We start from the raw sequence: 218,905 nt of genomic DNA on the forward strand, positions 1-218,905 counted from the left end.
AGCACAAAATAAAGGACTGTTTTGGTTGCACTATAGAAATTGACCTTTCAGTTGTTGTTTCATGGACAGCTACAGCAAATGTGTTTATTGCAAGTAAGGAATAACAGTCAAAGTTAAGGAAATTATGGGTTTTTATTTTTATTATTGGGTATTTAAGAACGCTTGCAAGGAAAGTACTTCAATAGCACTTTGGAAACTGAAATTCAGTTATTGCTCAAAAAAGAAAAAAGAAAGAGTGATGTAATGTCCACAAGCAAATCATTACAAGTTATAGTCTTTGTGACTGTGCCCTAGTCTACATATGCCCCCTGCTGATAGGAGGATATGTTAGCCAGCTGGTAGTAAGGCACTCATGTGCAGTCAGGAAGCCACCGGCCATGTGTAAATATATCCTGTGCGGCTTCTCCAAAATCCTCGTTAACTCCAGTCGTTGTCTGTCCATTTATTGATGTTATGAGAAACACAAAACATCACAGTATTGGTTAAATGACTGGCCGCTGCATTCTGTCAATGAAGGCAGTGGATGCTTAAAAGGTCCTGCAAAATGAAAAATGTAATTTCATTTATCTGCACCTCATTTCCATCTACGTTCAGGAAATGCACAAAAAATCAAAAAGTATTTTGTTTCCATTGTGTGTTTATAGGAATAATGTTTTCTCTCTCCACCAAACATGAAGTTGTTTTTTTACCGTCATCATTCTACACTTGTCGGCGTTCAGTAACAAAATCCACTGAATTTGAGTTCAGTGGATTTCAGCCCCCACCACCACCACCATTCTGCGAGGAGGTGTGTCGGGGGTTACAAGTTATAGTGTGTCGAGTGCAGGGAGAGCTGGCGCTGGATCGGCCGGGAGAGCATTGTCTGCTTCGTCCGGTGGGCTATGCCTGAGGCAGAAACACCAAGGGCGGTCTGACAGGATGTGGAAGTGGGGCGGGCTAAGCTAACTGCTAATCCATACAGACCGGCGGTTCCAATAGTCATCCTGGCTGGTGTTCATTCCCTTGGACAGTGATTTTTTTTTTTTAGCTTGGATATATGCGTTGGTTTGGATATGTTTGTTCTTGTAGTTTTTGGACGTGTTCCTGGCTTTGTGTTGTACTGCTGTGGGCTGGGGGAAACGGCATTTCGTTTAATTTCATGTACATGAAGTGAAATGACAAAGTGTTCCTGATTCCTGATGAAGTGTTCCTGAACAGCCAGTGAATGAACGGGAGTGAGACTGAGAGAAGACAAATGATCTTATTACTATTTATATATATATATATATATATATATATATATATATATATATATATATATATATATATATGTATTACTGATACGTCATATTACTATCTTCTCTCCTGAAGGAAGACTTTATCAAGTTGAATATGCATTCAAGGCCATTAATCAAGGTGGACTCACATCAGTTGCTGTTAGAAAGAAAGACTGCAGTTGTCCTAACACAGAAAAAAGTACCTGATAAGCTCCTTGTTGCCTCCACAGTCACCCACCTTTTCAGATTAACATAATATTGGCTGTGTGATGTCTGGGATGACAGCAGATAGCAAGTCCCAGGTCCAGCGAGCTTGCTATGAAGCAGCCAACTGGCAGTACAAGTATGGTTATGAGATCCCAGTGGACATGCTTTGTAAGAGAATTGCTGACATCTCACAGGTCTACACGCAGAATGCTGAGATGCGAGCACTGGACTGCTGTATGATCGTGATTGGAATAGTTGAGGAGAATGGTCCTCACTCAGTTATACAAGTGTGACCCAGCGGGCTACTACCGCGGTTTCAAGGCCACCGCTGCTGGAGTGAAGCAGACAGAAGCTACTAGCTTCCTGGAGAAAAAAGTGAAAAAGAAATTGGACTGGACTTTTGAACAAACCGTTGAGACTGCAATTTCTTGTCTCAACTGTTTTGTCCATTGACTTCAAGCCCTTTGAACTAGAAGTGGGAGTTGTTACAAAACAGGACACCAAGCTCAGGATTGTGATGGAGGCTGAAGTAGAGGCCCATCTGGTGTCTCTGTCAGAGTGAGGCTGAACCAGCAGAGACCTATTTCACCTTCTGGATTAAAGTTAGAGCATGATGGGATATGTCAATAGTCTCAGATGGCCCATGTCGAATCTTTTTGTAATACATGTGTGAATAAGTTAATCGTTGTAAATCACATTTCAGTGGCCTTACGCATACAAAATAGATAGCAACTGTACAGAAAACAGCTTGTGTTCTATTGTAACAGGTGTCTGAAATTCAGATTTGACCAGAAATGTAAAGCGCATTGAGTGGCTGTTGCAGCTAGAAAAGCGCTATATAAAATGCAACTTGATTGATTGATTGATTGATCTTCTACCACCAAACTGAAACCAGCCAATAATGTATCGATGCCCACATGCCAGGCCATGATTGGCTGTCAATCAAATCAATCTCCCTCCCCTCACATAATCCCACTTCTGGGACCTTTAGGGTGTGACCAAAAATCAATAAATCATCTTTCCCCAAGACTACTGAGAGGAGGATGAATGAATTCAGAACACGATTTAACCAAAGGCTTTTAGAAGAGCCAAGATGTGTGTTGGCTGTGTGTTATGGTCCAATAAACAGGTCCAAGGCTGAATTGCTTGCGGTAATCAGCAAAATGTGACATATCCAACCTCTAAGGAGACTCCCAGGAAGAACTGTTCTTTTAACACTGCACTCAATTCATCCATATCCATTCCTCCGTTTATTGAAGCTCAGACTCGATTGTGCAAAAGCTCCATATGGGTCATGTTTGCCAGTGTGGGGCCAGCAGAAGTCCCTTAAGTGAAAGAAGAAGAACTGTTAACAATTGTCTCTGGTTCAGATCCTGGTTGAGGCAGTGGGTTTTTCTAAAGGTCCCTCTTTAAGGTCAGTGACCTGGATTTTTGAACATGATGTCCAGTTGGATATAAAAAGAGCAGTAACGTGTTCCTGCCAGGCATGAATATCTAGAAATAAACCTGTATTTATGCAGAAAAGTCACACATTTGGCGTGTTTACGTTTAACAGCTGGGCAAGGTGTTTTGTCTGTCAATAGAATGTTAGGATAGCCATGATCACGAGATTTTATTTATTCATTTTATTTATTTTTACTGTGAAATGGCTCCTCATGTTATTCCAGACCCATATCTCTTCCTCTACGAGCTTGACGTTGACAGAAAATTAGAGTTGCTGAGTGACTTTGGCATCATGATGAGAAATAACAAGCCTGGTAGTGCTTTTATGGCACATAGTGTATTCTGTTTATGATGCACCATCAAGCCTCACACTCCTCATCATCCAGTCGAGCATCGTTAACCCGAACAACACAAGCATGTCAGCAAATGAAGCATATTCATGTGATGTGTGTAATATTTTGACTCATAGGTTTGTGTATTTCTTCTGCGTTTTTCATGAAATCAGAAGTCAGTTGTGTGTCAGAGGTAACGTATTGGTGTGTGGACTCGTTTTACGGAGTCAACGTCTGTGCCAGTGTGTGATGAGTAGCTGAGCACTCAGCAGGAAGGGGATGAGGTAAGCGTGGCGGTGGTGGGGCAGGGGTAATTCGCCAGCACCGTGCACGTTTGCCTCCCCAATACTTCTGCAGGGATGAAGGCAGCAGGGCGCGGAGCTGACATAATGCAGGCCGCGACAACAGGAAGTAGAGGGGCGGGTTCCAGCACGGCGCCAGGCACACCAACAAAATGGCTGACAGGGCCGCAACCTCCCACAGCAAGGACACCTCATCTCCCGTTTCCTGATGTAGAATAAAGGTGAAACGGACTTACGGATTTCAGCAAAGTATAATGCATTTGTACTCTAAACAGATTTGTTTGGTTTATCTGGCGCACCCTGCTGACTGTTTTTGGCAATAACTGTAGGAAAAGTTTTCCGTAACGTCAGTTTTCGCCCCTTTTTTATACATGCATCGGATTTGCTTCTGATAGTGAAGTAAATTTGCACAATGCCTTTGCGTAGAGTTCAATTCTGGTGAACTTTTGACTTGCAAATTCATGCCATTGACCAATAGCAAGACTGCTTTGACTGCGTTCACCTCTGATGGGGCTAAGCAGGGTCAAAAATGAAGGAAGCTATCATTTTACCTGATTCACATCCAATTGCATACAACTGTGGTCTGCCAGAATATAAACTTATACATAAAAACTGTGGCAGCAGTAGATGGTATAATTATTCATTCATTCATTCAGCATTAGCCATTTCTCCGGGGTAGGGTCACGGTGGCAGCAAGCTAAGTAGGACACTAGTCGTCCCTCTCCCAGCAACGCCCTCCAGCTCCTCCTGGGGGATCCCAAGGCGTTCCCAGGCCCGATTGGACATGTAGTCCCTCCAGCGAGTTCTGGGTCTACCCCGGGGTCTCCTCCCAGTAGGACGTGCCCGGAAAACCTCCAAAGGAAGGCACCCAGGAGGCATCCTAATCAGATGCCCGAACCACCTCAGCTGGCTCGTTTCAATGCGAAGGAGCAGCGGCTCTACTCCGAGCTCCCTCCAGATGTCCGAGCTCCTCCAGATGTCCGAGCTCCTCCTCTAAGGCTGAGCCCAGACACCTTATGGAGGGTATCTGCAATCTCACCCTTTCTGTCACGACCCAAAGCTCATGACCATAGGTGAGGGTTGAAACGAAGATTGATCGGTAAATTGAGAGTATAATTATGCATACTTATGTTTCATTAATTTAATTGGGTTTAGTGTTTATGGTCGCCAAGCTTACAATACCGCGAGGACATGCAAATTGCTCTGCCAGCTGCTGGTGTGACTGGGCCTAACAGTGTGCTCGCCAAAAAAAAAAAAAAAAAAGTGTGCTTGCTTAGTAATTCAATAATTGTGATAATTTGCTTTGGATTTGGGATTGGATTGGTTGTAAACCAATTGCATGCCAGAATGATTAAGTTTGTTATCATGAAATACAATATGTGGCTGCAGGGGGACTTGATGATACCGTTTAATTAATCTACACACACACACACACACAAAAAGTTTACACTGAGAGGAAGGCAACAAAAATACTGGAGAAATACTTGAAATAAACACTAGAGATACCCGACTCACCGGTCTGCCAATGGGGGAGGCTGCAGAGCTGATATAAGACGAGGTGATGTTTACAAACTCGAGTGCATAATAAGGCAGCCAGCTAATTGCAAAGACCAACGTAGAACCGATTAGCAAGGCTGTAGCTTTTTTGTTGCGTCTATCGGCGGCCAGTGTGCCTCTGCAGCTGTGGAGATGGTAGATGATGAAGCTACAGTTGACTGCAATACAGAGGAGAGGGGCCACGTAGTAAAACAGGAAGGCGGGGACCAGGAAGCCCAGCCACTGGTCCCGGCCCACGGCCCAAGTGCAGCTGCCGTCAAAGTGGATGTAGGTGACCTTAGGTAATGCCATCGCTACTGAGACCAGCCAGATAACCACCACTGTGCCTGCCCTGAGAGAGAGGGGGGGGGAGAGAGAGAGAGAGAGAGAGAGAGAGAGAGAGAGAGAGAGAGAGAGAGAGAGAGAGAGAGAGAGGGAGAGAACAAACACAAGGTTATTTGTCATCAAGGTAGTTCTCCTCCGTGTCAGTGGAAGTAGGTGACTTATGTAAGCCATCTGAGTGTGTACCCCGGGGTGAGTTGTAAGAGACTTTGACGGTGTCCGATGGGATTGGTGTACAATTCAAATTACTTACCTTAAAGGTTCAATGGTGCAGCATGAAGGGCACCGCAAACTTTCATGATTTACCCAAATTAAAACAAAACATTCAGGTGGCATTATATTTCCCCCCGTTTTTCTCCCCAATTGTATCCGGCCAATTACCCTACTTTTCCGAGCCTTCCGGTCACTGTTCCACCCCCCTCTGCCGATCCAGGGAGGGCTGCAGACTACCACATGCCTCCTCCGATACATGTGGAGTCGCCAGCTGCTTCTTTTCACCTGACAGTAAGGAGTTTCACCAGGGGAACGTAGCACATGGGAGGATCACGCTAATCCCCCCCGAACAAGCAGCCCCACCGACCAGAGGAGGCGCTAGTGCAGCGACCAGGACACATACCCACACCCAGAAGACACGACCAATTGTGCCTGTAGGGGCACCCGACCAAGCCAGAGGTAACACGGGGATTCGAACCGGCATCCCCCGTGTTGGTAGGCAACGGAATAGACCGCTACGCTATCCGGACGCCCCCAGGTGACATCACATTAGGGGAGGGAGATTGATTTGACTGACAGCCAATCACAGCTGGGCATTTTAAAAAGATCGTTGACATCGATATGCTGTTGGCTAGTTTAAATTTGGTTGAAGATAACTTGTCTTTTCTTAATTTCACTCCCATTTACTAATTGGATATTTTTACTAGTGAACAATTTGAAGTACAAGATTACGTAACTAGATTATTATTGCATTTGTCAGGAGGAGAAAAACGTTATGCTTGTAAGCCCAGATTGTTTGGCTGAAGTTCCAGAACAGTGTTGAAAATACATTATTCATTTCGTGGGAAGTTTGAAAATTTGGAGCACCAATCATTTTTGTGTTCATGGCCAATATAACCAGAGGGCACATTTGTGTCTTGTCCCTGTGGGAGCAGCTCTCTGGTAGCATACTTTCATTATTTTCCACTCTGCCTTTTTTATTGTTTATATGCCAATATGCTCTTCATTTAAAGGATGGCAGGAAACCTTCAGATTCATCTGGGATCTGGCCAAATGAAAGAAGACTATATTTTGTTATAAAGTCATTAGAGTGCTGTGCTTTCCAGAATGACAAGTTCTTTTCATTTTTTTTCCGGTAGAGAAAATCCTTCTTGGAGCATGTTCATGCCTTCAGTATATGTAGGTCATTCTCCAGATTTCTGCAAGTGAGAGATGTTCTCAGACCAGCATCTGACATGGTGTCCCTACCTGTCGTGTCATTTGTCCATTCATGTTAGAAGTAGTTAAGGTTTGGGTTAGAGTCAGTCTTTTAGTTTTTATTTTAGTTTTTATTTATCTTTTAGTTTTATAATTCGCACTATATATGAGGACCACATAAAGGAGATTGTAACAAAGGTTAATATAATTGATACAAAGAGTGTGGACCACGCAAAGAAAAAACAAAAGCAATACAATTATCCTCCTTGTGCTGCTTGTTGTGTGCTGCGGTACTGCCATATCGATAGGGTGTTATGTGCACCATGCTTGTTGATATATTTTGTTCTTATCTTATCTTTTATTTCTACTTGTTTCTATTTGTTTCTATTTTCTTGTTATCTTGTAAGTTTTAGTTTTTTCTTATTAGGTTTGGTGTGGACTGGTGTGGCATGTGTCAAAAACACACAAGCCGCCTAGCGCAATATAAAGCTTCTCCCAGACAAGTCAACCCCGCCTTCTCGAGGTTCAGACTGTTTTCACTAACGGGGCTCTGACTATGGGCAAATCACCGGTGCTCTATAGAGCACCGGTGATTTGAAACTGGTACACCACTACCTTGCAATCTTAAAACTGCATACGTGTGTGTAGCGTCAAGGTTCAAGGTTAGGGGTAGCCCAGAATCAACATATGCTATGTTGATTTGAGAACAACCCTCACTTGCAGAAATCAGGACAAGCCAACAAAGCTAGGTAAGTAGTTGGCAAGAAGCACTCACACTTGTGTTGGACTGGCAGTCGGTCTTGGTGGCGGCACGACCATACGATATCTTAACACTGACAGTACTGTCAAGCTGAATATATCCACGCCTGCCGTCAGCGAGGTCATGAATGCCAGCAGGACGCAGGTCCCACCACCTAGCTGCCAGTTTTTGGAGCTGGCACTCAGAAGTACACAGGGCAACGTGAGCAGGGCACACAGGTCCGCCAGGCTGAGGTTGAGGAGTAGGATGGAGCTAGGTGTGGACCGGCGCCGGGGACTTCTCATCAGGACCAACCATATGAGGAGGTGACCTCCTACCCCCACCAGGAGAGACATGACGCTGACCAGCGGCAGCACCAGAGAGAAAGAGATGGTAGTGTTGGTGGAAAGTGTGTTGAAGAGCAGGTTGACAATGGCGGGCATGATGTAGGTGGTGTGGCAGCGGGCGTTAAGATCTCTTCACTGTGAGATGGGAAGGACAAATGAAAACAAGAATGGGAGATGGAAGATAGATGATTAAATGGTGAAGACAATCGGTGGATAGCAGACAAATCAGAAGGATAGTAAATGAATAACGTTAATGGAAATATTTAACAGATGAAGATGGCGATGAGGAGGCAAGAGGGGAAATGGAAAGGGAGGTAGTGAGAGCAAAACAAAGTGAAGAGTCATAACATGTGGAAACAAGGACTCAGTGTCTTAGATGTGAAGCACATGTTGTATGACTGTTGTGAACAGAGCGATACAGGATCGTTCTCTTAAGTTTGTAATTGGAAGTAGATATATTGACTGCACATTTTCAACCGAGTAGCCAAAGTTACATATTATTTACGTCATCTCCTGACTGGACGCTAAACATTGACTTTGTAAGATAGATGCTTTTAGTTCAACAGAGTTAAAGTTAGCTCATCTGAATCGTGTTTTTTAGCTAAATGACAACCCAGAGAAGCAAGCTGACACATCAGAAACACATGAAACTTTTATCTAAAGATTGATTTGTTTGAGCAGGTTAAAGGTGATAGAGAACGTCTTACTTGCATCTTTGTCAATGGTGTTTCTGTGAAATCCTACACTGAATGACACCACATGGACAATACCAGGTGACAGAATATGAGGGAGAGAATAAGAGAATAGTGGTGAGGTTGCTGAAAAAATATATTTTGACAAATTTTTCTACCAATAAGGATTATAATGTTAATTATAAAAAATCATAAATTTTTAGATACACTCACTCACCAACATTTTTGGAGGCATTAATTGCAACCCCTCCCCCCCTCCCCGAATCGACGCAAATGTTGAGACTAAAGTCAAAGTCTGAATTTTTCGGCCGAAAAACTTCGCATAAAAATAATTACAACCTCACCTTTTTTCCTTAAGTTAACACATCAACACCAAAAATGTCGGTTAACATAAAAGTTTTTGAAAAAATTTCCATTTTCTCCTTTTTTTTACATCCATCAATAACTCTGAGATTTTTGAGAGTTGTTGGGCCACGTTTAGAGATTTTTTTACAATAAAAAAATCCATCCAAAAAATTCGGACTTGGTGTGGAAGTGAATCAGAAGCCGAGCTCATGAGGCATTTCATATGTCAAAAGGGAAGAGAAAGGAGAAGAGGAGCAGAGAGGAGAAGAAAACATGATCCATCAAAGGGGAGAAACACGGAGAGATAGAGAGGATGGTGAAGACATGACTGATAAATGAGGGAAGAGCAGCGCAAAAAAAAAGTACTTACCTTAAATAGAAACAAAGACAGAAATAGTGATTCTGAAAGCACATGTCAATATATAACGTAACATGAGCTCATGTATTATTCATCTAACAATGACGCTTTGATTACCCAGATGTGACTGGGGCATCACCTGCAGTGCACCACTCACCAGGCTGCCTGTGACTGACATGTCTGATGATTCAGCTGTGATAGTCCATCCCATTATCTCTCCCCAGGAGAGGTGAGGAGCAAAAACACAGAGACGTCAGTAAGTTAACAGCATCACGACACAAACACCTCGGCGCAGTCACATACATCACACAGACACAGAGAGACAACACACTTTTCTCTCCAAAATATGGAAATAATAATAATAATACATCCATTTGTGATAAGCGATTCAGCGTTTTATAACACGATAAGCTCTTCACTCTACATACATACAGTATCGGGTGAGCTCTGCGTTAGCTAGCTTGCGAGATGCTATTAGCATTAGCTGAGTTGCTCGCGGGGACGGGGCATGGAGGCCTGGGGTTCTGACAGACACACATATGTATGAGGAGACTAACTCTTCTGACTTTGTTGAAATTCACGAGAGAAAAAATTACTGATTGTACCTTTAACCCTCAGGTTCAGAAATGTCAAGTCTATATTTGATTATATTTTTAGAATTTGTTTGTGTTTCTCTTACAACACTGTGAACGTAATTTATTATTATTATCAACTGTAATGTATGCGTTATTAATAATAATTTAAAAATCAGAAGACAGTTATTTATCTTTTTAAATGTCTGCTAATGTAAGCAAGCATGCTGCAAAAACCTACAAGTTTCCTGTTATTCATTTACTAATCGCTGTTTACACCTTGTCTTATGAAACGTGACTGAAAAGCAGACGGCCGACCACAGTGGGGTCTTTTGCCTCATGGTTAAATAAGCCTTTTATTTGCTGTCAGAGACATGAGTGGACCTACCAAAGCAGGGACATCTAAAACTATTGGCTCTGTTGAAGAATTTATTTCGATCCACTACCAAGCGAGGTCTGGAAGAGAATGAAAAGTATAATTAGAACAGCAATACCATCAAGTCTCAGCAGCTATACAATGCATTTCTCAGTGTGGGTATTCAATCAATCAATCAATCAATCAATCAATCAATCAATCAATCAATCAATCAATCAATAAATTAAGCAATCAATCAAGCAAGCAAGCAATCCTTATTTATATAGCACTTTTCAAACAAATCAAATGCAACTCAAAGTACTTTATAAGCAATTGATAAAAGATAGGATGTTAAAAATGGATGTAGAAATTAACACACACCAAGCCCACTAAAAAGCAAAAAAGTTAATTAAACAAAAAAGATGAGTATATAAGACAACAAAAGGTATACAAACAATAAAAGTAACAATAAAATAAAATTGTAAAATACTACACAAACAAAATAGATTAACATAAAACAGTAAAATGTTAATAGAATAAAATGGAATAAAATAAAACATAATGATCAATAGTAAAATGTTCCTCTTTCGGCTTGTTCCCTCTTTCTCAGGGGTCGCTACAGTGGATTTTACAGTTTCCACCGGTACCCTGTCAGGGTACAGCACCAATGGTGGCCGTTGTTAACACAGGCCTCCACCGATCCAGTATGGTCTTGTCAATCCGCATCCTGATTTGGTAAAATTTTACATCAGACGCCCTTCCTGACACAACCACTAGCCCTATGGACGGGGGCACAGGTAAAGCGCTGGACCCCATCCCAGTATTCATGGACTTGTGCCCATGCCTGTCACCAAATCACTAGTAAAATGTTGATAACACAAAATAGAATATAATAAATAAAAATGATGATAGTAAATAAAACAAGCACAAAAAATAAAACCATAAATGTATAAAACACCATACAAAAGCCAGACTAAACATGTTAATACTGTGTCAGATGGAGGGCTGTTCCAGAGGCTTGGAGAGAAACGGCACCAAATGTTAAATCACATGTTTCTGTTCTGCTCTGTGGACCAGCTACCTAACAAGCAAATACTACACTGGTGCATTACCCGAGACACACAGATGGATGGATGGATGGATGGATGGAAGGATGGATGGATGGATAATCTCCATATGACAGATAGTTGTCCCATGAGAATTGTAAGCATTCTTATGCTGTTCTTCTTAGTGTTATTTATTTATTTACCCCCCCCCCCCCGTTTGTATCCAGCCAATTACCCGACTCTTCCGAGCTGCCCTGGTCGCTGCTACATCCCCTCTGCCGATCTGGGGAGGACTGCAGACTACCACATGCCTCCTCCGATACATGTGGAGTCGCCAGCTGCTTCTTTTCACATGAGAGTCAGGAGTTTCGCCAGGGGGACGTAGCGCGTGGGAGGATCACGCTATTCCCCCAGTCCCCCCCCGCCCTGAACAGGTGCCCCAACTGACCAGAGGAGGCGCTAGCGCAGCGACCAGGACACATACCCACATCTGGCTTCCCACCCGCAGACACAGCCAATTGTGTCTGTAGGGATGCCAGACCAAGCTGGAGGTAACACGGGGGAGTCGAACCGGCGATCCCCATGTTGGTAGGCAATGGAATAGACTGCTACACTACCCGGACGACCTCTAAGTCTTTTTTTTTTTTAACATTTGTTCAGTTTTCCAACTCTGGAATTTAAATAGATAAATTCATACCGGCATACCGTGTTCAGTAGTTGTGCGCTGGCCTAACATCTGATGTCACACAGGGTCAGGAGTTCAGATCAAATCGATTAGTGTAAACATGGCCAGAGCATGTGTCGTCACGGTGCAGAGAAAGTCCGTGGCGAGGCATTTAAATCTCAACTACACAGCAAATACTGCAATAACAGCTGCAGTATTTAAGATTCACCATATTTTGCACATTTGTTCATAACGGTGCAGTCCTGCATGCTGTGGTGCAGCATGTGGACAGGTGAGGCCTCTGGCGGATGGGGGTCAACCTGTAGCCCGAGTTGCTCTACAGATGGGCTCTGATGTTGCTTTAAAAGCAGAACACACGTATAGGCGTTTGCATATAAAGTTGGTGAGAGATGACTGACCTGCTTTTGGAAAAGCAATCACCGATAGCCTTCCAGACTCACTAAAAACGGGTGCAAAATAGTGACTTGTTTCACAGCATTGAGTGAACAATTTCCTTCTGCGCTGATTTAGCCTTGAGCGTGCAGTAGCAATGGAGTGAGGAAGAGCAGGGTAATACGAAGGAGGCTGCAGATAATGACTGACATGACAGATAGCTGTGGATAACTTTGGACACACTGACCTTCAGCTAAAACCATATACTACAGGGTGTGACTTGATTGGAAGCCGTTCACAGTCTAGCTCCTTTCAACGGGGCTGTTGTGTGATGGATTTACACCAACACCAATGTCCTTCTACCAAGGCCTCCGCCCTCAGAATCATACATCCACATGCCTCCTCCGATACATGTGGAGTCGCCAGCTGCTTCTTTTCACCTGACAGTGAGGAGTTTCCCCAGGGGGATGTAGCGCGTTGGAGGATCACGCTATTCTCCCCAGTCCCCCCCCCCATCCCAAACAGGCGCCCTGACCGACCAGAGGAGGTGCTAGTGCAGCGACCAGGATACATACCCACATCCAGCTTCCTACCCTCGGACACGGCCAATTGTGTCTTTAGGGACGCCCGACCAAGCCGGAGGCAACACAGGGATTCAAACCGGCAATCTCCGTGTTGGTAAACAATGGAATAGACCGCTACGCTACCCGGACGCCCTCATGTTTTCCCGTTCTTACAAAAAAATCAGAATTTGACGTTCACAGATTCTGTATTACTGTGTAAATTCGGGCAAAATCCCAGTAGCAGCGTGAAACCTGTTGTAAACCGAGAAAGACCTGAAGCAAACGGTATTGCCACATAACAAAATGCAGAAAGCAGCGTACAGTTCAGAAAACCAAACCATGAAACAGGAAATTAACAGTAAGTCAGCCTCTCCACAACGTCCTTACCTGTAATCTCACCTCTCTGTCGCCGTCCTCGGCTTGAATCAGACCCAAAAACTAATCATCTGTAACCCTGTAATTTACAGGCATCGTAGAAATGTGAAGAAATTGCTGAGAAATTGTGCAGTAAAGTGAAGAAACGAGCCACCTGTCTTACCCTGTATGTGGGCTATACACCTCGATATAACAATTCATTCCCATTTAATTACACACCAAACCTCTTTATTCTGCTTTAATGTCACTCTGTAATTTATTACCCAGTACCTCCTGGTAATTCTACGACTACAAGTTGTCATTATGTTGATTTACTGATTCTACTTTACTGTTATTTCTTAGCAATCGCTTCACAATTACTACCTAATTAATGGCCTGTAAATTACAGAGTTGCCGAATCATCGGCTGCTATTTTACTCCGAGTCTTCAACAATACTGAGAAAATACTACAAGTCTGAGACGAGGATGGAGGATGCTGTGTGTGTGTGTGTGTGTGTGTGTGTGTGTGTGTGTGTGTGTGTGTGTGTGTGTGTGTGTGTGTGTGTGTGATACTTACTCTGGACGGTGACCAACTCCTGGGAAAAGCAACCCATTCACTGTCAGCATTAGTTCTGTGAAATGAAAAGAAAGAGAGGACACACACACCTTCATCTCTTATGCCCCCCCCCCCATTCCCCATAACACACACCCACTCCCACACGTGCACACACGTGCACAGCGACTTTTCTCTCTTCTCTTTCTGCTTCCTTCTCTCTGGCCACACACACACACACACACACACACACACACACACACACACACACAGGACCAGAATGGCTTGTCAGGATGCCGTCCCTTCCAGCACGACTACCAGTTGACCGATAAGATGGTCATATCTACCGACTGCATCAAGGGACCGGGTGGAAATAAGGGTGCATATTCGCTGTCTATCTCTCCTTTTATATGTCGAGTGGACGTTTTCGCTGATCATGTCTTTCGATAAATGTGTCACGTGCACCTAGCCGGGCTCGCTTCACCACCTCAGCTGCTGTCGTTGCCGCTGTGCCCTTTACTCTCCGTGCACAGTGCACGTGCACACACATGCATGCAAAAAAGGAAACGTGCACAGGCTAAAATAAACACAAACACTTACGTAGTGCGTGCAACACACACACACACACACACACAGAAACCTCTTGATCCTCACTAATCCAGTGGTAGAAGGATTATTATGAATTTCACCTGCTGTTAGGAAACCTCAAGGAAAACAGGTATGAGAGAGAGAGAGAGAGAGAGAGAGTGAGAGGGGGTAGAGAGGGGGAGTGAGAGAGACAGAGGGAGAGAGAGGGGGGAGAGAGGAGGAGTGAGAGAGAGGGAATGACAGAGAAGGAGAGAGAGCGAGGGAGAGAGAGGGCGAGTGAGTGAGAGAGAGAGAGAGAGGGAGAGAGTGAGCGAGAGAAAGAGAGAGATAAAACGCATGAAAGGTGGACGGAGAAACAGTGGGAGGGAGGGAGATAATTGCTTCCACTTAGGGCTGTGGAAAAAGAAAACACGGGCCTTGTCGTGCCCGCGTCTTCCAGTTGATGGGAAGGCTGCAAACTGAACAGAAGTGTTTCATAACCCTGCCAGGGAAACACGGTGACAGCTGCGTGGGTGGACACGTCTGCCATGTCCGTGGTGAGGATGGAGCCGAAGGAATCTGTCAAGTGGTCGGTAGGAGGTTGCATCAAGTCCCCCATTATAATAAAGGAGGAACAAAGGTGTTACCTAACCCCGGGAGGTGGAGGCGGCCGGGTTTACGATCATTACCCGTTCATCTGAATTCCCAGCATTTGCCTCCAGTGTATAAACCTCACGTCCTCGTAAAAAAGGACAAGAACATTCAATAGTAGTCGGAGACAACACGGCATCAAACATCCGGCTGACGCAGAGAGCCATTAAGACCTGCAAACAACCATATTGATCAGTATGATTTCCCCAAATCAACATTGAGTTTTTATGAGACTTTCTTAAAATTCACTTTATATTAGTTGTACATTGTTGTCAGTTGCAAATAAATTAACTTATTAAATCCAAACGCAGCAGGAACTGTTGCTTAACAGTGACCCGTTTTTTAAAATAATTAGTCATAAATTAATTAAATACATTTATTTATTTAAATAAATAAATACCCCCCCTCCCCGAGAATCGCCACCTTAACGTGGTGGAGAGGTTTGGTGTCCCAGTGATCCTGGGGGCTGTGTTGTCAGGGGCAATAGCTCCTGGTAGGGTCTCCCAAGGCAAATTGGTCCCTGGGGAGGGGCCAGACTAAGAGTGATTCCCAAGAAACCCAATGACATTACAACAGCAGAGCTACAGCACCTCACCCGGAAAAGGGAAACCGGGGCCCCCTCCTGGAGACAGACCTGGGAAGGGAGCTCACTGGCAAACATCTGGTGGCCGGGCCTTGGCCCATAGGGCCCGGTTGGGCCCAGCCTGAAAAAGCAACATGGAGCCACCGCCCCGTGGACCCACCACCTGCAGGGATGAGCACTGGCGTAGGGTGCAATGCAAGCCAGACTCGGGACTTAGAATATCATCTCTGTGGCAGGGAAGGAGCCTGAGCTGGTGTGGGAGGTGGAGCAGTACCAACTAGATATAGTTGGGCTCACCTCCACACATAGCACACATGGGCTCTGGTACCAAATTCCTAGAGAGGGGCTGGACTCTTTACTTTTCTGGAGTTGGCCAAGGTGACAGGTGCCCGGCTGGTGTGGGGATACTCACAAGTCCCTGATTGAGCACTGCTGTGTTGGAGTTCTCCCCGGGGAATGAGAGGGTCACCTCTATATGACTGTGAGTCGCTGGGGGGGGGGGGGGCTCTGACTGTTGTGTGTGTTTATACACCGAATAGCATTTTGGAGTATCCGGCCTTCTGGGAGTCTCTGGGTGGTGTCCTGGACAGGGTTCCACCTGGGGACTCTATAGTTCTGCTAGGGGACTTCAATGCTCACGTGCGCAATGATGGAGAAACCTGGAGGGGCGTGATTGGGAGGAACGGCCTCCCCGACCGGAACCCAAGCGCTGACTTGTTATTGGACTTCTATGCGAGTCATGGATCGGCCATAACAAACACCATGTTCGAACATAAGGTAGTTCATAAGTGTACTTGGTACCAGAACACCTTAGGCTGAAGAGCAATGATAGACTTTGTAGTCGTATCATCAGATCTGCGGCCGTATGTTTTGGACACTCGGGTGAAGAGAGGACCAGAGCTGTCAACTGATCACCACCTGGTGGTGAGTTGGATCAGATGGCAGGGAAGGCTGCCGGACAGACCTGGCAAACCCAAACGTGTAGTTAGGGTGAACTGGGAACGTCTGGCAGAGACCCCTGTCCGTGAGGTCTTCAACTGCCACCTCTGGAAGAAGGTCTCGTGTATCCCAAGGGAGGCTGGGGACATGGAGTCTGAGTGGGCCATGTTCAAAGCCTCTATTGCAGATGCGGCAGGTAGGAGCTGTGGTCATAAGGTCATCGCTGCCTGTCGAGGTGGCAACATAAGAACCCGCTGGTGGACACTGGTGGTGACGGAAGACGTCAGGCTGAAGAGGGAGGCCTTAAGCTTGGTTGGCCCAGGGATCTCCTGAAGCAGCAGACAGGTACCAGGAGGCCAGAAGGTCTGCGGCTTCGGTGGTCACGGAAGCAAAAACTCGGGTGTGGGAGGAGTTCGGTGAGGCTATGGCAGAGGACTTTTGGTTGGCCTCAAGGAAGTTCTGGCAAACCAACCGGGGACTCAGGAAGGGGAAGCAGGGCTGGACTCAGGCTGTGTTCAGCTTGGGAGGGGAACTGCTGACCCAGAGTGGGGATGTTGTCGGGCGGTGGAAAGAATACTTTGAGGAGCTCCTGAGCCCGGCTAACATGTCCTCAGTGGAGGAGGTAGTCAACCTCCAGCATGCATTGGGGCAGTTTGCAGCTGAGTGTGAAATGGCCGGGATGACAGTCAGCACCTCTACGTCTGAGGACATGGTTCTCTACCGGAAAATGGTGGATTGCTCCCTCCAGGTTGGGGATGAGTTGTTGCCTCAAGTGAAGGAGTTCAAGTATCTTGGGGTCTTGTTCATGAGTAAGGGTAGGATGGAGCGGGAGATTGACAGGCGGATTGGTGCAGCATCAGCAGTAATGCGGACATTATACCGGACCGTTGTGGTGAAGAGGGAGCTGAGCCAGAAGGCAAAGCTCTCAATTTACCAGTCAATCTTCATTCCAACCCTCACCATACTCTCATGAGCTTTGGGTAGTGACCGAAAGGGTGATATCGCTGATACAAGCGGCTGAAATGAGTTTCCTCTGTAGGGTGTCTGGGTTCAGCTTTAGAGATAGGGCGAGGAGCTCAGACATCTGGAGGGAACTCGTAGTAGAGCCGCTCCTCCTTTGCATCAAAAGAAGCCAGTTGAGATGGTTTGGGCATCTGATTAGGATGCCTCCTGGGCGCCTCCCTCTGGAGGTTTTCCGGGCACGTCCAACTGGGAGGAGACCCCGGGATAGACCCAACACTTGCTGGAGGGATTACATGTCCAATCTGGCCTGGGAATGCCTTGGATCCCCCAGGAGGAGCTAGAGGGCGTTGCCGGGGAGAGAGACGTCTGGAGTGCCCTACTTAGCTTGCTGCCACTGTGACCTGACCCAGGAGAAGCGGCTGATGATGAGATGAGAAATGAATTAGCAATAAAAATCAAGTCTACAGATTTCTTTTCTCTTTGTTTAGGTCAGGCGGTAATCAGAGATGGTACCAAAATCATTGTTTTCCGTGGTCACAAGTAAATTTTTGAAGTTTTGGCATCTGAGTCCCAAAACTTTTGAGTTTCAAGTCATAAACACGTCATTATGCGCTCTTCAACAAATTTAATGCCCTTTCAACATTTTAACAACAGAGCAATAATTCATATACAAATCATGACTGCTCTTTAATCTTTCTATTTATAATGGATTGATTCAAAGTGGATCTGTAACTATGGAAATGAAGAGCTGATTGGCTGCATGCTTTTTAAACACCGGTGCGGAGGCATGCGGGGGCACTGTGGTTTCAGGGGGCACCTCTAGCTAGCTTAAGGGTGCACATATGGGGTGTGTTCATGGATTTGGGGCTCGGAGTGGGAGGCAACGGGCAGCTTGCCGGCTTGGGGTTGGGCCTTGTGGTCGGCAGGTGGGCGCACTGTGGGGGCCGCCTGCCTTGGAGGCGGGGCTCTCGTGTCTGCCTGCATACCATGGGGGGGGGGCTTGCTGGGATCAGTGGGATGTGCTGTCTGGTCATGGGTGCCGGGTGGGCACTCGATCCTGGTTGGGTGCACCCAGTCGAGTTTGCCCGGCTGGTGATCGCCCTCGGGTGGGGGCCTGGCCTGGGTGTGGTCTCCTCACTGCTCTTGGCACATAGAGTGCTTCTCACTGTGGGGCTGGGTAGCGGATGGGTGAAATTAGTCATGTCCGCGGCCTGCGTGTGTGGCCCCCTGGTCGGGGGCCCACTGGAGGTGCAGTACAGCAGGCTTAAATGGCAAAATCCACTCATTGTGTCCACATACTTTTGGACATATAGTTTATATTTGATGTGGCTTTTATATAGGGGCCATGACATGTGCATCTGTTGATAATACTCAGAGTAATCCATCCATTATCTTAACTGCTTATCCTGCTCTCAGGGTCGCGGGGTGAACAGGCCGCCAGGCCATCACATCTTTCTCCATAATCTAGCTACGTACATTACTGTGCTGGATTGGATGCAGATAAGTGACCGTAATATGCACACATGCACACACTTGTATCAATGCAAGTAACAATAACGTTAAATAGGAATGTATGGTAAGACAGAGCCACAGGAAGCGGCGGTGATGATGATGATGGTGTCGTGTGTGTGTTGATCTAACCAAGAAAAATGATGAAGATGATTAAAGGCCATGCTTGTTGAAATGACTACAATGGTGTCTGCATATAAAATAAAACTTGAGCCTCTGACGCGTCAGAACAAGTGTTCTCAACCATTGTTTGTGTGAACGACTTTTGAGTTTACCTCGGTTCACCTTTGGCGAGAGCAAGAGAAAAACAAAGCCACGACAGAATCTGTTCATCCTGGGTATGGCATTTATATGCAAGAGCCGGTAGCCGACTAATTAATGAGAATATTTATTCTGACAGTTGGGAGCTGATTTCCCTTATTAGCAAGTTGTCAAGATCCGGCAGACCAGTCACCCCGAGGCCACCACACTGAAATGATCTCATCCGCTAACCGGGCATCATAACACCGGTGACTAACGCGGAGTCGTGACTATTCGCCACGCCATTAATGCAACGGCTGTACCTTCATCCTCTTAACGGGCGCTGCTGACGCCTATGGTCACACCAACCTGTTCTCAATCAGGTCGGCAAATACCGACGCTTCGTCACGACCCTCGGCGTCTGATACTGAAGCACAAGTATGTATTTTTTGCATTAAAAAAAAGGTAAAAAAAAGGCACAAGTCACTCTGTATGAGACGTGAGGGGTGTTCAACTAACTTCCGGGTGGTGGTAACGCGTCGTATAACGCCGCGGTCGGGTTAATATTGGAGTGAATAGAGGCGTTAGATATCTCCGCGGAGGGTTTACGCTGAGGTTCAGCACGGACGCTCAAAGCTGATTTGTGCGTCGGCATCAGACACCGAGGGGCCTGATTGAGACCAGGTCGGTGACAGCGCACACAGCTGTTAGTCTATACTGCTCCCTGCTGGCCAAATAATGCAGGACTTCAGATGGTGTCAGCAACAAGCAGTGGTCATGGTCAGAATAATGGGGCCCCTTTAAGCTCTTACACGTTTATTAAAATGAGCAGATGGCTTAGGATTTAACTTTTAATTAGCTTAACGAAGAAAAAAAACCAAGAAAATATAAAAACAGAATTTAAATTACAGTTTAGACATTGCGTTTTGGAACCTGAAGGTTAATGTTGGGCAAACAGACTTAACATGGTTATGGTTAGGACAAATCTTTTGGTCCAGACAGTCTTGTCTGCTAAGTGCTATCAAGGGGAGGTTAAGCCACGTCAATCTTATTTGTATAGCCCATTTACGTTTACATATAACGAAGGAACAAAACACTGGACACAACATTGCGAGCGAGCCGTATTAATGAGATTAGTATTTTGAAGCCATCTGGTAATGTTAACAAGAGTGTGAACAAGCCAATATATTCCCCATTACTTATTTACTAATCACCGTTAACAGCAACTCATTATGAAGCGCTGCCAAATATGTCCTGATGAATGCAAACTGAAGTCCTAAGTGACGTCGGAATACACTGCACCATTAAGGATGATACAGATGATTCAGTCTCTCCATTTGGTTCGGTCAGTTTCCTCATCTCTCAAGTGTCCTTTCGTGCCCACAGCTAGCCTGTCACGACCTGAAAACCCATTTCTGTTTGCCGTACAGTTCATTTACTTCAGACAATTTGATTCTAGGGGGTAAATAAGTGGTTCCATCAACTGTCAGGGCACCCTGGCATGGAAGCCTTGGTTCCCCACTGCTGGCTGCTTGTTGTGTTATTTTGGAAATGTAATTATTCTTCCATTATTGCAAGTGTTGGTCACTTTGGATAAGGCTACAACTACTCACAGATGTAAACGTGTGAAATGTTAATGTGCAATTAATACACATTTGAAGAATATGAAAACTTTGCAACCACCCAGTTCATATTGGAAAGACAATTTTTATTTATTATCATTATTATTCATAGAAGCATTTTTAGAAAATATACTAATTTCCGGGCCTGTAAAATGAGATTAAAACCTTAAATGTTCCATTGCTCCATACTCTTAGAGAGACGGTGATAGTGGCGTGCATGATACACAACATTTTCTCATTTTTCATAGTCAGCATACACCAAAAGCATACTTAAAATACACTTATTAAATCAACAGTAATATTACCACAGATAAAAACATAGTCTGTAACAGGTAGATTCACAAAGATTAGTGCAGTTATCTGATTTATATTTCAGTATTTACATATTCCCGTAGAATAAATTAAAAATTCACTCATACAGTAAGCCGCAGAGTCACAGATTGTCAGTTTAAGATGGGGAGAAGATGAGAAAGACAGTCTATCTTCAATATTAACTCTTCTTGTACAGTAAGAAATGCATAAAGCAATAGTGCATGAGCATATGGAAGGATGTAATAAAAATAGTCTGTGTGTGTGTGTGTGTGTGTGTGTGTGTGTGTGTGTGTGTGTGTGTGTGTGTGTGTGTGTGTGTGTGTCAGGCTCTACAGAAAGATAATTATGTGGTTTTGAACATCCCTTGTGCCTGAGAAAAGCATAGCAAGTGCAACCAAAGAAAAATGTAAAGTGTACATGCATGTTCAACAACAAATGTTTACACATGTAGAAAGAATAACCGCCACTGAATTTACATCAACTGAGCTGCAGTTTTAAAAGCTTGTCTCTCTCCACTCCTCCATTTTCAAACCTTCTCCTCCTCCTGGTACGTCTCCCTCTGTCCACTGGTGCTGTCATAACACGTCGCTGTTACCATGCTGGGAACCATCCAGACCTACAAAAACAAACAAACAAACAAACAAACAAATAAATAAATAAAGGAGAGGGGGTGAGAAATAGGAAAATCAGTTGAATGTCAGTCATCTTTTTTGCACTGTGTCCAGCTTCAAATTCAGGGCAAAAAGGCTAATTTTATCATTTTAATTTTAAGTAGTCCCTGTGACACAGCACATGTTGCTCTGAAATTTAACTTTACACCAAAGTCTTGACTTTATGGGCCTGCAAAAGTCAAATGGTTGTGTGCCCACAACTTAGTATGTGAGGCCGTGGCAGGCTGTCAGTTTGGTGTAGTAGCACACATCCCATTTAACTGACTTTTATGTTCCCATTTGTGACGCACAGACCCCTTTATCATTTTCACAGTGATGGCAAATGATCCCTTTTTGAGAGGGAGATCTGTCATATAGAAATAATTGGCGGCAGTTTTGCGCTGTCATGGCTGCCCATTGAATGACAGCGCCCCAGGGCTCTCGTGACGGATGCTAAATGGCTCCGTATCAAGGGTGGTGTTCAACCAGCTAAAAATGGCCACCAATTAGCTCAATAATAGAACACGCCGTCAAAAGATATCAACTCCGGTCAAAGTGGAAGTGGTGTTCAGGGCTTTCATTCCGGAAATGGTGAAATCATCGAGTTCAGTGTTTCCCAATCAAGTCAACAGCCCCCCCCCCCCCCACAGATTTTCTTTACCCGAATAGGCGGGCCTGTTTAAACTGGCTCAACCAATCAGCACTTCATTATGTCAGGTTTGGCACACCTGACACAATGAGGCGCTGTAATATGATTGGTTGATTAAGTACATGCAGGCCGGCATACAGTATGCAGGGTTACAGTGACAAACTGCAGGGGGCGGGGGGGGGGTATACGAGGACTGGGTTGGGAAACGCTGACCCAGTTTCTTAAATCAGACGATGAAATTTTGGCTGCCAGCTACAGACACAAGCACAAAATGCCCTCAGAAAGTAAACTCCTCTTAAACTTGTTCAATTTCCGGTCCTGTCACAGCTCCAAATTGAAAAGCATGGAAATGTTTTTTTGACTCTATTCACCACCATAATTAGTTCAACACATTTACAAAGGATTTTTCTTTTATTCAAGGACATTTGCTTTTGTTGGTTTTCAGAAATGAAAAGCTTACAATTCTCATGTATGAAAGGACCGACTCCCACAGAGTCAATACTTCATAGAAAAGCTGTTGGCAGCAATTACAGCTGCCAGTCTTCTCAGCTAGTATGTGTTGAAGCTTTGCAGTTAAATTTTGGATTTCTTTTTGTTTTTATAAAGCCCATTTCCCCCATTCAAAGTCAGATTTTACAGCTTTCCTTAGTAGTTTGATGAATCTTCACCTGAAACATGGTGACACTCGGATTGATCTACTAACTGCTGACTCTTATAAGTCACTATGTGTAAAAGCATCTCCCAAATGAGGAAATGTAAACGCAAATCTCTTGCTGACCAAAACAGGTTCTCCTGAAGGATTTGTCTCCATCCGTCTTGCTCCTGACAGCAACGAGCTTCACAGTCCTTTCTGCTGAAAAGCAACAACACTGCATCATGGGTGTCCAGCTGAGTTTGGTTTGCGCCAAACATATCATTCGATTTCGGGCCAAATAGCTCAACTTTAATCTCATCAGACCACAAAATACTTTTTATGTCACATGGCTATTTAAACAATCTCCAGGTCTTGCTTCATTTTGGCCTTTCTGAGGAGTGGATTCCTTCTAGTCCTTCTCCCAGAGGTCCAATCTGTGAAGTGCTAAAGAGATTATTAATATCTGGATAATTTCTCCTTCATCTAGAGCCAAGGAGCTCTGTAAATAGATCCTCTGACCATTGTGGCCAGTCTCTTGGTCACTTCTCTGACAATTGTCCTTTTTTGTCCGTTTTTTTGTTTTTGATTTGATTTTGAGATACTTTATTGATCCCTGTGGGGAAATTCCTCTCTGCATTTAACCCATTCTAGCTGTGTAGCTAGGAGCGGTGGGCAGCTGCCGTGCAGCACCTGGGGACCAACTCCAGTTTGTCTTGCCATGCCTCGGTCAGGGGCACAGACAGGAGTATTAACCCTAACATGCATGTCGTTTTGATGGTGGGGGAAACTGGAGCACCCGGAGAAAACCCATCGCAGACATGGGGAGAACATGCAAACGCCACACAGAGGACGACCTGGGATGACCCCCTGGGGTTCGAACCCAGGATCTTCTTGCTGTGAGGCGACAGCGCTAACCACTGTGCCATCCACATGGTTGTTCAGTTTGGTGAGACCGCCTGATCTTGGTAGCACCTGGACTGCTCCATTTTTCCCCCCATGGACTTTATGGTGATCCTGGGAAGGTCCAATAAAGTTCTGCCAGTCTTTTATTTTAACTTTATCTTTAAGTTCCAAAGGTGATTCCTCAGTCTTAATGACAGCAGGACTGATCCCATCTCATATTTCAGTTGTGACACCACACAAAGTTGGTGATGGCAATCACACAAATGAACACAGGTGGATTCAAAACCAACATAAGCTTGTTAACGTATTTAGTGTACTCGCTCAAGGAAAATCAATACGCCAGGCCCAATTTAACTTGTTCATACAAAGAGGATGATTGCTTATCAGTTACAGTACGCCATCTTCAAGTAATTCTGAAGACTTCTTAATAATTAATCTCATTCTGACATGATAGAGAATTATTTCATAGGGGTAGAAAAGCATATTTTGAATATATTTTAATTTGATTTTAAACAGCAAAACAAGAAATAATTGGAGGTGAATACTTTCTGAATCCACTGTGTATATTTTCTCTGATATGTTCCCTTTAACACCAGTCAGCCATTTGAAAGATAGTGGAACAATCATGCACATTGTCTTTATGCATGCTCAATAATCCAGGTAAGGAAATCACAGAAAGTGGAATCAGTTCATCTGGACACGTTTATGACATACGTTTCATCACTCATCTAATTGACCTCTTCATTCTCAACTGACTGCAGGTATCCCCACCCTTATAGGCAGCCATACCAACATGTATCCTGGCTCTGCCAAATGACGGAAGCTAAGCAGGTGTGGGCTTGGCTAGTACATGTATGGGAGACCTCCTGGGAAAACTGAGTTACTGCTGGAAGTGGTGTTGGTGGGCCAGTAGGAGGTAGTCTTCCCTCTGGCCCTAATAAAAACAACAAATATCAAATCCCAATGCCCCAGTGAAGTGACGGGGACCCTGTGTTGTTGGAGATGCTGTCCTTCAGATGAGACGTTAAACCGAGGTCCTGACTCACTGTGGTCATTAAAGATCCCATGGCACTTATTGCAAAGAGTAGGGAGTTCCCCGGTATCCTGGCAAAATTCCCAACCTGGCTCTCTCCATCTGGGCACCTAATCATCCCCCCATGTAATTGCCTCAATGATTCCTCCCTCTCCACTTAAAGCTGATGTGTAGTGAGCGTTGTGGTGCAAAATGGCTGCCGTGCATCACCCAGGTGTGTGCTACACATTGGTGGTGGTTGAAGTGATTTTCCCCCTTCAATGTGAAGTGTTTTGGGTGTCTAGAAAAGTGCTATATGAATGTAATGATTATTACTACTACTTCCGGCTGTTCCCGTCAGGGGTCGCCACAGCGGATCACCGTTTCCATCTCTTCCTGTCTTCTGCATCTTCCTCTGTCACACCAGCCACCTGCACGTCCTTTCTCACCACATCCATAAACTTCCTCTTTGGTCTTCCTGTTTTCCTCTTCCATGGCAGCTCCATATTCAGCATCCTTCTCCCAATGTACCCAGCATCTCTCCTCCACACATCCAAGCCATCTCAATCTTGCCTCTCTTGTTTTGTCTCCAAACCGTCCAACCTGAGCTGTTCCTCTAATATAATCATTCCTAATTCTGTCCTTCTTCATCACTCCCAACAAAAATCTTAGCATCTTCAACTCTGCCACCTCCAGCTCCGCCTCCTGTCTTTTCATCAGTGCCACTGTCTCCAAACCCTATAACATGGCTGGTCTCACTACCATCTTGTAAACCTTCCCTTTAACTCTTGCTGGTAACCTTCTGTGTTATGCCACTGTATTGTTTATAAGGGTGGGGATACTTGCTGTCAGTTTAGACTGAGGAGGTCACTTAGATGAATGATGAAACGTTTCTCTCACTAAACGTGTCCTGATGACCAGATTCCACTTTTTGTGAATCATGCATGTCAACATGTCATTTAATAACGACGCTCAGCCATGCAATACTTTCATACAGTGCATACATGTGCAGTCAGAGTAGAGAGAAACAGATACATACACCTGGTCCCTGCAGGGTAGTCCAGAGATCTGTTTCTGTACTGGGGGAAACAGGGCTTTTTCATGGGGATTTTGCGATCTGAGGACCTTTCCAGATCACTGGGACTGTCCCATTCCATGCCTGAATGGAAATGGCACAGGACACACACACACACACACACACACACACACACACACACACGGCGGTGTGCACGAAAGCAGGTGTGGTTGGAATGAAGCTCTGGACATTTGTGATCACACGAAATAAGCAAAGACCAGCTGTCACACAGCATTTTCATTTGATAATATATAACAAAGACATCGCGTCAATGTTATGAATTATAAACAAAAACAGCAAGAGGGATATTGTGGACTGAGATATGCATCAGGTCCAGGTATACATGTGTATAACTGAACATGATGTACAAATGCATATCGTACAATGTGTCCTGTGTCCATGTAGAAATTGTACACATTGACTCAAAGGCATGCAGTAGAGACGTGAACACCATAAATAGAGTCGTGCATACCTATGTCACATGAGTTAGCTTTCCTGCTGTGATGTGACTTTGGCAGAAATCCATTAGCTCCTTCTTCCTCAGCTACTTTATGAAACAATCATCACCATCATTATCATCATCATCATCATCCTCTCCACCTCACTGTCCTAACAATGGGCCTCATTCATCAAGCTGGATCCGAATGGCTTTCTATGCAGATTGTCCATAAAGGTGTTTACACACAGTGTGGTATTAGAGAAAGTTTTCTGGTGTCAAATTTGTCAAATTGATAGAATCTATTATGAGTAAATTTTATGCTACTCGGCCATTTGAAAGATATTGGTACAACTATGTATTCAATATTTTATTTATTTATTTATTTGGATCCCTTTTCCTCCCCAATTGTACCTGGCCAATTACTCCACTCTTCCGAGCTGTCCCTCGCTGCCCCGAACCCCTCTGCCGATCCGGGGAGGGCTGCAGGCTACCACATGCCTCCTTCGATACATGTGGAGTTGCCAGCCGCGTCTTTTCACCTGACAGTGAGGAGTTTCACCAGGGGGACATAGCGCGTGGGAGGATCACGCTATTCCCCCCGAGTTCCCCCTCCTCCCTGAACAGGTGCCCTGACTGACCAGAGGAGGTGTTAGTGCAGCGACCAGGACACATACCCACATCTGGCTTCCCACCCGCAGACACGACCAATTGTGTCTGTAGGGACGCCCAACCAAGCCGGAGGTAACACGGGGATTCAAACTGGTGATCCCCGTGTTGGTAGGTAGGCAACGGAATAGACCGCTATGCTACCCGGATGCCCCATGCATTCAATATTAACATTCAGCCATGCATATGAATAAATCTTATTATTTCATATCTAGTTGTTATTTCAGGCTTAAATGGGGGCCACTGAACAAGGGCTGCTCATAAAATAGGGCAATTTACATGTTTAGGCAAGTGTATTATGTGTACTATTCACAGAGGATTGGGGAAAAGTTGCAATTACAGCACTGTTGCTATCTTACAATGCTGTTATTGCAACTATTCCCCAATCCTCTGAATAGTACAGACGGCCATTATAACTTCTGTTAATGGTCACGGTAATTTGCATATGAAAAGGATCGTTGGGTCGGTCGTTATGCCACTTTCATGTTTATAAGGGTGGGGATTCCTGCAGCCATTTGAGACTGAAGAGGTCACTTAGATGAGTGATGAAACGTTTCTCACAATAAATGTTGTCCAGAGGAACTGATTCAACTTTCTGTCAACAAGTTACTTAATTAAATTAACCTGAAATGGCAGAAAATTATGCAGAGCACAATAATTTGATTAAAGGTTTGGCATTTGCGTCGTATAAACAATGAAGTCATAAAAACAATGAAGTCATAAAAACCAAGAGCAAAGCTATCATCATTAATGACACAAACACAACGCCAGGCTGTAATGGGGAAAAACAGGCTGTTCTGTATGCCTATATATATATTTTACAATGGCTGACCTCACACTCCATAAGGGTTTAGTGCGTAGTGCACTTGAACAATCATGAGTGTTTAGGGACAGGTTTTATTTTTGGGGGGGGGGGGGTGGAGGTCACAGGTCAGTTCGACATACCGCCATGACTTCCACTGATTCTGTGTCACACTTTAAAATCAAATCTAATAACATTAACACAAAGATGCCTTGACATTAATTTGCACATCCAGGTTCTTTTGGCACTTGGATTCTTGGTAACTGGTATGGAGATGAGCATTGTTCTGGTACATCAGAGCCATTTGTGAGTGCCCCCTAATGTGTAATCTGGTAAATTGATGTCATAGATTGCATTCATGCTCATCTGGGTGCCATGAAGGGACACTTCTGCTCATCTGAATAGATAGAGATATCACTCTACCACTGTACAGCTGACCCGCTTTGTCTGTACACAGTCGTTTTCTGATCTCAATCAGTTTCAGGTCAAACCATTTTCTTTTTACGTCACCAACACGGCATTGTGTTGAGGTCAATGCATTAACCTTCTATTATTTTGTCCAGATTTTCTTCTTCTGGCATGTCAGTGGTACTGCTACAGGAAACGCTGCTAAATTTAACGAGGTTTGCCATCATACATAGTTTGATATAATGTCAAACTCGGACTTTGAAAAGCTCTCTTTTTATTGCCTTTCGGAAACCATTTCACTCTTCTGTTTGAGAAAGTAGCTTCCTTCTTTCTCTTTTTGTAAATCCAGCAAGAAAATTCAGTTTGGAAAATAGATAGACATTTTAATTGGATGTTAATAAATGAAGCCCATTGTTTGTAATGACACCAACACTCGTGGCTGTCTGCTGTTTGTCATTATCTTTCCATGAAAAATACCTCACTATTCATCACTCATCATCAATATCATATTTTTCAAAATTGTCGACATTATCATTGTCACATTTTCCAACATCAATACAGGAGGACTCGAGAAAATAAAGTTATTGATTGCTTGATACCATTACTAATTATATTACTACTAATCATAGCCTACAACATTGTAACGATACCTTGAGCGGTGGCGGGATCTGTCGATTCAAACCCTGGTTTTGCAGACTTTTGTGGCACGGAGGTTGTTGGGCTTTTGCTCTCACTGGTTCCCTCCTCTTGATTGACAGCTGTGGTGGAAGACTCCAAAGCAGACTTAGCTGAGGCAGATGGAGCAGGGGGTGGGCCCTTCTTGTCATTGCTTGGATCTTCGGGTGGACTGACAGCTGGTGAAGTTTTGGGGGAGCTCTTGGCCTTCTCGGGGGATGTTGTCTCTCTCGATGTCGCTACACTGGGCTGAGGGAGAGACGTGTGGTCATGTGAGGCATGACGATTATCTATTTAATCTTTTCTGATATGGTTGATCACTGTACTGCATCTTTATTGTTACCATGTAACTTTGTGACATATCTTTATTGTTACAGTGTAACTTTGTGTAATAAAGGAAAATTCCGGTATTCTTTTTTTTTACCTATATGGCCCATTTTCCTTTCATACCAACTGAGTGATGGGTAGCAGAATCTTTTAAACTACTACTACTACTACTACTTTCGGCTGCTCCCGTTAGGGGTCACCACAGCGGTGCATCTGTTTCCATCTCTTCCTGTCTTTTGCGTCTTCCTCTGTCATGCCAGCCACCTGCATTTCCTCTCTCACCACATCCATAAACCTCCTCTTTGGCCTTCCTCTTTTCTGGCAGCTCCATATTCAGCATCCTTCTCTCAATATACCCAGCACCTGTCCTCCACACGTCCAAACCATCTCAATTTTGCCTCTCTTGCTTTGTCTCTAAATCGTCCAACCTGATCTGTCCCTCTAATATACTCGTTCCTAATCCTGTCCCTTCTTTGTCACTCCCAACAAAAATCTTAGCATCTTCATATCTGCCACCTCCAACTCCGCCTCCTGTCTTTTCATCACTGCCACCATCTCCAAACCATACAACATAGCTGGTCTCATTAGCATCTTGTAAACCTTCCCTTTAATTCTTGCTGGTACCCTTCTGTCACAAATGACTCCTGACACTCTTCTCCACCCACTCCACCTTGCCTGCACTCTCTTCTTCACATCTCTTCCAAGTATTTAAACTCATACGCCTCTGTCACATCTACTCCTTGCATCCTCACTATTCCACTGCCCTCCCTCTCCTTCACGCATTATGTATTCCATCTTGCTCCTACTGACTTTCATTCCTCTTCTCTCCAGAACACACCTCTACCTCTCCAGGCTCTCCTCAACCTCTCCAGGCTCTCCTCAACCTGCTCCCTACTCTCGCTACAGATCACAATGTCATCTGTGAACATCATAGTCCACGGAGACTCCTGCCTTATCTTGTCTGTCAACCTGTCCATCACCATTGCAAACAAGAAAGGGCTCAAAGCCGATCCTTGATGTAATCCCACCTCTACCTTGAACCCATCCATCATTCCTACTGCAAACCTCACCACTGTCACACTGCCCTCATACATATCCTGCACCACTCCTACATACTTCTCTGCCACTGATGACTTCCTCACATAATACCACACCTCCTCTCTCGGCACCCTGTCATATGCTTTCTCTTAAGCCACAAAGACACAATGTAACTCCTTCTGACCTTCTCTATACTTCTCAATCAACATTCTCAAAGCAAACATCGCATCTGTGGTGCTCTTTCATGGCACGAAACCATACTGCTGCTCACTAATCGTCACCTCTCCTCTTAACCTAGCTTCTATTACTCTGTCCCATATCTTCATGCTGTGGCTGATCAGCTTTATACCTCTGTAGTTGCTACAGTTCTGCACATCGCCCTTATTCTTGAAAATTGGTACCAGTATACTTCTTCTCCACTCCTCAGGCATCCTCTCACTTTCCAAGATTGTGTTAAACAATATAGTTAAAAACCCCACTGCCATCTCTCCTAAACATCTCCATGCCTCCACAGGTATATCATCTGGACCAACTGCCTTTACACTTTTCATCCTCTTCATAGCTGCCCTCACTTCCTCCTAGTTGATCCACCAAACTTCCTGATTCACTATCCCAACATCATCCAACCTTCTCTCTCATTATCTACATTCATCAGCCCCTAAAAGTACCCAAGATTGTGTTAAACAATATAGTTAAAAACCCCACTGCCATCTCTCCTAAACATCTCCATGCCTCCACATGTATATCATCTGGACCAACTGCCTTTCCACTTTTCATCCTCTTCATAGCTGCCCTCACTTCCTCCTAGTTAATCCACCAAACTTCCTGATTCACTATCCCAACATCATCCAACCTTCTCTCTCATTATCTACATTCATCAGCCCCTAAAAGTACTCCTTCAACCTTTTCAACATACACTCCTCGCAGAATCTTTTAAATTGATTCGGTTAAAGAGTTTCTGCTGACCCGTCAACCGATTGCTGTGAACCAAGCTGCAACTTAATCCCTCATGAAAGTAGTGTCTACTGAAGCTCAGATCACATTGGACGTGCTTTAACCTGAGGGGCACTGTACTGCTTCTTTCATCCCCTAACAGGCCTGATCCCAATCAGATTGGACATGTTTTTGGCAGAGATGCATCGAGCTGTTGCTAGGCAGCCACAGAGTCGCCTGTCAATCACCTGTGTGCAATTGTTAGCAAATATATTAGCAAAAATTGAATTACCTTACACAACTTTAACTATCCAACTTACAGTAACTTCCTTATTAATGTTAAATATCGTATTTATTTCCCCAAAGCACTGGAGGTGGTGACAACTTGCTTTAGTGCTTCTGGAAAGTGAAAGTCAGTCACCTAAGTGGTTGATGGACCCAGTTAGCGGTTAGTCTGGTTTTCTTTGTTAACCGTTCAGTTGAGAAGGCCCACATCTTTGCTCAAAGAAAAAGCTGTGGTGACGTATGGTGGTTCAGCTCTGTTGATGTTTTTCAAGAGAGTCAGCTTTTCAACTCCAGGCACTCAGGGCATCTCTCGAAAACATGAGGCGTGCCCAGCACATAAAACTCAAGGCACCCAGGGTGGATGAACAGCAAGCAAAATGCTTCAAGCATATAGAAAACAATTAGAAAAAGACATCTCTTCCTGCCAAAAATACATCCAATATAGCAGCCTAAAAGAGCTATTTTTTGGCACCAACAGACTCAGGACATTTTGAAGCCTTAGATACAATCCATCCATCCATTATCCAAACCGGGGATGCTGGTGTCTTCCTGGCAGGCTGCCAGGCCATCACAGGGCCGACATGCATGCATGCATGCATGCACGCACGCACGCACACACACACACGCGCACCCACCCACACACACACACACACACCTAGGGACAATTTAGTACGGCTGATTCACCTAACCTACATATCTTTAGACTGAGGGAGGAAACCAGAGCAACCGGAGGAAACCCACGCAGACAGAGAGAGAACATGCAAACTCCACACAGAGGACGACCCGGGATGACCCCCAAGGTTGGACTATCCTGGGGCTCGAACTCAGGACCTTCTGGCTGTGAGGGGACTACACTAACCACTGCACCACCGTGCCGCCCCTTAGATACACTATCAATCAGATTTATACAGATAAATACATTTCTTACATGGAGCACAAGTCTCGCTCTGTAATCCCACAAGGATCGAGTTGTTGCAGGAAGACGACAGTGGAAGTGTGAGAGAGTTGGAGAGAAGTGCAAAAAAGAAAATGTAAAAAAGGTATATCACTGCGCTTGCTTTTCCATAAAGGAAGGTGTTTTCAGACACCTCTCAAACGATTCTGAGCTTGTTGGTGCTGCAAAAGAGCCCTTTTAGTGGATGTTATTTGCTGAAAGATTTAATTACAGCTTGCGCCGCAGCAGTCCACTGAAGCAAGTGCAATACTAAATTAATTTAAAAGATTCTGCTACCCATCTCTTAGTTTGACTCCTGATGAGAAGAAAACGGCTTAGGTTAAAAAAAAACCCACAAAAAAACCCCCAGAGTATTCCTTTAAGTGCCTCATTGAGTGGTTACTGTAAATCTGTTACCAGTGTTGTAGTACTCGAGTCCAGGACTCGGACTCGAGTCCGACTCGAGTCCTGATTGTCATGACTCGTGACTCGACTTGGACTTGAGCACTGATGACTCGGACTTGGACTCGGACTCGCGAATTTACTGCATTCGGACTCGGAAGTTGGAGACCCGGACTCTGACTTTTTAATTGATAAAGACTGTTTTTGTTAGATTTTTTTTTAAATTATAGGCCCTGTTAAAATATATTGATAGCTATATTAATACTGTAACATTATTCAATTTCGTGTAAGGGCAGGCACGTGTGTTCCACCTACATGCGGATTCACGTGGCGTGCATACCGTCATGTTCAGTAGCGCAAAGATGCCTAAAGAGACGCCCCGAATTGTGCGCTTTGCTTACACAGATTTTACAACAAATTCCAGCAAGATCACTGCTAGATGTTCGATATGTAAACGAACTATTGAGGAGAAGACCGGGACAACCTCAAACTTCAACAGACATCTGTCAAGGATGCACCCAGAAAAGTAAGTGATATGCAGTCAGTTGATGATATGGTTGGTGATCAGTTACCGTTAGCTAGCTAGCTATCTAGCTACGGTAACAATAGCCTCTGAAGTAACTCAACCACTGGTCCAAGATGTTGGGTTAGGTCGTGTGGCGGGTATATCATATCACTAGAACCAAGTGAGATTGTATAGGTAAGTTAAGTAACGTTACTGTTAGAATGCTAATGCAGCATTGCACAGAAAAGTCACAGCACGGTTCGCTTTCGGTACGAATGATGAGTTGGTAAGTAACACGCAGCGTCTTCGTGTTATAGGGAGATTAAAACTGATTTTTCTTATTTATCATTTAGCTAATTACCAAGTAGCATACACTTAACGGAAAAAACACACCACTCTGAACTACCGTGTTAGCATTAATCTTAACTAGCAATAACAAATCCGCACATTGCAGATCTCCGCCATGAATATTCTCCAAGTGCGGAGAAGGAAGAAGTCTAGCCTATATGCATCCACAAATAATGTTGATAAAATGTGCACAACTTTACAATGCAAATAAAAATAATTGTAGGCTATTACTTGCTAAATGGACTAATTGAAGAAAGCTAATGTGGATGCCGCCACTGGTTTTCTTGAGAGCTGGAGACGGTACAAGATTTGACGGATGTGGCATTCCCCCCCCGCCCCCCCCTCGATGTACCGAAAACTACCGAACCGTATCGTGATTGGTGACACCGCATAGGCTACTGTAAATATGGGGATATTTTTCTTTGCATATATGCAGCATTGGGTGTGCCAAATTCTAAAAATAGACACGCGCGACGTAGCTTTTGAACAGTACTATGAACTGGCTCTGTCTTCTAACAAAATCACACCCTCCCTGACCCATACAGAATAAACGTACAGACTCACGGAGGATAGAGAGTTAAAGCTCAGCTAGGTAGCATGTAACATACTTAAATCAATAATTAAATGACTGGGTTTTGCTAATTAATCCCTGTCCTGTTAGTCTCATAAATTATGTATCTTTTCTCATACTTTTCATTTATCCAGCTAGTTTACATTAGTTAATCTACTAATATGGTAATGTTAGTTATATAGATAACTAAATATGTAACTTAACTGGTTATGGTTCAAACCACTATGTGTATAATGTGTAACATTTGTATTTTTATTGCATATTGTTATAGCTATAACGTTACACATTTTTTGCTGTGAGAAAGATTACTTGAAACAGTTTGGCATCAGCAAGCTAAAGTGTGTATCCTATCTTCCCCTAGGTTCCAAGAATACCGTGCCTCCACTGCTTCAGATGTGATGCCAGCTGCTCCAGGTCAGAAGACTATCACATCATTTTTAAATGATGGACAGCAAAGGATGTACGACCTCAAACATCCACGTCAGAAGGCAATAAGTGATGCCCTTGTAAAAGATCTAATCATTAAGTGCTGCTTGCCACTCTCCATCGTTGACAACGAGGACTTCAAGCACTTCCTGCATGTCCTGGACCCTCAGTACCGGCCCATAGCAAGATCCACAATTTCCTCTGTGACCATTCCAGGAATGGTGGAAGTCAAGAAAGAACAGATAAAGAACCAGCTGGCAGAAGCATCGAGTGTTGCTGTTACCACAGACATTTGGAGTGATCGAAAGATGCAGTCATTCCTTGGAGTGACAGCACACACAGTGGCAATGGATTAAAAAAACAGGAACTCAGCCTTCAGTCATATCTTCTTTCCTGCAAAAGAGTGCATGGGAAACACTCAGGAGAGAAGATTGCAATGATGTTTGAATGCTGTGCTGAAGAATACCTGATTAAGGAATAGATCAACTTTGTCATAACTGACAATGCATCCAACATGAGAAAAGCTTTCCAGGCCAGCTTTCCCCTAGAGGATCCTTGTGATGCTGAAGCTCATGATCCCAGCACATTTGAGGACGATGATGAAATATGGCAAGACCTGATGCCAGAAGATCAACAGACAGTCAATGACACTTTGGCTGAGAACTGTAAGATGCAGAGACTATCATGCTTCACACATTCACTGCAGTTGGTCATAAAAGATGGTCTGAAAGACACCAGTGGGCTGTCAAGCACCCTAGCAAAGCTATCCCGTGCAGCCAACCTCCTCCACAGTGGCACCTCGTTTAAAGACTGCTTTGAAGCGTGTTCTGGTGATGCAACAATTCCAACAGCGAATGCCACACGATGGAATTCCACTCTGAAGCAGGTGAAGGCTTATGTGCATTTAGACATGCAAAAGCTGTCCAGTGTGTTGGAATCAGTGGGGCACAAAAGCCTTATCTTATCCCCGCGAGAGTATGCTCAGCTTAAAGAACTGATCGAAGTTCTTGATCCGTTCTTAGAGGCAACCAACCTAACTCAGGGTGAGACTACTGTCACCGTCAGTGTGATTGTGCCCTGTGTCCTCACTCTGCGCTGTTACCTGCAGGAAATAAGAGGAAAAGCCAGATACTGTGGGCCTCTGGTGAGATCTGGAGAGCTCCTTGAAAACAAGGTTTGCAGAGGTTTTCAGTGCAGTCAAGATACCAGGATGTGAGCTGGCTGAAGGAAGAGGCCCCACCAAATTTCCTTTCACCAATGCCTACTTCATAGCATCTGTGTTGGACCCAGCATTTGGCTTCCAGCGGCTAGAACATGATGTGCAGCTGGACAGTGACGTCAAAGATGTGCTGAAGACTGAGATCAAAGGTGAGAAATGTTTTGATTAACGTTAGTTAAGTGATTAACTATTTGGTTGTTGTGATGTTTATATCATTGAAGGTGTTACAATAAAGCACATAGGCGTGTCATTTGTCATGTAGGCCTAGTCAATAACATATTTGTAATGAGTCCCCCATGCCCCCTCTCATTTCAGAGTATATAAAGGCAGAGGGTGACAAGCAAGCGGTATCAACAGCAGATGCAGCGGAAGCAACAGGACCAGGGGAAGGTGAACTTTCAGAGTCTCCTCCTGAGAAGCAGTTGAGAATGTTCTCCCACTATAGGAGGACTCCCTCCTCCACCGAGAAGAAGCCGTCTGGCCAGGCTCAGTTGACTGCATACCTCAACTTGATCGCTGAGCAGGACTCTGACTCAGTCCCGTGCCTCAGGTTTTGGCAGCAAAACAAATCCAAATTCCCTACCCTCTATCAGATTGCCACACAGGTATTCTCTATCCCTACCTCCAGTGCGCCCATTGAAAGGGTATTTAGTCATGGAGGCATTTTGATGAGGCCTCACCGTGCAAGGTTGAGTAGTTCCATGCTGTCAGATCTTATGTTTTTGAAATGCAACGTGTATGCTTAAAACTAGTGCCACCAGCCTTTTGTTCCTAACTATTCCTGAGAGACAATGTCTTTTGACTAGTTTTTATGAATGTATTGTATGCTGTGGAACTTACTTCTGTATACTGTTTCCACCATTTGCTAATATCATGCTATTCACAGCTATCAAATGTGTTTTGAAGCACATCCAGTGTTCAGAATGTCAAAGAAATTCAGACTGTTCTAAAAATGTGTGTGTGCGCGCATGCTTGCGCGTGCATGTGTGCGAGTGTGTGGGTGTGCATTTGTTTGGCTATCGTGTCACAAAGTAAATAAACTCCCTTTGAAATGGTGACAGCTGTGTCATTTTTGTTTAATGTAGACCTTTTTTATTTGTATGTCAGATCTTTGACTGTGCCCGAGTGGATCACTGGAGCCATCTTGGAACTCGACTCAGACTCAACTTTGATGACTCGGACTCGGACTAGGGTAATAGGGACTTGACTCGGACTCAGGTAATGGGGACTCGACTCGGACTCGACTCGACTTTTCTTTGGTGACTCGGACTTGGACTTGGACTCGAACACTGGGGACTCGAGACTCGACTCGGACTCGAGGTTTAGTGACTCGACTACAACACTGTCTGTTACTGCTCGCCTATTCTGTCTACCAAGCACCTTTGCATGTCTATCTGTCCTGGAGGAGAAATCCTTTCTCTGATGCTCTTACTGAGGATTCGCCCTTCTTTCTTCCTCTGTAGCATTATTCCTCATCCGAACTGAGGGTTTTATGATCGAGGGTGTTGTACATTCGAACGTATCCTATTTTTATCTGTTGGAGCGTGTAATGTGATTGTAAAGCACTCTGAGACTGCACTGTGATTTAGGGCTACACAAATTAAATTTGACTTGACTAGAGTACTTTTGGCAATGTGTCCATTAAGGCTGCCATAGAAATGAGTTATCTTCTGGTCATTATCATTATTACAACAGCTGCTGTTAGCACACCTACAGTAACAATAACACACACACCTTATTAGGAATAGGAGGACGCTGTCCCTCAGGCCCTCTTGGCTTCAGTTTCTCTTCTTGCTTCTTTTCACTTTCTTCCCCTTCCCTCTCTCCTTCCAACCTTTCTGCTTCTTCTGTTGGAGACAGAAACAGTAATTGATCAGTTTGACCACAATTGACATCGAAATCCCCTGATGTATTTGTGAAACGCAGGCTTAATCTAGACTGATTTAAGGACTTAACATCATTGCCTTGTGTGTACTGTTTATACATCTGCAACAATCTGCATTTTGGCAGAGTAGCTGTACCAATTTGTGATTTAACAATTGATTTGATAGAGTTGTCTTTCATAAAGAGTAATAATATTCACACTAGTCTTAGAGGAGATCCATAGAATAAGAAACTGAGGTGCAACATCACTGCCTTTGCACCGTCCAGATAACTACGCTCACATACTGAATGTGAAGCAAAGTGAAAGTAGAAAAAAACATTGCTGAGATTCACTATTGCTTAGTAACATAAGCCGAACAGAAACACTCTTCAAATCAAAATAGAAAATATGGCTATTTGTTGGATTTTTTTAATCTGCGGCAGACAGATGAGTCAGTCATGTTTTCATTGCGTCTCACTATAAATCACAGGTCCCATCTCCTGCACACAGCTAAGTCCTAATGGTGGTTATGTGATGGCATTGCCAATTTTTAGCCTTTCTACACCATTATGTTTTTGACATTTTTTATAATCCTTTTAATGCATGGCTCGGGTGTGGGTGCTGGCTATGTACTGATCTTTTAACTCCCAATTCCCAATTCAACAGTGGATCTACAGTATGAATGCAGCCCTTCTGCTCATCACAGTCTCTGCTAAGAACCAGAGCTCACTGATCTTTCTAAGGGGATTACGCTTGCCATATGCCCTAAAAATGCACTTCCAACAGAAATGTCTTTTGACATTTGTTTAGTTCTGAGAATTTTGTTTTAGATTTTATAATCCTTTCATATTTATTTTTTTACCACATTTATGACTACTGGAATTTTTGATGGATGGCAATGTGTTGCGTGTTACTCTCTGCAGTTTTACAAATAAAAGGCATCCTTGTTGTTCGGGTTCAAAAGTAGTTGTATAGTATAGTACCGTCCATATTATCACAATGGATTTCTACAGATTTATCTCTATTACACAGATTAAATATCGAATTAAATATCTTATGGATGAATTCTTCCACAGTTATTTTTATCTTCATTTATTCATGTTTATTTCGCTCACTTCCATGTAAACCTCTGAACAGTAACTTTGCATACAAATGTCTTTATGCACGCTCTGGACTGAAGAGGTCACTTAGATGAGTGATGAAATGTATCTGTCAATAAACATTGTATCCAGATGAACTGAGTCAACTTTCTTTGATTTGCATACAAATATTTACCAATCAAAATTATACACATTCCATGGCCAAAAAGGAGCAGGAAGAATAAAAACAAAAATAAAATACAACCTTGTATTACCTACCTCTTTTATTAGTTAAGGGTACCTCCCAATAGTTATCAATGTTGAGAATTTGGTTTATTAAAGCTGCAGTACCTAAACTCCCCTGCAGGTGTCGCTGCCTCATAATGGCCAGACTGGGCTTGCTGCTCTGTGGCGGTGGTTCTGGCCTCTGCCCATGGGGGACTCCAAAGATGCTCTGTCTCTCCTCCTCCTCCATCTGTCTGTCTCGCAGTGAGTTTGGCGAGAGGGGCACTATACGCTCCTGTCTGCCCGGCTCTGTTTGTCTGTCCGCCGGCCTGTCGGAGGAGATGATGTGTCCGTTGGTGCAGATGTCCTGCTGGGTGTCTATCTGTCTCTCGGCGTCACGGTCCAAGGGCTTGGTGTCGTACGTGCTGCTGGTGTCAGAGTCCTCAATTTCAGCCCCAATGCAGCTGTACACCATGCTGACCAGGTCTGTGGACTGGTTAGACAGACGAGAAAGAGAAAAGAACACGGAAATGTATTAGGCATATAGGTCAGACGCAAAGAAAAGCTGCGTGTGTGTGTGTGTAAAAGTAATGGAAAGAGAGAAATAGTTTAAAAAAAAAAGTCATGGTATCTACTGCTCTGTTTGACTTCACAGAAAACTAGCACCAACACAGGAAGGCATTGGGAATAGCAGGTGGGAGCCTCAGCAGGCTATGAGGCATAATTTAATGCCATGTTGAACTGTTGGAAGAGCTTGCAGTTTTGAATCATATCTACGAGTTGGATTGAGATCAAAACTGGGTCAGCTGGCACTTATAGATAACTATTCTGGGTTTACTTCAGCCTTGTCAGACTACCTGATAGGTGCACATTGCCAAAAAAAATTAATACACAGTGCCAGAAAAAATAATAAAAAAGAAATTGAACCATTTGAAAGACATTAAGTCTTTTATTATGTCCATTTTCAGTGTTGCAAACCCAAACCATCTATTGAGGTAGATTCAAACAAACGCAGCTAATTTCTTAGAATTTTTTTTTTGTTTTTACCTCGGCACTAACATACCAGTATTGTGGCCATGATGAGACAAATTTAGGTCAGTCAACTTCAGATGTGTTACACTTTGCCTTCCCCTCCTACCCCTTCCAACTTTGTCAGGGTGTAACGCAGTTGAGAAAATTATTTCCCACAAATCATGGCTGTCTCTCTCTCGAGCCACAGTTAATTGATTAAAAACTAAAAGCTGTGTAGCAGTTTTGGAAATTTAACTTCAGTTATGAATCGTTACGCCTTGGCTGTGGATTTTTACAATACACCCACAGCCCTCTTGAAATATTCAGCAAGTATAATGCAGAATGGCCACAGAAGAGCTGTGGGACTGTGTGGAATCCGGGGCTTGTTGTGACAGATTTACTCCCTTGAGAGGTAAATCTCTTTTTGCTTGCTGCATTTCCTCGTGTCTGCGGGGTCATCTAAACAGCAGAACCCCTGGAACCGAAGGCATTCGGCATTTTACTGATGGTGCCGTCTAGGGGGCAAACACTCGAACGCCAGACCCCCACTTTAAAGGGCCATTTCCCAGCTGGCTGTCATTCTGCTGGCAGCTGATAGGAAGGATGGCACCATTATGACTGTTGCGACCATGATCATATTGCATTTATGTTGTGGTAAGTGTGTATGTGTTTCTCTTTTGTTCTTTGTCACAAAGTGGTTATCCTTAAAGAGTTACTTAACACTAGACAGTTTTTTTTGGTGGCTTTCTTCCCTTATTTTTCTGCCCAATTGTACCCGGCCAATTACCCCACTCTTCCGAGCTGTCTCGGTCACTGCTCCACCCCCTCTGCCGATCCGGGGAGGGCTGCAGACTACCACATGCCTCCTCCGATATATGTGGAGTCGCCAGCCGCTTCATTTCACCTGACAGTGAGGAGTTTCACTGGGGGGACGTAGCGCGTGGGAGGATCACGCTATTCCCCCCCTGAACAGGTGCCCCGACCGACCAGAGGAGGCGCTAGTGCAGCGACCAGGACACATACCCACATCCGGCTTCCCACCCGCAGAGACGGCCAGTTGTGTCTATAGGGATGCCCGACCAAGCCGGAGGTAACATGGGGATTCGAACCAGCAATCCCCATGTCGGTAGGCAATGGAATAGACCGTCACGCTACCTGGACACCCAACACTAGACAGTTTAAGCGAGTTTGCTGACATCCACAGGTTAAAAACCATGTAAAGGTTAAAAACATGGCAGGCTGGTCTGGGTACTGTTTGACGTTAGCATAGGAGGATAAACACAGCTGCAGCTAACAAGATAATGTCTCTGACTTATCAGCACTGACAGACAGACAGAGCCAACACTAACAATTGTCATTTGTACTGTTAATGCTGCTTCTTTGGCACACCTCCATCCGAAAGATCCAATATCAATGTTATATATACTTTACACAATACATGTCCACGTTATTTTGTCATTTAAAAGGGTGTCGAGGTTGGCGTTGGGAGTGGTGAAGTGGACATGGGGGGGGCTCTGTTCTTGGTTTTGTTGATTTTGTCCTGGTCAGGACATAAGACATACCTGTCTTTGGATGAGGCAGGGCGGGCTAGCAACCCTCAACCCGTGCGGCGGCGCTCCCTGCATGGGTCGAGGTGACGGCATGTTCCCATTCGCTCCTTGACCCGCCACCTCCATCTTCCCAGGATCCTTGGGGTGTTGAATCATTGAGTAAACGTTCTCTGAGGCGCAGCTGGAGCAGACACACCGACATAACACACAGGCAAATACAGAACAAAGAGATGTTTGTGTGTGATTCACTGCTCGCATGCAATGACCAGTCGTACAGTGTGCCCGAGGTTGGACAGGCCCCGAGTCAAAATGAGAAAAGCTGATGTTGGATCACGCTCGCACTCAGCCTGACTTTTCGTGCTGGAATAATAATGTATTGTATGCAGGATCCACTGCCTATGGTAACAATTTCTTAAGCCCCTCTTATATCAGTGGAAACATTACAGGCCATGGTGCAGCATAATGAAACTGGTGACTAACCCCCTCCAATACAGAGGCGTAATCTGAAAGTGAAATTCTGCAACAAAAAAAAAAGGAAAAAAAAGAAGTTAATTACTGTAATTAAAATGCTTTTTGTAGTCGTTGGCATCTGGGTCAGCCATATTTCTGCCTGTGCGATGCTCTCTCCGGGTCTTCTAGTTTAGACTACAGTAAATCTCACCTCCTGTCCGAGTCGCAGATCTCCCATGTTCTGCTGCAGCAGGATTTAATTGAGATATAGTTGCATCATCTGTTTTTGGTCTTACAGAGATTTCCTGGTGAATTCAGTTTGTAAGCTCCACAGATAGCTGAAACAAGCAGTTCTCCAAGTTCAGAGCCGCCTAACCCTGTTTCATGTCAATGTAAGCAATCACAAGTGCCCCAAGTAATATTATCTCCCTTTAATTATTGGTCTTCACTTAATCCCCTTTTTCACCTCTTCACCACCTACAGTTCTGACTTTTGTTTGACATTTTTTTGACGGTTGTGTCATTGCACAAGAGCTCCCTGAAAGTACCCCACGCGGAAACGTTGAAGCAAAGGAAAAAAAATTCAAGCTGCAACAATGATCTCCACCATTAAAATACCGATTAAGAACTGAAACACTTTGGGGACATATAGACAAGTTTACGCGGCACTTCCGGTCCATTTCCGCATTCGGGCCACCCTATGCTTTTCTTTTCTGGTGTAACAAGTAGCTACCTAGTTACCACAGTTCAGGGAAAGGGTTTTCTTTGGTTGGCTTTTTGGCAATGAAGTGATGGGAACAAAGATGTTTTCGGTGGTTTCTTCAAATTCAAAGCCTTCAACCACATCCGTGATTCAAACTCTGTTGTTGGTTTTCTGTGGAAGGACAGCAATGGAAAGCAGGGACATTGCCGTTTTGTGGCAGGGTGATGGGCAACACACTCTCTATCCAACCACTCATTCAGGCGTTTCCGTGTATTAGTACAGCCACGCACCGCACAACGTGTCCCTGAACCATTTTTTGATTTTCTCATGTCCAGTTTGAATGTTTAATGTTGGTGGAGATATCACAGATCTAGGCTTGCATGTTTACATCTGGTTACGGATGATTAGACCAGAAGAACAATGCACCCACCCCGGCGTCCTAGGTAAGGGCGGGAAAACTCGTCTCTATCTAGGATACCATTTCTGGCTTTTAAACCAGAAAGTGGTTAAAGTCAGAAACACCTTCAACCGATGACTAGGCCGACTTAATGGATGATATTCAAAACAAAGGAAGGAATAACTTTCTCCTTAAAACTGCAACAGGAAAAGTTTGGAAAAATTATGAGAAAAATGTGTCAAATACTTTACTCCTTAGCACCCATCTTTTGTTGGAGATGATCTTTTGTGAACTGAAATGTAAGCATGTTTAAGGGAGCATCCAAAGGTTAAGGGTCTACTTAAATAAAAATGAAAACGTGGATCTAATTTCAAGTATTGTATTTTTTTTTCTATACTGTGCATCTTATTTGAGAAAGTGCGGATATGCAGAGATGCTATACTTTGTTTGAATACTTTTCTACTATATACTGTATGTTGAATTTATACTGAATATTGTTTCGACAACTGTATATTGTAGAACGCCATGCAATATCCAAATAATAAATGAATTAAAAAAAGAAAGAACTTACCACTCCTCGCAGTGACATTTATGCCTGTCAAAGGAGTACTTTAAAATTACTATTACTCTTTATTGTATACTTTAATGGTACTTTTGCAACTTCCTCCCCTCATCCCTCCACTTCCTGCTTACTCGCTGTCCTGATTGGAGATGGTAGAGTTGCGGTTCTTGCGGAAGCCAGAGAAGATTGACAGCATGCTGCGTCTCTTTTTCCGCCTTAGTGACTGGGCCTGATGGAGGGATGACAGCTGACTGATAAGGATGGAGAAAGAGACAGAGGACGGATCGGGAGCGTGGTGGAAAAATAGAATGAGTTAGAGAGAAATTGAGTGGAAAAGGTAATGGCGACAAAGAGATGAGGGAGCCATGGAGAAAGAAAGAAAGAAAGAAAGAGAGAGGGGGGGGGGGTCAGGGATGGGATGGAAAGACAGTGAAAGATAAAAAGAGAGAAAGAGAGAGACAGAGTGACCAAGGGTCCGAGTAGAAGAAAATGTCTTGTGTACCTGTGTGTGCATCTTGATGGTAGCCAATCAAATCTCATCTGTAGCCAACAGTATGTATGCACGGTCTGTATTACTAAACCTTATATCAGTATTAGGGATGTTTATTACTGAGAATCTGCTGATCTGAATCCGGATGCAATATCTATATTCCACGGAAAAATACTGCTGCAGTTAAAGTACAACAAAAGGTAGTAAAACAGATCCAAATCAGGTAATTTATGCTTAACCGAATCGCTCTACATTAAGGGGTGGGGGGGGGGGCATAACGGCCTTCCTTAAACGTTTGTTTTTTATTTTTCAACAAAGTAATCAAGACTATAATCATATGGGTCGTGTCAAAACGTAGTGAGGTCATTATCGCCTTGCCAAACACTGGCATTACAGACATTACAAGCGGCTATTTGGCCGATTTCACCTTAAAATGTAAAATAGTACGGCATCCGGGTAGCAGAGTGGTCTATTCCGTTGCCTACCAACATGGGGATCGCCGATTCGAATCCCCGTGTTACCTCCGGCTTGGTCGGGCGTCCCTACAGACACAATTGGCCGTGACTGCGGCTGGGAAGCCAGATGTGGGTATGTGTCCTGGTTGCTGCACTAGTGCCTCCTCTGGTTGGCCGGGGCGCCTGTTCAGGGGGGGAGGAGGGGGAACTGGGGGGGGAATAGCGTGATCTTTCCATGCGCTATGTCCCCCTGGCGAAATTCCTCACTGTCAGGTGAAAAGAAGCGGCTGGTGACTCCACATGTATCGGAAGAGACATGTGGTAGTCTGCAACCCTCCCCGGATCAGCAGAGGGGGTGGAGCAGTGACCGGGATGGCTCAGAAAAGTGGGGTAATTGGCCAAATGCAATTGGGGAGAAAAAAAGGGGGGGGTAAAATAGTGCCACAATATAGCTGTTTTACCCGCCTAGCTTTACACCCATCTTGCTGATGCCAATTACGAATAATGACCAAGTGAGACACCCATATGACAGCTGGCACAGACAGAAATAGAAGGGACAAAATAAATAGAGGGTCAGAATTTCATCCGAGTTTGAGTGGAGTTTGCATGTTCTCCCTGTGTCTGTGTGGGTTTCCTCCGGCTGCTCTGGTTTCCTCCCACGGTCCAAACACATATAGGTCAGGTGAATCAGCCAGACTAACTTGTCCCTGGGTGTGAGTGTCAGCCCTGTGATGGACTGGCGACCTGTCCAGAGTGTCTCCCCGCCTGCCACCCAGTGACTGCTGGGATAGGGTCTAGCATCCCGCGACCCTAATTTGGATAAGTGGCTTGGATAATGGGATGGAATTTGATCGGACTTAATATCGCTAATCGATCAGTTAAAATGAGCCTTGATAGGCTCAGATTTCATGACATCCGTACTTAGTATGCTACGTTTGTCTTCGGTGTAGTATCTCGATATAGCACACGTGTACTGTAGCCTAGTGTGGAATATATTTACCCTGACAGTGCGCCTGTGTTTCAGTCCTAAACAGCTCTTCATCCCTATTTTAAAACAAAACGTTGAGTAACTCAGTCTGCCAGTACCTGTCAGGTAGCACTCTCTTGCTGTAGAAATCAGGTAATCCATCTTCAAGCAAGCTGACTCCGCCATTCTCTGAACAATGCTACACTCACGCAAACACGTGCACATGGACACACACACACACACAGTGCAAAAAAAAAACATAACAGGATTAGAATGATCAATGCCACCATGTCAACAAAAAACTGAAAGGCTGACAAAAGGCTGTATCGCTTCGAATGGCCGGCTGTCAGAACCGGATCCCCGGCCAACAGAGGCAAAGCAAAACAAATTTATTTGTATGGCACATTTTAGCAACAAGGCAATTCAAGGCTTTACATAAAACATAAAAGGCATTAAGACAAAATGTAAAAGCAACATAAGGCAATAAAAAGACACTTAAAAACAAGAAGTGAGTGAAAGTTGTAGCGCAGCGTAAGATGATAACCAAAAGCTTCAAATTTGATTGACTAAAAGGCAGCAGCAAACAGGAACTCCTCCAGCCTGGATTCAAAACAAAAGTTGCAGCAGACTGCAGTTTTCTGGGAGTTTGTTGCAGATACGTGGTGCACAAAAACTGAAAGCTGCCTCTCCATGTTCAGTTTTGACTTTGGGGACACAAAGCAGACCAGTCCCAGACCATCTCAGAGGTCTGGATGGTTCATAGTGCAGGAGAAGATAAGAAATGTATTTTGGCCCTAAACCATTCAGTGCTTTCTAAACCAAGAGCAGCATTTGAAAATCAGTTCTTTGACGGACAGGAAGCCCAGAGTAACAACCTCAGACCTGGAGGGATGTGATCAACTTTTTTGGTCTTGGTAAGGACTCCAGCAGCAGCGCTCTGATTAGCTGCAGCTGCTTGATCGATTTTTTTGGAGAGACCTGTAAAAATAACGTTACAACAGTCGAGTCGACTGAAGATAAATGCAGAGAGGTTTATTTGCAATTAACAACTTATCGGCGCTTCCTTAACCAGCTTTGCACCGATTTAGAGAAAAAAGCTCTTCCGAAGCCTCTGAGCAAACAAGACACCGGGTTACAAATTGCCCCACAGCTCCCCCGAGATGGGCAAGCGCGATAAACATTTGAATCATAGACAACAACGCAGGCGCTCCCTTATTTAAAAAGTAAATGATTTATGGAAAGGGCCACCGGCAGTGAGAGCGAGATAAGTGACAAATGTTCTCAGAAAGTGGCAGACTGGAGACGAGAGGGATAAACAAGGAATGAACGACGGGTGAATATTGTTTTCCCGAGTTCATTTTCCTCCGCAGCTCTTGTGAGGACACGAGAAGGACCCGACTCTCACACCCGAGGGCAGGTTCAAATTTGGGGGAGGAATATATATTTTACAGTGCCATCAGAAAACCGCCACATGCGTTGGGTTTCAGAAATACAGCAGTGACACTAACTCTGTTCTCACAACACCGAGGGAGGCCAGCTAACACTCGTGAATCTTCGCTTTCTCAGGGTACTTAAATTTATACGAGTAGCTGATGCCAGGACTTCAACCGGCAACAGGAGGAGCGCGGACGTTAAAGTCCTTACAACGGTTACCAGTCAGTTTGAAAACATTCAATAATTCTTTTATTTCTATGTCTTTTGATGACATTGTCATTTACTCTCTGTACACACGCACACACACACACACACACACACACACACACACACACACACACACACTACTCAACCTACTTTCAGCTTGCTCCCATGTAAATTGCATAGTATGGATTCTGATGTACAAAATGCACTTTGTAAGTAGAGAGAGAAATGACCGATTTAGCCTTCCGCCCAGCACCCACTAGCAAGTATAGATAATAGATGGGTGAGTGATTTATTGACCTCCACTCTGAAGAATGAAACGGGTCAAACAGCCATGGAGAAATCCTGTGTGGTAATGTGTGTCAAGCTTCCCTGGCTCTGTAATAGGATAAAGAGCAAACTAACCCTCCACCGTAAAAAGATTATCCTATGTAAGGTTGACGCCCATGGACGTGCAAGAGATGTAAATCGAAAGAAAAATGGTCTGACTTACCCCAACTCCCCCCTACCTCTGCGTATAATCTCGCCAATTGTACCTGGCCAATTACCCCACTCTTCCGAGTCAACCCGGTCGCTACGCCACCCCCTCGGCCGATCCGGGGAGGGCTGAAGACTACCACATACCTCCTCCGATACACGTGGAGTCACCAGCCACTTCTTTTCACCTAACAGTGAGGAGTTTCGCCAGGAGGACGTAGCGCGTGGGAGGATCACGCTATTCCCCCCAGTTCCTCCTCCACTCTGAACAGGTGCCCTGACTGACCAGAGGAGGAGCTAATGCAGTGACCAGGACACATACCCACATCCGGTTTCTCACCTGCAGACATGGCCAATTGTGTCTGTAGGGACGCCTGACCAAGCCGGAGGCAACACGGGGATTCGAACTGGCGATCGCCGTGTTGGTAGGCAATGCAATAGACCGCTACGCTATCTGGACACCATGTAAATGTTTTTTATCGTGTAGATGTGAAGTCCTCTGAGACAGCAATGGATTTAGAGCCATACAAATAAATTTGCCTCCTCAGAAAGTGGGCGGAGAACGTTGCTGAATACACTAGCAGTCGCACCGTTACTCAGAAAGAAAAGACAATCTGGACATCCTTGTAACCTGAACTGAAAGGACGTCGACTTTGAAGGAGGCAGGTCTTGCCTATACTGATTACTCTGGCAGCACTTTGGCTAACAACCAGAAATATAATTAGATCATATCCATCCCATTCGTCGAGCTATACTTTGGCGGTGTAAAGGGTGCTACAGAACAAGCCATTTGGTGCACTGAAAGAGAAAAGTGGACATCAGCAAAGCTAGTGCTCCCTCCAGACAACCGATGAGTGTGTTTCCTCATGCTATCAAAGCCCTTATTTTATCCATGACTATCTGGGAGGCAGACCAGGGCTTTTTCTGTCTGACAATGGACTTCTCTTCATCCTTTCTCACAACTCCCGATTCTCCTCTAGGATAAACTTTGAACATTTATAAAGGAGGGTTAGACTGCGGGTGCAAATGTCAGAGGAGAAGCTAATTTACTAAGTGAATGGGATAGAAGTACACGCCAGAAAAATATCACTTCACCCACTGGGTCAAACGTAAACTGGATTAAGGTGAACATCTTGTGTAGTATACCTTTAAAGGAAAGCTGAACACACGGAGAACATACATGTCATATACACTATCAATTCATGCGAATGGTTGAAAATAAAGAGCTCATACAACTAAGCTGCCCATCTCTGAAAGTCAGTCTTAATCAGAATGTCCTCTTCCAGGAGGATCAGAATAGAATCAGGATCAGAATACTTTATTCATCCCCGAGGGGAAATTGGGTTCTATTAGACACTCACGCTCTAATAAGAAAAAACTAAAAACTAACAAGATACAAGATAACAACAACATAGAAACAAACAGAAACAAATAGAAATAAAAGATAAAATAAGAAATAGAAATAAGAACAAAATATATCAACATATAACACCCTATCTATACTACACTACCGCAGCACACAACAAGCAGCACAAACAAAACCCGACAGGGTAAAACAAGTCGAAGGGCCAGTTCAATGACCATTAACTCAGAGTGTCCGACACTCTGAGGGAGGACTTGTAAAGTTTGATGGCCACATGCAGGAATGACCTCCTGTGGCGCATTTCGGCAGAATGAGTCTATTACTAAGAGTACTCCTGTGCCCAACCAGCACGTCATGGAGTGGGTGGGAGACATTGTCAATGATGGCACATAATTTCAACAGCGTCCTCCTCTCAGAAACCGCTGCCATAGAATCCAGTTCCACCCCCACAATGTAACCGGCCTCACGGATCAGTTTATTAAGCCTGTTTGCATCCGCTACTCTCAACCTGCTGCCCCAACACACAACAGCAAACAGGAGAGCACTGGCCACTACAGACTCACCACATCCTGAGCATTGTCTGGCAGATTTTGAAGGACCTCAGCCTCCTCAAAAAGTAGAGATGTCTCTGTCCCTTCTTGTAGAGGGCATCAGTGTTCTTAGCCCAGCCCAGTTTATATACACCCCCAGGTACTTGTAGTATTCCACAGTGTCCACACTGACCCCCTGGATGGAGACAGGGTCACTGGTGTCATGTCCCTCCTCAGGTCAACCACCAGCTCCTTTGTCTTAGTCATGTTGAGCTGCAGATGGTTCTGCTCACATCATGTGACAAAGTTTCCCACCACAGCCTTGTACTCAGCCTCCTCACCCTTACTGATGCATCCGACTATAGCAGAGTCATCAGAGAGCTTCTGAAGATGGCAGGACTTTGTGTGGTAGTTGAGGTCTGTGGTGTAGAGGGTGAAAAGGAAAGGGGACAGGACTGTCCCCTGTGGAGCCCATGTTGCTGACCACTCTGTCTGACACACAGTGTTGCAAGCACACATACTGTGGTCTACCAGTAAGGTAGTCAACAATCCAGGACACAAGGGGGGCATCTACCTGCATTGCTGCCGGCTTCTCACCCAGTAGAGCCAGCCAGATGGTGTTGAAGGCGCTGGAAAAGTCAAAGAACATGACCCTCACAATGCTTGCTGGCTTATCCAAGCGGGCGTAGGCACGGTTAAGCAGGAAAATGATGGCATCCTCAACTCCCAGTCGGGGTTGGTAGGCGAACTGGAGGGGGTCTAAGTGTGGCTTGACTGTGGGCCGAAGCTGTCCAGGATGACTCTTTCCAGAGTCTTCATAATGTGTGAAGTCAATGCTACCGGTCTGTAGTCCTTGGAGTCCCTGGGATGCGGTGTTTTAGGCACAGGAATGAGGCAGGAAATCTTTCACAGCAGGGGGACCCTTTGAAGTCTAAGGCTCATGTTAAAGACATGGTGGAACACTCCACATAACTGGGGGGCACAGGCTTTGAGCACCCTGGGGCTAACACCATCCGGGCCTGCCGCCTTGCTTGCGTGAAGTCTCATTCACTGTCTTCTAACATGGTCAACCATGAAGCAAACTGTAGGTGTTACAGGTGTGTGTGTGTGTGTGTGGAGGGGGGGTCATCAGGTTGGAGAGGTCCATTAGTCTGGGAACCCAGGGAGGGGGGGGGGTAGGGCCCCCACTGGAGGCTGGGGGGATATAAGGAGGGGGGGTGCAGTGAAATTGACAGTTGATGAAGGCAGGCAACAGATGAGACTGGGGGGAACGGGGAGGGGTCATTGTGTCAAATCTGTTAAAAAACCCATTAAGTTCATTGGCCCTGTCAAAGCTGCCCTCCACTCCTCTGCTGCCAGTCAGCCTGAAACCAGTGGTGATCTTCATACCACTCCAGACCTCTCTCATGTTGATCTGTTGGAGTTTCTGCTCCAACTTCCTCCTGTAGTTATCTTTAGCCTCCCTGATTCTCACCTTAAGGTCCCGTTGGATTTTTCGCAACTCCTCCTTATTGTCAGCTCTAAAAGCCCTCTTCTTTCCATGTAAACTATCCCCCGGGATGTCTTGTGTAAATGCTTTGACGTCACATCAGCTCACCACACTGCCAATAAGACTGAGAGCACTAGGATGGCAGCTCATTACACCACGTGTTTTTTAAAGGACACTGTTGGTCTGATTCATATTGGCTGCCTTTCAGTCACTTTCCATCATCTGGTCTGTGGAAGTTGATTTGGGCTTTACACGTTTTTTCTCTTCTGTATTGAAGAGTGACACCGGTGGAGTTTCTCAGCATTGAGTTTATGTGAAGGCATGCATCGCTCTCAGACTGCATGGCGCCTCCTAGTGGCGTTACAACAGATATACAGAAACACTCATAACTGCTCAAACATGCCTGAAACTTTTCCTTAAGGATCTCAGTATTACAAGCTATCAGCCCATGTATGTATTTATGTTATATTTTCTATCCCTTTAACAAAGCCATTTGTTTTACAGGTCATGTGACTCACAGACTCAGCAGGAAGGTACCCAGTCCTGTGTCTTCGGGGAGGGCGTGGCCTGACGTGGGTCACATGACGCAAGGGTGAACCGTTGGTAGGGAGGGTGGACAAGCACTCCCATGATGCAGAGCGAGACAGGGGGGTGGCGTGGGCGGGAGCAGTGGGGGGAGGGGAGGAGTTGGGGTCGTCGCCCAGGCCTAGGATGAGGAAGAAGGCATGGTGACCAAATGGAAGTAATTTCCATGCTTTTATTCGCAGCATTTTATATTATATATGTCCACCGGTTTACGGTCGATTCACTTGTGACTGAAAATAAGGTTCAACACAAAAACACACAAACGCATTTAAGTGGGTTCAAAGTTCGACTGCAGCTGCAATACATTAACTTATGAAAAAGCACTTACTCGCAATAACTCTGTTGTAAAAGCGCGACGAGGGCTATTTTTTGTCTAACATTTTTCATTGACATTTCAGCAGTAAAACACTTTCTCACTTTATTAAATATAAAGTCAATTGACTTCAACCTTGTTACTGACTTTAAAAGTAAAGGGTTGCATGAGCTCTCATGGGCTGTCAGCGGGGAAGGTCTCGGTAATGAAACTAAGCTTACTCAGTCTGGTGGAGACGGGACGGATCCTTCTGGTTCTCGAGGTCCTCTTCTTGATGGCCATCGTGTCCTGTTGACCAAAGGAGATAACAGAGATGAGGAATACCCGTGATCACCATGGTTGTAAACCTTCCTGATTTTCCTGGGAATATTTCACATTTTCACCACTCACTCCGGTTTTATCCTTTCAGGTTCATAATTTCTGTCACACAATTCCATCTATCCATCCATTATCCAAACCGTTTATCCTGCTCTCAAGGTTGTGGGGATGCTGGAGCCTATCCCAGCAGTTACTGGGCGGCAGGCGGGGAGACACCCTGGACAGGCCGCAAGGCCATCACAGGACCTATTTATTGCTCATAACCTGCCTATGCACTATGCATACACCCTTATGACTCCAACATCCTGCAGTTTCCAACTAAACGATCATTTATATTTTTCTCAGAAACCAGAAGTGGGTAGGCGATGTGTATATTGATTTCCATTCAACCACCGTGGAGGTGGTAAGGATTGCTGTTCTTGAAATTCAATTTCGCTGATGTTGTAAGGATTGCAGTGTCATTCTTCACCAAAAGTTAATAAAATTGAAAAGGGAGAATTTTCTTTCTTTTTTATTTGAACAATGAATTTGTGCACAATTATCAAGGTAAATAACGTTTGACAATAGATAACGTTGGCTACCCACGTTAGCATTATTGAATGTTTCGCTCCTTCTCTGAACCTAGCCAATAACTGTTGTACAGTTAACAGTTAGCCAACATAATTAGTTTAATTATGAATTAGTCAGATAACAGAGGTACACTACAAAACCTTTGATTTTCTGGATTCTGCCATTGTTTGCCGTCGTAATGCGCAGCAGAAGTCACCAACTATTTCTGGCAAAAAGGTGCCCGAAGGGCGTCCAGGTAGTAGACTAGTGGTCTACTCCGTTGCCTACTAACATGGGGATCGCTGGTTCGGATCCCCATGTTACTTCTGGCTTGGTCGGGCGTCCCTAAAGGCACAATTACCCGTGTCTGTGGGTGGGAAGCCGGATGTGGGTGTGTCCTGGGCGCTGCACTAGCACCTCCTCTGGTTGGTCGGGGTGCTTGTTTGGGGGGGGGGGGAGAACTGGGGGGAATAGTGTGATCCTCCCATGCGCTACGTCCCCCTGGTGAAACTCCTCACTGTTGGGTGAAAAGGAGCGGCTGGCGACTCCACGTGTCGGAGGAGGCATGTGGTAGTCAACAGCCCTCCCCGGATCAGCACAGGGGGTGGAGCAGCGACTAGGACGGCTCGGAGAGCGGGGTGATTGGCCAGGTACAATAGGGGAGAAAAGGGGGGGGGGTCAAAAAAAGATCACGGAAGTGTGCAAAGGGTCGATACGGTCTCCATGGTTACACATTAAGCAAGGAGGGCTCCCCATTCGGCTGATTTGATGGTGATGAGTATAAAACATACATTTCAGACATCACAGGAAGAAGATTTTCCCTTCTATCATGGACAGAATTAAAGGAAGGCGTTAACTGGAATGGATTCACTGACTTTATCTTATCTTTCCCATACGACACAAGTCGCCAGAAAGCAGTCACTGAAACTCACTGCGGGAGGACCCACACACATCAAGGTTGCCAAATACGACAACCACAATAGTGTTGAAACGAAATCAAATTTTAAAGTGGAATTAACGCTATGGTGTCTCAAACTAGTTTTGAATAGACATTGGTGATAGTTTTCTTTTTTGATTTTGTTATACTTTGTTAATTCCCGTGGGGAAATTATGCTCTATATTTAACCCATCCTAGTTGTGTAGCTAGGAGCAGTGGGCAGCCGCCATGCAGCACCCGGGGACCAACTCCGGTTCTTTTCCCATTGCCTCGGTCAGAGGCACAGACAGGAGTATTAACCCTAACATGCGTGTCTTTTTGATGGTGGGGGAAACCTGAGCACCTGGAGAAAACCCACCGCAGACGCGGGGAGAACATGCAAACTCCACACAGAGGCCGACCTGGGATGACCCCCAAGGTTGGACAACCCCGGGGTTCGAACCCAGGACCTGCTTGGAGGCGACAGCACTAACCACTGCGCCCACGATGCCGCCTAATGATGAAAGCTATGACGATGTTAACCGTGGAAGAATTGGGTTCTGCAACTGAAAACATACTAACATCAGCTTGTGGCTCATTTGCAGCTGGGCCATAATAGACTTACTATGCCCAGGTTGATGCCCAAGTCCTCGTCAGGGAACTCCAGAGACTCTGCGATCCTGGAGTGTCTGATGGTCGTCCGTCTCCCTGTTCCTACATCATCCAAGCGCTTCGCCTGAGACACCTGCCGCAGCTGGGGCAATTAACACATCAAACACAGGTGCGCGCGCGCGCACACACACACACACACACGTAAATAAACACAATTTCAGGCACACACACACACTCAGTCATATGCACAGGTTCACAAGCAAAATATATATAGACACTCACGCAAGGACACACAGAAAAACTTAATATATGTTAACACTCCAACAGTCTCCAAAGAGGGGTGTGTGTGTTCACATATCCAAGAAGCTTAAAAAACAAACAGTTCTTTTCCACTGTTTTGCAATGCCTACAAAGACTCTGAATAAAATCCATCTTCCTGATTATCAAAGCATATAGCCAGGTATAATAGAGGACAAACTGTCACTGCAGCAAAACAGAGAAAAGAGAAATGTGACGTAACGGCAGACACACTGAACTGAATGACAAATAAAGAATAGTGCAACACTGACACGGCCAAACAAATATTTCTGCGTCCCACCAAGTGCCTCGATGTTAAGTGATTTATTTTTGTGAAGCAGAAGGATTTGTGGCGTCCAGTCAGGCTGTTAACTTTTAATCAAGTTCCTTTCTTCTGCCCTCTCTGCCTCCGCTTCTTACACCCACCCACATGCCTCTGCAGAGGCGGATTCAGACCGTTTCTGGAACGGAGCTAATAGCGCAATATTTTCTTATGACTAAAAAAATTGAACGCTGCGGTTAGCTATTAAAATCTTTCAACCCCCTGTGCTGACAAAATTAAAGAAATGAATTGCCGTGCATCCTTTACAGTAAATGGTAGTCCACTCCTCAAATTGGCAGTTCCTAGGTTTTTTCTGGGGGGGACCATTCAAACCTTGCATGAAAAGGCAAATTTTTCTATGACTTTCAAATCTCTGAAGACTTGAATGTCAAAGAAAGCCTTTAAAAGAGATCCAACAAAATGTGATGGAATGCTAAAAGTAAATATGACTACAGCTTATAGAAACTTAAAATAATTTTTGCCACGTTGTTCTCAATACATGTGGGTAAGACTGAGTCCTAAGATTTGAATCACGTCTGGAAACAGCAAAACTACTTCTCCTCCATGACCTCTGATGCTAACACTAACCACGTTTCCATCCAACTACTTTTTTTTCCTGTTTTCCTTTTTGGACCCCCCCCCCCCAATTTTACCTGTCCAATTACCCCACACTCTTCTGAGCTGTCCCGGTCGCTGTTCCACCCTCTCTGCCGATCCGGGGAGGGCTGCAGACTACCACATGCCTCCTCTGATACACGTGGAGTCGCCAGCCGCTTCTTTTCACCTGACAGTGAGGAGTTTCGCCAGGGGGACGTAACGCGTGGGAAGATCACGCTATTCCCCCCAGTCCCCCCCCCCCCCCTTGAATAGGCGCCCCGACCGACCAGAGGAGGCGCTAGTGCGGCGACCGGGACACATATCCACATCCGGCTTCCCACCCGCAAACACGGCCAAATTGTGTCTGTAGGGACGTCCGACCAAGCTGGAGATAACACGGGGATTCGAACTGGCGATCCCCGTGTTGGTAGGCAACAGAATAGACCGCTACACTACCTGGACGCCCTTCCATCCAACTTTTGATGCAAATTTTGTTGTTTTGAATAAAATTAGCCCGATAGAAATGGTAAATATCAAATAAAATCCCTAGAAATTGCATAAAGGTTTATGTGCTCACTTGAGGCGGACAAACGTTTTATTCAATAAAAACAAAATGGAAACTCGTTTACCACGTAAACCCCCCCCCCCAAATGCGGTTAGAATTTAATCACATGATCAGCTGTTTCTTCATTTAACTAGTCCATCTTCCCTCATGGGTGTCCAAGTATGCACATATGGGGTTTATTTGCTCAAATACAACTGATGGAATCGTACCTTAATATGGATGTTTTTTTAGTTTTTTTTTTACCTTTAATTATCCGTTTGAAATTTATATGGAAGTTGGATGGAACCAGCTACTGTTACTGTTAACTTGAATGTTACTCTGCTTTACAAAAAACAAATACACCATTGTTCCTCTTCTATGAAAACGAGTGAGTGAATGACACTATAGTTCACAGGAAAATGAACATACTAAAACAAATTACATTTAAATCATCCAACTCATGACTCTTCTACCTCTGAATCTACCAAAAAGTCATGCAGTAAATGGGATATTACCAGTACCAGAGCTTTATGCGTGTTGTACAGCTCCTGTAAAATCTGATCCACTATGGAGTTGGTCAAATAAGAGACCACGGACAACTTCACCTCCCTGAAATGAGGGGAGACAGAGTGGGAGAGGAAGATAAACAGATGAAGATTTGAAAAATAACAGTTACTATTTCAACTCAAACGGTTTTGCTATGCTCGGACGTCCCAACCGGCCCCTTCCTTCCATCTTACTCAAGGATCTTGTTGATGTCCTCGGCGGCTCTTTCCATCAGGGTGTTGCGAATGGATGAGCGTGGGATGGAAATTTGCTCGGAGATGGATGAGAGAGGTGGATTGAGTCTCTCTGCAGCTGAGGAGGACATGGGGCACAGCTCGCAACACAGGGACACCATGGAGTCCACGATCACCTGAGGATGCACAAAAGCTTGAATGTCATTACAAAGTAATGATAAACCCAGTTCCCCTCAGTCTGCTGCAAAATGCTCATCTGAAAGTTTGCATGCATTTTTCCTTCCATAACTCATTCAGAGGGATTTCCTCTATTTGCTCATTTATTAGTGCAACTTTAATATCTCTGCAACTCTGCATTCATTCATCATCCATAAAAACATTAACTGACGTGATCGGATCTGATCACACCTCAAACCCATCTATCCATCCATCTTTCACAAGGTCCAGACTTGTGTTCATTCATTGTCTGTCCATCTTTACCTGCAGCTCTTTGTCAGCAGCTTTGGCCAGTTCTCCAGCCAGCGTGTCTAGCCTCTGTTTGACAGGACCATCTACTGACAGCACATGGGCCAGCTCACACAGAGAAGGGTACAGCTAACACACGCACACACATATATACATAGTGAAACAGAAAGACAGAAGGAGGAGTTAGAATACCAAATTAAAGAGGCAGTTGACAAGCTGGATATACAGAGACAAAGAGCAACACACATGAAGCTCTGCGAGTATAAAAGCATAAAACAAGTCTGTTGCTTCTACATTTACAGAGGATGAATCTGTTCACACAGGCCACAATCACGGTTAAATCATTGTAAAATATGAATTAAAAGCTCACGTCACTTGAAATGGTCACGCACACAAACACATAAATCATATGGACATACTCACATTCACATACTGATATACAGACACACACAAATACACAGACACCCGGAATACACTCACAGCTCTCGAGTTCCTGGCCTCTTTGAGGATTTGCCTGGCCGCCTGAACCTCCTCTCCTTCCTCAGAGCCTCTTAACACACACACCTGCTGCTGCACGCGCACACACAGGCGCTCCATCACCTGCGACCGCACGCACACGCACACACACACGTTTATTCAAGCAAACAGACACATTCACCAAGTGCCAGTTAATTCATAACAAACTAACATTTTGTTTTGTTTTTAGCTACAGAAACACACACACACACGTTTTGTTTTCAGCTGCATGTGCACACACACACCTACCTGTTCAGCAGTGCTGGTGACCAGGCCCTGATGCAGCCTGAGAGCCTGTTTCTGAGAGAAACGTTGAGTCTGATTGTTCCTCAGGAGGGCACGTTGGATCTGTTGCACGCACACACCCACACACGCACCAACGCACCCACGCACACAAACATTAGATGCTGAGAAGTTAAAAGGACTGTTTACAAGAGCACTATGAGCAAGAGACAGAAGACAAGTCCATTTGCATGGTAATAAGCAAAGCAGAGAGGAACTTTGATTCGCTGAAGGCAGGCAGGTGGGAGACAGACCCTGCGTTGTCTAATTATCTCTGAAAATGCAAACCCAAGCAGTCCTCAAAGATCTCTGAGCTCCAAAAACTACATAAAGGAAACTGAAATCAAGTACTCTCCCAAAGCACGCAGTATGAAATCCTTACGAACTGCATGTGGATGATGAATAACTAAAACCAATATTAAAAATCAATAAAAATCCTTGCAGTGCATCTTTTATGGTTTCAAGTTGCAAATTCAATGCGACTGATTACAAATTCGAGACACATTTGAACTTTTATTCCCAGGGTGTGTTTCACCTTGGTCATGGCTTGCTCCGTTTTCTCCGGGGCACTGCGGTACGCCTGTGTGACATCACTGAGGGGGAGGGGCATGTACTGCAGGGTGAAGTTACTGGTGGGGAGATAGAGAATAGAAGGTATGGAGAGGATGGAGTAAACAAAAAAAAGAGAGATGCATATAAATTACACCTGCAATGATGATTAGCGTTATCTTCCCTTAAAAACGAGAACAGGTAGAACCCCAGGCGGTGGTGAGGGTTTCTATTGCTGATACTCAAGACACACACACCACATGAATGTGCACACATGCAGACTCATAGGCTCACATATTCTATTTTTTGTGCTCTCTGTCAAACACACACAAACAGCAACGGAGTATGACATGCACACAAGTCAGAGGAGTGATGAAACGCAATGCAAGAGGAGTAAACATCGGACAGCTAGGCTCAGATTTAGTGATCTGACCTTCATTGCCAGTGATGGAGTTACATTTGTTTGAAGAGGTGAGTGTGTAGCTTAACCCGTGTTTGTGTGTGTGTGTTGCACAGTTCAAACAAAGTGACACTTTTTTTTAGCATCCCCCCCGTTTGTAGAATTGTTTTGTGTGCCTGTGAGCGTGTGCATGAATACATCTTACTGTTCCAAAGCTCGTGCAACATCTTGGAAGCCTGTCGCGGTGGTGTTGTTGCGATCCCACGTCACACTCCTTTGAAGAACCACACATTTTTAAAAAAATAGCATAGGAAGAGGGAGAATAAGTTTAACAAAAGGAGAGAGAGAGAGACAAGAGACAGATAAATAGGTTAGTCCCTTTTAAAGCCACTAGAACTGAACACCCCAAAAGATGCTACTGTGACACATACACGCGTGCATGCATGCGCGCGCGCACACACACACACACACACACACACACACAATTACAGCACTTATCTGTCAATTCAGCTGTACAAATACATCACACCAGGGTTGAATCTGTTAAGTGCTTTAAGCTGCACACACGGAATTAGCCCACACAACATTAGCAATGCGTGAACCGGCACTACACAGCTAATGAGCGTCTGTATTTCACCAGGCCGTTCTCCACCTACACTCGATCTGCTACGGAGGACTGATTTAGTTTGAATTTACCACCGATTTTCTTTTCCTTTCTCTCTTTTTCTCTTCCATCCCGTTTTTTTTTTTTTTTGCTACCCCCAAAATCAAATAGTTAACAAATTGATAAATCTCTCTCTCGCTCTAATCCTCAACTGCCGGTCTTCTTTTTAGCAGTCATTCCTCCTCTGCCTCCCCGTGTTTGTATTTACACCCAAGGCTCTGCCAGCTGTCTTCATGTCTCTCCATCTCTTCCTTCCTGACACAGTAAATTTACCTTCAGGCCACCGGCCCCCTTTCCCTTCATCCATCCATTGCGATCTATCCAACCCCATAACTAAACACACACCCGTTTCCGTTCTAGCTCATATTCTACATGACGCAACTGGGAATTTTCCATCTTTGGAGGGAAACATTGATCTTCAGCCTCTGAAAAATGCCAATATGTCCTCTTCCCTTAAGCCACCGCTAACATCTTGATTTTTCTCTCGTTATTCCCACCCCCTCTGTATTTTTTTTTCTTCACAGGGATTCCCTGTTGATACCAGCTTTTTCTTGGTTCATTCAGGGTTCCCACACATTTTTACTGATGAATTTTCAAAAGTTTTCCACAATATTTTACCCATATTTCCATGACTTTAGGTAGTTTAAAACAGGTAGGCCTATATAGCGATCAAAGTGTGTAATAATGAGGCTCTTAGTTACATAGTGCTATGATGCCCTAACACAGGCAGTGCAGCAAAAATGTAGCATGGAGCACCGCTGGAGAGCTTTGTTCAAGCTTTGCTCGAGCATCATTGCATAACCAGCCTGCCTGGACGACTTCACTGTCACTAATGGGTGTACAAAACCAAAAACGATCCAGCGTCTTGTACGGAGGAGCCTCTTTTGTGAAACCGGCGTTTGTACCAAGAAGCAACATTAAGAAGGCTTTAAAAGTCGCATGGAGCCAGAGTTCTTGTCAGAGGGAAATGTTTGAGCATCGATTTTTTTTTTAAAAGAACGTGCTTTTAACGTTACACCAATCATGCAAATTAGTAATAAATGGTATCTTGGCGTTTGCACGTCAAAATACATGAGGATATTAAGGGCAAAAAAAAAAAAAAACCCCACAGAGTGTATTTTTGGAGCAGTGGGCATTTGTGTTAGGGAAAACAGGCTGTCGAACTAATGGGTTTTCGGTCCAATTGGATATTTTTCAGACTATTTGGGTTTCAGAATAATGGACCGTCGTAACAATGGGCAGCAGCTCCCCAGCAGATCATTGGATGCAGATGATTGGATGCAGCAGCGGGTTGGTTGAGCATCGGTTGGAAGTTGTCTTGCCACCAATGCTTGCCGTGCTGGTAGAGGCGGTAACATTATCTGGCCTGGACCGACCTGAAATATGTGCTGACGCTAGCAGTCTGTTTAGCGGACTTTTGCTTGTCTGCATACTCCCCCCTTTAGCATGGCTGACCAGAGCCGCTTCCCCCATGTTGCCAACATTAAACGTTTTGGTGCAGAGCCTACATCCGGTCCTGCTACAGTCTGCCTCTCTCTTGAGCCATGTATTATATTTGTCATTTGAAAGCCATACGTTATTAAACACGCACTTCCCCGGCCATTTTTATGGATTAGCAAAGTGCTAGTGCTTGCTAACTATACTCACTTGCTAAGACAGTCCTGCTGCCAAGCACACGCCAGTGTACCACGTGACAGTAGTTTAAGTCTGTATGGTCACGCTGCGCAGCACTAGATTTTAAATGGGTAACACAAGGAGCGTATTCCATGTAACTTTAGACATGTTTTGGGATTTTTATGAACATTTAAAACCATAGCCAAAAACAGGCTATTCAAAACTTTGTTCATTCCAAACCATTTCCAGGCCTGGAATTTTTTTTTCTAATGTCATACATGTTCCGGGAATTTCATGTCCATGGGAACCTTGTAGGGTAAATAATTTTTATATGGATACAGAGCTGCATTTCATCCCTCATGATTTTCCCATCAATACCACCAAAGTAGTCATCCTAAACAGCATTATGCTTCAGCAGGTGCACTTAAACACACACATGCATGGACACGGACCGAAGCGTGGTGTTTATCTGCAGGGCTTTGCTCAGCATCTTGGCCCCTGCGTCCTCCAGGCCGTTGCCACTCAGGTCCACTTTCCGCAGGCAGGCGTTGGAGCCCAGGGCATTGACCAGCACCGTGCCCCGCTGGCGCAACCGCGAGTCAGCCAAGGACAGTGACTGCAGCGCCTGACGGTTGCAAGGTAGAAAAGGGAGAAAGGGTGGAGGGAAGCGTGTCATTAGCATAAAGCATAGATCAAAGTGTGTGTGTGTGTGTGTGTGTGTGTGTGTGTGTGTGTGTGTGTGTGCATGTGTGTAATAAGCACATTAATGCCCGTCTGTGTGCCTCCGTGAGTGTTCGTAAACTGGCACACATGCATCAGCCTGTACTGATTATCCGTGTGCATGGTCGTGAGCTATCACCACCAACTGCACTAAATAATTGAGCAAGCTAGTCGTCATGCTGGGTTTGCAGTGCAGATCAGAGAAAGAGAGAGAGCGAGAGCAAGAGAGAGAGAGAGAGAGTTAGATCCCCGGGAGCCTTGAGAATAAAGTGAGCAGAGGACAGGACGCTCATGCACGTGTTTGTTCTGTGTACGTGTTTATGTCAATGTGTGTGACTGAGTGTGTATGGCCATGATATCTTGAAGGGTTAAGTGTGTGTCTACGTGGGTGCAAATCAGCATGAAAGGCATGTGTAGGCACACTTCTGTGAATTACATGGATTTATACGGTGTGTGTGTGTGTGTATATACACTATACGTGTTACATAACACAACTCACACATTCTTCCTCTTGCACCAGCTGAACTAGTTTCTGTAGAGTTTCATCCAGCACCCTGTGAGGACAGAGGAAAGTAATGGTGTTGTACCATTCATCCTTTGCGACCGTTGCAGGCATGGTAATCTCAGTGCATAACCATCATCTTCTTCGTTTTATTTATGACCTTCAATATCATCTTCCTCCTCCTCATCATCATACGTATTCAATTAGAACAGCGGCATCAACACAGTGACATTTGCATTCAAAACCACAATCCCCCCTCCTCCATCCTCCTAATTGTAATGGCCATCATTCATCACTGCCGCCATCGTTCACAACCACCAGCGTTGGTGCCGCATGCCGGGGCCCAACATGGTCCCTACCTGCCCTTGATGTTGAAGTTCTTCCCCAGCATCAGATGTTTGAGGGAAGGATGTCTGGAGAAGGCTGGGATGACAGCCAGCAAGTCGATATCCAAACCTGCAAACACAGCACAAAACACCACACCTGGATAAGTAGTGCAGAACAGTTGATTCCATATGAAAGAGCTCCCTGGTGTAAAACTCACTCCCTTGTTAAGTTGTTTTGGTGTCAGTTTTGCCATTTGAACTTATTTAATCTTCTTCCTCTGTGTTTTTGCAATTTTCTGTGTGACGGTACATGATAGCGACGTAATTTCAGCCAAAGCTGTGTATAATGGAGGTCAGATAGGATACAAGAAACATGACCAAAATGCAAGACCCAAACGCGTAGAAGGGTTAGAGAGAAAGGCTTATAAGGCTTCTTAAGAAGTGTTTGCAAGTGACGGCGAGTGGATAAGAGGGGGAAATACACAAAGCCTTTGACTAAGGTGTGATAGCTAGTGTTGGACACACCAAGGTCGAAGGAAGTTGATGCAGATTGATGGCAATAGGAGGTCAACAGCAAGTCAACCCAGAGTCTACAAGAACACTCAACTTGCTGCAGCTTGACACAAATGGGTTGTGACAGCTGACAATCAGAGTTTTACCCGTTTCAGAGAAGAAATCAAGAAAGGGTGAGCGGAGGAAAGGAAAATGCCGACACTGGGCCCCTATATGGAGATGGAGCATTCTTTGACTGCCATGCAATATCAGATCATCACTGCCATCCCTTCACAACTGCTGCTTTTTTTAAGCGGGATGAAGCTACATACATGCCACAGGGCTACGACAGTCCAAGATGGTTTCCACAAATATGCAAATGACTTCAGCTTAACGCAGCGACTTACCGAGTCACCAGCTCCAACTGTGACTGAACATCTGTGGGGTAAGATTGCCTGATTCAGACTGAATGGCTGTTTCATTAACATGCGTGAAACTGCCCCCTGGGTCGCTGTTTTCGGTGTACCTTCTTGTGGAGATGGTGGGGTTGATTTTCAAAAACTAATCACTAAGTGATGTCTGCGGGCGATCTGACGTCATTTTCGGATGACATGATTGATGAGTTTGAGCAAGTTTACCAAGATTGTCAGTCAGTGTTAAGCATGGTGTTTATGTCAAAGACAATTTGTTGGTGAAGGGGGTAAGCTAGCCCTTTAAATTACAGACCATTCATTACACATAAATAACCAAGTAATATACATGTAAAATAGATGGAACTGAACTATGATGACTGTTTATTACTCAGATATACAAGTAAAATTGGGGCTTTTCTATATCTCTAGTTTGCTTCAGTCAGTCCTGGGTATGACGTTAAACTGCAACTGTCGGGTCGTCGGCGACTAAACCGGCACCTCCACTTCAACCCTTGGGTTGTTGTGAGGAGGGTGTGTGGACACCTAGTAGGACTAAAAACAAAACCTGTAAAAGGGCGGATGGGTTCCTCTGTGAACCAACGGCCATCCACACCTGGAGAGGAGATAGGGACCACCAGGTACTCCCCCTACCGAAACACAATGATGATTCAACCTCTTGTTGAGGCATAAGCTGTGCCCATATGACCTCCATAGGTTACGGAACTGTTGATGATGAGTTTGCTTCCCTGTCATAATGTGATGTTAAATATAATCTACATCAGACATTGTGTGGGATATGTCTTTACGCATGCTCAATAATGCAGGTAAGGAAATTACAGAAAGTTGAATCAGTCCAACTGACTGATTCGACTGAAGTATTATGAATCCTTTGTGCTACAGCGATCATGGACTGGTAGAGCACTACCTACTTTGAACATCAAACATGGAAAAAAATTAGAATCCACCTCTAGCCACATATATTATATCGCACACTGCTTCCCTGTGTTCCCCCACACAGCCTATCAGAAAGCAGTACATTCTGTTATCTAAAAATGTATTGGCTAATTGTGTTATGTGCCGCGAATCGAGTTTTCACACACCGCTTCACTCATTAGTTATCTAGTTAGTTTTTACTGAATTGAAACACCGGGCAATGCTGATCAAAGTTGGAAAGGGGAGCACTGTCAGGGATTTTTCGGCTACAGTGGATATTTTGGGGATCGCCAGGGACAGGGATCCAGCGCAACGACAGACGGAGACAGTTCTTCGGCGACATTTAAAGAGCGGTGGTGAGTTTGACACTTGTTTTTAAATTCTATACGATAGGACCAATCAAAGAAGGTTGAATCAGTTCATCTGGATACAACATTTATTAACAGATACCTTTCATTACTCAACTGACAGTGATGAAATGTATCTGTCAATAAACATTGTATCCACATAAACTGATTCAACCACCTTTGATTTTCTTACCTGGATTATTGAGCATGCAACGAGACATATACGATAGGATGTATTCTTTAGTCTCTTAATAATGTGTTAGCTGTAATATCCTAACGATCGTTAAAGTGGCTCCGGAAGTCAAGTCAGTTCTAAATCAGGGAGTGAGGGAATGTGTGAGTGTGTGTGTGGATCGCCACCTTGCCATGGTGGAGAGGCTTGTGTGTACTAATGATCTTAAGAGCTATGCCGTCCGGAGCTTGGCTTCTGGTAGAGTCACCCAAGGCGGGTAGGTCAAGGGAGGTTCCAGATGAAATGCAACCCAACAAAGACCTCAACAGTGGAACTGCCGTAAGATGTCTCCAGGTCACAACGACAGTGAAGGCGAATGAAGGCTGCAGCAAAGGATGGTCCTCCATCATCTTGGTTCTGCATGCCATTGGACTCTGGCCACCCCCTGCCAAGGATAGCGTGGTGGCTGCAGGCACATCAGCCACTCCACGTAAAAAGCTATCATGCGCAGGCGTCCTCCCATTATACTCCCATGTTTCATTGAGTTTTGTGCAGATGAGGATTTTATACTTAGCTGTTGTATTAACTTTTCATTGTCTACCCGGCTTTGTTTTGATTTTATGCTGTCTGATATAGTGCTGCTTGTTTTCGAACTGTGTTCTGTAAGGTGTCCTTGAGTGCTCTGAAAGGCACCCACAAATAAAATACTGCTGCTGCTGCTACTACTACTTTCGGCTGCTCCTGTTAGGGGTCACCACAGCGAATCACCAGTTTCCATTTCTTCCTGTCTTCTGCGTCTTCCTCTGTCACACCAGCCACCTGCACGTCTCTCTCACCACATCCATAAACCTCCTCTTTGGCCTTCCTCTTTTCCTCTTCTCTGGCAGCTCCATATTCAGCATAACCCACAAATAAGATGTATTATTATCATTATGCTGCTCCAGGATCAGCCTCTACGACCATCTGAGGACCCAGAGGGAGGACGGTCATACTCGACCCCGAGCAACTGCCAGTGATGATGATGGTGTGTGTGTGTGGGGGGGGGGGGGGGCAATTCGAAATGCATTCCGCGGTCCCTAACGGGGATAATTAGTAATTAGCTGTTAAACTGGAATATAAAATGAATACTGAATGTAGTGTTATCCTTTCTATGGTTGCATTACTCAAGGGGTCTGTCCTATCAATTAAATTGGAAAAACACTGAACCAAAAGTGACATTAGTGGCCGTGAGTTGAAGACTAAATATTTATACTTGTATCAGTGAATTGATATTGCTTTGTGTGAAATGTTAAATCAATTTTTTTTGTGGGTGGTAAGCTGAATTTCTGTGTGTGTGTGTGTGTGTGTGTGTGTGTGTGTGTGTGTGTGTGTGTGTGTGTGTGTGTGTGTGTGTGTGCCACCATTATCAGAGATGTCCAGGGTTCCTACACAGGACACCCGAGGAAACAGCTCCTGAATCACCCCGGCACCCGCTGACCTCAGCTACGGACAGAGATGGAAAAAATAGAATAAAATAATGGAGACAAATTGGGGGGGAGCAAAAGAGACACAGTAAAGAAAAAGAGAAATTGACAGCATGAGGTGTTTAAGAACATAATACAAGCAATGGCACTATCAGACACAGCTATGGATGGAGGGAGGTTACCTCACAGCCGCTGATGTCCAGATGTAGATCAGTGATATGGGGGTTGTTGGACAGACCCAGGAACAGAGCTCTGCAGCACAACACAGAGAGGTTGGAGGAGGAACAGGAGAGAAGAAGGGAAAAAGAAGGGGTTAGAAAGACAGAAAATAACATGGAAACAGAGGAGGGGTAATGAAAGCGTAATGAGCACAGTAAAAGCAGAGAGATGAGAGAGAAAGTTGAGGATTAAAGAAAAAAAGAGACAGCAGCAGAATTTTAGACGAGAGGATAAAAAGGGGGATGAACAGAGAGCAGTTGATGGACATCAGCGAGGAGAAAGGGGTAAGAAATAAAAGACGAGAAACAAAAAGAAAGGAGAAATTAGTCCCCCATGAATCCAATTACACCCCCCCCCCCCCAGAGACAAGTCCTCTTCACACCACACTGTTTCACGGTCATCTTTTGAGAAAAGTAGCTTAAAGCACACTACATCTCCACCGAATTTCACATCACAGCCTAGCTTCGATATTTATTCAAGTGGGGTGGATGCATTTTGGACACACACACACACACACACACACACACACACACACACACACACACACACACACACACACACACACACACACACACACACACACACACACACACACGTCAGAAAAATTGCTGTTGACAGAAAAGGCGATTTCAGAGATTATGTATACTCTGAAGGAGGAAATTACCAATTTAGGCACCGTAAAAGAAATGAAGACGTGCTACGTCTGGAGCCCAGTCGGTCCATTTCGGCTGAGAGCTGTCATGCACTATGCAATCAGATTGTCTTCCTTTGTTTAGATGGCTATGGATGGCAAGCTTTGTTTGTGCGAGACTAACAGCTAGCTGCTCGCCTGTCAGAGAGACTGTTCTCAATAGACCGATAGTTTCTTTATTGTTCTACTGGAGGCGATTTGCTGCCAAAGCAAAACACAAATCCACCTCCAAAGATCCAAATACAAGTTCACCCTCATCCACACTTACATACAGTGCATCCGGAAAGTATTCACACCCCTTCACTTTCCCCACATTTTGTTATGTTACAGCCTTATTCCAAAATAGATTAAATTCCTTTTTTTCTCATCAATCTACACACAATACCCCATAATGACAAGGCGAAAAAGGTTTTGTAGAAATGTTTGTAAATTTATTAAAAATAAAAAACTGAAATATTGCATGTACATATGTATTCACACCCTTCACTCAGTACTTGGTTGAGGCACCCTTGGCAACGATTACAGCCTCAAGTCTTCTTGGGTATGAAGCTACAAGCTTGGCACACCTATATTTGGGGTATTTCTCCCATTCTTCTCTGCAGATCCTCTCGAGCTCTGTAAAGTTAGATGGGGAGTGTCGCTGCACAGCTATTTTGAGGTCTTTCCATAGATGTTCATTGGGGTTCAAGTCTGGGTTCTGGCTGGGCCACTCAAGGACATTCACAGACTTGTCCCGAAGCCACTCCTTCGTTGTCTTGGCTGTGTGCTTAGGGTCGTTGTCGTGTTGAAAGGTAAACCTTCGCCCCAGTCTGAGGTCCTGAGCGCTCTGGAGCAGGTTTTCATCAAGGATCTCTCTGTACTTTGCTCCATTCATCTTTCCCTCGATCCTGACTAGTCTCCCAGTTCCTGCCACTGAAAAACATCCCCACAGCATGATGCTGCCACCACCATGCTTCACTGTAGGGATGGTATTAGCAAGGTGATGAGAGGTGCCTGGTTTCCTCCAGACGTGACATTTGGCATTCAGGCCAAAGAGTTCAATCTCGGTTTCATCAGACCAGATAATCTTGTTTCTCATGGTCTGAAAGTCCTTTAGGTGCTTTCTGGCAAACTCCAAGCGGGCTGTCATGTGCCTTTTACTGAGCAGAGGCTTCCGTCTGGCCACTCTACCATAAAGGCCTGATTGGTGGAGTGCTGTAGAGATGGTTGTCCTTCTGGAAGGTTCTCCCATCTCCACAGAGGAATGCTGGAGCTCTGTCAGAGTGACCATCGGGTTCTTGGTCACCTCCCTGACCAAGGCCCTTCTCCCCCGATTGCTCAGTTTGGCTGGGCGGCCAGCTCTAGGAAGAGTCCTGGTAGATCCAAACTTCTTCCATTTACGAATGATGGCGGCCACTGTGCTCTTCGGGACCTTCAAAGCTGTAGAAATGTTTTTGTACCCTTCCCCAGATCTGTGCCTCGATACAATCCCGTCTCGGAGGTCCACAGACAATTCCTTTGACTTCATGGCTTGGTTTCTGCTCTGACATGCACTGTCAACAGTGGGACCTTATATAGACAGGTGTGTGCCTATCCAAATCATGTCCAATCAATCTAATTTACTAGAGGTGGACTCCAATCAAGATGTAGAAACATCTCAAGGATGATCAGTGGAAAAACAATGAACCTGAGCTCAATTTTGAGTGTCATAGCAAAGGATGTTAAACGCAGTAGAATACAGCGGTACATGCAATATTTCAGTTTTTTGTTTTTAATATATTTGCAAAATTCTCTACCAAACCTTTTTTACTTTGTCATTATGGTGTATTTTGTGTAGAGTGATGAGAAAAAAAATGAATTTAATCCATTTGGGAATAAGGCTGTAACTTAGCAAAATGTGGGGAAAGTGAAGGGGTGTGAATACTTTCCGGATGCACTGTATATACCTCGGTAGAGTCAGACACAGTTGCACAGATACCACCACATACTACATACAAACATGCATGATATTAAACATTATACGACTCTACTAGAGAACACCATGCAGGTGTCCTGAGCAAAAATCTGATCGATAACTAGAAAATGAATGCATCACCCTCTGACAATGATGCTTTTCATATTTCATGTTGGATAAAGGGTTAATTTTCAAGTTCCTTTTAACTACATAGACTGATGTCACTTCAACACCAGAAACCACTTCACCATAGCTGAGAAATGGCCAGGTAGCAGTAAGCCTCAATAACATGTGGCTTCTCCTCCACAACACTCCTCTTTTAAGCTCAGGTGCTTTTAAACCCTATGATAATCATAACAACATCACGAGTGTGTTCATTTTTAACACAAGTGGCCAGCTGAAGCATCGGTGTGGTGCAGTGCTACAGCTGAACTAAAACGAGTTAAACTGCACCAAAGTGAAGACCTGAACAACCTTTTTTTTCTCCCCCCCCCCCCTTTTCTCCCCAGTTGTATCCCTCCCAATTACCCCACTCTTCCGAGCCATCCCGGTCATTGGTTCACCCCCTCTGCTGATCCGGGGAAGGCTGCAGACTACCACATGCCTCCTCCGATACATGTGAAGCCACCAGCCGCTTCTTTTCACCGGACAGTGAGGAGTTTCACCAGGGGGATGTAGCGCGTGGGAGGATCACGCTATTCCCCTCCAGTTCCCCCTCTCCCTGAACAGGCACCCCGACTGACCAGAGGAGGGGCTAGTGCAGCGACCAGGACACATACCCACATCTGGCTTCCCACCCACAGACACAGCCAATTGTGTCTGTAGGGACGCCTGACCAAGCCGGAGGTAACACGGGGATTCGAACCGGTGATCCCATGTTGGTAGGCAACGGAATAGACAGCCACGCTACCCGGATGCCCCCCTGAACAACCTTTTCAAACTCACTGTTGGAGCTCGACAGTCTTGTAAAATAATTAGTAGTTAAATCCATCAGTAACTTCCCCAGACTAAATGAGACAAATCAACCCAAAGAGTGGGAATGACCTGGGACCATGTAAATTGACGATTCTGTCATTTAATGTCATTTCCCTTCTTTAAAATGAAGAGGTTTCACACCAGTAGTTTAATAGACACATTATAGTGTCAGTGATGTTAAGCACAACTATATTTTACAAAATTGTGTGTCTTTAATCATTAAAGAGTTGTACATTTTGAAAGCTTTTCAGTGCATTTGCCATATGTTGCCTCATGTACACACACACACACACACACACACACACACACACACACACACACACACTCCTTAACAGTGGTCACATGACTTTGTTGTGAACAGAAGGATACAGGATCACTGTCGTAAGTTTGTAATTGGATGTAGGTCTACTACTGATGGCAAAACAGATGCCAAACTGAGCAAAGATGAGCTTGTCTGGATTATGTTTTAAGCTGACCGATAACCCAGACAAGCAGCCAGAAACACTTAAACACTTTTTGTTTGAGCATGTTAAAGGTGGCAGAGAACGTCTGACTTGCATCTGTCCATGACATTTCTGTGAAATCCTACCTCAAATAAAACCACATGGGTATTATCAAGTGATAGAATATGAGGGACAGGCTAAGAAAAAAAATACTGGTGGGGGTGCGAAAGAAATATATTTTTGCCAATTTTCTTACCAATGAAGATTGCAATTTCATTGAAAAAAAAAGAGCAAAATCTTTAATGTCTTACAACAGGATATATTTTAAGATGCACTCAAAAACATTTTTGGAGGAGCTGCAGCCCCCACTGAAATGAAGGCTGTGTCTGAAATTACCCATACTACTTTTTTTTTCTGGACCCCCCCCCCCTTTTTTTTCTCTCTCCTCAATTGTACCCAGCCAATTACCCCACTCTCTGAGCCGTGCTGGTCGCTGCTCCAGCCCCTCTGCCGATCCGGGGGAGGGCTGTAGACTACCACATGTCTCCTCCGATACATGTGGAGTTCCCAGCCACTTCTTTTCACCTGACAGTGAGGAGTTTCGCCAGGGGGACGTAGCGCATGGGAGGATCACGCTATTCCTCCCTAGTCCCCCCCCCCCACCCCCCCGAACAGGTGCCCTGACCAGCCAGAGGAGGCGCTAGTGCAGCGACCAGGACACATACCCACATCCGGCTTCCCACCTGCAGGCATGGCCAATTGTGTCTGTAGGGACGCCCGACCAAGCCGGAGTTAACACAAGGATTTGAACCTATGATTGCCGTGTTGGTAGGCCTACCAACGTCACCCGGACGCCCCTTACCCGTACTACTTGCATAGTCCATATTAGCGCCCATTTTTACGAGATCAGATTAAAATGTTCTAAGTATGAAAAAAATCTCCCACTAAAGATGCCAGGATATGATATTGTAGCCCAAAAAAAATCTAATACGAATCCACTAAACACCATTCCAAAAAATGGTGACTTTACACGGTTACCATGGAGATTAAGGTTGCATGAGCCATATCCACTCGCCATCACTTCTGCTGGCTGATTGACAATAGTAATAATACAATCACGCTGCATACTAGACCTATTTTGATGAATAGTATGTACTACACAGTATGCAGTACTGTTGTTACACAGTATATACTATTGGTATGTAGTAATAATAATAATAATAATAATAATAATAATAATAAGTTAAAATTATATAGCACTTTTCTAATACTCAAAGTCGCTTTACAATAAACAGGGTGAAACAAGACGACAGATAAACATAACACAGACATAGAGGGGTGGAAGGGGACTACGAGAGGGAGAAGCAGCAGCCACACACAACGCCAGCAGTACTCTCTGACTTGGACAGATACAAAAGGGAAAAGTACTAGTACATAGTATTCAAACACTGCCCTTATGTCAGTTTGTGAAGTCCAGTGTAAAAACAGGTTTTCATTCAAACGCACATTACACCGGGCTGATCATACAGGCCTAACTAAGTTCACCATGTTGCCAACTAGTAGAAATAGGCTGGTTTGGTGTTTGGCGGGAAATGAAAACCTGCAGACACCTTGATGATGACGTGACGTATGCTCACCTCAGAGAGTCCGGGGGCACCTTCATGGAGGCGAGGCTGACGTGGGTGAGACTGAATGCTGAGCTGAAGAACTGGCGGAAGGTCGGCAGAGAATCCCTCGCTTTCCTGAACGAAAGAAAGACGGAAGAAAGACTGAAAAAGGTGGGAGATTGGACACACAGTGGAGTGGGATTCATTGCTGAACACAAAGGGGAGGCAGGGGGTGTTAGTATCCTGGAGTCAGTAAGACAAAGAAAAAAACAACATTACAGATTGAGCAAGGAAGTGAGAGAACAAGAACAAGATGACGGAATAAATGAGTGAGCCTGAGCGAGACGAGATAAGGAAGCTGTGAGGCTGACTGGGAGAGACAAAGTGTGCGACTGAAAAACAATAGGAACAGGCATGGTGTGTGTGTGTGTGTGAGAGAGAGAGAGAGAGAGAGAGAGAGAGAGAGAGAGAGAGAAGAGAGAGAGAGAGAGAGAGAGAGAGAGAGAGAGAGAGAGAGATTTGTTTTGTAAGCGGTAAGCGTTAGGGGTGGGAGAGAAAAAAATTGATTCACTGAAGCATTGTGATTCTTTTTTTTTTAATGATTTTTTGAAATAAATTTTTTGATTCCGAATCAGTAAAAGACAATTTTCAAGTTCAACCTCCTATGTGAAGAATGTTAATCTAGCAGGGATGGGCAACATGATCCAGAAAGGGCCGATGTGGGTCCAGGTCTTTGTTCCAACCAAGCAGTTACACATCTGATTCTATTTGTCAACCAACAGTCTTTGCTAAGGACCTTGATTTGTAGACTCAGGTGTGTATTTGCTTGGTTGGAACAAAGACCTGGACACACGCCGGCCCTTTCTGGATCATGCTGCCCATCTGTGAAGTCTAAAGGCCCACATTTGCGCTGTGTGCAATTTTCAGGGGCTCTACTGATTTTGGTCTAAGAATTTATTGTATTTATTATTTTCTTAGGGCACTAGCTTGATGAGCAGGGCCAGCTGAATGGAGCACTTCGCTTCAAAACGTATATTATTTACCACTTTATTTTCAGGAGAGCGATGTTGCAGCTGAAATAAAATCCAGAAAGCCTGACTGACATGTGATGTGCATTGTTCATGATATACAGTTTCGAGAAGTTTATAATTCAACATTTTCCCATAGTCTAGTGTTAAAAAAGCAAACACTCTACAACCACAATGGGCCATGTCCGTGGGTGGGAAGCCGGATGTGGGTATGTGTCTTGGTCGCTGCACTAGTGCCTCCTCTGGTTGGTCGGGGCGCCTATTCAGGGGGGAGGGGGAACTGGGGGGAATAGCGTGATCCTCCCACGCGCTACGTCCCCCTGGTGAAACTCCTCACTGTCGGGTGAAAAGAAGCGGCTGGTGACTCCACATGTATCGGTGGAGGCATGTGGTAGTCTGCAGCCCTCCACTGATTGGCAGGGGGGGGGGGAGCAGCAACCAGAACGGCTCAGAGTGGGGTAATTGGCTGAGTACAATGGGGGGGGGGTCTAAAATAAAAAACAAAAACAAACAAACAAATCACAAGAAATCGTAATATCCATTAGCAATAATTGTAGAATCACAATACTCAAGAATCGCAATGCATATCGAATCATGTATCATGACAGTATCGAATCAGGAGAAAAGTACATCGTCCCAGCCCCCGTAAGCATGCTGTGTATTATGTATTCATGAGTTAGAGATAGATTCTGACTTTGACATTTAGTGTCAGTATCTTATTAACTATATAAAATTAAAAGGTGGGTCTGACAGTAATTACTGCAACCAGAGTATCCCAGAGGCAAATGCATTCCTCATGGCAGACAGACAGACAGACAAGAGACAGACAGTGATACAGAGAGCGATAAAGAGAGATGGCATTAGAGAGGATAGATGAGATCGAGATCGATGCAAAGAGAGATAACAGAGACAGAGACAATATGTCCCTGTCTCTTGGAGGGATTTTTTGTATTCGTGTGCGTGCGTGTGTGTTTAAAAGCATTTTTTGAGTGGCTAGAAAAGCACCATACAAACGCAATTAATCAAAGTTCTCAGAGTTACAGCAGATGAGGGACTTGTACGAGCACAGATAGGATAGTTGTAATACATGAGTTCTTAAATGTGTTGAGAACTTGCGAGAGCACCCAAATAGCTATTTCAGATCCATGCTCAAATACTTCATCACAATGGAGGAACTTTAGGGAGGAGAGTCCACCTAAGCAGGAGAAAGGGATGAGAGCAGAGGAGAGGGAGGAGGAATCCATGTTTTAAGAGGAAATGATCGTTTAGGAGAGAAAACTAACCTGACACTTCTTTTTCGAGCAGTGTGATCTCTCTTTTTTTTTGTGTCCGCTGTCCTTCTGGCTAACTTGGCCATTGGTTTTGATGACGGAGCAAATCCTTACAAAATCTATTTACTGTGAACTTGTGCATTCGACTGTCTGGACTGTGGAGGGAGGACTGTTTCATTGCGGAGCTCTCCTTTTTCCACCAATAACCAGACATTGCCATCATATGACAACAAAAAGTGACACGTCACATGTACTACTTAAAGAGACATTGGTAGTCATATTTCCATACTTTCAAATAAATGTCAAGAGAATAATAAAACGTCACAAAAAAATCCTATCACTTAAAAGAAGAAACTAAACCCCATACCACTTTTATGGGTTTGCTCCCATTTGAAAAGTGAGAAAACCATTTATATGTGCTGGACTGATCTTGGGACCAAGTGATGTAAGCATAGCAGGATTAACAGTGGCAGAAATAGTCAAACATCACAAACCATCGCAATTTCATGGAATTGTGTTTTTACATTTGCTCATTTCTATAAAGACTGTCCATACTAGAAAGAAGTGTTTTTAGAAAATGCTTTATCCTCTCAGTATACAACTGACGTAATCACATCACACGTACATTTTGAAACATTGGTTCTGATGGTGTCCAGTTCAGCCAACATGGCAAGCTAGCGTCATTTAGTGTCAAGGTTAAAGAAGCTAGCCTTGGGGCGTCTAGGTAGCGTAGCGGTCTATTCCGTTGCCTACCAACACGGGGATTGCCGGTTCAAATCCCCATGTTACTTCCGGCTTGGACAAGCGTCCCTACAGACACAATTGGCTGTGTCTGCTGGTGGGAAGCCAGATGTGGGTATAGGCCCTGGTCGCTGCACTAGCGCCTCCTCTGGTCGGTCGGGGCGCCTGTTCGGTGGGGGAGGGGGAACTGGGGGAAATAGCGTGATTCTCTCACGTACTACGTCCCCCTGGCGAAACTCCTCACTGTCAGGTAAAAAGAAGCAGCTGGGGACTCCACATGAATCTGAGGAGGCATGTGGTAGTCTGCAGCCCTTCCCAGCTTAGCAGAGGGCATGGAGCAGCGACTGGGATGGCTTGGAAAATAGGGTAATTGGCCAAGTACAATTGGGGAGGAAATCCTGAAAAAAAAATGACGCTTTAGCCCCCATTCTACAAGTGACGTCATTGCGTCACACACATATACATTTTCAAACACTGGTTCTGATGGTGTCCAGTTCAGCCATCACAGCCAGCTAACGTAGAAGCTAGCCTCTAAAAAAATTGTACAAGGTTGAGACTTGTGTGGCCTTGTTGATTAATGGAGCCCGAGCATTTTTGAATAACGTTCCTCGCAAAACCTAAAAAAAGAAAGAAAAAAGTTTCAAAGTCGTAAGTCATAAAGTATGTATTTTTAAGCCATGCAGCTGTGTCTCAGCCCTATCTCATCCATTCATTTTAGATGCTGGTTACACTTTTAGGGTTGAGGCTGCTCGCAAATTGAAGAGCAATGGAAGAGATAGCAGGTGGTGCATCTTATTATGGTAAACCATCTTCGGTATGACTATCATTCATCAATTTAACTAAGTTTAGTGGTTTTCAGTCACCAGGCTTCCTTTAACACAAGCACACGCAAAAAAAGATTTGCTTTGCCATTTTTTTCTGGTGTGAGCGGGGTATCAGGACATCATGTGGGTGCCTGCTTTGCAAACTAATTTCTGTGCTCAGTCCAGAACCCCATCAGTCCTTTAACCCATTTGTAATGATTAGCATACTGCCCGTCAAGACATCAGAGATAAAGAATGACTTCTGTAATAAAAACATGGCCAGCGGTGTCTCAGTCTCTCTCTCTCTCTCGCTCTGTCTCTTGCCTCCCCCAGAGTGCTGCATCAGCAATTGCTCACTACCAGCGTGTGTGTGTGTATGTGTGTGTGTAACTATATATATATTCATACATCTCTACATTGCTTTGCTGAGTACCAGCACATGCGTGTACATGTATGTGGTATTTGTGTACATGGTGGTGGTGGTGGGGGGCTTTGGTATGCAGTTTCATATTCATGCATTGGAGCCGCTGGTTGTTATCAACTTGGCTCATCTTTGTGGTGTCATGTTGACGTCACAACACATAGCCTCTAACCAACACCTGCGAGCTCTAAGCCTCATTTAGTAGCATGATCGGCGGCTTACGTGTATCACGAAATGTAGAGGTGAGGGATGCAACAAGGCGATGTGGGACAGAGAAAGGGAGGAAAGAAAAGATAGCGAGGTAGAGGGAGGCAGAAAAAAGGGAATAAGAATTCAGAGCAGATGAGGAAGGAATAAAAGAGCACAAAGATGGGTGAAGACAGAGGTAGGAAGGAACCTGAAGATGACAGAGATAAATGGAGAGCAGAAGAACAGAGGGATATATGGGTTGGTGGGTGAGAGAGGTAGAGAACTAAATCAGCAGAGAGTGAGAAAACAGATGTAATAAGGTAAACAGAAAAGCAGAAGGAAAAAAGGCAGATGAAATGTACTTTTCCAAAAAAGACAGGTAGTTATGTATCCAATGGGCACTACAACAATGAGGTTTCAATTCTAGCAGAATACCATAAGAAAAGAGGGAGGGAGAGGTGTGGAGAGAGAGAGAGAGAGAGAGAGAGAGAGAGAGAGAGAGAGAGAGATGCTGGCATGGAAGCCCAAGGATTGGAACAATAATTCCTTGCTAAAATCAGTCTCATTTTTCACCAACTTTTCCTCCATTACGCCGTAATCTAATGTGCTGAGCAGGGAAGCTCCTGGGCTCCTATGGGACACAGCATGATGAAAGCTAAGGCCACCTCTGCCTGATAGCAAGGTAAACACGGCTGTACACACACGTGCATGTTTCGAAACACACACTTTGGCTGGCATACACACACACACACACATACACACACAAAGCGAGAGAGAGAGAGAAAGCGAGAGAGAGCAGGCCAGAACAAATGAGAAAAGGGGGAGGCGAGTCACACTCAAGCTCACACGGCAATTGTTTTAGTAAGGTGCAGGGCGACACACTAAACTGTGAGAGAAAATGAATGATGCCTCTTTGCTCTGCACTGCATTTCACCCCCGACTGGAAATCCTCCAGAGCCGTTTGGCTGAGTCAGAAGAATAAAGAAGAAAATCTAGTATTGTTTGTGTGCTTTTTTTGTGCTTTACCAGGCTTTATACTTAGCCAGCATAGCGGTAGAAGGTGAACACACACCTGTGAGAGAAGGAATTCTTGGACAGGTTTAGGTAGGACAGGTCAGCACAGCAGCCTCGCAGCAAAGCCCCAAACAACTGGCGGAGGGAGGGAGAGAGAGAGCGAGAGGGAGAGCAAGAGCAAGGGAGAGAGAGGGAGAGCAAGAGAGAGAGAGAGAGAGAGAGAGAGAGAGAGAGAGAGAGAGAGAGAGAGAGTTAGTTAAATGAGCAGTGTGTTGTTCACTACTCTGTGTGTGGATATGTTGTGTAACAGTTATTTTGGCTCTTGAACGCTACACAAATGGTCGTAGCAGCGATTAAAGCTGACAGAAAACCAATTCTGAATCCCCTACAGAGAAATCATGCCACTTCTATCCTGGCCAAAGAGTCTTAATAAATGTCCATTGATATATCCCATTCTTAAGAAGATTACGATTATATACGGCGTTTAACAAGAACACAATATCACAGAGACTTGGCTTAAAAAGGTAGAGTGTGAATCTCTGAAGATGGAGGAACAACTCGCAGCTTGCAGACTTGAACAAATGGATCGGTAGGTCAGATCAAAATGCACTGGCTGCAGAATCAGCAAACTGGTGGTAATAGGGAGCGTATGGAAAAGGACCGGCACCCGTTGTAGACTGTATTGTTGTGAACGGACGATCCAGTGTGTTAACTTGCTGCCGATCACAGCTCAGCCATGAGGCATTTGCAATTTTTTTTCCATCCGTTTGTTTTATCCTTCATTGTCACCATCTGTGGGGTTTCCACGAGGTCATGTAAAACTGCCAGATTAGCAGGGTATTAGAAAGATGACAGTATTCTTTAGCATAACCGAGGACTGAACAGACACTAAATTCATTGTGGTTACCAGCAATAAAGCAAGTATTTTAAAATCCTAATTGGAAATCTTATTCTTTATTTCTATTCCAAGTATTTTTATGCTCTAGGTAAGGCACTGAACTGGCCTTGTGTATGAAATATGCTATACAAATAAACTTTCCTCGCCTTTCCTTGCCTACCTCTGCTGGTTAAACAAACAATTTGCAACCATTTGGTTCGGTTGCAAACAATTTGCAACCATTTCTTGACTGTGCCTTTTTGTTAAGATCACTAATGAAGATGCTGCATTGATGACTGTGTGCCTTTGAGCAAAGAACTTAAAATCCCCAAAAGCTTTCAACAATTTTTTGCTCTGGGACTGCTGCTGTACTGCTACCAACTCTTTAATTCCTCTGTGCTTCAGGTCCTGTGGCATGTGATCATCTGTTGGCAAAGTCTACAGACTGCTTGTCTCTGGGACCAAAGAAGCAATTAGAAATGGAGGTGAATTGCACACGTTTCCATCAAGCCAGTTACGCAAAATATGATGCTTCGATTCGGGAATGGCTGAATGGAAACAGCAAATTTGAAAAAAACAAAAACAAAACAAAATGGGCGATGGAAACGCATTTGTGGAATTAAATGAGATGTGAACAGAATTTAATCACATGATCCTGATCAGCCATTTCGTCATCTTAACTGGTCCATCTTTGTCATGGATGTTGAAGTATGCACATGTGCATTGGTGCCTTAACATCATTTTAGGCAGTTCAGATATAAAATCCCAAATCTCCTACTTATCAGTAAGCAGAATATGAAACTCACCAATATGAGATAATATGTCAACAACAAATCAAGGCAAAGCTGGGTGATCAGCCAAGCAGGCCTCTGTGCACAGCTGCAACACAAGAAGGATTAGGACTCAGGAACACTTTGCCATTTCTGAAATGGCAAAGTGGGCTGCCAAGTCTCACCCTTTGGGAGTGAGAGTCACGCAATTATGTCTCTTCACACGCTCACACGCCACACTTGCTATTTCAGACGCTCATAAACGTTTTCCCTTCACCTCTATATAATATTTCCACAACTTGCTATGCTGCTTGCGGCTTGCCGTAGTCCGGGTCCGTCATTGCCTTTCCGGGGTTAGCCCGCCCTATTCTGCCTCTGATTGGCTGACCCAGATATTCTTACCCTAACCTTAGCCAATCATCAGTCCTCATGCCTAAATCTAACCAACCCAATCAATGAAAGGCAACTACGAGTATCAACCAATCAGAGGCAGAGTAGGGCGGGTCATAGCGTCAACGCCACAAAATAAAATAAAATAAAAGAGCTCCACAAGAAGAAGACCCCACTGAAGAAGAAGAAGAAGAAGAAGAAAAAGAAGAAAACGGTAGGTAACCGTTTCATTTTGATCATACGAAATAGTAAATACGTTAGTTTTATAGAATAAAATGCGTTATAGTCACTCAGTCCGAGCAGGAGTAACGTTACACAGGCTGCTGTGATATCTTGCAGTTAAAAAGGAAAATATTCGAAAAGTCACTTGTCAGAAATCTGTAGAACAATACCTTCCTTTTTGGTGAATGTCCTGTTTTTGGTTTCTATTATACTTGGTTCACAGATAAATCTCTGAATGTGTTATTGAATGAAATTGATCTATTAGTTCTTGACATGAGGTGATGATTTTTTTTACAAAAACCAGGATGTGATTTATTTTGCCAAATAGTCTAAATCTAAAATTCTAAACTTTTAACTTTCCAGAGCAGAAGCTTAGCTCAGTGTCTGTGCCTGTTAGAACATTTGAGATTGGGTATGTCAATGTTTGTTGAAATGACTATTATGTCATTTGGTGGGTTTAACTAGGGTTGCCACCCATCCCCCAAAAAATTCCAGTTTACAATTAGTATATGGAAAATATGTCATATTTCATGTTTTTCTCATTAAATAATTGTGGTTTTATGTTCCCAAAAAGGCATTAAAAGGTTAAAATTACTTAAGAAATACATGTAAATTTAATAGTTATGATCAGTATTGAAGTTGGTCAAAAGATTTAATGCATTGAAAGTGAAAAAAAATATTAATGTGTAATATTTTTATAGCACTTTTAAGGAACTGAACATTTTTAGCACCGAGGGTAAAACGTCATGATTTTCTGGAGGGGTGCCCAAGGGTTAAAGGAACTGCTTGAATTCATAATTTGAGCCTTGTGGTCTGAACAAACAAAGAAATGCACTTTATTCTATTTTTTTATATTATTGTTCTGGTTCTGTATTCATTGACATTTTATAAATACATTTATTTTATTTGTCTAAATTCTTCTTGTTACAATTGTTTTCATTTCTACTTATGCTGGTCAATTATGAACACCATATAAAACAGCAGGAAACTGGTTTTTAAGTTGCACAAATAATTGGGTTGAGAGGAGCTCCCTGAATACAAATGACAGAACAAGACTGAATAATGACATCCGACAGTCTAATTCTAATGTAGGCTTGGACTCTGTGTATTCTATTCTTTCTAGCAATTGACAATATTTCTTATGTGTTCACTATTCCGAATAAAGAGAGAGAGCATGAGGAGGAGGCCAACATCACAACAGTCTAATCCTAATGTTAATTTAAGTTCAGATATTCCTCTAAATCCACCTTAAAAAAGGCCAAGTTTTTTTGTCGCCTGCAAAAGTCCCCTCGCCAGAGTCTCACTCTTAACTTTTGTTGAAACTTGGCAGCCCTTCATGATCGTTTCCCCCAGCCCACAGCAGTGCAACACAAAGACAGAAACACATATCTAAAAATTACAAGACACATATATCAAAAAAAAAAAACTGTCCGAGAGAACGAACACCTAGATGACGGAACTGCCGGTCTGCATGGGCTAGCAGTTAGCTTAGCCTGCCCCACTTCTGCATCCTGCCAGACAGTCCTCGGTATTTCCTCCCCGGTGTTTCCTCCTCGGGCACAGCTCCAGGTAGGGCCATGGTCCCTGGGCCCACCAGACACAACAGACCAGGCTCCCCCAGCCAATCCAACGCCAGCTCTCCCAGCCAGACATCTTCAACACACCTCTCAGCACTCCACACAATGACACCAAAAACACAGTCAACACTAGGCCAGGCCGCCGCCAGACCGATCAAGGTGTTATTGGAACTGCCGGTCTGCATGGGCTAGCAGTTAGCTTAGCCTGCCCCGCTTCCACATCCTGCCAGACTGCCCTCGGTGTTTCCTCTTTGGGTGCAGCTCCGGGCAGGGCCGTGATCCCTGGGCCCACAGGACACAGCAGACCAAGCTCTCCCAGCTGATCCAGAGCCAGCTCTCCCAGCCACCAAAGATATGGACAGATGTGGACAAAGACACTGCATGGACGGTACTGGGTGAGGCCGCCGCAAATGTAAGTTCTGCCGCCATCTTCCCAAACAGGTACTGGGTGAGGCCGCTGCAAACGTGAATTCGCACCGCCATCAAGATCAGTCTTGATTTCAATTAAATGCCCGCAAACATCACAAGCAAAGAACCGGTATAACAAGCACGAAAACGGCCAGACCCTGAGCACACCTGTGCTGTGTGTGAGTAGTAGCAAGCGCGCCCTCCTACATGTCCCCACTAAGCATCCTTCTCAGGTCGTCCATGAGTGAGTGAGTGACCACAATTTGCGATGCATAGCCCATGGTGGCAGCTGCACGCACACCGTGGGAAAAAGAGCGTATTGTCTTACTTTCAGAAGTGCTCTCTTCTGGCCTTCTTCATCATAAACACTTTGATTGTGTCTTTAAAATCCACAGCCCAAATAATGTGACGCTCAATGGATTAGGGTGAGGTGGCTCAGTCTTTCTTGTTGCATAGTTGACGGCAGACTACTTTTAACAAAGGATTATGATTATGATATACTTTATTAATCCCCATGGGGAAATTCTTCCTCTGCATTTAATCCATTCTGTGTAGCTAGGAGCAGTGGGCAGCCGCCATGCAGTGCCCAGGGACCAACTCCAGTTCTTTCCATTGCCTTGGTCAGGGGCACAGACAGGAGGTGAATTAACCCTAATATGCACGTCTCTTTTTTTATGGTGGAGGAAACTGAAGCACCCAGAGAAAACCCACCACAGATACGGGGAGAACATACAAACTCCACACAGAGAATGACTTAGGATGACCCCCAAGGTTGGACAACCCCGGGGGTTCGAACCCAGGACTTTCTTGCTGTGAGGCAAAAGTGCTAACCACTGGGCCACCGTGTCGCCTTAAGATTGCTCTCCACTTGCGTTGGTGACTGAAATGTTAAGGAAATGGCATAGAGCTATGGCCATATTAGGGAACACGGTCTGCAATTTTCTTCACCTCAAGAGTTTAAGCAGTTCAACTGCTGATGTATTCACTTCATTGCATAAAAACCGAAATTAAAACATTTTTTCAAGCTCATGTCTTATGAAGCCCCTGGTCCTCGTGGAGCCGGGGGCTTAAGCCGCAGTAAGCCCGTGCATTAAGGCATCCATGGACATGTAACGTAGGACACATCAGACTATGTTCAGGGTTTTATTTGCTAAACAGATGTGATGGAAAGGCAACTAACTTGCATTTTAATTTTCACGACTTCAGAAAAGTTCATTTAAAATTCGCCTGAAAATTGAATGGAAACGAAGTTAATGTCACATTAAAACCAAGGTAGGTATCATGCAGTTATTCACAAAATGTGAAAATGTAAATATTTTTGCAATATTGCCACTAAAACCTGTGCTTGTGATAAATTGTGTTGTATCACTGACAGGGCATTCGCGATTGCTGCATTTTAGTAGCTGTCGAGTAGTCGATTAATTGCAGATTTTTTTCCACCCATTAATGATCAATTCTCATCAAAAAGGTCTCAAATATGACCAGTAAAGGGTTAGCTTATGTGGGTAGGACCAACCTGGGGTAGATGAAATAGCAGAGTACTCCGAGAGGCTGTTTACAAATGAATCAGTCTGATTGGACTAAACCCCCAGCAAGCCTGTCTGAGCTGGAGATACTGTTTGACTGCAGTAAGAACATGACCAGTGTTGCCAGATGTTTGTATGATAATTTTGCCCTCGGTATGATGACCATAAATAATGCCAAAAGTCCCATAATTTGATCAATTTGTGACAGTTAGTATTAGTACTTGTCATTAGTCTAGGCTATCTCATTTTGCCCGACAATTTCCATACACAATCAGGATAGCAAACTATGGATCCTGCATCTGTGTTTATGCATCTCTTCTCACATGACGTCTTTCTAGCCCATCATGGTTGTTGTGATGATGACCACGACTCATGAGCACGGCTGTCGTTAACTTAACCATTAATCAAAACTAAACGGTAGTCTATGTGTAACTTGAGCTGATAAGGTAAGCATTTTATTTATTCAATTTCCATGTAGATGCTGAACAGGCTACAACTCGTATTATAGTATACTATTATAGCCTTTAGTTTATTGCACAGCTATGATTTTTTTTCAATGTTGGGACATATTTATTTGAGCAAGTGCCGAAAAACTAATCCCTTCCACACATCATATATTGACGTCAGCAAAATTTTTTAAACAATGTGGCTAAAATTGTAGATGGTATCAAAAAGCCATTCTTCTCAATAAATACGCGTTTTCTGAAATTACACATTTATGCCCATTTGTTGGTTATGATTTGCATACGGTAATTTTCCTCAAAATATGATAATTTTAAGCTTCTGGTACGATACTTTAACATTTTCAACGTGGCAACAACACTGAACGCGGCTGCTTTCTTGCAGATATTTTAGTTTAACTAGTGACTGTGTTCTAGTGACTTTCAGCAGAGTGCTTCCATGGCTATCGTGGTGATGACAGCTGTTGAAAGCCGAAAAGCCTTAAATTATCTTAAATTGAATGTTCAGTGCAGTATCTATTCATCTGGTCCTTTTTGTCCTACATTATGCAAATTAAACGGTGTTGCCAATAAGAAGCATACACACTTCTTGAAGTTACTTTTGATGTGGGGGAAAAACAGATTAGCAGAGCAGAGGTGTCCGGGTGGCATGGTGGTCTATTCCATTGGCTACCAACATGGGGATCGCCGGTTCCAATCCCCGTGTTACCTCCGGCTTGGTCGGGCGTCCCTACAGACTGAATTGGCTGTGTCTGCAGGTGGGAAGCTGGATACGGGTATGGGTTCTGGTCGTTGCACTTGCACCTCCTCTAGTCATTCGGGGTGCCTGTTTGGGGGGGGGGACTGGGGGGAACAGCGTGATCCTCCCACGCACTTCATCCCCCTGGCGAAACTCCTCACTGTCAGGTGAAAAAAAGTGCCTGGCAACTCCACATGTATCAGAGGAGGCATGTGGTAGTCTGCAGCCCTGCCCGGATCGGCAGAGGGGGTGGAGCATTGGCCGGGACAGCTCGGAAGAGTGGGCTAATTGGCCAAGTACAACTGGGGAGAAAAAAAGGGGGGGGGGTCCAAAAAAAAAAAATAGCAGAGCAGCTAGCATCTAATGAGGAATTTGGCATCACAACATTAAATGATTAAATATGGGCCACTTTCTGATTGAGTATAATGACATAAAAATACAGCTGCACAGCCAGCTGCGGTTTGTTTCCCACATTATAAGAAACATGAGAGGTGAATAAGTCTTGCTGAGCACAATTTAAAGCGGTTGTAGACAACTTTTCAACTCCTCCTTAGCATTTCCAAGTGTTTTTATTGTTTGCGCCACTGTCACAAAGACAAGACAGATTGCTCTCCATTTATTAGCAGCCTGGCTACTCTTCAAAACAAGAAACAACTGTAAGAATCCCAATTTGAAGTAGAAATCCCGATCCCAGTGCTATGATAAAGACAGAGTAAAACATCCAGTAGTATTAATAAGTAGGCAGATTGTGTTACTTACTGATCCAGTAGAAAGAATGCTAACTGGATGTCGGTTTGGAAAACTCTCAAGTCCCGTGTGTTGTATCAAACTCGGTTTTCCCCCTAGCCAGAGTTCGATACAACTGGGACGCTTGATTAACCTTAACCTAACCTCAACCTAACCCTAATCCTTAACTTAGCTAGCTAACCTGTTTCCATGCAAAAGCTTTTGTCTGGCTAGGAGGAAAGAGATCTCGACGGGGAAACAGAGTTTGATGAAACACCGGAGCTCGCTCCATCAAGTGAATACTTGTTCAAAACTCTTGTTTTATCTCCGTTTCTATCACTCTCCCTCTCTTCAACTTCTTTGCCTCCTCCGTCAACAGGGTTCTTTTTCTCTTGCTAGGTAGAGTTTACACTCTCACTTCGGTTGTTCCACTGACCACCATTTCCGCTACTGGGGGATAGCTACCAATAACTACTGGGGGAAACAAAAGTGCTAACCTCTTCCTATTTTGGTTACTCAATGGTTGACACTCTTCCTTTGTGCCGTAAATCAAGCCTTCGTTTTCCCCCCCGAGATTGTACCCAGAGGCAGACAGCATTTGGTTCCCTACAAGCGTGAAAGCAAGACTTATAAGGGAACCAATCTAAACACAGATGGTATCATTATTCTATAGCCATTACACTGTGCAATCACCATTTACATCACAATGTTACGTTAAAGCAAAAAAGTTGTCTACTGTGACTTTAACTTACATAAATGGTTAAGCGTAGTCATTAAACAAAGTGTATTTGAAATTGATTAAAGTAAAATTAAAGGCTTTTAGGAGGACACTACGTGTTCTGTTTGTGTTTTTAACAGCTGCAGTCACTAAACTCACAAATTAACATAGTCACTCATTAAACCAAAAAACAGGGATAGCGGGAGTCTTTCCTTCTCTAAATACCTTAAATTCTGTTCATTAACATAGCATAACGTAGAAAATGATTGTTCCAACAAATCTATGTTGGAACCACAGCGTCCCCAGCTGCATATCTGCTGTAGATGCATTGCCACTGCTTAATTATTGCACAGTGTTAAAACCACAGATGAACAATTAGTCCACAACTATGCAAAGTGTTGACTAGTGGTTTTGATAGTCGACTATTCTGTGAAAACCTTACTGACAGTGTATCTGACAATATCCATCTGATGTCATGCATCATTTTCATCAGCAAAAGCACATAGCATTAAAAAAAGTGTGGAAGTTGGGAGAAAACAGACGAACAACTTCTCTCTGACTACTCGAACACATATGTTATTTATTTTTCTATTTTCACAACCTCGCCTCAACAACATGGAATCAGGAACGATTTATTGTCATCTCATTCATGTACGCAAAAGAGATGAAATTTCGTTTCTCCCACCGGACGCCCGGTGTAGTGTGAGGTCTGTGTCACGGTGTCACGTGTGATGGTCTGGCCCACCAGACACAGAAGACCAGGCTCCCTCAGTTGATCCAATGCTAGCTCTCCCAGCCAGAAACCTTCGATACACCCCCCCTGCACTCCACACGACAACACAAACGCAGATGCAGACAAAAACACTGCACAGTAGACGCTAGGCGAGGCTGCCGCCAGACTGCCCTCGGTGTTATCAGAACTGCCGGTCAGCATGGGCTAGCAGTTAGCTTAGCCTGCCCTGCTGATGATCACAGGAACTATGCCAGAGGGGCTTTGGTGTAGTGGTGCACTTTAGAGTGCTAGCATTCCACGCAGGTGTCAGCCCAGTCTCTCACATCTTTTTTGAGCCTGTGCCAGATGAACTTGGCTGCCACCAGTCTTGGAGATGGCTTTTTGCCTGGGTGGGAGAGGCCATGGACAGCGCCAAAAACATGCTGCCTTCATCCAGTGGGAATGACGGGCCGGGGCTGACCTGTGGAGATGTCGCACAGGAGCGTGGTACCAGCATAGTCAAAAGCCACACCCTCTAACTGAAGCCCTGTGACAGACGTCCTGAAAGCCTGCACGTCCGGGTCGACAGCCTGGTCAGCTGCCATGCAGGCACAGTAAAGTACCAAGTGGACGGCCCCCGTGATGGCCCGGGAGAGGTGGTCAGTGACGAGGTTGGTTTTGCCAGCAACATGCTGTACGTCTGTGGTCAACTCCAAGATGTAGGAGAGCTGATGCTGCTGGCAGGCAAACCCCAGCTCAGCCACCTTGGCCATGGTGAAAGTCAGTTGTTTGTGGTCCGCAAATGCCGTGAACTGGTGGGCCTTCAGCAGGGAACGGAAGTGTTGAAAGGCAAGGTAGAGGGCGAAGAGTTCCTGGTCGAAGGTGCTGTACTTCCATTCGCTGGGGCGTAACTGTCTGCTGAAGAAAGCGAGCAGCTGCCAAGCACCATTCACCCACTGCTCATACACCGCACTGACTGCATAGTCCAAAGCGTCTGTGGTAATGGTGATTGGAGCGTTGGGTGATGGGTGCGCCAGCATTGTTGCGTCAGCCAGAGCAGTCTTAGCATCAACAAATGCCTTGTCCCTCTCTGCAGACCAGTTCACAGTGTGTTTGGTGGCCTTGCCTTTCAGGGCCTCGTACAGGGGTCGCATGAGTAGAGCAGCTCAGGGGATAAAGCAGTGGTAAAAGTTCACCATGCCGCAGAACTCCTGCAGGGACTTGACTGTGAGCGGTCGTGGAAAGTTCACAATGGCATCCACCTTTGACAGGAGGATATATACCGCTGGATGTGCAAAATACAAAAATGAAACTTCTGACAAAAAAAAACCTTATATTGACAATATGTGTTTTATAAAGACTTAATCAAGCTCCAGGAAACTGCCCCCAACAAACACCCATTTCAGTTTGACTTTAAGTACCAACTCAACTCTCACAAAAGCGTAACATGTCAGAAAATACCTTTTTCCTTGGCAGCATGAGCTATCATGTGAGCTGTCTGATCAATATTCACTATCGTCAGCACATCAGTGCACATTAAAACAGGAGCTTATTAATAATTCAAAACAAAAAGACTGACAATGGGGGGGAAAAGGACAGATTCTCCCAGAGACACTTGCTCTCTAAAGGATAGATTACAACTGGCAAAACAGGACATGAAACAGCCATCAAAGAGCGCATTCTTTTCATCTCAAAGGGGCTTCAGAGAGAAAAAGGAAAGAGGGGAAAAGTTTGAGCGCCTGCAGGAGGAACAAATGAAGGGAGAGAATGGACGTGGCAGCCTTTGTTTGAGCTTTCAGATGAAATTCAGTATTCATGGCTGACATTAGCCCCAAAGTTCTTCAGTTTTACAGTGTGGAACAGATAAAGCAGATTTACAGCAACGGGATATGCAAACAGTTTTTACAATCTGCCCCATACGCTCCTGGGTGTTTCAAATGGCCTACCCAAGTACAATATACCACACAGACTGATTATTATGATAATATGTTATTAGGAAAATGGACACAGGTAGAGTATGAACATAGCGTCGCATCAACAGCAACAGTTCACCGGGGTGGTAAAGATACAGCAGTAACAAAGCACTGACAAATCTACTGACTGATGTCATTGCTTAATCATAAGCACACCTAAATCAAACAGACCAATCATTAATCGCATAAGCAGCAGTTTTGTTTATCCTGTTGTGCTTACACTGTTAGGTCCCAGCTCTTTAAAGTGGCTTAAGTCGCAATTTAAAATGCTGATAAAAGAAGCAAATATTAAACTTTAATGATTTCCTGCAATAAAATCTAATCTTAAATGGCTTTCTGACTACTTCATAAAGGTTTGTCTCTACTGTAAGGTGTTTTCTCTCAAATAGATGTTATTAGGCTTGACATTTTACAAGTAGATGCAACTGGCAACAACTGTCATTCACACACGCATGCAAGCACGGATACACACACACAAAAACCCTTTAAAATCACTACACGTGCCCACACTGTCCACTGCTTCCACATATTGCCAAGTAAAACCAATAAGCCAAAAAAATAATTTAGTGCACTGAGTTCCTTGAAAGGCGCTATATGAAATTAAGTTGTTGTTGGTCTATTCCTCTTTTGAAGCCTGACCTGACAGGGCAAAATCAAAAAAGCTTTCAATATAGAGCTTGAGGCTGTGCTTGATTTTAAAGGTGTTTTTGCATATTGTTTTGAATTAAAATGGTGAACAAGTTAAACTAAATACAGTAAATGAATGAATTGATATTATCAATGAAATAAGTTCATTAAAGCATGCTTATGTTAAACAAGAACATTTACATATTTACATGAGAAATCCCCCCCTGTAATATTATTTCATTATGCATACTTTTAGTTTGAAGTGCATCACCGTCAGAATACTACTTCCTGTTTTGGTTAGTGCCCAGAGCGAAGGAATTTTGATGATCCGTTTAGAAAAGAAACAAGACTAGGTTAAACCTAGTATATGCCTGGACCATAACTACATTTATTAAACAGCTGTTTTTGTGCGACTACGTTTAAAAAAACAGCTGTTCCATGAACAGCTGATGACATGATAACTGTTCACTGCGTCTCAATTTGGAAGAGCAACGGCCAATGGGGAAACTCCAACTCGGCTGCCTGACCAATGGGGAATCTGAGCTGGCCCCGCTGTTGTGGTCCAGCCATAAATGGAGAAGTTTGAATAGTTTGTGTTAAAACCTTGTTTTATTTGCAACTGAAGAGTCAGTAAAGTGCTTTCTGGAAAGTATCTTCAACTACAATATACCATGTCTTAGTTCTGCATGGTAAATGAGAAACTGAGAAGCCATTTGTTATTTGGTCTGAATTCAATTCTATGGACTGGATGAGAGTGCAACAGAGAGCGATAGGCTGGAGTAGGAAATACAAACCGAGTCCACAGTGCAGTCTGTTCCCGAGAGGTCCAAATGGACCAGACAGTTGGGTTGGGCCAAGAACAGGTACAGGTTCTGCAGCAGAAAAAATAAGAAGTGTTCAATGTGATGAGTGAGAGAGTGGACAAGGAAAACAGTACATTGGATTACTCATCTGTGCAACATGTCCTTGAGTGTGGGCAGGTTTTATTTCACAAAGCAGACAATGCCAAGTGTGCGTGCATGTGTGAGTATGAGCGCACGCGCAAGTGTGTGTGTGTGTGTGTGTGTGTGTGTGTGTGTGTGTGTGTGTGTGTGTGTGTGTGTGTGTGCGTGGTCCTCACCGTGGCATCCTCCCCAGACAGGACTCCAGGGTTCTTGCTAAGGTCCAGATGTAGCAAGGAGTTTTCATCACTGGAAGACAGCGCCTGGGACAGCGACAACACACCTGAATGAAAAGAGACAGAAAGAGAGAGGGAGGCCATGAAAGTAATCGGGTAAACAGAAAGGTAGGAGAGGAAAAAAAAGATAAAAAAAATAATTTTTAAAATAAGAGAGCGAACTGAATATTTTTCAGAGAGAGAGAGAGAGAGAGAGAGAGAGAGAGAGAGAGAGAGAGACAAGAGGCAGAAGAAAGCCAACAAGTCCCATTTATGTGCATCATTGTTCATTGTATTACATCAACCATATAACCATCCATTTATTCAATACATTCAATGGACTTCTGAAGTGACTGAATAAACCACAGACATTTGTAATGCTCTGTGTCTAAACTCTCATAAGTAGCTACCTAAAACTAAACAACACAGCAGAAGCAGCCTCCATTAAAAAACCCAAAATCGTGACTTATGAACATAATATAGTATGACAAGAGCTTTTCAATGATGGAGAAAACCAGCTACCCTTTCACCATTATTGTTTTTTTCAATTCAATATCAATTATCCCCCCCCCCTTTTCTCCCCAATTGTACCTGTCTAATTACCCCACTCTTCCGAGCCGTCCCGGTCGCTGCTCCACCCCATCAGCTGCAGACTACCACATGCCTCCTCCGATACATGTGGAGACGCCAGCCGCTTCTTTTCACCTGACAGTGAGGAGTTTCACCAGGGGGAAGTAGCACGTGGGAGGATCACGCTATTCCTCCCAGTTCCCCCTCCCCCCCAAACAGGCACCCCCGACAGACCAGAGAAGGCGCTAGTGCAGCGGCCAGCACGCATACCCACATCCAGCTTCCCACCCACAGACACGGCCAACCGTGTCTGTAGGGATGCCCGACCAAGCCGGAGGTAACACAGGGATTCGAACCGGCGATCCCCGTGTTGGTATGCAACGGAATAGACTGCTACACTACCCGCAAGCCCCCAGTATCAAATATTCTACCCCAAGAGCTGAAAAAGTCAAAACAGATCAACACACAATTACATGCGCGGGCCCAGCATAAGTCCTCATTAAAATCTTCATGCAGGCACACAGCACAGCATGTGATGGTGGGACTGGAGAGAAAATATAGGCAGAATAACAAAACAGAAAAAAAAATAAAAATGCTAGCAAGTACAGTAGCAAGAGTGATGAGCAAAAGAAGTGGGAGCTACAAATGTTAACCAACGTGCCTTCAATGCAAATTTCTGCCATTGCACGAATCTCTGTGCCCGAGGAAAAGAGGCTGGAGGGAGCTGTGAAGCCAGCAAGGCACTAAAGCCCTTCATCTCTAATTTGGAGCAAATTAGGGGGCTATGGGCCCAGCTGGAGGAAAAGAGGGAACACGTTTTCTAATCCTCTATCTACCTAGCCATCTATCAGCATCTATCAGCACCGTCTGCCGCTGCGGCTAAATGCTCGGTGACTTCTTCAGAAACCATTCTGTGTGTGAGAGAGACAAATAGAATTATACTGAACACTTTTCTGTGTTGGTACCAAACGATAGTGTGTGTGTGTGTGTGTGTGTGTGTGTGTGCGCGCATGACCATTGTACATGTGCATGCACAATGGACGTTTGTGCATGTGTCGATGAATGTGTTTGTGTGGGTGTTTTAGAGAAAAAGAGAAAGAGTGAGATAGTAAGAGCAAGAAAGAGAGAGAGAGAGAGAAAGAGAGAGAGATCTATAAATATTCAACATAAAGCTCACAGCCGCTGCAATGTCACAACAGCATACGCCACTCAAGGTCAGAGCTGCCACAGTATCCCCTCTGAATCACTATTTCTGCCCACTCACTCCCTTTATAAATTTTTTTTAATTAAATTAAATAAAATCACATTTCCCATTCATAAAAGACAACGGCGGCAAATGTAGTAATTCAGCTGTCATCTTTACAGTAAAGCATTTGACCAAAATGAAACAGTTTACCCATGCCTCCTTCTCACCCTCCCCGCAAGCCTTCTGCAATTCAGCAACGGCTAAAATTATCCACAATATCACCCCCAACAGACCCTATGTCACTATAAAATATCAGGATATGGATTCATTAATTTGGATCAGCACCCATGTCAACATCATCCCTCCGAATCCTCTGTAATGCCAGCGGATAGGAGCATTGTCTGGGATAAAAGCGATAGAATTGGGACACTGGAGTGTTGACTTCACAGGCTTTCAGAATGGACACACAATAAACAACTCGTAATTCTGACCCGAATACAATCTGGTAGATGTATCTTAGATGCTGAACGTGCTTAGTAAAGTAGGGGTTTATGCTCATGAGAGGGACTGGGAGAGGCTGTATGCACACGTGTAATGATTTATTATTGCACTGGGTGTGGTAGGGGTTGTGTTTCTATTATGTCAGTGTGTTTTGTCAAACAGACATTAATATGCAGAAAATATAAGATGAATGTGCCTTTCCCCTTGTGTGTCCTTAAAAGAACTGCAAATCCATGTAGGTATTGACTTAGCAATTACTCATTCACATCTGTGTATCTGTGAGTTTGCGCATGTGTGTGCATGCACTGCAGGATCTGCACACACAAACAGCAAGTGTCTATCCTCGTCTGCATCGCTGTATAGTTTGGCATGTTTCGTGTTTGTCTACCAACATCTGTGCGCTGTGGTGACCACAAGGAGTTGCTGCAAAAGCCTCTAGAGAAACCGTTTCGCGGGGGCTCTATCTTGGATATGCTGCCGGGCAGCAAGTGATTGACCAACAAGAGTCATCCATATATCAGGTTCTGTGACACATTAACATTTGCTTTTCATATTTCGCAACACTGGCTAATTGCTCACAACATGTAGTATTAAAGTTTGTTCCAAAGGATGCTCTTTTCATACAAAAAGTTAATTTTTCCAATTATCAATACACTCCCAACTTACAAATTAGTCCTATACATTTTATCATTGCCACGGCATCAACTGTAAACAGTCATGTCATCCACACATTCAACAGAAGCATGCAGTCTGTGGTAAATTACAGTGCTGCAGCTGTGTGAACCTCAACAGGTGACCGGTTTTCTTTACGAGATGCAGAAAAGGGCACTTCAATTGGCCAGATATGCCGACAGCATGACTTAGGTTTTCAGTGCTGACATCTTTACCATTTAAAATTGTCCTACTCTGGGCGTCTGGGTAGTGTAGCGGTCTATTCCGTTGCCCACTAATATGGGGATCGCCGGTTCGAATCTCTGTGTTACCTCCCACTTGGTTGGAAATCCCTACAGATACAATTGGCCATGTCTGCGTGTGGGAAGCCGGATGTGGGTATGCGTCCTGGTCACTGCACTAGCACCTCCTCTGGTCAGTCAGGGCACCTGCTCGGGGGGGGGGGGGACTGAGGGGAATGGCGTGATCCTCCCACACGCTTCGTCACTCTGGCGAAACGCTTGACTGTCAGGTGAAAAGAAGCAACTGGCGACTCCACATGTATTGGAGGAGGCACATGGTAGTCTGCAGCCCTCCCATGATCGGCAGAGGGGGTGGAGCAGCGACCCGGACAGCTCTGAAGAGTGGGGTAATTGGCCGGATACAATTGGGGAGAAAAGGGGGGGAATTCCAAAAAATAAAAAAATTGTCCTATTCTGAACTGACAGAGAGCACTTTCTCTGCTGTAATTTACTCTGTTTCTGTTTCCGATAGGCGTAGTGGCTTCTACCTTTGGAGGACAGGGAGGTCTTGGAAAGGTTGAGGAGACGGAGGCCCTTGTTGAGGCGACACACCTGCTGAATCAGGTTGGACACACCTGGAAAGAACAGGAGAGAGGAGGAAACAGGACTAAGAAAAACTTCATTTGAATAAGCACAGACACACACACACACACACACACACACACACAGCTCATGCAGAGCTATCTGGCTCAGCATACGACACACAAAGAGAACAGAAAAAAAAAACTAATATCAGGCCAAAAACTCCCCTCTATCAAAATGCCCTTCGGCAAACAAACGCACAAACAAGAATACCATAAGCTTTGCCAACACACTCTCACCATCTCCCTGTCTCCCACATGCACACAGTAACAAAAATACCCGCAAGAATAGCACATGCCAAGCCAAACCATAGACCTGGTCGATTTATCCAAGCAGTCTTACAAGCCAAAAGAACACTTTCTAACGTGGGTTGTTGGTACGACTGACTTTTCATCAAAAATAAACTAACAAACTAATGAAACACGGCGAACTAGTTCACAATCTTTCTGACTCTTGTTTTTATTCTTTTAAAATTCTGATCTGCGTACTCTGTGTGCAGCACTTTGAGGAAAACTTCAAGAAGAGCACGCGCCCCTGTCAAGTGTTTAAACAGACATATAGTACACCTTCAAGGGTATACCAGATGTACATTTTAATTCTGGGTATTTTGGTGATGTCACTGGTGGTTGCTGGGGGGGCTTCTGCTTTTAATGCTGCACTACTACTACTTTCAGCTGCTTCCGTTAGGGGTCGCCACAGCAGATTCATCCGTTTCCGTCTCTTCCTGTCCTCTACATCTTCCTCTGTCACACCAGCCACCTGCCTGTCCTCTCTCACCACATCCATAAACCTCCTCTTTGGCCTTCCTCTTTTCCTCTTCCCTGGCAGCTCCATTCAGCATCCTTCTCCCAATATACCCAGCATCTCTCCTCCACACATGTCAAAGCCATCTCAATCGTGCCTCTCTTGCTTTGTCTCCAAACTCTTTATTTTTTATTTTTGGAATTATCCCCCTTTTTCTCCCCAGTTGTATCCGGTCAATTACCCCACTATTCCGAGCCATCCCGGTCACTGCTCCACCCCTCTGCCGATCCGAGCAGGGCTGCAGACTACCACATGCCTCCTCTGATACATGTGGAGTCACCAGCCGCTTCTTTTCACCTAACAGTGAGGAGTTTCACCAGGGGAACGTAGCGCGTGGGAGGATCACGCTACTCCCCCCAGTCCCCCCCCCCAAACAGGTGCCCTGACCGACCAGAGGAGGCGCTAGTGCAGCGACCAGGACACATACCAACATCCCTCTTCCCACCTGCAGACCTGGCCAATTGTGTCTGTAGGGACGCCCGACCAAGCCGGAGGCAACATGGGGATTCAAACTGGCGATCTCCGTGTTGGTAGGCAACGGAATAGACCACTATGCTACCCAGATGCCCTTGTCTCCAAACTCTTCATGCTTCACTACACTGGCCTAATTATCCCAAAAATATTTTCATCGATATGACTGGAGGTGACGTGTCAGAGAGGACGACATGAACCAGTAGCTAATAAGTGAAACGTCTTCACGGATATATACCAAGTCCAGTTGCACTTCATTCAACTCCTTTGGATAGCTAATAAGTGCTACTGGCATGCACGTCAAACTGACCCACGCATAATTTCTACACATACATGTAAATACAGCATGCATGCATGCATGCACACAACACATGCACACTTTATCCATGCCAGAGCATCAACTGCTGAATTATACAGAGCAGTAAGTTACTGTTACTGCAATTTCACAACAGTAATGGATGCACAGACAGGCCGGCTTTGACAGGATAGGAAAACAGAGGCACCCAGTATATCTGTGAGTGAGAAAATGAACTAAACGCGCCAATGCCAATGCACCAATAGTGAAAAGAAGAGGGAGAGAGAGAGAGAGAGAGAGCAAGAGAGAGGGAGAGAGAGCGCAAGAACTTGGAAAATAGAAGTTTTGTGCTATGGGTCGGAACATTGACTTTGAATTCTTTGAAAGCCCACAGAAGCGGCAACAAAGAGTGAGAAAGAGAGAAAAAGAGATAGAGGAAGAGTGATTGGACGGTAAAACAGGATGCACGCTGAGAGACAGAACAGTGGGAAGAAAGGGGGTGGCGGTTCACAGAGTTTGTACCTTGGTTGTCTAGTGTGTTATGTGCAAGGTTAAGAGAGTGAATCACAGAGGCCGGGTTCTCTGACAGGGCTGACGCCATCTTCTGGGGGAAATCCCTGCAGACAAATGGACCAGAAAAAAGGGGTTCAAAGAAAACAATAATCCAGTAGAGCCTCCTATCAAATACAACACAAATTCAACGATTTACAGCAGTTACCCGTAAATCACTAGGCAACCCAAAGAAGCTCCCAACAGTGCACCCCAAGTCACTTCATCAATACATTGGATCATTAGGACTTCAGGTAGCTCATCCAAATCAATTTTACTAAATGAGGACACCGTTCTGCATAATAATACCAATCATGCATATAAAGTTAAGTCATGAGAGGAAAACCCCTTCTTTCACAAGTGCAACAGAGAAAAAGAGAAAATGAAGGGGAGAGAGATCGCCGAAAGGCACATAGAGCACTGGGAGCTTTAATCAACATGAGATGTTAAGAGCAGGATGAAAGAGATGTGTTAGGTGAGGAAGAGGAGGGCGCCAGGAGCACCAGGAACTGGAAATGAGAAGCAAAAAGGGACATGTTTATCAAGGTATCTCATCTTGTTTCAGGTTACTTCAGTATGTTGTCGGTGCAAATTTCTTGTGTATGTAGATATGAAAAAGTTAACACAGCAAAACAATGGCTAGGAGTGGAGAATGGGGAGAAGACTGGGTGGCATGATGGCCCAGTGGTTAGCGCTGTCGCCTCATAGCAAGAAGGTCCTGGGTTCAAAACCCGGGGTTGTCCAATCTTGGGGCTCATCCCGGGTCGTCCTCTGTGTGGAGTGTGCATGTTCTCCCCGTGTCTGTGGTGGGTTTTCTCCGGGTGCTCTGGTTTCCCCCACCATCAGAAAGACATGCATGTTAGGGTTAATACTCCTGTCTGTGCCCCTGACCAAGGCATGGCAAGAAGAACTGGAGTTGGCCCCAGGTGCTGTACAGCAGCTGCTCACTGCTCCGAGCGACATAGCTAGGATGGGTTAAATGCAGAGCAGAATTTCAACATGGGGATTAATAACATATATCAAAATCACAAAAAAAATGCATGCGATGAAGATGATTGGAGAAAGAAGTTCAGGAGAAAAGAGATGTAGGAGAAGACAAAAGAAAGTGGAGGAGGTACAGGCGAGAGGACAGATGTAATAGTGACTGAAAGGTAAAGGGGGAGGTGAGGACATCGGGCAAACACCACGACTGTACGGGAGATGAAAGCGAGGACAAAGATAAGGAGATCAGTTATCAATAGATGAGAGAAGACGTACGATTTGAGCCCGGCATTCTCCAGCGTGAGCTCCTCCAGACTGTTGGACTTGCTGACCGTGTGCAGAACCTGGTCCACCACCTCTGACCCCTGGAGAACAGAACAAAAAGTTTTGACACGGACCTCCACAGATTAGCTCACACCGACACCAAGACGACAGGGACACAGAAGCTGAAAACCTGTTTTTGTGATTGGAAGGTTGCCAGCATTAAGCATACATTAACAATAAAAAAAAAAAGTGGGCAGTGAAAGTAAATAAGCAACAATTTAACCTTGGGCAAGGCACTTTACCCTAAAGGAGACTTGCAGTGTCACTGCATTGAGTTAACATCTGAGTGTAATGCTCTGGACACACTGGCTGCATCATTGCATAAAGTTGCATCAGAAGTTCAATTCACCCCCCCCCCTTTTTTTCTCCCCAATTGTATCCGGCCAATTACCCTATGCTTCCAAGCAGTCCCGGTCACTGCTCCACCCCCTCTGCTGATCCAGGGAGGGCTGCAGACTACCACATGTCTCCCCTGATACATGTGGAGTCGCCAGCCGCTTCTTTTCACCTGACAGTGAGGAGTCTCACCAGGGGGACGTAGTGAGTGGAAGGATCACGCTATTCCCCCCAGTTCCCCCTCTCTCCCGAACAGGCGCCCCGACCAACCAGAGGAGGCGCTAGTGCAGCGACCAGGACACAGACTCACATCCGGCTTCCCACCCGCGGACACAGCCAATTGTGTCTGTAAAGACGCCGACCAAGCCGGAGGTAACACGGGGATTCGAACTGACGATCCCGTGTTGGTAGGCAACGGAATAGACCGCCACGCCGCCCAGACGCTCATTCCATTCATTTTTAATGTAACATACACGAAGCAGAACTTCGCACACGTTTCTATTAATGGACAACTTGGATAAACCATTGCAGCCTTATAGCCCAACACCCACCTACAGAACAGGTTTAATGTTAGCTCAATTTTCTTGAGCAGGTTTTTTTCCCACGTCACATAAATCAAAAGAGACAAATAGAGCTGTGTCTTCAAAAAAGGGTAGGTAGACTGTCTTACCAAAAAACACACATCCAATACATCAGCCCTTAGAAACAAGAACTTTACTTCAGTGCACTTTGAATGTACCTCTTTAAACTAGAAATAAGGAAGTGTACTTTTATTTCCCTTTCGTTGTACTTCACAAAAGGTCAAATTAAGAAACGTACACCTAAACTTTTACTTTGTTGAAAACAGGCTGAAACTTGTATTTTAATATTTAGTACTTACAGCTTGTGGTGACCCACATCTATATATCGAGAGACATTCACCTAAGAGGACGGTGTACCTTTAAGGGAAGAGGCGAGGGGTCAGATAATGCACTTCCGCTTCCAGTTCACAGTCAGTTCAGTGTCGTTGTCGAACGTATGACATGCAAAGTTGGAGCTAGAAAACTACCTCGACTACGTCTACTCTCACGTCTCCTGTCTCGTTGTTTTCTAACTCCACATTGGTGACCCTGACGTGATCGAACTACTAATACGAGTATGTCTGACAACGACGACGCCGGTGCTAACAACATGGCTATTGCTAACGCTAGCATTTACACCGCTACTGTGAAGCTACCCGACTTTTGGCAGCATAATCCACGGCCGTGGTTTCAACATGTGGAAGCCCAGTTCCAGCTGAGAGGGATAACGCAGGATGCAACGCAGTACTTCTACGTAGTGGCGGCGTTAGACGCATCGACAACGGCGCGAGCAATGACGCTGTTGGAAGCTCCGCCAGCTGCTGGCAAGTACGATGCTATAAAGACATTCCTCCTGAAACTATTTGAACTGTCGGAGCTGGAGAAGGCAGACCGTTTACTGTCCCCGAATGGCCTCGGCGACGGCAAACCGTCTGAGTTAATGGAAAAAATGCTGTCTGTGCTGGGATCGGCTGATCCGGCCTTTCTTTTCACACACATTTTTCTGAGGCAGCTCCCCGCACCTGTACGCACAGCACTGGCCAGTTCTCCTCTCGCCGCCTCCAAGGACTACCGTTCTCTGGCTGCTGAAGCAGACAGGGTTTTCCTGGCCAACCGGCAACAGTTTGTGCATGCCCTGCTACCCCACCAGACCGCCCCACCACCACCTGTGTACGACTATATGGACACCGCGGCTGCGGTGACAGCCCGCCGCCAACCTGACGACGGGCTCTGTTATTACCATGCCAGGTTTGGGGCAAAAGCAAAACGGTGTCGCAAACCCTGCAGTTACAGGGTTCAGGGAAACGCCAAGGCCGGCGCTCGTTAAGGGCTATGGGCGCCGGCCGTGACTGCAAGCTGTTGTTCATCAGAGACTCCTTGTCGGGCCGACGGCTGCTGGTTGACTCTGGCGCTCAACGCAGCATACTACCAGCACAAGCTGTGGACACAATGACCGACAGTCACGGCCCCCAGATGGACGCCGCCAACGGCACGTCCATTCGGACGTACGGTATCAGACATGTGGACGTGTGTTTTGGCGGCCGACGTTTCGGCTGGGACTTTGTGATGGCTGCTGTATCCACCCCGCTCCTAGGTGCGGATTTCCTCTGTGCTTTCAACCTGCTGGTGGATGTTAAAAACTGTCGCGTGATTGATGCCGTCTCTTTTGCGTCATACCCCTGCACGCTTGGGGGCGCTGGAGCGCTGTGCCTCGCTAACACACTCTCCACCGGGGATCCATACCAACACCTGCTCGCAAATTTCCCCGAGCTCACCACACCCACCTTCTCCTCGGCGGTGGCCAAGCACGGCGTGGAACATCATATCACCACAGTGGGCCCCCCAGTTTACGCCCGGGCCCGACGCCTCGACTCGGCCAAGCTCGCAATAGCCAGGGAGGAGTTTTCGACTATGGAGCGCCTCGGCATTGTCCGCCGTTCTGACAGCCCGTGGGCTTCCCCTCTTCACATGGTTACTAAGGCCGACGGGGGTTGGCGCCCGTGCGGGGACTACCGTCGCCTAAACAATGCCACGACCCCCGACCGGTACCCCATACCGCACATACAAGATTTCTCTACCCACCTGGCGGGCGCTGCCATCTATTCCAAAATCGACTTAGTGCGGGGGTATCACCAAGTGCCGGTCCACCCACTGGATGTCCCAAAAACGGCTGTCATCACACCCTTTGGGCTCTTTGAGTTTTTACGTATGCCTTTCGGCCTTAAAGGGGCGGCGCAGACGTTTCAGCGCCTTATGGATTCTGTGCTCTGCGACATGCCATTTTTGTTTGTGTACTTAGACGACATCCTCGTGGCCAGCGCGTCGGCGGAGGAACACATGACGCACCTCACACAGCTGTTCGACAGGCTCAGCGAACACGGCCTCATCATCAACCCAGCTAAGTGTCAGTTCGGGGAGTCGTCCATCACCTTCCTCGGGCACCACATCACTCCACAGGGGGCCGTTCCCCTCCCTGCCAGGGTTGAGGCTGTCACCATGTTCCCCCGCCCCCGCACTGTACAGTCGCTGCAGGAATTCCTGGGCATGGTGAACTTTTATAACCGTTTCCTGCCCCGTGCCGCCCACATCATGCGTCCCCTGTATGAGGCCCTGCGGGGTAAGAAGTCTAAGGACGAGCTGGACTGGTCTTCGGGGATGGACGAGGCTTTTGTGGCCGCCAAGACCGCGCTGGCCAACGCTGCGCTGCTAGCTCACCCGTCGCCTGCCGCTCCCATAGCCCTTACAACGGATGCCTCCGACTACGCCGTGGGGGCCGTGTGTGAGCAGTGGGTGGAGGGGGGCTGGCAGCCGTTGGCGTTCTTCAGTAAACAACTCCGTGAGAGCGAGCGCAAATACAGCACCTTTGATAGGGAACTACTGGGTCTCTTCCTCGCAACCAGACACTTTAGGTTCCTATTGGAGGGCCGACAGTTCACCGCTTTCGTGGACCACAAACCGCTGACGTTCTGTATGGCCAAAACCTCAGAACCGTGGTCTGGGCGTCAGCAGCGCCATCTCCCGGCAGTTTCCGAGTTTACCACGGACATACAACACGTGTCGGGCAAGGATAACTTCGTCGCCGACTGCCTTTCACGGGCAGTTGTTAACGCCGTTCACTTGGGACTCGACTACGCCGCTATGGCAGCGGACCAAGCCAAGGACGCGACCGTTCAAGACTACCGGTCGACCCCTACGGCGCTACGGCTGGAGGAAGTGACGTTCGACGCGGCCAACACCACCCTCCTCTGTGACATCTCCACCGGTCAACCGCGCCCCCTGGTGCCTACTTCCTGGCGGCGCCAAGTTTTCGACACCGTCCATGGCCTTTCCCACCCGGGAGTGAAGGCCTCGACCAAGCTGGTGAGCGTCAAGTTCGTTTGGCCTGGGCTCCGTAAGGATGTTAGAGCCTGGGCCGGCTCGTGTGTGGCGTGCCAACGCGCCAAGGTGCACCGCCATACCAAGGCCCCTTTGGCGCCGTTTGTGGTTCCAGAGAGGCGGTTTGACCACGTCAATGTTGACCTGGTGGGTCCCCTGCCCCCCTCCCGTGGTTATACGTTCCTCCTCACTATTGTGGACAGGGCCACCAGGTGGCCAGAGGCTATTCCCTTGTCCTCCACGACGGCAGCAGAGGTAGTGCGGGCGTTCATCGGCTGCTGGGTGGCCCGTTTCGGCACGCCTGGTGACATCACGAGCGACCGGGGCTCCCAGTTTACCTCGGAGCTCTGGACGGCGGTCGCTGAGCACCTGGGGATGAAGATCCACCGCACTACGGCGTACAACCCGCAGAGCAACGGACTTTGTGAGCGGTTCCATCGGGACATGAAAGCCGCTCTGCAGGCAAGCCTCACTGGCTGCGACTGGATGGACCGGCTCCCGTGGGTCATGCTCGGCCTGCGTTCGGCCCCGAAGGAAGACCTCCAGACCTCCTCCGCTGAGCTGGTGTATGGCCAGCCCCTGCGGGTTCCGGGGGAGTTTCTTCCGGATAGTACGGCTCCCTGGTCGGCCGCCTCTCACCTCAGTGCGTCCCGGAGCGCTGCCGGTGCCTTCGCTCCCGTTCCGATGTCTCAACACTGCCTCCCCCGGTCCTACGTCCCCAAAGCTCTGCCATCGGCGAGGTACGTCTTCATTAGGCACGACAGCCATCGGTCCCCGCTGCAGCCCCCATACGACGGGCCCTTCCGCGTCCTGGAGGCGGGGGATAAGAACTTTGTGGTGGACATGGGGGGCAGGCCAGAGCGGGTCGCTATAGACCGTCTCAAGCCCGCTCACTTGGACATTGGGGAGCCAATGCAATTGGCCCTACCCCCGCGGCGGGGGCGCCCTCCTAGGTCGGCCCCGGCACCTGCCTCTGTTCCTGCTTCGGCCCCGCCTATGGCCCGGGTTTCGGCCCCATCTGTTTCCCCTCCTGTGAAGCGCAGCCGTTATGGCCGCAGGGTCCGCCCTCCGACTCGTCACCTGTTTTCCCCGTGACTTTGCACTATGTCATTGACTGTTCTGTTGTAGAGTCTATTTTTATGTTCATGACTTGCACTTTTGCTGTTTTGCATTGTTTTGTTTAGGTGAATTCTGGGGGGGCCTGTGTGGTGACCCACATCTATATATCGAGAGACATTCACCTAAGAGGACGGTGTACCTTTAAGGGAAGAGGCGAGGGGTCAGATAATGCACTTCCGCTTCCGGTTCACAGTCAGTTCGGTGTCGTTGTCGAACGTATGACATGCAAAGTTGGAGCTAGAAAACTACCTCGACTACGTCTACTCTCACGTCTCCTGTCTCGTTGTTTTCTAACTCCACAAGCTACACTTTCAGCTCACCAAATCTAGTACACTTGCAGACGCCTAAACCAGGAATCAGTTTAGAGTGGGCAGTGATAATTAAATGACTTCACTCCGGGTTCGGGAACGACGTGATTCATGTTCAATGGCGCATCGGTCCAAACCGACTGTAAATCAATTCCACTGGATCTGGAAAGTGCTCAACAATCTCAGAAAACACAATTTGATGGAGGCTCAAGTCTGCCAAATGCGCACATAAAAACGCTAAACCAGCGAAATAAATAAGCTGCCATCAGGTGCAACAGACAGACAAGAAGAGCGAAAGAAGAGTAAAGAGAAGTCAAATGCGGGTCAAAGAGGACAGATTAGCGTTCTGTGCCCGCTAGTTAGCAGCTATGCTACAGTACAAAATGGAGCCTTGGAGCTACAATCCTGAACATTTACCTGCAACCAAATGTCATTTTTGATTGATACCTTCTACGCCTACGCTATTTCAGCCCAAACCTTATCTACGAATGTCCAAATAATGAACGCTTTTGTAGTTGGTAATTCAAATGTTGATTGTCGGGTAGAATTTTCCGAGTTAAAAACTTTACAGCCCAAGGCGTTTAACGTGCAGGTCCAACTATGCAAATAGGCGTCCGCATGTTTTAAAAGATTTCAGAATTGTAGCTCAGATAAACTCCTACATGTCTCCATGTAACCCGAAATGTAAATTTCAAGAAAAAGAGATAGTTACTATGCGCATGTCTTTGCAGTAGAGCCTGGTAAACCACGTGTTGTACGCCATGGAAGCCACAATCACAGCAAGGTCCCTGGGATACACACACACACAAGATAAAAAAATCTTAAATTAGTAAACCTCATCTGCTCAAAACTTTTCCATGTCATTGATCCATAAATTCACATTAAAGTCAACACAACTATTTTTCCCGCTTGCCGGTAGAGGCAGTTCATCATTGTGACAGAGAAAACGTTATGGGCAAGGCTCCTTTCAAAAATACATGACCAATTCTTTGGCCTGGTCCCTGCTGGGGTAAAACCAAATAAATAAATAAACAAATAAATAAAAGGTAAAGAAAATGGAGATGGAGAGAGAGGGAAATAAAGGTCGATGGCTGGGACAGTGGATTATTCAATAAAGCCAGATCTGGATTCCAGCTACAGACCTGCAATAACCTCTTACACACAAAGACAGGACCTGCTGAGGGGGACTGTGCATTTGCGCGCGCGCACACACACACACACACACACACACACACACACACACACACACACACACACACACACACACACACACACACACAGAGGAGGGAGAAGGAGAAAGAGAGAGTGAGAGAGAGAATCCCATTAAATATAAATATTCTTATTATAACTATTGTTATAATTAAAATTCAAAGTTGATTTTTTGTGTGTGGAAATATTGCCAAAGCATCAACAATACAGCCACAGGCGTGCTAATAACATGGTAGCATTCATCACAATAGCAACAGTAATAGTAATTCATGGACCTCTCTCAGTTCACAACACTTATTTTTAAGATGTGTGGGTTTGTGTGTGAATGTACGTTTGCGCACGTGCATGTTTATTTATTACATCCATGATTCTACGATTGGAAATACTGCTTTGGCAGGATTTATGAAACAGTAACTTCATGCCAATAAAGCAACTCTGACTTTGAGAGAGATTTAGAAACCTCTACGGTCCAACTCAAACACAGCGCCTCTCTCTCTCTCTCTCTCTAGTAAAGTGAAAGAGCGCGATCAAGACAGACAGGGTGTGTGTGTGTGTGTGTCTTGCTCTCTCTCTAGTAAAGTGAGAGAGCGCCACACACACACACACACACACACACACACACACACACGCGGGCGGGTCTTGTTGCAGTAGCCAGGACATCAGATATCTTGGTGGAGCTACGTGGCCACAGGCTGTGTTCCTTTCTTTTTTTTCTTTCACAGATACTCCCAGCAGCCATCAGAGCACTCTCTCTGAATAAATCTAGGTCCTGAATAAGTGTGTGTGTGTGTGGGGGGGGGGGTGAAGTGTATGTCAAGATTCATTATCAACATTGCTGATTCATGTTTTGACAGAAGGACGTAGTTGACCTTTACGCAAGCTCCTCTTGCAGCCGTGTGCATTTCGTGTGCATGTGTACGCGTGGGCGTGCACATGACACAATCTGAGAATGATACACAGCACGCCGGGCACGCAACAGTTGTTTTCACACTTGCACACATCCGTGGTTTATCTCTGTACGTCATTAATGAGCCATAGACTACATCGGCCTTTTACACGCGACAATAATGAATCAGTTTCATCTGTTTTTTATTTAATTTCTTATTTTGTTCGTTTTCCCCCCCAAAGGACACCATCAAAGTTTTATCACAAATCACCGACAGCCGTCATAGAACACGACTTGCGTCCTGTAGGTAAGACAAGATGGGAACAGCAGCCTGTTGAGCTGTGGTACCAGATGGCTCTGCTGCTTCTCTGATGGAAAAGGCAAGATGAAGTGTGAGAAAAGTTGGGCACTTCAACCTGGATAATACCCACTGTGAGTGGTTGTGTGTGTGTGTGTGTGTGTGTGTGTGCGTGCGCGTGTGTGTGTATACTGCAGAGGAACTGTCTGCCAGAGTAGCTGTCGGCCGATCTTTGGGTCACTAAAGCGTAACGGCTATACTCCCTCTTGCTAACAAACACAAATATATGCAGACACAAAATCTCTTGAATTTCACACACATGCATGCACACACACATGCATGCACGCACACGTGCGCACACACACACACATGCACACACACACACATGCGTCTAATGTGTTCAACTGTCTCTTCCTGCTTTCTGTCTCCTGATTCCACCCCTCGAATTCCCTCTGTGACTTACGGTGTCAACCCTCTGTGGCTAGACCGTAGGAGGGATGTGCGTGTGTGTATAAGTGTGTAGTGAAGCAAAGAGATATCCATTTTCAGTCAGGAAAAATGAACTAAGAAAGCGCAGGATGGGTGGAAGTCAGCAGAAAAAGCAGGGTCGCCGTCGCTAGCTGTAACGATAGACGGGTACATTGGGCAGAGAGAGAGGGAATGAAACTGTGGAGGGATAAGAAAAAAAGAGTGATGTGCCACAAATAGCTTCTGGCAACCATGGTCAGGGAAAAGGACAGTTAAGATCCTGTACTTGAGTGTCAGCATCCTTAGACTGCTCACATCTTTTCCTTCGATCCACACCTGGCTCACTCATTACATTATATTACAGTCATTTAGCCGATCCCCCTGTTTTCATTCTCTGTATTCATATTAAGATTCTATCGCTTGTTTCCAGGAGCACTTTACAGTATGCATACTTTATAAAAAGGTTTATATGTGGTAATTAATTACATGATTAATGGTTAACAACTCAATTGTTAATGCATTACAAAAGTAGGAACAAGATATAATAGACTTTTTGGATTGCCAGGTTTGGAGATCAAACATTCTCTCAGAAACCGCATTATTAGAAAGTTGGTGGCAGTATTACGGCATATCCTCCAATAAAGAAGGATAAGAAGAAAATAGCAAGCCAAGGTAAACAACACATTTAAAACCAACTTAAATTAAGACTGCTTTTATGAGGTAGGAAATGCATTCAGCATGTTTTTAGACCTTAGGGACACACACAATGTGTTTGGGTGAGAAACCTTGAAGGCAGACAAAATTAAGTTGTTTACAAGGTGAGCTCCATTGGATGCCTTAAATATTTCTTTCTTTAGCAAAGACACCATATTTATTTCCAAATTTAATTAGAGGATAAACCCATTGAGATGCCCCATCTTGTTTTCAAGGGGATCCTCATAGACCAGCACAGCAAGGATGAAAACTGTGTCGGCTGGATATGATGAGTTTTCTCATTATGCTATTCTTTGTTACAGACAAGGTTGTTCCTCAAACTAAAAAAATAAATAAAAGATACCAGGGCTGCATTCTCCATCCTCACGTCAGGTGTAATATCTCTTTATTACACCCGGCATTCAATTTCTATACCCAACACTCATCCTCAGTACGTTAGCAGAAGCTGACGGGGAAAACAGAGTTTGACTTGAGAGAGACCGCCTGAGGTTGTAAAGCAGAAGTCATACGGCCTGCTAAAGGGAGTGAGCAGTGATTTGGCGAGCCTTCCTCTGATAAGCCCATCATACAGCCTCCAATTCCCACTTCCACCAAAAACAAACTGAACTCGAGGATAAGGAACTGATACACACTAATGCGCACAAGATTGCATCGGGAGAGGATTGTGATAGAGAAACATATGCTGGTTAGTAAGGTAAGGCGTCAGGAGGCGGCTGATGAGTCACACCATCTGGGAAGCATTGTCAAAAACCATCTTGATATGGGAACGATGCAAACAGTCTTTCAAAACACAACGGCGCTTTGGTTTGCTGAACCTGTGTTGATTCTGTCTCAGAGATAAACCAAACTGTCATCAGCGTATTGACAGATGAGTGTGGTTGAAATGGAGGGGAAATTGTGTCACCTGTTATCAAGATGGCTGAAATCCAAAAGGTTAAACTCCCTGTTGTCTTGAGAATGGTAGATAGTGTCGACATCCTGGGAGAAAGACAGGGAAGAAAAGACAGAGTGGAAGAATTTCAACAAAAAAAAAAAAAGTGAAATAAGTAAATATTAAAGACTAGGAGAGAAAGACACTGAGAGAAAGAGACAAAGAGAGACATATTGTAAGAGACTGCAGCAAAAGGAGATGATCATTGCTTTAATATCTATACAGGCTTATCATTCAAATAATAATTTCTCATGTTATTCCTATGGGTTCATAATTATTAAAGCCACTGGAAACCCTAATCTACAATAGCCTTCTAACTATGTAATTTAGAGTCTTATGTACATCATAGAGAGCATCTACAAACTATTAGAAATTAGTTTCAATCCAAACTCAAAATAGTGCAAGTTTTTGTAAAATTTCCTGATATAATAATAAAATAATGGAGTACATTTATATAGCACTTTATCTAGACACCCAAAGTGCTTCACAGTGCAGGGGGATACTCACTTCAACCACCACCAATGTGTAGCAACCACCTGGGTGATGCATGGCAGCCATTTTGTGCCAAAACACTCACCACACATCAGCTTGAGGTGGACAGGGAGGAATCACTGAGTGAATTACACAGAGGGATGATTAAGTGGCCAGATGGAGAGAGCCAGGTTGGGAATTTTGCCAGGACACTGGGGGACCCCCTACTCTGCAGTAAGTGCCATGGGATCTTTAATAACCACAGTGTGTCAGGCCCTTGGTTTAACGTCTCATCCGAAGGAAAGATATTGGGTTTGAACTGGGCGTGGCTATGCTCAGATGTGGAGCCAATTCGTCTCTATGTAGCCTTTTGCAATTAGCGAGCATGCTCCGGACGGGGTCGGCGGGGAGGGATTAAACCCCCTGCCACCTCCCCTGAGGAGAGGGGCAAGTCGGGTACCCGGAGGCGCACGGCAGGGACATCAAGGCGAGGCGACCTGCACTGCACTTTGTATGGTTCTGAGAGTTTTGTTTGGGATGAAGCCCGGAAAGCACCGGTGTTGTTTATAAAAGTGGGATACCTACAGTCTAGGGATACCTACAGTGAGACTGAAGAAGTCACTTAGATGAGTGATGAAACGTTTTGCCACTAAACTTTGTGTCTAGATGAATTGATTCAACTTTCTAGTATACTTAATTGATCATTTCATTTTTTTTAACCTGGGTCTTATTTTCGTAGTTTTCGCCATGAGTATGTCAGTTGTGATACCATTTTGGTCAATGACTTCATTGTAGAGATTTTTGACACTGGACCACCCACCGCTAGACTCAGCTTTACAATGGTGTGTTATGGGACAACTCAACACAAGCATCAGGTATGTTTCAACAAGTCCAATTTTACCCTGTTATATAAACCAAATAATTGGAAGTGAAAAACAAAACGTTACTATCTGAAGTGTCCAATATGATCAATGGTGGAAGACATTGCTGATCTACTTCCTGGTTCAACCTGCAGGAAGTAGAAGCTTTATACTTACTGTAGGTAGTAGCAACCATCCATAAACTAGCCGGCCAGCACAATAGAGAAGTCATAGATAATGGACAGCCATGGACACAGTCTGACTGAGACACTAGGGGGATTTGCTGTATATAGGACACATTTAACAGTCCTGTCCCCTTGTCCCATATGACACCGTTGTAAAGCTGAGTCCAGCGGTGGTCCCCTGTACAAAATCTGCACAATGAAGCCAGTTAGCAAAATTATATCATAACCAATATGCAAGATGGCAAAAACGACAAAAATTAAACCCGGGATGTAAAAAAACAGAAGAATCCTTTTAGGGAGTGTTTTCAAATGGAAAAACCCAGAGCCATGTTGTGCATTTATGTGGGCAATGCTCATAGTACAGAGTCTGCCAATCTGCGTGCATCATTTCAACTCGAGGGATGCGACTGTCTCGCTTTAACAAAGGCTAGCACAGTAACCTTAATCTGAAGTCTAGGAAAAACACGGCAAACTTCATTTCATGTTGCAAATGGAGAAAAAAGGTATTTGATTCTGTAAATGTATATCCCTCTTACCCACTGGACCTCCTCCTTGCAGCCAATTCCATTGTAGTCACACAGAGCCGCATAGGTCTCAGAGAAACCACCTAGGAGAAGGGAAGGAGGGAGGGAGGGAGAGAGAGAGGGGGGGTGAGGAGCGAAAATAGCGAGGAAGATCAGACCCAACCAGAAACAAGATGACAACAGAGCAGAGTAAAGCCGGGCGGAGGATGAGGGGAGGGGTTGATGAAAAAGAAAGCAGGTCGAAAGATGAAAGACGGAGAAACAGAAATACAGAGAGCGAGAGAGAGAGCTATATATGTGTGTATATATATATTTTGAGGTGAGATGAAAGTGTTGCACCACGAAAGTGCTACTCTTGTAGATTAATGGGATTTAAAGTCAAAAAGGAAGTGCATCCAACAACTTTCGTCCGTCAGCCTTCAGAATAACGTGGAGTAAGACAGTTAAGTAGGCGAAACACAAATGTGTAGGAATGCTAATCGTGCATTTGCACATATGTGTGTGCATGTGTGAGTGTGCGTGTGTGTAAACTGGCTGCTCACCACAGGTTTTCTTGGTGTCTGGTGAAGAGTCAGAGTTTGGTGAAAACTTGTGACCTCCATCGGAGAGCTCCACCTCTGCTCGACAGATAGGAGGACTGAGAGAAAGAGAGAGAGAGAGAGAGAAACTAATGGGTCTTATCCACATAATCAACATTCCCTTCAAAGTTAAAGGGCACGCTCGTGACCAGAAAGCATCCAATCTAAACATCATCATCTGATAGAAAAATGTGCTTTGAGTTCCACTTGAGTTTCCTTCAGTGACAACTGAAGCGTCATTGATAGATGAGATGATCTTACGTTCTGTGGCAAAGGAACCGGGGGGGGGGGCTGTTGGGAAGTGTCCCACAATGTTGGAAACAAACACCCCAAAATTATACCACGAGGCTAAAAAAAACCAGCAAATTTGAAACTTTTATTTTGAAAGCAGACACGGACGAGTAGCGGACACGGACAACGGTCCTACGGTAGCCTCTGTGCAAGCGGCAGTTCATACAACTGAAATGCCAACAGCAGCAGCAAAATTTAACATCTTTTGGAGAGTGGATGAAAAGAAAGAAGGGAAATGTGCGTTGGTTGATAGGATACTCGTATTTTCAGTCTAGAGCTGTTGATGCTAGGCTAACGCTAGCTGAGCTAACACCGATACACTCTTGCTAAGTAAGGTTATTACTATCACCAACGTTGGCTGGCGAGAGAAATGGTCACCAGCCTGTCACATATTTCCAAAGGGGGAAAACGATATGAAAAACTAAATATTTAACTGGAAAACAAATCCACCTTACGCCGCATCAAGTAGACGTCAACAATGTATGAAAAGCAATCTCTAATAATAATAACACAACCAACGGGATTTCAATATGACTCCGGCTTTCCCATGAGCATTGTTCTATACCTTTTTTGTGTCAACTGCTTTCATATCAGAGATCAGATGAGGCGGAGGTGCTTATGGAGGACAGGGAGGGCGAGGCAGCACTGAGCTGCAGGTAGGTTATGTTTGCTGTATAAAGGGTTAGGGGATATATGCAAAACTCATTCTTAGCTGTCCGATAGGCTATTGTCAATGATTTGTTAAATAAATCAACCAATCAATTTGAAAGTGATCAGTAACTTCATCATTGATTTAAAAGATACGCTCTGACCACATGAAAGTATTTTCTTTTACATTTTCCATGAATAAAAAAAACCCCAGTACATTATCCCTCCATCCATCCATTATCCAAACCGCTCATCTGACATAGGGTTGCAAGGTACTGGAGCCTATCCCAGCAGTCGTAGGCAGCAGGCAGAGTGACACCCTGGACAGGGATCAGTCCATCACAGGGCCCCCCCCCCCACACCTATGGACAATTTAGTATGGCCGATTCACCTGACCAACATATCTTTGGACTGTGGGAGGAAACCGGAGCACTTGGAGGAAGAAACCCACGGAGACATGGGGAGAACATGCAAACTCCACACAGAAGATGACCCGGGATGACCCCCAAAGTTGGACTTCCCCGGGGCTTGAACCCAGGACCTTCTTGCTGTGAGGTGACCGCGCTAACCACTGCATCACTGTGCCGCCAGGACATTGTTATTAAATTATATTAAATAATAATGTAATTTAATATTGTTAATTTTATCAAATTATATTAGAGTTGACAGTGGAGTTTTTAACTAGATTGTTCAGCACAATTTGGAAAGTGAAAGGATGCCTGAGGAGTGGAGAAGTAGTATACTGGTACTGATTTTCAAGAATAAGGGGGATGTGCAGAGTTGTAGTAACTACAGAGGTATAAGGTTATCAGCCACAGCATGAAGTTATGGAAGAGTAGTGGAAGCTAGGTTAATAGGAGAGGCGATGATTAGCAAGCAGCAGTATGGTTTCATGCCACAAAAGATGTGATGTGATGTTTGTGTTGAGAATGTTGATTGAGAAGTATATAGAGAAGGCCAGAAGGATTTACATTGTGTCTTTGTGGACTTAGAGAAAGTATATGACAGGGTGACAAGAGAGGTGGTGTGGTATTGTATGAGGAAGTCAGTAGCGGCAGAGAAGTATGTAAGAGTGGTGAGGTTTGCAGACAGTGGTGAGGCAGTTTGCAGACAGATGGGTTCAAGGTGGAGGTGGGATTACATCAAGGATCGGCTCTGAGCCCTTCCTCGTTTGCAATGGTAATGGACAGGTTGACAGATGAGATAAGGCAGGAGTCTCCGTGGACTATGATGTTGGCAGATGACACTGTGATTTGTACAGAGAGTAGGGAGCAGGTTAAGGAGAGCCTGGAGAGGTGGAGGTATGCACTGGAGAGAAGAGCAATGAAAGTCAGTAGGAGCAAGACCAAAAACATATGCATGAATGAGAGGGAGGACAGCGGAATGGTGAGGATGCAAGGAGTACAAGTTGACAAACGTGGATGAGTTTAACTACTTGGGGTCACCTGATCGAAAAGCTGAGCAAGCTGGGCCTTAACACCTCCCTCTGCAACTGGGTGCTGGACTTCCTCATGGGGAGGCCACAGTCAGTGCAAACTGGCAAGATCACCTCCAGGACCATCACACTGAGCACCTGCACTCCATAGAGCTGTGTGCTCAGTCCGCTCTTGTTCACCCTACTGACTCACAACTGCACAGCATCGTCCACCTCCAACCTCATTATAAAGTTTGCTGATGATACCACAGTCTCATCAACAACAACAATGAATCATCATACAGAGCGGAGGTGAATCAACTGGCGGCGAGGTGCAAAAACAACAACCTCTCCCTATATATAGGAAAAACTAAGGGGGTCATTATTGACTTTAGAAAGACCAGCGCCCACCATACCCCTCTGACCATCAATGGTATGGACATGAAGAGAGTCAGCAGTGTTAAGTTCCTGGGAGTTCACATCACAGAGGACCTCTCCTGGTCCTCACATCACTGCGCTCTCCAAGAAGGCCCAGCAGCGTCTTCACTTCCTGCGGCGTCTGAAGAAGGTGAGTCTCCCCCCATCCATCCTCATTACATTCTACAGAGGCACCATAGAAAGCATTCTGACGAGCTATATCACTGTCTGGCGTGGGAACTGCAAGGCCTCTGACCGCAAATCCCTACAGCGGATAGTGAGGACAGCTGGAAAGATCATAGGAATGGCTCTCCCATCCATCCAGGCCATCTTTGATGCACAGTGCACCCAGAAGGCTCTTAGCATCGTGAAGGACTCCTCCCACCCTTCCCACATCCACTTCATCCTCCTATCTTCTGGCAGGAGGTACCGGGGCATCCGTGCTGCCTCCATCAGACTACACAACAGTTTCATTCCTCAGGCTGTGAAGTTCCTAAACAGTCTAAGCACTTAGATCTCCATAAAATGACTTTTTGACTATCTTACTCACTGTCCATGTCAGATGTGCTTGGGATGTTCAGGTCTGTGAAGTAATTCTTGTTTTTAATGCACTTTTTGTTTTTTGTGTTATTTGTTTTTATGTGGCGCCGAGGTCCTTGTGAAATGTAATTTCGTTCCCTTGTATGTATGAGACATGCATATAAGGTATGACAAATAAAAGCAGTCTAAGTCTAAGTCTAACGGGGAGTGCAGAAGAGAGGTGAAGAAGAGAGTGCAGGCAGGGTGGAGAAGAGTGTCAAGGGTGATTTGTGACAGAAGGGTACCAGCAAGAGTTAAAGGGAAGGTTTACAAGATGGTTGTGAGACCAGCTATGTTATATGGAGACAGTGGTATTGATGAAAAGACAGGAGGAGGAACTGAAGGTGGCAGAGTTGAGGATGCTAAGATTTTCACTGGGGGTGACGAAGAAGGACATTTAGGATTAGGAACGAGTACGTTAGAGGGACAGCTCAGGTTGGATGGTTTGGAGACATAGCAAGAGAGGCAAGATTAAGATGGTTTGGACATGTATGGAGGAGAGATGCTGGGTATATTGGGGGAAGGATGCTGAATATGGAGCTCCCAGAAAAGAAGAAGACCAAAGAGGAGGTTTATGGATGTGGTGAGGGAGGACATGCAGGTGGCTGGCATGACAGAGGAAGATGCAGAGAACAGGAAGAGATGGAAATGGAAGATCCACTGTGGTGACCCCTAATGAGAGCAGCCAAAAGAAGAAGAAACCATTATATTATCTGTTTAATGTCTGGAAATGTAATAACAAGTCAAATTAAGAAAAAAAAATCAGTAGCCATTAACATAGCATATAATCAATTTAATTAAGTCCTGGATTTTGTATTGGTTACCATAGCCCCTAAATGCATGTAGAAATGCGGGAAATGGGATTCAAATCATGCCCCCCCACACACACACACGCACATCTCAAACCTTATCACATCATTAGGTTGGGATTTAGTCCAGCTAAAGACTCCAGCCATTTTCTTCAATAGGAAAAGGGAGAAGTGGGTTGTATATAACCCAGACATTGCACTGATCACTTTGCAACCTTAATTACTGTCCAAATATTTTGAGATTATTTCAGTTAAAGTTTACCATACTAATTTATGTTGTTATTAAGATTTACAGTGGGAATATTTCACTATATTGTTTTGGACTTTTGCAGAATTAAGGTAATTATTTTATAAGATTGTTTCATCATCATTACAGTACTTGAACGATTGTATTCATATGTTTATATCATGTGAAACATTTAAGTTACCTGTTCATGTCCCCCTTTGCCTAAAGACAAAGTACTTTTTGTTCCTACCTGTCATTGTTTACAGGGGAACACAAAAAAAAAACACGCCAGCTCGACTGTTCCGTTTCATTAAGACACGCGTCAAATTGAAGAAGTTTGTGGTGCTGCAAATGTCATTTCACAGACCTTCAAAAACCCAAATTAGGTTGTCTCTGTCTAGTGTGGATGACGGTTTCTATTTTGTAGTTTTTGAAACCTCACATGACAACCAGAAGTGGCTCGAGATTGATTAAGCGTGCCATTTCAGACCAAGTCTACAAAACGTTACACACTGTGATGTGTGGGTGCAGCGGGGTTGTCGAATCAGTCTCATAAAACCAATCTCGTAAATCTATCAACCATCAATTTTGGTGTTTAATTATAAAATATTCAACAACTAAAACTGATGGAATAATCAACTCAAGTCTCATAAAATCAGTCTCATAAAATGTACTAAACTATCAATTTGGAACTGTGATTAACAATTAAATTAATAACTACAACCATAATGACCATATCAATAGCTAGCAAAGGTCGAAGGTCTTTGGCGTTCTGAACAGTAGAGACAGGCAGCATTCCCTCTCGTGCAACATTAAATAAACCAGCATGTATAACCAAAGCGTTAAGATACAAAATGTCTTTACAAAATTATCAAAAGTAAAAACACTATGTAATCTCACTAGGTGTACCGAGCTAATGAGCTATAGAGGGGAGTGTGTGTATGTGAGAGAGAAAGAGAAGAGAGGAGTGGGTGTGCATGTATGTGAGAGAGATAGAGGAGTGTGTGAGACTCCAGTTGGTTGAAGTATTGCATCTTTAAGCTGGTTTGCCAACTGCTAATAGAAGAAGCAGAAGAGGGAGGAGGAAGAGGATGATGATCAGGGGCACAGATGGGAGTATTAACCCTAACATACATGTCTTTTTGATGGTGGGAGGAAACCAGAGCACCCTGAGGAAACCCACGCAGGCACGGGGAGAACATGCAATCTCCACACAGAAAGGACCTGGGATGGTGGGGTTCGAACCCAGGACCTTCTTGTTATGAGGCAACAGTGCTAACCACTGGGCCACCGTGCCACCGAGGAGGAGGAGAAGGAAAGAGCGAGTGCTCAAGTGGGCGGATTTCGCGTGCGTGCCAGGAAGAATGTGTGTTTCTTTGTCCTACCACGCGTGGTCAGAAACAGAGTTTGTAAAGCAGGATCTTTGGGTTTCCTCTTCAGCATGTGTGGTAGATGTTCAAGGCCAATTCAAAGTATGTGGATTTAATTCAAGTAGCATAATAGCACCAAAGTAAGAAAGAGGATGGTTAGTTTGCATGCAAGACCTCGCATCTGTCTAAAGCACAACTAAGCTCACGAAGGTGTCTTCTTTCGTTTGACATCCACCTACACCTATAAAAGTTGTTTACATTGTTTGAGCATGGATTCTCTCCCCCTTTTGGCTCCTCTTCCTCTTGCATGCCCGTTCTCTTATATCGGCCTTCTTTTTATTTTTTGTATGCCTTTAGAGCTTCGCGTCCTGCTCTGGTTTTTAAGACATTCCCCTTTCCACCGCATCCTGATTTTTCTCTTTACACTTGAGCTTGTATCTTTAAATTCTGCTGCAGAGTTAAAGGTTCATCCAAAAAGCAGTATTCAAAGACTGCAAGCCAGTTTCCTACATATGTTTTTGCAACCTTTTACTTTAACCGCTTGTTGCTATTTTTCTGTTTTCAAAACTTTTTTTTTATAACTTTTGTGGTTAAAGTATAGAGCTCTAGCCCTGGATTGGACGCCGTGCCAATGGTGTGTATTACTTCCACCTGTGTTCTAATTACGTGGGAGCCAATGGGAGCTGAGCTCCCATGAAGGCGGCATTAGCTCCCTTGAAAGCTGTAAAACTCTAGATCTGTGGGGGTCTCTAACAAAATATTTTAAAAAACATTATATAATGTATCTTTCAATGTTATTAGGATTCTTTATGTTAGTGAAATAAATTGTTTTAAATAAAAATGTTTTCGAAAAGAACTACGCACCATTATTCGTCCGTGAATAGGACATTTGGCTGCACTTCACCACCGAGACATTGTGGGGCGCTGTAGGATAGCCTAAAGCGACCTTGGTTTTGGGAAACTCGGTATGCTTGAAACGTTGACAAGGGCGCCAAGGTGCGGGGCTGGAACGTTATTAATGTTGTCTTAATATTGTCTTAGCTAGTTACATCAGGTAATGTGCAATATTTTTCACCATGCCTCCTCCTCGGCCACCAAAAAGACAGCTCGCTGCAAGCCTGCTGGACTTTGGTTTTAACAGCTCAAAAGCTAAAAAAGTTGCTGATTCAGAAAAAGTCAGCGACGTTAACGTTAGCTCGGCTGCTGCTAGCAACATTTCTGAAGAGGACTCGACCACCACTAACGTTAACGAGGTAAGGCTTGATCAAGTCATTTTGCATTTTCTACAGAAAAGCATGGCTAGCTAACACGTCAGGTTAATTTTGAATTTCCCGTTTAGTTAGCAGTGTTTAGTATACTGTAACGTGCATGGATAAGAAGACACGCTGGCCGCTGGCTCGCGGGTGAGACCCTTTAGTCGAGCGGTTAGCGATGTCTCCTGCGGTGCGGGCGATACGGGTTCGCTTACCGGCCGCGGCAGTTCCAGTGGTTGCGTTGTCCCCCGAATTCGCTAAATTGGTGTCAGAAGTGGGATGGAGCGACCGGAAGCGTAGGCGCCCTGAGGCGTGAAGGAGCGGATATGCTTAAGCGCGGGGACGCGCTTCCCGAAGGAGGGGGGTAGTGTAACGTGCACGGATAAGAAGACACGCTGGCCACTTGGCTCGCGGGTCTGACCCTTTAGTCGAGCGGTTAGCAATGTCTCCTGCGGTGCGGGCGATACGGGTTCGCTTCCGGCCGCGGCAGTGCCTGTGGTTGCGTTGTTCCCCGAATTCACTACAATACGTTAATGTGCGTTTATGTAAACTAACGTTATGCCTTCCTATAGGTTCGCCTGGGCTCTAATGTTGGTACAACTACTAACGTCGGGAGTGGGACCACAGATGGATACGTTGGACTTCCTTGTCACTGGCCGCTGTGCCATGCATTTGCCATTTACGTGTGTGAGTGTTAGTGATCTCGACTCTCGAAGTAAGCAACTAATTGTCCTTGATTTTAACATGGCAGGCAATTGTTTTGTTTCGGGTAAAATAAAAATATTGTTATATATTTTATATATAATAGGCCTATATAATATTGTTTTGTGTTTGGTAAAATATACCAAAGTTTGGCAAAAAATACTCAAAGTCCTCCACTACAGTTTAGTAGTAGGCCTAGTAGCTGGTTCTAGGGCATTAGGCTAAACATTCGATTTCCTTGACACAGTGCTCGTGTCAGTGCTTATCCAGTCATACACTGTAATAAAAAAAGTCCCATCGCTGTGTGGGCATGAATTGAACGCATGCGTATGTTACACTTCTAACTTGCATATTATGCCAAGTACAACCGAATTAAATCATACACACACCGAGAGCCATGTTTCTCATTACTTCACTTTACTCCATATTTATTCTTCCTCCGCGTTCCGCATCAAAGCGCGACGTAATGACGTAATCAATACATGATACCCCCCCTTACTTGGATTAGAACTCTAATGTCTCCTTTACATAAACAACAGGTCACTTGAACAACATAACCATATATCTGAACGTTAATAACATATTCTCTCACAGAATAAACATTCCTGCCCCCTAGCATTGTGTATTAATTTTCTCTATTACCATACACATGAACATATGCATTCTCACATTGAATTCACTTCATAACAAAACCTGTGAATCTCTGGGGCATCTTTATTTCTCGGCGAGGTCTCTCTGTCTGTGCTGTCAGAGGTCGGCATGGGGATGACCCCTGACTGAGTGTCTCTGGTGTGGACCTCTCTGTGTGTTCAAGTACCTGGTTTTCATTCTCACACAGTGTTGTCTGTGTTTCTTTTCCAGCAGGTGATGACGTCAGCTCAGTTGGTGTGTACCTTTTGACATGGGTTGTGTTTCTGGAGTACTGAGCTCCTGTGGGTGACTCGACTACCACATTGTTACGGTTCTTACTGATTACCGTGTGTGGTGTCTGGTTGAAAGTTGTTGTGAACTTGTCTGCCTTGTCCTGTTTCAAAAGGACTTCATCTCCCACTTGTACTTGGGATGGTTTGGCTCCGCGTCGGTCGTCGGCGTATATTTTGGACTTCCCCTTTCGCTCTGCATCAGTGTCCCGAGCCTCCAGGTCACTCCTAGGTGTACTGATGTCCGGCAGCTTTCCTCTCAGCTTCCTTTTGAACAAGAGCTCGGCTGGGCTGTTGCCCATGGTGGGGTGGTCTATGGATCTGTAGATGGTGACGTACCTCCGGAGTTCCTTCTCCCAGTCCAGTCCCTCCGCCTGTGCGATGCGTATCCGTTTCATGATCGAGGCGTTTTGCCTCTCCACTTCTCCATTTGCTTGTGCCCATTTAGGCGTTGTTTTCACGTGCTGTATGCCGTTGTCTTGACAGAACTCCTGGAACTGTGATGACAAGAACTGTGGTCCACAATCGGACCTGATAGAGACAGGTAGACCGTGGCGGCTAAATATGTTCTCTAGACGGTCTATCACTTTGTCTGTCGTGGTGGATCGCATGATCTCGTACTCATAATATCTGCTGTAGTAGTCTACAACTACTAAGATAGAATGTCCTGTTGGTAACGGACCTAACAAATACGTGGCAATATCCTGCCATGGTCCATCAGGGAGAGCCGTGGGCCGCAATGGCTCTGGTACGTTGGGCCGCGCCACTAGTTGGCACCCGTGACATGCCTTAACATATTTCTCTGTTGCCCCGTACATCCCTGGCCACGACACCTTTCCCCTGAGATGCTGTTTTGTCCCTACAATACCTAAATGTCCTTCATGAGCTAACGCTAGAGCTCTGTTCTGTAGGCTCTGCGGTAGAACAATTCTCGTTCCTCTTAACACTAACTTTCCTATAGTGCATAGTTCCTTTGCGATAGGCGAATAGGCTGAACACTTCTCAAACCGGCCACTCTGTATCGCTTTCCTCACCTCATTCAATTCTTCATCCTCTGCAGAGGCTCTCTCCCCCTCTTTTGTAGTCAGCACCCTGTTTGCCATTCTCATATCTAGGCATAGTCTGATGTCAGTATCTTTTGCTTTGGGAACTACTACGACTGGGTTTACCCACGGTGTTGGGCCCTCAACCTTTTCGATAATGTCCATGCTTAGCAGCTCCTCTATCTTCTTGTCGACTGCCTCCCTGAGATGGAACGGTACTCGTCTCAGTGGTTGTGCTACGGGTTCCACGTCGTTGTTGATGTGCAGACTGATCTGTTTGGTATTGAGCTTACCAACCCCTGTGAAGAGCTTTGGGTACTTCCTCTTTACCTCTGCCCTGATATCAGTCACCGCTGCTACATCTACACCCACTTTTAGCACACCTAGCTCCATAGCTGTCTCTCTCCCTAGTAGTGGTATTCCCTGACCCGCTACTACTGTGAACTCTGCTTGGGTTTCCCCTTTCCCTATCTTCACCTCACATGTGAACACTCCCTTCACTGGCAGTGGTTCCTTTGACAAGTATGTATACAGCTTTTTGTCTGAAGTGGAGGACTGACACTTAATTTTTTCTCTTTTTAGTCCTTCCCATGTGTTTTCATCTACTATATTGGTCGTAGCCCCTGAGTCAATTAACATTACTAGGTCTACACCACCCACATTAAATGTTAATCTATCAATATCGCTACAGTCACGTACTACAAATGCATAATCTTTATCCTGTTGCTCTTCCTTTTCTGAGTCTACATATTTCACTGACTGTTTGCCACCTTTAGATTTGCACATTTTCGCTTAGTGGTCTTTACCACCGCACTTCCTGCAGGTTTGTCCGCGTGCTGGACATGTTTCATCTTTTGCAAAGTGGTCTCCGTGCCCACAACGATAGCACACTTTCTCTTTCCCTTTTCCTTCCCCTTCACGTTTTCGGCTCTTCTTGGCCCATTTCCCTTTGGATACCTGGTTCACAGTCTCAGTTGTCTTTGCGTCCATGTCACTCACTCTCATTGCTGCCATCTGTTGTTCTACTCTTTCACACTGCGCAGCAATCTCTAGCGCTCTCGCTAAAGTCAGTCCCGAACCCTCCTCAAGCAGCTTTCTCCGCACATATTCTGACGTGCATTTACTCAGCACCGCATCCCTGAGCTGGTTAGACATATCCGCCCCAAAATCACAGTCTTTAGCTGTCTGGCGCAAAAGTGTTACAAACTGTTGTACAGTCTCGCCATTGTTCTGTGACAATTGGTAGAAAGTCTGGCACGCGAACACGGTATTCAGTGCATAGTTATTCAGTGCATCCACTGCTTTGGCATAATCTTCGGGGCCTCCCGTGTCGTCAAGGGTAGAGAAAAACGTCTTGCAATCTGTTCCTGCGTGATGCAAAAGTAATGCTCTTCTCCTAATCTTTGTACTTGCGTTGACATTGTCTGTCATTATCAGACCTTTACCATCTGCGAACAACTCGAAAGCCGTTAGCCATCTACTCCAACGAGAACCTAGCGTAGCAGGCTCGTTGTAGCAATCAAACTTTGCCACGTTGGTGTTCTCCATCTCGCGGACGAACTAAACTCACTTTCCAGATTTAACTATTCGAATTTAGTATCCTCATCGCCACTGTTACACTTCTAACTTGCATATTATGCCAAGTAGAACCGAATTAAATCATACGCACACCGAGAGCAACGTTTCTCATTACCTCACTTTACTCCATATTTATTCTTCCTCCGCATTCCGCATCAAAGCACGACGTAATGACGTAATCAATACATGACAGCGTACGTTTTTTTTGCCCCGCTTTTGGAGACCCCCACGAAGCTGAGTTTATAATTCGAACCCTGACTTCCACATAGTCTACGCTAAGATGACCCTCTCCAACATGGACTCATTCTCCAAGTTGAGCCTCTGAACCAACTCTTTCAAAGCGGTTCTCCTCCGGCTGTCACTACAGCAACCTGAAGGTCGCCAAGCCTGCTCCAACACACCCACTGTCCTTTGGAAAAGCTTGCCTACAACCTCAGCCATCCATCACCGCAGAAACAATGGTTCTCCAACAGCTGTCACCATGGCAACCCGAAGTCCACTGAGTCTGCTTCAGCATGCCCGATATTCTCCGGAAAAGCCTGCTACCCAGCCATCTACCACCGCAAGTAGGGCAAAACCATCTTCCAGAAGTTCTGCATATGAGAATTAATGCAAAAGAGCTATCCTAAATTCTTCCCCTGGATTGCCACCTTGCCATGGTGGAGAAGCTTGTGTGTACCAATGATCCCAAGAGCCATGCCGTCCGGAGCTTGGCTCCTGGTAGGGTCACCCAAAGCGGCTAAGTCAAGGGGCAGGTTCCAGACAAAGTGTGATCCAACAAAGACCTCAACGGCGGAACTGGTGGAAAGGTCTCCAGGTCACAACGGCAGTGAAGGTGGATGAAGGCTCCAACAGAGGGTGTTCCCCAATCGTCTTGTTTTTCCATACCATTGGACTCTGGCCACCCCCTGCCAAGGACCGTGTGGCAGCTGCAAGCCCATCAGCCACTCCATGTAAAAAGCTGTCACGTGTAGGCGTTCTCCCATTATGCGGCTCCAAGATTGGCCTCTACACCCACCTGATGACCCAAAGGGAAGAAGGTCATACTTGACCCCGAGTGACCGCCGATGATGATCCTAAATTGTCCTTTGTTTCCAATTGGCCTTAGTCAGCCCCATTGCGTTCAGATTCATTTCTGATTTCGTTAACCTCCAAATTAATTAATTAATTCATTGTTGGCAACAGCTTGATGCCCATTCACTCATCCATCCCTTCATTTATTTCCTCATTCATTCAGTCATTCATGTTTAATTTCCTTCACTGCTTGCTCTAATTGTATACATGTTCCTTTATCCCATTAGTTAGTTAATACATATTCCCATACAGCAAGTCGTTGTCATGCGTATTTTCTTCATCTGAGAGGTGACGTTATTCAGATGTGACGTTATTACTATCGTGTGTGTGTTGCTTTGAAGCAGAGAAAGGTCTCTGAATTGAGAATTCACAACTTTCAGATCCGTTATTAAGTTGGTTTAATTTTATTTCCCTTTCTTAAATTGGAAAGTAGTGCCCCAATTTTCACAAGTGCAAAATTAAAATTATAGTGTAGTTACGCTACAGTGGTGAGTGGGGGGTTATGAGTATTGCAGTCTATGGGCAGATGTAATATTGTGTTTGCATTGCTCAGCCCTACATTTAAAGGGAAATGTTCAACCTTATTTCCAGGTGTTAATCGTAGTGGGGGCTTTATTGCGTAGACAGTCTATGTTGTCCTGACAACATAGAAAATACTTGCTAATGTTGTCTCTATATCGCCATAGCCCACTGTAACTGACTTACTGGTTATTAGCAGCAAAATTCCTCTTCAAGTACCTTTTGGCAAGGCACCAACCCAGCCACCCATCTCCAGTTTAACTGTTTGGGCGCAAACAGTCTCTGCTTGATTTTGTGTGCGCGCATGATTGTGTGTGACCTTTCAATTGCCTGCCTGCAGGCCACCACTAGAGATAATTTTTTCTGTCAATGTGACCGTTTGGATAAGACTCAATAAAATGGGTAACGCTATAAAAACGATGCAATGTTCGGCCAAAATGTATTAAGCCGAACAAACACAGCAAGCCCACCAAATCTTTTTTTTTTTTAAAGACGGAGGTTGCCCAATTTGTGGCGGCTTACGTGATATTTGTAGCAGAAATATTTTACATTGCATATAATTAGGATGCTCCATGCTGCTTTAGGGAGGAAATGGAAAAGTATTAAATGTCAACAAAAGCTCATAAGTGATACAGCTTTGATGTTGCGTATCTGAGAAAAGAAAAATTAAATCACTGAAACGCAGCTACCTCCCTGTAAGACTTACAGGGCCAGTGGGAATATATCTTATTGGCTGTTGAGTTTTTTGCAAGAATCGTTTTCTTATATTTAAAACGAGGGGGAGTGGGGGTGGCATACCATGGGAGAAAAGCGCAGTACTCTTGAGGAATTTTCAAAACCATGTGCATATGAAGTACTCTGCCGGCGCTACAACTGAATTCAATGCATTATATCCTTAATCCCATTTTCTAACAAATCAAACGCCACACCTAACCACATCCCTGACCTTAATACCCGCCTTATCTCGACACTCATCATTTGTCCCTGAAGCAAGCCGGCAAACACGTTTACGTTTGTGTGCATCCAAATGTGTGTGTGCGTGTGTTTGTGCACATGTGCACCGAGATACAGTCTACAGTATGTGCTGCAATACTACATGCACGAATCAGTTACAAGGCTACACAATCAGATAGGCTCTACCCCCATCCCTTTTGTGTTCCCTTTAATGTTCTCAAATAGAGGCGGTTGTGTGGTGTGGCCCTAATGGAAAAGAACCATTTGAGAGATAATACATTGTAGATATAGCCTCACGCAGGTCAATAGCTGGTGTGCAGTCAATCCCCCTTGCTCTTACCCACTGGAGATGAACCCTTGATAGAGATCGAGAAAACGAGAGAGAGAGAGAGAGAGCGAGAGAGGACTACACACACTGCCGTTTGGTTGCTCGTCTGTGGATTCACTTGCAACAAAACCATTGGACAAAAAAAAAAAGTTTCCTGAGCTTTAACTCTGCTCCAACTTCTGCACTTTGCATGGAAAAGCTTTACTTTGTATAAATGAGAATTGCTCGCTGAGACTTGAGGCCCAAGTCCACGGCTCCGGTCTACCAATGGCTGCGTTTATGTATCCGCACACTGCTTTTACACACAAAAATACACTACAAGAGGGCGATGTCACCAATTTTCAACCATATTATACGTTTTCAACCTTATTATACGTTAATCGTAGCGGCGGCATCCCTTTCACATACACAATGCAGAGGAGCTACAAGGCAGATTGAATGAGATGTTCTTTTTTTTTTTTAAATCCAATGCAGACAGACGGAGGGACAAGCCAGATCAAGTCGACTTGAAAATGGAGAGGGGACACAAGTTATACAGCATATACATTTCTACAAAAAAAAAAAAAAACGAAAACAGCTAGGAGATTGTGCATACACTCTACCGTTTTGGTACCACATATGCTTAAGTGTGCACTGATATTGAGGTTTTCTACAAAATGATCAATTAGAGTTTGACAATAATGATCTGTTTTTAATGACATCCATTCAGTGTCAGGCTATACGGCCTTATAAACAAGGTTCTGTTTGCAAATAAGGCCAACATAAACGAAGTGACACATAAGTTACAATAAAGATATGACATGATCCCCTCCCCCCCGTTTTTCTCCCCAACTGCACCCGGCCAATTACGCCACTCTTCCAAGCCATCCTGGCAACTGCTCCACCCCCTCTGCCGATCCGGGGAGGGCTGCAGACTACCACATGCCTCCTCCGATACATGTGGAGTCACCAGCCGCTTCTTTTCACCTGACAGTGAGGAGTTTCACCAGGCAGATGTAGCACGTGGGGGGATCACGCTGTTTCCCCAATTCCCCCTCCCCCCCGAACAGGCGCCCCGACTGACCAGAGGAGGTGCTAGTGCACCGACCAGGACACATACCCACATCCAGATTCCCACCCGCAGACACAGCCAATTGTGTCTGTAGGGCCGCCCGACCAAGCCGGAGGCAATACAGCAATTCAAACCAGCGATCCCCGTGTTGGTAGGTAATGGAATCAGAATCAGAAATACTTTATTCATTCCCATGGGGAAATTGGGTCCTATTACAGACACTCACGCTCTAGTAAAAAAAAACTAACAAGATACAAGATAACAAGAAAATAGAAATAACAAAACTGAAATAAATGGAAATAGGAGATAATATAAGAAATAAGAATAAAATATGTAAACATATGTGCACCATGCTCCAGCATATACCACCCTATCTATATTGTATTACTGCAGCATGACACAAACAGCACAAACAAAGACCCGGCAGGGTAAAATAAGAATAGACCGCCACGCTACCCGGACGCCTCACATGAAATGAATTTAAATGCAGAGCTAATGTGCTTTGATTTTCAGCTAAAAAGAGAATGAATGAGATGGTTATGCGTTATTTGTATAGCCTATTGTTTATTTAGGGACAATGGCAGATAGAAAAGTGTCTTGCAACTGGTAGACCTTGCAATGTCTGCGTAGCATATTGTAGCGCTTCTTGATAATGTGTAAATTCATAACAACTGAGTCGCCAGTTCTCTTTCAACCTCCTGCTCATCGATTGTTTTCCTATTCTTTTTTCATCTTGCAACTTCTAAGTATTATCTGCAGCGTTGGTGAAATGTCTCACATCCTCCACGATACACTGGCTGAAATTCAATCTGTAGATAAGACTCTTGCTCAAGCTGAAAGACGCCTCAATTGGAAAAACAGAACAAGACAACAAAACACCGTGACATGTGGGCTACGTGCTGTGTGCGTGGTCACAGTCATGATAGATGTGTGTGTGTGTGTGTGTGTGTGTGTGTGTGTGTGTGTGTGTGTGTTTGTGAAATGGGATGTTACAGATCCCCACTTTCAGGGAGTTTGTATGAAATTATAGTCATGTAGCTACGAATGCATGGCTGGAAGGTACTCACAATGCCGACAAGTAGCGCCCCTGTTTGTGTGTGTGTGTGTGTGTGGGGGGTCAAACTGAGGGGGCACAAATTGTATCGGGGGGGGGGGTCAAAGCTCCCTCGTGTCTCTTCGTATTTGTTGAATTGTGTTGCCCCCCCCCTTTTTTTCCCCCCAATTGTACTTGGCCAATTATCCCATTCTTTCAAGCCGTCCCGGTCGCCGCTCCACCCCCTCTGCCGATCCGGGGAGGACTGCAGACTACCACATGCCTCCTCCGTTACATGTGGAGTCGCCGGCCAATTCTTTTCACCTGACAGTGAGGAGTTTCACCAGGGGGATGTAGCACGTGGGAGGATCATGCTATTCCCCCCCCGTTCCCCCTCCCCCCTGAACAGGCGCCCCGACCGACCAGAGGAGGCGGTAGTGGAGCGACCAGGACACATACCCACATCCGGCTTCCCACCCACAGACAAGGCAAATTGTGTCTGTAGAGATGCCTGACCAAGTCGGAGGTAACACGGGGATTCGAACCGAAGATCCCTGTGTTGGTAGGCAGCAGAATAGACCACTATGCTACCCGGATGCCAGTTGTTTTTTTTTGTTTTTTTTTGTTTTTTGTATTGTTTATTTTTGTAGTTTGTATTTTATTGTTTTTATAATGTTTTATATGTAGATAATCTCACTTTTATAAATTTTCATATATTTTACTAATGTTGGCCATTATTATTTTATTATATGTTCAGCCCTTTGAGACATACTTTGTGATATTGAGTTATAGTAAATTTTGACTTGACATAGTTGTAAAACACTAGAAAGACCACCAGCACTTACGGGACAAACGTTGTAAAAAAAAAGAAAAAAAGGGGGGGTATTAAAGCGTTTCATACTGTTTAAATTCTCTTCATGCTCATTTCAAGATATTGCTCATACATTTGTCTTACCCTACCAGTAGGTACTAGCTTACTGATTGTTTCTCATAAAATTTGTCATAAGGAATTTTCAATAAACAGGAAAAGAAATCTCGAAAACAAAATAATTTCTTTTTTTTTGAGTAAATGTCATAAAATGAGTCATATTACCATGAAACAAGTGCACTTTCTTGAAACAAGCAATATTACCTGGGGAAGAAGACTCCACTCGCCATGCCTTGAAATAAGCATTATGAGACATTATGAGATTTAGACAAGACAAAATACCTTGATAAACTTGTCTTTTTTACAGTGCAACGCATCCAAACACATGGAGCAGATAAGCAAAGTATGCCACGTCTGAGGAAAGCATCTAATTTTTTCGGGTGGCAACCTTAAAGACTTCTCATTTTCCTTGCCCGGAGAACATGGGGAGAGTATTTGATTCCAAAGAGGAGTAATGCCAACGTCAAAAAAAAAAAAAAAAAAAAGATAGAATAATTTGTGCGTCCAGGTAGTGTAGTGGTCTATTCCACTGCCTACCAACACGGACCGGTGGTTCGAATCCCCGTGTTAACCCGGCTTGGTCGGGCATCCCTACAGACACAATTGGCTGTGTCTGCGGGTGGGAAGCAGGATGTGGGTATGTGTTCTGGTCGCTGCACTAGCGCCCCCTCTGGTCAGTCGGGGCACCTGTTCGGGGGGTGGGGCTGGGGGGAATAGCTTGATCCTCCCACGCGCTACGTCCCTCTGGTGAAACTCCTCACTGTCAGGTGCAAAGAAGAGGCTGGCGACTCCACGTGTATCGGAGGAGGCATGTGGTAGTCTGCAGCCTTCCTTGGCTCGGCAGAGGGGGTGGAGCAGCGACCAGGACGGCTTGGAAAATATGGTAATTGGTCAAGTACAATTGGGGAGAAAAAGTGGAAAAAATCCCCCCAGAAAAAAGAAGATAAAATAATTCGATACGCTCGTCTATTTTTGCAGTGTAGCGGTAAAATTAAAGGCTTTAAATGGTCTTGCTCCTTCATGCATGTGATTTATTGACTTGGTATGCCTCCCCCCCCCAACCATTATGGTCTGCAGATGGAGCCCTGCTAGTTATTCCCAGGTCTCGGTTTGTTACAAAGGGTGACTGGGCTTTTGCTGTTAGAGCCCCCACACTATGAACTCTCTTCCTGTTGAGCAAAGATGAACTAAGTCTCTAGCTTCTTTTAAATCTCTCCTCAAAACTTTTCTTTTTGTGAAATCTTTTACAAATGTTTGATATTTGTTTTTATTTATACTGTTTTTTATTTTTACTCTTATTTGATCTTACTCTTAATTTTGCCTTGTCTGGTTTTATCTTTTTTTTTGTGAAGCACTTTGTAACTTTGTTTTAGTAATGTATTATATAAATTATTATTATTATTGCTAAAATTTCCCTTTAATGTTTATGTACACAACAGACTGAGCGGCGTTTGCAGAGTAATTTAATGTGGATGCCCGATGAAGCTTACGCATATATGGAGTTGTTGAAGACGCGGGACAGGGCGTAGTTGATGTAGTTGACCATGTGATCCAGCTGGTCCTGAGTCTGCAGTCTCAACGAGTAGGTGGTCTTGTCTGTGTCGATGACAACCTACAATACACAAAGATAACATTCTCCATACAATGTCTATGGGTGAACAGCGATCTCTTAATATCTCGATATTCTTTATAATAATCTACACTATATTGATATTGCGCCGGTTGTGTGAAGGGTCTTTGTCTCACCTGGTGTTCTGGGTAGGTGTTCATCGCTCGGATCTCCAGGAAGTTGAAGGTGACCTCCATCTGGAAGCAAAGGTGAGAAACGTCACCGCAGTCGACTAGAGTATCCAAACACATTGTTATTACGGTCAACACAGGTTAGGATAGGGTGATGTTGTTCTCATCTCAAGCTGGGAACATGCTAGATGATTTATTTACAGGCCGGTTTTAACCTTGATTTGGCCAAGACGTGGAGAGTCTGCACCGGTTTGCACAAAATAGGTTTTCCCCCCAGCCAATTCTGACTTATAGTGTGTTTCCGGCTTTACAATCAGTCAACATCATCATTGCCATCTCAATTGATAGTATCACCATGATACATTTCTTTTGAAACCGTTTTCCTTTTTGGCAGCCATTTTCATCTCACTCAATGTAATCTTCATCATCATCAACAAAATCACAATTAGCAGAGTAATAATTGCCTTCATTGTGATTACCATCATATTCATTTCCCATCCCACTCTGCTTTCCCTCCGATTTACAGTGAATTACGACGAGCTCAAGGCTGGCAAGCCAAAGTCATAAACTTCCAACGAGAGCGGAGGGATGTTTACCTTGGTGGGTACTTTGACAGCAAAGAGATACAGCCTCCATGTTGCCAGGACCTGAAAGAAGAACACATTCATTTCACAGACAAAAGGAGCAGGAAATGCAAAATGTGGCAAAAAGGAAAAAAAAATGGCACAGCAAAAAACACCCCATAAAGAGAGAAAATCATCACTGTTCATTCAAATGCCTTGTAACTCATGCTAAGTATTCAAGACATTAGTCAGCTAATGACAGCCCTGTGCATGTGCATGCATGTGTGTGTGTAAGCAAGAGATGAAAAAAAATCTGTATAATGATGAGTGTAAGTCAGTTATATGACTGTAGAATTCATCGTGCTAAGCTGTGTTGCTGGAATCATGGTTCATCTCTTAATAGCACTTACTCAACAGATTTCTCATTGTGTCAAGAGAGGAATTAATGGAAAGATAAGGAGCAAGTAGAGGAGGAATATGCTGAAGAAAGGAAGGAAAAACAGAGAACGAGTATGATTTTGCCAAAGGATTACCATCTAAACGTGGCCGGGGGAGGGAGAGAGAGAGAGAGAGAGAGAGAGAGAGAGCGAGAGAGAGAGAAAGAGAGCAAGAGAGAGAGAACTGAATATATTAATGTCTACCCAAGTAATTAATCTCATTCATAATTCAAAAATCCATAATTAGCATGCCCCATCAACGCACTTTGCATCTCTCCCCCTCTGCCTCTCTCTCTCTGTTTACTTCTATGCTTCACTTTTCTCTTTTTCAGCATTCCCCTTTCGTCCCCATTTCCCTCCCTTCGCCTCCTGCCATGCCACCGATTTCTTTCTCCATCTCCATGGAAATCTCTTCATTTTTTTCCATCTTCTTCCTTAATCCTTCCATCTCATTGTCACCTCTCCGCATGCAACCGTGCCCTGTCTGGCTGCCCCCACCTTAACACCTCCCTTCCCTCCCTCTGCCACCTCCTCTCCTCCTCTCTCCCAACTGTCTTTTTTTCTTTCCCCTCACTGTTTTCTATTCTTTTTTCTGCTCTGTCGCATTCAATTCCTCAAGGCCTCCTTTCGCTGAATGGCTAATGGCACCCTGCTGAGCAGTGGATAGAGGGACAAAAAGAAAGAGAGAGCAAGAGAGAAGAAGAGACAGATGAAGTGACAGAAGGACAGAGAAGCCAGATTGTTCTACTAATAAAGTCTTCAGATTCCTCTGGGCCGAACCACATCACCTTCAGCCAAAGTTGGGCCTTGCTGTCTGAATCTAAAGCAATGTCCACAATCAGGCTCCCACTGAGAGATGGACAAAGGAGAGCGATGGAGAAGAAGATTGAGTAGATGTTATTGGCACCCCCCCCTCAAAAACACAGAAAACTGTCTGCAATTTACTGTTGAATAATCTCTATTAAGATGTATCAGTCACCCAAAACTCTAAGACCAAACAGACCAACCTGAGCACAGCCTAGATTGACTACAAGAAAGCCTATGACTCAATGCCCCACACATGGTTACTGCAGTGCTTGGTATTATACAAAGCCAACAGGACACTAATAGCCTTCATCAAGAACTCAATGCGGCAGTGGAAAAACGCTCGAGGCCAACTCAAAACTCAAAGACAATCACACAGGTAGCCATCAAATGCGGCATATGCCAAGGTGATGCACTATCCCCACTGCTGTTCTGCATAGGCCTGAACCCTCTCAGTCAGAGCATTACAAAGAGTGGATATGGATACAGGTTTACAAGTGGAGTTACCACCAGCCACCAACTATACATGAACGATATCAAGCTGTATGCCAGGAATGAGTGTGACATTGACTCGCTGATCCACCTCACCGGGATCTACAGCGATGATATCGGGGTTTCATTGGACTGGACAAGTGTGGTCGAATGGTGGCAAAAAGAGGAAAGGTGGTGATCACTGAAAGGGTTGAATTACCAAATGGCAGGATAACAGATGCACAGGACAGTTACAAGTACCTGGGTATTCCACAGGCAAATGAAAATCACGAGGAGGGAAGCAAGGAGGTCAGCTACAGCCAAATACTTCCAGAGAGTGAGGCAAGTCCTGAGATGCCAGCTCAATGGGAAGAATAAGATTCAAACCATCAACACATGCCCTACCAGTCATCAGATACCCAGCTGGAATAATAAAGCTGGCCAAAGGAGGAGATAAAGGCCATAAATATCAGGGGATGAAAACTCCTCGCAATGCACAGAGGGTTCCACCCGAAGTCCAGCAGCATGAGACTGTACGATAGGTGAAAAGATGGGGGGCCGAGGGTTAGTGAGTGTCAGAGCCACTATCCAGGATGAATCAAGGAACATCCACAAGTACATCAGAAAGAGGACACCCCCCCAGGGACAAACTGCTGAGTGAGGATCTCAGGCAGCAGAAGTCAGAGAGTGTGTAGGAAGAAGAAGAGGAGGTATCATGGAAGACCAAGCCCCTCCATGGGATGTACCATTGACAGATAGAAGATGTGGTTGATAGAGAAATCTCACCAGTGGCTAGAAAAGGCTGGGCTGAAGAACAGCACTGAGGCTCTGATCATAGCAGCACAAGAACAGGTACTCAGCACCAGATTGGTTGAGGCAGTGGTCTACCACACCAGACAAAACTCGAGATGCAGGCTGTGCAAAGACACCCCTGAGACAGTCCAGCACTTAGTAGCAGGGAGTAAAATGATAGCTGGGGAAGCGTACACTGAAAGGCATAACCAAGTGGCTGGGATAGTGTACAGGAACAGCTATACTGAATACAGACTGGAAGTCCCCAAGTCCAAATGGGAGACACCATCAAAGGTGGTTGAGAATAGCATAGCTAAGATCCTGTGGAACTTTAAGTTCCAGACTGGCAAGCAGGTGCTGCCTAACCAACCAGAAATTGTGGGGGTTGACAAGGGACAGAAGACAGCAGTAGTGATCGGTGTAGTAACCCTGAGCGACGGCAACATCAGGAAGAAAGAGCACGAGAAGCTAAAGGAATACCAAGGGCTGAAGGAAGAACTAGGTCGGTTGTGGAAGTTGAACTCCACAGCAGTCCCAGTGGTAATAGGAGCACTAGAGGCTGTGACCCCCTGTTGTGGGAGAGTGGCTCCAGCAAATTGGAGGAAAAACATCTGAGGTCTCTGTTCAGAACAGTGTGGTTCTAGGAACAGCGAAGATACTGCACGGAACCCTCAAACTTCCTGGCCTCTGGTCGAGGACCCAAATTTGAAGAAGACACACACGACACAAATAAGAGTGAAAGGGAGATTTTTATATATATATATAATCTGTAGGCACAAGACAAGATTTTGATATCGGAAGCATTCTGGTTTCCGTTTCAGTCCGAGTAGTATTGACCAATCATGTTTGAGTAGGTGGTGATTTCTATAGGAACATACTTTGATTGCATGTTGGTAACAGTCCGTGTGGGGAGCAAAGTGACCGAACACACTGGCCAAAATGCCGTCTGGACCCAAAACACCAACAAAAAGTATTCATGTTTGTATATTGTGTGGAGAAATGTTCAACTTGTGTCGGCTACTTGTGAAATAATCCGGTTGTAGACCTCATCTCTCAACTCCATTCTCACATCTCAAGTTGCTTATCCGACTGTAAAACAATTACAGGTGCAGGGAGGAGGAATTCGTCATAGAAAACGGAAGCCAGCAGCTACACCAGAAGCCCCAAAATATTGGCTAAATTGTCTCACAAAGATTTAGCCTCTAGGTTCCAATATTGAGGGTTGAGTGATAGAGGAAAAATTAACATGGGGGGGGGTTGCAACTGCAACATTGAAATGATTATCGGTGATTTTTATCCTGTTGAAATATGCCTTTTTGATTATTTTTCCCCACTCACATTTTTGGAGCAACAGCTCTTCAATGTATTAGCATTCTGTAATTGTTCCTCTACATGATGTTTTTCATCAGCAAAAAGCATTCAAACGTAATGACACACCCACAGGAAATGCATCAATTCTGCTACAGAAGGAAAAGAAGGAAGTTGTGTGTTGAATGCAAAAGAGAAAGCAATGGGTGCTAAAATACCAAGCCAAATATTTAATTTTTGATTAGTTTTAATTAATTAATGTTTGATATGGATTCATATGTTGTTCAATATTGCCATGCCAGATGACATTATTGATCTGTTTTCTTGTCGGTGTTGCACCAAAATCTGTGACCGCACATGAATATGTGACATGGACGCTTTCAGCCCATTCAGGATAGCATCCGTTTCAAATGGAACTGTGGGGTGTTCAGTATGAAAACTGTGAAAGATAACCAGTTCAAAAGATAAGCAGAAGTTACATAACTTCACCAGATACATGGAGATTTCAACTTGTTTTGCTCCATTTGAAAAGAATCTATCGCTCTAGCAACGATAAAGTTGATTTTAGAGGGGAAATAGGTCTGTTTAATACTGTGGTTGACCCATTTATGAGAAAAACTACATTATGTTATTTATTAGACAGACTAGACTATCTTTCTTCAAGATTAGTCATGAAAAAAGTGAACCTTTTGAGTTTTCATTTCCTACCAGGCAGTAACGTGACTGATGGACTTAATTCGCCTTACACTGCATCCTTTGCAGTGTGACTACTGCACATGCATACATGCACACAAAATATACTGTTCAGCATCACTGCCATTTTGTACAAGGGCATTTGGAGAGACAAACTTTGTAGTGGAACAAATTGTTTGTCCTTGACAAGTTTGAAAACGTACATAAAAAAGACAGGAGCAGGGGAAGCACAATGGGACTTTGAGGTTCACGGAGAGAAGGGGAAGAAAGATAGAATAAGAGAAATCATCTCCCATCAAAGGCCTCGTGATCTGACAGATCAAATTGTCATGTAAACAGGGGCATCAATAATGCAAGTCCTCTGACGGGTACTGATGCGAGCCTCTGAAACTGAACAAGATCTCCCAAGTGCAGGGGGTTTCTTCTCTCTTGATATATCATTTACAAACCACCAAGACGGCATTAAATAAAATCAATACTCCAGTTTTGTTTTGTGGTTTTTTGTTTTTTTTTCTTTTGCTTTCTTGGATGCATCAGCAAAGATAAAGAAAGACCAGGTATGTTTCATACATCTCGGAAAGATGCCTGATAATTGAGTTGTTTTTTGAACAGAAATAGGAAATCTTGGATTCCTCTAACTTAAAAAGGCATAGAAATAAGCACAAGTTGACAGTTGGTGATATTGAGAGTCGTTAAGAAAAGTTTCAGTCCTGTTTGATCATGAGTGATAAATTGGTGCTTGTTTCTGCATGTCTGTTGTAATGCCACTAGGAGGCGCCATGCAGTCTGCTTGAAGAGCTATGCGTGTCACCACTTGAGACTTAAAGCTGACAACAAGCAGCAACCCCCTGGTCTGAAAAGTGAAGCCAATGCGGAAGTGTCATATACCTGCATTCTGTCTAATGGCCAGCAGGGTGAGAGGGCAGTTACAAAAAGAAGCCTGGCTCCGCAGACTCCCGTGTTAGAAACAAACATAAATATAGCCTGGTTCAAAAAACGGTTTTGGATACTATAGCCAATTTCTCCCACTGTGATAACATATGAAAATTCCCCCCCATTCAGTTATCTGTTTACCTTATATTGAGGGTTAAAGTTATGCATAATTAGGGGCGTGTCTGGTTCGAGTAACAGGTGGGCCAGGTCCCTTCCAGACCCCACGGGTCTCATTTATGAAACAGTGCGTAGGATCCTTACGAAAAATTTACGTGCGCACAAAAGCCTAAAATGGCGTGCGCAAAAAAAAAAATCGGACCGAAATGTGTGAGAGGCATCGTTATACAATCCGGCTTCAATTCACCACCTCACCCTCTGCGTTTATGTAAAGGTGAGCACATTCTCCCATCAAATTTGTTTTTATAGATAACACATTTTGCGTGGGAAGTGGCATGTGCCTCTTTTAGGATCTGTTTTGTGCGTACGCAGTGCGTATCCAGGACTGTTTACATTTAAATAGCCGTCAACTTGTTTTTGGTGTTGTCCGGGCGGTTGATCTAGCCATATAAAAATTTCAGCCAATCTCTTAGTTGCACAAATATTGTTCATGTGAAGTGGCCATTTCAAATGGGTTTTGTTGTCTTAGCGTGCGAGTAATTTGGCATGAGCCGCAGTCAGCCAGGAAATGCCAAAGTGAGACTCGTGAAACTTGTTGGTTGATAATCATCCATGTAAAATATTCTTTTCCGGCAAATCTCTTAGTTACAGTTATATTGTTCATGTGAAGCAGCCATTTCGTGTTGGTCTTGCTGTGTTAGCGTGTGATAAATACGGAATGCGACTTCACACAGGGGAGACAGGTGCCGTCAGGTTGCCGGTATAGGTGGGCCTGCGTCGTCTCCTCGGTTTCTCAGTCAGATCTACCCCTTGCTCCTCACCAGCTCCACCCTCCCGTCCAAATATGGTCACGTCTGGTTTTAAAAAAAACCAAGCTGACGGGAAAATGCCAAACTCAAGGCTTCATATATCTATACCCCACCTCCCAATTGTATCTGGCCAATCACCCCGCTCTTTTTGAGCCGTCCCGGTCGCTGCTTCATCCCCAGGGGGAGCCCCGACCGACCAGAGGAGGCCATAGTGCAGCGACCAGGACAAATACCCATAACCGGCTTCCCACCCACAGACACGGCCAATTGTCTGTAGGGACGCCCGGACTCGAGGCTTCATAACGGTAGTTCACAAAGCAATGGGTGACGTCGCGGCGGCTGAGTTCACTCTATGGCCAAAAAAACAACAACATATAAAAAAATAAAATATATATATATACACACACACACACACACACACACACACACACACACACACACACACACACACACACACACACACACAATCAATCTACTACTACTACTACTTTCGGCTGCTCCCGTTAGGGGTCGCCGCAGCGGCTGAACCGTTTCCATTTCTTCCCGTCTTCTGCACCTTCCTCTGTCACACCAGCCACCTGCATATCCTCCCTCACCACATCCATAAACCTCCTTTTTGGCCTTCCTCTTTTCCTCATCCCTGGCAGCTCCATATTCCCCATCCTTCTCCCAACATACCCAGCATATCTCCTTACCTCCACACATGTCCAAGCCATCTCAATCTTGCCTCTATACACAGCCTATGGCTGCGAAATTCCACCGGTGTCACTCTTCAATACAGAAGAGACAAAACACGTAAAGCCCAAATCAACTTCCACAGACAAGATGGTAGAAAGTGACTGGGAAGGCAGTCAGTATGAGTCAGACTAACAGTGTCCTTAAAAAAAACAACGCCTGATGTACTGAGCTGCCGTCCCAGTGCTCCCAGTCTTACTGGCCATGTGCTCAGCTGATGTGACATCACAGCATTTACACAAGACATCCGGGGGATTTCTCCGATAGGTTCACGTAGTTCACATGATGGCGTTCATGAAATCATCAATTCTGCTAAAAGACTGGCTTTCAGAGATGGATATCTTAGTTGTATGAGCTCTTTATTTTCAGCCGTTTGCCTGAATTATTAATTCATATCATCACCTTTATCATAGTCTATCTTCGAATGGTACCTTTAATGCAGTCGCTTTTCCTTTAAACCCCCCCCCCCCCCCAAAAAAAAAAAGATTTTCCAGTGGCATTAACTTAAGCATGGCAAATATCCTAGTTGGTCTTTAACTGTGCCAAATTATAGATGAAGTTATTCTAAATAGCCTGATTTCAACCAAACCCCATGCAGGCATAGCTGCAGCCCCGCCCCAAAAAAACCCTCCAACAGCCAATCAGTTCGTGTCAGTTTCAAACTCTGACCGACTGCAATTCATCCCTGCTGGTCTTTTTCTTGCACCGTCACCGTGCACATCTCAAAACAATCCCTTGAGTCTCAGATCCGCTCCAGAGATCAATCGGAGTCCTCCTGTTGGAGCAGGAGTAATTTCCTCCGGTGAAAGATGACTTCCACCCAGCACAAAGGGGAACGAAACCAAATACGATTTGCCGAGATGAGATAGCCGACTTTATGACCCGGCCATGCTGGATGTGGCGGATGTCGGGCTCAAAATAAATAAATAAACAAAAAGAACGAGGATGAAGTCGAGAAAGATGGAGCGCAGCAGACAGATTTAAGAGGAGTTTTGAGAAATGGAGGCTGGGGGGATGAAAAGGAGGAGGTACAGAGGTGCTCCTGCCATGATGGCACGACGTTAGAGGAACTAGTTCAAAGAGCCAGCCCAAGCCAGACTGTGAGGGCAGGGCTCGAGAGAGAGTGTGCGTGCATGTGTGCGTGTCGATAAAGACCAGTGTAAGTGTACATCTCCCTGTGCTCGTGAGCGCGTGTCTCAGAGAGAGGAGCGGCTTATATTAACCATAAGCCGTCAAGCTCTGGGTGTCGCACTTCAAACGAGATGGTGCAAATCAAAGGGTGTCTCTAGGTCGTGTGCATGTCTGCTTGTGTGTGTGTGTGAGAGAGAGAGAGAGAGAGAGAGAGAGAGAGAGAGAGAGAGAGAGAGAGAGAGAGAGAGAGAGAGAGAGAGAGAGAGAGAGAGAGAGAGAGAGAGTATTGCAGTGCTGCCTCTAAGGTAACAAGCCAAAGATCAGCGCCAGACCTGGCCACCCATGGCATCTCTGGCTCAGCAACAAGGGCATTCTACAACATGCACACATGCACACACACACACGCGCGCACACGCACACACACACACACAGGTCAAAATCGGAGACATTCTGATAGACATAGATACATTTGTATCAGTCCACCACATGATTTAGATACACTTTTCTCTATCCCTCTCAAGCAAATACAATTCTAATTCTGTGTGTGTGTCTGTTATACCCCCCCCACACACACACACACGCACACACACTCGCAGGGTTCTGTTCTTATGCTTCTGAGTTCACTTGAGCAATGGCAAAGTGCACTAGTTGTCTGTCTGTGAGTGGGTTTGATAGAAAGAGAGAACGCGAGAGTTTGAAAGCACAGCTGCCCCAGGTCCTTTTTCCTAAGTAGACTTTTGAGAAAGGAGGGAGGGAGAGAGAGAGAGAGAGAGAGAGAGAGAACATAAAAGAGAAGAGGCCAAATGAGAGTAAAGAAATGCAAAGCTCAAAATCACGTCTTGTTCCAGATTCTCCCACAAAAGACGGCCCAGCACCTCTAACTGAGAGAGAGAGAGAGAGAGAGAGAGAGAGAGAGAGAGAGAGAGAGAGAGAGAGAGAGAGGGAGGGAGAGAGGGAGAGAGAGCGAGAGATGAGACTGGAAGATTAACATGGAGGTAAGCGCAAATGGGGAAGGGATAGTGAAAAAGGAGCGAGGTATAAGGAGATAGACAGAAAAATGAAAGGAGAGGAAGGGGAATAAAGTGAGCAATAGCAGAGAAGAAAAGCAAGCAGGATGAGGAGGAAAAAACCTCTGGGTGAGAGAGGGAGATGGAAAGAGGAGGGAGAAGGCAGAGGGGGGCTTAGAGAAATGAAAGCAGAAGAGCAAATGATAGATAGAAAAGGAAGATGGTTACTTTACATAAATTGCTGTCGTTGGGTTTTCTCTCCCCCTGCCTCAAAGGAGGAAGATGTGTGGAGGGGGAGAGAGAGAGAGAGAGAGAGAGAGAGAGAGAGAGAGAGAGAGAGAGAGAGAGAGAGAGAGAGAGAGAGAGAGCATTCAAAAACATCTTGCTACGGTTTGCATTAGAGCCCTTTACATGATAATCATAAGTGCATCACGGCGCTCTTAGTCTCGTTTTAATCAGATGGTAAATCAGAGATGTTTGGTAGCAAATGAAACCGACTTCAGAAATGTGGGCAAAACGGAGCATAATGAAGTGATAATGTTCACCATTAACCGACCATATTACGTAGAATTATGCATTGATTTTCCTAAGCGATAGAGTTGAGCACTGGGGGGAAAAATGGCTCCCCCCATAAGCAGACTATAATACTATAATCAGGCTGCTGCACGACTCTCTCCTGAATTTCTCCTCATTCAAGGTTCAATGTGTTCTCCGTTTAACGGTGTCAGCTGAAGTACAGCCTGTCTGTTGCCCGTTTACAACGCAGAAATTTCATTACAAATCTAATTTATGTCTCGTGCTTTTAACGGTCATTAACAAACACATCGTTTAGAAGTGAACTAAACTTGGTATGTTTCCACACTCGCTGTCAGCCTCTCCACTTCCTGCTACTGAGACAAGTTAATAAAATTCATGTTAAGTTATGCAAAGTCAGCATGTGGAAAAATGATAGTATGAATTATTCACACACACACATATCTATCCATCCATCTATATAAACATACAGACACATGCATGGACATTAACCTGGTCGGTTGCAGCGAGTCGGCAGCTTGTCGAGAGAAAAATGAACAGCAAGCGAATGAGGCAGACCAGCAAAAACATTTTTACCAACGAAAAAAAAAGGATTTACACCATCCACAACTGAATGAAACACCTGTCATGTATTACTGATGCTCTTTCCCCTCGCTGTTTTGTTGGGGGAAAGGGAAGTCCACGAGGGGAAAGAGCATAATGCAATATATGACAGCCGTTTCATTCAGTTGTGGATGGGGTTTTTTTTCCCCCTGCATGCTGACTTTAGTAGTTTTTCCCATCATGCATATCCGTTGTATCATTTTGCACACCGGCTTCATTGTGTAGATTTTGGACAGAGGGCCACCGCTGGACTCAGCTTTACAACGGTGTCTCATGGGACAAGTGAACAGCAGTGTTGAACATGTCCTTTAAAGAATAAACCCCCTAGTGTCTCAGTTAGACTGTGTCCATGGCTGTCCATTATCTATGACTTCTTTATTGAGCTGGCTAGCTAGTTTACGGATGGTTACTACTACCTATGGTCAGTGTCGGCTGCTACTCCCAGCAGGTTGAACCAGGAAGTAGATCAGCAATGTCATCCACCGTTGATCATATTGGTGGCCCTGCTTAGAGCTATACCCGAAGAGGAAACACCAAGGGCGGTCTGACAGGATGCGGAAGCGGGGCAGGCTAAGCTAACTGCTAGCCCATGCAGACAGGCAGTTCTGATAACACCGAGGGCGGTCTGGTGGTGGCCTCCCCTAGCATTGACTGCGTTTTTGGTGTCACCATGTAGAGTGCGGGGAGGTGTGTCGAGGGTGTCTGGCTGGGAGAGCTGGCGTGGATCGGCTGGGGAGCCTGGCTTGCAGCGTCCGGTGGGCCCAGGGACCACAGCCCCTGCCCGGAGCTGGGCTCGAGGAGGAAACACCGAAGGCGGTCTGACAGGATGTGGAAGCGGGGCAGGCTAAGCTAGCCCATGCAGACCGGCAGTTCCGGCAGGCATCTTGGCTGGCGTTCGCTCTCTTGGACAGTGGATTTTTTTTTTTTTTGTAGTTTGGATGTATGTGTTCCTGTAGGTTTTGGATATATATTTTTGTCTGTGTTGCACTGCTGTGGGCTAGGGGAAACGATATTTCGTTTCATTTCATGTATGCAAGTACATGAAATGAAACGACATAAATGTTCCTGATTCCTGATACTGGACACTTCAGATAGTAACCTTTTGTTTCCACTTCCAATTATGCGGTTTATATAGCTGGCTTAAATTGGACTTGTTGAAATATGTCCGACGCTCTTCAGTTGTCCCATAAGACCCAGTTGTAATGCCGAGTCCAGTGGCGGTCCCATGTCCAAAATCTCACAAGTGAAGTTGGTGAGTAAAATGATTTCACAACTGATATGCGCAATGACAAAAACTGCAGGTTATGAAAAAAGAGTTTTGTGCGCTGTTCATTTTTCTCTGACAAGCTGTCGACTTGCAGCGACAAGTGGTCACGTCTCAGAAATCGGGACTCACTGACCAGGTTCATATCCATGCATCAATCTATCTACACTTGAGAAGGTCAAACCATCTTGTGTGAAAAACCCAATCTAACCCTCCTTTAATGTGTGATTTGCTTTAAAACTCGGTGACCCATTGTAACTCTCCTTATGACTTCATTCACACCCGTCATACATTTATAACAGCCAGCTGTTTTGAAATGCAGTTTAATAGGATTCGAGTTAAATGCTGGATAGCATCTTCCAGCAACACAGTCTGCTGGTGGACTGAGGACACCTCCATCTCCTACCACCTCCACCTCCTCCCACTTTGGCTGTTTCGCTGTCAGGCAACTGACGACGCTCTGGGCATTTGGTTAGGGTGAGTGGCTAAGGTTAGGATGAGGGTGAGGTTTGGCAGTGGATATGGGGAGGAGTTGGAGTTGTCCCCAGTCGACCAGCAGACCCATCTCCCTTCCACTCCTCTGACACCATGTGAAAATCTGGGCACTGACCCTTTATAACTTCAGTATCGTGATGGCTGGGCTCGAATACGGAGCATCTGAATTAGCCGAGGGTCATGAGGCAGCTGAGCGGGTTGAGGCGCATTGGCAAATCCAAGTCTGAAATCCCACCGAGCTGTAAGGCTTGAATTCAGTTTATTTGTGCAGAAATAAAACCACACGAGGGCAAAATTAAAAGCTCATTGAGCTAAAACGCTCTTAAAAAACAAAAACAAAACAAAAACCTGCATACAAGTGGAAAAACATGCCAACTGTTCATCTGAGTCCACGAGCAATCAAACAAAAACTGAAGGTGCTCATAAGTGTCTAGCCCCACAGAAGGAAAATGGAAAATAAAAAAAAAAAGAAGAAATCAATGATGTAAATCCACAGCTGAATGGTTCACCTTCACATAAATGACAATCAGATGGTGTAAACATGTAGGACTGTGGTTCTCAATCAGGTCCTCAACCTTTTTCTGGTGAACCATGAAGATCTACTTAATCTTGCATTTATTGCATTTCATGAAGTCCTTAATCACCGGTTCTCAATCAGGTCCTCAGGTACCACCAGTGCTATTGGCATTGACTACATTCACCCGTTGTTCCAGGTGTAAAACCTGCATTAAAGGAGGCAACAAAAGCATCCAGATCAGGTAGATCTTGATGGTTCACCAACATGAAGAAGATTTTTTTTTAAACATGTAGTCCTTAAACAAATTCCAACTAGTTTCATTCTTTTACTTTGCCCAAAAACTCGCACCACAGCTCCAATACCAACCACGGACAAGGTTTTAGTACCATTTAACAGAGATACCCGTCACCACAAACCAACGCTGCTGTGATTGTGGGTATTGCTGTTGTGAAATTGTGATGCTGGGTGTTTTTAGAGATTCACATTGCTAAAATAAATGTGGTTTGTTCATACTGTGTGTTTGTCCAGGTTGTCTCCAGTGATACGGGCTCTATCCCCTACAGAGTATTTCATATTTTTAAAGCTACAGCCATGTTTGTTTATAGACTCGAAAAAGAACAAAAGTAACTCGCAAAGTAATTACTCAAGTAGTTTTTCATTAAGGAACTCAGTGTACTCTTACTTTTTTTTTGGACCCCCCCCCCTTTTCTCCCCAGTTGTACCCAGCCAATTACTCCACTCCTCCGAGCCATCCCGGTCGCTGAGCCACCCCCTCTGCCGATCCGGGGAGGGCTGCAGACTACCACATGCCTCCTCCGGTATGTGGAGTCGCCAGCCGCTTCTTTTCACCCAACAGTGAGGAGTTTCACCAGGGGGACGTAGCGCGTGGGAGGATCACGCTATTCCCCCCCAGTTCCCCCTCCCCGGTGGTGCCCCGACCAACCAGAGGAGGTGCTAGTGTAGCGACCAGGACACATACCCACATCCGGCTCCCCACCTGCAGACACGGCCAATTGCGTCTGCAGGGACACCCGACCAAGCCAGAGGTAACACGGAGATTCGAACCGCCGATCCTCGTGCTGGTAGGCAATGGAATAGACCGCTACGCTACCCGGACGCACTTGACTAACTTTCTTAAATCAATACATTTACTTGTACTCGACGTATATTATCACTAAAGTAGCAGTACTTCTACAAAAGGAGGACTTGCCATTACTCTTTCCACCTCTGTATTCAAGTCGATGCAGACACCACAGTACCCGTGCTGGTGAATATGGCGTGCCGGTGAAAGTGGCGTGTGGAAGTGACTCAGCCATCTATGTCAACTCTCAATGCGTTTTCAACAATTGGCACTTGTCATAGTCAGTCCCCTTTTATATCACAATCCTTTCAAAACACACAATTCTTTGAAACCCACAACTATGTAAACATATCCCTGAACCAAGTGACTCACTGAGCTCACGACCGCAAGCCAAAGTCTGACACAGCAATGCAACCTCAAACCTCGAACCTCGAACCTCGGTGCTAATCATATACAGCCTGACGGGGACCTCTGTGGGATCGAGGCGCGTACGTGCAACTAAGCGTCCAATCTTCCCGGGCGTCTTTAAGGACTGTCAACCAGCGGCACTCTCAGCCAGTAATGGGCCCATTAATAGACGGGAGAGAGGGAACCACGGAACCAACGGAGGATGAAATGGAGTGACAGATCAGGATAAATAAGTGATGGAAGAGTGGAAGCGGCAATTGGGGCATCAAAACACATCAAGAGCTCCTCCACTTGGTCAACCCCCCCCCCTTCTCTCTCTCTCTCTCTCTCTCTCTCTCGCTCTTTTGTTTGGTCTCAGCTAGCGCGCTCGCTCTCCCCTCTGGTGTTGTGTTGTGCCCTCCCCTACCAACTCCACCCACCCTCTCCTCCCCCTCACGCTGCCGTCCCCCACTTTCTCCCTTTGAAGATGCTTTGTCTCGGAGTTGCCTCTAATCTTCAAGTAGGGTGATCTAATAATGGATGCCCTGTGTGTGTGTGTGTGTGTGTGTGTGTGTGTGTGTGTGTATATATATGTGTGTGCATGCCCCGTGTATGTCAAATGCGTGTGCAGTGTGTGTGTTCCACTTAACTATAGCGTTATCTAACTGATGTGGACAGTTGTGTGCACGTGTGTGTGTGTGTGTGTGTGTGTGTGTGTGTGTGTGATGATAGAAACATGCATGTTGATGCTCTCAACTATATGGCCCAGGGTGTTGTTTGGATGTCAATCTGAGTACTCCCTGTGTCTGTCTGAGATGGGGGCGTTGTCTAGGCGGTGTGTGTGTGTGTGTGTGTGTGTGTGTGTGTCACCGCATGACGGCTGGTACAGTCAACACACACAGACAGCTGGATACCAGCACCATCCAGAGGGAGTGGGGGCGGAGAGAGGACCGCGGGGTGAACAAGAGAAAGAAATGGCAGAACAAAGACTAGTTTATAGCTCTATCAAAAAAACAAAACAAAAAAACAAAAAACGAATACTCGGTAGCCAATGTAATCTCAAAATAAGGTGAAAAAAATCCAACAGTCCCCATCTTTCCTCAACACCGCCGCCACGAGTGTGTATGTGTGTGTGCGTGATAAGTGGGTATAATACCCAGACAGCGTTCAGAGCCTATCCGTCTCCCCATTTACATACTTCCCCACCTTTATTCACCTCTCATCCATCCAAATGAATTCCTCCATTAGAGAGAAAAGATTGCCTCTTAGCAGAGTTTGTCAATGAGGGACACGAAGGCTCATATCCGTCTCATCCTTCAAGTAATTCTGCACAGCAGCGCCAGCCAAAGACCATTCTGGATTGTAAAAAGACAAAATAATATCTCGTACGAGAGAGGCCTAATTCAACTGCATGTGATGGAAAGCGCGGCTCGATACCCCCGTTTTACGGGTTCAAGTAAAGATGGAGGGAAGGGCAAGGCGATATGAGAGGAGAGGGAAGAAGAGAGAGACAGGCGGTGGGGGGATGGGGGGGTGATGATGGGGATGACAATAATCGAGATGGACAGATAAGGCGGGGAGGGAGAAAGGAAACAAAAGGGAGGCAAAAATAGTGACGAGGAGAGTAGTAATGATGGAGACAGGGGGAGAAAGGGGTGGAGGGAGGAGGAGGAGGAAGAGGAGGGTGGAGATGAAGACAATGAGCAAATGAAAGAACAAGAGGAGAGGGGCAATACACATAAGGAGACACAACGAAGAAGCGTTTCGATTGAAACAGATGGAAATGAGATCACCAGCGCAAAAGATGGATCCGAGTGTGTGTGTATGGGTGTATGTGTGTGTATTTGATAAGTCAGTGATGTGGACGACTAAGTGACAATGTCTAAGTAACAGCAGTGGCATTGGCTCCTACAAGCTGCTTGGGCACCTCTTCCCACAAACACACACACACACACACACACACACACACACACACACACACACACACACACACACACAAACACACACACACACACACACACACAGTCAAAGCCCTTGCCTGCGGCATTAAGGCCATCATGCCACATCTAATAAAGGTTGAGTATGGACTCAGTAGGCCATGGCACGGTGTCCACTTTGCTCCTCTTAGGCAGCATTTGTCTTAATCCTTTACTTCAGTGTGCATGCATGCACATGCATGTCTGTGTGCGTGCACGTGTGTGTGTGTGTGTGTGTGTGTGTGTGTATTTATATATGCACACATCAGGACATGTACATAAAAATCAGCCTATAGTAACCAAAACTAGTTGTCCTTTCAAACCTGCTTCGGCCCAGTTACACTGATGATCCACATTGTCTCAGTGGGCTCACTTATCATCCATCTGATATACAAGCACCGCGTGTAAAAGAGCCACTCGCTCCATTTAGAAACACTTTTGTCTCTCTCTCACCGACACCAGTGACACCAGTAGAAGAGGAGGAAGGAGGGTCGGGGCAAGCCTTACCAGAATTCTGTCGTCCGATTTGCCGCTGCGGGTCTCCTGTTTGACTGCTCGCACGAACTTGATGGCCTGCTTATCAAGTACCCTCCTGATGCTCTCTGGATAAAGAGACAGAGTAAATAATGACCTACTGCAACACATACAAACACACTCTCTAAAACACACAGATACACACAGCCAAAATTAAAAACAAACCAAAAAACATGCAATGATAGACACGCACAAATACACTAACAAACACAGCCACCAGATGACAAGACGTCATAACGGTGCTATTTTTAGCTCGACCCAAGGAAAGACGTGGCCCGGTGCATCTCAGGGGCACCGGCTGCCATCTTTAGGAGCCACCATCAAGCTCAGTGAAGTAAACTGGAGCCCTTTCCAAGTTGGGGTTTCTTCAGTAGGAAGTCATCGCCATACATGATGCAACCTCTGAAAGACTTACAGCACACACACACACACACACACACACACACACACACACACACACACACACACACACACACACACACACACACACACACACACACACACACACACACACACACACACACACACACACACACACACACGAACTGGGGCCACCTGCACTAGAAAAACCGATGAACCCATGGTATGGAGACATGTTTTGAGACAAGAGAGTTTCCCCAAGTGTCACGACAAGTCTTGTGTCAGTTTTTTCCCCCTTTTATTTAGTTCACTGTGCTGCTCATAACTCTCGCTTCTCACATCCACTAACAGCCTTGAACTTGGCTCCCACACTTTGAGTGAATGGAGAGAAAGGAGAAAACAGGGGAGGTGGGGCTGGCGAGGGAGATTAGATGTAGGCATGGTGGCAGATCGAAGGAGGGATCAGCCAAAAGACAAACAAGAGTTCTCGGGCCTAAGCCGGGCGAGATCCAATCACTTAAAACTTTTAAACACCCCCCCCCCCCAGTGGGTCGACCTCGGCATCTGCCTCCACGAGGGAGAGGGAGGGGGGGCAAAAGAAAAAGGATGCGTCTATCACCCATCCGCTTCCATCCACACCCCCCCTCCTCCCTTTGATGGACCCCGTCACTCATCCCTCTCCCCAATCCCCTCACGTCTTGTCCTCTTAACACCGAGGGCTGGCAGGTGCGATGGCCTAATGCCACGTCTTATCACTCGGCCAGACAGACGGGAATGACCGGGTCGATTTGGGAGCCTAGGAAAACACGGGGATTTGTTCACAACGTCAAGATAATTAGCATTGAGAGGCACCCCCTCCCTTAACACTTGATCGGGCGTAATCCAGCCTCCAACGTGTCTGTACTGTATGTGTGTATGCAGTGCAGTGGTGTGGTGTGCTGCGCTTTGAAAACACCCAACGGCATATTGAAGCCAATCTCTTTAAGCGGAAAAGGTCAGTCTCTGGGTGCAGACCCGAGCCTGCTTTTTTTTTTACACCGGCAATATACTTATTACACAAAATGCATGCACAAAAACTCCCCCAGAACACGCACGCCAATGCATACAGGTAGGCCCCTCTCTGTGGAGGACAAAATGAGAGCCAAAACGCGCAGGGGTGCAACCCAAAACATGCACATAAACCAACACGCTGCCGTGCTCCTGCACGGTAACGCACTAAAATAACACGCACAAAAATACCCCCCCCCCAAAAAAACAACACCTCCGTGTGCACGATGCATTCCTTTCGAAAAGCTGAAGCGGTTTTTTCAAGCGCAACACTCTCGTCCCTTGATCGATATTTCAGCGTCACCGTCTCCTGCAGCTTTTCGCAGCTGTTTGAAATTAAAGTTATCTATCCTCTTTCCACGGGGAGACGCGTCTACTTGCTGACTCATTACGCGATCAAACGCGCGCATGAGGAAAAGAAGAATGGCACCGCCGCCGACACAAGTGCAACTTGATGGAAAGGAGGGAAACTATGAGGCTGTAAATGCAACGCAACATCTTGGAAAGACGACGCGTTTCCCCAAACGCGTTCTGCAAACGACTTGCTCCTGCGTGCGCAGGTGTCGCTGGATGACAAGAGGGAAGAAAAAAAACTGCCAACAGTTTCAGCGCCTACCTGTGATTTCTCTGCTGACGCTAGTGAAACCTGCCGCGGTGGTCTCCTTCGAGGCCATGGTGCGACCCTCCTGTCACCCCTTTTAATTCTCTTTTCAGTGTGATTCCCTCTGTTTTTCTCTCCCTCCCTCCCTCTCTCTCTCTCTCCGGTCACTCTCGTCTTCGCCTGCTGATCATTGGAGTGCAGCAGCTTAATGCGTGCGCACTGGCGATCCGAGCACAGCGCCCATAAACATAGAGAGCGAGAGAGAGTGAGAGAGAGAGGGAGAGAGAGAGAGAGGGAGGGAGGGAGAGAGAGAGAGAGGGGGGGGGGTTGCGCAAGTGCACTCTTGCAAGTTCCATCGCCACCGAGTGATGCCGATTCCATCGTTAACGGGGAAGACGGATATTCCTCACCGCGTGGCTTTCTGTCATCCGCCGCATGATCAGATTAATCAGGGGTTTAATGAGACTGGTGTATGTTAAGGAGCCGCGAGACATCGTCCTCACTGCTTCAGAACGGGCGGCTGAATCACACAGGGTGTTGATTTCGTTTCATGTTGTTGGGGAAAAGTTTTGCAATTAGAAAAGTCGATGGCCTTGTGTCAGACTAGCGGGTTTACAAGAATGTTCTCACTCTGTGCTGGCTTGAGAAAATGAAGGGAATAGTAGCTGAAGGATGAGTAATGTGTCATTGTGTTGCTATACCAACCCTCTCTCTCCCTCTCAAAATGATGGAAGATATGGAAACTTTTTGCAGTGTGTGGTGCTGTAAAAATGTGCTTTGCTGTATTGTTGATGATGAGCTGATCTTGGGGAGTGTCCCGAGATGATTTAGATTCTGTGAATCTTGTGTTACTGACCATGTTGGTCTTTATCCTGCTTGTTGTAACTTCTTTGTAATTTTTATTAAAGTATTGTTGAAAATCAAAAATCTCTCTCTCTCCAGGCCATGATGGGATTTTTTGGGGGGGGGGGCGAGCGAATTGGTAGAGTAACAGTGACGTATGAGTCATGCGGCTATATGAATGACTACTACTTCTTTTTGGGCGTCCGGGTAGCGTAGCGGTCTATTCCATTGTTTACCAACACGGGATCTCCGGTTCAAATCCCTGCGTTACCTCCGGCTTGGTCGGGCGTCCCTACAGACACAATTGGCCGTGTCTGCAGGTGGGCAAACCGGATGTGGGTAAGAGTGGGATAATTGGCTTTGTACAATTGAGAAGAGGGGAAAAAACTACTACTTATTTCTTTCTCCCCAATTGTACAAAGCCAATTAAAAAAAAACCCAAAACAACTACTATTGTACGAAGCCAATTATCCCACTCTTACCCACATCCGGCTTCCCACCCGCAGACATGGCCAATTGTGTCTGTAGGGACGCCCGACCAAGCCGGAGGTAACACGGGACCTGGACGCCCTATGACTCGTACTTATTGTCAATTCTTCCAATTCTTCACGCAACCCAATGTAATACTTGTCGTTCTATGAAACTGCAGCCAAAACTGGATCCACATAGAAACATTTACCTCCTTTGTGTCTTACAAGACGTCCTCGCCAAGATTCACATTGTCTTCTTAATTGGTTTTATGTGTAGATACAGACAGATAGATAGATAGATAGATAGATTAGACAGACAGACATATAGATGGATGATATAGTTAGCTAGCTAGCTAGCTACATAAATAGAGAAATGGATGAAATAGATAGATAGATATATACTTTATTGTCCCCATGGAGAAATTTGACTTGGACTCTACAAAGCTAGACCCGTCAGCATATATAGTCACACAACTCCAGCAAAGAGAAGACATAAAGAGTACACAGGGGGGAAAGATACACAACCTGAATGGCTTTCTCTCGTCGCACACTTTTCCCCCTTGCTCTGTCGTCGGTGTGGTTCAGCCCGTCGGAGTTTTTGTAGTGAAAACAGATCCACAGCTAAAGTTCGTGAGCCGAGGTAGAAGCCTGAACCACAAGAGGCGGTCGCGGAGCTGCTACTTCCTACTTAGCACCTCCAACGTTTGATAGTCTGGCGAGTGAACGGTTGTAGCTGTTAGCTTAGCATGTTAACCACTGTAACCGGTTATTTTCTTGCCCGGTGCGGGATTCGATGCGGGGTGTACTGCACCATAAGGCGACATCACTAACCGCTCCGCTAAAGGGTCAGACCCGTTAGCTAGGGGCTAACGTGTCTTATTAGTAGTTTACAGTCGTCACCCTCCCCGAAAGCGCGCCCTCGCGCTTTGTTATTCCCACGCTCCGAAGAGACTTCTGAGGATCTGCACACTTCCGGATCCCACCGCTGCCACCAATGTAACCGGTTATTTTCTTGCCCGGTGCGGGATTCGACGGGGTGTACTGCACCACAAGGCGACATCCCTAACCGCTCGGCTAAGGGGTCAGACCCGTTAGCCAGGGGCTAACGTGTCTTATTAGTAGTTTACACCACATTAGCAATGAATGCACACAGATAAAAAAATAGATTTAGAGTCTATACTTCTATAAAAATAGTCGATATAATCAAAGAGGATAAAATTAGCTCATGAAAAAATGATAATTGTATGTGTGTGTGGGTTTTTTTTGTGTGCCTGTGAGCCGTATGTAGCCTGACGGATATGGGGCGAGACCAAACTGAAAACTGACGCTAAAGGGGTACCCAGAGCGTTGCTAAGTGACGAAGACGGGTCCTGACCAAGCGTCCGTGTGTGACGCGTTGGGAGTGAGACTGTGTCGAACCTGAGGCATCAATCAGTTTGTGTTTGTGTCCTGCAGTACAGCCTCTGCTCAGCTTAGGCTGCTGTTCACTGCATGTGCAAATGAAAGCATGCACTATCAAGGGCGTTTGTGGTTTTGGAGTCATCTTCAAACACCGGCCCTCAGGGGTCCCCGTAGCCACATACTGTACTACAGCTGTACAGTTTGCCATCCATCTGCGTTAATGCTCCTGTGTATTTGCATGCAAGCGTGTGTCAGGGACCTTGAGTCTGCATCTCTGTGATACATTGCGCTCTCAGTGTATTCAACTCAATTCGATTCAGTGCGATTTATTGTCATTATACCATCCCAGTAGCTACAACAAAAAGTCCTGTTCGCCAGTCTCTCTGGTGCAACATAAAAGCTTATCCAAAGGAGTTGAATCAAGTGCAACTGGACTTGGTGTATATCCGTGAAGACGTTTCGCCTCTCATCCAAGAGGCTTCCTCAGTTCGTGCCTTTCTGACTAGACCTCTAGTCATGACCTGGATGAACGAAAACATTCACAGACAACATAAACGCTTAGTGCAGACACTAACACAGTAAAAAATAATATTATGTCGTTGTCATGGAAATTATCGCACAGGGCCATTAAAAATTCTCATTATTGCACAACCCATGTCTATAGTCAGACTTAGTAATCAGTGAGTGAGTGAGTGTGTGTGTGTGTGGGGGGGGTCCACTAGCTTTGCAGCTCTTGGATAGAAACTGCTCTTTAGCCTGCTGGTCCGTGACTATATGGTCCGGTATCTCCTACCAGATGGCAGGGGGTCAAACAGGTGGTGGCTGGGGTGTGATGGGTCCGTGGTGATGCTCTCGTCCTACATCTCAAAGATGTTCTGTATGGGTGGCAGTGCAGTCTCAGTAATATGCTGGGCTGTTTTCACACGCCGCGTGTGCAGGCATGGAGGAGCAGGGGAATAAAAGAGAGTCCAGTGCCCCGGGCAAATCTAACCAGTTAGTGTGTGGATGCTTTGAGGCTGTGATTGACAGACAGATGGGATGTTATTTGGGCCCGGTTTTGAGGGGTTAAAAACTTGCGCACGGCTCAGCTCCGAAATACACTTTAAAAGGATGATCCATTACTTATTCATCAGTACGGAGTGAACATCTTCAATAGGGCCCCAATTTACTTGGCTGTCTGGATAATGTTCGTACATGGATATGCTTGTCTAATGGATAATGGGTTTTGCCAACACACGGCTCCTACAAAGAACAACGCTAGGCCAGGTTTTTGAAGCAGAGAAAACTCATTAGTACGCCTTCTTATCAACCCCCCCACCCCCGTTTCCCCAGGCGGGGCATTGTTTGTGGTCCCGTTTGTTTCTGTGTTTGTAACGACTTTACAGAAACACTATTGAGTGTAAACAAAATCATAGTACAGGATATTGTCCTAGAAAAGGGCCTGTTAAATTTTGAACAACAATTGAGTTGTGCTCTTGGTGAAGGTGAAAAAGTTTTGGTTTTTTTTGGTCATTATTTGGTCGAAAAGTGTCCAATTTACTTCCAATGGGGGCCAAAATGTTAATTTTCTGCATAATGTTTCTGTCTCTGTGATTTGATTATCAATTTCTATAGTGGAAAATGTATGGTTTTTTTTGGGGGGTTCCCCCTTTTTTCATCATTATTAGAGATCAGGCAGGAGTCTTCATGGACGATAATGTTTGCGGATGACATTATGATCTGTAGTGAGAGTAGGGTGCAGGTGGAGGAGAGCCTGGAGAGGTGGAGGTATGCACCGGAGAGAAGAGGAATGAAAGCCAGTAGGAGCAAGACGGAATACCTATGCATGAATGAGAGGGAGGACAGTGAAATGGTGAGGATGCAAGGAGTAGAGGTGATGAAGGCATATGAGTTTAAATACTTGAGGTCAACTGTTCAAAGTAACGGGGAGTGCAGAAGAGAGGTGAAGAAGAGAGTGCAGGCAGGGTGGAGAAGAGTGTCAGGAGGGATCTGTGTCAGAAGGGTACCAGCAAGAGTTAAAGGGAAGTTTTGCAAGACGGTTGTGAGACCCGCTATGTTATATGGTTTGGAGACAGTGGCACTGATGAAAAGACAGGAGGCGGAGCTGGAGGTGGCAGAGTTGAAGGTGCTAAGATTTTCATTGGGAGTGATGAAGAAGGACATGTGTGGAGGAGAGATGCTGGGTATATTGGGAGAAGGATGCTGAATATGGAGCTGCCAGGGAAGAGGAAAAGAGGGAAGCCAAAGAGGAGGTTTATGGATGTGGTGAGGGAGGACATGAAGGTGGCTGGTGTGATAGAGGAAGACGCAGGGGACAGGAAGAGATGGAAACAGATGATCTGCTGTGGCGCCCCCTAACGGGAGCAGCCGAAAGTAGCAGTAGTTTCTTCGTTTTTTTACTTCCAATTGTATCCGGCCAATTACCCCACTCTTCCGAGCTGTCCCGGTCGCTGCTCCACCCCCTCTGCTGATCCGGGGAGGGCTGCAGACTACCACATGCCTCCTCCGATACGAGTCGCCAGCCGCTTCTTTTCACCTGACAGTGAAGAGTTTCACCAGGGGGACGCAGCGCATGGGAGGATCACGCTATTCCCTCCAGTTCCCGCCCGAACAGGCGCCCCAACCGACCGGAGGAGGCGTTAGTGCAGCGACCAGGACACATACCTACATCCGGCTTCCCCCCCCTAGACATGGCCAATTGTATCTGTAGGGATGCCCGACGAAGCCGGAGGTAACACGGGGATTCAAACCGGCGATCCCCGTGTTGGTAGGCAACGGAACAGACTGCCACACCACCCAGACACCCCGACTGTTTTGAAGACGGGTGGGGTCTAAAGTTTTGTCAAAATGACATCTATTACAGTAAATATCAAACATTGATGCAGATAGTCACTTAAAACATAAAGGACGTTCTACATTAACATTCATTTGGCACGACCTTTGACCTTGGGCGAGCTTTTTAAAGTTCAAACTCAAAGTTACGTGGTCTCAGAACTCTTAATGGTCACTGCATTTCTATCGTCGGCTGATAGGATGCCCCACGAAGCCACTGAAAACTCAACATGTTCATGGAAAAGGAACTTTTGTTAAGTCATTATCATCAGAATACTGCCACGTGTCAGAGCTGATGATGTGCTGCCCTCCCCTGGTGGAGTCTAGAAAGTATGTCCTGGCTGCCTGACAGGGGCCTAGTCATCTGAATTTACACCATCCATCCATCCAGCTATCCATCATCCAAACCGCTTATCCTGCTCTCAGGGTCGCGGGGATGCTGGAGCCTATCCCAGCAGTCATTGGGCGGCAGGCGGGGAGACACCCTGGGCAGGCTGCCAGGCCTTCACAGGGAATTTACATCAACACTTTTATTTTTTGTTCTTTGGTGACTTATCTCTCTTTATAAAGGGTAAGGTGAAACGATTACCATTGTATGTGGCAGATAGAGGAGATGTTTTAAGGCTGATACCAGACCTCACCATATCTAAAGGAGCTTCTCTAGAAGCTCTGGATGTGGAGAGTGTTCACCAACACGCCACATGATGGTGGCATCGAAGCCGTTCCTTTTCATTTGGAGCCAGTGAAAGGCAATTTACCGGTTGAATTTTTCATGAAACTGCCAAGATTTGTTTTGCAATCGAGTTATTTCAGGTTTAATGACAATTCTGTGTAGATCTGTACTCAGGCCAGAAGCACCTGTATTGGTTCCCTGTGTGCAACTAACAGCAAATTTGTGGATTTATGGAAAAGATCCATTTTCACTAATGATAATCTGTTTAAAGAAAAAAACAACACAGTTTTTACAGATTAATTGACGACAATTGATTGATTGGTTCATCTCTGTTTATGTTGAGGGAACGCGGGATGTTTCTATATTCCAGACAGAGACAGAGAGAAATACCATTTTAGACGTAGAAAGCTTTCAGCCCAAATGAACAGTCGGAAATATTCCCTATCTTCAGTTTTCAAGATTGAAACACAGCGAGTCAGGGGATGAGGAGTGGACCCAAAGCACGTCAACACACTTCATGAAAATGAGCCATAAGAGACAACGGATAAATCAGGTCGCTGATGAAGCCAGGAAAGTCGACAGACAGCAGCTATTGACTCCTTCAAACAAGGTTCCAGATAATAAAGTCAAATTGGTTTCTGAATATAATAACGTCTCAGAGACACTGACAAATGCTATACTCTGATCCAAGTTTATTAAATAAAATAAGATAAAGCTTGCCTCCTCCAGACCACATTTTACGTTTCAAGAGAGAAAGTAAAACATTAACGATGCTCTTGTATCTCACATGCGTACAGAACCAAGTGGGGGAAAAAAACAACAATTAGCTTTCCATTTGACATATAATGGGTATATTTAGATGTAGGCAGTGGCGGACTCAGGCTGTTTGAAGGTCGGGGCGGAAAAAATTAAAAGGGCACCAGCTGTGTGCCGTGGGGCATACATACGTGTTTGATGAATGCAAAGAAGTGATTCATATAATAAGATAGACTATTCCAATAATGAGAAAGAGGGATAGAAGAACCATGGTTCAACAGCTTCCTTCAGACTAATAAGGAATACATTTGACTAACTCCAAGGGGAGTGGTATCATTAAATGACTAGCCTATTAAAAAGAGAGGCGTACTATTGGGTATTCACATTGAATGCAATGGAGATATTTGGCCTCTATTTGGCTGCTTCTGGTGTGGGAAGATGGCGGCGCATTTGCAGCGGCTTCACCCAGTACCGTCCATGCAGTGTTGTTGTCCATGTCTAAGTTTGTCTTCGTTTGATGGCTGAGAGAGCTGGCGCTGGATCATCTGGGAGAGCTTGGTCTGCTGTGTCCTGTGGGCCCAGGGACCATGGCCCTGACCAGAGCTGCGACCGAAGAGGAAACACAGAGGGCGGTCTGACAGGATGCGGAAGCAGGGCAGGCTAAGCTAACTGCTAGCCCATGCAGACCGGAAGTTCCGATAACACCGAGGGTGGTCTGGTGCAGGCCTTGCCTAGCCTTGACTGTGTTTTTAGTGTCGTCGTGTGGAGTGCGGGGAGGTGTGTTGAAGGTGTCTGGCAGGGAGAGCTGGCATTGGATTGGCTGGGGGAGCCTGGTCTGCTGCGTCTTGTGGACCCAAGGACCACGGCCCTGACCAGAGCGCCTGAAGAGGAAACACTGAGGGCGGTCTGACAGGACGTGGTAGCAGGGCAGGCTAAGCTAACTGCTAGCCCATGCAGACCGGCAGTTCCAACAGTCATCCTGGCTGGCATTTGCTCTCCTGGACAGTGATTTTTTTTGTTGTTGTCTAGTTTAGGTATATGTGTTAGTTTGGATATATGTGTTCTTGTAGTTTTTGGATATGTGTTTTGCCTTTGTGTTGCACTGCTGGGCTGGGGGAAATTATGTTTCGTTTCATTTCATGTGCGCAAGTGCATGAGATGAAATGACGAAGTGTTTCTGATTTTGAATGAACATCTTTATTTGTCCCTGTGATCTTTTAGTTGTGTTTGTATTTTGGAAGGGAGTTGACTATAGGGACACAGGTATGGATGAAAACCACTGTCCCTCAACTCGTATTGCATGCTTGGATTGTGGTCTATCAGGTCGTCTTTACTTTTAACATAGGTTTTAAGAAACAGACTGGATTTATGTGGGGTTATACTATGTGACGATTTAAACAGAGGAGTTGATAAGAAGTTATTTATCTGTGTATGTGACATCTCTGAAATGAGATTAATTGTTGATTGTAATCAATGCATATTGATTGTATGTCACATTTTAGTCACATGGTTGTGGTCATGTGTGCAATGTCTACATGTACATTAGTGCCAAGTGGGCAAGGCGGACAATCCAACAGCACTGAGATTGAGACTCTCCCAGGTAGGAGGTATTAAAGGCCCAATCTGTGATTTAGGTAGTCATATCAAATCGAGGCATGTTTACATATAAATACTTGAAGAGTTTGAGTTAAAGATTGAAAATAAGCTTTTTGGTGACTTTCTCAACCTATTGTAAATGTGGCCCTGTTTTACTCTGATTTTCACAACTACTACCAATGTGAACAAACCTTTTACAGGATCAGAAATCAGTATCAGTATTAGAAACTCAGATTTGGTTGTTCAGTGTTAGTTTCTGTGTTGAGACCTGTCAATCAATTTGGGGGTGACAACCAGTTCCAAAAATGTGTTTTATATTGCAACGACCACGAATGACTAGACTCGCTAGGCCTTGGCTAACGGGTCGGACCCTTTAGTTGACTGGTTAGTGTAGTCTCCCGTGGTGCGGGCGACCCGGGTTCCATTTCCAGCTGCCCCTGAATTCGCTACATTGGTGTCAGAAGTGGGATGGTGAGACCGTGAGGCCATTGGAAGTGCGTGCGCCCAGAGGCGTGAGTGAGCTGATATGCTGAAGCGCGGGGACGAAGGATGGGGGTAGTGTAATGACCACAGACGACTAGACTCGCTAGCCCTTAGCTACCGGGTCAGGCTCTTTAGCTGACTGGTAAGCGCAGTCACCCGTGGTGTGGGCTACCCGGGTTCGATTCCCAACTAGCCTCTGAATTTGCAACAAAATATTTGTAGCAGGAGTACCATTTTATTTACCGTATTTCCTGGACTATAAGTCGCTGTATTCTTACTTGTCTGGCTGGTCCTGCGAAGCTACTTATACAATGTAAGAAAATGGCGATTGTTGTTAGTTGTCATGGTGACAACACATGTCAGTGGGGCTGTAAATGTTTGTACTACTCCACTGCTCGTTTGGTCATTACTGCAAAACCTCACCTCAGTGAGTCTGCAACTTAAAAAAAAAACTTGCTGCAAGTTGGTTTATACGGAAGTTAGCCTGCTACAATGGGCACAGTTCTTTGCAATGGCAGCGGTTCAAATAAAAATCACCGCCGCTCTGGCCATCCTGCTATCTTGATTTGAATGGGAATGTCCGTTCTACTCATTGAATTTCTATGGTACCGCCATATAAATGCGACTTATACACTGAAGCGACTTACATATTTTTTTTCCCTCAAAACTTTGTTGCAGACTCAGGGTCCATAACAGACAAAGACATGGTGAGAAAAAAAAAGGGAAAAAATGAAGCCATAAAATATAAGAACCATAGGTAAAAGATAAACTCTAGACAATAGAGTAAACACAATAAAATAACACAAAAGGAACAAATCAGTGTCTTATAAGAAGGCAGCTATATCAATGGTCCCCCTGCTGGGATTGGTAGCCTGTGGCACTGAATCTTATATTTGTTAAACTCTTGAAGATTACATTATCAGAGTCATTGAGCCGGCAGATAAATTTATACATGAGATTTCTTAGAACAGCCTGAAAGGTATTGACTCCTGCAGCCACAAACATTTCACCTGCACTACACCATCTAGGTCTTTTAAATAGTATTCTCACAGCATCATTATAAGCTACTCGAAGTCTCTGTAAGCTTGCTTTTTTGTAGTTTTACCACAGGGGGCAGTATAAAGTGTTGCACAATATGCTCTGAACAGAGACATCTTCACACTAACTGAACACATAACAAACTTGCGTGACAGAGTGTTTGCTTGTGCATACATCAAGCAGTATTGCCTATGAATATCATCATCGTCTGTCATTTGTTCAGTGATATAGTGCCCAAGATATTTCACCTTATTACATACCCCAAGGTTATTATCAGACAATTTGAAATCAGTAAATTTGAGATAACTGACCTCTTTGGTTCTGCAGATCATGACAACACTCTTACTAGCATTGTATTTGATATCATGCTCCACACCATACACAGAACATATCTATTAAGGAGCTGCTGGAGACCTGCGCTACAGGGACTAAGGATGACAAGGTCATCTGCATACATAATATGGTTCACCAAGGTATTACCAATCATGCACCCAGCGTTACAAGCTTCCAACTGCTTGGACAAATCATCAATTTGAAGATTGTAAGGAACTGGGGATAGAATTCCCCCTTGTCTGACACCATTGCTAACCCCAAATGGGACTGAAATGCTATTACCCCATTTTACTTGCATAGTCTGGTGGGTATACCAATAAGCCAGGATTCTCACAATGTATTTAGGCACCCCTCTTTGACTCAATTTCACAAACAGCTTTCTATGATTACACAATCAAAAGCTTTAGAAGCATCAATAAAACACATAAGAACCAAAGAGTTTTGGCCTCTATATTGTTTGAGGTGATAAGTGAGACTTTTCCTCCGGTGCAACTTGTAGTCCGGGAAATACAGTACATTTGAATTAAGGATTTAAGTTAAGAACCAACCTAGGTAACTGCAAGTCGAAGGGTAAAGTGAATAATAAGGCTTAATTTAGATTTGAAGGACAGAACAGAACAGAACCTCTCTTATTGCCAATCAGTGTGTCAAAAGTAAAAAAAATTAAAAAAAAATCAGTCGGGGGCTTTTGGCTAAATTCAAAAGCAGTCCTTTTGAATTCGCTCATTTGCCAGTGTGGCCATTCATCACACTGGTAATAAGAGTACTCATGTAAGACTAACTGTTAGCAGCAGATTTACTGTCTCCTTAGAAAGCAGAATTGATTCAGCCACATACAGGAGTCAATGAGTATCAGCCCCTGCAGTTTTTAACACACTGTGTTGTTCACTAGTGTGGTTAATTAAACACCCATTCACATAGCATTGTAGTGATATAGCAGTTTGGCATGTATGTATGAATATATTTGGATTATGGTCAGACGGTTAGTGCTTTGATGTGGGTGGGCTGTCTCTTAATGAGAATTCAAGGCCATGTAAAGACAATTCGAATCCTCATAATGGCTGTGGCACTCATCTCACTGTAACCCAGTTGCATCAGTTTATCCCACACATCATTATACATAGTATTCCTGGAGTATTTTACATCACTTTGACGATACAATTGTGTCAAAGCAAGCCAATAGTGTTTCCAATCTTGAGCTACAAATAGGTATATTGGCAGGGCTGGATTAAAAGTAACATGGGCCCCGGGGCTATGAGCTTTTCAAGCCCCCCCCCCAACAATCACTTAAGACTGCAGTTTTATTTTATGACACAATGAGATTTTTGATGATGGATATAATGTCTAAGTGAGTAAAGGCAAATAATAGAACAGTTTGGTAAATTCAGAAGATTAATTCACTTTACTGTAATGCAGCATTTAAAACCAGGGAAAGAAAACACTTATGCCATATCACAAAATCTAAGGCAATATATCTAGTCTCATATCACAATATCTGATACACATGTTAACACATTGCCAACTGCTGGTATGAGAGAGGGAAGCAACCGACTTCTCCCTCTACTAATTCCTCTTATCCTTCCTCTCAGAGCAGTTCACACACACACACACACACACACACACACACACACACACACACACACACACACACACACACACACACACACACACACACACACACACACACACACACACACACACACACACACACACATCAGTCGGGAGTACAGACACAGAGGACCCCGAGCTTCGTGGGCCCCCTCACATCGTCTGGCCCCACAGCTTGAGCCCCAGTAAGCCCTTGCATTAATACAGGCTTGTATACTGGGTATATTGATTTGTCTTTATCAAGTTATTTCAACCACTGGGACTTCACAGTAGGACTGGGCGATACTGACAAAATCAAATAGCAGGATATTTTTGACTGAATACCTCAATACTGATAATGTGGTGATATTTTGGAGATGACTATTGGTGCTTTCACAAGACATTTACACAGCAGAAAATGATAATAAGTGATCATTAATAATGTGGATATGATGACCAATCGAGTAGAGACAATTACTGTTCATTTCACTCATAAAACAGTGGAATAAGTTCAGAAAACGGTCTCACCTTACTGTGATGCAGCCTTTAAGACCAGGGAATGACAACATATATAAGTCATGTCACCATGTTGCCAGAGCCACAATCCCACAACTCACCCAGCCTCATATAAACAGATCCATATAATATCCACATACTGACCTGTAGAGATGATTGATTCTCCAGGCCAGAAAACACCGACTGCTGCCAGTCGTTTTCTGAGCTATTATAGTGCGAAGAAAAAACACAAGCCAAAATGTGTAACCTAAGTATCCGTGTAATTCATCCATTATCCAAGCTGCTTATCCTAATTAGGGTTGCGGGTTGCTGGAGCCTGTCCCAGCAGTCATTGGGCGGCAGGTGGGGAGACATCCTGGACAGGCCGCCAGTCCATCACAGGGCCGACACATTCACATTCACCTTGTCTCACAGCAAGAAGGTCCTGGGTTCGATCCCTGGGGTTGTCCAATCTTGGGGGTGGAGTTTGCATGTTCTCCCTATGTCTGCGTGGGTTTCCTCTGGGTGCTCCGGTTTCCTCCCACAGCCCAACAACATGTAGGTCAAGTCAAGTCAAGTCAAGTCAATTTTATTTGTATAGCCCGATATCACAAATTACAAATTTGCCTCAAGGGGCTTAACAGCAACCCATCCTGTGCCTAGACCCTGGCATTGGATAAGGAACAACTCCCTAAAAAAAAAAAACAACCTTAAGCGTAGGTCAGGTGAATCGGCCACACTAAACTGTCCCTAGGTGAATGTCTGTAATTCGATCAGCAAAAAGTAAAAGTCTATCTTGGACTCCAACTTGACCTAGATGACCGCGGGATACCAAGAACTATTTCTCTCCATATTTTCACCTGTTGTCATGAACTGGGTGTCCGGGTAGCGTAGCGGTCTATTCCGTTGCCTACCAATATGGAGATCGCCAGTTCGAATCCCCGTGTTACCTCCGGCTTGGTCGGGCGTCCCTACAGACACAATTGGCCGTGCCAGTGGGTGGGAAGCCGGATGTGGGTCTGTGCCTTGGTCGCTGCACTAGCGCCTCCTCTGATCGGTTGGGGCACGTGTTCGGGCGGGAGGAGGAACTGGGGGGGGGGGGGGAATAGCGTGATCCTCCCACGTGCTACGTCCTCCTGGCGAAACTCCTCACTGTCAGGTGAAAAGAGGCGGCTGGCGACTCCACATGTATCGGAGGACGCATTTGGTAGTCTGCAGCCCTCCCACGATCGGCAGAGGGGGTGGAGCAGTGACCGGGACGGCTCAGAAGAGTGGGGTAATTGGCCAGATACAATTGGGGAAAAAGGGAGGAAATAATAATAATAATAATAATAATAATAATTAACAGAACTGCAATTTGGCATCTCTTGTTTTGCAAGCCTCGTTTTATGGCCGGCTGCTGACCCGTGTAAAAGTCATAAAGGGGCAGCGAGTCTACGTGAAACATGCTCCCACTGGGTGAAATGGAAAGCAGCGGGGTTAAAGGGCAGAAAGGTCATCTATCAATATCATTACCACAGCATGATTCGAGGGGCCGTGCAATGGGATGCCCCCCTGATCTGTGAAACAAAGTGACAAAAAATAACTGTAATACTGCCATTCACCCTCTCCACCCCCTTTAGTGTAATAACACTGTGATACAGGAAGACAGCTGCAAGTGTGCAGAAAGCAATGTGACTGGAAAACGCACCAGGACTAAACTGAGATGTAGTGTTACACAAATGAATTTAACTTGACTTGACAAAGAACGTTAGCACGAATGACGAAATGTATTATACATATTTAAATTCTATCCATATTAATGTCCTGTGGACATTGTGGTTAATGAATATTGGAATAAAAGGAATCAAGTCAAATGTATAATGAATGTAGAATTACTAAGAAAATGGTGTTGTGTTATGATGTGAGCAAAAGGGAGTCTAATCATCACATATTTCTTTTACACTTGTAAGAAAATCCATCATGGTTGGGAATATGTAGGCCTATGGCTGCAGTTTAAAAGGGGATTTTTTTTATTCTGCAGCGAGACCCCCTTCTGCACAACACCAGCCCCCTGAATTATTTTTTATAAAGTGACTACTGATCATTTCTTTTAGATAAATGAAATGTTCAATTTACTTAAAAACGTAATGTAAAACGGTTCCATGCAACTGTGTTTAGCAACTTCTGAGCAACTTGATTTATTAATATGTGCTCAAGAAATGAGAAGTTACTGAGCACAGCTGCGTGGAACCATTTTACTTAACGTTTTTATGTAAATTCAACATTTCACCTTTTTTGGAGTGAAATGATGACAAGATGACACTGAGAAGGTGATGGACAGATATCTATCTGTGTGACAGTGTTTGAAACTGAGTTGAAGTTCTTCGGGTTACTTAGTGGGACTGGTGGGCAGCATGGTGGGTTTCTTTGAACGCAGTTCAGAGATGGCATTTAAAAGTCCAGAGAAAAGTTCAAGAACTGGGGATTATGGGCTGAACCAGCACACGGCAAATAATGTTTATCTTGATCAGTCCATTCATACTTATGATTTTTGTGTAGATAAGTGAAAGCAATGCTTCGTTCAAGACTTTGTAATGGTTTTTTTGTGCATGTGTCAGAGGACAACCAGCTCATGCATGAGGATCCAAGAATAATTGTATTGGAAGAAAGAAATATTAAAGGTACTATCAGTAAAATGTTGGTTTCATCGTAGCAAAAAAAAAAAAGAGGAAATCATGTATCTAGTAAATTGTAAAGTGTTGTTGATTGATACGATTTGCGAAATACCTTTTCCAGGTGCTGAGATTTCTGGCTTTCAAAACCAGCATTCCCACCTTGGATCTTTCTTATAGAGACCAGTAGAGAGTCCCTGTCCTTTAGAAATCAAACGTTCTTCTACAAGGGCGGCACGCGGTAGCGCAGTGATTAGCGCGGTCGCCTCACAGCAAGAAGGTCCTGGGTTCAAGCCCCGGGGTCGTCCAACCTTGGGGGTCATCTCGGGTCATCCTCCGTGTGGAGTTTGCATGTTCTCCCTGTGTCTGCATGCACTGTAAATTCTAACACGTGTGCTTAAAAAAATTAGGAAACCGAATACCTTGGGAAAAGTAAGTAAATGTACTTAATTATGTCAAGTTATGTGAAATCATTTCACAAAAATAATTTCACATAACTTGACACAAGACTTCAAGACTTCGTTTACTTACTTTCCCCAAGGTAACCAGTTTCCTAACTGTCTTAGAATTTACAGTGTGGGGTGTCGGTTTCCTCCGGGTGCTCTGGTTTCCTCCCAGAGTCCAAAGACATGCGTTGAACGATCGGGTTTCCGCAACGGATCGGACAATGACAAGATGTTACAAGTGCAAACTACAGAAGACTCACTGGCCAATCGGCCGGCTCCTTTAGTCGAGCGGTGTGCTGCAGTACACTTCCGATCGAATCGCGCAGAAATTTGCTCGGTTACATTGATGGCAGCGGTGGGATCAGGAAGTGTCCGGAAGTGTGCAGGTTCTCAGAAGTCTCTTCGGAGCGCGGTGCGCGCCCTTGCGCTTTGTTTTTCCCGCGCTCCGACGAAGCTTCTGAGGATCTGCACGCTTCCGGATCCCACCGCTGCCACCGAGCTATTCTCGCGCCCGGTGCGGGATTCGATCCGAAGTGTACTGCGCCACAAGCCGACGTCGCTAACCGCTCGACTAAAGCGGCCGACCTGTGAGTATATGTAGGTCACACTAGCGTTAGCTGGGTCTCTTACGGGCCACCGTCGCTCAAGCAAACAGCTGCCGATGCCGTCGAGATTCCCAGTGCTCGTTGATAGTTGACGCAAAAGAAAAAAAGAATTACTGATTGCCCCTTTAATGGTACACCACAGTAAACTGACGTCTGGAGATAATTAGTCTGTTTGGTGCTATTCCCATGAAACAATTTACTGTGAGACGGGACGGAAGTTGTCTTTATTAACAGTGAGCTGTAGCTGAGTAGCGAGGAGGCAGTGGATGTGTGCATATCACCGGGTTTCCTGCTGGGTTTCTGTCAACAATCAGCAGCAACGCTGCAGAGGGAAAAAAACCCTTCCTTGGATCAAGCTCACGCTGGGCTCAGATAACACAAATTCTTTGTTCTCTTCTTATTCCAGGTCCTTGGCTGGTTATAGATGACCTATAAACAAAGACATGAAAAGTACTCTTTGCAATGAGAACAAAGAGGGAAATCTGCCAGTCTATACGTGAAAAACACCCTTTCCAAACAGAAAGGGTGTTTTTTTTGCGGCCTTCGCTTGAAGAAGCAAATTCAGTGATGTTGCGGCGCTCGTCCAATCTTTCATGAGGTGAAACAAATTGTTCTTTATGTAAATGAAGAGTAATTTGTTTTATCCTTGAAACACCAATAAACGTACAAAATAAACTAATTGTTTGCCCCACCCATTCCCCAGGTGTGTGTGTGTGTGTGTGTGTTTGGGAATGCAATCTCTTTTTCTGGCAAGAAATCTGCTGCTTAGTTCAAGCAGGTCCGTCTCTTTGATGGGGGAAACACACATCCAATGTTAAAAGCGTGGATGTGTGCCAAAATGCTCCGTTTTGAAATTCATCCCTCACAAAATGTGTCATTGCAGTTTTCCAGTCACAGGAGTAATTACAACAACTCCACTGGCAGCCAGAAGCAAACAAAAAGATTAGCATCCGCTTAGCATAGCTTGTGTTTGATGAAGCAGCGCCAGGTTGCCCGTTAATGGTAAGTGATGCTAGAGCCACAACACAGTGGGAAAAGATAGTTCAGGTTTTGCATTTAAGAGGCTTTTTTCTTCTTCTTAGTGTTATGCAAAGTGGGAAACGGTTAGGGGAAACGCATCACTCAGCAGATCCATATTCAAGGCTTGTTCTCTTACTTTTCCTTGACCTGAACACGTTAAACCAAAACACTGACTTCATCTGCTTTTGTCTATGCATATTTAGTGGGAACAAGAAGTTGACTCTTGCATCACTCGTTTTGCCTACAGCCACAGAGAAATATAAGAAAGTGACATGAGATGAATGAGTCAATTCATCCTTTAAGAAATACCAATAGCACCTGAAGGAGGAACGCTCAAGGCACTCCTAAGCATTGCACACGTTGTACACGAACACCTACCTTTTTTTGGGGGGGGGGTTCTCCCCTTTTTCTTCCCAATTGTATCCGACCAACTACCCCACTATTCCGATCAATCCCGGTCGCTGCTCCACCCCTCCCCCCCGAACAGGCGCCCCGACCGACCAGAGGAGGCGCTAGTGCAGCGACCAGAACACACCCACATCCCCTCCCGCAGACACGGCCAGTTATGTCTGTGGGGATGCCCGACCAAGCCGGAGGTAACATGGGGATTCGAACCGACGATCCCCGTGTTGGTAGACAACAGAATAGACCACCACGCCACCCGGACGCTCCGACAAACTCTCTCATTGTGCAAATTTAAAACCACTCTGAAGCATGGATAATTGACTTCCACGTGTGCTTATGACTCACCCCATGACGAGGATGGGATCATCATGGGGATGAGTTGTGGCCCCAACTGAAGGAGTTCAAGTATCTCGGGGTCTTGTTCACGAGTGAGGGTAGGATGGAGCGGGAGATTGACAGGCGGATTGGTGCAGCATCAGCAGTAATGCAGATGTTGTACCAGACCGTTGTGGGGAAGAGGGAGCTGAGCCGGAAAGCAAAGCTCTCACTTTACCAGTCAACCTTCATTCCAACCCTCACCTATGGTCATGAGCTTTGGGTAGTGACCGAACGGGTGAGATCGCGGATACAAGCGGCTGAAATGAGTTTCCTCCGTAGGGTGTCTGGGCTCCTCAGCCTTAGAGATAGGGTGAGGAGCTCGGACATCCGGAGGGAGCTCGGAGTAGAGCCGCTGCTGCTTCGCGTCGAAAGGAGCCGGTTGAGGTGGTTCGGGCATCTGATTAGGATGCCGACTGAGCGCTTTCCTTTGGAGGGTTTCCGGGCACGTCAACTAGGAGGAGACCCCGGAGTAGACCCAGAACTCGCTGGAGGGACTACATGTCCAATCTGGTCTGGGAACATCTTGGGATGCCCCCGGAGGAGCTGGAGGGCGTTGCTGGGGAGAGGGACGTCTGGAGTGCCCTTAGCTTGCTGCCACCGCGACCCAACCCCGGAGAGGCGGCTGAAGATGAGATGAGATGAGATGAGATGAGATGAGGTGTGCTTATGACAGGATTTACCGAGGTCCCGGTTCTGAACCCATCGCCCCTGCTCTTCATCTCATGTATCTATTTGGACCTTCATTCTTCGTTTTCATAGAAAGAAAGTCTGCCTGGTCTCTTTCTCTTCCCTCGGTTTGGTTGACAGCTCTAGTTGCGTCTTTCACAGCAGCTATCAAAACCGCAGCTGTGATCTATATTTTGCGCTCCTGCAGCAGCAGGAGTCTTATCAAGATAGACAGAAAAATAAAATGAACTCAACACAGCTGGTTCATGAATTCTTTTTGCTCTATGCAAAGGTGGTGGATTGTGAATCCTGACACGCTTTCCACCTGCCGCAGTTATCTGGATCTCAACCCGTTTCCTTACTCGGGAAGGTCTAACCTGCGACGGAGAGTGGCCGTTAAAGAGGAATAGATCTGCTGAAAAGATGTCAACAGAAAACACTCAATCGTCAAAGCCTCGCCATTCAGCTGAATGATGGTGAATCACAGAACATGCAGGACAGACGCAGTTCAAGAGGGGTTTCAGTTCAAACAACCAACATTCATATTACTTCTTTATCTACATGTTCTCATCATGTCAAACTGTGCCATGTATTTCCTCAAAGTCAGCAGGCTCAGCAAACTCTGCATGCATTGTGTTTAATCCATCATCACCGTGTCAGCTCCTCTGTTGCCTCTGCCACGTCGCATCCTTCCGAGTTACTGAAAATGTGTGTGCGCGCGCGTGCACAACAGAGAGAAGTAGAAGCTGTTCTGTCATTTCCTGTAAGCTTTATTACTTAATAACCACTGCTTTTTATAATTACCCCTCCCCCCCAAATTGTCATTTCCTTGAATGGCCTGCACAACCGTATTGAAAAAGTGTTCATGGAAGGCGACCGGGATTCCTGCGAGGAGTTACAGCTTCACGCGCGCACACACGCGCACACCACCTCTTCCTTCCAGATCAAATAAGCCAATCATCGGGTTTGTGGGGAGCTCCAGGGTTGGCACAGCACCGATGCCAGTTGCAAGAACAGCAGGAGGTCTTCAAATCTCAAAGGGACCTCTTCATTTTTTATCTCTACGCACAGAATTATGGAGAGAGGAGCTGGGGTGGGTTGGGTTGGGGTGGGGTGGGGTGGGGGGCAAAAATTCCACAACTTTCATCTATGTAGCTCATCTTTAATCTCCTTAAATGTTATTGGCTGTAGAATGTTTCCATCTATTTATGTTGAAGTCTGGTGGGAGCTGCCTTTTTTATGTTATTTTGGCTGACCCCCCCCCCCCACACACACACACCGTGTTTACTTGCAACTGACACGATGCCCCGCTCCCTCCCAGGAATTTGTGTATTGCGTCTTGTAATGGGATCACATCCTCTACTATTGACATGGTGTCCAGTACGACAATGATACCCCACTTCACTAAGGACACGGAGCGTTGTCTTTACTGCAGGCTGTTTGTGAGCTGCAACACATGATGAACCAACCACTTTTCTCTGGGTAATTGGCTTTCTGACTCTCCTTCATAGTGGCTGTCATTTAGCCAAACAGTCTGTAACCCAAGTGACAACCTTGGTGATGCTTTTACCTTTGTGTGTTGTTGCGCCTTGACTTGTTGGCTCTGCAAACAAATGAACACACAAAACGCCACTGGCAGTCTGTGGTACCGATATTTGTACGATAAATTCGTGTCACTGTTAAAACCACTGGCCGTTGTTTTTTCCCCTCCATTCTCTTTCTACACCTCAAAATATTTAAACTCGAGTCACGCCGGGAGCACGAGACAGGCTGGGCTAGAACAACGCTTTACTAACGCAAGCCGGCTTTACAAAGCAGGACCAGCAGACACGGACGGCGAGGAGGGCTCGGGACAAGGCGGGACGCATCCGGCTACCGACAGCCGATCTGACGATCTGCCAAAGAGTCCGGGTAGCCAATCAGGGAAATGGGAGACAGGTGAGCAAGGCAGGGCAGGAACAGAAGCGGCAAGCCAATCAGGGAATGGGGGACAGGTGAGCCATGATGACCAGGATCACACAACCATGGCAGTTATGTACTGTCTGCTACTGCTGTGCACAAGGTTAGCCAAACTGGAACAGATACAGAAAATACTCAACTTCTTTCTTTCTGCAGTGCATGCACGTGCACGCACACGCACACACTTGCAGTATACTGTAATTCAGAAGAATGCCACATGGCAGAAAGCACAGAGTGGGCGACACGAAGATTTAATATTTAAGTTTAAGATCTAAGTTTCCTTTCGTAACCCCCCTTGGGGGAAATCCAGTTACTGCAAATTAACCCGTCCTAGCTGTGCCCTGTGTCGCTAGGAGCAGTGGGCGGCAACTGCAGTTGGTCCCCGGGGGGGACCAACTGCAGTTGTTTTCCCATTGCCTTGCTCAGGGGCACAGACAGGAGTACTACCCCTAACATGCATGTTTCTTTGGATGGTGGGAGGAAACAACCGGAGCACCCGGAGAAAACCCACCGCAGACACGGGGAGAACATGCACACTCCACACAGAAGACAACCTGGGATGACCCCTAAGGTTGGACAACCACAGGGTTCGAACCCCGGACCTTCTTGCTGTGAGGCGACAGCTCTAACCACTGCGCCACTGTGCCGCCCGGATCAGAATGGACCAAACAAAATTCATGGATGCAGTTTGCTGAGCGTGCTGACTCAAAGCAAACACCCCTACAGTTTTCCATGATGAGAATATATATATATATGTGTGTGTGTGTGTGTGTGTGTGTGTATGTATGTATGTGTGTGTATGTATATATGTATATATATGTATATATATATATATAGCGGCTGCTCCTCAGTTGAGCACTTTTATCTACACCACTGATGGTTTCCTAAAAAAAACTAAAAACAAAAAAACCGCTATATATATATATATATATATATATATATATATATATATATATATATAAATTCAAATTCAAAAACTTTATTGCAGACTCAGGGTCCATAACAGACATAGACAAATAGGTAAAAGATAAACCCCAGACAATACAAAGAGTAAACATAACATAAACGGAACAAATCAGTGTCTTATAAGAAGGCAGCTATACCAGTGGTCCCACTGCCGGGGTTGCAGCGTGTGGCACTGAATCTTATATTAGTTAAACCTTTGATGATTACTTTATCAGAGTCATTAAGCTGGCAAATAAATTTATACATGAGATTTCTTAGAACAACCTGAGCTATTGACTCCTGCAGCCACAAACATTTCACCTGCACTACACCATCTAGGTCTTTTTAGTAGTATTCTCACAGCATCATTATAAGCTAATCGAAGTCTCTGTAAGCTTGGTTTTTAGTAGTTTGACCACAGGGGGCAGTATAAAGTGGTGTACAATATGCTCTGAACAGAGACATCTTCACACTAACTGAACACATAACAAACTTGTGTGACAGAGTGTTTGCTTGTGCATACATCAAGCAGTATTGCCTATGAATATCATCATCGTCTGTCATTTGTTCAGTAATATAGTACCCAAGATATTTCACCTTATTACATACCCCAAGATTATTATCAGACAATTTAAAATCAGGAAATTTTAGATGATTGACCTCTTTGGTTCTGCAGATCATGACAACACTCTTACTAGCATTATATATATGTATATATATATATATATATGTTATTTAAAAAACCGTTCTTCATTGGCTAGGTCCTGCATGCTCTGTAATTATCCTCGTTTTGAGTTGCGAGGCCTCTCTGGAGTAAGGTACTTACCACAGGCCCTAGTGCCTGTTATTTACTAGTTATGAAGCACATATGTGTGTGTGTGTGTGTGTGTGTGTGTGTGTGTGTATGTGTGTGTGTGTGTGTGTGTGTGTGTGTGATTATTTAGGACTAGCGTTATATCTACCTTGCTATCCTAACGTTAGCATGGTTGTTGACACACCACTGATGCTAGCCGCACTGCTGCATTGCTGCCAGCAGGGGGTGGTGGTCCGTGGGTTGGCGACTGCTAATAAAAAAAGCCAACGGAATCTAATTTTGGGAGTTATGCTACCTTCTCCTCCTCCTCTTGTCTTTTCTTGCTGCCGCTTTTATGCCTGAAAGGCATGACTGCTCGCTCGGCTTGTCAGTAGTGACGCTCAGAGTTTGCGCCTGACCGAGCTACAGCGTATCGTCTCTTCACGTGATCAAATAGAGACGTGGCATTGGACCGCAACAATATTACCAAGCAATCATTGCATATCTGTATGACAAAAATATCAAAGAAAATAAGAAATAAGTGAGTAGTTTGTATAGTTTATTCATACTTTTTTGTAGTTTATGTAGAATAAGCATATAATTTTGTTATAGAAAGGCTTTTTTTAAACTAAAAACATGAAAAGATGGGTTTCCGTTTTGAGGGTACGTATAGCAAATGATACAAATTTTCACTATCAATCAATCAATCAATCAAGTTGCATTTTATATAGCGCTTTTCTAGCTGCAACAGCCACTCAAAGCTCTTTCCACGACAAGGAGCACTGAAGCTGGTCTGGAGGCTCCTGGTGGACCAACACCTTACTAAGACACTCTGTCTTTCTGGTAAGATAATTCTTTTACAAACAAATACTTGAAAAATGGTGCTCAAGGTTCTGGGAACCTAATAAGAGAAAAAAGATTCTTACATTGTGTTCAACTTTGCATAACTGACGAGTTATTCTTTCAGCACAGGCACATTTCCAATGCAGTAATCTGAAACACCCACAAGGGCCTAATCTCCGCCCAACACATTGTTGGAGGGCCCACTCTCTCCATGCCCCCCCCCCACCCTCATCCACCCACCCACCCTATGGGCCTCAGTGTCTATATTTACGCCATTGCTTCTTCTTCTCACGGAGTAGCTCTGGTAAGTCTGCCCGAGGGTTATTTCAAAAAGGCTCTGTGGGGGGCATCCTTCCCCCATTCCCACAACACTACCTTCATACCGCCTCTCCTGCCACAAACAACCACATCTGCATGAAGTCTGGCATTAACGATGAACTCTGCAAATCACACACAGTGATTCACCTTGGCACGTGAGACAACAGGCGTTCCTCAGTTCTCCCGCATGGAACCTTGTTCTAAGCAGCAAGCGCTTTAAATGGAACCGGAGAGAACAAGACTCAACGGACATGTACGAGTTCGGAGTTTTGTCTTTATTTGTTATCACTATTGTATTAGGTTTCGATATGCTAACCTCAGTATATATGTGGAACTGAAATTAACATACTACCAAGTCAAATTCCCTGTCACACCTGGCCAATAAAACGGACTCTGACGCTAACAAACTTGGCAGGTCGCAATATGATTAAAAGTAAATGTACAGTTTGAGATGAGACAGACTTGCTTCTATTGTGAAATACAAGCTTCATAGGCAGTCCTGGAAAAAAATGTCAAATTGGCCTCACTTTTCCAAAAAGGGAAAATGGCTGAGTTCTACACTGTGGCCAGCAGTCATATCGATATGTAGGCTGGTTCTGCTGAATGACATAAGCTAAGCAGGTGTGGGCTTGGCTAGCACCTGGATGGAAGACCTCCTGGGAAAACTAAGTTGCTGCTGGAAGTGGGTCAGAAGGGGGCAGTCTTCCCTCTGGTCTTAATAAAAATCCCAGTGCCGTGATGGGGACACTGCACTGTAGGAGATGCCATCCTTCGGATGAGACGTTAAACCAAGGACCTGACTCACTGTGGTCATTAAAGATCCCATGGCACTTATCACAAAGAGTAGCCGGTGGCCTGGCAAAATTCCCAACCCGACTCTCTCCATCTGGCCACCTAACCATCCCCCCATGTAATTGGCTCAATGATTCCTCCCCGTCCTCCTCAAGCTGAAGAGGGGTGAGCGTTCTGGTGTCGTGCATCACCAAGGTGGAGGCTGCACATTGGTGGGGGTTGAGATGAATTTCCCCCTTCACTGTGAAAAGCTTTGGGTATCAAGTTAAATTGCAACATAAAATGTAATTCATTATTTGTCGAGAAATTTTCTCAGAATGGAATTCGATGACCAATTACAGTTGTAGTATGAAAGTAGCATTTGCAGTATGAAAGTAACAGTTGTAGTATGAAAGTAGCATTTGCAGTATGAAAGTAACAGTTGTAGTATGAAAGTAGCATTTGCAGTATGAAAGTAACAGTTGTAGTATGAAAGTAGCATTTGCAGTATGAAAGTAACAGTTGTAGTATGAAAGTAGCATTTGCAGTATGAAAGTAACAGTTGCAGTATGAAAGTAACAGTTGTAGTATGAAAGGAGCAGTTGTAGCATGAAAGTAACAGTTGTAGTATGAAAGTAGCATTTGCAGTATGAAAGTAACAGTTGTAGTATGAAAGTAGCATTTGCAGTATGAAAGTAACAGTTGCAGTATGAAAGTAACAGTTGCAGTATGAAAGTAACAGTTGTAGCATGAAAGTAACAGTTGTAGTATGAAAGGAGCAGTTGTAGCATGAAAGTAACAGTTGTAGTATGAAAGTAACAGTTGTAGTATGAAAGCAACAGTTGTAGTGTGAAAGTAGCAGTTGTCGTATGACAGTAAAAGTTTAGTATGAAAAAGTATAACAACATATAGTTGTGAGCTTTGCTTTCCTCTGCCATTGCTGTTGAATTGGAAACGAATACTGGGAACTGTGTGTAAATCTCTGGTTTGGATTCACTTCTGTCCAGTCTGGGGCCTTAAAGCTTTCCTACCAAACCCTTTTCTAGAACCTCGTGCCTCGTGTTTACTTGATTTGATTTTATTGCTTTCATTTGCTCTTCCTTCACTTTACAGCTTCGTGCGTTTTACGATGGTCTGTGAGGCACTTTGCAAGTTATGTAACCTGACGTGCCACATAAGTATTATTATTATCCTCATCACTATCATTATTTCCGTTAGATTTCTCTTCTTGATCTTTCATGTGGTAGGACGTTTGTTCATGTGAGGCCATGGACCACTGATAACATCAGTGCTTTCTTTCTTTTAATCGGTTCCTACACGCTGCTGAGTTTTCATCGCGTGAGGAAATGTGAAATACTGCTATGGCTCACTTTTTTGACCTATCAACAAAAATGAGCCATCTTGAAATCTATCATAACTGCAGTGTTTTGATATACACAAGTCAGAATGTGTCGGATGAGTTTGCATGTTGGACCGAGAGAAGATATGAAAATCATAATACACTGTGCAAACTCTTTTGAGTTTTTTAAGTCAGTTGTGAACTCGGCCCTACAGTGGGACTATGATGCTGGGCAAGAACGGTATGTTGATGAAAGGCTTTTTTGATCCACTAGGTGGCGACAGACACCAAACTAAAGCAGGACCTGCTCACGTCTGCAGACACGGCATTTAACAGCGAATGCTTGATTTAAATGGCTGACGTTAAGTGGATATACACACAGTAGGTGGTGTGGTTTGATGCATCTGAATCTGCGTTAAATCCAGCGGCAGTCCTGCTGATGTGTATGAGGTCTAAATTAGCCCATAGCACTGCCCACAATGCATCTGCGCTAGCTGCTTGCTGCAAATCAATTGTTGAGCTTGTTGTCAACAAAACAATGTATTCAGAACCACTCAGGGGGATCTGTGAATGATCATTATACATGACCCAAAGCACCGCATGTAAATTGTTTCGCCGGGTACACGAGAACATGAACGCCTAACGTCCATACACTGTATAATTATTGTTACTGGGGGCAGTTTAATATAGACCACACACAGATGTATTTCTTTCGCACCCCTTCAGCAATAATCAATTCTCCATTTTCCATCAAACACAATAAGAGCTACAGCTAATAAGAATCAAATGCTCCCGAGTATGCACATTTAACTGAAGGCCGAACATCTCTCTTGACTTATTATTCCGCTCACTTCCTTGGTTAATTAACCAATATGGCACCAAGGCCTAACAATGCAATTTCCATGTGTGTGTGTGTGTGTGTGTGTGTGTGTGTGTGTGTGTGTGTGTGTGTGTGTGTGTGTGTGATCCAAAATTGGTATTTTTGTGTCTGATCAACTACATGCAAAGAGATGCAGTCTCTTACACACACACACACTTAACAAAAATAAACTGATGTGTGCACACACACACACACACACACATATTAAACAAAAACAAACTTGCACACACAAACACACACTTATAAAAAGAGATGCAGTCTCTTACACACACACACACACACACACACACACACACACACACACACACACTTAACAAAAATAAACTGATGTGCACACACACACACACACATAAAAACAAACTCGCACACACAAACACACGCACTATAAAAAGAGATGCAGTCTCTTACACACACACACACACACACACACACACACACACACACACACACACACACACACACACACACACACACACACACACACAATCCCAGCAAGTCTTTACCCTGCACAGCAACATTACTGAAGATATGATCACCCTGCTCGGGGCAGCCGACTGGAGCTCCTGGGCGGCCTTGTAGATAAATAAAAAGAGTGCTCCGACACTATCTTGTGCCCTTACCATTTAGAAATATTCCAAAGTCATATTTATTTATGTACCTTACAACAGAAACAGCTTCTCACCAAGGATAAACAAAATCATTTTACATTTTGGAGCCAAACAGTATCTCCTCTGTGCCAGGTCAGTGTACTTGTGCAGGGAACCTGTCATGGGATTAAGTCTCAGCGCAGCTTCACCTCCCCGGATTCCCACCACAGGCACGGATGTCTCCTTCAGCTCGTCACACATGCAAAACCAAAGTGGTCTGCAAGAGGATCCCGCCTGATGTTTCCTGATGGGTTAGGTAACGACAGTAAAAACACAGCGCCAAACGATGCTGTGCCCCCTACCAGGCGGAGATGCAACCCAGGCAGAGAATGATACAATGTAAACAGATCAAAGAGGACTGAATCAGTTCATCTGGATACAACGATAAACGTTGTATCCAGATGAACTGATCCAGCCTTCTTTGATGTTCCTACCTGGATTATTGTGCGTGCATCAAGACAATGGATACAGATGTGCCGCTCTAAATGTTTAATACATATTTTAGATATGCAAGTGATAAATGCTTTCAAGGGTTCTGTTTTTTTTTTTTTAATTTATCATGTAATAGACCAATCAAAGCTCTTGCATGGCTGCTGATGTTCAGTGCAGCAGAATGTAAATGGATGAGAGAGGAGCCCTGGGCTGCATGCTTAGCACTGTCTTTGAATGATTACTGTCTGGTATTAGGCAAACGCTCTTTACTTATGGAAGCATGATAAGGGATTATGTCGCTTCAACTAACACTATGTCAATGAAAAGCAAGACAAACAGCAATTCCAATAGCGGTGTCTGACTAATAATGTGGACCAACCGATCCCCCCTCCCCCCTGCCGTCACCCGAGGCCGTCTCCCCATTGACATTTCTGTTAAAAAACAAGAGGACACGGCTGCAGGTTGCTAACAATGCTGATGTGAACATTTGCCGGTCAGAGAGCTGTTACAAGTTCAAAACACACAATGAACACGATCAAATACCCTTTTGGAGGGCTGTAGACCCAGCCCTGGGTCCTCCATCCATCTCCCCCTTTGCCTCTGCAGTGTAAATACCTCTTGTGTAATTTACCCCTCAAGTTCCTATTCACTAATTAGCCTCTAATCCTACCCCACCCCACCGAAACCAACTCGGGCTCCAGGTCTCCCCATTACACTATAGATTCCCTGTCGGCTCGCTATGGGGCGATCGAACTCTAATTAAGATTGTTAATGAAGATTTAATTTTCCACTTCAAATGAGCCAGTGAACACAGAGCAAAATGCATGACTGAGAAATTCCACAAACGGTAGAAGAGATGAGCGACGGGAAGAAGAAGAGGGTAGCATTGCGTGGAGAAAAGAAAACAACACAGGGATGGAAGGAGTTAAAAGCTAGTTAGATGCTTGTTAGATATTTGGGCAGGACACTGGCACATCCAGAAGTAACTGCTGCATTAGCTGCAGTGGCAGCTGAAATTCTCCATTTTGTTTATTTGTTTGCATGCCCACCGTCAGACTCTTGAGACTGGCGTAGGCTCCACTGGCTCAGCCCAAGACGATGGCTTATCTCAGCATCACTGTCAGGATTTGAGCGGAGAAGGCTGCCGAGGTAGCAGAAGTGGTCCACATCTTCCAGGATGGTGATGTCCACTATTACAGTAGGCTGGATAGACGACAGGTTGGCTTGAGGTCGACGTAGGACCTGGGTCTTCTTGATGTTAAGGGCTAAGCCAGTCGCTCTGTCCCAGCATGCATTTGGGTGGACTGTGTGGTTGGGCCCACACTGTGACTGCCCACATACAGCCACTCACACTCAAATACGCACACTGGACAGAATCACCAGAGAGCTTCTTGGTGTCAAGGATCAAACAGAGTGAGGAATCCCCATGTGGCTTCTAGCCGCAGTCATATATGCACACTCTACAACACACACACACACACACACACACACACACACACACACACACACACACACACACACACACACACAAACCCCAACCGAGTGTGTGCGCTGTAATCCTGCAGCACACCATGTTCAGCAGTATATATAGCTCCATCGCGTCAATTAGCTGTTCTTGGCCACACAGCTTATTCTAACTGAGCCAATTTCATCTTCAGCTCAGTTTTTATGCTGCGATCAATTATGTATGGTGTAATTATTGACAGGGTCCTTACAGCGTGTATCCCACCTAGAATGCTGCATTGCAGCATTGATGCATGAGGCAGAGGGTTGTGTTTGTCACAAGTTGGTGGGAACTTCGCACACCACGCCAGTTCAAGTGTACGGCTGAGTGAAAGTTACGTTTTCCCTTAAATTCGCTTCCCATCATCTTTATGTGAAATACTGTGTGCTGCTCAGGTGGAAGGGCGCTTTAAGTGCCATAAATCTTGTAATTATGCGGATGCGTAGACACTTAGATGAGATCTTTTAATGGACTCCCCGAATCAGCCATAACACCACCTCAAAGTTATTCATAATACAACATGGTCACATATTCACTGCTAATATTGTTCTCCCTCGCTCTCTCACGCTCATGACTTGTGGCGGGTATTATCACTGTAATCAAGCAGAGACAGAGCTAACACCATCATTCTCTTAACCATCATGTAGGAATAATCCTCCCCCCCTTTCATATTTGATTATTGCAATAAATCTTTTTAACCAGCCATTCTGCAGAAATGGCATACATCTCCCCAATCCATCATCCGACCCCAGATGAGGCTGCAGAACATGGGACCGCTGCAAGGCTGGTTAAGGTGGCCCCTTACTATTTGGCATTGACTGTCAGATCTGCTCTGTTTGCTCCTCCTCCTCCTCTTCTTCTTCCTCTTAGAGCCCATAATATTCGTTTTTCAGCAGCGAACAAAGAGAGCAGGCTCCCCCGCCGTCTGAGAGTGTGATTGCTCTGAAGAACTCCCCGTCTGTCCTCTATTACTGACCCCCCCCCCCCCCCAGCCAGAGCCGGATCAGACCAGACAAGGTACGCCTTCATCCTGCAGTCAGAGTGCGCACACACGCACACGCACACACAAACGCACACGCAAATGCACGCACGCACGCACGCACGCACACACACACACAAACACACACACACACACACACAGTCTCGCTGGTTTCAAAATTCCAATCTGACACGGGGCGGCACACCCAACTGCCCAAAGCACACACACATTTACACACCCAGACAAATATGCACAAGATAAATACAAACAAATTGGGATGCAGTGCACACCTCTTCTCTCACTCTTCCCTTTCTTTCTTCCTCTCGCTCCCATTATACATATGCATAGATAAAAGCATGCACACACACACACACACACACACACACACACACACACACACACACACACACACACACACACACACACACACACACACACACGGAAGGAATAAACAACCAGCCAGCATACTTCTGATTAGGTTGAAATTAATGTTAACCCCCCACCGCCATGCCGCCACGCAAAAAAAAACAACAAAAAAAAAAACAAAAAACGGGGAAAAAAAGCACATATAACAGGACATGACTCATCTCTGAAACATCCGTTTTATTCAAACGTACAAAAATAAAAAGTACAACAGAAATAAATAGCGTTAGTTCAGTATGCTGCTGTAGAGTTGTAAGATCCACTTCATGTAGGAGGGATAGCGGGGGGGGGGGGGGGGTGTAAGGAGCGCAGAACCAACGAGGGCCTCATGTTAACCTCAAGGGTACCCCGAAAGGGCAGAGGTCACGAATTCCACCTTCCCACCCTTTGTCTAACAAACATAACTGCAGCAGACATGGTTGAAATGTGTATCATAATATATATGAACTGGCATTAAAAATGCAAGCGCGCGTGTCGTTTTTGTCCTCCGTAACCTCACAACAGCCTGATGACGGACCCATTTTGTTCCCTCTCGGTGGGTTTGTGCATCCAGGCCGGCCAAAAGAGGCAAAATAAGCCACGATTTTGAAGAACTAATATAACCGCAGGATTTCATTCTATTACATATATAAAAATAAAAAAACTGATCTGACTAATCATGCTTTTGATTTTAACCAATTTGGTTGCTCTCCCCGGATCAGGAGGTGGGATAATCAGCTCAATCAAGGGAGTTAGTCACCGCCGCACTCCAACCGCCCCAAAATAAGTCTAATCAGGCGAATGATTGCTTTGATTTCGACCAATCAGCTGAGGCAGCAGGATAAGTTAGGCCCACCAGAGGAGATGGAGCACCTGGAGCCAATCGGCATCGTGGGTAAAACCCCTTCAAACTGGGACGGACAGGAAGGAGGACACTTTTGCCGTACTGTATATTACAGAATCTCATTCGGTAAACCTAAGCTGGCTGCTATAAAAATGGGGGGGTCCTATAAATGGAAATGAGCAACGTGTCAAAGTGGTGATGCGGCATGAAATTCAGAGAGATTGAACATTCAGCATAAATATGCCATTGTATGTGTTTAGCCAAATGATGCGTTGGCGGCGGAGACACGTGTCACCCCTTGTTTGTCTTTTTGCTTGTTTACATGCGCTCCAGCGTGTCCTGCTTATTCCCATGACTAAATGATCAGATGTCCTTTGGCAGCCTTCCTGACTATGTACCTGCCAAATGACCGTCATGAACGCTGAACCAAAATACACGGTGCATCCATTTAAAAGGATAATTCTAGTTTGTTTTTTTTTTGTTTTTTTTATATAACCCGGGTCTTATATTCATAGCTTTTGTCATCATGCATATCGGTCATAGTATAATTATTACTCACCAGCTTATTGTGCAGGTTTCAGATGGAGGACGACAGCTGGTCTTATGGGACAACCGAACAGCCTCGAGGGTCAGACACCTTTTAAAATGTTCAATTTAATCCAATTATCTACACCACGTATTTTGGAAGTGAAAAGCAAAGTGAAAGTTAAAAGTTATCATCTGAAGTGTCCGATATGATCAGTGGTCGATGACGCTGCTGATCTACTTCCGGGTTTAACCTGCAGGAAGTAGCGGCCTATACTCAGGCGCTAGGATTGGCCAGATCTGCCTGTCAGTCAAGGCCGATGCGAACGCGCAACAGCGCTAACCCTAACCACTTTTGCTAACTAACTGTTAGCCATTAGCCACGTTTGCGACCAAGCAACTGCCAACGTAACTGTGTGTGTACGGTAAGTAAATATTTTTTTCCTAGGATGAATCCGGAAAGTTGACTGACAGGCAGATCTGGCCAATCCTAGCGCATTTTAGGAAGAACACATTCGCTTACCGTAGGTAGTAGTAACCATCCATAAACTAGCCGGCCAGCACAATAGAGAAGTCATAGATAATGGACAATTTGACTGTGATACTAGGTTATTTTTTTATTTTCAAAGTTTAATAACTTTGTTTAAAAAAAGATACAGACCTCCCGCTCCCTGAATGCTCCTAAAATTGCATATATTTGCATACAATTGCACACAAAAAAGAAAATATGATGAGATCTACCAAAAACGACCATGAGCGGTCAAAATGACGGCTCGTAATTTGCGCGTGATCGTGTGCGTCATGTCACTATTTATGACGTGTGTTGGTAACGTCATTTCCTTCGCGAAGTGCATTGCTGTGTCCTAGAAACACACTAGCGTCCTCCAGTGCAGAGAAATAGTCTAAACTTGATTTTGGATTATTTCCAACATGTCTGGTTAGAGACGCCGTTACAGATGAACCATGACTACCACCGAGGCGCTGCAGAGTTTACAGGTGTTGGACAGCGGCCATTTTAAATTGTTTGAAAAATAGTATTAAAATTGTTAAAATGTTAATTTTGGTATCAGTCGTTTCTTAACACACATACTAACATATTGTAACGTGCATGGATAAGTAGACACGTTGGTCCTTGATTAACAGGTCGGACCCTTTAGTCGACTGGTTAACGTTGTCGCTTGCGTAGTGGGGGACACGGGTTCGCGTCCCGGCTGTGGCGACAGCCAGCGATGTCTCCCGCGGTTCGGGCGATACGGGTTCGCGTCCCGGCCGCGGCAGTTCCTTTGGTTGCCCCCCGAATTCACTACATTGGTGTCAGAAGTGGGATGGTGAGACCGTACGGCCATCGGAAGCGTATGTGGCGGTTCCCGGACTGCCCCCTTAATTCGCTACGATATGTAATGCATTAATATCTCAATTGGGTATGTATCCATCCATCCATTATCCTGCTCTCAGGGTCGCGGGGATGCTGGAGCCTATCCCAGCAGTCAATGGACGGCAGGCGGGGAGACACCCTGGACAGGCCGCAAGGCTGTCACAGGTCCGACACACACACACTTTGGGACAATTTAGTACCGCCGATTTTCTGTTTGTTACGGCTCGGAAAATATGGTAACTGGCCGAATACAATTGGGGAGAAAAAGGGGGGTATTTGTCTTGACAGAATATAGAGTTTAAAAACCGGCGGTCATTTTGACCGCCCGTGGCCATTTTAGGTGAGAGCGAAACCCCGGTCGTTCTGGCGTTAAAGGACATGTTTAACACTCCTGTTCACTTGCCCCATAAGACACCGTTGTAAAGCTGAGTCCAGCAGGGCACCTGTATCTAAAATCTACACAGTGAAGCTGGTGAATAAAATTATATTTTAAGTGATTGATACGTACAACGTACAAACTTACAAAAATAAAAGCCAGGTTGTGAAAGACAACAGATTTTTCTTTACTTTTCTCCTCCTCTGCTTTTCATGGAAACATGTTCCAGTGCCGTATATTCCTCAGTTTACATCTTCATGAGTTGGTGGGGTAAGCCCCCCATTTCTACCTAATGGCTGCCAATATGGAATACATTGCTTGTTTTATGGTATTAAAAAAAACCGTCCACAAGTGGTTAGATTATAATTAATAAAAAATGTAAATCTAATTTGGTTGTTGGCTCTGTGATCTCAGTGGTCCAGATCCCCTTGACCCCCCTATATGTACACCCTCTGTGTTGGGTAGTGCTGCAAACACAGTCCAGTCTTACAGCGACACCATACTGACCCATCTGTGGTTCGGCACCGGGCTCATATAGTCTGTGTCTACGGGCCCGGTAAGGTCAATGTGAGCGGACCTGACCACCCACATATTTGTGGGCCGGAAGCGGATGGATAGTGGAATCGCTTTGCAGCTCAACTCTCAGAAGTGACTGTGGACGGAGAGTGTGAAGTTTCTGTGTTTGCAAACCGAAGACATCTTGTCCACATTCAGTTTAAGGTGGGTGTTAAAACCAATACGCTCTCCATTTTCACCTGTTAAGGAAAACTAAAAAACTTTTAAGGTTGATATCCTGAAAATAGTAGACACTTTCCTAAAATATCCTAAAATTTGTGTATTTAATTCACGTGTTTGGATGCGTTACCCTGCAAGAAAAGACAAGCTCATCAGCGTATTGTCTCCTTTTCATGTTTATGTTAAGATGTTGCTTGCAAAAAAATGTTTACTCCACTGTCAGATAATATTGGTTGTATCAAGAAAACTGCATTTATTTCCTGATTGTAAGACTTGTTATATCTTGTGATATGGAATTTTCACTGAAACAGAAAACAAATCTTAATAGGAGAAACATTATTTGAGATAATCTGTCTTGAAATGAGTGCTATTATGGAAAAAAAAATTTACTCCTTGAAATAAGCAATCTGTCCTGAAAATAAGCATCCCATCCATCCATCCACCCATCCATTATCCAAACCGCTTACCCTGCTCTCAGGGTCGCGGGGATGCTGGAGCCTATCCCAGCAGTCACTGGGCGGCAGGCACGGGGGACGGACAGGCTGCCAGCCAGGCCACCACAGGGCAAAATAAGCATTATGAGGCTTTAAACAAGACAACACGTCCTGATAAGCTCGTCCTTTTTGCAACATTTGAAAATCATCAGCTATTTCCAGGAAGGAAAAACAATGTTTTCATCACCACAATAAGATCTGATATTTTTTACATCGCAATTGATTAAGGCAGGGGTGCCCAACTCCAGGCCTCGAGGGCCGCAGTGTCTGCAGGTATTTGTTCCAACCATGCACTACACCACCTGATTTAACTAATTAGCTCACATCTTGGACCAAGGAGGGAAAGGAATTAGTTAAATCAGGTGGTATAGTACATGGTTGCAACAAATATCTGCAGACACTGCGGCCCTCGAGCCCTGGAGTTGGGCACCCCTGGTTTAAGGTGTGTTGGTGAGGAGAAGTAAAATCTTGCAACAGAAAGTCAAATTTTAGGTCCTCCGTCCAGCTAATGCATTGAGGTGATCCCAGAGCCATGTGCTTTCCATCAAAACTTAAAACGTGGCGAAACCCTTACAAGACTGAAAGTTTGGGGGAATAATGTTCACTTTTGCAAACATCGATCAATTCTGATTGATGCAAAAACAGCAACAACAAAAATCCTGAGTTTTCGCCGTGTTGAGTTCGTGAACTCTCTGCATGAAATTGAATGAAAATGCATCTTTGCGGAGACAGGTGAGGTTGGAGGAGTTTATCTCATGTTTTGCACAACACATTTTGCAAAATGGCACGTGTATAATGACTCCTTGGGTTTGTCCATCCCAAAAAGAGAAACCACAAAACAAACTTAAGAAACTCTTCACTTGGTACAGATGTTGAATACATGGTGTCGTTATTTTTTGTTTTTGGGGTTGTTTTTTTTTGTATTTTTGTATTTTTTGCTTTTTTTCTGGACCTGCACCTGGCTGTCAAATCTAGATATCAATCTGATTCAGTTGAATTGAGTCTGGTTTTAAGCTACGTACAGTACACTTCCTACAGTACTCCATTTGGGCAGGGAGGTCTTCTTTCATTTTTTTTTCCTTTTTGATATTTGTACATATTCTTTTTTTTCTTAGCAATGATACTCAGTGATATTTACATTTAAAATGCTTTTACATACAGTCCAACATTATATATACTTTTCATTTTCATAGACATCTTTAAAAAAACAACAAAACAAAACAAAACAAAAAACAAACAACAACGTCAATCTTTGACATTATTCATAAAGTGTTCTTGAACATCACATGGTATAAAAGTGCATTCCAGCCCAAAACTCGTTTGCATCCTGACCTTTAACAAGAACCCAGAGCGCCAGCCAGGGGAGTCTCTGCCGCTTTCCTACTGAACATTTTTCTTTTTCTGTCCCATTGTAATTATGATTTGGGCACTGAGAGTGCTCAGTGGGAATTGATTGCCGGCTTGTGTGTGTGTGTGTGTGTGTGCGTGTGTGTGTATGTGTGTTTTCCTTTTTTTTTCCCTCCAAAAATCATGCAGACTTGGTCCTAAAAAGATGCTGATTGAAAGCACGGGGCGGGGGGCTGGGGGGGGGCCTTTGGACGATGAAACACTACGTTATCCTCTATCATCTACAAAAGCAATAAAACGATGAAAAGGGGGGGGGGGCTTGTTTGTTTTTTCTCTGTAAAGTAGATGAATTGGCAAACTGTAGATGAATTAGCTTTTTTTTTTGGTTTTCATAATTTACCGTCGTAAAATCAAAGACTTATTTTGATGAGTCCTCAATTAATGTGTGTGTGTGTGTGTGTGTGTCTTTGTAAACATAACAACACTCAACAGAGGGAGGGGGGGTAAGGGCTCCTGAATCCGAAACCTGATCGCTAAATCACTTTAATTTTTCACAATGTGGGTTTTCCTTGTGGAATGCGAGGACGGAGAATCTTTTGCGGGATTTAAATGATTCATTGTTTTCATTCAGAATGAAAGAGGAGAGCTGAATAATTCACTCCTCTGCATCCGTAGATGGAATAAAAAAAGTTTCTGTACAATCGTCTCACCTTCCAACATATACTTCTCTGAAAATCCTATATACATACCTATACCTATATATATATATATATACATATATACCTGTATATATATGTATGTATATATGTATGTATAGGATATACAGTATATATAATTGTTTTATTCATATTATACAAAAACAAATAGGACAATGAATATATCTTTCTATACAATTTCTATACATGTTTGCCATGATTACCCAAATCTCTCTGTTTGAGTGTCCTCTCTTGACTACTGTCTCCCAAAGTAACAATGTAACTCAAGTTTCTCATTCAGTCTCAGCTTCCAACTTCTAATTGTCTCGGTCTCTTTATTTCTCCCTCCCAGTTCCATGCAAACAAACACATACTCACACACACACACACACACACACACACACACACACACACACACACACACACACACACACACACACACACACTCCCGAAAGAAAACACCCATTTATTCACTTATATGAGCATCTGCTTGCACATTACTTCAAGCTAACACCTACACACACCTACACACTCACATCCACACACACATACACAATACAAAAACAAGGAATAGACTAACACACACACGCTAGAAACGTCTTCCTCTCTCTCCTGTGTTGTTTCTCATCCCATACGCGAGAGATTCAAATTATATCGAGTCTTGACTGCTCCGGCTGTTTGTCTTTGTTCCAAGCGTCTTAACAAATGGCCGCTGCCCGGCGGAGGAGCGGCGCGTGCATTGTCTCAGTATCGGTGCTCAACCGTATCAGCGTCTCAACACTTATTGCTTTAAATTATATCAATCACTCCCCCCCGCTGCCCTCGCATTCTCCCTCCTCCCTCGGCTCATTTTTCTCTGTCTCTTTTTATTACTTTGCCGCTTCATCTCTCTCCCCTTTAACTTCTTGTCCCATTATTCCAGCCATGCTTGCCTTTTCATCATCCCCCCATCCCCTTCCTGACATCCTTTCACCCCCCCCCGCGTCTGATTTTCTCTCCGTCGTCCCTTCCCTCAGTCTTTTTCCTCGTCTTTCATTAGCCGCTCTCCCTCCTTCCTTACCGACTCCTCCTTCTCATCCCTCGGCTTCTGCTCGCCCTCCTCATCCACTTTCTCCGGCTCGTCCTTCTCTCTCTCCCTCTCTTTGAAGAGCTGAGCCAACTTTTGGAACTGCGGGCCCCACTCCTCCAGCCCTCCCCCCCAGTCCTCCTTCTCCGCTTCCTTCTCTCCTTCACTCTCCAGGGAGCTGAGGGAGCCGGCGCGGGACCCCGTGCCCTCCAGGCCGTACACCTGCACGGAGTCGTAGGGTGGCTGCGAGGGATCAAAGGTGACCTGGGCCAGACGCAGGCGGAGGAACTCGCCGACTCTCAGTGCCAAGGAGGGACCGCCGGGCCCAGGCGGTCCCCTACCCGCCTCCATCCCGGGAACCCAGCTGGCCCCGAAGCCGATCACCCCTCCATACGCCCCCCTGGCCTGCCCTGGAAAGGGCAAAAGCTGAGGAGTCATATCCCTCCTACCCAACACATACCCCCCGAGACCCACCCGCTCCCGCCAGTCACCGAGATACCCCGCCCCTTCTGTGTAGACGGGAGGAGTTCCTGTTATCGTCATCCCCCCACCATCTCTGTCCGCCCTTGCCACCACAAAGTTGCTGCCCATCTCCAGCCCTCCCCTGCCCAGGCTGCCGGGGTAGTCCCGCTGCCCAGATGCCTCCCCCTGCAGGATGGTGGCGTAGTTGCGACTGTTGAACGGTTGAGGTTGGCCATCTGCAGAACCACTGACGCTTCCGCTCGCACCACTACCACCACCACAACCACCTCCACCAGCACCAGAGTCACATTCAGCCGGACCAGAGCCGGCGAGCTTTGGGGATTGTCCCACGCGGGAACCCCTGCGTCCCCCCACAGGCAGTGTGGCTGAGTCGCAGAGCCAGCCGCCAGCGCCACGTCCCTGTCCGACCATGGAGCCGGAGCGGGTCAGGACCAGGTTATGCTCCCTGGCGAGAGTTTCCGACTGCACCTGCAGGGAACGGAGGCGATGAGGAGCAGTTTGAGTCTGGGACCGGGGTGAGGAGGAAGCATTGTTAGATAAAGGTTACAGTCGACATGAATGTGGTGAGCAAAGTTCAGGAGCATGGAGCAAGAGAGACATGGCAGAAGCAGAAAGAGAAGGAGGGAAGGTAATGTATGTGGCACAAAAAAAAATGCATGATGGGGCAAGGAGCGGTAGACATAGCGAGAGAGAGAGAGACAGAGAGAGAGGGGGAGAGAGAGAGAAGGCAGAGAGAGAGAGGAAGAGAGAAGGCAGTTTGGAGAAGCAAAAGGTGGCGACAGATATTAGCTGAGCGCTAGAATGAGCTAACACTGCACTGTGAGGGGGGATGGAGAAGGAAGAGAGCAGGAGACGAAACAGAAAAGTAAATAAAGGCAGACCAAGGGAGCGTTCTTATGTTCTAACAGGGAAAAAACACAGAGAAGGTAAAGAAAAGCAGGAGATAAACTTGCTTAAATAATTAAATCGTCATCTCTGCTCAGACCAACGTTTCGGTTACTAAAGGGAGATCAAGAACATTATGACGGCAACCCATTTAACCTTCTTAAATGTGACCAGACGAAAGGTACAAGAATCTGTCGTCTTACACGATCTAAAAGGCCCATGGCACCATTTGGCACAAAACGGCCATTTGGAGGCTCCAAATAGGCATTTTTAAAAAACCAATATAAAATGTCCATATTTAATTAAGTTTGAAGAAGCAACTACTAAGACTTCTTCTCCTTTCGGCTTGTTCCCTGTTTCCCAGGGGTTGCCACAGCGGATCTGATAGTTTCCACCGGTACCCTGTGAGGGCACAGCACCGATAGCAGCCAATCCGCATAATGACGCATAATAACAACCACTAAGACTTATGGCAAGTTAAAACTTATGTGAAGTTGACATTTAATTTACACTGTGTTTTGAGCTTCTCCAACTCAATGTTAGTAATGCTTAGGCTTAATATGATATCCCCCTAGCAACAAACTATAAAGGGCTATCTTTCTGGAGAGGTGCAAATATATCTAAAACTGTTCAAGCGCTACAGCCATTTTAGTTTAGGTAAGTCGGTTTTGGCCTTGGATGCATAAATGAATGGGCCTCTTGATGTGATAACAAATGCGGGTTCAGGGTTACAGTGGCTGAACATATAGGGGATTCCCACATGTCCGGGAAAACCCGGACATTCATAGACCACCTTCCCCAGTCACGGAAAACAATCAAATTGATTAAATGTCCTGGAAATAATACGGAGGTCATGGAAAATGCAAAGTTAGGTTCTAAAATTGTATTTTTAGCGTAATTTTTATCTGTGATCTAATATTATCCATATTTTTAGCTGTTCAGATTGTGCATCAGTTTGTGATGTTTTGGCAGTGAGCAGCTAAAAGTCACAGTCAGTTTTAGAGACTGTTGCGATTTCCACTGATAGTTAATATTGAATAATATGACCTGTCAGCACTGGCTATCGTGTATACCCAAGCAAAAGTCAAGGAAAAGTTTATTGGAAAGTCCTGGAAAATGTTTTCCTGAAAAGAGTGGTAACCCTGATATACCATTTCATAAGTTAATTCCTCTACATTTCCCAGTATATCCATCCGTTCATCCATCTATCATCCAATCATAAAACTGTGTTGTAAAAAAGTTATGGAGCACTTCTTACCCAGTCCACGTTCTGACCGTGGCTTAGCTTTTCCTCACTGCTGCCGTCTGTACAGTTGCTTGCCGTCCCTGTCCCGCCTCCTCTCTCTTGGCTGTCATTGGTCCGCGGTGTTCCTCCATCGGAAGTGCTCACGCCACTCTGGGGCGCGGTACCATCCCGGCTTCCTGCGCGACTTCCTGTCTGGCTTCCTGTGCTCAGTTCTTTTGGGCCTATGTACACGGGCCCGGACTCCATCGTTCCCACCATGGCTCCCTGGTTCTGGATGACCAGGGAGTGGTCCGGGGGGGCCCCAGAGAAGTGATATCCCAGACTTGGCTCAAACGGGCCCCCGGGGGCGCGCCGGAGGATAGGTAATGTGTGGCTACTGTAACAAAGGCGGCCATAGAGGGGCCCTCCTGGTCCCGAGTAGTTTGGGTCCATACCTGGATTCTGGGCCCAGCTGTAGGTGCGGGGCTTGTCCTGGTTGTGATGGGCATAACGTCTGAAAGACACAACAGCAGGCAAATGCTTCACTTAAAGGGAGATTTCACCAGTGATTTTGTGTGTGTGTGTAATCAGTACTGATGAGCCATGTTGGTTAAACCATTAAAGTCCTCACTGTGTACTATACTGATGTAGAAATCTGTGTTCTTATGTTCAGACTCTTTCCCACAACACCCAAATATACCAGAATGCACTGCGTGTAAGCCTCTGTATTGTCATCCATAAAATCACCCTGCGCTAGCGTTGTGGGACGTCATTTACACCAACGGAAATGTCGCTTAGCTGAGATAAGAAGGACGTGTTTTTTGAACAGCGTGTTTCAGGTAGATTAGAGTGTTAGAAACCCTGCTAGGCTGTATTTAGCTTTTCAGGCTGCCAAGTGACATATCGTGACGTCAGTTGGCTACAGAGAAACTCGGGTTTCCCGCCCTCCCGACATGCAGAAACTACAGCAAACAACTGCAGGGGGTCTGTCATGTGCTGCCCCTGTCACAGATAAGGTTGGAAATCGATTAATTTTTCCTTTAAAGGGAAATGATTGCAATTTTCAACATTATCACTATTTCGTAGGTCCGTACCATATATGTATGGCACGTTGTCTCTGAAACGCCACCGAAACTGTGAAGTCATTTGTAGACAATCTGTGAATGTGAAAACTCACTTTCTGGTTCGCCGATAGGCGGCACTGCCAAGAAAATGCAAACATCAATGCTACGTGAAACTGTATAACGTACAGTTGTTACTCCCATTTCCTCATACAATGTAGCCTATTGGCAAACCAGGAAGTAAGTTTTACACTCGTGGGTTATCCACCAGTGATGTCACTGGCAGACACCATTTCAGCAAAACTGTGAACGAAGCAAACATGAAAGATTAATAATGATCATTTATTCACTCTGTATGTGTTTCTTTATGCCTGCCTTGCTATGTGGGTTAAACGCGTCTTAAAGGAGGCGGTGTCATGCTGTGTCTCCTGTCACACATTGTGTGTCAGGAGCGTTTCCATTTGCCCGTGTTTCTGAAGGAGGTAAAACTTGTGTTGACTCTTGTCGCGTGCAGGAGTGTTTCTGTAAGTTTTTACACATCGAGGGGCTAAACATGTAAGACTTCTTCGTTTTGTTTTTTTTTTGTGGCTTTTGTTCCCCTCTTTTCTCCCCAGTTGTATCCGGCCTATTACCCCACTCTTCCGAGCCACCCTGGTCGCTGCTCCACCCCCTCTGCTGATCCGGGGAGGGCTGCAGACTACCACATGCCTCCTCCCATACATGTAGAGTCGCCAGTCGCTTCTTTTCACCTGACAGTGAGGAGTTTCGCCAGGAGCATGTAGCGCGTGGGAGGATCACACTATTCCCCCCAGTTCCCTCTCCACCCCCGAACAGGCGCACTCGACCAGGACATATACCCACATCTGGCTTCTCACCCGCAGACATGGCCAATTGTGTCTGTACGGATGTCCGACCAAGCCGGAGGTAACACGAGGATTCGAACCGGCGATCTCTGTGTTGGTAGGCAATAGACCGCCACGCTACCCGGATGCCCAAGAGTTCTTTGTTTTGCTGAACGATAAGACACTCAGCTCCTCTCTCTTTGGGAGGGAGACGGCTCCCTTTGGCTTCTGTGTCGGGGTGTTTCTCTCCAGTATATATTTTAATCCTCAACCCGTCAAGGCTTTATGTGCCATTTCACGAGTCTTGAGAGTTTGCAGGCAAGACACAGACGATTTCTTGCTATCACGGCTGCTAATTGAGCGTTGTCCCTGAAACATATATGGCGAGATAATGTTGAAAATCACGACTGTTTCCCTTTAACTACTCTCCTCCATAAGGAAATAGTGCAATGGGCAACCTTAGATGAGGTTCAGCGCATCCATTCTACTTGTTCATAGTCTCCATATGGCTTGTATTAATTCATCTTAGCTAATTATAATGAATCGACAAACAATCTCTCACTGACACATCAAAGGGGGGTGCTACAACTCACTGATCAAGCAGAAGGTAAGCGAGACTAAACAAGCAAAGAAAAACAAAGTGGCCCACCAGGACTGGGAAGCTTGATAGCCTCCTGTTTTGATCAGTGACTGACTCTGACCGGGGAGCAACTGCTCAATCAATTAATTAAGTGGATCAATTAAGTGCTGTGGAGAGATGAAGGCGCTGACTCTTTAAGGGTTGACTTGTGTATTGGCTCTTTTCTTTTTACCATGTAATAAGAGGCCAACCAATTAGGTTTGAGGGAAATTAACTAGCCATCCATTCCAATTCACCGCCACATATCAGGCAAACGCACACACACACACAAATATACACGAACACGCACAGACATGTACACACTCACTTTGAAACACACTCAAAACATACATACAGTCATTCACTTCCCTAGTCGTGAGTACACCACCCAAGAAGACCTTACCCAATGGCTCCCAGCATATAATGGGTGGAATCTGTGGTTGGGCCCACACTTATTAAGTCTCTCAGTCTCTCTCTCTCGCTCTCTCTCACACTCACTCACACACACGTTTGTTTATATATCCTCGCGGAGAGGGGGAAAAAAGCCTAATTAAAATTAACCCTAATCGTCACCCTTTCCTTAAATCTAACCCTAACATCAACCACAACACTAGCGCTAAACTAAACCAGTAACAAAATTGACCCACTTTTAAACCTCACCACAATCCTGAGCCTAATTCTTTTCTTTTTTTTTAGACTTTCCCCCCTTTTCTCCCCAGTTTACTCATCCAATTACCCCGCTCTCTGAGCTGTCCCGGTCGCTGCTCCACCCCCTCTGCCGAGCCGGGGAGGGCTGCAGACTACCAAATGCGTCCTCCGATACATGTGGAGTCGCCAGCCGCCTCTTTTCACCTGACAGTGAGGAGTTTCGCCAGGGGGACGTAGCGCGTGGGAGGATCCCGCCATTCCCCCCAGTTCCTCCTGCCCCTCGAACAGGTGCCCCGACCAACCAGAGGAGGCGCTAGTGCAGTGACCAGAACACATACCCACATCCAGCTTCCCACCCGCAGACATGGCCAATTGTGTCTGTGGGGATGCCCAACCAAGCCGGAGGTAACATGGGGATTCGAACCTGCGATCCCCATGTTGGTAGGCAGTGGAATAGACCACTACGCTACCCAGACGCCCCCCCCCCCCCCGAGCCTAATTCTAATGCTTAACTTTAATTTTTCACCTAATCCTAAACAACCAATTGTAATCCTTAGCATAAATCTAGCCCTGAAATAACCCTTTTCCTCATGTCCTCGTGAAACTCTCCCCACTAGGTAGGTGGTTTGTAATTTTATGGTCTTTTTGAGGACATTTGGTCCTCATGAAAGTAGATAAATGAGCACACACACACACACACACACACACACACACACACACACACACACACACACACACACACACACACACACACACACACTAATCCTGATCCAGTCACATATTTAGATGTTTCTCTGTGCCCCATATATCAGACCCAACTCAGCGTTTCCCCTTCTTATCTCCCATTCCCCACCCCCCGCCAATGGCACCTACATGTTCCTGCTGTCCAGAGTGCGATAGCCATGTGTGCGGGAGCTGTGGGGGGCGCTCTGGAGCGCTGCAATGTCGAAGGCGGCCGTGTCAGCCTCTCCCCCGCCCTCATCGTCATAGGTGATGATGTTCTCCCGCACGTCGTCCTCCTCCAGCGGTGACAAAGAGTCACGCTTCTGACGGCGCAATGACAGCGACAGGGCACTGACAGCTAGGGGTGGGGGTGGAGATTAAGAAAAACAGATGGGAGGAAATGAGACAGAGAGAGAGAGAGAGAGAGAGAGAGAGAGAGAGAGAGAGAGAGAGAGAGAGAGAGAGAGAGAGAGAGAGAGAGAGAGAGAGAGAGAGAGAGAGAGAGAGAGAGGCATTTGAGGAAGGGTGAGAGTAAAACAAACAGAGAAGAGGCCTTGGATCACAGTGTCGGTATATCATATCTGCAGGCTGCACGCCTCTGCTCCATAATTGACTTTGAGCCCCAGCCAGGCAAATGGACGCTTTATTCTCCTAAGAATTTCCTCTTCCCATATTTCCAAATGAGCGTATTACATTTGACCCTGGGCTCTGGGCAGAGAACCAAGCCCAGCTTTCCAAAAGTCTTCAAACCAGGCTCGGTGTGATTGAATATCAAAAAGATGGCTTTGAATCCTGCTTGGCCGCACAGTTGAAATATTTGAAATACTTGGGGTATTCTGTTGTTGAAAACCAGTGTTAGTTTAGAATAAAACATGGGTACAAAGATACTGTTTGTGTACATTATGTGTGCATAGATGATATTTGTACAGGTCCGTGTGTATGTTTGAACACATTTGCACACACTAGGTTGATGAGCAAGGTAGATGGCCACGTTGAGAGAATAAGCCAGCCCATTTTTTGGGGGTGTACAGTATATTTTCTGATATCCATTGAATGCAATGAGAGGAAAAGGGAAGTTCTACATCGTTTCAACCAACCCCTCTTGTCAATGTGACAGAAATGAATCCAAAAAAATGAGGAAATTACTCTTGACTACCTGGAGATTAAGGAATGAAAACTTCACAAGAGGAGATATGGCACAATATGATGACCTCATCTGCATTAAGTGTCCAGATTATCAGCATTTATTCCCTGGATTAACTATATATTAACCCTAGATTAATCCTAGATTAACTCTACACTATCCAAACATTAACCCCAAATTAACTCTGGATTAACCCTAGATTAACCCAAGGCAATGAACCTGGCTTTATTTTAACGTCGCCTTCATCCTCTCTCATACATATACAATATTACTACTACTACTACTACTACTTCTGGCTGCTCCCGTTAGGGGTCACCATAGCGGATCATCCATTTCCATCTCTTCCTGTCCTCTGCAGCTTGCTCTGTCATGCCAGCCTCCTGCGTATCCTCCCTCACCACATCCATAAACCTCCTCTTTGGCCTTCCTCCTTTGTAAAACTTGCAACCTTGTTGTTGAAACTCACATTTTCCATACATAATTATCAGTGTTTGAATTTCGAATTGCATACTGTTTGATGTATTATGTAACCTCAAAATTGTATGACCAAACAGAGCCAGTATCAAGGTGTTTCTCTTACTGCCACATTTCAAATTCTATGCCAATCATGATTAGTCTTAGATTTAACTTGATAGAAAGCTAAAATCCATGACCAGTGCAACTTTGTGAAATGCATATGTTTTCAACCAAAGCAAGATGATGTGGGACAGCAAAAGGATTTCACTGGTGGGATTATCAAAAGCCTAAAATGGCCCCTCAAATACCTGAGATATCCACATCTATAAATGTGTTAACTTTGTAATAGCTCTTACCTGTCATATTCATGCCTTCTGTGCCTCCCTCCTCTGGCTAATCCTTGTCCTGCACCTCGCATTATCACTCACCTGTTCCCCATCAGGATTAATCACTGCACCATATTTATACCTAATCTTTCCTTGCCTTGGGGCTGGGTTGTCATGCTGCTCATGTCATGTCTGGGCCAAGGTTCTCTTGTCATGTCTAGCCCTGCTCACAGTTATTTACCTTGACTAGTCTTGAGTTTGGATCCATGCAAGAGTTGCCATGCTGGTTTTGTCTATTTTGCCTTTATTTTTGTATTATCGATATTGCCAAACAAAGGCCTCTTCAGTTTTGGAACTGCCATATGTCTCAGTCTTGTTTGTGTCTGTGCTTGAGTCCCACCTCGAACCGTGTCATTCACCCTTCTCTCTGCCACCCCCAATCTCATTAACTCTCTCATATCACTTCTCTAAGAAAGGCGCTCCAATACATACCCGTAATTGTTATACAGATTGGGCCATGAAAGCTCTGAATTAGCATCATTATTAAAAGCCTCCAAGCTCTAGAATTGATTTTGTCTCTAAAATGGTGGGCTACTGGTTCAAGAGGTTCAACAACTTTCCAGCTCCAATGATGCCTATTTAGAGATGACCCAGTCCAAACTAGGGCTGTCACAATGTTTCTGGCTTCCGCCTTCGAGAGTCAGCTTCATGAGATCGATAACTGCTGTTTATTCTCTTACTATCTCTTCTCTATATTCTGCCCTAACCTCTTCATTTGCCCTGTACCGATTTAGTTATTTTCTGTGCTTAGTTCACTTATCGCTAGATTATCTAATTTTCCTTCTCAAAGGACTCGTGTTAGGCAGCCTCTCGTTCCTAGTTTGTTACTAGCTTCGAGCTTAGCCCAGTTTAGCAGTTAGCGCTATTGCATTTACAGTCAAAGCAGCCTCGTTCAAACGATGGTGCGTGGTGACTGTTCTGTAGTTAGAGGTAGATTGTCTCTACTAGAGAGACGTGTCCGTGAGTTAGAGCAGCTTCTTTTGGCAAGGATTATGTTAAACGTGACGGGCACTCCAGATAGTCTTAGCCCCGGGCCTGACAGCAGACCTGCTATGGTTAGTGCTACCTCAGCCTCGTCAGCAGATGCAGTGGAGTTTGTCTCCATTTACCGGCACGGGAAGGCTCGCAAGACCAAGCCACTGGTTGTGTGGCCTGGTCTGCAGTCACCTCTCCCGACTGCAAACCGGTTTTCGCTACTCACCAACCCGGTTGGTAGTCCTACCAGCCAGCGTGCCTCTCCTTCTCCTGTCGACAGAGTAAAGCAATGCACACTAGTGATAGGAGACTCCATTACCCGCACTATCAGATTAGCTTCTCCAGCCTGGGTTCACTGTTTACCTGGGGCCAGAGTCTCCAACATAGAGGATAATCTTAGGGTGCTGCCATCACGGAGGATGAAACAGGGAACCCAGGCACACAGCACCACAACTTTCAGCAGTGTTGTTATTCATGTCAGCACCAATAATGCAAGGATGAAGCAATCGAAGATCACATAAGCCAGCCTAGTCAGGACGCTCAAGTTTGCCAGAAAAATGTGTCAGCATCGATTAATTGTCTCTGGTCCCTTACCCGTGAGGAGTAATGATGAGGTGTATAGTACGCTCACCTCAAAGAACTGCTGGCTGGCTTGTTATTGTAATGAACAGGGACTCGGCTTTGTTGATAAGTGGTGTTCTTTCTGGGGCCTCACTTACCTGCTGAAAGCGGACTGCATTCACCTTACTGGGTCTGACGCCACTCCTTTGTCTAGCAATATAGATAGCTGTTTACATTTAGTTTGACATGAGGGACTTATCATTCAGCAGGCTGCATGTGATTAGAGGGCCTGCTAGGTTTAAACCTAGTGCGGATGTGGAGTCAACTACTTTAGTTAATATGTTTAGTCAGGGAATTTCTCACAGTATAGATTATCAGATTGACAGCTTGGTCTACATTGAGACCATCTCCCTACCCAGTTGTATTGCTCCCAAGCTTTCCTCTCCTAAATGTGTGAATCACAATAATGTAATAATTATTCCTGCCACCGCTGATGGTGAAATGTGCATCAAAATAATAAACTACAGAATCAAACATCTAATGTTATCAAAAGTGTGACATCTTGTCCAAAGCGTAGGTTGTCAAAATTGTCAACAAATAATACAAGGTGTTTAATTCCAATTAATATTTCACCTATTGGTAGCTCTAAAGTTCTGCTTACTACTCATCACTTCAACAAGATGCTTACATTCAGTTTCATAAATATCAGATCACTGTCTACTAAAGCCTTACTAATAAATGATCTGATTTTTGAACATAGTTTTGATATGACTGGGTTATGTGAAACATGGCTGAGACCAAATGGTTCCCTTCCCTTAAACGAAGCTTCCCCTGCCGACTATACTTATGCCCGAGTAGCTTGGGCAAATAAACAAGGTGGGGATGTTGCCTTAATATATAAGTCCATCCATCCATCCATTATCCAAACCGCTTATCCTGCTCAGGGTCGCGAGATGCTGGAGCCTATCACAGCAGTCATTGGGTGGCAGTGGGGAGACACCCTGGGCAGGCCGCCAGGCCATCACAGGGCTCAGACACAAACTCACACACACACACACACACACACACACACACACACACACACACACACACACACACACACACACACACACACACACACACCTAGGGAAAATTTAGTATGGCCGATCCACCTGACCTACATGTCTTTGGACTGTGGGAGGAAACCACATTTCAACTTCTAAACTTGAATCTAAATTCTAGTCTCTTGTGGTTCCTATTCTAAGTTATCTCCCTCAGCCACGAATAGACTCTGTTCAGTCCAGATATCAGCCTCCTGGCTCTTACTATTTCTTGAAAAATTTGGAGAATTTGTCTCAAGTCTTGTTACTCATGCTGATGAGATTTAAATTCTTGGCGATTTCAATATTCATCTGAATAAAGCTGTTGATCCTCGAAGTAAAGCCTTTCTGGCACTTGTTGATACTTTTGGGTTGGGTTCAGTTTGTTCAAGAGCCAACTCATTGCAGCGGTAACACCCTTGATTTGGTTTTATCTAAAGGAATAGCTGAATTGGAACAGCTGATCTTTATGTCTTGCCAACCACATCTACTGTGTCAGATCATCCTTCTCATCAAATTTGAAGCATTATTGGCCTGTCCTATGAATGTTGGCACAGATGTAATTGCCACTCACAACATTGATCCATCCACTGTAGCTGCATTTGGCCAGCAGCTGCCTGAAGTCTTGGCGCCTTTAACTGTAGTGACTGACTCTGTTGAAAAATTCACTAATGACTTAAATGTGGCCCTCTCTAGTCTCTTCGATTCAGTTGCACATCTCACTACCAGAGCTAGGTGACTAAAGAGGCCTGCACATTGGTTTAACAACGAGACACATGCTCTTAAGTAGGCTTGCAGGAGACTGGAACTTAAATGGCGAAAATCAAAATTGGAAGTTTTTTACCTATCTTGGCAGGAGTGTTTATTGAAAGACAAGCGTGCTTTATCTGCTGCAAAACCAGCGTATCTCTCTCGCTTAATCAATCTTTTTTTTTTTGGCTTTCTCCCCCCTTTTCTCGCCAATTGTATCCGGCCAAATACCCCACTCTTCTGAGCTGTCCCGGTCATTGTTTCACCCCCTCTGCTAATCCGGGGAGGGCTGCAGACTACCACATGCCTCCTCCGATACATGTGGAGTTGCCAGCTGCTTCTTTTCACCTGACATTGAGGAGTTTGGACAGGGGGACATAGCACGAGGGAGGATCACGATATTCCCCCCAGTCCCCCCCCCCGAACAGGTGCCCCGACCGACCAGAGGAGGCATTCATGCAGCAACCAGGACACATACCCACATCCGGCTTCCCACCCGCAGACACAGCCAATTGTGTCTGGAAAGACGCCCGATCAAGCCGGAAGAAACACGGGTTGCTTAATCAATATTAATAAACATAACCCCAGATTTCTCTTTGACACTGTCTAAATTTACCAAAAAGCAGCCGTCTATTAGCTGCTCACTATTCACAGCCCATGGGTTTCTAGACTTTTTCTTCAATACGGTTCATGAGATCATAAACAAAATTAATCCCCCGACTCCAGCTGCTCCTGCAGACCCTGTCTTACCAAATTCATGAGTCACTGATAATCCCCATTATTACAGCTTTTGAGACTATCTCTCCTGATACTTTGACTAAGCTCGTGCCAACTTCTAAACCAACTACCTGCCTACTTGACCCTTTACCAGCAAAACTTTTTAAAGACCTCTGGCCTTTCCTGGGACCAACAATGCTAGACATTGTTAATTTATCACTTACTACTGGCACTGTTCCCAGCAGTTTTAAGACAGCTGTGGTCAAACCTCCACTTAAGAAACCGCACCTCGATCCAGGGTCTCTTAATAACTATTGACCAGTCTCTAATCTTCCATTCTTTTCTAAAGTACTAGAGAGAGTTGTGTATCAACAACTTTCGACCAATAAAGAAGAAAACTATCTATGTGAACCTTTTCAATTGGTTTTCAGGGCCTTTCCCTCCACTGACATTGCTCTGACCAGAGTGGTGAACGAACTTCTACTTGCTATGGACTCTGATTCCACTTCTTTGCTTCTACTGCTGGACCTCAGTGCAGCCTTTGACACCATTGATCACTGTATACTATTAGACAGAATAAATTGTAATTTTGGTGTTTCTGGCTTAGCTCTCTCTTGGCTTAAGTCCTACTTATCTGGATGAACACATTGTGTCTGCTATAATAATATTACATCAAAATTATCTGATATTAAATATGGCGTACCTCAGGGCTCAGTTCTTGGCTCTTTACTTTTCTCTCTTTATATTTCCCCCTTTGGCCAAATTATACACAGTCATGGAATAAAATGTCATTGCTATGCGGATGACACTCAGCTGTATGTGCCTATAAGGGTTATGATCATACTCAAATGACTAATTTAGAGGCCTGCTTGGCTGCTGTGAAAAATTGGATGTCACTAAATTTCCTGCTTTTAAATTCGGATAAAATTGAGATGCTGGTCATTGGCCCTGCTAGACACAGACACCAATTTGATCAAGTAACAATAACAATAGACAATTCTGTGATTTCACATAGTGTGGCAGCCCAAAATATTGGAGTTACATTTGATTCCAGCCTTTCCTTTGACCCAGCACATTAAAAAAAAATCACCAAGACTGCCTTTTTTCATTTATGTAACATAGCTAAAATTCGGTCTTTCCTGTCTATGGGTGATGCAGAGACTCTAATACATGCAATTGTTTCATCCAGACTTGATTATTGCAATGTTCTGTTTCCGGGTCTGCCACATGCTAGTACTAAAAGTCTTCAGATGGTTCAAAATGCTGCAGATAGAATTGTAACTAAAACTAGACAATTTGATCACATTACACCAGTTCTTGCCTCTCTTCATTGGCTTCCTATCCATGTTAATTCAGTCTTCAAGGTGCTTCTGCTGACTTATAAAATCCGAAATGGGCATGCCCCATCATACCTGTCTTATTTCCTTAAACCGTATATTCCATCTGGAGCTCTTTGCTCTCAAAATACAGGGCTCCTGTGTGTACCCAAAATTAAAAGGAGTCAGCTGGTGGCACGGCCTTTTCTTATCGGGCCCCATTCTTGTGGAACAACCTGCTTGCTGTTGTCAGACAATCAGAGTCTGTTGAGTCCTTTAAATCCAAACTTAAAACTTATCTTTTTGCCTTAACCTACAATTAGTTGCCTTTAAACTGAGTACTTCATGACCTGTACTGCATGGCGGTTTGGGTTCTGGCTCAATGGATTTACAAGGCACTGTCCTGCCAACTAGATTATAAAGTATAGATTACTGAGCATTGCAAACTGTTCTCTTCGCTCACGTCTTTTCTCTAAATCTGTATCATGTCTTCTCCTTTCTCTTCTTCTGGGTATGTGAATGGTGTGATGTGAGTTTCTCTTGTGTGCATGTGTAGTCTGTCCTCCTGTCAAGTCTACATGGTGATGGTGGTTGCGCGGCTCAGGTCCTGGACTGTTCCAGTGGCATCTCGACACTGCTTGGCATCCTCCTCATCATATTCATCATATATTTTATAATTCCATTATAATGCTGTTATCCTCTTTCAATGTTGTATTCTGTAAATTGTGTACACACAACTGCCATTGTACAACTGTCCGTCTTGGGAGAGAGATCCTTCCTCTGTGGCTCTCCCTGAGTTTTCTTCCAATTTTTTTTCTGCCTCTAAATGTTTTTTTTTTTTAGGGAGTTCCTTATCCAATGTGAGCGTCTCAGGACAGGATGTTGTATTGCTATAAAGCCCACTGAGACAAATTTGTAATACATGATAATGGGCTATATAAAATTGACTTGACTATTTTGGTAATCAAGTAATCTATCTGTTATTCTTGTAGCTGACTAAGTTAACACACCCTTTCAATTATCAGACTGATCTTAAGTGAGATAAATGTGGTGCTCCAATAATAATCTTAATTAATCTTTAGTCGATGTATTGCTTCGGCAATACATATACTAAAATTGGAAAAATACAGAATCTTTAGTTGATTAATTGATGCTCTTACCCCATGTGTCCATTTCACACTTTCATCATGGTTCAAACACTCCAACATGCTACAAATTTGAAGTATATCACCTTTATACTTGGTTGCAGTCGATGAGAGAAATGTCATCCAGGAGGATAATGCCCCCATCAAACCAGCATGATTGACCGCCCAATGGTTTGAGAAATATGTCAATAATCATAACCATATGCCAAGGCCTTTTCAATAATAAATTACGATCATGATTGAGCCATTAATGGGAATTCTGACCACGACTGAGATGGTCAATGACCATTAAAGTTGGCGGGCCCAGATGATAACTCAAAATAACAGCGTTTGTAGCATCGGCATTGACATTGCCCTTTAGGAAATGGGTGGACTGAGAAGTGCACCATCTCAAAGCCACCTTCATGAGAGGAATGCGGTTATAATGTGCATTTCCAGTTATGGCTTATACTCCAATTGCTAAAGGGGTTGGACAAATTTGAACCACTTCTGACAACAGTAATTCTGCACAATCAGCTTCATACCACAACGCGTTTGTTCCTTGCTGGACCGGATTGGTTCCTTCTGAAATGATAATATGCCCATCAACAAGGCAGGTGTACTGATCCAACAGATTGAAAGGAAATGACAATGATTTTGGCCCCATGCCAAAACCTCCTCAACAGCTGGACATGATCCAACAGGGCATTCAAAAGATTCTGCAAAGGTGGCAGGCCCATTTTATTACGCCATGTGGAGGGCCCAGGTAATCGGTTTGGAATTGTTATTTTAGTGGCGATTAGCATTGACCTTGCCTGAGGAGATAAATGGACTGAATTGGAAAAGAAACGCCTCCACAATATTAAGCCCTTGTCAGTAAGTCTTTCCGCTGCTACCATTTTATATTCCTCACATCTAAATCGTGTAGCTATCTGCTCATCCTTACCCAGTAAAGTAGCCACACAAGCCAGGATGGCCAACAGGGCGGCGGTACTGAGCCCTGGAGATGGAAGGGTAGACTGTTGAGGCAGGCACACCGTCTCTCTATCCCATTCCCACTCGCCCTCCACCTGTTGGTCCTTATCTTTCTCTCCAGCCCGTGCTCCTCCTCTCAAGCAAGGACAGATGGACACAGTGACTGTCCCGGTGCTGGTGAGGCCCGACGTCCCATCCCGCAGGACCAAGGGCACATAGAGGGTGAGGGTTGAAGAGGGGGAGCGAGACAAAGGCTGGAGCTGGGATAACAGCACCAAGCTGGCTGTGGGACCTGGGAAAGAAAGAAAGAATGAGAGCGAGCGGGCGGGCGAGAGAGAGAGAGAGAGAGAGAGAGAGAGAGAGAGAGAGAGAGAGAGAGAGAGACTGAATTTAAAACAGCTCTTTATTCAACAAGAAACAAACTTTAACAAAGACACATCTTTGATACAATATGAAATGAAGTCACTTCTTCATATTAAAATGTCCTAATAAGAGTACATCTTTCATAACAAAACCCAAGATCGATTCAAAGCTTGAGGGAGCCACAGACCATCAGCACACACTGTCTGACAGGGCCCCTAGAGATGAAACACAGTGTGTGTCTTTCTGTCTGTGTGTGCCTGTTTTTTACATGTACTTGCATGTTAGTTTGTCAGTGTTTCTGTGTTTGGATGTGTATGGAAGACTGGGCAGAGATATAGAGTAAAGACATATAGACAGACATCAGTTGATGGGAGGATACAGGGGAGACAAGTCAGGAGAAGGGAGGGTGGGAAGAGAGAGAGAGAGAGAGAGAGAGAGAGAGAGAGAGAGAGAGAGAGAGAGAGAGAGAGAGAGAATTCAGCTATTGTTATGTCATGATCACATACAACATTCCTTTGACTGTGCTTGCATAATTTTCCCCCCTCTTTTTCTCCCCAATTGTATCCGGCCAATTACCCCACTCTTCCCGAGCTGTCCTGGTCACTGCTCCACCCCGTCTGCCGATCTGGGAAGGACTGCAGACTACCACATGCCTCCTCTGATACATGTGGAGTCGCCAGCCGCTTCTTTTCACCTGACAGTGAGGAGTCTCGCCAGGGGGATGTAGCATGTGGGAGGATCACGCTATTCCACCCAGTTCCTCCTCTCCGCCGAACTGATGCCCCGACCGACCAGAGGAGGTGCTAGTGCAGCGACCAGGACACATACCCACATCCGGCTTCCCACCCACAGACACGGCCAATTGTGTCTGTAGGGACGCCTGACCAAGCCAGAGGTAACACGGGGATTCAAACCACTGATCCCCGTGTTGGTAGGCAACGGAATAGACCGCCACGCTACCCGGACGTCAGCATTTTTTTTTGCTGTTTGTTTTAATGCGGATACCAAACTTTTTGCAAGAAAAACACTAATGTGAATGGAAAACTAACTTTTTTTTGCCATGAATTTCAAAACGGTGTTTTGAAAATATTGAATTTCAAAACACCATTTTGAAATTCAAAATTCTAATTCTAATTTCAATACGGTGTTTTGAAATTCAACAGTGTTAGTGTGGAGGTACTCTTACTGAGTGTTGCAGTCATACATTCAAATGTAGATAATTGTGATAGCTTGTTTTAGTATTGACACAAAGGAAGAGTGAGAATAATCACTGCATTCTGCATACTGATGAGATGCACACCCCAGTCGCCATGTGTGTGCATTAGCGTACACTTGAATGTGGTGTGTATCCCAGAGATAAAGGAAAGCAGAGGAACAGGGAAATGTGATTGGAAGAAATGCTAAGAGGCTAAAAATGTAATTCAGTCAAAGTGAATCAAATCAAGAAGTGCTAATATCAACAAAGCTCAACTTTGCAAGTGGTAAATAGACACGGGAGGGGCTGTGCACTTTGGGGAGACTTAGAAGGATCGAGAGAGGAAGGGTAGGCAAACAAGGAGGTGGGTTGAGTTGGGGGTGGGGGGTAAAAGGGAGGAGAATAACAAAGTTAAACAACAAAGCCACCGGAGCAGAGAGAGATGGATGGTGGAAGAGAGAGGATAAGACAGAAAGAGAGAAGGGGAGGTGAGACGGAGTGGTTCAAAGACAGAGGAGGATGGAGACAGACAGAGAGAGAGTAGAAAAAAAAAGTGACAAAATGAATACTAAAAGCCTGAAAGAAGGAAATGTAGGCGAGAATGTTAGGTAACAGAGAGAAAAAAAATACTAAAAAAACTTTCGAAAAGAAAGATAGAGCGAGAGAGAGAAAGAGAGAGAGAGTGATAGAGCGCCTACCGCCGCTGTCCCTGACACTGAAGTTGAGGGCAGCGCTGGACTCTGGGGGGATGGTGAAATACACAGCGCTGTCATTCCCTCCCTCATCTCTATCAATCGCCCGCAACACCTGCACCACCTGAAATGACGAGATAGAGAGAACGGAGTGGAGGGGAGGAGGGTGGCAGTGACAGTGAGAGGGAGGCAAGAAACAAACAACAGGAGAGAGAGAGCAAAGAGAGCAGGGAGATTGAGGGAAGAGAGAAGGCAAAGAGGTAATGAGGTAAACCTTTATATAGGGAGGAGAGCTGTTTTAGCAAGAAAACCATTAATAATTCCCCACAGGAAGCAGAACGAACCCGAACAATTAGCACAGGCACAAACTCAACTCCGTCTGATAATGCTGTGAATTTAGCTGTTTGGTCTGACTCTAATCACTTCCAGAAATGCTGAGCAGTTTGGTTTTTAATTCACCACTAGCATCTGCAGAGGTCTAACTTTTGACTACAGCGGCACATGACTTACCTTGCTAGGCAGCCGGATTTGCGAGACCGTGAGATACGCAAATCACGAGAATAGGCAAATCCACCTTGCCAGGCTTCAAGTTGTGTGCATGTGGCTGAACCACAGCGGTTCGGACCAATCAGCGTCCTATTGTTTTTTTGATTCTGATACTCTACTGACCCCCGTAGGGAAATTCAGCTCTGCATCTGACCCATCCTAGCTGTGTAGCTAGGAGCAGTGGGAAACCGCTGTGCAGCACCCGGGGACCAACTCCAGTTCCTCTTGCCATGCCTCGGTCAGGGGCACAGACAGGAGTATTAACCCTAACATGCACGTCTTTTTGATGGTGGGGGAAACCGGAGCACCCGGAGAAAACCCACCGCAGACACAGGGAGAACATGCAAACACCACACAGAGTACGACCTGGGATGACCCCCAACGTTGGACAACCCCGGGGTTCGAACCCAGGACCTTCTTGCTGTGAGGCGACAGTGCTAACCACTGGGCCACCATGCCGCCCAATGAGGAACTACTGGCAGCTACAGGCGTTGTTTAGGTGTGACGACAACAAGAAGCGACCGTCGAAAACAACAACGGCAGCTGCTAAAGAGGTTAGCGTAGCTGCTGCTAAAGAATCAGTTATATATCAGTATTTCATCACTGAAGGAAGAGCAAAGAACGGCACTAAAGGCTTTTGTCAATGGAAAAGATGTTCTCGCTCTTGTCCCAACTGGCTTCGGCGAGAGTGACAGACAGACAGTTCATCCAATCACCTGCCAAGTATTTTTTTTTAAAGTGCCTGCCCTTTTCCAAACAGTTTCCAAAGATGACTTCTCAGATGGTTATGTGTACCAAACCATCTGACGTGTCAGGTTAGCACATGACACACACACACACACACACACACACAAAATCCCACCAAAAAACTCCAACTGCTTCACAGCCAGAGCCAACAGGGAGTTTGTTTCGGACAAATCCTGGCTGTCAGTTTGAAAAACAAGAGACGGGGTGTGTGTGGGGAGGAGAGGTTTGTGTGCTTGGCGAGCTAGTCAGCGCTTCTGCGTCGGCTCTGGGGAACCTTGGTAAACAGGGCCAGATTATATTTTCAGATACCCATGTTAGATACCCCCGGACGAAACACTCAAAAACTTTTGGCTAAGGACTTGTTGCGCTCAGACAAGATACATGCACAGCTGCCCCACTTGAGGGCTGGTGCACATGCATCCATGTCAAACCCACTCTATCTGGCTCACGCTCACACACACACACACACACACACACACAAACACAAATACATGGTGCACACATGCAGAGAGTGAGAAACGGGGGGGGGGGGCCCAAATGATCATAGTTGCCACAGAACCACAGATGTAGTGGCGAAACAACAACGACCCAAGCAGAGCAATGAGGAGACGGGCAAAAACAACAGATGGGCCAAGACACCAAATGATGGTCATGAGCCAGCGTGGATTAGACAGACTGGAAAAAACCCCAGAAAGAAGGGGTTCCCATGGAGAAACACACATACTAGGCACTGAGATGATTTCTGCGGTTGAGATGGGTTGAGGTAAGACTACCATTAAGGCGGACATAGCCACCCGCGGTGCCAGTTTAACCAGCACCACAGGCACGACAGGCCCTCAGTAGCACCAGAACACAACTTTATTCCAAAGAACTCCTCATGAGTATTCTTACACATACTAGTTGTGACAACAAACACGGATGTTATACAATGACCCACACACACACACACACACACACACACACACACACACACACACACATACTGACCTGTCCTGTGACAGATGAGTCGCACATTGCTGTTGTGTATTGTCTGTCCAGCTCAGGTGCATTGTCGTTCAAGTCTAAGGTCTCTATTGCAATGAGCACCCTGGACACCTGGCTGGGATTATCTATAAGAGCCAGAAAGAGATGTTTTAGTCACCATCCAATCCTGTAAAATGCATCAGGACACACACACACACACACACACACACACACACACACACACACACACACACACACACACACACACACACACACACACACACACACAACCAGATTCACATGAATCCTCATGAGCTGTATCAATCTTTTCAGGCTTTGTCCAAAAACGTTTTTTTTTTCTGCAGCAACCAAATCAAATTAGTGCACACACAATTGGCTGAATAATCAGGAGCATATTTGGCTTCATTTGCATGCTCCCAGCAAAAGTGGGATTGATGTTTCCATATCAGTCCTAATTTTCTACACTGCACTGCTCCAATCTTGGCCTTGGAATAAGCCTCTCACACAGATACTGTGTGTGTGTGTGTGTGTGTGTGTGTGTGTGTGTGTGTGTGTGTGTGTGTGTGTGTGTGTGTGTGTGTGTGTGTGTGTGTGTTCACACATGGTTGCATGGGAAGAAAAGAAAGAGAGAGAACGGGAGGGAGGGGGGGAGGAAGGGGAGGAAGGAGAGTGACAGAGAGCAGTCAGTCTGAATGCCAACAACTAACATGAGGGCACAGTCTAAATATACTAGCAGGAGGTTTCCAGCACCATTCTCACTTGGATAAATTCAACCGCTTGCTTGCATAGAAATATGCTTAGAGATGGTCTAACACACGCATGCACACGCACACGCACTCATGCGCACACACACACACACACACACACACACACACACACACACACACACACACACACACACACACACACAATACGATACACTTCTTCTGGCTTATGATGAAATTAACACACATGTACATAAACTCACACATGAAAAATGTGTACACATATACACACACACACACACAGACACACACACACACACAACCACACACACACACACACGCCTCTCCATCTGGACAGTGCTCCCGCTCCTGGTGCAGAACCACCATATCATGGATGGTGGCCATTTTTTTCCTGTAGTTGAAAGGGAGAAAATGAGCTCCTGTTATATCGGCGGCGGTGGTGGTGGTGGTCCTGGGCTGCCTATGGCCATGTCAGTTCCTACTGTGGCTGCCTTTAACACAGCTTCCAACTCTTTGTTTATTAGATGGAGCTCATTATTTAAGACAGGTGCTCACCCGTGCTCTCCCCACCTCCACTTCCAGCATCACAGCGACGGAGTGAATTTTACACCGAGTTTAACTCGGTGGCTGCATGAAGCAGTTACAGGGCAGCAGGGTTAATCAGTCATCATTTACTCATCACTCGTGGTGGCTTTTGGACACCGATGTTCAACGGCGCTAACAGTGCCAGTTGACGAGCCAATTTGATTTGTGGGGTTGAAACGAAGACTCAAACAATGGTTCTGCTCACTGCCAAAGCAGCTGGTGGAAGAGGGACATTCAGCGGGCCAAAATTTTGCCCGGTGCTTGGCAAAGGGGCCGGTGTTAGTGCTCCACTCCTGTGTAAGGCAATTAGGGGGAGTCAGAGAGCTTAGCTGAATGCAACTTGTTTGGTTAAATTCAACTTTTTCCCAAGTGTGCGTTGTATTCCAGTCGCAAAATAAGCAAAATTATTGTTCGCGTGTGCGCTCACTCATCAGTGAAACGACAGTCTAATTGTGTTCAATGTGAACACCTGAAAACTTGTTTCCCTTCAGCTCCTAATGACCGTTCATCTACTGGGTAATTATCGCAGCAATTAAATGGCTAACATGACGCAGATCAACTGGTTCACAAAGTGCCGTCACAACCTACTCCGCTGGCACCAAACCTTTCTATTATGCATTATCGCTCGTGATATGACCTGATGGCTGCAAGGCTCAGCTGCTCAGTGGAGCAGATTGTGAGCCATGTGCTCTCAAACACTACACCGACATAAACTAACGCGTTAAACCTCTTACGGCCTCTCGCTCATTGGTGGGTACGGTAGTGATGTAATCTTCTAGGAGGTCAAAAGATGATGTGGTCACTGTTGTGTGAGAGATAAACCGGTTGAGTTTGGAGAAACGGGCCAATTCTCGTACCATGGTGTCATATAGTGACACTTTTACCAAAAATGCTGATAAACAGTATGACGCACAGGGTACCCTTCTGTACATCTGTATGAGACGTGACACATTAACCAATATCCAACCTTAACCCTTAAAGGTACAATCCTTAATTCAAATCTACTACTACTACTTTTGGATGTAACGTAATGTGGTGTTAGGGGTCGCCACAGCGGATCATCCATTTCCATCTCTTCCTGTCCTCTGCATCTTCCTCTGTCACACCAGCCACCTGCATGTCCTCTCTCACCACATCCATAAACCTCCTCTTTTGCCTTCCTCTTTCCCTCTTCCCTGGCAGCTCCATATTCAGCATCCTTCTCCCAATATACCCAGCATCTCTCCTCCACACATGTCCAAACCATCTCAATCTCACCTCTCTTGCTTTGTCTCCAAACTGTCCAACCTGAGCTGTCTCTCTAATATATTCGTTCCTAATCCTGTCCTTCTTCGTCACTCCCAATGAAAAGCTTAGTATCTTCAACTCTGCCACCTCCAGCTCCACCTCCAGTCTTTTCCTCAGTGCCGCCGTCTACCAACCATACAACACAGCTGGTCTCACAACCATCTTGTAAACCTTCCCTTTAACTCTTGCTGGTACCCTTCTGTCGCAAATCACTCCTGACACTCTTCTCCACCCGTTGCACCCTGCTTGCACTCTCTTCTTCACCTCTATTCTGCACTCCCTATTACTTTGAACAGTTAACCCCAAGTATTTAAACTCATCCACCTTCATCACCTCTACTCCTTGCATCTTCACCACTCCACTTCTTTCACACACACAATTCACACAATCCTTCATTCAAATGTTAAAGAAAATGTTGCCCCCCCCCACTACCAAAGTACAAAATACAGGATTGGAAGCTGTTATCACTCACAAATTGATTAACAGGTCTCTTAATACAAGGACTAACACTAAAAAACAACTAGATAAGACTTTCTGTTGTTTTCTGATGCTGTAAAAGGTTTGTTTATGTCGGTAATGGTTGTGAGCACTGGAGCAAAACCAGCTCAAACTTTCAATTACAATTGGTAAAGAAAGACACAAAACACTTATCAAGCTGTAACTCAAACTCATCAACACATCATCGGCGGTCACTTGGGGTCGAGTATGACTGTCCTCCTTCTTGGTCCTTGTGGGTCTTCAGGTGGGCGAAGAGGCCGATCCTGGAGCCGTACATTTTGGTGCAGTGTGGGCAGGGGTGGGTGGTGGTAGTCGTGGGATTGGTTTGGACCTTTTTGGTGGAAACTCCCTCCTTTCTGAGTCTGCGCTTGTCTTCTGCAGCACGGCATAGATCGTTATTATATAGTGCAGCTCCTTCCTGGACAAGTTTTCTCCAGGTCGCCCTGTTGGTTGCTGTGTCCTCCCAGGTCTTAGGGTCTATGTGGCATTTTTTGATGTTCACTTGGATGTTATTCTTATATCTTTTCTTTTGACCTCCCAGGGCACGTTGTCCTGTGAGAAGCTGGGAGTATAGGACTTGTTTTGGAAGGCAAGAGTCAGGCATACGGATGACATGGCCAGTCCATCTGAGCTGGTGATGGGTGATGGTGGCAGTGATAGCGGGAATGTTAGCCTCCTCCAGGACGCTGGTGTTGGTGCATCTATCTTCCCAGGTGATCTTGAGGATTTTTTGGAGGCACCTCTGATGATGTGCCTCTAGTGCCTTCAGGTGCCTGCTGTATGTGGTCCAGGATTCTGATCCATACAGTAGGGTGGGCAACACTACCGCTCTGTAGACCAGAATTTTCATCCTGGCCTGGAGGTCACGGTTTTCAAAGACCCTTTCTCAGTCTTGAGAAAACCCCACTGGCACAACTGAGGCGGTGGTGTATTTCCTCATCAATGTTAGCTTTGGAGGATAGGAGGCTTCCGAGATACGTAAAGTGGTCCACATTTTCCAGTCCGGTTTTGTCAGCAGCGATAGTTGGGGGTGGAGCAGGGTTATCTGTGTTGGGTGGTGGCTGGTAGAGGATCTGGGCCTCCTTTATGTTAAGGGCCAGACCAAGCTGCTTGTATGCCTTGGCAACAGCATCCAGAATGCACTGTAGGTCCTCTTCTGAATGGGCCACGAGGGCATTGTCGTCAGCATACTGCAGCTCCATGATTGATATGGTGGTGGTTCTGCTTTTAGCCCTGAATCTGTTGATGTTCAGGAGTTGTCCGTCAGTTCTGTACACGATTCTGATTCCTTGAGGCAGGTGTTTACCCGTAAGATGGAGGATAGCAGAAATGAAAATGGAAAACAGGGTAGCAGCAATGACACAGCCCTGCTTGACTCCAGTATGAACCCTGAAGGGTTCTGTTTCATCTCCACTGCCACTGAGTACTGTGGATGACATATTGTCATGCAGTAGTCTCAGTATCCGGATGTATTTGTCCGGGCAGCCAATTTTTGCCATCAACTAGAAGAGTAAACTCAGTAAAGTGCAGATCTCCAGCAGACATATCTCCTCTTCTCTGGTGTTCAGACTAAGGTGACAAACCAGCTGAGGAGTTGGCACTCAATTGCAGTTTAAAACAGGTTTTTTAAAGGTTTTGAATCACCGCAACCATGAGAGGTCCTTGAACATAGAGTCATAACTGTGCACAAATATTATTAGGCTGACAGGCCCAGTAGTATGTGAGATTAGCAGTGGACAGATACACACAAACACACACACACACACACACACACACACAAACACACACACAGTGTTTTCCTGCCATTATTAAGACTTTTGCACAGCGCCCAAGTTGATTGAATGGGAAGTATAGAAAAAAAAGTTGTTAATATGCACAGATCAAGCAAGAAAAATCTATCTAACAGAAATGTTTTGCCTGTCAGTCTGTGGATGTGCATCCTCCTAGGCAGACCCTCGCATTAATGTGACCAAGTCTAATATGAACTTGCACTTTCCACAAAGAAACGGTTTGATATGGGACCATTTTGGTCTAACCCCAACCCTGTCTTTGTTTTCATAATATAATAAAGCTGGGTAAACCGTTTACGCTCGCGTATGCATGACTCACATCTATGGTTGACTCAGATCAGGGAGCGACAAGAATATACAACACTTCCTGTTTTGACTGCAACCTAGAGGAAGTTGTTCCTTTATAACTTTCAAAGTTTTTGGATTATCAAAATTCTTTTAATAACCCCCCCCCCCACTTTTTCACCGCAATCAAATTTTGGCCGATTACTCCACTCTTCCAACCCACCCTGGTTGCTGCTCCACCCCCTCTGCCGATCCAGGGAGGGCTGCAGACTACCACATGCCTCCTCCGATACACGTGGAGTCGCCAGCCGCTTCTTTTCACCTGACAGTGAGGAGTTTCACCACGGGGAGGTAGTGTGTGGGAGGATCACGCCATTCCCCCCAGTTCTCCCTCCCCCTCGAATAGGCACCCTGACCAATCAGAGGAGGCGCTAGTGCAGCGACCAGGACACATATTCACATCCGGCTTCCCACCTGCAGATGCGGCCAATTTTGTTTGTAGGGGCGCCCAACCTAGCCGGAGGTAACATGGGGACTTGAACCAGCGATCCCCGTGTTGGTAGGCAACCGAATAGACTGCTACGCTACCCGGATGCCCCCTTTTAATAACTTTTGATCATGTCGCTGCCCGAAATGTCAACCGTAGATAGAGTCGTGCATACACAAGCTTAGCTAGCTTCATTATATTGTGAAAATAAAGACAAAATTTATTTTTGGCTCACCTAGTGGTCTTCCAGATCTCCTGCGCTGAGATCAGCACTGAATGATTCACTGACTTGCGAAATAATTGACTTCTTATTTACTTTCAAGACTCATACCCGAATACCTAATGTTTTCACATCTACGGTTGACTTCGATTGGGCAGCGACAGCGAGCAGCGTTGGTCGAGCGAGCCAGAGAGTGAATGAAGTGAGGGAGCGGCGATAGCGAGAACAGAAGTTTTTCAAAGGTTTTGGGTCACCGCAACCACGAGAACTTCTTCATCATACAGTCATTCATAACTGTGCAAAAATATTTTTAGGCTGATAGGCCCAGTAGTATGCAAGATTATCCGGGGACACACAACAACACAACAACCCCCCCCCCCCACACACACACACACGACCCCAGGCTACTCCTGGGGAGATAATTATGTATGTAAATATACCTCAATTTTATACGATCAAATAAATCAGATTGGGCCTTTAACCATTACCTAACCTTGACCTAAATGAAAGCACTACCTAGGCTGTATCATTAATATTATATATCGTTAATATTATATCATTCATTGTATTTTAATATCGTCATAAATATTCAAATTTTAGGTCTGAGTTTTAGCACTGGAGCCTATGGGACACCTGCTGCATCTCTGTACAAATACTGATGGGTATTTTGGGTCAAATATCAACGCTTTCCCAAAGCGTTGATATTGGACACTACGGGTTGAGAATATGCTGAGGCCACAAGCTCACAATTACAGTAAAAAAACAAAACACGTACGTGTGCCTCTATTGCCTACTGACTTGTCCCCACCTACAAATAGCCTGTAGGTGATGACCTGAGAATGACCTCTGACCTCTCTGAGTGGCGATGACAGTGATGTTGTGCCAGTGCTCGCGCTCGCGGTCCAGTTCCATCGCCGTGGTGATGAGACCGCTGTCCGGGGTGATACGAAACAGAGCTTCCGGGTCAGACTGAGGATCAATGGAAAACCTGGGACGGACAGAAATGAAAAACGGGCATAACAGAGCAAGAGTGCAGAAGAGGAGAGAGGGATGGTGGGGATATGAGAGGGAGAGAGAGCCGGGCGCCGGTGAAAGACAAGGGGAATGACAGAAACAGACACAGCGGAGGGGCACAGAGAGAAAGAAAGCAGATGGGGCAAGTGTGTGAGCGAGCGATAAGGAAGACAGCATCCAAATGGCCAGGGAATTAATATAGGGAGATTATCACAGTCGATAGGGGCTCCTTTGAAGTGCCACCGATTATCTCAATATCTCTATGAATATCCCAAATATCATTCCTTCCCACACACACTCTTAGCACTTCTGCTGGCTGTAATAGGGACACGGCTCTCAGGGGCTTCTAATGACAAAAACGCTCCTCCTTCAAAACCGTGGCCTGGGAGCAAACACAAACATCACAGAGTATCAGAGGAGGGCACACAGCACTCCACCAGAGGCTTTTGAGGTCGCTGCCGTGCTCAAGGGAAGGCGCGTGTGCTCTCTGCATGCTAAACCCGTGCGACTTATTTCAACTTTTTCTCTATTCATCTCTGTATAACGACCGGTTAGAGCAGTGTAACCCAACCCAATCCCCAAGTAAGCCCAGTCCTGATGCCTTTCAACATAAGCCTGAATAGGTAGGCCACTGTGTACTTTACATTCACATTTTTTTGTTTACATTTATTCATTTGGCAGATGCTTCAATCCAAAGCAACTTACGAGAGTCAGCAATTAGCAGATGCGTTCAAGTGTTACCAACAGGCTTCACAGAGTACTGCACGGTAATCATGCCATATGAGGTAGTAGTAGTACATTTGCTGGATGGTAATCATATCATAGTAGTACTATATGAAATCGTAGTAGTACATGTGCTGCATGGTAATTATAGGCAACTTATGCTACAAGAGCATAAAAATGTCATGTGTAAGTAGAAAGGGCTCAATAGTAGACACCAAAAAAATTGTGTTTTTCTTTTTTCTTTTCTGGATTTCCCTCCCTTTTTCTCCCCAATTGTATCTGGCCAATTACCCCACTCTTCCGAGCCGTCCCGGTCGCTGCTCCACCCCCTGTACGGATCCGGGGAGGGCTGCAGACTACCACATGCCTCCTCTGATACATGTGGGGTCGCCAGCTGCTTCTTTTCACCTGACAGTGAGGAGTTTCACCAGGGGGACGTAGTGTGTGGGAGGATCACGCTATCCCCCTCAGTTCTCCCTACCCCCCAAACAGGCACTCCGACCGACCAGAGGAGGCGCTAGTGCAGCGACCAGGACACATAACCACATCCGGCTTCCCACCTGCAGACACAGCGAATTGTGTGTCTGTAGGAAAACGCGACCAAGATGTAGGTAACACGAGGATTCGAACCGGTGATCCCTGTGTTGGTAGGCAATGGAATAGACTGCTATGCTACCCGAATGCCCAATTATAATGGTGTTTAATTAATAAGGGTGAAAAGCACTTGTTCAACCAATTGGCGCTTGATTATGTTGGCGCGCCTGTGCGATTAGGTGTTATAATAGTGGTTTTCAACAGCAGGGGCCAGTCGGATCACATGTATCCACAACAATCACATTTTGTTTGGAGACAAATTTTGAATAAAAAAGGAACAGAATATTCATGTTCATACTCTGAGTCAACGCAAATGATGCAATGACTTAGTTGTATTCCAAAATATTTCTAAAATAATGTTCATTCACTCAAGTGAAGGAGTTCAAGTATCTCGGGGTCTTTTTCACGAGTGAGGGTAGGATGGAGCTGGAGATTGACAGGAGGCTTGGTGCAGCATCAGCAGTAATGCGGATGTTGTACCAGACCATTGTAGTGAATAAGGAGCTGAGCCGGAAGGCAAAGCTCTCAATTTACCAGTCAATCGTCATTCCAACCCTCACCTACGGTCATGAGCTTTGGGTAGTGACCGAAAGGGTAAGATCACGGATAAAGCGGCTGAAATGAATTTCCTCCGTAGGGTGTCTGGGCTCAGCCTTAGAAATAGGGTGAGGATCTCGGACATCCAGAGGGAGCTCGGAGTAAAGCCGCTGCTCCTTCGCATCGAAAGGAGCCAGTTGAAATGGTTCCGGCATCTGATTAGGATGCCTCCAGGGCGCCTTCTTTTGGCGATTTTCCATGCACGTCTGACTGGGAGGAGACCCCGGGGTAGACCCAGAACTTGCTGGAGGGACTACATGTCCAATCTGGCCTGGGAACGCCTTGGGATCCCTCAGGAGGAACTGGAGGGCGTTGCTGGGGAGAAGGACGTCTGGAGTGCCCTACTTAGCAGCTGATGATGAGATGACATGTTCATTGCTGATTTGCCTTGTGTAATTTTTTAAAATTTATCATTAATAGGCCATGAACAAAGACTGAAAAAAGGGAATAGTGCATTGATGAACAATACAAAATATAAAAAGGATCTCAACAGGTGGGTCACAGTGTGGAAAAGCTTGGGGTGCTATTATATGACTGATTGAATAAGTGTGAGCAGGCCTACCTATGCAGGCTTACAGTGAAAATATGCAGGACAGGCGATACATGACCACTCGGTTGGGAAACACTGAGGTCGAAGAGTTTTGTTCTCAAAACACGGAGCACTTCTGATAACCAAATACTGACATTATTCTAAAAAGCAAAGCTATCTTGAGACCTACGTATACCTTTAAAAACCCATAAGTGTACCGCGGCTGGACTCGGACCTGGAATCTCACATGCAGCAGGAGCAGACTGGTTTTATATCTAAAGTCAATCATCCTACTGTAGTTCTGAACCATCAACGCCCCTTCTAGTGCACATTATTGACCTGCTTAGGATTTCTGATCAAAACCTGTAACCTACATACCTACATACCCGCCTACATACCTGATGTTGTTGGTCAGGCCTGTGTCGGGGTCCACGGCGCTGACCCGGCCCACGGTGCAGGCTGGCGGGCAGTTTTCCGATACGTCCATGTGGTAGCGGGCCCGGGAGAACCGTGGAGGCTCGTCTGCATCCAGTACCGCGACCCTGACAGAGGCCCGGTCCTTGAAGGGCCCACGGCGTAAGAAACGGGGGTCCACTATGGGGTTCAGCACCTCCACAGAGAAGGAGTATGAGCTGCGGCTCTCATAGTCCACCGGCTGAGGAGGAGAACACAGTTCAAGACGAGGGTTTAGCATAATGTGTTTTGTTTATTTATTTTGGTCCAATACTAGCGGAAATTAAGTTAAAAAAGTTTAATCTCTTTAATGTCTAAAGCCTCAAAAAAACAAAACAAAAAACAAAATTACTGTTCCTCCAGCATTACCATTCTCATCAGTAGTACTGCAACATCAAGCCATTTGCTAATATAATTCCAACATCAAAACCCCAGAAATGCCTTTCAACTCAAAACAGTTCACCATCAAAACACTTATTATGGCACTCCAGCACAAATCTGCTCAGTGTCACTCCAGAATCCTAAACGCCACAGCATCACAGCGTTCAGGACAGACGATGTAGTATCTCCTCTAAAAACCTGTTTCTGTCAGTTCAATGTGGACTACCTGAGAGCCTTTGAAATTATTTATTTATTGGATAGATGGATGGATGGATGAATGGATGGATGGATGGATGGATGGATAGATAGATAGATAGATAGATAGATAGATAGATAGATAGATAGATAGATAGATAGATAGATAGATAGATAGATAGATAGATAGATAGATAGATAGATAGATAGATAGATAGCTAGATAGCTAGATAGATAATAGATGAATAGATGGATAGATAGATAGATAGATAGATAGATAGATAGATAATAGATGAATAGATGGATAGATAGATGAATAGATGGATGGATAGATAGATGATGAATGTATAGATAGATAGATAGATAGATAGATAGATAGATAGATAGATAGATAGATAGATAGATAGATAGATAGATAGATAGATAGATGAATAGATGGATAGATAGATGAATAGATGGATGGATAGATAGATAGATAGACACATAGACAGACGGATAGACAGATAGAATATCAAACGTAACTATGAAAAGTGGTTTCATGATTGATCACACACAAGTCAATCACAGTTCCAAAATGAAAGGATGATGAAAAGAGATCAGCATCACGTCGTTGTGACACCGCTGTGAGCAGATTACCCAGCTAACAGTTGGTAGACTCATTTTGATTGCATATATTTGCATTGTTGGGTTTATGAAAAAACAAAAAAAAAACAAAAACACATTCGCCATTAGCGTTGAGTAAAACGGTAGGACTCACCCATGCTGAGTG

The 218,905-nt window shown here is 45.1% G+C and overlaps 2 protein-coding genes and 1 pseudogene across 2 annotated transcripts in view; 1 reads left to right on the top strand and 2 right to left on the bottom strand.

Moving 5' to 3' along the window:
* Window positions 1–1,455: 1,455 nt before the first annotated feature.
* Window positions 1,456–2,025, top strand: LOC130124031 (proteasome subunit alpha type-6-like; annotated as a pseudogene).
* A 17,277-nt stretch (window positions 2,026–19,302) lies between these two features.
* Window positions 19,303–149,400, bottom strand: carmil3 (capping protein regulator and myosin 1 linker 3). Its single transcript, XM_056293867.1, has 41 exons — window positions 149,343–149,400; window positions 147,293–147,387; window positions 130,725–130,775; window positions 130,135–130,194; window positions 129,879–130,000; window positions 111,216–111,310; window positions 110,686–110,756; window positions 108,607–108,680; window positions 104,840–104,915; window positions 98,382–98,470; window positions 97,098–97,192; window positions 94,912–94,998; window positions 91,178–91,281; window positions 90,852–90,929; window positions 78,390–78,466; window positions 72,895–72,999; window positions 67,179–67,248; window positions 66,934–67,015; window positions 63,210–63,306; window positions 62,848–62,902; window positions 62,081–62,253; window positions 59,556–59,624; window positions 58,937–59,030; window positions 58,369–58,467; window positions 58,084–58,203; window positions 57,619–57,732; window positions 57,139–57,314; window positions 56,920–57,007; window positions 54,652–54,780; window positions 52,465–52,531; window positions 51,864–52,051; window positions 45,968–46,047; window positions 44,068–44,187; window positions 41,838–42,006; window positions 39,391–39,757; window positions 37,825–37,943; window positions 29,084–29,318; window positions 26,591–26,662; window positions 26,083–26,202; window positions 19,631–19,688; window positions 19,303–19,306 (listed from the first exon to the last, which is right to left on the bottom strand). The coding sequence occupies exons 1-41, from the start codon at window positions 149,398–149,400 to the stop codon at window positions 19,303–19,305; spliced, it is 4,302 nt and encodes a 1,433-aa protein (XP_056149842.1).
* A 37,823-nt stretch (window positions 149,401–187,223) lies between these two features.
* The window catches only part of LOC130124412 (cadherin-24), a 136,986-nt gene continuing 105,304 nt past the window's right edge, over window positions 187,224–218,905 (bottom strand). The window contains exons 6-14 of the mRNA XM_056293868.1: window positions 217,506–217,762; window positions 214,502–214,638; window positions 207,777–207,898; window positions 205,503–205,620; window positions 203,369–203,538; window positions 203,218–203,311; window positions 193,914–194,121; window positions 189,904–190,384; window positions 187,224–188,228 (exon numbers count right to left, since the gene is read on the bottom strand). Coding sequence (XP_056149843.1) covers window positions 187,224–188,228; window positions 189,904–190,384; window positions 193,914–194,121; window positions 203,218–203,311; window positions 203,369–203,538; window positions 205,503–205,620; window positions 207,777–207,898; window positions 214,502–214,638; window positions 217,506–217,762 — 2,592 coding nt within the window. The remainder of the gene's footprint in view (window positions 188,229–189,903; window positions 190,385–193,913; window positions 194,122–203,217; window positions 203,312–203,368; window positions 203,539–205,502; window positions 205,621–207,776; window positions 207,899–214,501; window positions 214,639–217,505; window positions 217,763–218,905) is intronic.

This window comes from Lampris incognitus, chromosome 14 (assembly GCF_029633865.1).
Source record: "Lampris incognitus isolate fLamInc1 chromosome 14, fLamInc1.hap2, whole genome shotgun sequence".
NCBI lineage: Eukaryota > Metazoa > Chordata > Actinopteri > Lampriformes > Lampridae > Lampris > Lampris incognitus.

Bases quoted from the DNA above. Each gene is read 5' to 3' on its own strand.
- carmil3 (XM_056293867.1), bottom strand. From the start codon at position 149,400: ATGGCCTCGAAGGAGACCACCGCGGCAGGTTTCACTAGCGTCAGCAGA. The intron at 111,311-129,878 runs GTAAGCTTCATC...TCTTTCTCTCAG, and splicing joins TTCAACAACTCCATATATGC to TCCTCCTATCTGTCGAGCAG. The intron at 98,471-104,839 runs GTAACTATCTCT...TCTGTTCTCCAG, and splicing joins ACTGCAAAGACATGCGCATA to GGGTCAGAGGTGGTGGACCA.